General features: G+C 42.4%; 16 protein-coding genes and 2 pseudogenes across 26 annotated transcripts; 7 read left to right on the top strand and 11 right to left on the bottom strand.

Moving 5' to 3' along the window:
* The first annotated feature begins 22,766 nt into the window (after positions 1 to 22,766).
* Positions 22,767 to 30,851, top strand: LOC120045035 (transmembrane protein 120B). The gene is made up of 12 exons (XM_038989861.1): positions 22,767 to 23,009; positions 24,955 to 25,073; positions 25,192 to 25,308; positions 25,407 to 25,466; positions 25,556 to 25,651; positions 25,751 to 25,840; positions 25,955 to 26,020; positions 26,188 to 26,249; positions 27,149 to 27,241; positions 27,829 to 27,893; positions 28,400 to 28,468; positions 28,716 to 30,851. The coding sequence occupies exons 1-12, from the start codon at positions 22,947 to 22,949 to the stop codon at positions 28,830 to 28,832; spliced, it is 1,017 nt and encodes a 338-aa protein (XP_038845789.1). The 5' UTR covers positions 22,767 to 22,946; the 3' UTR covers positions 28,833 to 30,851.
* Positions 30,852 to 31,648: 797 nt separating this feature from the next.
* Positions 31,649 to 37,999, bottom strand: LOC120045036 (rho-related GTP-binding protein RhoF-like). The gene is made up of 5 exons (XM_038989862.1): positions 37,503 to 37,999; positions 36,690 to 36,777; positions 34,373 to 34,482; positions 32,582 to 32,716; positions 31,649 to 32,370 (listed from the first exon to the last, which is right to left on the bottom strand). Exons 1-5 carry the CDS (start codon positions 37,635 to 37,637, stop codon positions 32,206 to 32,208), a joined length of 633 nt encoding a protein of 210 aa, XP_038845790.1. The 5' UTR covers positions 37,638 to 37,999; the 3' UTR covers positions 31,649 to 32,205.
* Positions 38,000 to 45,286: 7,287 nt separating this feature from the next.
* Positions 45,287 to 65,621, top strand: LOC120045034 (histone-lysine N-methyltransferase SETD1B-A-like). Its single transcript, XM_038989860.1, has 17 exons — positions 45,287 to 45,476; positions 45,650 to 45,804; positions 46,095 to 46,193; positions 46,634 to 46,904; positions 48,955 to 49,076; positions 50,025 to 51,137; positions 52,899 to 53,639; positions 58,374 to 58,553; positions 58,700 to 58,984; positions 59,155 to 59,230; positions 59,337 to 59,750; positions 59,871 to 61,223; positions 61,444 to 61,610; positions 61,880 to 62,005; positions 62,116 to 62,235; positions 62,384 to 62,521; positions 62,652 to 65,621. The coding sequence occupies exons 1-17, from the start codon at positions 45,416 to 45,418 to the stop codon at positions 62,823 to 62,825; spliced, it is 5,595 nt and encodes a 1,864-aa protein (XP_038845788.1). The 5' UTR covers positions 45,287 to 45,415; the 3' UTR covers positions 62,826 to 65,621.
* A 3,107-nt stretch (positions 65,622 to 68,728) lies between these two features.
* LOC120045032 (integral membrane protein DGCR2/IDD-like) lies at positions 68,729 to 89,985 on the bottom strand. Of its 5 annotated transcripts, none has more exons than XM_038989855.1 (11): positions 89,632 to 89,985; positions 76,190 to 76,222; positions 74,952 to 75,074; positions 73,769 to 73,855; positions 73,477 to 73,687; positions 73,271 to 73,347; positions 72,908 to 73,090; positions 72,458 to 72,661; positions 72,112 to 72,255; positions 71,468 to 71,704; positions 68,729 to 71,323 (listed from the first exon to the last, which is right to left on the bottom strand). In XM_038989855.1, exons 1-11 carry the CDS (start codon positions 89,711 to 89,713, stop codon positions 71,097 to 71,099), a joined length of 1,608 nt encoding a protein of 535 aa, XP_038845783.1. In that variant the 5' UTR covers positions 89,714 to 89,985; the 3' UTR covers positions 68,729 to 71,096. The 5 variants fall into 5 exon arrangements, with proteins under 5 accessions (XP_038845783.1, XP_038845782.1, XP_038845786.1 ...); XM_038989854.1 differs by having other exon boundaries at positions 72,112 to 72,258; positions 89,632 to 89,984; XM_038989858.1 differs by lacking the exon at positions 89,632 to 89,985 and adding an exon at positions 88,200 to 88,594 and having other exon boundaries at positions 72,112 to 72,258.
* A 629-nt stretch (positions 89,986 to 90,614) lies between these two features.
* LOC120043124 lies at positions 90,615 to 91,607 on the top strand (annotated as a pseudogene).
* A 77-nt stretch (positions 91,608 to 91,684) lies between these two features.
* LOC120045022 (splicing factor ESS-2 homolog) lies at positions 91,685 to 108,943 on the bottom strand. The gene is made up of 10 exons (XM_038989840.1): positions 108,549 to 108,943; positions 108,106 to 108,274; positions 107,901 to 107,990; positions 105,550 to 105,719; positions 105,271 to 105,388; positions 93,532 to 93,665; positions 93,273 to 93,375; positions 92,977 to 93,086; positions 92,776 to 92,891; positions 91,685 to 92,611 (listed from the first exon to the last, which is right to left on the bottom strand). Exons 1-10 carry the CDS (start codon positions 108,684 to 108,686, stop codon positions 92,332 to 92,334), a joined length of 1,428 nt encoding a protein of 475 aa, XP_038845768.1. The 5' UTR covers positions 108,687 to 108,943; the 3' UTR covers positions 91,685 to 92,331.
* Positions 108,944 to 125,024: 16,081 nt separating this feature from the next.
* Positions 125,025 to 127,320, top strand: LOC120045027. Its single transcript, XM_038989845.1, has 2 exons — positions 125,025 to 125,169; positions 126,208 to 127,320. Exons 1-2 carry the CDS (start codon positions 125,040 to 125,042, stop codon positions 127,014 to 127,016), a joined length of 939 nt encoding a protein of 312 aa, XP_038845773.1. The 5' UTR covers positions 125,025 to 125,039; the 3' UTR covers positions 127,017 to 127,320.
* Positions 127,321 to 127,441: 121 nt separating this feature from the next.
* Positions 127,442 to 139,202, bottom strand: LOC120045030 (E3 ubiquitin-protein ligase RNF185-like). 4 transcript variants are annotated; one of them, XM_038989852.1, is made up of 7 exons: positions 139,114 to 139,202; positions 129,725 to 129,946; positions 129,547 to 129,565; positions 129,313 to 129,425; positions 129,149 to 129,194; positions 128,595 to 128,712; positions 127,442 to 128,474 (listed from the first exon to the last, which is right to left on the bottom strand). In XM_038989852.1, the coding sequence occupies exons 2-7, from the start codon at positions 129,889 to 129,891 to the stop codon at positions 128,377 to 128,379; spliced, it is 561 nt and encodes a 186-aa protein (XP_038845780.1). In that variant the 5' UTR covers positions 129,892 to 129,946; positions 139,114 to 139,202; the 3' UTR covers positions 127,442 to 128,376. The 4 variants fall into 4 exon arrangements, with proteins under 4 accessions (XP_038845780.1, XP_038845778.1, XP_038845777.1 ...); XM_038989850.1 differs by lacking the exon at positions 139,114 to 139,202 and adding an exon at positions 130,869 to 130,992; XM_038989849.1 differs by lacking the exon at positions 139,114 to 139,202 and adding an exon at positions 130,245 to 130,446.
* On the top strand, positions 138,150 to 141,015 carry LOC120045031 (iron-sulfur cluster assembly scaffold protein IscU-like). Its single transcript, XM_038989853.1, has 5 exons — positions 138,150 to 138,279; positions 139,466 to 139,579; positions 139,828 to 139,938; positions 140,122 to 140,200; positions 140,324 to 141,015. The coding sequence occupies exons 1-5, from the start codon at positions 138,181 to 138,183 to the stop codon at positions 140,413 to 140,415; spliced, it is 495 nt and encodes a 164-aa protein (XP_038845781.1). The 5' UTR covers positions 138,150 to 138,180; the 3' UTR covers positions 140,416 to 141,015.
* Positions 141,016 to 143,628: 2,613 nt separating this feature from the next.
* Positions 143,629 to 145,680, bottom strand: LOC120043113 (transmembrane protein 119-like). Its single transcript, XM_038987837.1, has 2 exons — positions 145,612 to 145,680; positions 143,629 to 144,543 (listed from the first exon to the last, which is right to left on the bottom strand). The coding sequence occupies exons 1-2, from the start codon at positions 145,678 to 145,680 to the stop codon at positions 143,629 to 143,631; spliced, it is 984 nt and encodes a 327-aa protein (XP_038843765.1).
* Positions 145,681 to 149,292: 3,612 nt separating this feature from the next.
* Positions 149,293 to 152,747, bottom strand: selplg (selectin P ligand). Its single transcript, XM_038989842.1, has 2 exons — positions 152,648 to 152,747; positions 149,293 to 152,120 (listed from the first exon to the last, which is right to left on the bottom strand). Exon 2 carries the CDS (start codon positions 152,108 to 152,110, stop codon positions 150,722 to 150,724), a length of 1,389 nt encoding a protein of 462 aa, XP_038845770.1. The 5' UTR covers positions 152,111 to 152,120; positions 152,648 to 152,747; the 3' UTR covers positions 149,293 to 150,721.
* A 3,075-nt stretch (positions 152,748 to 155,822) lies between these two features.
* On the bottom strand, positions 155,823 to 178,583 carry LOC120045023 (coronin-1C-A-like). The gene is made up of 11 exons (XM_038989841.1): positions 178,439 to 178,583; positions 173,684 to 173,883; positions 161,996 to 162,118; positions 161,052 to 161,181; positions 160,665 to 160,846; positions 158,860 to 158,979; positions 158,078 to 158,182; positions 157,774 to 157,919; positions 157,571 to 157,628; positions 157,145 to 157,390; positions 155,823 to 156,866 (listed from the first exon to the last, which is right to left on the bottom strand). Exons 2-11 carry the CDS (start codon positions 173,879 to 173,881, stop codon positions 156,747 to 156,749), a joined length of 1,428 nt encoding a protein of 475 aa, XP_038845769.1. The 5' UTR covers positions 173,882 to 173,883; positions 178,439 to 178,583; the 3' UTR covers positions 155,823 to 156,746.
* Positions 178,584 to 192,416: 13,833 nt separating this feature from the next.
* LOC120043103 (protein phosphatase Slingshot homolog 1-like) lies at positions 192,417 to 211,666 on the bottom strand. The gene is made up of 15 exons (XM_038987829.1): positions 211,595 to 211,666; positions 210,021 to 210,058; positions 203,440 to 203,540; positions 201,024 to 201,088; positions 200,810 to 200,931; positions 200,647 to 200,715; positions 199,675 to 199,740; positions 199,015 to 199,209; positions 198,716 to 198,809; positions 198,491 to 198,619; positions 198,254 to 198,300; positions 196,731 to 196,877; positions 196,234 to 196,434; positions 193,807 to 194,437; positions 192,417 to 193,505 (listed from the first exon to the last, which is right to left on the bottom strand). Exons 1-15 carry the CDS (start codon positions 211,664 to 211,666, stop codon positions 192,417 to 192,419), a joined length of 3,066 nt encoding a protein of 1,021 aa, XP_038843757.1.
* Positions 211,667 to 217,810: 6,144 nt separating this feature from the next.
* On the bottom strand, positions 217,811 to 224,146 carry LOC120045021 (forkhead box protein N4-like). Its single transcript, XM_038989839.1, has 8 exons — positions 223,868 to 224,146; positions 221,131 to 221,416; positions 220,923 to 221,036; positions 220,616 to 220,767; positions 220,368 to 220,464; positions 220,037 to 220,250; positions 219,030 to 219,371; positions 217,811 to 218,854 (listed from the first exon to the last, which is right to left on the bottom strand). Exons 1-8 carry the CDS (start codon positions 223,882 to 223,884, stop codon positions 218,628 to 218,630), a joined length of 1,449 nt encoding a protein of 482 aa, XP_038845767.1. The 5' UTR covers positions 223,885 to 224,146; the 3' UTR covers positions 217,811 to 218,627.
* Positions 224,147 to 230,838: 6,692 nt separating this feature from the next.
* On the top strand, positions 230,839 to 246,173 carry LOC120043096 (annotated as a pseudogene).
* A 940-nt stretch (positions 246,174 to 247,113) lies between these two features.
* LOC120045026 (BTB/POZ domain-containing adapter for CUL3-mediated RhoA degradation protein 3) lies at positions 247,114 to 253,596 on the bottom strand. Of its 2 annotated transcripts, XM_038989844.1 has the most exons (8): positions 253,352 to 253,596; positions 250,665 to 250,878; positions 250,251 to 250,420; positions 250,025 to 250,111; positions 249,854 to 249,906; positions 248,914 to 249,109; positions 248,534 to 248,770; positions 247,114 to 248,481 (listed from the first exon to the last, which is right to left on the bottom strand). In XM_038989844.1, the coding sequence occupies exons 1-7, from the start codon at positions 253,352 to 253,354 to the stop codon at positions 248,552 to 248,554; spliced, it is 942 nt and encodes a 313-aa protein (XP_038845772.1). In that variant the 5' UTR covers positions 253,355 to 253,596; the 3' UTR covers positions 247,114 to 248,481; positions 248,534 to 248,551. The 2 variants fall into 2 exon arrangements, with proteins under 2 accessions (XP_038845772.1, XP_038845771.1); XM_038989843.1 differs by having other exon boundaries at positions 248,380 to 248,770; positions 253,352 to 253,595.
* An 8,710-nt stretch (positions 253,597 to 262,306) lies between these two features.
* Positions 262,307 to 273,118, top strand: cry5 (cryptochrome circadian regulator 5). 3 transcript variants are annotated; one of them, XM_038989837.1, is made up of 11 exons: positions 262,307 to 262,386; positions 262,826 to 263,058; positions 263,376 to 263,570; positions 263,827 to 263,945; positions 265,456 to 265,610; positions 265,815 to 265,955; positions 266,095 to 266,262; positions 266,516 to 266,656; positions 269,031 to 269,182; positions 271,447 to 271,544; positions 272,876 to 273,118. In XM_038989837.1, exons 2-11 carry the CDS (start codon positions 262,844 to 262,846, stop codon positions 272,929 to 272,931), a joined length of 1,440 nt encoding a protein of 479 aa, XP_038845765.1. In that variant the 5' UTR covers positions 262,307 to 262,386; positions 262,826 to 262,843; the 3' UTR covers positions 272,932 to 273,118. The 3 variants fall into 3 exon arrangements, with proteins under 3 accessions (XP_038845765.1, XP_038845764.1, XP_038845763.1); XM_038989836.1 differs by having other exon boundaries at positions 271,447 to 271,673; XM_038989835.1 differs by having other exon boundaries at positions 271,447 to 273,118.
* Positions 273,119 to 275,278: 2,160 nt separating this feature from the next.
* On the bottom strand, positions 275,279 to 287,180 carry foxred1 (FAD-dependent oxidoreductase domain containing 1). Its single transcript, XM_038989838.1, has 11 exons — positions 286,884 to 287,180; positions 284,397 to 284,617; positions 283,819 to 283,929; positions 283,193 to 283,311; positions 282,980 to 283,074; positions 278,124 to 278,225; positions 277,925 to 278,001; positions 277,263 to 277,423; positions 276,900 to 277,029; positions 276,520 to 276,621; positions 275,279 to 276,225 (listed from the first exon to the last, which is right to left on the bottom strand). The coding sequence occupies exons 1-11, from the start codon at positions 287,032 to 287,034 to the stop codon at positions 275,971 to 275,973; spliced, it is 1,524 nt and encodes a 507-aa protein (XP_038845766.1). The 5' UTR covers positions 287,035 to 287,180; the 3' UTR covers positions 275,279 to 275,970.
* Positions 287,181 to 287,396: the final 216 nt, after the last annotated feature.

The raw sequence follows: 287,396 nt of genomic DNA, 5'->3' as shown, positions 1-287,396 counted from the left end.
TTCTGTTTTCTCAATGACATTCAAATCAGCATTGAAAAAATTCGAACGTTTAAGTTTGTTCCACCTGAGCGAGTCTGACCACAAATCAGAGACCACTATGATGACACACCAAATTAGTTTGATCAATCGCGGGAAAAGAGCAAGAATAGGATTTTGTAGGCTACAGTCCAAGCTATGTCTTCCAATAGTGAGACTGCTGTCGTCATCCAAAGATTAACCAATTTGAATAAACGCTTGTAGGTAAGGATGACAGCAGTGGTGTAGTCTACGGTGATACGGTTATCACTTATTATTGATATCTACATAGCGCATTGATGTGAATCACACTGCTGCTTTCTCATTTAGCTATTTGCGCCTTACAGATTGTGGTTGTTGTGGATGGCTGTTCACAAATCTAAAATGTGTAGCTGAACCCATAATGGTTGAATTCAAGAAGTTTAAGCTGCCTATCAATCATTGTTTTTGAAACCTGTGGACAGCCAGTGAAAAATGCGCTCTTGTAACAGCTGCATAGTGTGGATCCAAGCCTATGGAATAAAAGTAGGGCTTTAATTGCTCAATCCAATTCATGTTGCTAAAATAAATCCATAGGCCTAATGGACATATGCTCAAACTCGCACACTTTTGATAGACTTAAAAGGGTCCATCTGTAGTTGCTACATCAATTTTTGGACTAAATTATATATAAATTGATTCTTGAAGAATATAACATATAAATGCTAACTTATAAAATAATATAACTTATAAACTGTCACACTCCATGAGAACCAAAAATATAAGCTTGGGTTTCTCCAATGTTTGTAAACATTGTAAATGTAAACAAACACTGTATAGTATGGAACGCCGTTTGGGTCTTTGAGTGTCAAAAAAGATACATGTCAAATAACACTATTTGACGTGTCAAATAAGCATGTTGACCAATCAGGACCCGAATATGACTGCACGTCACATAATAATTTAACATTTCATTTTTGACGTAGTTATTACACATTGATTACACTATCACTCGTATTTCATATGTCACAACGATTCACCAATATGTATGCTATGATGCTGGTAAAGTTGTGTCTGGCGCCCGTGCCGCTGCTGCACGAGGTGCAGACACACTTACCCAAGCTCTAGAGACAGTGCTGGTCGTAAAAAAAGCTAGCTAGCTGATGGATGCAAACAATGTTCTTCCCCAAAAACATAACAAAACGACAATCTGTTTCAGTAGCTGTAGTTAGCTAACTGACTATCTAGCTAAATGTCATCATCTAACACAAAGTAGACAGTTTTTGAGACTTTGTCCCAAAATGCCATTGGTAATGCTCCAGAAGACGGTTGGGTCAGGCGACTTCATTGTCGTCGTCTTTTAGAGTTGAGGCGTCGTCAGGGATGTTTTCATTAGGGCACACCGTAGCAAAACGCTTTGCAACAGAAAAGGAAACCGAGCGTTTCTTATTGGACAAGTCCAGGTAATCCCTTTCAGTCCGTTTGGTGCCTAATGAACACAACCCAGGTGATCGGTGTGGGCTGGGCCAGGTCCCCTCCAGCAGAGACCTCCAGGAAGGGTTCCTCAGCCCTCCTTACTGTCCCGGAACATGTATACCCCTAATTTATAAAACGGATCTAATTTGATTAATGGTGGTCGGACACACCTATGTGAAGCTAACCACAATAAAGATTAGCCAAAACAGTGGAATTTGCTGTTTGCCTTCAACATAAAGGTCTCTCAATGAATGTCAAATGCAAACAATACAAATAGTGGAATCATGCCATATTGGAATAAATCATGCTAAACGAGGTTGAAATGTTCTCATATAAATTCAACAAAAGTTTAATTTGACAAAAATCTGTTGAAATCACACTGGATGTATTAGACTTTAGAATTGCATTGGGGGCATTCTTATTTCACTGTACAGCCTCTATGGATTGTGGATCAATGATTTGGGTTATCAGTCTACTCAGTGACACCCAGAGAACATTAGCATCATAGCTCATTGCGGGACTCTGAAACAACTGTGAATTGAGCCACATTTATTGTCAACCTATGTGTATTGAACACTATTCCAGAAGAAAAACAATACTGTGTGGATGTTTTGGAGTCTGATAACTCTGAGGAGGATGTTAGGAAAAAATATATTGGGTATTGAGTAGACTGATAGCCCATTTCATTGATCCCCAATCCTTAGGTAAAGCTGTACAGTGCAATATGAATGTCAATACACACAATTTTGATTACTGTCCGGTATTATGGTCAAGTGCAGCAAAGAAAGAACTAGCAAAGCTGCTGCTGGCTCAAAACAGAACAGCAGGCTTTGCCCTTAACTGCGCATACAGAGCTAACATCAACATGCATGCCAGTCTATCCTGGTTGAGGGTTGACGATAGATTAACTCCTTCTCTTCTAGTTATGAGAAATATTACTGTAATCAAATAACATTCAGCTCAGACACCCATACATACCCCACAAGACATGCCATCAGGGGTCTATACACAGTCCTCAAGTCCAAAACAAATTCAAGGCCACACAGACACACTAACATACCATTTTGTTTTTGTTGTTGTATTGTTTGTATCTCATTGTATTTTAAATTTGTGTGACTATCCTTGTCTATCAGTGTTATGTTACTTGTCATGTTTTGTGTTTTTTTGTGGAACCCAGAAAGAATAGCTGCTGCTTTGGCAAACGCTAATTGGGATCCGAATAAAATGATACAAATAAACAATGAATAACAAGTTTAAAAAATAACATGACTATATACAGGGAGTACCAATACCGAGTCGATGTTCAGGGGTATGAGGTAATTGGAGGTAGTCATGTATTCCAATGGCACAGGAGATTGCTGCCGTTTTACGGTCTCTTAACCAATTGTGCTATTGTGTGTATTTTTCGCGTTATTTGTAACTTATTTTGTACATAATGTTTCTGCCACCAACTCTTATGACCGAAAAGATCTTCTAGATTTCAGGACAGCGATTACTCACCTCGTACTGGAAGAAGATTTTTTCTTTAACAAGTCGGACACAAAGGATTTACTTCAGACACCCGACAAGGCCCTCATCCCCGTCAATCGCAAGAGAAAGAGACAGAGATATCGGGGACGTAGGTCGGGGTGCCTTGTAAGGATCCGACGGCGAATGGGTAATCAGCCTTTACCATCAGTCCTATTAGCCAACCTACAATCATTGGATAACAAAATAGATGAACTACGATCATGTATATCCTACCAACGGGACATTAAAAACTGTAATATCTTATGTTTCACCGAGTCTTGGCTGAACGACGACATGAATAACATACAGCTGGAGGGTTTACGCTGCATCGGCAAGATAGAACAGCCGCCTCCGGTAAGACAAGGAGTGGCAGTCTGTGTTTATTTGTAAACAGCTGGTGCACGAAAAATAATAGTAAGAAAATCTCAACATTTTGCTCGCCTGAGGTAGAGTATCTCATGATAAGCTGTCGACCACAATATTTACCAAGAGAGTTTTCATCTATATTCTTTGTAGCTGTCTATTTACCACTACAAACCGATGCTGGCAGTAAGACCGCACTCAATGAGCTGTATATGGCCATAAGAAAACAGTTAAACGCTCATCCAGAGGCGGCGCTCCTAGTGGCCGGGGACTTTAATGCAGGGAAACTTAAATACGTTTTACCTAATTCCTACCAGCATGTTAAATGTGCAAGCAGAGGGGAAAAAACACTCTAAACCACCTTTACTCCAAACACAGAGACGCATACAAAGCTCTCCCTCGCCCTCCATTTGGCAAATCTCTCCATAATTCTATCCTCCTTGTTCCTGCTTACATGCAAAAACTAAAGCAGGAAACACCAGTGACTCGGTCAATAAAGAAGTGGTTAGATGACGCAGATGCTAAGCTAAGAAATCCCACTATGCCCTCCGACGAACCATCAAACAGGCAAAGCGTCAATACATGACTAAGATTGAATCGTACTCCACCGGCTCCGACACTCGTCGGATGTGGCAGGACTTGCAAACTATTACAAACTACAAAGCGAAGCACAGCCGCAAGCTGCCCAGTGACACGAGCCTACCAGACGAGCTACATTTTCTTCTATGCCCGTTTCGAGGCAAGCAACACTGAAGCATGCATGAGTGCATCAGCTGTTCCGGGTGACTGTGTGATTACGCTCTCCGAAGCCGATGTGAGTAAGACCTTTAAACAGGTCAACATTCACAAGGCCGCAGGGCCAGACAGATTTCCAGGACGTGTAATGCGAGCATGCGCTGACCAACTGGCAAGTGTCTTCACTGACATTTTCAACCTGTCCTTGACTGAGTCTGTAATACCAACATGTTTCAAGTAGACCAGCATAGTCCCTCTGCCCAAGAACACTAAGGTAACCTGTCTAAATGACTACCGACCGACCCGTAGCACTCACGTCTGTAGCCATGAACTGCTTTGAAAGGCTGGTCATGGCTCACATCAACACCAATATCCAAGAAACCCTAGACCCACTCCAATTTGCATACCGCCCCAACAGATCCACAGATGATGCAATATCTATTGTACTCCACAATGCCCTTTTCCACCTGGACAAAAGGAACACTTATGTGAGAATGCTATTCATTGACTACGGCTCAGTGTTCAACACCATAGTGCCCTCAAACTCATCACTAAGCTAAGGACCCTGTGACTAAACACCTCCCTCTGCAACTGGATCCTGGACTTCCTGACGGGCCACCCCCAGGTGGTAAGGGTAGGTAACAACACATCCGCCATGCTGATTTTCAACACGGGGGCCCCTCAGGGGTTGTGCTCAGTCCCCTCCTGTACTCCCTCTTCACTCATGACTGCATGGCCAGGCACGACTCCAACACCATCATTAAGTTTGCCAATGACACAACAGTGGTAGGCCTGATCACTGACAACAATGAGACAGCCTATAGGTAGGAGGTCAGAACACTGGCCGTGTGGTGCCAGGATAACAACCTCTCCCTCAACGTGATCAAGACAAAGGAGATGATTGTGGACTACAGGAAAAAGAGGACCGAGCACGCCCCCATTCTCATCGATGGGGCTGTAGTGGAGCAGGTTAAGAAGTTCAAGTTCCTTGGTGTCCACATCACCAACAAACTATCATGGTCCAAACACACCAAGGCAGTCGTGAAGAGGGCACGACAAAGCCTATTCCACCTCAGGAGACTGAAAAGATTTGGCATGGGTCCTCAGATCCTCAAAAAGTTCTACAGCTGCACCATCGAGAGCATCCTGACTGGTTGCATCACTGCCTGGTATGGCAACTGCTCGGCCTCCGACCGCAAGGCACTACAGAGGGTAGTGCGTACAGCCCAGTACATCACTGGGGCCAATCTTCCTGCCATCCAGGACCTCTATACCATGCAGTGTCAGAGGAAGGCCCTAAAAATGGTCAAAGACTCCAGCCACACTAGTCATAGACTGTTCTCTCTGCTACCACACGGCAAGCAGTACCAGAGTGCCAAGTTTAGGTCCAAAAGTCTTGTTAACAGCTTCTACCCCCAAGCCATAAGACTCCTGAACAGCTAATCAAATTGCTACCCAGAATATTTGGATGTACCCTTTTACGCTGCTGCTACTCTGTTTATTATCTATGCATAGTCACTTTAAATCTACCTACATGTACATATTACCTCGACTAACCTGTGTCCCCGCACACTGACTCTGTACCGGTACCCCCTGTATATAGTCTCGCTACTGTTATTTTACTGCTGCTCTTTAATTCGTTTTTATTTTGTATTTTTTACTTAACACTTATTTTTCTTAAAACTGCATTGTTGGTTAAGGGCTTGTAAGTAAGCATTTCACTGTTAGGTCTACACCTGTTGTATTTGGTGCATGTGACAAATAAGGACCTGTTTATATTACGCATTACTTTTACAGCTAAAAAAACATTTATTAACACAAGTTGTACCATGTATCCAAGTGAACAGCTCCTTTTAGTTTGTCTTTCAAAGCAAAGTCAAATTTGACATTAGGTCAAGATAGCTAGCTAGGTGGTAAAAATAGACATGAATCATGATGAGTGGCAACCACTGAGGTATAGAACGATTAGCTGACATCACAAAAACGATGCATACGCTTAAATGGGGCAGAAGTCCGTGTGTTGTTGTGATTCTAGATGGCCAGATAGCTACCAACAATGACAAGAAACTGCCATGTGGGGAATCGTAAGCAAGTGACTAGTTTCAGCTAGTTTAATCTTATTCTTGATACCATGACTTGTTTTGAGGCATTTTGACTGATTTCATGTTAATAGTAATATGGCAGAAATTCGCTAGCTAGCTTACCAACAACAGTATTTTGAGAGATGAGAGAGATAGCAAGTGCTCATTGTGTTATTGTATTTATGTTTTCAATAAACATTGGAGACGAAATATAGTTGACATGTTGTCAACAACCTAAGCCAGGGGTAGGTAACACTGTTCCTGGAGTAGTGCTGCTGCTGCTGCTGCTGCTTCTTATTCATCTACCATATAATGGCAGTCCACAAACCAACGTTAAAGGTGCATGCCGCCACCTACTGTGCTGGAGCGTGTGGTCAATCACGGTTTACAACATTTCTAAATCCTCCTACCTAACTCAGTACTTCTGAGAAAATAAAAAAGTCCCCTACTAACTTCTAATAGTCCCTCACCATCCCCCAAATCCCCCCCCAACCAACCTCAATGACCCTACACGTCAATCTTGCCCTCTCTTCAACATACTTCAACAATATAACACATGCTCCACCGTTTCATCGACCATACACTCCAGACACAAACCCATCACATGCTTGCCAACCAGATGTAATGACGAGTTCAATGTACAATGTCCTAAACGCAATCGAACAAACATCACCTCTTCTTTCCTAATCTGATCTTTGAATCCTGGTACACCAAACTTTCTTTGGAGGGCATACAGTGGCAAGAAAAAGTATGTGAACCCTTTGTAAATATCTGAATTTCTGCATAAATTGGTCATAAAATTTGATCTGATCTTCATCTAGGTCACAACAATAGACAAACATAGTCTGCTTAAACTAATAACACACAAACAATTATACATTTTCATGTCTTTATTAATACTGTGTAAACATTCACAGTGCAGGGTGGGAAAAGTATGTGAACCCTTGGATTTAATAACTGGTTGACCCTCCTTTGGCAGCAATAACCTCAACCAAACGTTTTCTGTAGTTGCAGATCAGACCTGCACAATGGTCAGGAGGAATTTTGGACCATTCCTCTTTACAAAACTGTTCCAGTTAAGCAATATTATTGGGATGTTTGGTGTGAACCGCTCTCTTGAGGTCATGCCACAACATCTCAATCGGGTTGAGGTCAGGACTCAGGACTCAGGCGTATTTTTTGCTGTTGAAGCCATTCTGTTGTAGATTTACCTCTGTGTTTTGGGTCGTTGTCCTGTTGCATCACCCAACTTCTGTTGAGCTTCTATTGGCGGACAGATAGCCTAACATTCTCCTGCCAAAATGTCTTGATAAACTTGGGAATTCATTTTTCTGTCAATGTCCAGGCCCTGAGGCAGCAAAGCAGCCCCAAACCATGATGCTCCCTCCACCATACTTTACAGTTGGGATGAGGTTTTGATGTTGGTGTGCTGTGACTTTTTTTCTCCACACATAGTGTTGTGTGTTCCTTCCAAACAACTCAGCTGTAGTTTCATCTGTCCACAGAATATTTTGCCAGTAGCACTGTGGAACATCCAGGTGCACTTTTGCAAACTTTAGACGTGCAGCAATGGGGTTTTTTGGACAGCAGTGGCTTCTTCCATGGTGTCCTGCCATGAACACCATTCGTTTTTAGTGTTTTATGTATCGTAGACTCATCAACAGAGATATTAGCATGTTCCAGAGATATCTGTAAGTCTTTAGCTGACACTAGGATTCTTCTTAACCTCATTGAGCATTCTGCGCTGTGCTCTTGCAGTCATCTTTGCAGGACGGCCACTCCTAGGGAAAGTAGCAACAGTGCTGAACTTTCTCAATTTATAGACAATTTGTCTTCCCGTGGACTGATCCTCAATGATGTCACCATTGCCATTGATTCTTGATTCTACGCAATATTGTGCTGCTATTTTTATTGACTTGTCCAAAGCTTTTGATACGGTAGACCATTCCATTCTTATAGGCCGGCTAAGGAGTATTGGTGTCTCTGAGGGGTCTTTGGCCTGGTTTGCTAACTACCTAACTCAAAGAGTGCAGTGTATAAAGTCAGAACATCAGCTGTCTCAGCCACTGCCTGTCACTAACGGCGTACCCCAAGGTTCGATCCTAGGCCCCAGGCTCTTCTCAATTTACATCAACATCATAGCTCAGGCAGTAGGAAGCTCTCTCATCCATTTATATGCAGATGATAGTCTTATATCCCTCCCCGGATTTTGTGTTAAATGCTCTACAACAAAGCTTTCTTAGTGTCCAACAAGCTTTCTCTACCCTTAACCTTGTTCTGAACACCTCCAAAACAAAGGTCATATGGTTTGGTAAGAAGAATGCCCCTCTTCCCACAGGTGTGATTACTACCTCTGAGGGTTTAGAGCTTGAGGTAGTCACCTCATACAAGTACTTGGGAGAATGGCTAGAAGGTGCACTGTCCTTCTCTCAGCACAAATCAAAGCTGCAGGCTAAAGTTAAATCTAGACTTGGTTTCCTCTATCGTAATCGCTCCTCTTTCACCCCAGCTGCCAAACTAACCCTGATTCAGATGACCATCCTACCCATGCTAGATTACGGAGAAATAATTTATAGATCAGCAGGTAAGGCTGCTCTCGAGCGGCTAGATGTTCTTTACCATTCGGCCATCAGATTTGCCACCAAAGCTCCTTATAGGACATATCACTGCACTCTATACTCTTCTGTAAACTGGTCATCTCTGTATACCTGTCGCAAGACCCACTGGTTGATGCTTATTTATAAAACCCTCTTAGGCCTCACTCCCCCTTATCTGAAATATCTACTGCAGCCCTCATTCTCCACATACAAAACCCATTCTGCCAGTCACATTCTGTTAAAGGTCCCCAAAGCACACACATCCCTGGGTCGCTCCTCTTTTCAGTTCGGTGTAGCTAGTGACTGGAACGAGCTGCAACAAACACTCAGACTGGATGGTTTTATCTCAATCTCTTCATTCAAAGACTCAATCATGGACACTCTTACTGACGGTTGTGGCTGCTTTGTATGATGTATTGTTGTCTCTACCTTCTTGACCTTTGTGCTGTTGACTTTGCCCAATAATGTTTGTACCATGTTTTTGTGCTGCTACCATGTTGTGTTGCTACCATGCTGTGTTGTCATGTTTTGCTGTTATGTTGTTGTCTTAGGTCTCTCTTTATGTAGTGTTGTGTCTCTCTTGTTGTGATGTGTGTTTTGTCCTATATTTATATTGTATTTATTTATTTTTTTAAATATCCCAGGCCCGTGTCCCCACAGGAGGCCTTATGCCTTTTGGTAGGCATTCATTGTAAATAATAATTTGTTCTTAACTGACTTGCCTAGTTGAATGAAGGTTAAATAAAAATAAATAAATAAATGAACACCAAGGCTTTTAGAGATACTTTTATAACCCTTTCCAGCTTTCTGCAAGTCAACAATTCTTAATCTTAGGTCTTCTGAGATCTCTTTTGTTTGAGGCATGGTTCACATCAGGCAATGCTTCTTGTGAATAGCAAACTCAAATTTTGTGAGTGTTTTTTATAGAGCAAGGCAGCTCTAACCAACATCTCCAATATCGTCTCATTGATTGGACTCAATGTTAGCCGACTCCTGACTCCAATTAGCGTTTGGAGAAGTCATTAGCCTAGGGGTTCACATACTTTTTCCAACCTACACTGTGAATGTTTAAATTATGTATTCAATATAGACAAGGAAAATACAATAATTGGTGTGTTATTAGTTTAAGCACACTATGTTTGTCTATTGTTGTGACGTAGATCAGATCAAATTTGATGACCAATTTATACAGAAATCCAGGTAATTCCAAAGAGTACACATACTTTTTCTTGCCACTGTAAATATGCTCAGAGTCCCATCTCTTCTGCTACACATCTATCAAAATGGCTCTGATCTTACATTTAGCCTCACCTCTACCCAGTGGAACATTAATATCAATTATATATTGTTTCAAAGCTCTTTTGGCTAACTGGTCTACAATTTCATTCCCTTCCACACCCGAATGTGCTAGGACCCAACAGAATCTCACTATTACACCCATTCTCTCAATTCTCCAAAATAACATTAATACCTCCAATAGTAGGTCACTCCTATTAGATTTACAAGATTATAAACTATTCAATACAGACAGAGAATCTGAGCATACTATAATTCTAACAGGTTGTACGTCCTCCACCCACTGGAGGGCAACTATTATCGCCAACGGTTCAACTGAGTATACTAACAGTTCATTGTTAGTGTTCTACATATCTGCACATCAAATTCAGGAACGGAAACGCCTGCTCCTGTACGCCCACTATCTGGTTCCTTGGATCCATCTGTGAAAAGCGGTAAAAAAGGATAAACATTTCTACCAATGTAATTGTCAACCAGTTTCCCGATATCACCGACTTCTAACCAATCTTTCCTTTTCTCTACCAAGGTTATATCAACAACAGGATCTGGGAGTAACCATGGAGGAACATCCCCTATCATCACAGAAGGACCAACCTCTAACTCCCTCAAACCACTCTCATCAGCAAGCTTTCCAACTGTCCAACTTAAACCACTGCCTTGTCTACTAGTATATTCCCAACAGTCATCTAGAACAGTAGCAGTGGGATGCTCAACCTCACAGCTTTTCAACAACTTTTCAATAAGCGAATGACCATTTTTTACACCATATATCAAAAGGCATCTCACCTGCCTCCACTAGTAAGGCACATACATATGTTGATTTAAATGCACCAATACATATACTTAAAGCTATATACTGGTTTCGGTCCAGTTTCTGAAGCCAAGTATTCGCCGCTGTTCCATAAACTATACACACGTAATCAATTGCTGTCCTGATCAGAGCCCTAAAAATATCCGTAATCGATTGTCTTTCAGCACCCTATTGCCAACCAGAGACCGAGCGCATAAGATTCACCACCTTCTTACACTTTGTTTCAACATTTATGATGATCTTTCCATGTATACCGCTCATTGAACCATAGACCCAAATATTTGTACTTAGAAACCCTCCCCATAGGCTGTCCATACAGAAACAACTGTATATTATCAGCAACTTTCTTCTTCGAGAAGAACATACAACAAGACTTTGCCACTGACAATTTAAAACCTAAATCAATCGACCATCTTTCAACATCCACTATAGCTTGTTGAATAGATTTGATCCCGAGAGACATTCTTTCCCCTCTTCCAAATAGCTCCATCATCAGCATATAGGGAAGCCCGAATACCCCACCTACATTCGAAAACACATTGTTAATCATAATATTGAACAAAATAGGACTGATAGCACTGCCTTGAGGAATACCTTTATCAACTCCATAGGCTTCAGATAAAATGTATTTTATTTTAACCCGGAAGAAGCGATTAAATAAGGCCAAAACCCAGTTATATAATCTCCCACCAAAACCAAGTCTTTCCATTCTCTCCACATAGAGTCATAATGTAAAAAAAAGACAGTAGACATTACTTCATTCATGACCAGAGTTTTTTCAACTTCATTGCTCACCTTTATTAATGCATCCAAAGTAGATCTACCTTTTCAGAATACACTTTCAGAATACACTACACTTTTCAGACTCAAACCTCCATGTTCCAGGAAATATGACAATCTTTCAACTATCATCTTTACACAAGTTAGAGGTCAGTGCTACTGGTCTATAACTATCAGCACATGAAAGGTCCTTACCAGGCTTTACAAAAGGTAATATTACTGCACGTTTCCAACCAAAAGGTATAACCCCCTCACTCCAAATCGTATGAAATAATCCCAGGAGAACATGTATGACCTCATCAGGTAGATGCTTAAACATTACATAGCACAACTGATCATGACCTGGGGCTGTATATCCACAGCCTATTAAGGCTGAACACATCTCATGTATGGTCAAATCAGGATCCAAAGAAGAGTTAACAGTATTCATTTTCTTATACACATTAACATGAGCATTTAAAATGTCACACCTGTTTTGCTTATCAAATCAAATTTTATTTGTCACATACACGTGTTTAGCAGATGTTATTGCGGGTGTAGCGAAATGCTTGTGTTTCTAGCTCCAGCAGTGCAGTAATATCTACCAAGTAATATTTAACAGTACACACAATCTAAGGTAAAGGAATGGAATTAAGAAAATATAAATATTTGGACGAGCAATATCAGTGCGGCATAGACTATGATACAGTAGAATAGGATACAGTATATACATATGAGATGAGTAATGCAAAATATGTAAACATTATTAAAGTGTCTAATGTTCCATTTTTAAAGTGGCCAGTGATTTCAAGTCTATGTACAGTTGAAGTCGGAAGTTTACATACACCTTAGCCAAATACATTTAAACTCAGTTTTTCACAATTCCTGACATTTAATCCTAGTAAAAAATCGCTGTTTTAGGTCAGTTAGGATCACCACTTTAATTTAAGAATGTGAAATGTCAAAATAATAGCAGAGAAAATGATTTACTTCATTTACTTTACTTTTATTTCTTTCATCGCATTCCCAGTGGGTCAGAAGTTTACATACACTCAATTAGTACTATTATTACTATTATTCTGACATTGTCACGACTTCCGCCGAAGTCGGCCCTTCTCCTTGTTCGGGTGGTGTTCGGCGGTCGACGTCACCGGCTTTCTAGTCACCACCGATCCATGTTTCAGTTTCGTTTTGTTTTGTCTGTATTACACACCTGGTTTCAATTCCCCTATCATGTTCCCTATTTAACCCTCTGGCATACATTTCTGTTCTGTCCGTGATTGTTTGTGTCGTTAGTGGTTATTGTAGGTGCATGTGTGTTTGTTATTATTCCTATGTGGAATTTTGCGTGTATTTTGAGTAAACTCCGTTTTTTTACTCAACACCTGTGTCCTGCGCCTGACTCCGCTACATATCTGCACACAATCGCTGACAGACATTTCACATTCTTAAAATAAAGTGGTGATCCTAACTGATTTTTACTAGGATTAAATGTCAGGAATTGTGAAAAACTGAGTTTAAATGTATTTGGCTAAGGTGTATGTAAACTTCCCACTTCAACTGTAGATGCATGAGTTAGATTGTGATTGTAGATTGTGAGGTCCAGGCTGGATGTAACCCCTCTAACAACATCCACTCTTGTACAACCACATTCATCGTTAAGACATACTAATGCTCGTTTCCATCGTATCTTCCACAATAGTACCACTAGCATCTGTGTGCTTCCCCATAAACTATTACGTGCATTAAAGTCGCCTCAGCATATCTCTCTAGAGCCCAATTCTCCTGATATTTCATCAAACATCGCTACAGATAGTTGATGACAAGGGTTGTAAAAAATGTGGAACTTAATATTACTACCTACACTGTAGATTTCCACCATCACACGTTCAGATGGGATAGTTATATTACCATATACAAGACCTTCTCTTATGAATGTAGCACAACCACCACCCTGTCCAATTGATCTATCAGATCTGATTGAACAATAACCAGGAATAATAAAATCAAGATGTGGTCTAAGCCATGTTTCTTGAACACATATCACATCAAGTTTGATCTCTAAATCTATTACATATTTCTTAAACTCCTGACCGTTAGCAACAGATCTTCTGGCATTCCACTGAAGGATGACAAAAGCCATAACTCTAATTATCATCATACTGAGACATTCCGTCCATCCAGTATTATTAGGAGTCAACATATCAACAATCATGGCAACAGTAACATCTGTTACTCCTAAAAACTCTGTTGCTGCTTCCACAATGATCTTCAACTTGGCAGTTCTTCTTTCCACAAACGCAGTCAGGTTGATAACCTTTCCAATGAAAGTTAATCTAAGTAACTATTAAGGTGTCCTTTGAAACAATACATTTGTGAAAGCAAGATTTCTGAGCTGGTATTTGTGTCGACCAACAAAAGCAACAGTAGGTCTACTTATTCCAGGAGTAACCTTATTATCTCCATCATTCTGCATAATAGTTCCACCAATCTGGCTTGCAGCCTCTACATAAGAGACATGAGTGATTTTATATCTTTGGGCCTCTCAAGCCTCTTACAACATTTAACCTTGACATTGTTCCCACTTTCACCCTAATCATGTTCCCCTCCACACTTGGCACATCTTTTCTTTCCTTTGCACAGAGCCACTACATGTCCCATTCTTTGGCATTTAAAACACCTTAATGGAGGTGGGACAAACTCTAACAGTAAAAGCCAGGACGCTCATCTGTACTTTCTTAGGTACAACCTTCTAAAACATGAATAATACTGACAGGCTTTCACTTCTTCGCCTCCCTTTCTTACTGAACAGCCTTTTGGTTTCAACCATTATGCCCACCCTCTACATTTTATTTTATATAATCTAGGGACATAGATAGTGGAAGTCCAGAAATGGCCCCCCTCAGCATAGCCAAAGCTCCAGGGAAATGACTTGTGATTTTCTTCCCCATGAGAGTTTTCATTTTCAGTATCTTCCCTTGCTGAACATGGTCAGCACAGAATATTAACAGTCTACCATTACCAATGAACCGGGCTAATATCTCTTTCTTAACAGCATTGGTTAATTGAATAGGGTGTAGATGAAACACAATTACAACTTTCCATTCCGAGCAGTGGGGCCCCTTATTAATTTTACATTTCTTGGGACTTGCCTGTTTTGCATGTTATTTTGGCATTAATACATGTCACATAGTTTGCAAACAATGTAAAAATACATATAATTGAGTTAATAAATCCACATACAAACCCGGTCTCTTTTTTGTTTTCTTGAGTAAGGAAGCTCCAAAATGCAGGCGTTTCAGCCTAGCTCAGTGCTTTCTGCGCCACCACCACGTTGCACAGTGATTGGCTCAGTGTTCTGTCACTCATGGGGACACTACGTCATCGCCAAGTCTAAGGGTAGAGCTAGAAAATTCAAGCCCCTTGTGTGCTGCCATAGAGTTACATTAGAAGTGCCCATCCAAGAAGGCTCAAGGTCATTGGCCACAGATAAAATGATGTCAAATCACATTATATGTACAGTAGCTTTGATTGGACTGATCATGTCAACATCATACTTTCAAAATCTTAGCTAGCAGTTATCATCATGAATCAAGTCGACAATCTACTGGCAAATCATTTTAAATCCTTGTCATATGAAGACAAATTATGAAGAGAAATTATAGATAATACGTATTGCTGCTCATTGGCCATTGGATATAAACATTACACAAGTTGGAAATCGGAAATTCAACAATGAGTGGTTTGGAAGGAATCAGTGACAGTGGCTAATTGCAAGCATTGCAAAGCAATCACTAGCCTGCTATTCAGTGGAGTGGCTGTGTGGTCCCAAATCTGGGATTAAGGGTCTCTTTTCCAAGTTTAAAATGATAAACCTTCAACATTGGCCATGCTGTCAATGAAGCATGATTTGTGCCGCGCACAAAACAACTTAACTCGGAACTGCTCGGAAAAACTTGACTTCAGTGAGTTCAAAACAACTGAGAAGTCAGGAATAAACTAGCTCCGACTGAGAAAATACGTTTTAAATGGTCATCCAATTCTGAATTGTAAATCCGGCCTCTTCCTAGAGCTACAACCTGAAGATCAATGACGTCATCATGATTCAACATTGTTTTTTCCCGAGTTACCAGTTGCTTTGAAAGCACCATAAATTCAGAGAATGCCAGACTTTGATGACAAAATTGTCCCACAGACGACCGCCGCAACACTTTCTTGAGTGAGCACAACAAGGAGAGTCCAAAAATGTATTGTATGCTGCTGCATAAATAGCTGTCTGAATCGCTGTGACCCCAACCAACCTCACTACTCACTGGACCCTTATGATCACTCGGCTAAGCATGCCTCTCCTTAATGTCAATATGCCTTGTCCATTGCTGTTCTGGTTAGTGTTTATTGGCTTATTTCACTGTAGAGCATCTAGCCCTGCTCATTATACCTTATCCAACCCTTCAGAAACACCTGGTTTCAATTATGTTTCTAGAGACAATATCTCTTTCATCATCACTCAATGCCTAGGTTTACCTCCACTGTATTCACATCCTACCATACCTTTGTCTGTACACTATACCTTGAATCTATTTTATCGCCCCCAGAAACCTGCTCCTTTTACTCTCTGTTCCGGACGTCCTAGACGTCCAATTCTCATAGCTTTTAGCCGTACCCTTATCCTACTCCTCCTCTGTTCCTCTGGCGATGTAGAGGTGAACCCAGGCCCTGCAGTGCCTAGCTCCACTCCTATTCCCCAGGGGCTCTCTTTTGATGACTTCTGTAACCGTAAAAGCCTTGGTTTCATGCATGTTCACATTAGAAGCCTCCTCCCTAAGTTTGTTTTAATCACTGCTTTAGCACACTCTGCCAACCTAGATGTCTTAGCCATGTCTGAATCCTAGCTTAGGAAGACCACCAATAACTCTGAAATCTCCATCCCTAACTAGAACATTTTCGGACAAGATAGAACGGCCAAAGGGGGCGGTGTTGCAATCTACTGCAGAGATAGCCTGCAGAGTTCTGTTCTACTATCCAGGTCTGTACCCAAACAATTTGAACTTCTACTTTTAAAAATCCACCTCTCTAAAAACAAGTCTCTCACTGTTGCCGCCTGCTATATACCACCCTCTGCCCCCAGCTGTGCTCTGGATACCATATGTGAACTGATTGCCCCCCATCTATCTTCAGAGCTCGTGCTGCTAGGTGACCTAAACTGTGACATGCTTAACACCCCGGCCATCCTACAATTTAAGCTTGATGCCCTCAATCTCACACAAATGATCAATGAACCTGCCAGGTACAACCCCAAAGCCGTAAAGACAGGCACCCTCATAGATATCATCCTAACCAACTTACCCTCTAAATACACCTCTGCTGTTTTCAACCAAGATCTCAGCGATCACTGCCTCATTGCCTGCATCCGTAATGGGTCAGCGGTCAAACGACCTCCACTCATCACTATCAAACGCTCCCTGAAACACTTCAGCGAGCAGGCCTTTCTAATCGACCTGGCCCGGGTATCCTGGAAGGATATTGACCTCATCCCGTCAGTAGAGGATGCCTGGGATTTTTTTTTAAATGCCTTCCTCACCATCTTAAATAAGCATGCCCCATTCAAGAAATTTAGAACCAGGAACAGATATAGCCCTTGGTTCTCTCCAGACCTGACTGCCCTTAACCAACACAAAAACATCCTGTGGCGTTCTGCATTAGCATCGAACAGCCCCCGTGAAATGCAACTTTTCAGGGAAGTTAGAAACCAATATACACAGGCAGTTAGAAAAGCTAGCTTTTTCAAGCAGAAATTTGCTTCCTGCAACACAAACTCAAAAAAGTTCTGCGACATTGTAAAGTCCATGGAGAATAAGAGCACCTCTTCCCAGCTGCCCACTGCACTGAGGATAGGAAACTCTGTCACCACCGATAAATCCACTATAATTGAGAATTTCAATACGCCTTTTTCTACGGCTGGCCATGCTTTCCACCTGGCCACCCCTACCCCGGTCAAAAGCACTGCACCCCCCACAGCAACTCGCCCAAGCCTCCCCCATTTCTCCTTCTTCCAAATCCAGTCAGCTGATGTTCTGAAGAGCTGCAAAATCTGGACCCCCACAAATCAGCCGGGCTAGACAATCTGGACCCTTTCTTTCTAAAATTATCTGCTGAAATTTTTGCAACCCCTATTACTAGCCTGTTCAACCTCTCTTTCGTGTCGTCTGAGATTCCCAAAGATTGGAGAGCAGCTGCGGTCATCCCCCTCTTCAGAGGGGGGGACACTCTTGACCCAAACTGCTACAGACCTATATCTATCCTACCCTGCCTTTCTATGGTCTTCGAAAGCCAAGTTAACAAACAGATCACCGACCATTTCGAATCCCACCATACCTTCTCCGCTATGCAATCTGGTTTCAGAGCTGGTCATGGGTGCACCTCAGCCACGCTCAAGGGCCTAAATGATATCTTAACCGCCATCGATAAGAAACAATACTGTGCAGCCGTATTCAATTGACCTGGCCAAGGCGTTCAACTCTGTCAATCACCACATCCTCATCGGCAGACTAAACAGCCTTGGTTTCTCAAATGATTGCCTCGCCTGGTTTACCAACTACTTCTCCGACAGAGTTCAGTGTGTCAAATCTGAGGGACTGTTGTCCGGGCCTCTGGCAGTCTCTATGGGGGTGCCACAGGGTTCAATTCTTGGGCCGACTCTCTTCTCTGTATATATCAATGATGTCGCTCTTGCTGCTGGTGAGTCTCTGATCCACCTCTACGCAGACGACACCATTCTGTATACTTCTGGCCCTTCTTTGGACACTGTATTAACAACCCTCCAGATGAGCTTCAATGCCATACAACTCTCCTTCCGTGGCCTCCAACTGCTCTTAAATACAAGCAAAACTAAATGCATGCTCTTCAACCAATCGCTGCCTGCACATGCCCGCCCGTCCAGCATCACTACTCTGGACGGTTCTGACTTAGAATATGTGGACAACTACAAATACCTAGGTGCCTGGCTAGACTGTAAACTCTCCTTCCAGACTCACATAAAACATCTCCAATCCAAAGTTAAATCTAGAATTGGCTTCCTATTTCGCAACAAAGCATCCTTCACTCATGCTGCCAAACATACCCTCGTAAAACTGACCATCTTACCGATCCTCGACTTCGGTGATGTCATTTACAAAATAGCCTCCAACACCCTACTCAACAAATTGGATGCAGTCTATCACAGTGCCATCCGTTTTGTCACCAAAGCCCCATATACTACCCACCACTGCGACCTGTACGCTCTCGTTGGCTGGCCCTCGCTTCATACTCGTCGCCAAACCCACTGGCTCCAGGTCATCTACAAGACCCTGCTAGGTAAAGTCCCGCCTTATCTCTGCTCGCTGGTCACCATAGCTGCACCCACCCGTAGCACGCGTTCCAGCAGGTATATCTCACTTGTCACCCCCAAAGCCAATTCCTCCTTATTGCCGCCTCTCCTTCCAGTTCTCTGCTGCCAATGACTGGAACGAACTACAAAAATCTCTGAAACACTTATCTCCCTCACTAGCTTTAAGCACCAGCTGTCAGAGCAGCTCACAGATCACTGCACCTGTACATAGCCCATCTATAAATAGCCCAAACAACTACCTCTTCCCCTACGGTATTTCTTTATTTTGCTCCTTTGCACCCCAGTATTTCTACTTTGCACACTCATCTACTGTTAAATCTACCATTCCAGTGTTTTAATTGCTATATTGTATTTACTTTGCCACCGTGGCCTATTTATTGCCTTTACCTCCCTTATCTCACCTTATTTGCTCACATCGTATATAGACGTATTTTTTTACTGTATTATTGACTGTATGTTTGTTTTACTCCATGTGTAACTAACTCTGTGTTGTTATATGTGTCGAACTGCTTTGCTTTATCTTGGCCAGGTCGCAGTTGTAAATGAGAACTTGTTCTCAACTTACCTGCTTGGTTAAATAAAGGTTAAATAAATAAATAATAAAAAATATCAAATAAATGATGTAATATGCCAGGGAGATATGTAAACTGTAGCTAAGAAAGTAATACTAAGTGTATGTTGTGTATTAAGATGTTAGTAGCCCATGTGCCTCACCCTAATAATTTAGTCTATTTACCCCTCTTAAATTCACCTACTGTTCTGACTTGGTGGTGCACATGTAGCCTATAACCTATTTTAGAGAAATGTAATCATTGAATATTGTAAGAGCTTTCATTGTCTGTTTATATGCCCCCTTTATTTATCCTACTGTTCTGACTTGGTGTACAGGGAGAGCACTGTAAGAACAGCCCGTGCTCCTGATTCTGTCGCTGTACATTTCAAAAGGGCTAAACTAATAGTAATACTGACGACGTCTGTTCTAGTTCACTCAATGTCTTAATCGAAATTACGGATTGCCTCTTATCCGCTTGTCGTCCCCTTATGCCATAGTTTGTACATCTCAATTGTCATTAGAAACCACATTTGTTTAAGCAAGTTAGCCATATCAGCTATGTTTTTTTTAAGGCAGTAAATGAGGCTGAATTAACGGTTTTGCTGCCAGACAAGGTTCTGCTGATAGCCAGGTGTAACAGTGGTAAAATGTTGGGATTGCCGTTGGGACATCTTTATGTAACCATAACAGTTTGTGGGCACCGTTTGTCACCGTTATAGTGCAATTAATGTATTGTTTAGTGGCTTTGTTGGCATGCATCCCACTTTTTCTTTTTTTGCCAAACCAAGATTTACATGCTAAAATCGCCACTGATTCCCGAGACATCATTCGTTTTGTTTTTCACTACCTTCACCCTCTTCACGGTCTCAACACTAGAACTGTCACTGCTGTCAGCAGCTCTTATAGCGGGGCCATTCTTTTTTTATTTTACTTTTCACCACAGACCGTCCAGGACTTTCATCATCCCCACCCATACCATCAGAACTATCATCCACGTCCTGCACAGCTGTTACTAAAACCGCCTACCAGAATATAGAACTATAGATACTACACTGCTCAAAAAAATAAAGGGAACACTTAAACAACACAATGTAACTCCAAGTCAATCACACTTCTGTGAAATCAAACTGTCCACTTAGGAAGCAACACTGATTGACAATACATTTCACATGCTGTTGTGCAAATGGAATAGACAAAAGGTGGAAATTATAGGCAATTAGCAAGACACCCCCAATAAAGGAGTGGTTCTGCAGGTGGTGACCACAGACCACTTCTCAGTTCCTATGCTTCCTGGCTGATGTTTTGGTCACTTTTGAATGCTGGCGGTGCTTTCACTCTAGTGGTAGCATGAGACGGAGTCTACAACCCACACAAGTGGCTCAGGTAGTGCAGCTCATCCAGGATGGCACATCAATGCGAGCTGTGGCAAGAAGGTTTGCTGTGTCTGTCAGCGTAGTGTCCAGAGCATGGAGGCGCTACCAGGAGACAGGCCAGTACATCAGGAGACGTGGAGGAGGCCGTAGGAGGGCAACAACCCAGCAGCAGGACCGCTACCTCCGCCTTTGTGCAAGGAGGAGCAGGGGGAGCACTGCCAGAGCCCTGCAAAATGACCTCCAGCAGGCCACAAATGTGCATGTGTCTGCTCAAACGGTCAGAAACAGACTCCATGAGGGTGGTATGAGGGCCCGACGTCCACAGGTGGGGGTTGTGCTTACAGCCCAACACCGTGCAGGACGTTTGGCATTTGCCAGAGAACACCAAGATTGGCAAATTCGCCACTGGCGCCCTGTGCTCTTCACAGATGAAAGCAGGTTCACATGCACATGTGACAGACGTGACAGAGTCTGGAGACGCCGTGGAGAACGTTCTGCTGTCTGCAACATCCTCCAGCATGACCGGTTTGGCAGTGGGTCAGTCATGGTGTGGGGTGGCATTTCTTTGGGGGGCCGCACAGCCCTCCATGTGCTCGCCAGAGGTAGCCTGACTGCCATTAGGTACCGAGATGAGATCCTCAGACCCCTTGTGAGACCATATGCTGGTGCGGTTGGCCCTGGGTTCCTCCTAATGCAAGACAATGCTAGACCTCATGTGGCTGGAGTGTGTCAGCAGTTCCTGCAAGAGGAAGGCATTGATGCTATGGACTGGCCCGCCCGTTCCCCAGACCTGAATCCAATTGAGCACATCTGGGACATCATGTCTCGCTCCATCCACCAACGCCACGTTGCACCACAGACTGTCCAGGAGTTGGCGGATGCTTTAGTCCAGGTCTGGGAGGAGATCCCTCAGGAGACCATCCGCCACCTCATCAGGAGCATGCCCAGGCGTTGTAGGGAGGTCATACAGGCACGTGGAGGCCACACACACTACTGAGCCTCATTTTGACTTGTTTTAAGGACATTACATCAAAGTTGGATCAGCCTGTAGTGTGGTTTTCCACTTTAATTTTGAGTGTGACTCCAAATCCAGACCTCCATGGGTTGATAAATTTGATTTCCATTGATAATTTTTGTGTGATTTTGTTGTCAGCACATTCAACTATGTAAAAAAAAAAAGTATTTAATAAGAATATTTCATTCATTCAGATCTAGGATGTGTTATTTTAGTGTTCCCTTTATTTTTTTGAGCAGTGTATTTCGCTTCCTTGTTTGAAGTCGAACCTTGCGCGTCCAAGTTTACGCCTCCCCCAGAAAGTTCCTGTCTGCTTCTTCCTGGAGTGCTGCAGATACTGCAGGATTTTGTTCCAACTAGACACCACACCAGACCAACTGAGCTAATTGATCATTTCAATGATTGCCTAAATTCAACACACCTAGTCTTCCAGTTCGGTTACTCCAGGACCAGGGTTGCATATTCCCGATTTACACTAACCCCGTCTGTTGTGCACTCGTCGATTAAGTTGCTAAACAACCAACCTGTCTATAATGAACGGTGGCTACAGTCAGTGACCAAACGTTATATCCCCATAGCAACCAATTTGCATAGACGTACACATTTTCCTGTCAGCGTTTGCGCTGAGTCAGAAACATTTTTCAGTTCTTGTAAATGTATTATATTGCTCTTCAAATCATTATCCAAAACATTTTTCTCAAACAGTAATGTGAAGCTGTTATTGTAGTAGGCGTTCCTGTCGAGTATTAATATTTCAGCACTTTTAGAACTGTGACGTCACATAGATACATTTGACAGAGTAGGCGGTCTGACGCATGCGCACAGCGTGACATGGAAAAATAATCTTGAACAGCTGTAGCTACCATTCTTATTATACCTCAGTGGTTGCTACCAAAAAATACTAGTAACTGTCTGCGGCTGTATTGTAGCCATCTGGAGGTTCTGTACAGGGAGTCGGAGGAAGCGAAATAGCTAGCTCGTGCCGCTAACTGGCACAATGTCCCTGCAAAGGTGTCAAACTGATTGGGAAGAAATTGACCAAGAATATCAACAATTACAGGTAGGCCTATGTGAAGCCTGTTTGACAGCTAGCTAACGTTAGTGCGTAGCGTGACGTGTACTACCGTCAGTTCGGCAAGAGAGGAGGATGATATTGCTACGATTGTCAACTCAGTTTGGTAAATTGCTAGCTAGCCTGTTAGTTAGTTTGCTAGATAGCTTAGTTAACCCAGTATACTAATTTGACAAAAGGTTATCGGGTAACGTTATAATTGTACACAATATTTTGTATTCAGGAGCTTTCCAATATAATTATGCTGAACAAAAATATAAACGCAACATGTAAAGTGTTGGTTTCATGAGCTGAAATGAAAGATCCCAGAAATCTTACATATGCACAAAAAGCTTATTTCTCTCATTGTCTACAAATTTGTTTACATCCCTATTAGTGAGCATTTTTCCTTTGCCAAGACAATCCAGCCAGCTGACAGGTGTGGCATATCAAAAATTATATAGCATGATCATTACACATGTGCACCTTGTGCTGGGGACAATAAAAGGCCACTCTAAAATGTGCAGTTTTGTCACACAACACAATGCTACAGATGTCTCAAGTTTTGAGGGAGCGTACAATTGGCATGCTGACTGCGGGAATGTCCACCAGAGCTGTTACCAGAGAATTTAATATTCCTTTCTATACCATAAGCCACCTCTGTCGTTTTAGAGAATTTGCAGTACATCCAACCGGCCTCTCAACCGCAGGCCATGTGTCTGGTTTTGTGTGGGCAAGCGGTTTGTTGAAGTTAACGTTGTGAACCATAACCCCCAGTGCCCCATGGGGCGGTGGGTTTATAGTATGGGCAGGCATAAGCTATGGACACTGAACACAATTGCATTTTATCGATGGCAATTTGAATGCACAGAGATATGTGTTGAGATTCTGATGCCCATTGTTGTGCCATTCATCCGCCGCCATCACCTCATCCTTCAGCCTGAAAGTGCACGGCCCCAAGATCTGTACACAATTCCTGACAGCTGAAAATGTCGCAGTTCTTCCATGGCCTGCATACTCACCAGACATGTCACCCATTGAGTACGTTTGGGATGCTCTGGATCGACGTGTTAGACAGTGTGTTCCAGTTCCCGCCATTATCCATCAACTCCGTACAGCCATTGGAGACAATCAACAGCCTGATCAACTCTATGCGATGGAGATGTCTCGCTGCATGAGACAAATGGTGGTTAGAAAACACCGGTTTTCTGATCCATGCCCCTACTTAAAAAAAAAAAAAGTTATCTGTGATCAACAGATGCATATCTGTATTTCCAATCCTTAAGTGCCTAATGAATTTATTTCAAATGACTGATTTCCTTATGAACTGTAACTCAGTAAAATCTTTGCAATTGTTGCATTTTATATTTTTGTTCAGTATAGTGTCCTGGGGTATGCGAGTCCGGTTTTCTTGAATTGGTGCAGCTAGCTAGATTTAATATATGGAAATTTGGCCAGTGAATGGCAAATGTTAGCTCGTTAACTAGCAATAATAGCCTGTTGAAGTCATAATAACCAGCAAGCAAACTAGCTAGCTCAGTTTGATAACAATGATTAGTACCTAGCTAGTTGTTTTTTTATAGTGAAATCCCCCAAATTGTAACCTCGGCGCAGTTAAATCAGTCAACCAATGCAGGTATGTAGCAAATAAGGGTCACTTTAACCAGGGTGCAGTGGCTTCTTTCCCTCTCATTTCCTTCTTGACACCACTTGAAAGGACAGGATAAGTTCAATGATACTGCAAATGCAATGCTGTCTTCCATCCACCTGTTATATTCTGCCAGATCAGGGATCAGCCTCAAACTCCTTAGAAATTAAAGGGAGGGATCTGTCCTAGACCGCATGCCTAAACTCTCTTTGGTGAAAATAATTGCCGATTTGACAGTCTCTGCTATCAACATATTTGAGTACAGATGAAACATCCTTCGCTTATTTATTTACATTTTATTTATAGGAAACTCACAAAGTGTACAGACAGAAGCTCGATGAGCTCACCAACCTCCAGGCAACATGCAGCAGTGCCATTAGTAAACAGCGGAAGGGTCTAAAAGACCTCGGGCACAGTCTGTGCAAGTAAGTAGCCTACTCTTAGTGCTGTCAGTTGACACGGAATGGTTCAGTCTTATTTTCCTGTTCCAAAGGTCCCCATAAGTAGGACCTGAGCATTTAAAGGTTTAATTTTCTTCTACAGGTGCACAAAAACAAGTGGTGAGAAAGAAATGGAACTGATCAAAGACATCCAAATGCAAATTAAAGACAAAGAGAATTTCTTCTTTGATATGGAAGCCTATTTGCCAAAGAAGAATGGGTCAGTGTATTTGAGGACATGCTTATTACATATTTTGGTTACAGATGTTACCATATGAGGGTGTCAAAGCATATTGTAAAATGTTTGTCTCTTTTCAGATTGTACTTAAATTTGGTGCTTGGCAATGTGAATGTAACACTTCTCAGCAACCAGGCAAAGTAAGTGTGCTTTAACAAAATATCTGTATTCAGTCACATCCGCATGGTTTCTGCTTATGACCCCCTGTTTGTTCTATTCTCTGGAGCAGATTTGCCTATAAAGATGAATATGAGAAGTTCAAGCTTTTTATGACAATAATCTTGATGTTTGGGGCCATAACCTGTCTCTTTTTGCTCAATTACCGGTGAGTTGGTTATGTTATGCATTTGATGTTTCCTTGTAGCATCTTTTAATGTTTCATCAAAGCAAAGTAGTTGTAAATGTCTGTGTTTTGTTGTTGCAGTGTCACAGATGAAATCTTCAACTTCTTGCTGGTTTGGTACTACTGCACTTTGACCATAAGGGAAAGCATCCTCATGAGCAATGGGTCCCGGTGAGCTACTAAGCTTTTTATGTGATTATTAACTCAGTGAGATCAAAATACTTTACCAGTGTGCCTACCAAGTTATGCTTCTTTATTTTAATTCCACTCCATGTGTCCTTTCAGGATCAAAGGGTGGTGGGTCTCCCATCATTATGTCTCTACCTTCCTATCAGGTGTAATGCTTACCTGGTAAGTGCTTTATTTATTTTTAACTTTGAACACTTTCTTTGAATTGCTGTTGGTCAAAAGCAAAACATCTGTTGGCAGTTGCCCTCAAAGGTTTTCTGACAAGCAGTTTGTGAAACGTTATCCCATTACTTGTATTGATTGGTTCCTCTGTTTGCTTCTTCTCAAAGGCCAGAGGGGTCCATGTATCAGATGTTTAGAAGTCAATTCCTTGCATTCTCCATTTACCAGAGTAAGCATCTACTTTTTCTATTTATACTGAACAAAAATATAAACGCAACATCTAAAGTGTTGGTCCTATGTTTCATGAGCTGAAATAAAATATCCTAGAAATCTTCCATATGCACAAAAAGCTTATTTTCCACAAATTTGTTTACATCCCTATTAGGGATCATTTCTCCTTTGCCAAGATAATCCATCCAGCTGACAGGTGTGGCATATCAAGAATTATACCTCATGATCATTACACATGTGCACCTTGTGCTGGGGACAATAAAAGGCCACTCTAAAATGTGCAGTTTTGTCACAACACAATGCCACAGATGTCTCAAGTTTTGAGGGAGCGCGCAATTGGCATGCTGACTGTAGAAATGTCCACCAGATCTGTTGCCAGAGAATTTAATAGTCCTTTCTCTACCATAAGCCACCTCCAACATAATTTTAGAGAATTTGGCAGTACGACCAACCGCAGACCACGTGTAACCACGTCAGCCCAGGACCTCCACATCCGGCTTCTTCACCTGCGGGATCGTCTGAGACCAGTCACCCGACCAGATGATAAAACTGAGGAGTATTTCTGTCTGTAAAAATGAACTTTTGTGGAGAGAAACTAGTTCTGATTGGGTGGGCCCCTGCCCAGTCATGTGAAATCCATTGATTAGGTCCTTCTGAATTTATTTCAATTGACTGATTTCCTTATATGAACTGTAACTCAATAAAATAGTTGACATTTTTGTGTGTTGCGTTTAATAGTTTTGTTAAGTAGATATTGTGTTAAGGGGAGGAGAAAAAAAATCACAAGCTGCACAATATAGCCTAAATTACTGAAATGTAAGTGCATGTCATTGCTCATACATTATTGGTTGTAAAGATGTTTGATACATTTTTTTTATCCATCCTTTTGGTTTTCAGGCTTTGTGCATTTTCTTCAATATTACTACCAAAGTGGCTGCTTATACCGGTTACGAGCTTTGGGGGAGAGAAATCAGTTGGACCTCACAGTGGGTAAGATGAGCTCCTTTTCAGTTAGGAAAGTTTCTAAGGCTTGCTTATTGGTTATGACTTGGGAAACCCCCTGTGGGCTTTTGAACCATTTACAAGACGTTTGTGTGTGTCAATAGTTGTTACAATGAAGTGGGCCACAAGCAACCCCGTGACTGCAAAAATGGGACGAAGGTGGGGTTTTACCCTTAAGCAAGTTGTTTCTCTTCCATGTTGAGTGAAATCCCAATTGTCGGAATACCTTGCAGAACATCACACTCTTTGAATCTCAAGTTTTCATTTCTACTGCCCAAAATTGCAATTATGATACATTTTTCTAGTGTATTTCTATCTTGCTGACCACAGTGAGCTGATGGATAACATCTCACAATCAGTCTGCAGCTGCCCCTTGAACAGAGTATTGGTTCTGACATACAGAATGTTTAGCTCTGTTTTTGATATAGCTTACTGTATTCTCCTTACCATAATGTGTCTAATGATTAACCTGTACCCTTGACAAAGCTTTTTAAACGATGTAAACTTTCTGTAGTTTGTGCCTTAGTGAATGTTAATTTTCCACCATTAGTAATGTATGCATATCTGTTTTTCAGAGGGGTTTCAGTCATGGATGTGGAGAGGGCTCACCTTCCTCTTGCCATTTCTCTTTTTTGGCCATGTAAGTCAAACACCAGACCACCACACAGCTCCTAAATATGGGTTTAGTTCAGAGGTTGTTTAACATTTATTCCACCTTTCTACTACTTTCAACTCAAGACATTGACATATCAGGCTTAATATCTTTTCTCAACAGTGAGGAACTTAAACACAATTGTATTGAATGGTCATCCAGGGATGAGGTCAGGTTAGTCTGGGTGTGTGCCAGTGTGTTTCACACAGACTGGGATGAGAGTGGGGTGGGGAGACGGTCAACTGGAAGTAAAAAGATGTTATTGCAAAATCTGTCACTATTGTAAATAAAGTCTTGCCCAACATGATTGCAAGGCTTTAATTGTGTTACTTATTCCAGTGAATAAGATGGTTATTTCTGCTGTTTATACATTTACATGTACACACTCCAGGGTAAGCTTCCATGCTTGTGTGCTTGAGTAAGGTTGCAGGTCTTGGACTGAGCTTTTCTCTCTCTCTCTCTCTCTCTCTCTCTCTCTCCAATCCCCTTCACAGTTCTGGCAGCTGTACAATGCTATGACTCTGTTTCGGTTGGCAGGACATGAAGACTGTAAAGAGTGGCAGGTAAGGACAGAAATACTACCCTACAATCTCTAAGTCCCTTGTTTTCAAATACAATACAGTACAACATGTCTCTACTCCCAGCCCGTCTTGTGCAAGGTCGTCTAGAATTTTCTTGTAGCCTATGCTCGATACAAGATGCCTGAAGTTTAACCTTGGGATGTCATTATACTAAATGATGTCATGATGTGATTATACTAAATGTCATGAATACATGTCATTCCTAATGCCTTTGTTTGTATCTTTTCAGGTATTTATGTTGGCACTGACATTTCTTGTCCTATTCCTGGGTAATTTTCTCACCACATTAAAAGTTGTTCACCAAAAGATCCAGGAAAACCCAGAAAAGGTGCAAAAGCAGGAGTGAACGAGTCTGACTACAGCTCAGACCTCCAAGTGGCCAGTAACCATTAAGCAAAAGGGCACTTTGACACGCACAGCCGATGGAAAGATGGACGGCAGAGGGTTTGTGCCAGGAAAAGACAGAGCAGAGAGACCAATGTGTCTCGGACCGTGATGACAGCTGCAACATTAACCAATAATCTTGGCTGAGTGTGCTTTTGTTTCCGATAACCTGTCATTGTCCTTACTACACATGCAATCACAACACAGAGCAGCTTTCGTCTGGCAGATGAACTACTGCAATCCTGGACCGTTTGAGGCTTGAGCCTTATAGATTTAGTGAGTGGACAGACTGATTAATTATGGTGTTGATGTTTTTAGGTCGGAGCATGAACTACATGTACAGAGAGCCACTCTTCAAACTATATGCAACTCAACAAAGACAAGTAGCATTAGGTCAGGGTTTCCCAAACTCGGTCCTGGGCCCCCCTAGGTGCACGTTTGAGTGTTTGCCCTAGCATTACACAACTGAATCAAATAATCAAAGCTTGATGAGGATTAGTTGGGTATTTGAGTCAGCTGTGTAGTGCTAGGGTAAAAAACAAATGTGTACCTGGGGGGGGCCCAGGACTGAGTTTGAGAAACCCTGCATTAGGTCATGAGAAAAGGTGAGTTTACCTACAAAGTATATGTACTGTGTGGTCATGTCACTACTTCACATAACTGTTATCGGTATGGCATATTCGAATACGTCCAGGGCACAGCCATTTTTTCACTGTTATTTGTAACTACAAGTGTCTGTCGTTTTGATGTTTTTCAGTAAAGATGCATTGAACTATATATTTCTCCCCGGTGTGCTGTTGAAAGTAAACCCATTTGCTTATTTCTGGATAGTAACATGTCTATATTATATAAACTAAAGCCTGCTTCTTCTTTCAGCCTGGACTTAACTGATCATAGACATTTACACATTTTAACAGCAGCAGTTTACTACCATTGTTTGGGTTGATTTGGCAACCATAAATTACACAGGCGTTCAATTTTTAAATTATGCATATACTAATGATACTGACCAAGTTTGAGTATACAAGGGTTTCTTTTCTGTAATGGTCTGCACCTTGCTTATCTGAGTGCCTGGTGTTGTATCATTTCAGACACAGTGGATTCGGCATAGACAAAAGTCCATATTTTTTAAATCCTGTAATCTGGTTCAAAATGATAACCCTTTCAATTAATTATTATTTGAGAGACTTGTCCAATTCAGGTTGTGCAAGAAGATGCTGGTTGTTTGAGTTCACCTTGATCACAATATGCTGTTAAGGTCCACAACAAACAATTGCTGCTATGAGCACTGGTACTGTGAACAAATGATTGGCAATAATGTCTTGAGCACAAATGTGCGGGAGTGATCAAGTGTATATAACTCTGCTGACATACATGGTATGTATAGTAACGTGTCCACTCTGAACTATGTACAAATCTCAAGAGCATTTGTACCCATTTTCAGCATTATTTAATTTTGTACTGTTATTAGATGTGCATTTGAACAAAGGGATTGGTCTCAACAACTTTATTACTTAGTGACAGGGCTTTCTAAATGCCTTATCTCTCACTGTAGCCTGTCACAATTGCGTGATGTATGTTTTTGTTCCATTTGGAATGAAGTGTTGTTATTGGGGAAAATGTAAGGTCTTGGACTTTGTCTTGTTTTCATTTAAAAAAAATCTATTGTACTCTCGAAGGGAACCACTATTTTTATTACACTTGTGGAAAAAAGTTAAAGCATGTTATTGAATTTAACATTTTGGTCTAATGGTCAGTCTGTCATCTGCTACAATGCAGTACACAACAGATCCTATTTCCTCATGTATTGTTAGTTTGGTTTAATGTTCATGTCATGGATTGTCCTGTCATAAGACTAACTTGTGCCTGAACGTACACCTGTAACAACGAGACACTGGACAAAATCATTTAATTTATGCTGTCTCTTACTGCTTTTTCACACTATACATGGCTGTAAAAGAAATAAAACATTTGATTCAAAGATTGTGTAATGTCTTTTCATGTTTAGTTGTGGCATTTGATTAATTGATTGGGCTGATTTATTTTCAACATATGACTTATGTTGAATCAGCTTTGCATGATGGTAGCTGTTCCCTCTTGGGGGAACATACTTATGTCAGAGCCATTTATTTACATGGATATATATGGCTCTGTGTAATGTCATTTTACAACTAGAAAATCATGTGATGTGTTTCTTATCTAAACATACATTTATCAATCAGCATGTCCATATTATTCAGTTATCTAAGTAGGAAACACTGCCTTGTCTTTTTTCATAGCAACCACCACTAGTGGGCACTGTCATTTAACTTAGTGACCTGCAATAAATATTGGTCCAGACTCCAGCTTTGAAAGGAGCTCATTTCTAACAGCTTTCAACCACAGTAGTAAATTGCCCTGACAATATAAAAGGTGCAGCATCACATTGTATTCAGAAGATGATGCACTGTTTACCAACATACTTAGTAAGCACGGTCACTGATTAGTACTTATCATCCTCTGCAGAAAGGGTAAGCCACTTACATGAACATATGTAATAGGGATATTTGCCCTGAGTAGGTATCCATTAACAGACAACTTCCTGAAACAAATCTTGCCAGGTGATCAGTGGACCAGAGCTGTGATTGTATCAAGGAAGAGTTATTCAAGGTAACACAGTACATTAAGTAGGTCAGTGCCTCGCCCTAGAAATGGAACTGCTACAAAAAATGTTTTACAAATCAACCACTCAATGATCGTGAGAAATGTTAAAAAATCAACACCACAGAAGGCCAGCAATAGGCATAACAAGTTCTTTATAAAAGTAAAAATTGAAATTCAGTAATTGATAACAGGATATTTGAAAAAGGTATATGAAGCACAATCTCAATCTGCTTTTACACCTGCATTGCTTGCTGTTTGGGGTTTTAGGCTGGGTTTCTGTACAGCACTTTGAGATATCAGCTAATGTAAGAAGGGCTATATAAATACATTTGATTTGATTTTATATGCCAATTTACACCCTGGTCTAACGTAGCTAGTCAATAACAAAACCACTCTAGAATCCCAGGATAGACCTTGCGCCCATAGAACTAGCAGGAATTCCATCTCTATCCTAGCAGATCTTAGCAGATATTAGTTCAGTGTTCAATATCATTGTCCAGATCCCAAAGGCATGAATTGGTTGGGGATGGAACAGGCTCTTCTTGAAATTGAATTAAGATGACCCAGGATGTGGCAAGCAGTTGTTTATAATAGACAAGCAGCAGATTGGGTAGCTTTGGCATGTAAGACCAGAGGACAGTGTCCCGTTGTGTCAATGGACTTCAAGCCTCTGTCCTTTCACTAGAACGAGGTCACAGGATGACACAATGCCTCTTCTTCGTACGGTGTCTTGCTCTGCGGCTTGATGCCAGGGCTTTTTTGGTGGCATCTCTGAAAATGTCCTCTACGTTCTCCCGGTATTTGGCTGAACACTCTAGATAAAGCTCAGCACTCATATGCCGCCTGGTCTCCTCACCCTGTGGAACCAAACAATGAGCAGTCACTGGATGACAGGGAGTACTGGACCAGAATTGGAGACTGGTAAACAGGGCAAATCAGAGAAGGTTTTCTAGGATCAAGCATTTGAAGGCCATTATCCATAATTCAAATGAAATGGTTAAAGTCAAAGCACCACACCTCAAGTTATGTGTATAAACCCTGTCATCAGGAGGACAGGTTGATCCTCACCTGTGTGTAAGTGATGGGAGCCTGATCCATGGCTTTGAGTCTCCTGGTACGCTCCTTATCCTTCCTCAGGTCAGTCTTACAGCCAATCAGAATGACAGGAACATCGCGACAGAAGTGGTTCACTTCCGGGTACCACTGCGTGAGACAGCAGAACACAATAGTGAATGTAGAGGTAAGAGGTCAAGGTAGGAAGGAGCTCAAACTGTCACATTGGGATTACACTCGGGATCATGGTGTTTGCATACTGTGTGTGTGCACTGTTTTCATATTTTCATTGACTGGACCCATAAACAATTATCAATAAGCTTCATCAATGACCCAACAGAGGAAACAGATACTTATAAAATAGCCTACAAAAATACTACATTGACAGGTTGTTTGGTTTGGCTCTACGTCCACCCAGGTATCGGTTCTACAAGTAGGCGTGTTTATGTAACAGTATAATTTTAAACCGTCCCCTCGCCCCGACACGGGCGCGAACCAGGGACCTTCTGCACACATCAACAACTGACACCCACGAAGCATCGTTACCCATCGCTCCACAAAAGCCGCGGCCCTTGCAGAGCAAGGGGCTACACTACTTCTAGGTTTCATAGCAAGTGAAGTAACAAGTAACGTAGCCATTTCTCATTCGTTACACTCACCCCCCTATCAAACTCCTCCTTGTCCGCAGCAACCAGTGATCCGGGTCAACAGCATCAATGTAACAGTATAACTTTAGTACGTCCCCTCGCCCCGACCCGGGCGCGAACCAGGGACCCTCTGCACACATCAACAACGGTCGCCCACGAAGCATCGTTACCCATCGCTCCACAAAGGCCGCGGCCCTTGCAGAGCAAGGGGCAACACTACTTCTAGGTTTCAGAGCAAGTGACGTAACCTCCCGGGTGGCGCAGTGGTCAAGGGCACTGCATCGCAGTGCTAGCTGCGCCACCAGAGTCTCTGGGTTCGCGCCCAGGCTGGGCTGGGTTCGCGCCCAGGCTCTGTCGCAGCCGGCCGCAACCGGGAGGTCCGTGGGGCGACGCACAATTGGCATAGCGTCGTCCGGGTTAGGGAGGGTTTGGCCGGTAGGGATATCCTTGTCTCAGTATGTAAAATGTAATAAAATGTATGCACTCTACTGTAAGTCGCTCTGGATAAGAGCGTCTGCTAAATGACTAAAATGTAAATGTAAAATGTAACTGATTGAAATGCTAGTAGCGCGTACCCGCTAACTAGCTAGCCATTTCACATCCGTTACATTTACCCCCTCCCTTGCTGTAATGTTTTGTGCTTACAAAGTCTCACTCTGACTGCATTCCCCTTGACTTTATCACATGGTATGCATTCATGGCTCTTTATTGACATTTCCCTGCTCATTTAGGAAGGCTTCCAGCACAGTCCCGTTTGTTTTTCAGGCCAAGCCACTGGGGTCAAAGTTCATGTGCTCTGGTTGAGTCACAAATAGCGAGCAAAGTCAAAAGAATGTACACAGTCACATCAAAGTCAATCTCCAACAATCATTCATCAAATTCCTGCCTAGATGTGATGTCTAACCACTTATAAGTGGTGAACTCGCAATCCCTTTCCCACCACTCTATGGTGACTAATGTTGTGCTTGTTTATTTGTACAGACAATACTCACTAGATCTATTATGCACTGTACCGGGATCCTAGCAAAACATGCAGGCCCTTAAATTCACTGTGGTTAGCTGCTTACTTAGCGTTGGCTGTTGTTGGGAAGAATATGAATGTCATTGGCTGTCACTGGATAATGTAATATCGTAGATGAATCATGATCAATGAGCTTACCTTGATTAAGACATTTTCAAAACTGGTGGGGTTGGTCACATCATAACAAACTAACACCAGGTTGGCATTCTGGTAGGAGAGTGGCCTCAAACGATCGTAATCATCTTGGCCTGAAAAAAATGGAGACACAAATGCACTCAATATAAAGTGTTTGGTGAACTTATAGAAGGAAAAAAGAGACAATATTACACCCCCCCTAACAACCTCTAGTAATGGAATGAGTTGATACTGAACCATGTTATAACCAGTTATAAAACCACATCCTGGCTTTAACTTCCTTTTCCTGTCAAATAAAGTGGCTGTTGCGGCAGTTAGGCTAAGATAAGCCGGTGACTCACAGTGGAGACACTGCACTAGGACACGTGAAAGGTTGTCCTTGGAAACGCCAAAATCAGCCCCCAACATAGTAAGTAGATCATTCTGCCACTGTTATTAGTCAATATGTGTAACTTACATTTCTTGAGGGGAGTGGTTTGCAATATCCAGGATTGATAGAGAAAAAGTATAAAGTAATTTCTGAAACTAACTTCTCAGGAAGCCAACTATTCCACAAGTCTTGATAAAACCATAAAATACACAGTGTACAAAACATTAGGAACACCTTCCTAATATTGTGTTACACCCCCTTTTGTCCTCAGAGCAGCCTCAATTCGTTGAGGCATGGACTCTGCAAGGTGTCGAAAGCCTTCCACAGGGATGCTGACCCATGTTGACTCCAATGCTTCTCACAGTTGTGTCAAGTTGGCTGGATATCCTTTGGGTGGTGGATCGTTCTTGATATACACGGGAAACTGTTGAGTGTGAAAAACCCAGCAGTGTTGCAGTTCTTGACACACTCAAACTGGTGAGCCTGGCACCTACTACCATTCCCCATTCAAAGAGACTTAAATATTTTGTCTTGCCCATTCACCCTCTGAATGGCACAAGACATGTCTCAATTGTCTCAAGACTTAAAAATCCTTCTTTAACCGGTCTCTTCCCCTTCATTTACCCTGATTGAAGTGGATTTAACAGGTGACATCAGTAAGGGATCACAGCTTTCACCTGGTCAGTCTATATCATGGAAAGTCAGGTGTTCCTAATGTTTTGTGTACTCAGTGTATGCTGGTATAGAGCCACATAGTGGAGGTGTCAAAATACCCATAAAACCTGGTGGTCAAAACAGGGAAATGGTTCCAATAATTTTTCTACCATTCATTTTTCCCATAGGGGATTTTAGAAACACTTAAAATAATGGCTATGTTTTGTGATCTCTTACTGAAGTCACCTGCTAAATCCACTTCAATCAGTGTGTATGAAGGGGAGGAGACAGGTTAAAGAAGGTGTTTCTAAAAGTGTTTCTAAAATCCCCTATGGGAAACATTTATGGTGGAAAAACGATTGGAACCATTTCCTTTTTTGACCGCTAGGTTTTATGGGTAATATGACTCATACTGTGGTACTCTATTTGTGATTTACAATATCCATAACAACGAGCTGAAAAACTAGAAAATCAAGTTTGACATGATCTTAATCAAATAGTAAACAATTCAACAGAATAAAGTTATTATTTAGAAGCTATTAAGATTTTCAATTCAATATCTAGCCATTTGAGCTGATAATCTGAGGTTTCACTGGCAATGTCTAGTTTAAAGTATCAAAGGACCACTCAGATGCAAATACAGTTACAAACATTATTTCTATAGATGAGCCTCCACCACATCCTCTGTCACAGCAGCTTTCTGCAACACTGCTGCTTGTCATTGCATCAGTGCTGTGAGAGGGCAAGGTGTAATACTCAGTGAGATGTCGCGTCATACTCATCGTTTACAAAAACAATGTAATCTACTACAGTCAGACAGTAAATCTACAATACTCCATTATGACATTTCAATGAAACACATTGCTTGGAGAAAAAGTTTCCAGTTATAGAGAAAGTCATAAGACACATTTTCAGTTCTCATCCTCCAGCAAACTAGTCCCATGTTTGTTTTTACTGTTTATTCTCCAGAAAACAAGAGGATAAATAAGTCACAATATTTTTAACTGATGGCTATATTAGTCAATAATTGAAAGCATTTCAGAATCTCTGTTCTGAACCCAATGCTTGGATTGCACTGACCTGACACAATTCTATCCTTCTATCTAGCTTTATGTTCCACCTAGCTGATCAAAGATATGCTATCAGAATATATCTGCTCCAGCATTACAGGCAAGATGACTCCACACCCACAGAACAACGATCCACACCCTACATACCTGCCCATTGTGCAGGAACAGAACCCTCTTCTTGATCTATAGATTCTTAATAATGATTATGTTGCATAGGGGACCTTACCAGCTGTGTCATAGAGGTTGAGCCGAATCTCTTTCCCTCCATACGTGACTGTGGAGACATATTTCTCAAACACAGACGGAGCATACTTCTGTTAAACAGAAATGACAAAGGGAGAAAGAAATTCAGTATTTCAATCATTTTGCATTTCATCCACGGGATACTGTAAATGCACATAATTGAGACAATGTAATTCAACCAAAACTGGATACAGTGCCATAGATCTTGAATATATGTAATGCTCTGTCTAGGAGAATTCCTTAATTATGTAACAAATCATTATCTTTGGAGAAGGAAGCCTATATTTAGAATAGTGTTACTTATTTGTGCTAACTTACCATGACTTTTTTTGGGAGAGTTAATTTAGTGAAAAATGAATATATTTGCATAGTCTAAACTGTTTATTCAAAAGGTTGTTTATGCTGGAACTGACAGTGTTGGTATTAGTCTTAACTTGAATAATGAACTAAGCATAAATCTGCTGACCAATACTGGAGATGGCAAGAAAATAACTTGTTTTATTTGTATTAAGAAATAAGTAAGATTAGTGATATAAACAATATACTTTTACATTCATTTCATGATATAGTGGAGATAATCATGAGGCTACTTTCCTGACAGGAACAAAACTCTGAGTATGGCTTGGTGATGTCACCCTCAAAAGGGCACAAATTAATAATGACTCCATAAATAAATAAAAAATGTTAAAGAGTGATTACATTAATCTAAAACAATTATGTTCATGAACACATTTACTTCCTTACTCTAATATGCAAACATCTCAAGAGATGCCACTAGATGCCATGTTATCCTTACCTCTGGAAAGTCTCCTTTGGCATACACCATTAGAAGGGATGTTTTCCCACATCCCCCATCACCCACAATAACAATTTTTAGTTCTTCTCCCTTCTTAGCGTTGCCATTGCTAGTCACAGTACCATTCTGTGTCATATCTAGAGTCCAACAGGTCGCAGTCAGACAGAAGTCACGATAAAGTCAGTCCCTCCCAACTGAGTCTGAACACATGTCAGTTCTACCCAATGAATTTTAAAGAGAACCTGGCTAAGTGGGAAGAATGAGTGTCAACAAGAGGAACAAACCAAGCTCAGTCTCATCTTGAACAGGTGTCTCACTCTGCTCTGTTCACCACTTAATGGTCCTTTCCAACTTCAGTTATTTCCTAATGACCCTGAACACCCTTCTCTTCCTAATCAATTTGTTCACTGGAAGCGTCTCTGTGGTAAAAGCTCAGTCACGCAATAGAGTCAGTCTACAGCTGCTCGCTCTCTATCTACCGCTCTGTAGTCATCTGGCCTGTCCCGTCACATCACTGGGTGGGGCTGAGGCTCACACTGAGGCACTTCCTCTATTTAGAAAGGTGTGTTGAGTGTGCTGTAAAAGAGTTCTGAGTAGTTCACTCTGCTTTGTGCCCTCCCCTTCCCTCTCAGAGCAGAAAGCAATGTATTTTTATTTTTTTTACCTTTATTTAACTAGGAAAGTCAGTTAAGAACAAATTCTTATTTTACAATGACGGTCTACCCCGGCCAAACCCTCCCCTAACCCGGACAGCGCTGGGCCAATTGTGCGCTGCCCTATGCGACTCCCAATCACGGCCGGTTGTGATATAGCCTCTAGCACTGAGATGCAGTGCCTTAAACCACTGTGCCACTCGGGAGCCAATAATGATCAGTGGTATCTGAAGTATTTGTGCTCTGTGATATAGAGAGCTATAACTGAGTGGACTCTGGGTTAGCTGGGGTTAGGATCACACACAGGCCTAGTAACATTTGACTTGACCTAGTAACCTGTGCCTATACCTTAAGAGCGCTCTTATTTTCTACTGAACAAAAATAAATGCAACATGCAACAATTTCCAAGAGTTTACTGAGTTACAGTTCATATAAGGAAATCAGTCAAAATAAATGAATTGGACCATAATCTATGGATTTCACATGACTGGGAATGCAGATATGCATCTGTTGGTCACAGATCCTTGTGACATTGGGCCGTGCATTAACATGCTGAAACATGAGGTGATGGCGGCGAATGAATGGCACAACAATGGGTCCCATGATCTCGTCACGGTATCTCTGTGCATTCAAATTGACATCAATAAAATGCAATTCTGTTCGTTGTCCGTAGTTTATGCCTGCCCGTACCATAACCCCACCTCTACCATGGGGCACTCTGTTCACAATCCGTGAAGGGCACACTTCTCCAGCGCGCCAGTGGCCATCGAAGGTGAGCATTTGCCCACTGAAGTCGGTTATGACGCCGAACTGCAGTCCGATCAAGACCCTGGTGAGGACAACAAACACGCAGATGAGCTTCCCTGAGACGGTTTCTGACAGTTTGTGCAGAAGTTCTTTGGCTGTGCAAACCCACAGTTTCATCAGCTGTCCGGGTGGCTGGTCTCAGACGATCCTGCAGGTGAAGAAGCCAGATGTGGAGGTCCTGGGCTGGCGAGTTTACACGTGGTCTGCGGTTGTGAGGCCAGTTGGACATACTCCAAATTCTCTAAAACGACTGAAGTGGCTTATGGTAGAAAAGTGAACACTAAAATCTCTGGCAACAGCTCTGGTGGACATTCCTAGTCAGCATGCCAATTGCATGCTCCCTCAAAACTTGAGACATCTGTGGCATTGTGTTGTGTGACAAAACTGCACATTTTAGTGTGGCCTTTTGTCCCCAGCACAAGGTACACCTGTGTAATGATCATGCTGTTTAATAAGCTTCTTTATATGCCACACCTGTCAGGTGGATGGATTATCTTGGCAAAGGAGAAATGCTCACTAATAGCGATGTAAACTAATTAGCGCACAAAATTTTAGAGAAATAAACTTTTTGTGCGCATGGAACATTTCTGGGATATTTTATTTCAGCTCATGAAACCTACACTTTACATGTTGTGTTTATATATATATTTTTTGTTGTTGTAATTTACCACCATGGAAGAAAAGGCTCTTCTTTGTGTTGATTCATACAGTATATCACCCTGTGTGGTTCTAGTCTGGGTCCCAGTTCGTTTTGCTGACATTCCATGAATTGTATTCCATGTTACATGCCAAAGTTTAGCATGACATGAGTGTCAAGGAGAGAATTATAGCTAAACAGACTGCTACACAGACTGTGGTTCCACTGAGCCCCTTGAAATTATACTGAAAATGTGACCACTAGACCAATAGTAAATTGGCATCATATTTTTCTTAGAGTAAAGCTACAATGTATTTTAAAATCATAATCTCTGAGTCTTCTTAATTGTCTCAGATATCAAAACCATCAATGTCAAAAACTCAAAAGAAAACATAAGACATCTGATTAATTTATATTTATTTGCCGTTCAAAATTATATTTCAATGAACATTTCGAAGGAGCAAGTACATTTGAAACACAATTTCTTTAAAATGGTAGCAGGATAACAATGATATTTTGATTCACATTTAATAAGAGAAATAGCCTACCATTGGGTTGTTTTTTATGTAAATGTTTAAAAAATGTATAATTGTATGTAACAATCAAACTATTGCGTCATTGTCATCTACAGAAATGCCATCAAAAGGACTATTTCAAGTAGGTCTGTCATGTAGGCTTCCCAACATGCAAATGTGTGTGAAAAGCAATACAAAGAGAAAAACCCAATAAAACATCTATTTAGTTTAGATAGCATATACAGTTCATGGAAAAATAAATACAAACCCAGAGAAAATAAAAGCAAAATACACACAATAGGTCTATCTATATATGTACATTTATATCAGCATATTTTTCTAATCTAAATAACAGATCAACGAATCATGGAACAACGAATGGGATTTATGTGAAGTGGAATGTTAGCCTATATGAATAATAGCGTTGGCTTTTCTGTTATTGCGTCAATAAACCTTCAATATTCACAATAAATTGGAGTAAAATAATGTTTAAAATCCTAATAGGCCACTATGGCCTCTCTCCTGTCCATTTTGGACTGTGTGTGATTGGTCACGCTGTAACAGTGGACATGTTGACAGCCTCCACAGAACGATTACACCATTAATTCCATGCATCATTGTGATTTGGATAGTGTTGGAGATGGAAATCAATTGTTTATGCAACAAAATGTAAATCTTAAAATTTGATCTTTATTTTCCTGTAACATACTTATTCACAATTCATGAGCTAAAATGCCGTCGTGCATCCAACATAAATCAACAGGACTCCTACTATTTTGATAAATGAAAAACCCTCCATATAATATTTTATATTTCTGTGGAACTGAAAACCAGATTCGAAAGTACAAAAAGCATGCGATTATAAAAAGACGTGTTTAAATTATTGCCGATTTAAATGTTTGTTGGACAATAGATTGTGTAAGATTTAACAGTGCTTTAAAAAACATGAGATTATCTCAATTACGCCGGGTCGATTTATTTGTAGGTACGTTTTATTTTGTCTATAGGTTATAGGCTTTAATTGTTGGTTGAATAAGGTTTGAATTCATTATTCTAAATTAAATACTCAAAATGGGATTTGGAGTACGCTTTCAAACATCCTGACAAAAACCCCATCGAAAACAGCAGTATCGATTAACTGAAAACCAAAGAATTATAAAACGAATTTAGTTATGCTGTCATTGAAAACACTAATCATTTGAACTATTAACTTTTTTAAGGCCTAAATAGCTTGCCTAAATATAACAGCTTGACATACAATGGTCCGAGAGTATAGACAAATAAATATACCCTACTGTGCTGCGAGCAGTCGGTCTTCTACACAAGAGGCCCATTCCTTTTTTTCTGGGTGTGCTTTAATGTGTTCCTTCTCTGCTTGCGTAATAACAGCTGGTCGGCTTTGCCATACAACAAGCCTTTATACTATGATTCAGTCGGATTTAACAGTGCTCTGTCGGTCATAGAATAAGACATTTGGGTAACACTTTTTTATTTTTACATTACTTCCGCTCTAGCTGCTTCAATAATAGCAAAAACATGGTCTTCAATAATTTGAGCACTGAGGGAGCGGATGGAATGGCCTGCATGTTCTATTCTCTACAAGAAAGGCCCATCGATTGCCGGTATCTGGCTTGCCCAACGCGTCTATTTTGTTTTCAGAGGGTGTAAACAACAGTTTGTTGGATGCATAGTTCACGGCGTTGCATGGAGCCTCGTGACCTTATGGTTCGACACTCCTTTTACCCTTGGCCATTTACGCAGCAATTGTGCAATAGGAACTGAGCCTTGCCTGGAAATACAAGCTCCTCTACAGTTAACTAAAACATTTCCGACATGTAGACTATTTCTCTGTTTCTGAAACATAAATGAGGTTGTTTAGCCGCTGTGTTGATCATGCGATTAAAATTGATCAACATAATCCATGGCATATTCATTGCAACTGTAACCAGAAGAGTTCAACTCGAGACACTTTAATACTCAGGAAAACATACATACAGTGTACACACAGAGACAGGTTTGTTCCTATTTTTCTCCTTTACCTATAGGATGGATTACATCTTGCTTGTATGACATCTCCTAAAATCTTCGTGTGTAGCTGATCAACACTTCGAAATACAACATCGAATCATTATCTTGAAGGGGAGACAGAGTACGAAGAAGTCTGAAATCCCCTTTGAGTATCCTGAAAGAAATACAGCACTGTTCGAAATCGTTTCTTCTGACCTTATATGGCTGTGTGGGTGCAGTTCTCTCATACATTTGGCAACTGGCCAGATCCTCAGATTACTGATGTTTGCCAACCCGTTTAAAGTCTATCAACTGTAGCCCTGCGACTGGACTGAATGTGCCATGTTTCTTCGCTCTGTCGTTTCAATTTTGCTGTAGCCTACACTTTTCCAAACACACCAGTTGAAGTCATATTTCTTGCGCACCATTGTTACATTTCCAGTGTGTAAACAGAGACCTGTGTGTGGGGAACTGCAGCTCTTTCTTGCGAATGACTACCTCGCCCAGCAATGGCGACGCAACTTAACCAACACACAGTGATCTCCTTTGTCTGTGAAGAAGCCATTTTGAAATTGAGAACAACAGCAGACAGAAGCCATTAAACGAAAGTACATATGAAAGGTCGTTTTTGGACAAGGGGGAGCAATGAGAGGTCTACCAGATTAATTTTACCCCTAAAAGCATTTGTTCCCTATAAGACATCTTTCTCTTGGATTACATGTTTTAATTAACTGTAAGTTTATTATTAGCATCTAATTCCAACAACATGTCACAATTTAATGTTACAATATAATAGTTGTTAATGAGATCAATTTAGGCAAATCCCTCTTTGGTGAACCTGTCCTAAAACAATCAAATGTAACATTACTGTTGTATTAGTTCTACACATTGAGACAGATCAAAATCCATTACCTTTAAAATGACAAGATTTCCATGGCAGTAGGTTATGTCGTTTAGGTTTATTTTTGATATCTTAAATTCGAGGGTGAGGGATTTGACTGCAATCCTGTCATCAGGAAGAGAGAGGGGAGCTGGTTTGCATACTGCACTTACTGATGCTGCTTGAAGATTTTCAGCATTTGTTATTCGTTGGTCAAATAGCAGTCAAGACTAAGTCAAAAGCCTTCAATAGACATAGTTTTGGGCTAATTGTTTTCTTCCTTTTTAGGAGTTGCATCCCCACTCATCCTTTAAACCACTATAAGAGGATCCGAAGATGGGAATAAGAATGTTCAATTTCCCCCTGCATTTAGGCCTGATAAATGTATTTCCTCACAATGTTAAGGTAAATATTTTCATTAGAGTTTCATTTTTCATCTTCTTCCAGTTTGATTCAATGTCTATGTAGTGAGCCTTTGAGGATACCAATAAGTGTAGGATTGTTTCTGGAATTCTACAGAAATTTAAATATGCCCATGAAGCAACATCAGGTACATTATACCCTCACATTTGTTCTGTCTATTGTCCAAATGTATAGCCTACTGCTTACTATGAGCTATTACAAAACATGCATAATTTGACACATTTAGTGCACGAGCCATCATTTGAAAGAAGAATACTTACTGACCTTCATGGTATTAAACGTCTCTGTTGTGTAACTAGATGGTGTACCATGTGAAAGATGAGAAGCAACCACTCTTTAATGTAGAACAAGTGAAGGGGGTTAGTTGAGTACCAACAGCCAATTTCCAGTTATAAATGATTCAGCAGTTTTGCTAAAGGCCATTTGCTCTCTGGCCTGCTTTATGTGCTGACATTAGATGAGCAAATATACTTAGCCTCTGATGGATATAGTTAAAACAGTATGCAAATTAATGTATTGAAAAGAGTTGGCAATTCTACTGACACCATTACTCCAAAATGATCAAGTCAATAAAAATAACAGAATAGTGATACTTTAATAACAATAAGTTCACATTTCCTACATATACAAAAGGTAACACAATTTAACTTACACATGCTATAAATCATACATGGCCATTTACAGTGCAATGTCAACAAAATGCCATTACACAATTTCATTATACATTTACTGTGCTTTTCTTCATAACAACTTCAAACTACAAGCTGTTTATTCACTATACTTTTTTCTTTTTACTTTAGAATCCAAAATAATTTTATATGGGTGTGCCATGACCTAGTTAGGACAAAGATGGATTCCAAGCAGAGGAGGAAAAAGGTTAAAAATGTCAAAGGGATAACATCCAGTATTTTATCTTCCTTCTTCTCCATCCTGTCAATGGGGAATCATTGTTATTTATCATAGTCCAGAAAGAGATGAGGAAATAAAGTATAAGATCCCTTTGAAACAAAGGAAACCCATATTGGCCATTGAGTCCCATTTCAGGAAAATGGCTGCTGAGAGCGCGCCCAGCCCCCTCTCTCTGCTCTCTGTTGAAAGATTCCTCAGCCGTGCCTCTAATAGCAGAAGCTAAAATGGTGCTTCGCTCTGATTGGCCGGTGGAACTGCTAACGTTAACCAGCCAATTACCCAAGCACTGCAAAAAAATATCAAGCAATGGATGGCACATCTCCTCAGCCAACATAACACAAAATATCAAAAAGACAATGAAACAGATTAATAATGCAAAACATGTCGGTTAAAATAAACAGTTACTTTAAAATGTACCCATACTTGGCCTTTGAATATTATACGGGTATTACAGACAATGTGTGTATAAGTTATAATGTAGGCCTAGTCTATAGTCTCAAAATGTATTTCATTTATGTTTTATTTATGTAATATATTGTAAACAGACCCAACATATTTCCTGAGAATTTCCCATAAGCACAGCTCTAGGGTCAGGTTTAATATCCTAAGGCTAACGTTTTCAATCAGGAATTAAAGCGTTATAATGACCCTAGATCTGTGCTTAGACAGAACTTGCGTCGACCTATGTCCATCTTGTTTGCTCTTTGAGTAAAAGTAGGCGGTAGATTCAACACTTATTTCATGCCCAATGTGCGAGCTAAAAAGCCACTATACAACAACTTCAAATATTTACATTTAAATACAATACATATCTTGATTTATTAATGTGTTGTGTGTTTAAAATGGTCCAATAATATTACAAAATGTACGCATATGTAAAGAACCTCAAATCGAAAGTGCGAATGGTATGAGGGGTAGCGAAGCTCAATACTATTGTGAGAGAGACAGAAACCCCAGACTGGAGGCACAATATGTGTTGGCTCGCAAAAAGGGAGGCAGTATTCTTTGAATCATGTAATGTAATCAGTAAGATAAATTATCTCGCCGTTTGATTATTAAAATAAAGTTCGATCGGACAAAACATGTCCAAGCCAGGGGAAAGAAACAGACTAAACGAAGACCATGGCAGAAAGCAGAGTTCAAGTAAGCTTGCTCTTTTTTTCCTTCCTCTGTAATGTCTGTTTCTGTAACTGGGATACGCTTGTAATCCCCGTTTTCCTCCTCATAGTATTTGCAAAGCTATCGCTACAATGTAACCTAACGAGTGTTTGTGCGCAAGTCTGTGTTGCTCTCATCTTCTTGACATTTCTACACAGGTTTGGCAAACGGCATGGACAACCACCATCCCGTTTGCAGTTCGGGGGAGAAACGAAGTCACCATTGTAGAAGTTACAAGTTGATTATTGACCCAGCGTTGAAAAAGGGATCGCACAAATTGTATCGCTATGATGGAACGACTTTTAACATGCCGGTAAGTGTTACATCCGTATTCGAAAAGAGAAACACTTAGCTACATTGTTGCAGTGTTTGCCTCAACGATTGATACGTTACTTTCTGCACATGACACAGTGCATCAGAAGTGTCACTATCCCGTCGTTAAACGCAGTCAAAGGTTTATCCAAACAATTCCAAAAACAAACCTTTTTCATGAATGTAGTGGTTGGTTGTCTGGTGTAAACCCCGTCTTGATCGGCAATCGGGGCGTCATATTCTTCCTGCTTGTCAGAACTTCTGGAATAGTTACATTTTATCGTTCTACAGAACCCTGGGATGCCACCAGTGGATATCGTCCGAGACCCGAGAATCGGTCGTCTATGGACGAAGTACAAGGAGACGGATCTCCCAGTTCCGAAGTTTAAGGTAGGGTAATCAGTCACACCCCCTCTCAGATCTTAACAAAATGTGCCATGCTTTTTATGTTTTGGGGTTATAGCCTTTTCTAAGGTTCCGAAGTTTTAAGTAGCCTGACACACCCCCTCGACATTGTTGATGGAAGTGTCATGCTTTTTATTTAGGATGTAGTTCTCCAGACAGGCAATACATGCTAAGCTATTATCCCTTACAACATGAACACAGTTTGGATGTTGTATGTCAAGACTATTCTATCGTGGTTATTTGGTTTCTCAAAATGTAAACTGCAGATGTCCAAAAATATTATATTTAATCGGGCATAGGCTAGTAAAAACATTTTTGTTGGTCACATTGCAGCCTGGAATTCAGGTTTCAACGGCTTCTGGATAAATGTGATGTCTAAATAAATGTAACATTCATCATTTAATGTAACTATTTTCTTTCTCCAGATTGATGAATGTTACATCGGCCGCGTGCCTCCCAAGGAGGTGACGTTTGCGAGGCTGAACGATAACATCAGAGAAGGTTTTTTGACTGACATGTGCAAGAAATTTGGGGACATAGAAGAGGTGGAAATTCTATACAATCCGAAGAACAAAAAGCATTTGGGAATAGCCAAAGTTGTTTTTGGAACTGTAAAAGCAGCCAAGGATGCTGTCCAGACTCTTCACAACACGTCAGTTATGGGCAACATCATCCACCTGGAGCTGGATCCTAAAGGTAATACATCTTTACATGGGCTATATATATATATATGTGAGTATTTATAAATAATGTGCAATTCATTCTCAGTTGTAGAAACAACATTTATGCATACTTGAAAACTTGATATTTTATTTATAAAACGTCCCTAATTTCATTTTTGGAGGACAACATTTAGTCACGTGTAAAGCCTACGTTTACGGTGGTTGCTTGGTAACCAGAGCACTTTCATCTGAATGTAAGTGCGATTTACCCACGAGCCCACAAGCATCAATAGCGTGTGCAAACTGCAGAACGGGGTTTTCCCGACATGAATACAGATAAAACGCAGTTTGGTTTGGTTTATTTGATTTATATCCAATTATGGCAGTCATCATTGAATTAGTTATAGCTGTTTAATTATTTATGTGCCTGTAATAAACGCCTATAATAGAATTATGCTTGAATTACTTAGGATTTTTTTTTGTAATTCTATAGCAACTTTATATCCGAAATATATTTTTTCTTGATTTCAGCCTATCATTAAACAATATTTTACTTGTTGACATTGGCTGCATTTTACCATGTTAATATTTACCATGTTAATATATTTGTCTGTAGCCATTAACATCAGTAATTAAGGACTTTCGCCTATTTCCCCGGCTAAATGGAATATCGTGTATCATATTTAGAATTTACTCGTATCATGACGCTGTAAGTTTTTTTGCCGTGTTCAAAATAATTGGGAACTCGGACATTTCCAACATCAGTGCGTTCAAGACAACTGGGAACTCTGGGGGGACGGGACGGGACGAACTCGACCTGGGAAAAAATCGTTTTGAATGGTCATCTTTCTAGAGCTCTGTCTTTCTGACCTGAAGATCACTGACTTCATGAGTTCCTAATTGTCTTGGAAGCACCACTATTCTCTTAATCTCTTAAATAGACAGTGGTTCCTCTTACATCAGCAGAGGGTCATAGGGAAAGTGCTCAGTGCCGCATTTCATTTAAACTGGTAGCCTATATAATGAGAGGCTGGAGATCAAGCAGAAAAGGCCTACTGAGTACCAATTTATCATTATAATTTCACCTGCCTGCAATAGTACGCATATATCGGTGACATTGATTTACCATATGCAGATTTTAAATGTACAACTTAAATTAAATGTCACTAGAACATTTGCCTTGTGGAAAACTCCACATGCAGTTTTATTTTATTTTATATTTAATAATATACCACACATTATTGTGTATTTATTGCTGTGAATGATGTTCTTACACACCTCTAAGGTCAGCCTGGCCTCATAGACTAGACATAACACAGTAAATGAAAATCCAGGACACTCAAATTAGTATAATATGTTACTTTTGGTATGGTTACATAAGACAGGAGGTTACTTAAAACGAAAGGAGGGTGGTTGGTTGGGCGTAAAATGCGAAGGTCTAGCAACCCAAAGGTTGCGTGTTTGAACCTCATCACCGACAACATTAGTATTTTAGCTAATTAGCAACTTTGCACCTACTTAGCATGTTAGCAACCTAGCTAACGTTAGCCACAACAAGTTGGAATTTGTAACATACCATACATATTGCAAATTCGTAACATATTGTACGAATTGCATTTGTAACATCATACAAATTGTAATTTGTAACATATCATATGAATTATAATTCATTATTGCTTCTGTGACAGCATGGGCAGTGCCATTGAGGCAATCTCCATTTTGAAGTAGTACATTTTCTTCTTCACAATTGGCTGATCCTGCCTGATGACCCGGTTGGACATGAATCCAACATGCCCACCAAGAGGGACCAGCCAATGAGGTTGGGAGTCTCACCCAATTGACTACATTAAAATGGTGGAAGCCCTCCATTACGCTGCCCATGCAAATACTGCCTTTTGGCCACTAGAGACCTCTATCATTCTCTATGTTCTTAACATACAGTATCATACGAAATAGATGATGGACATCCACAAATTTCACACAACCATATCATACAAATTTTAGTGCCCCGGATTTGCATTTACTATGAGTCTAGTTATTATATATTTCACTTATTGAACCATATCTTAACCTTATCCATCCAGGTGAGAATCGCCTTAGGTACTTCCAGCTACTGTTGAATGGCACCTTCACCCCTCGGACACTTCCGGTGGGAGGAGAGGAGGCCAGACAAGTGTCCCCTCGTAGCCTTGCAGAGGCTCTTCTGGTAAGACCACCACTTTTATGTTGGATGTTTAGTAGCACTATGTTATGTTGTATTTGAGACAATTTGCAAGTGTTCCAAAACAGGCTCACAGGAAAGGTAAGCGTGTTTAATTTGTCTGAACATTCTATTTGATTTACCTTTTCATGTTTGCATAACTACTCTTTCTGCAGTGCCAACTGATAGTCAAGGCCCTGGCCTAGTCCCTTGAACAGATTGTAAAGTTCTGCGCATAAGCCTGGTTCTCTCGGCTTTAAGGAGCTTTGCATTATTGAAAATGAAAAGTGTCCCATAGTCAACTGCAGACCAGCCATTATGAGTTTATTGTATGTCATCAGAAAGGTATTTCAGATGAAGACATAGTTAAGTTAGTAGTTTTTCCAGCTTCAAAGGTTTGTTTGGTGAAAAATGTTGCCCCATTCCTGAATCATTGTTACTGCGCTGTACTCCAGTTAGTCTCTGTGACCCCCAGCCAATATAAGCTGACACCCTTATCTCTAATCCAGTTTATTAGTGCAGCAGGTGGTAAAATGGGGCCCAGGAAGGAATGTTGTCTAGAACCTCTGCCTGCCTGCAGAGGAAAGGGGCAGAGCTGTTGTAAGCCTGCCTTTGAGCCATAGCCTTACTGCACAGCTTCTCCTGCAAGCAATACTCGGCTGTCTTCAGCGGTTTGAATTCATGCATATTGGGAAGTGTCGCAAAAACTAAAATCTGACCCTACATTTTTAGATATAATTATTGGCCTGTTAATTAAGTTAAATCATAACAGTTGCTGTGTGCTCAAGATGCATGAGGTTGCATTATTTTCATTTTAAAACCTGAACTTGATTGTGACATTAAATGGGCAATGTAGCCATGCTGATGGATGTTATATAGGTTTCAGCAGTTGAATGTATGAAGTGCCTTCTATGAGTGTGTTTCCTAAGCAGAGTTTGGTGTGTCCCTCCCCAGGCCTGTAAGCCCCTGCGCCGGCTCTCTGAAAGCAGCTCGTCTGCTGCAGTGGGAGGCATAGTGACCCCCAGCAGCACCGCCTCCAACACCACCCCTCTGTCCCAGGATACGGCCTACTCTAGCCTAAGGCAAGACACTCCGCAGTCCCAGGGCACCCCTCACACCCCGCGCCAGACCAGTACACCCTTCTCTCAGGACTCCAACTATTCCAGCAGGCAGGCCACCCCAGCCTACCAGTCTAGCCGGGCCGAAGGCTCTGGAGGCTACAAGTCTCGCAGACACGAGAGCAAGTTCCAGGATGCCTATAACCGGAGACCGGAGAGACGTTATGTCCATGGCACTGGGGGATCAGGATCCTCCTCCTACCGAGGCAACTCTGAACAGTCTGCCTTCAAGCAGCACCAACCTGCCCCACCTGAACCCCCTCCCTCTGCCTCATCCTTTGCCCACACACCACCTCCTCCTAGCAGTGCCAGCTTTAAGTCTGCCTTTTCCCCCTACCAGCAGGCCTCAATGCCCCTTGCGTTCCCCCCCTCAGAATCTCTGTTCCACCAGCCTGTCCAGCGGGAGGCAGAGTACCGGAGGCACACCATGGCCCCTGCCACTGACTTCAAGCCAGTCAAGAACAAGCCAGCTACTCCACCCATTCCAGAACCCCCACCTGAACCCAAGGCCCACCCCAGCACCCCCCCTGCCCTGACACCAAAGCACTGCCCCCCCTCCCCTGGCACCCCCACCCTGGAGTCAGAGCGAAATAGCCTGGACTCCCGTATTGAGATGCTTCTGAAGGAGAAAAGGACAAAGCTTCCCTTCCTTCCTGGAGGCGACTCATCAGACACTGATGTGCGTATGGTCTGCAGCCCCATCTCCTCCTCTTCCTCTCAGCTGTCCCCCATCCCTCCTTATGGGGGCACCCACACCTCTCGACCCTCTAGCACGGGCCTGGAGGACGTCAGCCCTACTCCCCTGCCTGACTCCGATGATGAGGAGCCCATCCTTGTAACAGGCTCGCTCCTCAAGGGAGTCAGCTCTCCAGACCATCTCCATGGGAAGAACGCCAGTGACTTGAAGGATGGTCGCCTCGGAAACCACACACCCACAGACAAAATGGAGGTAAGAACCAACAGTATCATCCTTACTTTGGGTAGATGCTATGTTTAAAAAGTGGGAGATGGAAACGGGGAACAGATACTCCATTCCATACATGACACGTTATTGGCCACATTAGTAGTATTGCTGTGGAGATGTCTGCTTGCAGCCGGATCTATTTGGCAGCTACAGAGGGGGCACCGGAAGTAAACAGGCTTCAGTGTCTGATAGTAAGCCTGCACTTTCCCTTTTGTTTCATTCTTCTGTCTGTATACTACAAGAGGAAATGGTTTATTCTGGTTTCACAGCAAACAGTGACCAAAACAGTGACAGTTTTTATGGGTCTGTTCCAAACATGGTGACGTTATCAACAACATACCGTGAGTGACACAGAACAGTGTTTTCCCCCTGCCATCAGAACTAGTTGCCTCATAAAGATATACACTTTATACACTCGTCATGTACTTTGAAATCTGTTTCCATTGTCTTTCTGTTTGAATGTCTTTGTGTTTGCAAGCCATGTATTAATCATTTTGCAATAGATTCAAAGCTCGTAGTTGCTAGTTAATTCTCTACCTGGCACGATAACAAATTTCATCCAAATCTCCAAACTGGGGACATGCATCAGAGAAACATCAAGCAAAGTTTTAACCTGACCCCAGGTCAATTTGACAGGCAAAGTAAGTGGCAGTACAATTTTAGGGCATAATAGTCTACCTCTGTTGTTTCAAATAATATTTGATTTAAAAAAAACTTTTGGAAGTAACTCTTCTGTTGATGTGTAAATGGTTATTTTCCTCATGTTTGATACTACTCACTGTTTGTAACTAGCCTGTGCCCTGGTAATAGGAGGCCCACACCCAGGGCTGTGACTGGGAAACCTGACTCATTCTTCTGTTGGGGAATAGAAAACACTTTCACTTCCTCTTTCTAACACTCATGGGAGGAGTTACCAGGAGCTGTTAGGAGCTGTTAGCTCCATTCAACACTCAACTCACCACTTCCTGGTTCTGTTGAGCCTGACAACCCGGATTGGCTCACATCCCTGTATATTTTATGTTATCACAAAGCAAACAGTTCAATAATATGGGCAGTTTGGCACACACAGGCTGCTCCCCAGGCTTTTTCAGTCTTTGTGGTTTTGATTGTTTTATGAATCCTGATTTCATTGCCACCCAGATATGATTTATCAATGAAAGCTAAGTTGTTACTGAATCTATGACCATAACCTGGTTGTCTGCGATAAAGTTTTTTTTTGTTAGTTTCACACGGCTATTCAAGGACATTGAATCAACAGTTGTGTTTTTTGTAGCCAAGAATCATGTATATATTTGATTAAACTTGTGCTAACACTTGAGCTGAAAGTATTTAGACTTGGCTCATCCTTCAAATAATAATTATTATGATTTATTTTTATTTTTACAATTATATTTAACTAAGCAGGTCAATTAAGAACAAATTCTTATTTACAATGACGGCCTACATCGGCCAAACCCGGTGTATGTCGGTGTAATCAACTGTTCATGATTTGAAAGATTAGGAAATAACCACATGCTGCTAAATTCTAATAGTGCCTTTTTAGACACTAATATCAAGGTTAGTGTTAGACAGCCTGTGTTTGGAATTTAAAGAAGGGGCTGGCAGAGTTTGCTATTTATTATGATATTATAGGGATTTGTACAGAAGCTAGAAACTTTGCTCATTATGTGGATGCTTCCTATATGACTATCAGGTCATGTAGTGTAGAGAGATGTCCTGACACCTTGTCCTCTCTCTCCCACACAGAGCCATCAGTCCTCTGGGGAAGACATGGAGATCTCGGACGAGGACGACATGCCAGGCACGCCCACGCACGGTGGCGACTGTGTCAAGGGAATTGTGGTCAACTCTGCTGTGTCCCCCATGCAGTCCATGCCCCTCCCACCCCCCGGCTTCCCCCCTCTACCCCCTCAAGCGGGCTTCGGTCTTCCACACCACCTCTCTGCTGTCCCAGGCTCACACCTGGCACCTGGAGTTCCACACCCCATGCTGCCTCACCTCTACCCCCATGGCATGGTGCCTATGATGCAGATGGAGCTGATGAGCTGCCTGCCTCAGTGGGGCAGCGTTCACATGTCCTTCCAGATGCAGACCCAAATGCTGAGTCGCATGGCCCAGACCCGGGGTCCCTACCCCTACCCACACTTCATGACCGCAGGAGGGGCGGCTGCAGCCGGGTCAGCAGCCATGCAGTTTGGCGGTCCCTACCCACCCTTGTCAATGAGTAGCACCCCAGCTGCCAGTGCAGGGGGCCACAGGCAGCAACCCTGGCCCCACCCCAGCATGCCCAAGTTCAACCCTGCTGTTCCTCCACCGGGCTACGAGGCTAAGGAAGACCCTCACAAGGCCACCGTGGAAGGGGTGCTGCTGGTCATCGTCAAGGAGCTGAAGGCCATCATGAAGAGGGACCTCAACCGTAAGATGGTGGAGGTGGTGGCCTTTAGGGCCTTTGACGAGTGGTGGGATAAGAAAGAACACTCAGCCAAGGTGAGTCATTCTCCTATCTAGTCTCACTACAGTCTCATGTGAGCGTGTTTGTCAATTCTGAGATTATGTGGAATATTTCATGAAGCACAAATCGAATCCAATTTTTTCATTGCATGCACATTTTTAGCAGATGTTATTATGGGTGTAGCGAAATGCTTACGTTCCTAGCTCCAACAGTGTAGTAATATCTAACAATACTCACAAGAATTGATATTAGAATTGATATATAAATATTAGGATGAGCAATGTTGGAGTCCGGAGTATAAATATATACACAGTACCAGTCAAAAGTTTGAACACACCTACTTATTCAAGGGTTTTTCTTTATTTTTTGTAGAATTGTAGAATAATAGTGAAGACATCAAAACTATGAAATAACACATAAGGAATCATGTTGTAACCAAAACAAATCAAAATCTATTTTAGATTCTTCAAAGTAGCCACCCTTTGCCTTGATGACAGCTTTGCACACTCTTGACATTCTCTCAACTAGCTTCACCTGGAATGCTTTTTCAACAGTCTTAAAGGAGTTCCCATATGCTGAGCACTTGTTGGCTGCTTTTCCTTCACTCTGCAGTCCAACTCATCCCAAACCATCTCAATTGGGTGAGGTCGGGTGATTATGAAGGCCAGGTCATCTAATGCAGCACTCCATCACTCTCCTTCTTGGTCAAATAGCCCTTATACAGCCTGAAGGTGTGTTGGGTCATTGTCCTGTTGAAAAACAAATGATAGTGGGACAAACCAGATGGGAAGGCGTATCGCTGCAGAATGCTGTGGTAGCCATGCTCGTTAAGTGTGCCTTCAATTCTAAATAAATCACTGACAGTGTCACCAGCATAGCACCATCACACCATCTCCTCCATGCTTCACGGTGGGAACCACACATGCGGAGATCATCCGTTCACCTACTATGCATCTCACAAAGACACGGCGGTTGGAACCAAAAATCTCTAATTTGGACTCATCAGACCACCGGTCTAATGTCCATTACTTGTGTTTCTTGGCCCAAGTAAGTCTCTACTTCTTATTGGTGTCCTTTAGTAGTGGTTTCTTTTCAGCAATTTGACCTTGAAGGCCTGATTCACACAGTCTGCTATGAACAGTTGTTGAGATGTGTCTGTTACTTGAACTCATTTACCAAATAGGGCTATCTTCTGGACACTACCGGTCAAAAGTTTAAGAACACCTACTCATTCAAGGGTTTTTCTTTATTTTTTACTATTTTCTACAATGTAGAATAATAGTGAAGATATCAAAACTATGAAATAACATATGGAATCATGTAGTAACCAAAAAAGTGTTAAACAAATCAAAATATATTTTATATTTTATGTTCTTCAAATAGCCACCCTTTGCCTTGATGACAGCTTTGGACACTCTTGGCATTCTCTCAACCAGCTTCATGAGATAGACACCAGGAATGCATTTCAATAACAAGGTCCTCTTCTCCGACAATGAATCCACACATAAAACGGTCAACCGAATCGTTTCTAGTCATCTCTCCTCCTTCCAGACTTTTTCTTCTTTGAACTGATATGGTGATTGGCATCTAAACTTTCATAGTATTACTATGACAACCGACAACACAGTTCGTCTTTCAATCAACCACGTGGGTATAACCAATGAGGAGATGGCACGTGGGTATCTGCTTCTATAAACCAATGAGGAGATGGGAGAGGCAGGACTTGCACCGCGATCTGCGCCACAAATAGAACTGACTTCTATTTTAGCCCTTGGCAATGCAGACGCTCGCAAACAGTGTGGGTGCAATAATATAGATGATCTTTTTGGCCTTCCTGTGACATTGGGTGCTGTAGTTATCCTAGAGGGCAGGCAGTGTGTCCCCGGTAATGCGTTAGGCAGACCGCACCACCCTCTGGAGAGCCCTAAGTTTGCGGGCGGTGCATTTGCCATACCAGGCGGTGATACAGCCCGACAGGATGCTCTCAATGGGCCTGTAAACTTTGAATAATATAGATTTCTAAAATTATTTTTCAAGGCTCGCTCACACGATGTGAGCGGTGTAGTCAGGGTATTATTCTACAATGTAGAAAATAGTATAAATAAAGAAACTGTATGTGATGGGATGTATAGAATATTTACTACAGTTGAAATCGGAAGTTTAAATACACCTTAGCCAAATACATTTAAACTCAGTTTTTCACAAATCCTGAAATGTAATCCTAGTAAAAAATCCCTGTTTTAGGTCAGTTAGGATCACCACTTTATTTTAAGAATGTGAAATGTCAGAATAATAGTAGAGTGATTTATTTCAGCTTTTATTTCTTTCATCACATTCCCAGTGGGTCAGAAGTTTACATACACTCAATTAGTATTTGGTAGCATTGCCTTTAAATTGTTTAACTTGGGTCAAACGTTTCGGGTAGCCTTTCACAAGCTTCCCATAATAAGTTGGGTGAATTTTGGCCCATTCCTCCTGACAGAGCTGGTGTAACTGAGTCGGGTTTGTAGGCCTCCTTGCTCGCACACACTTTTTCAGTTCTGCCTACAAATTTTCTATAGGATTGAGGTCAGGGCTTTGTGATGACCACTCCAATACCTTGACTTTGTTGTCCTTAAGCCATTTGCCACAACTTTGGAAGTATGCTTGGGGTCATTGTCGATTTGGAAGACCCATTTGCAACCAAGCTTTAACTTCCTGACCGATGTCTTGAGATGTTGCTTCAATATATCCACATAATTTCCCTTCCTCATGATGCCATCTATTTTGTGAAGTGCACCAGTCCCTCTGCAGCAAAGCATCCCCACAACATGATGCTGCCACCCCCGTGCTTCACGGTTGGGGATGGTGTTCTTTGGCTTGCAAGCATCCCACTGTTTCCTCCAGACATAACAATGGTCATTATGGCCAAACAGTTCTATTTTTGTTTCATCAGACCAGAGGATATTTCTCCAAAAAGTACAATCTTTGTCCCCATGTGCAGTTGCAAACCGTAGCTTGGCTTTTTTAATGGCGGTTTTGAAGCAGTGGCTTCTTCCTTGCTGAGCGGCCTTTCAGGTTATGTCGATATAGGACTCATTTTACTGTGGATATAGATGCTTTTGTACCTGCTTCCTCCAGCATCTTCACAAGGTCCTTTGCTATTGATTTGCACTTTTCGCACCAAAGTACGTTCATCTCTAGGAGACAGAATGCGTCTCCTTCTTGAGCGGTATGACGGCTGCGTGGTTCCATGGTGTTTATACTTGCATACTATTGTTTGTACAGATGAATGTGGTACCTTCAGGCATTTGTAAATTGCTCCCAATGATGAACCAGACTTGTGGAGGTCAACAATTTTTCTTTTGATTTTCACATGATGTCAAGCAAAGAGTCACTGAGTTTGAAGGTAGGCCTTGAAATAAATCTATAGCTACACCTCCAATTGACTTAAATGATGTCAATTAGCCTATCAGAAGCTTCTAAAGCCATGACATAATTTTCTGGAATTGTCCAAGCTATTTAAAGGCACAGTGAACTTAGTGTATGTAAACTTCTGACCCACTGGAATTGTGATACAGTGAATTATAAGTGAAATAGTCTGTCTGTAAACAATTGTTGGAAAAATGACATGCACAAAGTAGATGTCCTGACCGACTTGCCAAAACCTATAGTTTGTTAACAAGAAATTTGTGGAGTGGTTGAAAAACGAGTTTTAATGACTCCAACCTAAGTGTATGTAAACTTCCAACTTCAACTGTATATCTGTAGGACAGAATAGTGTATATATACAGCAATAGTTAAATAATATGGCATTGACTAAAATACAGTATATACATATGAAATTAGTAAAACAGTATGTAAAAATAATTAGTGACCAGTGTTTCATGTCTATGTACATAGGGCAGCAGTCTCTAAGGTGCAGTGTTAAGTAACTGGGTGGTATCCGGTTAGCAATAGTGATTAAGTTCAGGGCAGGATACTGGGTGGAGGCCGGCTAGGGATGGTTATTCAACAGTCGGATGGCCTTGAGATAGAAGCTGTTTTTCAGTCTCTTGGTCCCAGCTTTGATGCACCTGTACTGACCTTACATTCTGGATGATAGCGGGGTGAACAGGCCGTGGCTCGGGAGGTTGATGTCCTTGATGATCTTTTTGGCCTTCCTGTGACATCGGGTGCTGTAGTTATCCTAGAGGGCAGGCAGTGTGTCCCCGGTAATGCGTTAGGCAGACCGCACCACCCTCTGGAGAGCCCTAAGTTTGCGGGCGGTGCATTTGCCATACCAGGCGGTGATACAGCCCGACAGGATGCTCTCAATGGGCCTGTAAACTTTGGGTTACCTAAAATATACTGTATCTTTATGCTAATGGTAGAGTGTGGCCATTGTTGCTTGGATACAAAAGAATGTTTTGGAGGAAGGCCTCATTTAAAACTCCTGGAATGTTTTGAATAAGAAAAGCTCAGCTAACCTTGAATTTAACCTTGAAGTTGAATGCACACTAGCTATATAATGAGTGAAGATTTATTTGAATGTGTTGAAATGATGGACACTGGTGAAAACAAGGTAGGCATATCAGAGCGATATATTTAGAGTTTGGTTAATTGAATGAGTTTGGTTAATTGAAATGGATGAAATATTTGAGTGCAAAGGACAATGCTGTGTTAACTGGCTAGGTTGTTAACAATTTAATTGTAATGACATGACTATTCTAGCCAAGGATTCTCCTGCATTATTGAGCCAGATAGCTAACAGGCTTTCATATGAGTCCATGTTGTTGTTCATCCTCCAGGCGTCCCTGACCCCGGTGAAGGCTGGCGAGGGAAAGGAGGAGGAGAAGGAAAAGCCCAAGCCCAAAGAGACCATGGGCTCCAGTCTACTGGAGAACTGGAACAAGGGTGAGGGCCTTGGCTACGAGGGTATGGGCCTGGGCATCGGCCTCCGAGGAGCCATCCGCCTGCCCTCATTCAAGGTACCTCCAGACACTTTTAGGATTGACTAAGAATATGTCTAAAGGTCTCTGTTACTTTGGAAAATAGTTATATAATTTTATGTTTGGCAAAGTGCATTTGCCACAAATCCGTGGGAGAGATTATTAATGTGTTTGTGTGTGTTCAGGTGAAGAGGAAGGACCCTCCTGATGCTGCCTCCACTGGGGACACTAAGCGAGCGCGGCCCTCCACGCCGGTGGATGATGAGCTTGAGGACATAGCAGAGCTCCCAGAAGATGTGGCCAGTGTGGACGAGGACAGCGCAGCTTCTCGGAGACGACATGCCCGGCCACTGGAGCTGGACAGTGAGGGAGAGGAGAAGGTAGAGACCTCTGGAAAGGAGGAGTCCCTCTCCGACAGGGAGGAGGAGCCTGACGAGACGGAGGTCTCTGACATGTTGTCGTCGGCCAAGGTGAGCTGTCAGTCAAATTACCTAAAAATGGCCTAGAATGGGAGATGAAGTGTTGACTACTACAACCTTCAACAGGTGCTTCATCTCATTGGGAGAAGGCAACCTGAGGCATCATACTGTAGAACCATTTTTTTATAAGAGCTTTTAACCTCTGGAATTGAACCTTTCAGGAGAGTGAAGAGGATGAGGACGAAGATGAGGCAGCCTCATCCAGTGACGGTGAATCATCTGAGTCGTCGGATGAGGGTAAATGATGTCAATGACCGTAGTTAGTTATTTGGTTCTCTATGTGTAAACGCTGCCTCTGTAAATGTCCTATCTTTGTGTTTCTTTCTCCTCCTCACTCCTTCAGAACTTGCCAGTTCTGCATCCTCTAAAGTCGACTTTGACTCGTCTGCGACTGGGGACTCCTCCGAATATGATTCCAGTTCAGAGGAGGAGGCAGAGGAGGAGGAGGCGGCGGTAGATGTGGAGAGTCTACCGGATAAACAAGAGGACCGTGTTCGGACTTCTTCGTCCTCCTCCTCTTCATCGTCCTCATCTGAGCAAGAGGTGGAGGTGGAGCCCAAGGCCCCCAGCACGCCCCTAGTTCCTCCCCCAGAGGATGAGCCCTCAGAGCTGGCTGGTTTAGATGAGGACCAGAGGCCTAGGGAGGGGCTGAAGCTCAAGCCCAACCACAGAGCCCTCAGTGAGGGGGAGGAGGCAGCGGAGCCTGGCCGGACCAGCCTGGAGGACCTCCGGCCCCCTTCACCCAAAGGAGTCCCAGGTCTTAACCCTCTCCTATTACCTAACCACAGAAGCTTCATGTTTCCGTTTCCATTTCAGATGTTGCACTGCATATTGCTTTTAACTGACAGTTTGTCTTGACATGTTGGTTGTCTTTCAGCTGAGGAGCCAGACATTGACCTGGGAGTCGCCATCCCTGTATTTAAGATGGATCCCCAGGACGATGTTACTAACCTGCGGCCGCCCACGCCAACAGGCTCCCTGGCTGACAGCGACCAGGACACTCGACCCAAGGCCCACACAGAGGACGAGGATCTCCCCTGTACGCCAGGTAGAGGGGCTCCTGCATCCCTGGAGCCCGACACAGCCCTCCCTAGATCCCTAGTAGTCCCATCTATGCACTTTCCCCCTACCCCGGCCATGGAGGGCCACTCCCTCCTGCTGCCTCCTCCCGGCCCCCTGCCGGACCTCCCCCTCCCATTTCGGGCCAGGCTGTCCACAGACGAGGATGTGCCCCGCACCCCTGGCAGGGACCTGATGGTCCGGGCAAGAGGCCTGGATAAGTCCCAGATCAGCACAGAGAACGTGCCCGTCACACCTGACAGTGATGCTCCTCTGACTGGCAGCAGCCTGGCCAGCCTCAGCTCTCCCCGCATATCCGGCAGCCCCTTCTCCTACCCTGCCCAGTCTCCTGTCCTGAGTGCAGGTATCCCCCGAACCCCCGGCAGAGATCTGACCTTCACTCCTGTCTTCTCAGACCACACAGCCCTGGCTGTTGGCCTGCCCATCCACTGGAAAGCCTCTTCAGAAAGCCCACTGTTCAAGGAGCCTCCACTCAGCACCCTGGTCAACCAGACCCTGCCCCCCGACTCCCTCCAGGGAGAGGCCTTAACCAGCGTGCCAAAAGACCTGCCTGCTGTCCCAGTCTTAGACCTCCCCGTGCCCCCTGACGCAACCCCACCTAAGAGGAAGCCTGGGCGACCCAAGAGTAAAAAGGCTGCAGGACTGACCTCTCCTCAGACTGAGTTTATGGAGCTCTTGGTGACTCCTACCTCCATGCCCCGATCGTTGCCTCATGATGCCCAGCTCAGAGAGTTCTCTGCAGACATGGCTGCTGCAGCCGCTCTTCCTGACATCCCCAGCCGCGCTGGGCTAGACTCCTCCACGGTGGGCCTGGACTTCAGGGAAGGGGAGACGAAGCTGCATACGGTTCTGCCCCCTGACGACCGGTTCCTCCCCTATGAAGAAGAGGAGCGTGTGCAGAAGCCTCCCCGTAAGGTGCGGCGAGGGTGGGAAGAGCTGCTGCTGGCCAGCCACTCCCCCGTGACCACGCCGCCATGGCCCCACTACTTTCCTCGCTCAGAGTTTGAGGAGATGACCATCCTGTACGACATCTGGAACGACGGCATCGATGAGGAGGACATCCGGCACCTGCAGGTCACCTACGACAAGATGCTGCAGCAGGACAACGGCAACGACTGGCTCAACGACACGCTGTGGGTCCAGCACCCTCATATCCTTTACTACTGGCCGGTACTAATATTACTGCCAGTTACTGCTAGTGCATTACTAAGTGCTGTTCCTTTAGTGTCCCTTTGTTACTGGTCTTTTAGTTTTGCTCAGTCATCATGCATTTTAAAAAGTAGTAAATTAGAAATGCTTGCTCATGGTTTTACCAACACAAGGTCTTACCTTCTCCAAAAGCCTTTTTATTCCCTTGACTCCTCCTGTACCTACCAACATCCCGGCGGTGAAGAGGAAGAGGAGGGACGATGGCATGAGGGATCACATGACTGGCTGTGCCCGTAGCGAGGGCTACTACAAGATTGACAAGAAGGACAAGATCAAATATCTCAACAGCAACAAGCACCTACTGGAGGAGGGGCCTGTAGACATGCAGGTGGGTTTTAGCAGAGGGTGGGTTTTAGCAGAGGGTGGGTTTTAGCAGAGGGTGGGTTTTAGCAGAGGGTGGGTTTTAGCAGAGGGTGGGTTTTAGCAGAGGGTGGGTTTTAGCAGAGGGTGGGCTGGTGGGCTTGAGTTCAAATCATCAATGGTGTCTCTGTTCATCTGTTTGTGTCTTGATGGGTCTGTGTTTGTCTAAAGGTGAAGTAGGAGCTTGTGGAGTAGAAGCTCATCTCTTTCTCTCCCTTCCTCCATCTCTCTCTGCAGGGCATGAGTATTCCCGCTCAGCCCCTAGTCTCCACCAGAGCTGGCTCTGAGCGGAGGTCTGAACAGCGCCGCCTGCTGTCCTCTTTCAGCTGTGACAGCGACCTGCTCAAGTTCAACCAGCTGAAGGTACCAAAGGCCAAACACAGCCCATACACAACTACTGTTATTTTACACTGTACGTGTGTCAATGCAATACTGTGTCACTTCAATTTGTCCTTTTTAACACTCTTCCCCAGTTCCGTAAGAAGAAGATTCGGTTCTGTAAGTCGCACATCCACGACTGGGGCTTGTTCGCAATGGAGCCAATTGCTGCTGATGAGATGGTGATTGAGTATGTGGGGCAGAACATCAGACAGGTGAGTAGAACAGGTTATGTACAGATGGGAAGCATTCTACGAATGATCCAACACCACTAACATGCACTTTGTGCCGGCTGCAAAACATCATGCCATGCAGGTGAGTGTTAAGCAGGCTGAGTATAAACCCATCCAATCCTGTGTCTAGGTGATTGCTGACATGAGGGAGAAGCGTTACGAGGACGAGGGCATCGGGAGCAGCTACATGTTCCGTGTGGACCATGACACCATCATAGACGCTACCAAGTGTGGCAACTTCGCACGCTTCATCAACCACAGCTGCAATGTAAGTGTCTCTTCTCCTCTCAAGAGCTGGAGCAAATCGTAATCAAGTCAATGTCAATGAATCAACCCAGTTTCACAGTGCTAGGCTAGCAAACACATGGATGCTAACACCACTGTGTTGTTCTTCTCAGCCCAACTGCTACGCTAAGGTGATCACAGTGGAGTCACAGAAAAAGATTGTCATCTACTCCCGACAACCCATCAATGTCAACGAGGAGATCACCTACGACTACAAGTTCCCCATCGAGGATGAGAAGATCCCCTGCTTGTGTGGGGCAGAGAACTGTAGGGGAACGTTGAACTAACGTTAGCCCCTGGCCAAGGGGCAAACCTCCCAGAAAACAACAAGCACTGTCCCAACAAACGTTGTCCCCATTCCCTGGACACACACACAGAGACGCCATGCTAAAAACACACGGACAGAAGAGGAGTGTTGGAAGAACCAGGGATGAAAACCAACCCATCTTCTGGCTACGGTGCAGCTACCTGTCTGGGACTCTTTTTATACGCACAGATATTAACTCAAGATTGTTTACGATTCCAGGTGCTCTTTAAAACAGAACTAAACATGGGTTTTCTAATAGTCTCCCAGTGACCCTTGAATTTTCACAACGCTGTACCATCTGGCTTCCTGGTGCAGCACTCTTAATTGTCCCTCTTCCATTTAGCATGGTTCCCCTTTCTGGTCTTAGCTTGTACAGTTTTACCTACTCTTTTCATAAGCTTTATGGAGACCACGTGGTATGTAACCCCCCCCCCCCCCCCCACACACCTACATTAAGCTGCTCATTGATACTGTTGACACGCACAATGAAAACACTTGTCGCTGTGGGAGGGACACTATTTTCACCATGTGGTGGTCATAGTGGCACAGACAGGAAGTAGGATTGGGGCCCTGAGAAATGGGTTTGCTGCCCAAGGAGAAGCCTGCGTGGATGCCTTCACTTGCTTAACATCCCTTTGTTTTTATGGTAAATGCAAAAAACATAATTTAAGCTACAGAATGGTTAATTCTGTCATCCACAAACGTGGATATCACTGGAGATTAATCCACACCTGCTCATACCAGCAAATAATATAGAGTATGCTGCTGTCTGTTACTTTATGCAAAATCAAGGAATATGCTTTCAGAGATTTACAAATGGTATTAAGGTTTATCCAAGTAGTTTTTCCATCATTTCTGTTTTCACTCTTCTTACCGTCTTGTCTTCCCCAAAAACACTACATGTTGCCCTCTGTAGATCATATTGTGGAAATAGGGAATGGGGAAAAGAACGCAAGATGGGTACCGTAGAAATGTATTTACACAGTTTAACCTTTGCACCGTATTGTCATGTAGTATAGTGTTTCCAAAAGCGACCATGGGCACATAATTCCTTCCATAACAAACTTAGTTATCACTGCACAGTGAGACTGCTGATCGAAGTATACAGATTTTATTGAAACGCTTTGAATTTATGATGCCTTCACATCTCCAACATGACATCCATCCACGACCAGACTGCTTGTTGAGGTTCACATGTAGAAGGGTTATAAAACGGATTCACCACTTAAAAGACTGCCTGTCCTAGGAAACGGTTCAGATCAGTACAGCTGTACAGTACAGAATAGCGATTCAAACTCGAGTACTTTTTAGGTTTGCATACTTTTCTTCCTGAAGCTCATCCAATGCTGTCTGGAAACCAAACCGATCCCCACTGCATTTCCAGTGTTATATCTTGAGAAAAGCATTTACTCAATGCGCTATAAAGATGACAACATGACAATAATAGTAAATATAGGTGAAACCTATCTAAATGGAACTCCAATGTTCTCTATGAAAGCACACAGACTGCAATTAACAGGAATTATTTACATTATAGAGACTTTGACAAAAGCCTTGGAATGGGATGTGGCTAGAAAATAAGTCAGTTTATGAATTGAAGTTTATTGTAAGTGCCATATCCATGTGTACGCGTCTGGGGTGTTCATGACTACAAGGCAAAAGTGTTTCTGAAAGCTGCCGCTTGCAACTGTGTTAATGCGCATCCACTTATGAAATGCTGTCTATTTTCACCCGTGTGAATGTGTTTGTATTGTGTGACATGAATGTGTACGTGTGTTGTTTTCCCTCACTGTTTGGTGGTGTTGATGACAGGTTTAGGTGTCCTCACCTCATGGTGCTTTATCAGCCCTCACTGTACAGATAGCTCAGTATTCTACTCACCATACAGAAGTGTTTCTAATCTAAAACAATTCATCAGACCTCACTCTATCAAATCATCACCACACTAACAACCTCCAATCTTCTGTTTGTGTATGTTTGTCACGTGGTTATTGTCTCTTGTCATTCAGTTTCATGAATCATTAATGTTTGTGAATGCACTAGAGGCTTGCACTTCTGCATACGCCCTCCTAGCCAATCAGAACTCTGAAGACCAAGTCATTCATTGCTTCTCATTCAGTTGGATAGCTTATACATTTGTTTAACAACCGTGATGTTTATATTGTACAGGATCACTTGTATAGAGGACCTGAAGTTTTTTCTTTTTCATCACATGGAGAATACGTAATGATGCATCTTTTCTTTTTTAAACAAAAAAGACTGAGTATTTAATGTTGTATTTTCAGGGATCCGTATAAAAAAAGGGTTGAATTCAAGGGTTGAATTGTTTATTTAAAGCAAAGGTGCATCTTGTACAGAAAAAAAGATCTCCACTTCCCTTTGAAAGATTGTTTCTTGTAGAAACGTCTTCATTTTCTCTGCCCATTTCTTTTGTAATCTTAAAATATATAAATACTTTAACTGTGAATATATATATATATATATATTTTTGTTCCTGGGGATTTGCTACAGAAATACAACTCTTAGAGATCTGTGTCAGACAGAGCTGGTGAATGTGGAGCTGGTGGCAGTATTTTCAGCTTGTGTCAAGCTTTATTTTTATTTTCTGTTGTAAATTCTATGAAAACTTGTTTGCAGTGTGGAGAAGGGGAAAAAACATTATGGTGCAGAAATGGCATAGGAATAGGGTGGAATCATCAGCCTGTTTCTCATGTCTATTACACAAAAAATGTATGAAAAAGAATAATGGGAAATAAAGGCATTTTTTTTCAAACGATTACAAGTTAATTTAACTAAATTGAATACATTACATTTCAGTGTTCGGACAGAGCAATTACTGGATGATCCAGTTTATGTACAGTAAACTGACACAGGATGTTGGATACAGGTTCCTTCATGTTGGAAACCTCAATGGAGAACACATGTATAACTTCACCCATGATGAGCAACATGAATAAACCAACATTCAGAAATGAGGAGACACTGTCCTTGGATAAACAATGGCCTTGTGTCTGTGTCAGCTACAGTTTAGTTCAGGACCAAATTATGTGATTTCTCCCCCATTTCAAGCAGTCAGGCAGTGTCAACCAGGATGCTAGGAACTTCGACTGAGTATGACATCAGTCACTTTATATTATCAATAGCATCAAGGTATGGTCAGTAAAGAACATCAATACAAATCAAATTTTATTGGTCACATGCACCGAATACAACAGGTGTAGACTTTACAGTGAAATGCTTACTTACCAACATTGCTGAGTTAAAAATACATATTTGCTAAATAAAAGGAAATAGTAAAACAAAAACAATAACGAGGCTATATACAAGGAGTACCAGTACCGAGTCAAGGTGCAGGGGTACATTCTTATCTTCCATGACATAATACACATTTACCTACACTACCGTTCAAAAGTTTGGAGTCACTTAGCTTTTCCTTCAAAACAAGGACATTTCTATTTTTTTTGTCCATTAAAATAACATCAAATTGATCAGAAATACAGTGTAGACAGTTAATGTTGTAAATTACTATTGTAGCTGGAAAAATATTTTTTATTGAATATCTACATAGGCGTAGAGGCCCATTATCAGCATCCATCACTCCTGTGTTCCAATGGCACTTCGTGTTAGCTAATATAAGTTTATAATTTTAAAAGGCTAATTGATCATGAGAAAACCCTTTTGCAATTATGTTAGCACAGCTGAAAACTGTTGTGCTGAGTAAAGAAGCAATAAAACCGGCCTTCTTTAGACTAGTTGAGTATCTGGAGCATCAGCATTTGTGGGTTCGATTACAGGCTCAAAATGGCCAGAAACTAAGTACTTTCTAATGAAACTCGTCAGTCTATTCTTGTTCTGAGAAATGAAGGCTATTCCATGCGAGAAATTGCCAAGAAACTGAAGATCTCGTACAACGCTGTGTACTACTCCCTTCACAGAACAGAGCAAACTGGCTTTAACCAGAATAGAAAGGAGTGGGAGGCCCCGGTGCACAACTGAGCAAGAGGACAAGTACATTAGAGTGTCTAGTTTGAGAAACAGACGCCTCAAGTCCTTAACTGGCAACTTCATTAAATAGTACCCGCAAAACACCAGTCTCAACATCAACAGTGAAGAGGCGACTCCGGGACGCTGGCCTTCTAGGCAGAGTTGCAAAGAAAAAGCCATATCTCAGACTGTCCGAAAAGATTAAGATGGTCAAACGAACACAGACACTGGCCAGAGGACCTCTGCCTAGAAGGCCAGCATCACAGAGTTGCCTCTTTACTGTTGACATTGAGACTGGCCAGTTTTATTGCTTCTTTAATCAGCACAACAGTTTTCAGCTGTGCTAACATAACTGCAAAAGGGTTTTCTAATGATCAATTAGCCTTTTAAGATGATAAACTCATATTAGCTAACACAACGTGCCATTGGAACACAGGAGTGATGGTTGCTGATAATGGGCCTCTGTAGATATTCCATAAAAAACCTGCCGTTTCCAGCTACAATAGTAATTTACGACATTAACAATGTTTAACAATGCTTTTCTTTCAAAAACAAGGACATTTCTAAGTGGTATAAACTTTTGAACGGTAGTGTACCTTGTAAAATATAAAGGACATTTAAAACAAACCTGTTACTCACCAGTGTGAGAACCTGTAATAAACAGGAAATAATTTTCCAATAAACAAGCACAGCACCTCAATAGGTCTAATTAAAGTCAAAATAAAAATCTAAGAGGCAGGGCTTAGGGTGGGAAAGTGAATGTCAAGCTTTTTTCCCCTTCTGTTTGGTCAGTGGAGTGTCATTGCCAGTGGTCTTTAATGATGAATGTCACATAACGGGACATTGATGCGAGGAGAGCATGGCATCTCACAGCTGAGCACAAATGCCCTCAAATGGTAAGGTCAATCCTTTTATTTAGAAAACAAGTAACAAGTTAAAATGTACAGTATCTGAGTGAAACGTTAGCACTGTTCATTTTTCCAATGTATTTTTGTACTATATATCCTTGCCAAGTGGTCTGCCTATAAAAGGGCACCTGTCGAAGAGACAGGTATACAGTATGTGTATAGGCCTAAAATCCACCTGCTGTCGCTCTCAGATGCAGATGTATGATGTAATAGGCTACTGATGCTTGATATGGTCTGACTAATAAATCTTACATCTTTTGTTTCAGCATCACTGCCAAGATGTAGATTTCAATTCCTTAACAACTTCCAGGGCTCCCCTTCTTCATCAGCAACACACATCTCATCTTAATCCCCTGATATTTGGTCACAATGGCTGAGGAATTTCCTTGACATATGCCAAGACTGATGAAGCATGTATTGCCTAGGCATGTGTCGGTAGGCCTATTTATCCTATGGTCTCAAGTTCTCTGCTACCACTACAGGCCTAACACACAACAGGCAGCTATCCTTCATGGTACAATTTATTTGGCATTTAATTAGATATACCTCTACCTCAGAAAAACACACAGACGCCTGCAAAAGAAGCAAACAATTACAATTTAAAAGCTATGAATTAAAATATCAGCTATTGCATTTTATAACACATTGAAAGTTATTTTTTCCCACCACCATTGTGACTTTCAATAGCAAATCAACTTGTGTAAATGCAGCAGGGGTTCCAATGCATTCATCTACATCAACCTGTAGGCAAGCATCTGTAAGCTAAACCTGGGCCAAGATGAAAATTAGAATTCTGTTCTCTCATCATGCCTCTACTAAAACATGCACTGCAGGTCCTACAAGCTGAAAACACACTCACACCAAAGATGATTATTTATTCAATTTAACTAGGCAAGTCATTGCAAATAAGAATCTATTCTTTACTGACGGCCTACACCGGCCAAACGCGGACGACGTTGGGCCAACTGTGCGCCTCCCTTTGGGACTCCCAATCACAGCCGGTTGTGATACAGCCTGGAATCTAACCAGGGTGTCTGTAGTGATGCCTCAAGCACTGAGATGCAGTGCCTTAGACCACTGCGTCACTCGGGAGTCCAAAGATGGAGATCTGATTCCCAAACACCATCCCCCATACATGCACACCAAGTTTACAATACATTTGTTTTTTACAAATCATAACATAATTTCCTTGGATAATCCACAAAAGGATTGTCTATCCTGAAAAAAAATACTAAACAACTTGAGACCTACCGAAGAACATTTTAAAAAATGACGATACAATGCTACATACATCTGTACATAAACACAGTGTACACACACACACACACAGCTGTGATTCTCAAGGTGGATCTTCCCCCCATTTCAGTGCTGCTGGTGATAGACTTCAGCCAAATAGATGACCATGCTTTGTAGATCCTGGCTGGTAAGGGCTTAGACCAAAGTAGTTCCAAAACCCTCATAGGGGTGTTTGTGCTTTCATAGGCCTGCCATCGTAGCCTTCTATCTCCTTTGGCCTTTCAACTCTACAGGTGAACAAGCACGACAGAAGAACTGAACAGGGCTCTCACAGGTCTTTACACCTTGAGTCACAATGGGGTCAAATTATGTGGCTTTCCTAGTAGTTTTTTTGTTTACTACATTAGACTTTCTTTGTCTGTCATTATCATGAAACATGAGAAAGGGGGTTGGCCACCCAATGCCATATAGGCTACCGTTAGAACCTAACCAGGTAAACCTCCAATGTCATATCACCTTTGTTATAGTCAAACTAAAATACACTGAGCTGACAATGTACATTGACAAGAAAATATATTACAGTGGATCCAGTGGCAGCTTCCAAAAATGACACAATTGATGTTTGTTACACTTCCCCACGTTATCAGTTATGCTTGCAAAATATATTCAGTTTTAAAATACTTAATGACATTGAAAGCAAATGCACAGAGCTACTTGGCAAACAGGTGATGTGCAAAATGTTAAAAAACAAAGTTTGGTTTTTATATACGTGTGCATACATATACTCACACATAGTCAAGTAACAGATTGTTTTACCAATGAATTTAGTATTAAATCGTTAATATGATTTAATGAAAAGAACACTATCTAAATAAGTTTACTTTTACACATTTCATTGGGTACAAAACAGCAAGTAACCATTGCTACAAGCTACACATGAAGCTCTAACCTTAATTCACACTCACCAGTGACATTCTCTTTCTTGTGGTGAACTCATTGACTAACATGAGGGACCCATCATCTATGTTCAGGTCCCAACAATTCCCAGCCTATTTCTTACCCAAGAAAAGGACAATACTCAACCAATGGACATCAACAAAAATTAATGAACAAAATGCAATATTTTAGCAAGATTCTTGTAAAAGTTGTAACATTTACCTCATCATCAACACATAGCAGTGTGTTAGCTGGAGCTAACAATAACCATACCTAAATATTTCTGCAAGGTTGAAAAACCTCTTGTAGAAGAACCTCTCATTGTTCTATTTACCATTGTGCTATCAATCTCGAAGACGTCTTAGTATATCAGATTGATTAGAGGGCAAAAATCCAAGTTCAGAGGCGATGCTTGGGATAGGAAAACGATGTATTTAATTCATGGAGGAGACTTGGGAGAGAGAGCAGAGTCATGCGAGTCATTGTCAATAACTGAAAATCCAAGTTCTGCCTCGGCCTCCAGGACATAAGCAGTAGGATGCAAATTAAGAAGTGCAAAGGACTTAAGCTGAAGTGGATCCATCTACCTCCCCCTTCATTATTACCTTGTGTAAGGCCTGAGGGAGTGTTTATATTGGGGGAAATCTTGAGCATGAAGCTCAAACAAACCAAATAATTCAAAAGCTTTGTCCAATGAAAACTAAAAGCAGTAGCTCATCCTGGTGTAGTGTTTGTCTTCTCTGTACAGAATCAGTCTTCCAGATCCATTTGATTGTCTTACTCGTCCATCTGTGTTCACCTATACGAAAGCGGTCTGATCCACTGCATTTAAGTTAAACTGTAGAGGTTACGTTTCTGACAAACACCCACTTGGTTTCAGTTCACCTGTTCTAGAAACACACCAGTCCGATTTTCCTCACACCTCAAGAAGTGGACTGGTCCTTCAGTCTACCCTGATACTGTTTCTACACTGTCTTTTTCCATCCCATCCCAGTCTCTTCTAACTAACAGACCCCATGTGATAGACCAGCCACTGCCTTCCTCTCTCAAAGTGTGGGTCCAGACAGGAGCAGCTCCCCGCCCCCCTTAGTCCTATACCACGGTGCTGAGGGAGCAGCTGTTGCTGCAGTCTACAGGCATGGAGTCAGGGGCGTGGGTCCAGACGGGAGCAGCCCCCTCCCCCAGTCCTATACCACAGTGCTGAGGGAGGAGCTGTTGCTGCAGTCTACAGGCATGGAGTCAGGGGCGTGGCTGTCTGTGGGGGTGTCAGGCCCCACCAGTAGGGTGCTGCTGTCCATGGAGTCTTCCCGCTCCTGGAAGGACATTTGCACAGGGACAGGTGGCGCTGGGGCGTCTGTCATGGCATCTACCACGTCCCTCATCTGACTAGGGATCATCTGAACGCCATGGCGTGCTGTGGAGAACAACGAGAACAGTGATGACAGGGTTCAGAAACAGTTAGATACTCAACCTAGTATGTAAGTCTAGAAAAAAAATCAACTGATATCACAGAAAGTGAGGAAAACACGTTAACATTAACAGCACAGGGTGGTCCTACCGAGGTCCACATAGAGGACGCTGTCGGGGTTGATGGAGGCTTCGTAGGGAGGAGGGGGGTCATCTGGGTGCTGGATGTCAGGGTATTTATAGGCAGCGTAGGGAGGGGGAGGTTCCTGGAAATGAAATGCGCCTCTCTCTCCATCATCAGAGAGGTGCAGGGGAGTGAGGCCAGTGCCAAAAGCGTCCGGGCCGTAGTCAAAGCCTGGGACTCGCCGCCCAAGGTTGAAATGGTGAACTGAGAGCAAAGAAAGGCTGAGTGAGACCAATTGAAACCAACCAATCATCATTCAATGCAGTTGATTAAGTTTTACTGCTAAAATGCATACACATTTGAATACACTGAAGTACCAGAGACAGGCTAGAGGCAAGTACAGACTGATTAGGAGAGGCGTTCCGTTCCCTGTGTTTGTTTAAAGACCAAACAGGGCTTTTCCAGAAGGGATGGCGGTGCCGGCCGTGATTGGGAGTCCCATAGGGCGGAGCACAATTGGCCCAGCATCGTCCGAGTTTGGCTGGTGTAGGCCGTCATTGTAAATAAGAATTTGTTCTTAACTGACTGGTTAAATAAAAGGTTAAAAAAAAAAGCAAACTTGGTGCCACCTGTTGTTTGTATGAGTGTGATTATATGATGCGTATGGTTACCTCCAAGGAGTGTTTGGATGCGCTGGCGTCTGCGCTGCCGGAGCCTGTGCACCATGAAGAGCAGCAGAGAGAGGATGAGGAAGGAGGAGATACAGCTGACGATCAGACGCATCCCACTGGCCATAGAGTCAAACAAGCTGCTGCCTTCTAAAAGACAAACAGGGTCCACATTTTTATAAATTTCAAGTGTTTCTGAATTCTCTCTCCTGAAATTACAGTGCCAAATATTGTTGAACAACATGACAGGACAAGAGATCAACATTTCGAGCTCCACCTTGTGAAACATTCACAACACCCATAGTTTATAGTTTTTGTTTAGGGAATTGTGTGAGTAGTTGGATAGTACCCCGGTCCAGGCAGGTGAACTTGCAGCACTCCTTGGGGTCCTTGCCGAAGTTCTTGCAGCCCTCCGGGCGATTACACAGCGCAGCCACACACATCTCTGGCTCGCCGTTGTGACATGTGCAGCTCAGGCACGGGTCTTCCCCCTTAGGGGTGAAGTAGTACCCCTCAGTCACAACCTGGTCCTTTATGTCCACACATGTCTGCCCTGTTAAAGACAATCAAAGGTTTAAGACCAAAACCAACCAATAACTATACCTACACAACAAAGGATGCTGGACTTCCCTGACTTGGGTATGCATTACAGCACACAAGGCTTTACATACAGAATTACATGAATCTTATGACTCAAACAACCAGGTTTCAGCTGAGCATCTACACTTGTTACAATCAAGCTACTTTGACCTCCTGTGAAGCTGCATAGGTCATTTGGTTTTGATGAGAGCAGACATACTCCTCTTGCACAGGAAGGGGAACTTCTTGTAGCAGTTCTCGGCATGCCAGCTGTGAAGGCCGCGCTCGTTCATACTCTTGATCTGAAAGCGCTGCAGCTGGGCACAGAAGATGTTGTCCTGGGTCGGAGATGCCTCTCCAAAGTTAGTCAGGCCCTCTGGCGGCAGGAACACCTGCATTGACCCTGTAAGGGAACCGAGAGAGAAAGGAACAAGATGAATCGTAAGCCAAATACAGGTTTAATGCTTTGACTGATCGTAGCTGTTTGAGCATGACAATGAGTTGCATCTGCTCCCTTTAGCTCATTTTCAGTGGGATTCAAGCACAATATACTTTAATTAAAATGAACAAAGTCCGCACCCACCTTTATATGACACTTCCCAATGGCCCTCCAGTGAATGGTTCTGATTGGTAATGACATACTGGTAACCCACCCAGAACCTGAAACAGAGAGAAAGTGGATTAAATAATAATAAATTAGTCTGTACAGTAAAAAAAAATCTGCTTCAGCCTTCAGGCATTCATTTCAACATTATTACTTCATGTAACACATCCTTAGCAAACACTCACTTGCACTGGTCTCTGCGCTCGCACACTTCCTCGTCGAAATCCACCTCAATCTTGAGGATGAACTGCAGTTCCTCGTTGGTGACGAATGTCGCCAAAGAGCCATTGACTTTCTGACACGTGTCCACAGCCTGCCAGTAGTTCTCATTCCTCAGGTACACTTTGTAACAGCTGGCTGTCTTCTCGTAGTGATGCCACCCACTAGGGCACTTCTCTGTGGAAGGGAAAGGTGCTTTAGAGCTCCTACAATATGTCCAGTAACAAAGCTGGAGGGAGAGTTAAACGTGGGTCTTACTGTTAAAGCGCACAGGTTGGGCCACACCGATGACATCTTCCACTTGGTCAAACCCATTGGCAAAGTGAAACGTCTCCTCTTTCATGGCTGAAAGGGAGGACGGGAGAGAAGTAAGAGGCCGTATTTAAATAGAAGGAATGTACTGTGGTGACTGGCTGCAGTTCATAACAAACCTGAAGACAGCTTTGTTTGTTGACAAGGGACTTCTCATTAAGGGGAAGAAAACTGTTTATTTAGTCCATTCACAGGTCATCAATGGCAAAAACATCTAGTTCTTTCTCATGACAATAAATACACAAAACCATTTCTGACTGCTTTTGCCACCATTTATCAAATAATGTAATATGCACACAGTCAAGTTGAAATAAAATGGCCGTGTTATAGAAGGTCACATGCTGTGTGTGAACCCAATCCTTTCCATAATTCCTATTATGCAGCCAGAGATCAAGGGACCAACGCTCATTCAGGAATTAAGTCATGGAAACAATAAGATTTCCTTCAACCGCTTACTACTGCAATATCAAACCATCTCCGCAAGAGAGATCAACAAACAAAGCTCACAATAAAAGGCGTTGAGAAAATGTTTACTCAGATTGAGTTTGGCGTTTCCCCTGACATTTAGAAAGTTGTTTTCTAAATCAATCGATAGTTACATATCGCAATATTATTTGGGCAGATACAAATTGGAGTCAAAGTATCAATACAGTATTTGTTTTAAATAATAATAATTTAGACCATGCAACTTATTACATGACATGTTCAGACAATTTTTTTCTCCTGAACTTATTTAGGGTTGCCATAACAAAGGGTTTGAATATTTATTAACTTAATTTTTAATGAATAATAAAAAAACTATTCCACTGACATTATGGGGTATTGTATGTAGGCCATATAATTTAAAATCGATTCGATTTTGTGGCAATCTGTAACTCAACAAAATGTGGAAAAAGTCAAGGGGTGTGAATATTTTCTGAAGGCACTGTATAGTAAGTAATATTTTTGCAACATCAAATTGCAGTATCGAATCGCAATAAATATAGAACCGTGAGAATCGCAATACTTATCGTATTGGCACCCAAGTATCATGATGGTATCATGAGGTCCCTGGCAATTCCCAGCCCTAATTGTTTGGAAAGGGGACCAGAGTTCAGGTTGGAGTCTGGGTAAAAGATGTTTCACTCACGGGGGCAGTCCAACTCATCGCTCTTGTCCTCACAAGCCGCCCAGCCGTCACACTGCCAGGACATGGGGATGCATTGCATCTTCCCACTGCGGCAGGCAAACTGTCCAGGGCTGCAGCGCAGTTCTGAAACACAGCACAGAGGAAAGCTAAAGACACCACACAGTGCCCCCTGTAGTTATGACATGGTCACTGCAACACAGTTTTTATTCTCTCCCATACCTGCTTACCAATTGTAAAGAACTGAAAGACAAGTCAATGAAAGATTTAGCATTTCCAGCTTTTAGTATCATTACAGAGACATGTCACTGACAGACAAATAAGAAAAAAAGGTTTTCACCATTTATCATGCAAATTACATTAACAATGCACCTGATGCTTTCTAGAATAAAAACTTCCCAGGAAACAAATGAATAAAATAAAGCATTAAGGGAAAAACTGGAAGGGAATGCAGCAATACCTCAGGTGTTTTGGCTTAGTTCAATTCTGGTCTGGTGCTTAAAATAAAACAGATTAGCTTCAGGTCTGGTGCTTAAAATAAAACAGATTAGCTACATCTAAAACAACTCATTTCATTATCACTGAAACAAACAGGGGTATTCATTGAGTGTTTTTGAGACCTGCGCTTAGAAACAACTTAAACGGACTCACAAGAACCTGAGAAACAATAGAAATGAGGGACATACATTAGGGCCTAACCAATATCTAAAAAAAGGCCTCCATAAAATAAAACAGTTAGCCTAAAGGGGCCAGAAGAAAAACAGCCTAAAGGGGCCATATATCAGAATAAAACAAGACCTAACCTTATTTTACTTTAGTGTCTACCCCTATACCCATTAGCAACACAGGGGCAGTATTAAGTGGGTCAGCGTCTCTGTGGCATGTGTGATTAACATGAGACAGCATAGGAACTGCCTGTCAGGGCTTCTCCAGTGAGGAGGGTGTATAAGGCCCAGCTGTCTAAGAACGCAGAAAAAAAAAAAACTCTTCTCTCTATGGCACTGAACAGATAGTCTAGACACTGGACTAACAGGATTCTTTGAAAGTAGCTCGGTATTGTTGAACGAGCAGTTGCATAAAAACTGGTTTGAGAAAATACCTAAGTTAATGGAAAAACAAAGCACTGCTGTGAATGGGAATATTAAATAGGCACAAGCTGAGAATAGAACAAAGTAACCCAAAATCGCTGGAGACTGGCAGGCCTACAGATACACTGCACTAACAGAGGAGACGCTGCTTACCTGACAATAATCTTGCCAGAGCTAGCCTTGGACCTGAAACAAAACAAAAAGCAATTTCTGATGAACCAACCCCTTAAATCTCAACACATTCCTAGTTGGGAATGTTCTACCACATAATATATTAAGCTATTTAGCAAAGCGACTTACAGTCACGGGTGCATACATTTTACATATTGGTGGTATTGGCGTTAAAAGCTCCATGCTCTACCAACTGAGCTACAAAGGACCACAAATCAAAATGTATTGGTCGAGTACACATATTTTGCAGATGTTATCACAGCGAAATGCTCACAGGTGAAATGCTTATGTTTCTAGCTCCAACATTACAGTAATACAAAACAATACACACAAATCCAAAAGAAAGAAACATCAGAACGAGCAATGTCAGAGTCCATATACACTACATGTACAAAAGTATGGACACCTCATCGAACATCTCATTCCAAAATCATGGGCATTAATATGGAGTTGGTCCCCCCTTTGCTGCTATAAACAGCCTCCACTCTTCTGGGAAGGCTTTCCACTAGAAGTTGGATATTGCGCGGGGACTTGCTTCCATTCAGCCACAAGAGCATTAGTAAGGTCGGGTACTGATGTTGGGCGATTAGGTCTGGCTCGCAGTTGGTGTTCCAATTCATCCCAAAGGTGTTCGATGGGGTTGAGGTCAGGGCTCTGTGCAGGCCAGACAAGTTCTTCCACATCAATCGACAAACCATTTCTCTATAGACCTTGCTATGTGCACGGGTGCATTGTCACACTGAAACAGGAAAGGTCCTTCAAACTGTTAAAGTTGGAAGCACAGAATCATCTAGCATGTCATTGTATGAAGTAGAATTAAGAATTCCCTTCACTGGAACTAAGGCACCTAGCCCGAACCATGAAAAGAAAACTCCCGTCAGCAACAGACGTGGCTGAAATAGCTGAATCCACTAATTTGAAGGGGTGTACACATACAGTACCAGTCAAAAGTTTGAATACGTCTACTCATTTAAGGGTTTTTCTTTGTGTCACATGTGCCGAATACAACAAGTGTAGACTTTACCATGAAATGCTTACTTACAAGCCCTTAACCAACAGTGCAGTTCAAGAAGAATAAATTATTTACCAAGTAGACAAAAATAAAAAGTAATAAACGTAACACAATAAGAATAACAATAACAAGGCTATATACAGGGGGCACCGGTACTGAGTCAGTGTGCGGGGGTACAGGCTAGTTGAGGTAATCTGTACATGTAGGTGGGGCGGAAGTGACTATGTACAGGTAACAAACAAACAAACAGCGAGTAGCAGCAGTGTACAAAAGGGAGGGGGGAGTCAATGTAAATTGTCCAGTGGCGATTTTATGAATTGTTCAGCAGTCTTATGTCTTGGGAGTACAAGCTGTTCAGGGTCCTGTTGCTTCCAGACTTGGTGCATCGGTACCGCTTGCCGTGCGGTAGCAGAGAAAACAGTCTATAACTTGGGTGTCTGGAGTCTCCGACAATTTTATGGGCTTTCCTCTGACACCACCTATTATATAGGTCCTGGATGGCAGGAAGCTTGGCCCCAGTGATGTAATGGGCCAGATGCACTACCCTTTGTAGTGCCTTACGGTCAGATGCCGAGCAGTTGCCATACCAGGTGGTGATGCAACCGGTCAGGATGCTCTCGATGGTGCAGCTGTATAACTTTGAGGATCTGAGGACCCATGCCAAATATTTTCAGTCTCCTAAGGGGGAAAAGGTTTTGTTGTGCCCTCGTCACAACTGTCTTGGTGGGTTTGAACCATGATAGTTCATTGGTGATGTGGACGCCAAGGAACTTGCAGCTCTCAACCTGCTCCACTACAGTCCCGTCGATGTTATTGGTGGCCTGTTCGGCCCACCTTTTCCTGTAGTCCACGATCAGCTCCTTTGTCTTGCTCACATTGAGGGAGAAGTTGTTATCCTGGCACCCCACTGCCAGTTCACTGACCTCCTCCCTATAGGCCGTCGTTGATCAGGCATCCACTGTTGTGTCGTCAGCAAACTTAATGATGGTATTGGAGTTGTGGGTGGCCACGCAGTCGTGGGTGAACAGGGAATACAGGAGGGGACTAAGTACACACCCCTGAGGGGCCCCAGTGTTAAGGATCAGCGTGCCAGACGTGTTGTTGCCTACTCTTACCACCTGGGGGCAGCCCAGGATCCAGTTGCAGAGGGAGGTGTTTAGTTAGGAGCTTCGTGGGCACTATGGTGTTGAACGCTGAGCTGTCGTCAATGAACAGCATTCTCACATAGGTGTTCCTTTTGTCCAGGTGAGAAAGGGCAGTGTGGAGTGTGATTGAGATTGCGTCATCTGTGGAGGCTGTATGCGAATTGGAGTGGGTCTAGGGTGTAGGGGAGGAAGCTGTTGTTGTGAGCCATGACCAGCCTTTCAAAGCACTTCATGGCTACCGACGTGAGTGCCACGGGGCGGTAATCATTTAGGCAGGTTACCTTCGCTTCCTTGGGCACTATGGTGGTCTGCTTGAAACCTGTATGTATTACAGACTCGGTCAGGGAGAGGTTGAAAATGTCAGTGAAGACACTTGACAGTTGGTCAACACATGCTTTGAGTACACATACTGGTAATCCATCTGGCCCAGCGGCTTTGTGAATGTTGACCTGTTTAAAGGTTTTGCTCACATCGGCTACCGAGAGTGTTATCACACAGTCATCCAGAACAGCTGGTGCGCTCATGCTTGCTTCAGTGTTGCTTGCCTCGAAGCGAGCATAAAAAGTCTGGTAGGCTCGCATTACTGGACAGGGCAGCTCGCGTCTGGGTTTCCCTTTGTAGTCCGTAATAGTTTTCAAGCCCTGCCACATCTGACATGCGTCAAAGCCGGTACAGTAGGATTCAATCTTAATCCTGTATTGACGCTTTGCTTGTTTGATGGTTCGTGAGGGCATAGATTCTAGAATAATGGGTTAGACATCAAAACTATGAAATCATGTAGTAACCAAGAAAGTGTTGAATCAAAATGTTTTTTTTATATTTGAGATTCTTCAAAGTAACCACCCTTTGCCTTGACAGCTTTGCACTCTTGGCATGCTCTCAACCAGCTTCACCTGGAATGCTATTCAACAGGTCTTGAAGGAGTTCCCACATATGCTGAGCACTTGCTGCTTTTCCTTCACTCTGCGGTCCAACTCATCCCAAACCATCTCAATTGGGTTGAGGTCGGGTGATTGTGGAGACCAGATCATCTGATGCACAACTCCATCACTCTCTTTCTTGGTCAAATAGCCCTTACACAGCCAGGAGGTGTGTTGGGTCATTGTCCTGTTGAAAAACAAAATGACAGTGGGACTAAGCCCAAACCAGATGGGATGGCGTATCGCTGCAGAATGCTGTGGTAGCCATGCTGGTTAAGTGTGCCTTTGAATTCTAAATAAATCACAGACAGTGTCACAAGCAACACACCCCCACAACGCCTCATCCAGGCTTCACGGTGGGAACCACACATGCAGAGATCATCCGTTCACCTACTCTGCGTCTCACAAAGACACAGCGGTTGGAACCAAAAATCTCAAATTTGGACTCATGAGTCCAAAGGACAGATTACTGGTCTAATGTCGATTGCTTATGTTTCTTGGCCCAAGCAAGTCTCTTCTTCTTATTGGTGTCCTTTAGTAGTGGTTTCATTGCAGCAATTTGACCTTGAAGGCCTGATTCACACAGTCTGCTATGAACAGTTGTTGAGATGTATCTGTTACTTGAACTCCGTGAAGCATTTATTTTGGCTGCAATTTCTGAGGCTAGTAACTAATGAGCTCATCCTCTGCAGCAGAGGTAACTCTGGGTCCTCATGAGAGCCAGTTTCATCATAGCGCTTGATGGTTTTTCGACTGCACTTGAAGAAACCTTCAAAGTTCTTGAAATTTTCCAGATTGACTGACCTTCATGTCTTAAAGTAATGGACTGTCATTTCTCTTTGATTATTTGAGCTGTTCTTGCCATGATTTACCAAATAGGGCTATCTTCTGTATACCACCCCTACCTTGTCACAACAACTGATTGGCTCAAATGCATTGAGTAAAGAAATTCCACAAATTAACAAGGCACACCTTTAAATTAAAATGCATTCCAGGTGGACTATCTCATGAAGCTGGTTGAGTGAATGCCAAGAGTGTACAAAGCTGTCATCAAGGCAAAGGGTGGCTACTTTGAAGAATCTAAAATATATTTTGATTTAACACTTTTTTTGGTTACTACAGTCGTGGCCAAAAGTTGAGAATGACAAATATTCATTTTCAAAGACTGCTGCCTCAGTTTGTATGATGGCAATTTGCATATACTCCAGAATGTTATGAAGAGTGATCAGATGAATTGCAATTAATTGCAAATTCCCTCTTTGCCATGCAAATGAACTGAATCCCCAAAAAACATTTCCACTGCATTTCAGCCCTGCCACAAAAGGACCAGCTGACATGTCAGTGATTCTCTCGTTAACACAGGTGCGAGTGTTGATGAGGACAAGGTTGGAGATCACTCTGTCATGCTGATTGAGTTCAAATAACATACTGGAAGCTTCAAAAAGGAGGGTGGTGCTTGGAATCATTGTTCTTCCTCTGTCATCCACGGTTACCTGCAAGGAAACACGTGCCGTCATCATTGCTTTGCACAAAAAGGGCTTCACAGGCAAGGATATGGCTGCCAGTAAGATTGCACCTAAAATCAACCATTTATCGATTCATCAGGAACTTCAAGGAGAGCGGTTCAATTGTTGTGAAGAAGGCTTCAGGGCGCCCAAGAAAGTCCAGAAAGCGCCAGGACCGTCTCCTAAAGTTGATTCAGCTGCGGGATCGGGGCACCACCAGTACAGAGCTTGCTCAGGAATGGCAGCAGGCAGGTGTGAGTGCATCTGCACGCACAGTGAGGTGAAGACTTGGAGGATGGCCTGGTGTCAAGAAGGGCAGTAAAGAAGCCACTTCTCTCCAGGAAAAACATCAGGGACAGACTGATATTCTGCAAAAGGTACAGGGATTGGACTGCTGAGGACTGGGTTAAAGTCATTTTCTCTGATGAATCCCCTTTCCGATTGTTTGGGGCATCCGGAAAAAAGCTGGAAGACAAGGTGAGCGCTACCATCAGTCCTGTGTCATGCCAACAGTAAAGCATCCTGAGACCATTCATGTGTGGGGTTGCTTCTCAGCCAAGGGAGTGAGCTCACTCACAATTTTGCCTTAGAACACAGCCATGAATAAAGAATGGTACCAACACATCCTCCGAGAGCAACTTCTCCCAACCATCCAGGAACAGTTTGGAGACGAACAATGCCTTTTCCAGCATGATGGAGCACCTTGCCATAAGGCAAAAGTGATAACTAAGTGGCTCGGGGAACAAAACATCGATATTTTAGGTCCATGGCCAGGAAACTCCCCAGACCTTAATCCCATTGAGAACTTGTGGTCAATCCTCAAGAGGCGGGTGGACTAACAAAACCACACAAATTCTGACAAACTCCAAGCATTCATTATGCAAGAATGGGCTGCCATCAGTCAGGATGTGGGCCAGAAGTTAATTGACAGCATGCCAGGGCAGATTGCAGAGGTCTTGAAAAATATTGACTCTTTGCATCAACTTCATGTAACTGTCAATAGAAGCCTTTGACACTTATGAAATGCTTGTAATTATACTTCAGTATTCCATAGTAACATCTGACAAAAATATCTAAAAAGACACTGAGGCAGCAGACTTTGAACATTTTTTATTTTTGTCACTCAACTTTTGGCCACGACTGTACATGATTCTGTGTGTTATTTCATAGTTTTGATGTCTTCAGTATTATTCTACAATGTAGAAAATAGTAAGAATAAAGAAAAACTCTGGAATGAGCAGGTGTCCAAACTTTTGACTGGTACACTATATAAATGGTGTTAAGACAGTATGGCCAGTATATTATTAAAAAAGGTATACAGCAGTAGTTATAAAGGATGAGCCAAAACATCAATAGCCACTACAATGTCGAAACATGTCATGAGTTCAGTACCATTTGCCTTGATTTTGCAGACCCACGACTAGGTGTATTGACATTAGCCAGCTTGCTAACGTTAGCATGCTAGCGACGCTAGTCAGCATAGGCACCTACATGATAACTAGCTAGCAAGCTCTAGTCCAATGGAAACCGATGCAACTAAGATGGCTAACGGCTAGCTAGATGACCAATGGTGACAGGGAGGTCACTGAGATTCAAGGCTTAATTAGTGCCATTGTGTGGAAATCGCAAAGTAAATTCTGGTTGATGAGCTAGCTAATTTCGCTAGCAAGGTAACTGTGACAGTAACCAGTGTGCATGCACAAATGCATGACAACACATTGTATCTAAGTCAAGAAGGCATGCAGAACAGACTGCCTCTGGGACTGGACTCCTCCCAGCTAGCTAGTATAAGGGTACAAAAACATTTTTCTAGTCAATGACAATACATGTTGCATCAAATATATCTCATTGACATTGCATGCTAGTGCATAACATCTCTAATTGTGTTTGTTTGCATAGGAAAGGGGACTCACCCAACATCAATCTTGTGAAGGGGTATACACATCTATGATAGCTAGTGACAGAGGATGGATAACAAGGTAACCACTAGATGTCCTCGTATACCCATATTTCGATCAAATGTACTTGACTTTTCATCAGTACTTTGTGAATGACAAGCCCATTCAAGCTATTTTGGGATACCTATATTCATCAATGGTTTCTTATACTCAGCAGGTAGGGCCTACATACTTCAGATGATTTGTCTTCATGAATGGTTTCATGTGAGCTTGGTTGCACCCCCATCTTAAAGTGTAAGAAGGCATTAGATATCACCAAGTATGCTGTATTTCCATTTCTCATTTAATTAGGCCCACCTCAACCCCAAAATGCAAATCAGTTTACAGAGAAAATACATGTACGCATGTATTTATGCGTCTTAGAGATCCATAAGTGTCCTCCAAAATGTCACAGGTATGTTAATATACGAATCATATGCAATAGTGAACTTTTACACCAGTGCAGCAAGCTAGTGGACTCTATCAAGTACTTTGGGTATACGATGACACCTAGTGGTCATATGGTTGATTTCTCCCTATCCTTAACTTCTCTCCCCCTCACTGTTCACTCTTTTTTCGTGCTCTGGGAGGCCCCTGAAAACTGTCTCCACTTCTTTCCTGTGCAAGAACTACAAGCCAAATGCCAGAGAAGTTGTGGACTAATATTTACATTTAAGTCATTTAGCAGACGCTCTTATCCAGAGCGACTTACAAATTGCAATGTACTGAGAGATATTTTGTCATATGCATTTTTAAATGCGAAAGAAAGATGTATAGCTAATGGAGATTGTCTTGTTTTGCACGCTTTGTACAAAATAATAAAATGCAGTACTACAGGATATTTCTTAACGTAGCTCTTTATTAGCTAGCTATAACTGGCATGTTCACGTATCGCCAACCAGGATCAAACTGACCATGACCTAACCATTTGGGTGGTCTTAACCAATCATAGCACAGTATGATATGGCGGTAAAATGCATCCAATTATAATTCAGTATGTTTACACATATGAATATTACAGAGATGACATCTAGCTAGCTACTTTGCATGTTGTAAACTGTTTGCTCATACAGTAGCTAAGTGAATTTGTGTACTGACTTATTAACTACAGCTAATAAAAGATAATTTCATTGCATGAGAGCTGCATCTGTAGGTGCCTGCGTTTTGCGTCCCATGACAGTCTGTCCTGGTTGTAATGTTGACAACACAAAGCTAGCTAGTATCAGCTTTGATAACTGGTATACCTTGCTAGCTAACTTAGCTAGCTCATCAAAGTATTTTCTTTGCCATTTCTGCACGATGGCACTTACTAGAGCATTGAATCTTAAAAATGGACCTCATAAGCACAGAACATCCAGCTAGTCACATAGCTAGAAGGGTTGCATCGGTTTCCATTGGCTAGCTAGCTAACGTCGCTAGCATGCTAATGTTAGCTAGCTAAAGGTGATCCAGTTGTGGGTCTGCAAAATCAAGCAAATGGAACTGAACTCATGACAAAATCATGTTGTTTTCACATTGTAGTGGCTATTGCGGTTTTGAAGTGTGAAAATGACTTAAGTCCCAAGTTCGCACGAGATACTGCTAGCATTAGGAGCTTTATAAAATGTATAAAATGAAAAGGAGTCACACATCTCACTAGAAACAGTTGTCTTTGCTCAGCAATGAGCAATGGTACCAGCCCATGGGAAATTCTGGGTATTCAACCATCTTTTCTAAAAAAAGATGTTTGAGTTGACCCAAATGGGACCAGGACAATTTGGGACCACCCACCGTTCCAATAATGTTTGCTTTAAAAAAAGTATAACTTTTTTTTTTGTCCGTTTGCAAAAACAGCCAGTTTAAATGCAAGCATAGAATGTACCCTGGGTTGGGATGTAGGCTATTCACAACTAAGAAAATCAGCCAATACCACCCTTCTCTCACCCAGCTCCTGAATGAAAACATTGAGGTTTTGTAAGTAAAGAATAGCTTCTTACACCACTTGCAAATTAAACAGGTGATGATTTATGTGGTTGAAAAGAAAATAATGTTTCAAGGCAACAAAAGGTAACCTAAGTAATCTTTAGACTACTTCGTGATTTATTTTATAACCCAATCAAAAAAACACTTTGCAAAAGATATAGCTTAGCTCATCTCCACATATGACAACAACAAAAAAGTACATTGGCCAAAAGCCTGACCAGTGCAACTTTACGCTACAGGGCAAGTCTACATAAACAGAATGTTTATATAAAAATATATGATAATTTTCATGTAAAAGGACCCATGAGAAATTAAAGATGAGTCTACTTTTTAATTAAGGCATATACAGTGCATTCGAAAAGTATTCAGAACCCTTGACTTTTTCCACATTTTACTGTTACACAGCCTTATTGTAAAATGGATTAAATAGTTTTGTTTTTTAAATCCTCAAACACACAAAACCCAATGACAAATAACTTTTATTTTTTACATTTGCAAATGTATATAAAAAAAACTTAAATATCACATTTACATGAGTACTCAGTACTTTGTTGACGCACCTTTGGCAGCGATTACAGCATCGAGTCTTCTTGGGTATGACACTACAAGCGTAGCACACCTGTATTTGGGGAGTTTCTCCCATTCTTCTCTGCCGATCCTCTCAAACTCTGTCAGGTTGGATGGGGAGCGTCGCTGCAAAGCTATTTTCAGGTCTCTCCAGAGATGTTTGATTGAGCTGGGCCACTCAAGGACATTCAGAGACCACTCCTGTGTTGTCTTGGCTGTGTGCTTAGGGTCGTTGTCCTGTTGGAAAGTGAACCGTCGCCCCAGTCTCAGGCCCTGAGCGCTCTGAAGCAGGTTTTCATCAAGGCTCTCTCTGCACTTTGCTCCGTTTATCTCTCCCTCGATCCTGACTAGTCTCCCAGTCCCTGCCGCTGAAAAACACCCCCACAGCATGATGCTGCCACCACCATGCTTCACCGTAGGGATGATGCCAGGTTTCCTCCAAACATGACACTTGGCATTCATGCCAAAGAGTTCAATCTTGGTTTCATCAGACCAGAGAATCTTGTTTCTCATGGTCTGAGAGTCCTTTAGGTGCCTTTTGGCAAACTCCAAGCAGGCTGTCATGTGCTTTTTACTGAGGAGTGGCTTCCGTCTGGCCACTCTACCATAAAGGCCTGATTGGTGGAGTGCTGAGAGATGGTTGTTCTTCTGGAAGGTTCACCCATCTCCACAGAAGAACTCTGGAGCTCTGTCAGAGTGACCATTGGGTTCTTGGTTACCTCTCTGACCAAGGCTCTTCTCCCCTGATTGTTCAGTTGGGCCGGGCAGCCAGCTCTAGGAAGAGTCTTGGTGGTTCCAAACTTCTTCCATTTAAGAATGATGGAGGCCACTGTGTTCTTGGAGACCTTCAATACTGCAGAATTTTTTTGGCACCCTTCCCCAGATCTGTGCCTCGACACAATCCTGTCTTGGAGCTCTACAGCCAATTCCTTTGACCTCACAGCTTGGTTTTTGCTCTGACATGAACTGTCAACTGTGGGACCTTATATAGACAGGTGTGTGCCTTTCCAAATCATGTCCAATCAATTGAATTCACCACAGGTGGACTCCAATCAAGTTGTAGAAACATCTCAAGGATGATAAATGGAAACAGGATGCACCTGAGCTCAATTTTGAGTCTCATAGCAAAGGGTCTGAATACTTATGTAAATAAGGTGTGTTATTTTTTTATAAATTCACAAAAATGTCTAAAACCTGTTTTTGCTTTGTCACTATGGGGTATTGGGTGTAGATTGAAGGTAAACATGTATTTTATCAATTTTAGAAAAAGCCTGTAACGTAAAAAAATGAGGAAAAAGGAAACTTTCCAAATGCACTGTATCTTTAAGGTATTTTATAAATCCTCTACCTCCTAAGGTGAAGGCAATTAGTTAGTGTCTTTAATGACATCACCTTTGTTTATTAAGTATTTTTAAGGGATTAAAAATCTGTAGCAGCATTTCTGCAATGGGAAATCACAGTAGTCACAAACCACAATTGGGTTCACAAGTTTAGACAGTACAGTAAAGATAAATACAGTACAGTAAATGCATGAATGTGTTATTCAATGCATTTCTATGGGCTATAGTAGTAAATGCCAAATTCAATATTTTATCAAAAAATATGGACATTTTCTTTTATACTTAAAAGGGGTCCTAAAATTCAAAATCAAATAGCTAAATGATGCATGGTATGACCATCCTAAAACAATTCCATGTTAGCTTAGTAGAACCACCCGGCTTTTAGAGGTTAAACCCCACACAGGGCGGACCCATTGCCATCTGAACACGTGTTATACTGACAGAGGAGGCTAATCTCCAGTCAATGACCATAGATGCACTCTGGGCCAACAATACTCAAAAGTTAAACCATTTGTGCCATTGCTTTTATTCAACTACACAAACTAGGCATTTCATGAGGATCATGATCAGGTGTGCAAAAGGCAATAATACCCCAAATCAGTGCATGGGTTCAGGGAGACAACACAGCTTGGAGGAGCAGTAGCCTAGTGGTTAGAGCGCTGGGACAGTAACCGGAAGGTTGATGCAAGTTGACGTAGCAGCTAATACAATGCTTCTTCGTATTTCAGGTAGATTTAAAATCCGATTAACTAACTAACTAACGCCACAACATTAGATAGCTATATCTAACATAAAACAACATTTGGCCCAGTCTTTTGTTGCTCCTGCGACGTAGCAAGTTAACGTTAGCTGGCTACCTAGCTCTCTGGTGAAACTTCGTGCATGTAGATCGATTGGTTGTTTAGCAACAAAACCGACACGCGCGCAACTATGTGGCAAAACAGACAGGGTTTGCTTAGATTGTTGACGTGTAAAATAATTCGTTTATTGAAAAAAATAATTTGCACAATGACCACTTGTCTCAAAGACATTGCTATTTCACTGCTGCTATTTAATTACTTGTTACTTTTCTCTTATTCTTATCTGTATATTTTTTAACTGCATTGTTGGTTAAGGGCTCGTAAGTAAGCATTTCACTGTAAGGTCTACTACTCCTGTTGTATTCGGCGCATGTGACTAGTACAATTTGATTTGCTGGTTAGCTAGCGAATTTTAGCAATATTAGCATTGACATGAAATCAGTCAAAAAACCTCAAGACATGGTTTCAATAACATTATGAAACTAGCCACTTACGATTCCCCACATGGCAGTTTGTCATTTTTGCTAGCAATCGGCCATACAGAATCACAACACGCTGACGTCTGCCCAATGGAAGCGCTCACAACGTTATCATGACGTTGTCAACTAACCCATCTGTTTTCTAGCTGAAATGCAGCTTGCTAACATGTTCTGTTTAAAGGCGAATTGGCTCCTAACGTAAAAAAACAGCCAAACAACCATCTAAACATGAATCGACTCTATTGTGGTACGGTTCTAAAAACATAAATCCCTCTACTTTCATATCACATCGATATAATTTCACAAATGCAAAATACGCACTCACCGTACACCGTTTTAACGAGATTTAAAGGTTACAGACAAGTATTTTTCAGTGACAACCCGTTTGTGGTGTCCGTCTTACGTTTACACACAGGTGTTCGGAGAAGCAGATAGCTCATTAGCAAAGGTAGTCCACTCTGTCTTCCATTAACAAGCGCTGTAAACGTGGAAATACGGCCATGTGGGAAACCTAAACAAGGTGTAGTAATGTAACCCCCCACCCCCAAATTCTCGCTTATATAAAGGATACGTTCCTTAAGTTTACAAAACCGCACCGCAAGCAATGCGTGTTAATGTTTAGCGCAAGAGTCAGGGCTCTTAACAAAACACTCCTTCCTGGTCAGAAGATACTACCGTCAATAGGCGTATTAAACTAGTGGTATACAGAAATCGGTGGTGGTAGTCAGTCGTTTTTAACTGCAATGCAGTAGACTGTTTAGTTGCACAAATAGTATGACAGTTTGTAACAGTAAAAAAAAAAATGTGCAGGGGGGAAAGGCCCAAAAGGGCTTGTCGAGTAACCCCCTCTAATGGTCATAAATCACACAAGCGTGGACAAAAACGATGACATGAACATGTATTCGGGTTGACATCCATACAAGCACTAAACTCCGATTTTTACATCAACATAGTGTGAAATACACAAACATTTGACTAAATGTAGGTTCATTTTGCTGGGGGGCAAGAGGAGATTTCCATTGTTTGTGTTGAATTCCATTGACCTCATTACCGCATCTATGAATGGGGTAGGCGGACTGGAGCTCCGACATCACATAAAACGACAATTTTCTCCCAAACTACTGATTTAAGTACCCAAGAAATAGCCCGCAATTACACCGATCAATGTCGTGTGTAATTGTGGGCTATTCTTCGGATGCTGAAATCAGTAGTTTTGGATAAAAACGTAATCGTATGTAACGTTGGAGCTCCAGTCCGCCAACACTAGTCGCCGCTCAACTCCATCGCATCCTGGAGTTGAGTTTAATCGGCTAAATTACTGGTGAACTAGCTAGTAACTAACATTAGTAGTACTGGGTTCTATAAATAACGTGGAGCACCCAAATTTCACGTAGCTAGTAATGTTAGCTAGCTAAAGCTGCACAATACTAAAAACCTTCAGCAGGCTAGCTACAACGTATCTTTCGAGCCACACCGACGCTGGAACTGCAAAATGTAGCTAACTTACAGCTCAATATTGAACTATATCCCCATATAATACATTTTTTTGCTAAAATAATTTACGTTAACGTTTGTTAACTCCGCAGTAAGTGGCTAGCCAGCAGCATAAATTGAGACCCGTGATAAGCTACAAACGCCACCTACACTAACTAAATTCCCGTGCAAATAGGCCTACCATATACTAAGTATAGGTATAATAGGTATACTAAGATCGACATTGTGACAAATTACAACCAATTGCATTTCACCACTCTTACCTGCCAGTGGTGGGTCTGTTAATGTGAGGACGAAGAGAAGAGAGAGGAGAACGTAACTGCTGCTGTCAGCCTTTGGCAACATTTATCCTCCATTCATAGTAACGCCTCTACTCAGAAATAAAATAAACTGACACCTGAACCAACGCGTTTGCTTCGACCCTATAAACGCCAAAGACAGTACCTAGTCATTCAAAGTGGTGGAAGCACTAAACATACAAATATATGCAATAATGTTAGCAAGCGCGCTAACTAGCTACATCATTATTCGAAAGCCCTGTTTTTCGTTCGGCCTGCCCAATGTATTCCAGGACAGAAATAAAACAAGATGGCTCCATTCTCCAGTCACAACAATCCAAAACACTCCACAGCCGATCAGATTGCGAGTTGGGGCGGAGTTAAGGTTATTGTATACATGTGTTATAGTAGCTAACAGAATTGTGTCCGGAGTGAAAAAACATTCATTTTTGATTAATTGGTTGGTTTTGATTGATTGCAAATTAGGCTATACTTGAATTTCAACAGAACTTCATGGACAACAGCTTTTTTTAAATAATGTTCTAAAAATCTTAAGCATGGGTATTGAAATGTTTCATGAAATGTAATGCAAGTAATTTTTTATCAATTCACACATGAATTATAATCGTTTTCTTCTTAATGTATACATGTAGGCATCATGTACAATTCACTCATGTTATAACATCCTTTTAGATAACATGCTATGACTGGGAAATGAGCCATGTGCCTAATGGCATACGTCAATGACTGCTATTGATGAATTAAACATTCCATTATTACGCAAATTAACATGTAATAGAAATAAACTTCACGTCATTTCCCAAGTTAGTGATAAATTATAGAATGTTAGTCACACATAGGGTATTTGTTACTATCTTTGATATCCAACTATGAACTGAGTTCAACATGGTGTCAATAATAGTGAATTATAACATTCACCAAAATAGTTCGGGTCGTCCTATTTAGCCATGGATGACTCACTGGTGCTTAAGAAACGGGGCTATACATTGGGCATCAGTTAGGCCAGGGGTCATACGCCAAAGTAAAATCCGCTTATTCCGAGCGTCTGAAGACCAATGTGGCAATCAAAATTATTAACAGAAAAAGGGCGCCGCCGGATTTTTTGGAGAAGTTCTTGCCCCGGGAACTGGACATTCTTGCATCCCTAAACCACCGCAACATCGTCAAGACATTCGAAATCTTCGGGACTTCAGAAGGCAAGGTGTACATGATTATGGAGCTTGGTGTGCAAAGGGACCTACTGGAGTTCATCAAATTCAGGGGTGCCTTGCCTGAAGATTTCACCAGAACACTGTTCAAACAGCTGTCACTTGCAATAAAATTCGCACACGCCCTAGATGTTGTTCATAGAGACTTGAAATGTGAAAACTTGCTATTGGACCAAAACTTTAACCTCAAAGTGTCAGACTTTGGTTTCGCCAGGAGGATCAAATATGATGAGGATGGACAAATGATTCTCAGCAAAACGTTCTGTGGCTCTGCAGCCTATGCATCACCAGAGGTATTACAGGGGGTCCCATACAACCCCAAAGTGTATGACGTTTGGAGTATGGGGGGGGGTCGTTCAATTCATTATGCTCTGTGGGTCTATGCCCTATGATGACTCCAATATCAAGAAGATGCTGAAGATTCAGAAGGAGCATCACATTGATTTCCCACGCAGCAAAGCTGTCCTGACAGAGTACAAAGACTTGATATATCACATGCATAACCCCGATGTGGCCCAGAGGGTAGAGATTGACAATATCATTGAGCATGTATGGGTGCAGTCCAAATCACATGGTAGTATGAGACGGGAAGATGGGCCTTCCACATCGGAAGCAGCTTGCTCCAAAAAGGAAAGGAAGGGTGAAAGTAGTAAGAATCCTCATGGCAATGAGAACAAGAAAGGGGTGAAAGCAGAGGCTGAGGCCAAATCAGATCCAAAACCTTCAGTGTAGAGCAAAGAGGCAGCTGGAACATCTAAGCACACCAAGAAAAAATAATTCCCTGATGCAATGAACAACATCCCTGCTGATTCCTGATGTTGAAGTCCTGGATTTATTCCACCTGAATAGTTCATAATAAATGGAACATACATATTTGTCAAGATGAACCATATAGCCTTCGTTACATTTTTAGAAATCGAGTCTGCTATGACAAAGGTGAGTGTCAACATTTGGGATTTACAACAAGGCATTTTTTAGGTTGAGGACTGAAAGATTAGATTGCAAAAAAAGGCATACAATAGAGGCTTACATTTGAACATATTAACAAAACAAAAAAATCAACAAAGCCTCGTAACATTCACCAAGAATAAAATAACATCAGCCTAGGCTATGTACAATTATAGAATCTCTTTGGAACCCACATATTGTAAGTTATCCAGTCTTGGAAGGTTTCTAACACAGTACATACTATACATTTCTGTCCAACACCCTAAAAACAGTAATGACCTGAGTTTTCCAACTATCCTTGAATTCAGAGTTGGTATTTTGACTCTGCCCTTCATTGTGCACAGACTGTTCCAGCCATAAAAGGCAAGTCCATAAAATCCAGGGGGAGGGCATGAGGTGGGGTAGAGAGAAACATGGCCGGTAATTTGCTTGATGACAACTTGCTTTAAACATGTAAGAGTTCACTTCCTCAAGATAACCGTTCTTTCTCAGTTTTGCTTTACTCCAGTCAGAAGAAGTCAGATGCTTTCCTCCTCTTGGGAAGCTGCAGTAAGTCGTCTGTGATGGATGCTGGGTCCTGGGAGGCGGGGGTCCTAGCTTTGCTTGGTGTCGGAGTGCCTGAGGGAGTGGCTGGACCACCCAGGGGGGTCTTGGAGCCTGCTCCTCTGTGTGTGGGTGATGGTGTGTAGCTTGCCCTTAGAGCTTTGTCTGTGTATTTGCTGGAGGTGCGGTTTACAAGCCTCTGAAGGGCAGGGGTCAATGCTGGGCTCAGGCCTTTTGGGGTGAGACTGAAAGACAGAAATTAGGTTCAAAATAATAAAAAGCATTTTTAAAGGACTAAGAATTTTGTATAACAAGAGGTCATAGAATTGAGCTATGAAAAAACATGCGGTTTTGCAAAAAGAAAGATCTAGGGCATATTTAGTTAAATAAATCGTCAATCAGTTTTTACCTTGCCAGGTTTTCTGTGACCTTTCGTAATGCTTCTTGCTTCTTTGCCCGGTTTTTGGCGGCAGCCTCATTGGCCATTTTCAAACCCAACCTCTCTCTTCTTCCTGGTTCTGGAATCTGTGTGTCAGATTATCTCAGGTTAAGAAACTACTCTGAACAAAACATGTTTTTTTGGGGGCGGCTGCCAGCCATTGGCTTGTACCTTAAATGATGGGCCGATGTTCCTCTCTTGAAACGGTGAGTCAGACCCATCCAGGCGAAAGGGGGTGCTCTCTATCTCACCCCAGGTCATCAGGGGGGACTCAGCCATACCTGGTAGGACAATATCAGGTTAGGGGAGTTTAGTTTTTATGCAGTTGGGAAAGTTTTATGGAAGCCTCTCTAACAGCACCAAATGTTGGAAAAACATATATTCTTACCCAATAACTAAGTATTTCTGATAGTTATTTAGTTGTTGAGAATATTGAAAGTGATCTATACTTGAATATAACTACTTACCTGGGGAAGGGCAGGGAGTTCCTTCAAACCCATATCCATTCACGTTAGGGGAATCCTGGGCATTAAGTTCTTTGCCATCTGGGCCTACTTTACCCTGTTTGAACTGGAGATAAACACTCAGTCAGATAAATCATTCAGGATCAATCCATTTAATTTGATCTTTAGATACCTTGACCTTCCTCTACTTTAAAATCCCTTGACTAAAAATAGGATACAACCATTTACTTAAAACCAATAATTTGTCAGGAAAGCACTTTACCTGTGCATTGAGGGCTGCAGCCTGTTGAAGCTGGCATTTGTTAAGGGCTTTGCTGAAGGGGTCTCCCACAAAGCGAGTGTTCTTGTGAATCACCTCCCTGGGTTTCTTGAAGAGTGTGTCATCATCCTGGACACCTTATTAAATAAGATCATGAAGGTGTTCAACTCAACTTATACAACATCAAACAATTCATCATGTACAGTGCCTTCAGAAAGTATTCACAGCCCTTGACTTTTTCCACATTTTGTTGTGCAGCCTGAATTTTAAAATAATTAAATTGAGATTTGCCATCACTGGCCTACGCACAATACCCCATAATGTCAACGTGGAATTATGCTTTTAGACATTTCTACAAATTAATTTAAAATGAAAAGATTATATGTCTTGAGTCAACAAGTATTCAACCCCTTTGTTATGGCAAGCTTAAATAAGTTAAGGAGTAAAAATTTGCAATAATAGTGTTTAACATTATTTTTGAATGACTACCTCATCTCTGTACCCCACACAATTACAATTATATGTAAGGTCCCTCAGTCGAGCAGTGAATTTCAAACACAGATTCAACCACGAAGACCAGGGACGTTTTCCAATGCCTCGCAAAGAAGGGCACCTATTGGTAGATGGGTAAAATGTAAATAAACAGACAATGAATATCCCTTTGAGCAAGGTGAAGTTATTAATTACACTTTGGAGGGTGTATCAATACACCCAGTCACTACAAGGATACAGGCGTCCTTCCTAATGTAGTTGCCAGAGCCTTTAAAACAGTTAAGAGTTTAGTGGCTGTGATAGGAGAAAACTGAGGATGAATCAACAACATAGTAGTTACTCCACAATACTAACTTAATTGACAAAGTTAAAAGAAGGAAGCCTGTAAAGAATAAAACACATTCCAAAACATGCATCCCGTTTGCCTTAAGGCACTGAATTAAACTGCAAAAAATGTGGCAAAGAAATGAACTTTATGTCCTGAATACAAAGCGTTCTGTTTAGGGAAGATCCAACTCAACATCACCGAGTACCCCTCTTCATATTTTCAAGTATGGTGGTGGCTGCATCATGTTCTGGATATGTTTATCATCAGCAAGGACTAGGGAGTTTTTTTTTGTTGATACAAAGGAATAGAGCTAAGCACAGGCAAAATCCTAGAGGATAACCTGGTTCTGTCTGCTTTCCGAAAGACACCGGGAGATAAAAATTCACCTTCCAGCAGGACAATAATCTAAAACAGAAGGCACAATATACACGAGTTGCTTACCAAGATGACACTGAATGTTCCTGAGTGGCCTACAGTAGTAGTTAGAGTTTTGACTTAAATTAGCTTGAAAATCTGTGGCAAGACTTGAAATGTCTAGCAATGATCAACAACCAACTTCAAAGCTTGAAGAATTTTAAAAAGACTGTGCAAATATCGTATAATCCTGGGGCCTCATTTATCAATCATGTGTAGGTATAAATCTGTGCGCAAACCGTGCAATCATTTCCACACAGTGTGAGATTTATCAATATGAACGTTTTTTTTGAGTATGCATACATTTACGCACTGCCATGACCAGGCGTACGCACAGTGTCATGTGGTGGAACAAGGGAACTGATTTTCAAGTGTACAATTGGGAAAACACACGTTGAAAATGTGTGAAATTGTGAAAGTAATCATTTAAAAATGTTTTGATTTAATTGTATTACCATTGTGAACTCATGCATTTGTTATGATAATCCATATAAAGTCATGAAATTGTATTTGTCACATGCTCCAAATACTAATTCAAGTACAGTAATTTGTTCAATTAAAGGTATGTGTGAAAGTGAAACCATTGTTGAAATACTATAAAAGACTGAGATAATGGGAAACTGAATGAGAGATGGCTGATCTTGCACTGTTGGAAGATTTGGCACACGCTGCATTTCAAAGAGCGCGTTTTTAGAGACAAGTGGGACGTTTTTTCTTCAGAAAGTACTGATTTTGCTCATCAGATATCGTTTCCCAAAACCAATCTTATAGGATCTTTGCGAGGATTTAAGACCTACTTTAGAAAAGCAAACACATGCCATTGCGCTGCACATTAAAGTGTTATCCACCCTCTGGTTTTTGACAACGGGCACTTTTCAGTGGGAGCTTGCCAATCTGCATCTCACATCCCTCGATGGATGCAATAATCAGACAAATTGTAACATACAATTTCCATACACCATCGCAAAACAGGTTGAAGTCAAGAGGGGTTTCTTTGCCATAAATGGGTTCCCAAATACCAACAGCGCAATAGACGGCACCCACATCGCCATAAAAGCACCATCCCAAAACGACTTCAACTAGGCTATGTGAACAGAAAAGGCTTTCACTCTTAATGTGCAGGTGATCTATACTTGAACATAACATTGCCACCACATTCACATGTTGTGGCAAGGTGGCCAGGTGGAACGCACGACTCGTTCATTCTGCAAAACAGCAATGTTGGCCTATACACCTACAGGAGGGAGCGATAGAGGATGGATGGCTTATTGGTGAGTGTTGCCTATTCATTTGAAGTATATTTGCCATAGAGCCCCACAGTGTATGTGTCATAATACCCATAAAACCTAGTGGTCAAACACAGAAATGTTTCCAATCGTTTTACCAATATATTCGACTTTATTTACTCTCAGATTCGAAACTGCTAATTAGCATCAGAGGAAACACCATGCAAAACTACACATCTCTGCACGTCATCTCTTGCTGACACCTTTGATAACAGGTATTGTGTCAATTTTTAAAAAGTGCACAAGACAGTTAAAACTTCTCCAGGATTGGTGGGTCCCCTGTGGGACGGTTGAGCTAATGCAATTAGCATGAGGTTGTAAGTAACAAGAACGTTTCCCAGGACATAGACATATCTGATATTGGCATAAAGCTTAAATTCTTGTTACTCTAACTGCACTGTCCAATTTACAGTAGCTATTACAGTGAAAGAATACCATGCTATTATTTGAATAGAATGCACAGTTTTGAACATGAAAAGTTAATAATAAACAAATTAGGCACATTTGGGTAGTCTTGATACATTTTGAACAGAAATGCAATGGTTCATTGGATCAGGCTTAAACGTTGCACACACACTGCTGCCATCTAATGGCCAAAATCTAAATTGCACCTGGGCTGGAATAATACATTAATGCCCTCTCTTGCATTTCAAAGATGGTACAAAAAAAAAAATACAAAAAAAACATTTGTTTTTTTCTTTGTATTATCTTTTACCAGATCTAGTGTGTTATATTCTCCTACATTCACATTTCCACAAACTTCAAAGTGTTTCCTTTCAAATGGTACCAAGAAAATGCATATCCTTGCTTCAGGGCCTGAGCTACGGGCAGTTAGATTTGGGTATGTCATTTTAGGTGAAAATTGGAAAAAAGGGGTCTGATCCTCTTAACAGAATTATCCATTTAAAGAAATGTAGCCAATTTAATCATTACTACTTTTAACTAACATTAGATAGTTAATCAAGAGATTATTCCCTTTGCCTTGATTCGGCAGTCTCGCCCAGCTCGTCATGGCATTTGTAGTTCTTTATGATAGCCACAGTAGCAGCTAATTATCATTTAATTTTTGGGACGTAAATACAGGCGAATATATTGAAGTCACCTTGTCTTAGAGAGATTTACACGGTTATCAAAACGTCACGCCAGGGTTAGCCTAAACAAAACACAGCCCTTATTTTTTTTTTTGAAAACTCTGTTTATTAAGTTTTACACACACACAGACAAGACAAAGCAATATAAATAATATACTCAACTAGAAAAAAATACAAATAATACATTAAAAAAAAATAACTTTAAAGATACCATACTTTAGACAAGTTAAACACACCAGGCAGAAGGCTACAAAAGGTTAAAGGGCAATCTATAGTATAGGGACAGAGCAAACACCTCACCATTGTTCCTGTAAACAGTCAAGGGATGGGGTGGAGAAATGCAACCACTCACAGACAGTCAAGGCCACAGACCAACCATCCACTGGACCAAAAATAAAAAGTTTACAATGCTTTAAAATAAAAAATGAATAATAATAATTTTATGTAGGCGTGAACAGAATTAAAAAATAAAAATAACTGGGAAAAACAAGCTCACACCTTAGTCTCTGCCCGGGCAAGATGAACAAGGCATCCGCAGGTCACAATCAATAAGCACATCAACCTTAATGCCCCCCACCCCCACCCCAGAAAAAAACACAGAGAAATGCTCATCCAACCTCTAAGTCACAGGGGGGTCAAATACAGACTTATTTTGGTTTTAATAGGAATGCCATCAGAGGATGGACTGTTTAAAGTAAGACTGGAATGGAGCCCAAGCCTCATTAAACAGTTTGGGGTTCCCACGTGAATTGAATTTAATTTTTTCTAGTTTCAGAGAGCACAACACATCTCTCACCCAATATTTATAAGATGGGGGAGCTGCCATCTTCCAGTTCTGTAGTATTAGCCGTCTAGCTAAAAGAGTTGTATAAGCAACAGTGTCCGACTGGATTCTTGACAGGGGGGTGCCTATGGGCAGTACTCCAAAAAGGGCTGTAAGGGGAGAGGGATCTATAACAGTGTTATATATATCAGAGAAACATTTAAATATTAATTCCCAGAAACCTGACAGTTTATGACAGCCCCAGAACATATGCAACAGTGTGGCTGGTTCAATTTTACATCTGACACAGGTAGGATCAAAATCAGAGAATATTCTTCCATGTCTGGCCCCAGACCAGTGGATACGGTGAACCACCTTGAATTGAATGAGGCTGTGTCTAGTGCTAAAAGAGGACGAATGCACCCTGCGCAGCACAGATTCCCAGGTGTCTTCCCCAAGTTCCTCCCCCAAATCCTTTTCCCATCGAGTCTTTAAAGGCACCAAAGAAGGGTTCTGTAAGTCATGAATGATTGCATATACATCTGAAATTGCGCCCCTAGGAAGCTTGTTCAGCTCCAGGATGCTCTCTATAGCTGTATTCACAGGCCTATGGGGAAATTCAGGTGTGTTAGCTCTGACAAAGTTCCTAGTCTGGAGATAGCGGAAAAAGTGGGATTGGGGGAGGTTGAACCTTTCCTGTAGCTGAGCAAAAGAGGCAAATGTATCATCAAAGAATAATTGGGCTAGTGAGGAGAGGCCTAGTGAGTGCCAGATGCCAAAAGCCCCATCATTCAAAGATGGAGGAAATAAAATGTTCTGATTGATTGGGCCTGATAGAGAAAAGCCTCGGAGGCCAAAGGCTAAACGGAACTGATTCCAAATTTTAAGAGACTGCTTTACAATTGGGTTGACACACCTTTTGCCTAGGGACACTGGGAGAGACGAGCACAACACAGAAGAAAGTGCAGCAGGTTTACACGATTCAGACTCCATCTGGACCCAGATTGATCCTACTGGCCCTAGACCAGTCTGCAGCCAGTACAGAAGGGCTCTGAAATTTGCAGCCCAATAGTATGTCTGAAAATTTGGTAGAGCTAAACCCCCCAATGACTTAGGCTTCTGTAAATGTTTTCTACCAATCCGTGGTACCTTGCCATCCCAAATAAAATGCATGAATGTTTGATCCAGTGAAATAAAAAAAGATTTTGGAATAAAAATGGGTAAACATTGAAATAAATATAGAAATTTGGGCAACACACTCATTTTAATGACATTAATCCTTCCGATAAGAGAAAGAGGTAGCGCATTCCAAAAAGTAAAAGATTGTTTCAAACTGTCTGCTAGAGCAACCAAGTTTTCCTGAAACAGATTTGAATATTTCCTTGTCACTTTAACTCCCAAGTAGGTGAATTGATCCCGGACAATCCTAAACTGAGAACTTGTAAAAGAGCACTTTAAAGCAGCCTTGTTTACAGGAAAAAGCTCACTCTTGCCTAGATTCAGCTTGTACCCTGAGATTGATCCAAACCTTTTAAGAACAGATAAGGCGCGTGGCAATGAGGTATCAGGGTTAGAGATAAACAAAAGGAGGTCATCCGCATATAGCGAGACTTTCTGCTCTGAGCCCGTCCGGATTATTCCTTGAATGGCATCATTAGAGCGTAGTGCAATGGCGAGAGGTTCGATTGCCAAAGCAAACAACAAGGGGGAGAGTGGACAGCCCTGTCTGGATCCGCGGTGCAAGGGAAAATAGTCAGAGGACAAGTTGTTAGTCCGTACCGAAGCCATGGGGGAAAAATAAAGAATCTTTATCCACGCAATGAATTTGGGGCCAAAGCCAAATCTATAAAGGGTAGCTGTTAGGTAATCCCACTCAACGCGGTCAAACGCTTTTTCTGCATCAAGTGAGACCACCACCTCTGGGTCCTCCGACGCAGGGGAGTACAGTATATTCATAAGGCGCCTAATATTGAAAAACAAATGCCTATTTCTCACAAAGCCAGTCTGGTCAGAGTGTATTACTTGATGCAGCGAGCCTTCCATACGGATGGCTAAAAGCTTGGCTAGGATTTTGTAATCACAGTTTAAAAGCGAGATTGGGCGATAGGATCCACATTCCAGGGGGTCTTTGTTTTTCTTTAATAGTAATGAAATTGAAGCCTGATAAAGACTAGGCGGTAGCTTTGAGGTATTAAGGCACTCTGCAAATAGTCGAGACAAGAATGGGCAAAGCAGACCAGAAAACGTCCTGTAAAATTCGGTTGGAAAACCATCCGGACCCGGTGATTTACCACTTTTCATTGCGGACACTGCTGTTGCAATCTCCTCAGGTGTAAATTCTTCTTCTAGACAGTCATGGGTGTCTGTATCAATTGAAGGCATATTCAGGCCATTAAAGAAGGAATCAATCAGCAAAGGGTCTTGAGGGGATTCAGAGGTGTATAGCGCAGAATAAAATTGTTTGAATTGATCATTGATCTCTTTATGTATAACTGTGGTGGCACCAGACGGGGTCCTTATTTGTGGGATTAAACGTGAGGCCTCAGATTTACGGATCTGATGTGCAAGGAGTTTACTGGCCTTGTCGCCTTGTTCATACACTCTGTACCGAGCTCGCAAGAGTAACTGTTCAGCTTGCCTGGTAGAAAGCTCATCAAATTCAGATTGGAGTAGTTGGCGCTCTTTATGCAGATCAGAGGAAGGAACCGTGGCATACTTCTCATCCAATGTGGCTATGGATTCGCTCAGGTCCCGAAGTCGCTGAGAGCGAACTCTGTTTTGGTTGGCTGTATAAGAAATAATTTGGCCACGTAGGTATGCTTTGAGAGACTCCCATATGGTAGAGCAGGACATACCTGGTGTTGAATTAGTTTCTAGGAATAAGGTGATTTCAGAAGAAATGAAATTGACAAACTCCTTATCCGAGAGTAAAATGGGGTTAAGACGCCATTGATAACACATAGGAGGTCGCTGGGGAAACTCTAGTTCAAGCACTAATGGTGAATGGTCAGAAATAACAATACTCTTGTAAGTACACTGCCGAAGGTTAGGCAGAAGTTTTTTGTCCAAAAAGAAGTAATCAATCCGGGAGTATGTTTGATGAACATGAGAATAAAAGGAATACTGTCTATCTGTAGGATGTAGGAAACGCCAGGCCTCAAACATGGCATATTTCTGAAGAAAGGCTTGAATAAGTAGGGCACATTTAGATGGGCCTGTAGTTGTTCGTGAGGACTTGTCAAGAACTGGGGACATTTTGCAGTTGAAATCCCCCCCTAAAATCAACAAATGAGAATCTAAATTGGGTATAGCAGACAAAAAGGAAGAAATGAAACTTGTGTCATCCCAATTGGGAGCATAAACACTAGCCAAAACAAGAGGGGTAGAAAACAGTTTACCGGTTACTATGACGTATCGTCCCTTAGGATCAGCGATAACCTCAGAAGCTACAAAGGGAGTGGCTTTATCAACCAAAATGGCAGCCCCTCTTGATTTACTATGAAAGTTAGAGTGGAACACTTGACCAACCCAGTCCCTACGCATCCTAAAGTGCTCACCAGTCCTCAAGTGAGTCTCTTGTAGAAATGCAACATTTGCATTCAAACCCTTTAAGTGTGTCAACACCCTCTTACGCTTCACTGGGTTATTAACCCCTTTGGTGTTCCACGAAATGTACTTGATCGCATTGTTTCGGCCCCTCTGGGCATTCCCGTTATACAACCCTGTCATTAGAGCATAGAATGGAAAAGCAATGAGCGCCCAAAAACCCCAGAATAACTTGTCTCAGAGTAATAATGTACGGTGGTAGATGTTTGGAAAAAGTACAGAAAAAAAAACAAAAAAGACAGAATGACAACATTAGAACTGAACAATTCAACCCCTCCCCCCACCCCCTCCCCCCATCCCAGACAGTACCTCCCCAAACGAGGTACAAGCCTAAATAGAACATGTTCTCTTCGCACAGTATGTCTGTGAGAGTGCGGTCTTAAACCTAAACCCACAGTCCCGCTCTTTAAAGTCGTGTTTTGTTAGTGGATCAAACAGCAAAAAGAGATAATCATTTTTTAAATAAAAAAAATTAAAGTGAATCCCTTGTGCAGACGAAATTACAAAAGCACCACTTGTAGATGTATATAATTATATTCCCAGTCTTATAACAGGCATTTGAGAGAGAAAATAAAGAAAATAAATAGAACGTATAAAGGCTCTCAGCCGAAAACCTAATTTGAAGTAAGGAAATCGTAGTAAGACAATCAAAAATAATAATAATTATTATTATTATAATAGTTGTCTAGTTGAATGCTGAGACAGCTTACAACCAAGACCAAAAAACTACGTGTGCGCAACGTTGAACGCTTGCTGGGCATAAATGACGCTCAGAACTTTTAAAATTTAAGTGAAGACCCCAAAAAACGTGTCGCCTCGGGAAGCATTTACTGTTTACTGGGTCAATGCAAACGGATGCAGTAAGCAAATAACCAAGAATATTTTGAGTCACTGAGACACTATGTAAACAAACTGAATAGGTGAGCAAGACAGCCTAGAAAACACAGGAGTATAGTAAAACCGCAATACAATGAAATTAAAATGACTGAATGCTTGTAAGGCAAGCACACTAGATGATCAAAACATTAGATCACATCAAATAAGCCTGAATGGGTACGCCAACTCCCCAACTATACAAAATTAGCATGTTGTAGCTAAACATAATTGTACCACAGGTGGGTTACTTACTATCCACAGTTCGCAAGCAACAGTTGCTGAACTATGAGCAAGTTCAAGACTTCTTGATGTGACGTTGAATGTGAGAGAGAGCCTCATCCGGAGATTCAAATGTGTAGTCTTTACCATCATGAGATAGCCATAAACGGGCCGGGAATCGCAGTCCGTACTTCACACCTGGATGGTCCCGAAGTAGTCGTTTGGCCTGTCCGAAAGCTGCGCGCTGCCTGGAAACAGTGGGGGAGTAGTCCTGGTAGATGGAGAAGCTCTGTCCTTGAAAGCTCAGAGTGGTATTGCGGGCTCGTCGGAGAATCTCCATCTTCTCATGGAAAAAGTGCACTCGAAGAATTATGTCACGGGGCCTCTCCCCATCCCGGGGCTTTGGGCGCAGCGACCGGTGGGCACGATCAATCAGGGGCTTTTCATCTAAGGCAAGAACATCCTTCAGCAGCCCAGAAACGAAATCCGTGGCGCGAGGCATTTCCGCTGACTCTGGGACTGATACAAGTCTCAGGTTATTGCGGCGAGAGAATCCCTCCAAACTTACACAGCTCTCCTTCACCTTTTTCAAATCCGCAGCTAGGCGTTTCACGTCAGCCTCCAGGGATGTAGTTAAGTCGGAGACATTTGTAGCGAAGGTCTCCAGTGCTGCAATCGTTGTAGTGTGCGACTCCATTGTTGTTTTGAGTGATGCGATTGCCGGCACCGTCTCGTTCCGCAGGATGGTTAGATCTGCTTTTAAAGTATCAGAAACCTCCTTTATTCGGGCCTCAATCGTAGCAACCACCTCCGTTTTCATTTCAACTATCTCAGAGCGTAGTAGTTTGATGGCCTCGAGAATGTTCACTTCAGCGCCGCCAGGCCAAGCCGCCCCCCCGGGTAAAGTATCAGTCCCCGGGCCGTCAGGCTCAGGGGAGGGCGGTGATGAGAGTGTGTCTTGTAGGCCGGGTTTTCTCAAAGTCATGCTTTTGGCCTTATGTTTCGTCGACATGCTGATATTTGGAAGTAAAGTAGTCTTGGTTTTTACGGGAAGGGATCACCAAAATAATATATGAAAATAAATACGGTTCTGCTGCAAAATTCACATAAACTTTAAAAATACCACGGGAGCAAACGGAAAACACGTCAGTCGCACATGGCGTCCCTCCAATCCCCGTCACACAGCCCTTATTTTAAGTGTTTCTTAAAATCCCCTATGGGAAAAATGAATGGTGAAAAAACGATTGGAACCATTTCCCTGTTTGACCGCTAGGTTTTATAGGTATTATGACTCCCACTGTGGTACTTTATTGCTAAAACAACTTGAATTGTCCTGATGGTTCTCTTTGAAGCTATGTTTTTATTTGTACTGGTCAAGCAACAACTGAGTGAGACAAAACCTTTTGGTTGTACTCAGACACTAGCACCTCTAATCCAGTAGATTTTACTTCTAGCTTTTTTTGCTTGCACTGTTGTGTTTCATGGTACGGCATTGTATATTTTGTACTATTTAATGAAGCTGCCAGTTGAGGACTTGTGAGGCGTCTGTTTCTCAACCTAGACACTAATGTACTTGTCCTCTTGCTCAGTTTTGCACCGGGGCCTCCCACTCCTCTTTCTATTCTGGTTAGAGCCAGTTTGCGCTGTTCTGTGAAGGGAGTAGTACACAGCGTTGTATGAGATTTTCAGTTTCTTGGCAATTTCTCGCATGGAATAGCCTTAATTTCTCAGAACAAAAATAGACTGACGAGTTTCAGAAGAAAATACTTGGTTTCTGGCCATTTTGAGCCTGTAATCGAACCCACAAATGTTGATGTTCCAGATACTCAACTAGTCTAAAAAAAAAAGGCAGTTTTATTGCTTCTTTAAATCAGCACAACAGTTTTCAGCTGTGCTAACATAATTGTAAAAGGGTTTTCTAAATGATCAATTTTAAAATTATAAACTTGGATTAGCTAACACAACGTGCCATTGGAAGACAGGAGTGATGGTTGCTGATAATGGGCCTCTGTACACCTATTTAGATATTCCATTAAAAATCTGCCGTTTCCAGCTACAATAGTAATTTACAACATTAACAATGTCTACACTGTATTTCTGATCAATTTGATGTTATTTTAAATGGACAAAAAAAAATTGCTTTTCTTTCAAAAACCAGGACATCTCTAAGTGACCCTAAACTTTTGAACAGTAGTGTATGTAAATGAGATATTTCTGTATTTAATTTTAAATACATTTTTCTTGGGCGGACGGTCGGGGGGCCGGAACATAATTACAAATAATTTGTCGACGGTAAATTGACCACAAGAAGCCGAAACAGATATCAATTTCAAACCTTGCTTACATTTGTATACGGTCTTTTTTATGTGAGGGAATACTTGGGAACAGATTTCATGAATTAAAATCACTGATTATGATTATGTTGTTCTGAATCTATTACGTCCAACAAAAAAACAATCGTTTTTTTTTGCTCAGAAAACTTGGGGGACCAAATAAAACCACCCACAGGGCCAAATTTGGCCCATGGGCCGCCAGTTGAGGAACCCTGGTCTATAGTATAGTGTTTGTATGTGTGGCTTTATGCACCCTATTCAAACCACATTATAATCAAGCAAGATAACAGGCACGTTTATCATGCAGGAAAATAATTGTTTGGCTCATCCTCACCCTCTGGATAGTACATAAGGGCATTCTTTGCTTTGTACTCCCAGGTCTCCAGTCCTGCCTTTACACACTCAAGGGCCTGCTTCTCAGATGACGGAAGTGCAAGGTTTTCTTCATGCCGCTAAAAATCAGAAACATGCTGTTATAACATATCTGTTAATTGAAGGAGAAAATATAATTGTTTTCAACTCATGAAATAACACTCTAGGAGCATTACATACTACAGCATTTGAGTAGTGTGCAATTCACATGTGATCAAATGAGAGATTATGGCAAGTGTACCTGTTTAAATTCAGCCTCTGCCTCATACAGCCACGCATGCCTCAACTTTTCCTTGTCTTCTGCTAGAACCATGATCTGCTCAAAGGATGCATTATCCTCGCTTGTGTTCTTAGCCAAGAAGCGATCAAGACAGGGCAGCTCTTTCTCTTCCTCGTCTCCTTCCTTGTTCACTACAAACACACAACAAACACAGGGAATACATCTTACTGCTGTAATTGAGTTCTTTACATAGCACTATATAAGAAATCAACGACCAATTACCACTAGATCATAACAGCTGGAAGACCTATATTTTAAATAGTCTTGAGAGCCATTGTAAAGTTCGGTGTCCTTAAGCTAAGCATGCATTATACGACAACAAAAATCTTAACATTGGGGGAGCAGTTACATTATGCGAACTCTCGGCATAATCCTGTAATCCTAAAGTCTGCAATTGGTGTTAAAAATCATTACACGAGTTTGCTTACTTACGGGCGCTTTCCAACAATGCAGAGAGAAAGAAAATAGAGAAATAATAGAAAAGTAAAACACGTAATAGTAACAATAAATACACAGCGAGTAATGATAACTTGGCTATATACAAGGGGTACCAGTACCAAGTCGATGTGCTGGGGTACGAGGTAAATGAGGTAGATATGTACATATAACTAGGAATAAGTGGCAGATAATTAAGTAGCAGCAGCGTATGTGAGGAATCAAAAAAGTTAGTGCTAAAAGGGTTAATGCAGAAAGTTAAATAGTTAACCAAATAGCTACCCGAACTAACTATTTAGCAGTCTTATGGGATGGCTTGGGAGTACAAGCTGTCCAGGGTCCTGTTGGTTCCAGCCTTGGTGCATCGGTACCGCTTGCCGTGCAGTAGCAGAGAGAACAGTCTATGACTTGGGTGGCAGGAGTCTGACAATTTTTAGGGGCTTCCTCTGACACCGCCTGGTATAGAGGTCCTGGATGGAAGGTAGCTCAGTGATGTACTGGGCCGTACACACTACCCTCTGTAGCGCCTTGTAGTTGCCATACCAAGCGGTGATGCTGCCAGTCAAGATGCTCTCAATGGTGTAGCTGTACAACCTTTTGAGGATCCATGCCAAATCTTTTCAGCCTCCTGAGGGGGAAAAGGTGTTGTCGTGCTCTCTTCACGACTGCGTTGGTGTGTGTGGACCATGATAGATCCTTAGTGATGTGGACACAGAGGAACTTGAAGTTTTCGACCCGCTCCACTACAGCCCCGTCGATGTGGATGGGGGCGTGCTCTGTCCTCTTTCTCCTATAGTTCATGGTCAGCTCCTTGGTCTTGCTGACATTGGAGGGAGAGGTTGCTGTCTTGGCACCACAATACCAGGTCTCTGACTTCCTATAGGCGGTCTCATCGTCGTCGGTGATTAGGCCTACCACCGTTGTGTCGTCAGCAAACTTAATGATGATGTTGGAGTCGTACGTTCACGCAGTTGTGGGTGAACAGGGACTACAGGAGGGGTCTAAGCATGCACCCCTAAGTTGCCCCCGTGTTGAGGGTCAGCGTGGCGGATGTGTTCTTGCCTACCCTCACCACCTGGTGGCGGCCCGTCAGGAAGTCCAGGATCCAGTTACAGAAGGAGGTTTTTTGGTCCCAGGGTCCTTAGCTTAGTGATGAGCTTGAATGGCATTATGGTGTTGAACCCTGAGCTGTAGTCAAATAACAGAATTCTCACGTAGGTGTACCTCTTTTCCAGGTGGGAAAGGGCAGTGTGGCGTGCAATAGCGATTGCGTCACCTGTGGATCTGTTGGGGTGGTATGGGAATTGGAGTGGGTCCAGAGTGTCTGGGATGATGGTGTTGATGTGAGCCATGACAAGCCTTTTAAAGAATTTCATAGCTACAGATGTGAGTGCTCCGGGGTGATAATTTAGATGGGTTACTTCGGCATTCTTGGGCACAAAGTCTATGGTGGTCTGCTTGAAACATGTAGGTATTACAGACTGGGTCTGGGAGAAGTTGAAAACATCAGTATAGAGACTTGACAGCTGGTCAGCGCACCCCTTCACTACACAAGATACGACCAAAAATGTCTGGTATGTCAGAATTATTATGATTTTTTTAATTAAAAAATTTATTAAAAATAAAAAAATAAAACAGGACCTAATATGCTTATCAGGAAAGCGCAAGAACCCAAATCGCACATCTTTCACTCGCTCACATTATGCAACCTACAACGTCTTGGTCGGAGCCTACGACTTTTAGGATTTACCTGTGATCCCAGAAATTAGTTGTGGATCGCAAATCATTGCAAAATCCCAATTGAGAATTGTGAAATGTATGGCAAACTTTAGACAGAGTAGTGCCATTCTCAGTCACCCTGGTGAACAGGAACTTACCCACGTCTGTTCCTTTCTTGTTTTTGCCCAGTACAGAAGAGGGAGATCCAGGACGACCCTCTGGTGTCTCAAAGGAAGCTGGAGTAACATCTAAACAAACCAGTGGGTGGCATATTATTATGGCACCACTGCTGCATTCATAGACAACCAGTACATTATGTGGAAAAGAGTTTCCTTGACACAGTTTATTTATCACCTTACTCACATGGGGCAGTGGAGCGTGGTGTGGACTTGGCTAAAGATGACCCATACTTAATGGATATTTCCCGCATCTTCCCAAGATCCCCATTTTCCTCAGCTTCGAGGTAGTCCTTCTGTGCATGTAACTTGGTCACATCTGGGAAAAAGTCCCTCTGGATGATCTTCTCTAAACTCTGTTGAAAGTCATACAAAACAGACAAGTTAGGAAGACATTGGCAACTATCAACACGGTCTAGCCCCAACACACACAGCACATACTAAACAATGCGGTTGTACGTATAACATCACCACTATGTTTGTTAAATCACATTTATCTGTATTGACCTTAACACTTAGATTTGCAGCAACACTGTAAACCTATTGTATCATTAGACAGCTGCAGGTAGGCTAAAATGATCACTGGCTAACTAGCTAGCTTAGCTGTCTGTTCCACAACGTTAACGTTACCTCTATGTAGTTTTCTTCATCGAGAACCTTTCGGTTTGTTTTCTTTGTTTCCTCGGGTGGCTGTCGAAGAGCAACTGTTGTGACAGGATTAATTGGGACAAGGGTTCCAAACATCAGCGCCTTTCCAAATCCTTCCATTGTCGGTCGCTAGAAGAAGTTAGCGAAATGGTCTCTGGTGGCCTTGACTTCTCTGTTAGCTAGTTAGCAAGCCAAACAAAACCTTGCTGAATGTAAATAATCCCGTTATAAACTAAAAAGAGTCTCTGAAAATAGAAGCGTATGAATACCTTAATTTAATTCACGTAGTTATATCAATAGTTCTTAGATGACGTTTTGCTAATCAAGGAACGTCATTGGAAGAATGTACACGGGTGACGTCACCAGAAATGTCTGGCAGTGACGTTTTTAGAATGAATCTAGCCTCATTATTGCATTGGATGCAAATTATCCAAAAATGTCTTCAGATGGGCATATCCGGCATATCCGGCATAATCTTCTAGTTTTCCAGGTTTCGCACACTAAATGCTGTCCTTTTTTGTCGCCTCCACTTCGCTCTTCGGTTTTTAAACCACACCTATCGAAATAAAATAAAATTAAGCTACATTGACTACACGTTATAAACGTAATAAAACTGATTTAAAAGCGGACAAAAATAAACACGTAGCTGCCTACCTCTACTCGCTCTTCGTGTAAATGAGTACTCAGTGCTAGTTTTTCCCGCGTCTTCACATCTGGATACTGGTTCTGAAGAAACAGCTCTTCCAGAGCGTCCAGCTGGTCCTCGGTGAATATGGTGCGGTGTCGCCGGGTGCGCCTCTGGACCTGACTGAAGGACTGCTCCTCTCTGTGGGTATTTCCTCCTGGCCTGCATGGCTCCGGACACATTCTTCTGGACCATGCATATTGGCATGCTGAATTAAAATAACTTTACATGTAAGTGTTTTTATTTTTGAATTATATTTTTTCTCACAACAAACATACACATACGAACAACAACTTACAACTTTACATTTAAGTGTTTTAGGCACATTGATTTAAGAACATTGATTTCAGGTCAAAGCATGAACATATAGGCCTTCATGGCTAATGGGAAAAACAACTGAACTGCTTTAAACATCATCATTAAACAAACATATATTGCGAGAGAAAAATGAAGCATGATCATAGTGTCAAAATTGTCATAGGTTTAAATCTTACTTTCAGGAGGATAGTCAGCCTGGAACACCTCTCCACAGTGGGAGCAGTAGCAGCAGCATGAACAGGTGTGCTGTGGATGTTCTATGTGGCTCCCAGCAGTAATACTCTCTGATCTTGCTGCATCCTCACTTGGTACAGGGTTGTGGGTGGCACCAGACTGCCTACTCTCCTCACTGTTACTTGGAAATCTGTTCAGTATACTGTCAATGGTGAATGGAAACTTCTGTCTCTCCATCCTACTTGACCCCTCCATGACAAGCTTTCTGCCCAAAGAATTCACTTGAAATTCAAACTAGTGTTTAAAGTGCCAGCCAAGGCATCCAGTTAATGCTTCTGGGTAAAGCATATGCCATACAGTAATCCTCTCCCTTCTCCACTGTGCTCAATGACAGACACACTCGTTCTCATTTTATAAGAGAAATTTAACAAAGAAAAAGAGAAAGCAAAAAACATAATCCGCCTATAGACCAGACACATATAAAATGGTTGAAACTTAATTCCCAACTAATCTGGGCAGTTTGGTGAGGGTGTTAGGGGGGATGGGAGATTCAGCTAATCTGGCCCCATTGCTTTGCTTTCGGAAAAATAAATCAGATTTCACTGTATTAAATTAGGGGTACAGAGCTATGATCCTTATTGTTGTGGTTTTATAGAAAGAGATTGCTTGGTATTAGAAACCTGGACTTATAGATTAACCTTTTGGTGTGACCAAGGACCTATTTGGGATTTGCCCCTGAATTCCTTTCTTCACAACACTTGCAGTCCTCGTTTGTTTGAGTTCACCAACAAAATTCACACAGTTCTATTTATTTTCTAAACATTTAGAGGGATTCACCATTTAAATACAAAACACAACAGCAGAGTTTATATCCCTAGTTTTCAATCATTCTGAATCATACAGTTCCAATACAAAAGGTCTACGACTTATTGATCCTTTATATAGAGACAATTGAATTTGGTCATTTTTGTTGTCACAGCACCCATCCTCACCACACAAAACACAAGACAGGCTGGGAATAGCACAGGGTCAGCTGCAGAGCAGCCGGCATTCTGCATTTTTCAGCATAACAGCCATTCACAAAGGGAGCATATTCAGAGATGAAACATCAGTCAAAATGTACAGGTATGGATAGCCAAGGCTTCTGACAATCTCTCTGTTAGTATTCACAGCATGAGTACTGGGCCTTATCTGTGAAGTGCAGTCATTCAGTCTGACTTCTCTGACAATGTGCACTGCTGAGGTGAATCTATTACAGGTTGTATTTATTCTCCAACAAATCCTTTGATTTTATATAAGGCAACACACCTTTTTATCAAGGAATTAATGGATTTTCAGAATCTGTCCTAAGCTCCTCAGATAAGGGGCGTTTGAAAACAGATAACAATAAACACCACCACATCCCTTTCACTGGGGGTTTAATGGCCAGCAGATTGTTGATGTATAGTTTTTTGAGCTGTTGAGATAGCTATCTTTGGTCTTTGTGATTTTTCAAAGGAAGACATTGTATCACATCCACATTGGTTCAAGGGTGTTAAGTTCATTACCAGGGATTAGTATGATAAAAGCCCATTATATTGTTGTTGTCAAAGGCATTATTGGTGTGTAAAAACATAGAATTCGGAAAACATACCAAAAAATGAGAGAACATTTTTGCAGTTTTAGAGCAAAGTCCCTGCAATTCTACCCATTTTGTAATTACCTATGCCATGTTAATACAATATCTGTGTCACGTTCCTGACCTGTTTTCTCTTGTTTTTGTATGTGTTTAGTTGGTCAGGGCGTGAGTTGGGGTGGGCATTCTATGTATTGTGTTTCTATGTTGGGTTTAATGTGTTGCCTGATATGGTTCTCAATTAGAGGCAGGTGTTTGACGTTTCCTCTGATTGAGAACCATATTAAGGTAGGCTGTTCTCACTGTTTGTTGGTTGGGTGATTGTCTTCCGTGTCTGTGTATGTCGCACCACACGGGACTGTTTCGTTTTCGTTCGTGTATGTAGTCTGTTCCTGTTCGTGCGTTCTTCGTGTTTATGTAAGTTCGTTTGTTCAGGTCTGTTGACTTCATTTATTGTTTTGTAGTTTGTTCAAGTATATTTTCGTCTTCGTTATTATTATTAAAATTCATTATGTATTCATCACACGCTGCATTTTGGTCCAATCCTTCTCGCCTCTCCTCATTCGAGGAGGAGGAAAAATATGATGACCGTTACAATCTGAGAGAGAATGACTAAACTAATCAATAGGTTTCCCCTGGAGGTCAGGGCCCCTGGGGATGTTCCCTGCGTGCCCAGTCGATATTCAGCCATAACTACTACAAGTTTGGAAAGGCTAGACTAACTACAAATCAAAATATTGTTAGCTGACATGACTAATTGAGTGACTGACATAACAAGAGAAAAACTGCTGATGCACAACCAAATTTTGAAATTTCAGCTGGTGTATTCTACTCATCTTACTCTCAATAGTAATTTGAGACTCCGTCTGAGTAAAAATATATTTTCACTGCTGTTCAAAAGTTTGGGGTCACTTAGAAATGTCCTTGTTTATGTAACAAAAGCACATTTTTTGTCCATTAAAATAACATCAAATTGATCAGAAATACAGTGTAGACATTGTTAATGTTGTAAATGACTATTGTAGTTGGAAATGGCAGATTTTTTAATGGAATATCTACATAGGTGTACAGAGGCCCATTATCAGCAACCATCACTCCTGTGTTCCAACGGTACATTGTGTTAGCTAATCCAAGTTTATAATTTTAAAAGTAGAATTGATCGTTATAAAACCCTTTTGCAATTATGTTAGCACAGCTGAAAACTATTGTGCTGATTAAAGAAGCAATACAACTGGCCTTCTTTAGACTAGTTGAGTATCTGGAGCATTAGCATTTGTGGGTTCGATTACAGGCTCAAAATGGCCAGAAACAAAGTACTTTCTAATGAAACTCGTCAGTCTATTCTTGTTCTGAGAAATGAAGGCTTTTCCATGTGAGAAATTGCCAAGGAACTGAAGATCTCGTACAACGCTGTGTACTACTCCCTTCACAAAACAGCACAAACTGCCTCTAACCTGAATAGAAAGAGGACAAGTACATTAGTGTGTCTAGATTGAGAAACAGACGCCTCACAAGTCCACAACTGGCAGCTTCATTAAATAGTACCCACAAAACACCAGTCTCAACGTCAACATTGAAGAGGCGACTCCGGAATGCTGGCCTTTGTTGTTAACTGACTTGCCTAGTTAAAACCTCTTAAGGATCTGACTCTAAAATGACATACCCAAATCTAACTGCCTGTAGCTCAGGACCTGAAGCAAGGATATGCATAGTCTTGATACCATTTGAAAGAAAACACTTTGAAGTTTGTGGAAATGTGAAATTAATGTAGGAGAATAACACATTAGATCTGGTAAAAGATAATACAAAGAAAAAAACATGTTTTGTTTGTTCCATCATCTATGAAATGCAAGAGAAAGGCCATTATCTGACTTCAGACTCTATCACAATTTAGATTTTGGCCACTAGATGGCAACGTTTTAAACTGATCCAATGAACCATTGTATTTCTGTTCAAAATGTTGTATCAAGTCTGCCTAAATGTGCCTAATTGGTCAATTCATACATTTTCAAGTACATAACTGTGCACTCTCCTCAAACAATAGCATGGTATGTTTTCACTGTAATAGCTACTGTAAATTGGACAGTGCAGTTAGATTAACAAGAATTTAAGCTTTCTGCCCATATAAGATATTACATTTACATTTACATTTAAGTCATTTAGCAGACGCTCTTATCCAGAGCGACTTACAAATTGGAAAGTTCATACATATTCATCCTGGTCCCCCCGTGGGAATTGAACCCTGGTCCCCCCGTGGGAATTGAACCCACAACCCTGGCGTTGCAAGCGCCATGCTCTACCAACTGAGCCACACGGGACCGTGTGTGGAGATATGTCTATGTCCTGGGAAATATTCTTGTTACTTACAACGTCATGCTAATCACATTAGCGCATGTTAGCTCAACCGTCCCGAGGGTGGAACACCGATCCTGTAGATCCTTAATTAAATAAAGGTTAAATAAAAAATAAATGAAATAAATAAAAATGGTTGAATCCTGCAAAGAAACCACTACTAAAGGACACCAATAATAAGAATAGACTTGCTTGGACCAAGAAACACGAGCATTGGTCTGATGAGTCCAAATTTGAGATTTTCTGTTCCAACCGCCGTTTCTTTGTGAGACGCATAGTAGGTGAAGCATGGAGGAGGAGGTGTGATGGTGTGGGGGTGCTTTGCTGGTGACACTGCGATTTATTTAGAATTCAAGGCACACTTAACCAGCATGGCTACCACAGCATTCTGCAGCGATAATCCATCCCATCTGGATGCGCTTAGTGGAACTATCATTTGTTTTTCAAAAGGACAATGACCCAAAAACACAGCTCCAGGCTGAGTAAGGGTTATTTGACCAAGGAGACTGATGGAGTGCTGCGTCAGATGACATGGCCTCCACAATCACCTGACCTCAACCCAATTGAGATGGTTTGGGATGAGTTGGACCGCAGAGTGAAAGAAAAGCAGCCAACAAGTGCTCAGCATATGCGGGAAGTCCTTCAAGACAGTTGGAAAAGCATTCCTCATGAAGCTAGTTGAGAGAATGCCAAGAGTGTGCAAAGCTGTCATCAAGGCAAATGGTAGCTACTTTGAAGAATCTCAAATATAAAATATATTTTGATTTGTTTAACACTTTTTTGGTTACTACATGATTCCATATTTGTTATTTCATAGTTTTAATGTCTTAACTATTATTCTACAATGTAGAAAATAGTACAAATAAAGATAAATCCTTGAATGAGTAGGTGTGTCCAAACAATTGACTGCTACTGTGTGTATATATATATACTGTATATATATATATCTTCGGAAAGTATTCAGATCCCTTGATTTTTTTCCACATTTTGTTACGTTACAGCCTTATTCTAAAATGGATTCAATTCGTTTTTTTCCTCATCAATCTACACACAATACCCCATAATGAGAAAGTGAAAACAGTTTTTTAGAAATGTTTGTAAATTTATTATTACAGATTATTTACATGTGTATTCAGACCCTTTGCTATGAGACTCGAAATTGAGTTCAAGTGCATCCTGTTTCCATTGAGCCACCTTGAGATGTTTCTACAACTTGATTGGCGTCCACCTGTGGTAAAAGCAATTGATTAGACATGATTTGGAAAGGCACACGCCTGTCTATAGAAGGTCCTACAGTTGACAGTGCATATCAGAGCAAAAACCAAGCCATGAAGTCGAAGGAATTGTCCGTAGAGCTCTGAGACAGGATTGTGTCAAGGCACAGATCTGGGGAAGGTACCAAATAATTTCTGCAGCATTTAAGTTCTCCAAGAACAGTTGGCTCCACTCTTAAATGGAAAAAGTTTGGAACCACCAAGACTCTTCCTAGAGCTGGCCGCCCGGCCAAACAGAGCAATCGGGGGAGAAGGACCTTGGTCAGGGAGGTGACCAAGAACCCGATGGTCACTCTGACAGAGCACCAGAGTTCCTCTGTGGAGATGGGAGAACCTTCCAGAAGGACAACCATCTCTGCAGCACTCGACCAGTCAGGCCTTTATGGTAGTGGCCAGACGGAAGCCACTCCTCAGTAAAAGGCATTTGACAGCCCGCTTGGAGTTTGCCAAAAGGCACCTAAAGGACTCTCAGACCATGAGAAACAAGATTCTCTGGTGTGATGAAACCAAGATTGAACTCTTCGGCCTAAATCCCAAGCGTCATATTTGTATTTGTATTTATTATGTATCCCCATTAGCTGCTGCCAAGGCAGCAACTACTCTTCCAGCAAAATTAAGGCAGTTTATACAATTTTAAAAACATTACAATACATTCACAGATTTCACAACACACTGTGTGCCCTCAGGCCCCTACTCCACCACTACCACATATCTACAGTACTAAATCCATGTGTATGTATAGTGTGTGTGTGTGTGTGTGTGTGTGTGTTTGTATGCATGTGTCTGTGCCAATGTTTGTGTTGCTTCACAGTCCCCGCTGTTCCATAAGGTGTTTTTTTAATCAGTTTTTTTAATCAAATTTTACTGCTTGCGTCAGTTACTTGATGTGGAATAGAGTTCCATGTTGTCATGGCTCTATTTAGTACCATAGACTTGGGGACTGTGAAGAGACCTCTTGTGGCATGTCTTGTGGGGTATGCATGGGTGTCATAGCTGTGTGCCAGTAGTTTAGACAAACAGCTCAGTGTATTCAACATGTCAATACCTCTCAGAAATAAAAGTAGTGATGAAGTCAATCTCTCCACTTTCAGCCAGGAGAGACTGACATGCATATTATTAATATTAGCTCTCTGTGTGCATCCAAAGGCCAGCCGTGCTGCCCTGTTCTGAGCCAAATGCAATTTTCCTAAGTCCTTTTTTGTGGCACCTGACCACACGACTGAACAGTAGTCAAGGTGCGACAAAACTAGGGCCTGTAGGACCTGCCTTGTTGATAGTGTTGTTAAGAAGGCATATCATCACTTTATTATAGACAGACTTCTCCCCGCCTTAGCTACTACTGCATCAATATGTTTTAACCATGACAGCTTACAATCTAGGGTTACTCCAAGCAGTTTAGTAATCTCAATTTGCTCAATTTCCACATTATTTATTACAAGATTTAGTTGAGGTTTAGGGTTTAGTGAGTGGTTTGTTCCAAATACAGTGCTTTTAGTTTTAGAAATATTTAGGGATAAGTTATTCCTTGCCACCCACTCTGAAACTAACTGCAGCTCTTTGTTGAGTGTTGCAGTCATTTCAGTCGCTGTTGTAGCTGACGTGTTGAGTCATCCGCATACATAGACACTCTGGCTTTACTCAAAGTCAGTGGCATGTTGTTTGTCAAAATGGAAAAAAGCAAGGGGCCTAAACAGCTACCCTGGGGAATTCCTGATTCTAACTGGATTATATTTGAGAGGCTTCCATTAAAGAACACCCTCTGTTTCTGTTAGACAAGTAACTCTTTATCCATATAATAGCAGGGGGTGTAAAGCCATACGTTTTCCAGCTGCAGACTATGATCGATAATGTCAAAAGCTGCACTGAAGTCTAACAAGACAGCCCCCACAATAATTGTATCATCAATTTCTCTCAGCCAATCATCAGTCATTTGTGTAAGTGCTGTGCTTGTTGAGTGTCCTTCCCTATAAGCATGCTGAAATTCTGTTGTCAATTTGTTTACTGTGAAATAGCATTATCTGGTCAAACACAATTTTTTCCAGAAGTTTATTAAGGGTTGGTAACAGGCTGAAGGGGGCTTTACAATTCTTGGGTAGCGGAATTACTTTAGCTTCCCTCCAGGCCTGAGGGCACACTGTCACGACTTCCACCGAAGGTGGCTCCTCTCCCTGTTCGGGCGGTGCTCGGCGGTCGTCGTCACCGGTCTACTAGCTGCCACCGATCCCTTTTTCCTTTCTGTTGGTTTTGTCTGATTGTTTTCACCTGTTGCTCATTTTGGTTCATTAGTTTGTCTATTTAAACTTCTAGTGCTCGCTTGCTGTTGTGCGGGCTTATCCTTACTGTCAGTGGTGCTGTTGTTTTTTTCGCCTGCGTATTATGTTCTTCCCTGTTTTGGAGACATACGTGTTCAGTGGGCATTGCCTGTTTGTTTGGCTAGACTACGTGAAATAAAATGCATTTCTTTGGAAGTTTGCTCTCTGCGCCTGGCTCTACACCCACCACTCCTAGAAATACGTGACAGAAGCCCGCACCACTATATGGAGTCAGCAGGAGCAGCCGCGCCCCCCCTCCCCTCCATGGAAGAGCGTGTCCTCCATCACACAGCCATCTTACACCAGATTGGGACAGCGATGGATCAGATGATGGAGAGAATGGAGAGATGGGAAAGGAGCGGCCTCCCTACTTCGTCTCCAGCTCCTCCTCAGCCTGCACTATCTACTTCTCCGGCGGCGTCCGGACCCAGCGCTCTTCGTGGTCGGAGAGGGCACACTGCTGACCGGTGCTGGAGGAGCTCGTCTGGGAGTCGAGAGGGCAGGCAGAACACTGCTCGGACACCCCAGGTGAGTCAGCACCAGACTCACCCAGAGCCCCCTGTTGGTCATATGTTCTAATCTCTTTTCCTGAGTTTTCCCCCTCTTCCCAGCATAAGGCGCTAGTCGATTCAGGTGCAGCTGGGAGTTTTATGGACCACGGTTTAGCGCATAGGTTAGGGATTCCGTTGGTGCAGATAGGCCAACCCTTCCCCGTGCACTCCCTAGATAGTCGACCGTTAGGGTCAGGGCTGGTCAGGGAGGCCACGGTTCCACTGGACATGGTAACGCAGGGGGGTCATAAGGAGCGGATTAGTCTCTTCCTCATTGATTCTCCTGCGTTTCCAGTGGTGCTGGAGATTCCCTGTTTGGCTATTCACAACCCCAAGATTTCATGGAAACAGGGGGCTCTAGAGGGGTGGTCAGAGGAGTGTTCAGGTAGGTGTATAGGAGTTTCCATCAGTGCAATGACGGTGGAGAGTCCAGAACAAGTTTCCACTGTGCGCATTCCCTCAGAATATGCAGATTTGGCTATCGCTTTCTGTAAAAATAGGGCGACCCAATTACCACCTCATCTACGAGGGGATTACGAGGGAGTTGCTGTCTGTGGTTAAAGCTTTGAAGGTGTGGAGACATTGGCTTGAGGGGGCTAAACACCCTTTTCTCATCTGGACTGACCACCGTAATCTGGAGTACATCCGGGCAGCGAGGAGACTGAATCCTCGCCAGGCAAGGTGGGCCATGTTTTTCACTAGATTTCGTTTTACCATCTCTTATAGACCAGGTTCCTGTAACACTAAGGCCGACGCACTGTCCCATCTTTATGATACCGAGGAGCGGTCCATCGATCCTACTCCCATACTCCCGGCCTCATGTCTGGTGGCACCGGTGGTATGGGAGGTGGACGCGGACATCGAGCGGGCGTCACGGTTAGAACCCACGCCACCACAGTGTCCAGAGGGCCGTAAGTACGTGCCGCTTGGTGTTCGTGACAAATTGATCCGGTGGGCCCACACGCTACCCTCCTCGGGTCATCCGGGTATTGAGAGGACGGTGCGAGGTCTTAGGAGGAAGTACTGGTGGCCCACTTTAGCTAAGGACGTGAGGTTTTATGTATCCTCCTGTTCGGTGTGCGCTCAGAGTAAGGCTCCTAGACATGTGTAGTGTCAGCGTTTGTTGCTGGCATGTACTCCCTAAGTTTGCTTATCTTGCCAATGAAAAAGTAATTAAAGTAGTTTGCAATATTAGTGGGCTTTGTGATGAATGAGCCATCTGATTCAATGAATGAAGGAGCCGAGTTGGCTTTTTTTCCCAAAATGTCATTTAAGGTGCCCCAAAGCTTTTTACTGTCATTCTTTATATAATTTATCTTTGTTTCATAGTGTAGTTTCTTTTTATTTAGTCACATGATTTCTTAATTTCCAGTACATTTGCCAATCAGTTGGGCTGCCAGACTTAATTGCCATACATTTTGCCTCATCCCTCTCAACCATACAATTTTTCAATTCCTCATCAATCCAAGGGGATTCAACAGTTTTACATTAATTTTCTTAATGGGTGCGTGCTTATTAGTAACTGGAATAAGTAGTTTGATAAATGCATCAAGTGCAGCATCTAGAGGAAACCAGGCACCACTCATCACCTGGCCACCTGGCCAATATCATCCCTACGGTGAAGAATGATGGTGGCAGCATCATGCTGTGGGGATGTTTTTCAGCGGCAGGGACTGGGAGACTAGTCAGGATCAAGGGAAAGATTAACAGAGCAAAGTACAGAGAGATCCTTAATGAAAACCTGCTCCAAAGCGCTCAGGACCTCAGATTGGGGCGAAGGTTCACCTTCCAACAGGACAACGACCCTAAGCACACAGCCAAGACAATGCAGGAGTGGCTTTGGGACAACTCTGAATGTCCTTGAGTGGCCCAGCCAGAGCCCGGACTCTAACCCGATAACTGGCATTAGCCTGGAGACCGGCCTGGAGTAGTAATTCTTAGTACCAAATCATTATAGCAAGAGGACCTTGAAGACAGGATAACATACAGTAGATAGCGAAGGAGCTGTTTACCAGAGAAGTTGGAGAGTTTGTTAGAAATAAAATGAGCTCATGATTTTTTTTAAACAAACACTTGTGAACATACAGCTCTATTTTATGTACCATAGATAGTTTATTAGTTCATTTCCCAGTGGAATTTCCATCTTATTGGAAAATGTCTGTCTGGAAGCATTTTATTTTAATGATCGCTGCATCAGCAGGTGGTGCACTGTCTCAAGATAAAAAAAGATAAAAAGATAAAACATTTTGACAACAAGTAATTTACATAAATTATATTGCTATTCAATTTTGATTATTCTGAATCCATTATGGTTGTGTTTATCGTCTGTCGTTGATGAGCACATTCAGATTTTAACTGTTTTGACCTGGTTTATATTATTTATGGCTATACATTTATTTATGGCTATAAAGATACTTAAAATACCTCATTCATATTTTGTAAACATACTGTAGGTGGGCATTAAATGTGATATGGATTATTAAATTTATTTCAGTAAATGTAACACTGTAATCTTATGTTTTGTCAATTGTATGCCCATAAGCTAATAACTGTCATGTCTGTTGTACAGTTCCCTCCGTAATTATTGAGACGGTGAAGCATTTTTTCTTCTTTTGGCTCTAAATCAAACAATGACTATGAGGTTAAGGTGCAGGCGGTCAGTTTTAATTTGAGGGTATTTTCATCCATATCGGATGAACTGTTTAGAAATTACAACACTTTGTGTACATAGTTCCCCCATTTTAGGGTAGCAAATGTACTGGGACAAATTAACTTACAGTAACAGTCAAAAGTTTGGACACCTATTTTTTCTTTATTTTTACTATTTTCTACATTGTAGAATAATAGTGAAGACATCAAAACTATGAAATAACACATACAGTTGAAGTCGGAAGTTTACATACACCTTAGCCAAATACATTTAAACTCAGTTTTTCACAATTCCTGACATTTAATCCTAGTAAAAATTCCGTGTTAGGTCAGTTGGATCACCACTTTATTTTAGGAATGTGAAATGTTAGAATAATAGTAGAGATAATTATTTATTTCAGCTTTTATTTCTTTCATCACATTCCCAGTGGGTCAGAAGTTTACATACACTCAATTAGTATTTGGTAGCATTGCCTTTAAATTGTTTAACTTGGGTCAAACGTTTCGGGTAGCCTTCCACAAGCTTCTCACAATAAGTTGGGTGAATTTTGGCCCATTCCTCGTGACAGAGCTGGTGTAACTGAGTCAGGTTTGTAGGCCTCCTTGCTCACACACGCTTTTTCAGTTCTGCCCACAAATTTTCTACAGGTACGAGGTCAGGGCTTTGTGATGGCCACTCCAATACCTTGACTTTGTTGTCCTTAAGCCATTTTGTCACAACTTTGGAAGTATGCTTGGGGTCATTGTCCATTTGGAAGACCCATTTGTGACCAAGCTTTAACTTCCTGACTGATGTCTTGAGATGTTGCTTCAATATATCCATATAATTTCCCTGCCTCATGATGCCATCTATTTTGTGAAGTGCACCAGTCCCTCTTGCAGTAAAGCACCCCCACAACATTATGCTGCCACCCCCGTGCTTCACGGTTGGCATGGTGTTCTTCGGGCTTGCAAGCCTCCCCCTTTTTCCTCCAAGCATAACGATGGTCATTATGGCCAAACAGTTCTATTTGTGTTTCATCAGACCAGAGGACATTTCTCCAAAAAGTACGATCTTTGTCCCCCTGTGCAGTTGCAAACCATAGTCTGGCTTTTTTTAATGGTGGTTTTGGAGCAGTGGCTTATTCCTTGCTGAGCAGCCTTTCAAGTTATGTCGATATAGGACTCGTTTTACTGTGGATATAGATACTTTTGTACCTGTTTCCTTCAGCATCTTTTGCTGCTGTTCTGTGATTGATTTGCACTTTTCCACCAAAGTACATTCATCTCCAGGAGTCAGAACGCGTCTCCTTCCTGAGCGGTATGATAGCTGTGTGATCCCATGGTGTTTATACTTGCGTACTATTGTTTGTACAGATGAACGTGGTACCTTCAGGCGTTTGGAAATTGCTCCCAAGGATGAACCAGACTTGTGGAGGTCTACAATTTTTTCCCGGAGGTCTTTGCTGATTTCTTTAGATTTTCCCATGATGTCAAGCAAAGAGGCACTGAGTTTGAAGGTACAGTGAGGGAAAAAAGTATTTGATCCCCTGCTGATTTTGTACGTTTGCCCACTGACAAAGAAATGATCCGTCTATAATTTTAATGGTAGGTTTATTTGAACAGTGAGAGACAGAATAACAACAAAAAAATCATGATCATTGCAACTCCACGAGGTGAGCTCTTGCATGGAGCCCCAGTCCGAGGGAGATTGACAGTCCTTTTGTGATTCTTCCATTTGCGAATAATCGCACCAACTGTTGTCACCTTCTCACCAAGCTGCTTGGCGATGGTCTTGTAGCCCATTCCAGCCCTGTGTAGGTCTACAATCTTGTCCCTGATATCCTTGGAGAGCTCTTTGGTCTTGGCCATGGTGGAGAGTTTAGAATCTGATTGATTGATTGCTTCTGTGGACAGGTGTCTTTTATACAGGTAACAAGCTGAGATTAGGAGCACTCCCTTTAAGAGTGTGCTCCTAAAATCAGCTGTTACCTGTATAAAAGACACCTGGGAGACAGAAATCTTTCTGATTGAGAGGGGGTCAAATACTTATTTCCCTCATTAAAATGCAAATAAATGTATAACATTTTTGACATGCGTTTTTCTGGATTTTTTTGTTGTTATTCTGTCTCTCACTGTTCAAATAAACCTTCCATTAAAATTATAGACTGATAATTTCTTTGTCAGTGGGCAAACGTACAAAATCAGCAGGGGATCAAATACTTTTTTCCCTCACTGTATGCCTTGAAATACATCCACAGGTACACCTCCAATTGACTCAAATGATGTCAATTAGCCTATCAGAAGCTTCTAAAGCCATGACATAATTTTCTGGAATTTTCCAAGCTGTTTAAAAGCACAGTCAAATTAGTGTATGTAAACTTCTGACCCACTGGAATTGTGATACAGTGAATTATAAGTGAAATAATCTGTCTGTAAACAATTGTCGGAAAAACGACTTGTCATGCACAAAGTAGATGTCCTAAGCGACTTGCCAAAACTATAGTTTGTTAAGAAGAAATTTGTGGAGTGGTTGAAAAATGAGTTTCAATTACTCCAACCTAAGTGTATGTAAACTTCCGACAACAACTGTATGGAATCATGTAGTAACAAAAAAAGTGTTAAACAAATCAAAATATATTTTAGATTCTTCAAAGTAGTCACCTTTTGCCTTGATGACAGCTTTGCACACTCTTGGCATTCTCTCAACTAGCTTCACCTGGAATGCTTTTCCAACAGTCTTGAAGGAGTTCCCACATATTCTGAGCACTAGTGGCTGCTTTTCCTTCACTCTGCGGTCCAACTCATCCCAAACCATCTCAGTTGGGTTGACGTCAGGTGATTGGGGAGGCCAGGTCATCTGATGCAGCACTCAATCACTCTCCTTGGTCAAAATGCACAGAAATACACTTTCAACATCAAATATTAGAATAGATCATAGTCTTGGTAAGATATGTCTTAGTGATAATGTCTTTCACCGTGATATTTAGTGTATGTGTATCTCAAAATTCCAGGTTGTCTTAGCAAACATCCTAATGGCAATCATCGTACTGCTGGGATCAGGCATAATAGCCGGTTACTTCTATAAGAGGTCAGCAGAAGGCAGGAAATTAATTCCTCAGACATTCCACATGCATAGCAATGAAGAGGAACAAGGAAGAAATCAGAGATACAAATGACTGCGACTGAGCAGGTATAGAGGCGGTCCCAGTGCACATTTTTATGCTATAAGATATCACTGCACGGTTCATAGAGATCTATATTTAGCCAGCCAATCTGATTAGCCGTTTGCATGTTTATGATCTTAGGTCATCAAAGTTTAGTAGTTCAGCATTTCATATACAAGGATTCAGTTATCATTCAATTAGTTCAGAGAGGGATTGGCAGTGAACATCAGTTTGGAGCCAAATTAAGCAAATTGAGATGATCTATTCAACAATTATGTGAATGGATATTAAACAGCGGCCTGACTTGTGTCTTTATACCCAAGGACCAGAAGCTCAAGAGGCAGCAGGAACAAGAGGCAAGTGAGCGAAAGTTGCTTACCTCTCTCTGGTTTCTCCAACCAGGCATGTGAAATAATGGATGAGAATACGGTGGTGTCCAACAGACGCCTGCTGAAGAGGAGGACAGGGTGCAGAAGGAAGGGGAGGGGGACAGGGAGGTTGGGTGTGGACCCCCTAATGGACCTGGCAGGTACCCCCTAATGGACCTGGCAGGTACCCCAGAGGTGTGAGAGGAGCAGGACAAATAGATGTCTTGTGGAATGATGCCCTTTCTCTTTCATTTTCAAATGCTGTTTTTGAACACAGCATGTAAAAACTAAAATGCCATGTGTGGAGACTCAAATAATGGGAATGGTACAGAAAAGGTCTCAGGACAGCAGTGGACTGACTACACACAATGAAGAGTTGTAGGAGCAATGGAAGATGTATCTACACAAAGTGTAATTATGGTTCTTCAGCGGTATAGCTATTACTATATGTTGAATAAATGCTAGTAGAGGCCTACAATATTAGGTCAACTGTTACTTTTTGTGCCTGTGATTTTGACAAAACTATACTTTCTTAATCAATTAAACATCCCATCGCATTATATTTTATATAATTTTCCAGTAGCTCTGCTAATGTCTGGGCTGATATGCCAGTTGTCATGTCACACAATCAGATATTTAGAAAATTCAAATAACAGTACTACTTGAAATGAGACACAGCATTTGCACAGATTTTTTCCATAGTTTGTTTGCACTTAATGTATAATCCCCATTTGCTTAGCTATAGCCTAATGTCTGGTATATATTATATATATTTATGAGAGTTAGGTTGTTCCTGATGAGCACTCCTTCAGAACAGGTGTTCCAGAGATGGTTATTCAGAACACGGGATTGTACTGCCCTCTTGTGATGAGTAGGGATATGACAGAATAAGTAGGACGGGCAGCGCACGGACACGCATGCGGTAGCGGATCGGCTCGCGATAGTCTGTACATACCGCTTTGACGTAACCACGCGGAAAGGCGGGGAACCGTCGCTTCCGCGCGCGACCGACCGCATTCTCAAGTCAAGATGGACGAAAAGTTGATATTGTCAGTTTTTAATTTTCCTGAGCTGTATAATACAACTTTGCCAGATTACCGCAATGGTGAGACAAGATCCCTTGCTTGGCGGAGAATCAGCGCATTGACAGCTCTTCCAGGTAAGCTATGGTATTTCTACAAATCATCAAGTTGCGTTGATACAAATGTTTGAGCTAATCTTAGCGAGCTAGCTAGTTGTAAGCAATCTGACTTGTTTGTCGAAATGGGGCAAGTTTAGAAATCATGGCGTTTGTTGTATTTTTTTTTATCACGTGAATAGCATCTGTATACGGTGAGTTTTAATAGCACCTCGCCGCAAGAACCGCGTGAAACATATGTACGTCAATGGGGAGGCAGACGAATTCGTGAGCGCAGCGCAGACTGCAGACACCGCGGCACGAGGGGGAAAAAAATGTTCCGTTCCCCACCCGCGCAATGAGCCACGAGTAGCTTGGCATCACATCTTCCACGCATTAATGAAATTAACTAACAAATGCCATCAAATGGAGAGCACTGCAAAAAAAATTGCCGACCAACTCAATGGTAGAGCCTCACATTTACAGTTTATAAGTAGGAACCCGATTAGGTTCCGTCAATTAGGGAGTTATTTATTATACGTTGGCCGGGGTTGGACCGGTCACATCATCGTGCGAAAGCGGGGTCGGCTTGGTCATGTTTTCAACAGGGCAGTATATGGTACATCGTCCAGAAACGTATTTTCCATAAAATGATTCACTCGTTTTCGTTGCTTAGGCAGATAAAGCGTTTTTATCCAAAACAATAACTTTTGCACGGGAAAACACAATCCTACTAATTACTCACGTCCATTTTTTTGCCGACTTTGCGGTCGGACAGAGCGAGGCACGTACCTCAAGCCCGGGAGGCAGCTCTGGCTCCCCGGTGAGATTAATCGAACCCCCTCATTGGGATGGAGAGATGTGTTCAATCACCTCTAAAATTTGAATGCTCCCATTTTTTTCTGACTCAATGGCCAAAAATACATTGTTAATCATACTAGCTACTTATAAATATTTGTTTCCTTCCATTTAGTCAAATATTCTCCATGTTTAGCTTGTTCAATATGAAATACATCAAATTAAGTCTTGAGTATGATGAATCCATATTGCATAATCGATATCATTGATTTATCCCTTTAGCTGAAGAGTGCAAAAGGAAATGGAAGAATCTAAGAGACCGATACTTCAAGGAAGTACGACAGGAGAAAAGGAGTAAGGAAGAGACAGGGGAGCGCACCACCAGTCGATGGAAATACAGACAACTTCTGAACTTTCTTCAACCATTCATTAAACCTAGAAATGGCAATGCAGACCATGACAACCAGGAGAGCCCTGATACAATCAATAAAAGCACACAGAGTGAGATCAAAACACTCAATACAGCCCTGGTAAACAACATGAAAACCCCTACAACCCAGGTTGGGACCATGTCGCAGCTAGCCTTTGTGACCCAGCTGTCCCCAGCGCAACAAGGCACCCAGATGGCCCAGCTGGCTTTCCTGGCCAAGCTACCACCAGGTGCCCAGATATCCCCAGCGCCCCAGCCATCCTCAGCTCCCCAGCTATCAACATACACAACCAGGAAGAGGCCTCAGACACGACAAGAGTCCCCTGCTTCACCATGTTCCTCAAGTACTCCTGCCAAGCTCTCCACAAAGAACAGGAGGCTGCTGGCCAAAGAGAAAGACCACAGATCAGATTCCATGATCCCTAACCGACAGTGTGACGAGGATGAGATGTTTCTTCTCAGCTTTGTTCCTGCCTTGAAGAGGCTAGCTCCACAAAAAAGATGTGAGACCAAAATTAAGATCCAACAGATAATGTATGAGGCAGAGTTTAGTGTAGCTCAGCCATTGACTGTCAAAGACCCACTGGTGACAGTGTCCAATGAACTGCTAGAGCCCGTGCCTCAAGAAGACCAAGAGTCACAAGAAGAGCCAGAGACATAACTCATTCATTTTTGTAGGGTCTACAGGGGTTGTTCTCAGTGGAAGTTATATTGTTCTTTGGACTGAAAGTATTTTTTGTAAAATATATTTTTCTCTCTCCTAAAACATGAAGAGCCAAGTTATTCATCATCTGTTTTTAGAATAATCACATTTTTGGTGGTATCATATTGAGAGGTATACTTTTATATTTTTCAGAATAGTTGATTAACAACCAAATCAATTATTTTACTAGATGATCTTAAAACATTTGCTTTTATGAATGCAAGTTAACCCAATTGAAAATACAATGGGCTGTTATTCTGTTTCTAATGTTGAATGTTTCTTTGAATGGCATTAAGTGGTTGCAGCCTGATTAGAAAAACATTGACTACCCATATGAAGGTGTTTGTTTAAAGTTCTCAGTAGGATATGAAGCAAACAGTCTATTACAGATGCTTATGCTATTTTAATAATACATTTATTAGTGAGAAAGTTGTGAAGTAAACAAAATCAATTAGTGAGGGAGAACACTATCAAAAATAACAGCTTTTGTTACTCATGACATTCATCTTGATAGTTGTCAGGTTGAAGAAATCAATCTTTTATACCTTTTGCACATCCCCCCCAAGTTCTTTATTTTATAAGCATATGCATTAGAATTCTACATTTCCATTTGTACTAAAAGTCTTACTAGTGGCAGATAATGACAGTATCATTGAACCAAAAATAGCTCCTTTAAATTGTAACCTAATTTTCTGAAACATGAGAAATAGTCTTAACAAAATAACTCCTATGGCAACTGAGGACATACCAGTTAATGTCATTCAATAACTAAACCCATATCAATACTGCTCTTTTGGACTATTCCCTTGCTGACACCACACAATGTACTACTTACTGTATTGTTAATATGGCTGCATACTGGTAATGGTACTCAAAAGGCAATTGTGTCAACAATTTAAAAGTCTATCACCAATGATACATCTCTTCCTGAATTGATAGATTCAGTTAAGAAACAGGACATACTGCTCCTAATCTACATCCATACAAACACAGAGTATATCCGATACCTTACATTTACTGATTTGCCATTTTTTCTTTTAAAATCTGGTTCTATATTGCCAACCAAGGAAACTTAATGTCTATTAAAAAACACAACATTGATGGAAATGAAGAGGTAGGGCCATTTTAAGACTTCTGTAGGATTCATAGTACAGATGTAATCAAACAGTTTAATCTTAATTACCAAAAATAAACCAACAGCTAGCCAAGTCAAGAGGACAATACTTAGAATGTGGAAAAGTACAAAATCAAACAAGTATCTGGAAACAGAGTATTAAGAACTGTCCAACTTGAGCCTTAGTCCTGGCCACCCAGACATTTATGCGATTAGTAGCCAAAACACAATCACCAGAGCCACAAATAGAAAGAGTTGGGACAAGAACTGTTCATCCATGTGCTGGGGGGTCCCAAGGGCAGCTGTGTGGGGTAACCAGTGGAGAATGAATCAACGCTTTTCAAGCTAGAGGGGGCCATTCACAATACATTTGATGAAACATTGTTACAATACACAATGCTCAACCTGCACAGCTAAAGTACCTGGGTGTGGTCTTCCATCATTGATGTTAAAAGCTGTAGAGAAAATGCCAAATGGAAAGGCACCAATGCCAAAAGACATCTGGAATCCTCCATCTCCAAAGCCGAACCTCTGAAATCCCTGTGATGGGAAGAAAGAGAACCGTACAATAACATTGCACCGACCCAGGGTTATAACATGACTATTCCATATGTACAAAAAACTTGACTTTAACAGGTGTATCGAGGGAGAGATGATGTGACGCAATCACTAGTGCTATAAGTTTCGTCCTTCTCAAGGGGTCAAATATAGCTCTTCAGGCAGTGCTTAATAGGTCCCAGTGAGACAGTTAATTCTGCTAATGAATTCAGCTATGGGCAGGTTCACTACAGCATCCTGTGTCATAGTTTCATCATGAATGGGTAGTGCAATACAGCAGCCAACATTGCAAACACAGGTGGTACACAGTAGAACCATCTGTATTGAGCTTTGCTAACATCCTTGCTAAATAATTGTGGACAGTCTGAAAAGTGAGAGTAATGGCTTGGTGATAGTGGTTGTATTACACAATACTTACACGATTTTCTGGCCTCTGTCCTTGTGGTCGAGGAGGAGTTCGCTCCCTAACAATGAGAGACAGGTTGTTGACAACAGTAGTTTGGGATGTGGAATTCAGAGTAAATAACTGAGGATTGTATGCAAACTGAGCTCCCTGCTTTCATGTTGAGTACATCAACCCACCGTGGGTCCTGCTGGCTTGTGCTCCCCCTGCCATATAGTGGGATGACTTTGTCTCGACTGATGCCTGCCTTGCACACTGGACACACTTGTCTGTTAGGTCTGGTCTCTAACCACTGCATAAACATAGGGGGGTTAAGATTGCATGATACATTCAGAGTAGCAGTAAAACATCAGGGTCAGGTGGCAGCTGATGACAGTGGTTGTGTAAAATAAATGATGTATCAATTGACTTACCTGATGTAAACAGGGCCAACTAGATGATACAGGGAATGTAAAGGATGGGAGATAGAACAGATATTAAATTACTATATTGAATTATGTGCACAAGACCCTCTCCTGAGTACCAGATAAGGAAGAATGTCCCCCAATCAATCACAAATACAGAACAGTCTCAAGACAAGAGGGTGTTTACCAAAAGAGATGCCCACACAGACTGATCACCGCATCCTTGGAGGTGTCCAGGCAGATGTTGCATTCGAAGGCGCTGTCCTGATTGGCACCCTCCCCAGCAGCACTCGAGCTGCTGGGGTTCTCAGTGGCGGTCGAGACAGCGGATGGTGGAGGGGCAGCACTAGCCATTGTTTCCACAGATCAGGAGGTAGAGTGGGGTGATGTATCTAGCCGCCCCCCTTGCCTGTAGATTAGTATGTGTAAATGAATCCAAACAGATGAGAATCGAGATATACCAAAGTCAAACTTGCGTTATGATTTACAATAAATGTTGCTTAACAATGCTCCAGTGGCGTTAGAAAAGTTACCACATACACTAACGTAGCAGCTAGATCCAGTGTGGCTAATTTAGCTTGCTAACGTTAACAAGATAAACAAAACGTTTATGCTAACGTTGCGCGTTAGGTAGAATAAATGTAGCTACTAGTTTAGCGAGCTACATAGCTCTCATCGGCGTAACATCAAATCACATAATTGACTACCTCCTTGCGTTTTCAAACAAATCTTCGGTGTCGTGGGTACAGATATCTAGATAGAAAGCCACCTATTCGTTCACGTTACTAAGTTAAATTCAAGTTTCAGCGGATATTATCACTATAGTTAGCGTCCAGAAGTTGTTTGGTGATGACTTGTGTATCTGCTGCTACGCCGATTGGTTACCAATGGCCGTGTTCGAGAGGCTCAAACCCGCAATGTATCATGGGTAAATTGTGACTGACTGATTTACAAATAATATGAATTTCCTACATTGTAGTTTATTTCCCGCCTCCATTGGAATGTGGCAAAAGCGATTACATGATAGGATAAATATGATTAAAGCTGACCAATGCAGAAATCGCTCCGGCATTTCCTAGTTGCTAAAATTCGAATAGTTCGTCTAATTTCAGTTTATGTGACAAAACAAGCAAGTATAGTGTAGAGAATACTTGTACCATCTAAACCGCTGTGAATTATCTTTTCCATAATCCCAAATATTATATTTTCAGCTGGTTGAAGCTGGTGAACAAAACCGAAAGTAAAATATGCAAGAGCAAAACGTAAACACGGGAAACACAGATCTATCATTCAGACTTGCTTTCAATGAGAATGACAGATTTATAACTCACATTTCCATGTGAATTTTGTCAGATCCCCAAAAAGATACATAAAGCAGGTAGTTCAATGGTAAATCTCGTCCTAAACTGTGCTTTTGGCCGTTACCAAGGCGACCCAAAAGTCCCAAAGGTGGCTGTGTTTGAGAGCATCAAAATGACTGCAGAGAGGCTGCCAACGGACTAATCTACAAATCACCTTGCATCATAAATAATGACTAATTATTATTGGTAGATCAGTCAGTCACATTTTACCCATGATACATTGTGGTTTTGATCCTCTCGAACAACCGAGGTATACGAAGAACTGGAGACTGCATCCAAGATGTCTGCCCGTTGTTTTTGGGGGAGTTTTGTATTAATTTTTTTAATGCATTACACAAACATTGTACAAAACAATGTACAGATATCACACATAACAAAAAAAATACAAATAATAAATAAATGCAGAGAGACACAAAAAAGTATATTATGCTATAGATAAGTTACATTTTGACATACTGTAGCCACTTCTTTAATACTTTGGTATTTATATATTTTAGTTGTGTTATATAACATTGTAAATCAATTAGGAAATGTTTTAAAATATCACATTTGGTAATGGTCATAGGTTTATTTTATTTGTTTTATTTCACCTTTATTTAACCAGGTAGGCTAGTTGAGAACAACTAATTTACAACTGCAGCCTGGCCAAGATAAAGCAAAGCAGTTCAACACATACAACAACACAGAGTTACACATGGAATAAACAAACATACAATCAATAATACAGTAGAAAAATCTAAATACAGCATGTGCAAATGAGGTAGTATAAGAGAGGTAAGGCAATAAATAGGCCATGGTGGCGAAGTAATTACAATATAGCAATTAAAACACTGGGATGGTAGGGTGTGCAGAAGATGAATGTGCAAGTAGAGATACTGGGGTGCAAAGGAGCAAGATAAATGTAAAAAAATACAGTATGGGGATGAGGTAGATTGGATGGGCTATTTACAGATGAGCTATGTACAGGTGCAGTGATCTGTGAGCTGCTCTGACAGCTGGTGAGGGAGGTAAGAGTCTCCAGCTTCAGAGATTTTTGAAGTTCGTTCCAGTCATTGGCAGCAGAGAACTGGAAGGAGAGGCGGCCAAAGGAAAAATTGGCTTTGGGGGTGACCAGTGAGATATACCTGCTGGAGCGTGTGCTACGGGTGGGTGTTGCTATGGTGACCAGTGAGCTGAGATAAGGCGGGGCTTTACCTAGCAGAGACTTGTAGATGATCTGGAGCCAGTGGGTTTGGCGACGAGTATGAAGCGAGTTTACCGATCTTATCACTAATATTATTTTCTTATCTGTCTGTTAAGAGAATTTTGTTCTCAATGTTCATAAACTGAACTTCAATTAAACTACTCTGTCTGTTACTAAGAATTTGTAAGGTTCTTATTGAAATGAAACAGACAGAGGCCAGTCTACAATAGTCAGCAAAGTTTATTTACGAGAGCTCTGCTGTGCATATACAAAAACGTTCCTTTTTATTCTCTTAACCTACGCACATACATACACACTAACTTTGGATTCTCTCTTTTTCTCCTGGAGTCTCACCAAAGTTTATTACCACACAGCTGACAGTTCCAGTCCCCTCCAGATTTCCTGTATCTCTAGCTCTCCCTGTCCTATCTTATCTCCCCAGAGTTATAGCTGGGTCGGGTTCAAACATAGTTTAATGATTCACTTTGTTTTCTTTAGGCACACACATACATCCCTCTCTTCCTAGGTACATGCTACATAACCTCTTTCTTATGAACTAACATTATTTATCAATATAGAAAAACAGGGTAGAATTCAGTTAGTTATAGTTCTACGTTAAATGTATACATCATTTAGTCATTATTCATAAAAATCATAACACTGTCCAAAATATTTCACTATGCAAACAATCACAAAATAAATGCTATATAGTCTCATTTTCCAATTCACAAAAGCCACATTCCTCTTCAACATTAATTAAATATTTCGAAATAAGACTATTACAAGGACAACATCTGTGAAGGATCTTGTAAAAGACTTCTCTTACTTTATCAGTTATCAAATATTTATGTGGATTAGTCCACTCACATTGCCATTTCACATCAAGATTCCCATTGAAAACTAGCAGCAGTGGTAAACTAACTGTTAATAATTTCTCAGACTAAATTGTTGTTCAATTTCTGATGTAATGTATTGATTCATTTCTACACTATCACTGTAATTTAGTGCATGTAATGAAACGCTTGATCGGTCCTTCAGTAAAGTAAGGATTCCATTGGGATTAGCTTTCATTAAAATGTATTATTCCTTACACAACATAATAAAGTTATATTTGGCTAATAATTCATTGTAAGTATAAGGACTACCATTATCATTTATAAGTTGATTAAAAACCTCTACTTCATCACCATCCCTGATCCGGGAGCATCCTCATCAGTAAAAAAGCTGACTAGCATAGCCTAGCATAGCTCCACAAGTAAATACTAGCATATAAATATCATGAAATCACAAGTCCAATACAGCAAATGAAAGATACACATCTTGTGAATCCAGCCATCATTTCCGATTTTTAAAATGTTTTACAGCGAAAACACAATATGTATTTCTATTAGCTAACCACAATAGCAAAAGACTCAACCGCATATTTTCACCATTTTTTTACCGCATAGGTAGCTATCACAAAACCGACCAAATAGAGATATAATTAGTCACTAACCAAGAAACAACTTCATCAGATGACAGTCTTATAACATGTTATACAATAAATCTATGTTTTGTTCGAAAATGTGCATATTTGAGGTATAAATCATAGTTTTACATTGCAGCTACAATCACAAATAGCACCGAAGCAGCAAGAATAATTACAGAGAGCAACGTGAAATACCTAAAAAAAAATACATGGTGTACAGCAAATGAAAGATAAACATCTTGTGAATCCAGCCAATATTTCCGATTTTTTAAGTGTTTTACAGCGAAAACACAATATAGCATTATATTAGCTTACCACAATAGCCAAACACACAACCGCATTCATTCACCGCAAAGGTAGCGATCGCAAAAAACCAGCAAAAGATATAGAATTAATCACTAACCTTGACCAACTTCATCAGATGACAGTCCTATAACATCAGGTTATACAATACACTTATGTTTTGTTCGAAAATGTGCATATTTTGAGCTGCAAACCGTGGTTATACATTGTGAATATGTAGCATCGATTCACCAGAATCTCCGGAGAAATTTTGGACAGTCACCTAATCTAATCAAAGAACTCATCATAAACTTTACTAAAAAATACATGTTGGACAGCAAATTAAAGATACACTAGTTCTTAATGCAATCGCCGTGTTAGATTTTTTAAAATAACTTTACCATAACAAACAGCTTACGTTATAGCGAGACAGCGCCCGCAAAAAGGAAGGAAAATACGACTAAACATTTTCCACAGAAATACGAAATAACATCATAAATGGTTCTTACTTTTGCTGAGCTTCCATCAGAATCTTGTACAAGGAGTCCTTTGTCCAGAATAAATCGTTGTTTGGTTTTAGAATGTCCTCTTCTCCTGTCGAATTAGCAACCTTAGCTAGCCAAGTGGCGCGAAGATGTCCATCTTCACCTAACGCAGAGAACGGAAAACTCCAAAACTCCCGATAAACGTTGAATAATCTGATAAAACTATATTGAAAAAACATACTTTATGATGATATTATCACATGTATCAAATAAAATCAAAGCCGGAGATATTAGCCGTCTATACCGAACGCTTTTCAGAAGCCAATGCTGATGTCCTTCCCGCGCCTTGGTAGACAAAGGAAATAGTGGTCACGTCATTCCAAGAGCTCTTGTTCGACCTCAGATCAAGCTAGACACCCCATTCCACCTCCCACTGCCTGTTGACATCTAGTGGAAGGCGTATGAAGTGCATGTATATCCATAGATTTCAAGCAAATGAATAGGAAGGCCCTGGAACAGAGCCTCGATTTCAGATTTTTCACTTCCTGTCAGGAAGTTTGCTGCAAAATGAGTTCTGTTTTACTCACGGATATAATTCAAACGGTTTTAGAAACTTGAGAGTGTTTTCTATCCAGTAGTAATAATAATATGCATATTGTACGATCTAGAATAGAGTACGAGGCAGTTTAATTTGGGCACGATTTTTTACAAAGTGAAAACAGCGCCCCCATATTGACAAGAAGTTTTAACCACGAAGATGTTATTGGCAAACCAATTATGGAAAAATATGGTTTTATTTCTATATCTAATATCACCATTTTTCCAAATAAAACATTTGTGTGGAGAGAAGTTGTGCTTGTATAACAAGGACGATATCCTACCTGATCTTGTGTGGCTTCTTTTTCCAAATGAAATTGAATAATCATTTGTGGAGAGTGGTACATGTAGACTGTGAATCTCTAAAAATGTAAAAAGATAAGATTCTCTCGAGATAAACCCTTTGCCTTTGACAGACTCTATCCTGAAGAGATAAATATCTTGCCAACCATGAATAATTTTATTTTTTATATAGATTCAATTAAGGGATTTAATACATTTATTTCATTTCATTAGTATTTCGGGTCATTTTGACACCTAAGTAGGTTACAACATCGTTGACAGAAATCTCACATATTCTAGGACTCACTGCATCTTTAAGTGCAAAAATGTACATTTTGCAATATTCAATACCAAACCTGACACTTCAGAGAAAAGCTCTACTGTTTGTAGGGCTACTTTTAATTTATAAAAAACAGGGTTGTATTGTTAGCTAACTGGGAAATCTTCACCTCATTATCACACACAATAATTCCTTCAAAATGACTTTTGGTGACCATTGAACAAATAATTTGTGATTCTAATAGGAATAAAAATGGTGATGCTGGACAGCACAGACGAATCCCTTAAGGAATATCAAATCTAGGTGAGGATCCACGGGAAAGTTTAACATAACTATTACCACCATTATAAATAGTTTTAATTGTGTTGATAAAAAAAAGACCACATTTTAAATAGTACAATGTATCAAAAATCAACTCATGACTAACAGTATCAAATGCTTTTTTGAAATCCCAAAATAGAATAACAGGATTGTCATCTAATACAGTGCATTCAGGAAGTGTTCAGACTCCTTCCCTTTTTCCACATTTTGTTATGTTAAAGCCTTATTCTAAAATGTATGAAATAAAACAATTTCCTCATCAATCGACACACAATACCCCATCATGACATTTTTGCAAATATATTTAAAATATAAAATATAAATACCTTATTTACATAAGTATTCAGACCCTTTGCTATGAGACTCGAAATTGAGCTCAGGTGCATCCTGTTTCCATTGATCATCCTTGAGATGTTTCTACAACTTGATTGGAGTCCACCTTTGGTAAACGCAATTGATTGGACATGATTTGGAAAGGCACACACCGGTCTATATAAGGTCCCACAGTTGACAGTGCATCTCAGAGCAAAAACCAAGCCATGAGGTCAAAGTAATTGTCCATAGAGCTCAGAGACAGGATTGTGTCGAGGCAGAGATCTGGGGAAGGGTACTGAAAAAATTCTGCACCATTGAAGGTCCCAAAGAACACGGTGCCCTCCACTCTTAAATGGAAGAAGTTTGGAACCACCAAGACTCTTCCTAGAGCTGGGCGCCCAGTCAAACTGAGCAATCAGGGAAGAAGGGCCTTGGTCAGGGAGGTGGTCACTCTGACAAAGCTCCAGAGTTCCTCCCATCTCCTCTGTGGAGATGGGAGAACCTTCTAGAAGTACCAATCAGGCCTTTATGGTAGTGTGGCCAGACGGAAGCCACTCCTCAGTAAAAAGCACATGACAGCCCGCTTGGAGTTTGCCAAAAGGCACCTAAAGGACTCTCATACCATGAGAAATAAGATTCTCTGGTCTCATGAAACCAAGATTGAACTCTCTGGCCTGACTGCCAAGCGTCATGTCTGGAAGAAACATGGCACCATCCCTACTGTGAAGCATGGTGTTGGCAGCATCATGCTGTGGGGATGTTTTTTAGCGGCAAGGACTGGGAGACTATTCAGGATCAAGTGAAAGATGAACAAAGCAAAGTACAGAGAGATCATTGATGAAAACCTGCTCCAGAGCGCTCAGGACATCAGACTGAGGCAAAGGTTGACCATCAAACAGAAAAATGACCCTAAGCACACAGCCAGGACAACGCAGGAGTGACTTCAGGACAAGTCTCTGAATGTCCTTGAGTGGCCCAGCCAGAGCCCGGACTTGAACTCAATCAAACATGTCTGGAGAGACCTGAAAATAGCTGTGCAGCGATGCTCCCCATCCAACCTGACAGAGTTTGAGAGGATCGGCAGAGAAGAATAGGAGAAACTCCCCAAATGGGGTATAATGTGTAGATTGATGAGAGAAAAAAAACTATTTAATACCTTTTAGATTAAGGCTGTTACTTTACAAAATGTGGAAAAAGTCAAGGGGTCTGAATACTTTCCGAATGCACTGTACATACAAATGATCAGACAACACATTGAAAGCATAACATTACAGCTAGACCTGTGCTCAAATAGCCTCTCAATATTTGTCTTTGTCAAACGTGAGAGTTTACCTTAAGCACTTTTACATAAAAACATGAAAAGTAAAAGACTCACCTTCTGTGTTAGTGTGAAGTGACAGCATCTATAACAGCCTACTGAGAGTGTTCCCTCAGTTTACACCCTTGCCTCTTGACCAATAGCTCACTTTTCCTTTATTTATTTATTTGTCACAACTGCATCAAGGAATGGGGAAGGGGATCCTAGATGTGAGCTTCCACATCACACGCTTTGAGTGTTCAGCACCATGGAGAGCACTACTAATATTATATCGCTTTATTTTCAGACAGCTGGGGAGCTATAATTAAAACTTTACCAATATCGCTCTCCTGTGTTAACCTCAGGAAATGAAATACACCTGCAAGGTTAGTTTGTTTTGTGTGTATTTTTAGATTTACTGATATGAAAGGTAACGGTCTCCTACCACGAACATGAACTCTCCACTGTCACATAACTCATATACACATAACACATACAACGTTTTTTGTTTTTCTACACAATATCATTCCTTATGGTTAATTAGCTACTACCCTGTGTTTGCCTTTAGGGCTCATGCCTAACCTTTAGATATATTTGCTGAATATTGCTACACTAAAAATATGATATATTTGAATATTATATGAAAATCCATGCACTTTTCTGTCATTCAATGGAATCAGTCCAAAAGCTCCTCCTCCCACACTGTCATGCGCATGATAAGGGTATTCGCTCGCCCTCTTCCAGACTGCGTCATTTCAGACAAACAGCGAACATGGCGGGTCTAGTTGCAAAGAAGTGTATCACCCCGCTTGTTGTGATGAGAAGGATTACTTCCCCGGAATATACGGTCCAAGCCGCCTACCACAAGAAGGTAAAATAACCTGTATAGCTAGCTAAATTTGATGGCTGATAAATTAAACCATGTGTCCCTGTTTAGGTCGTAAACTCGTTAAATGTGAATTCCTTGCAAGCTTGTTTTGACAACGAACCTAGGCTAACGTTAGCTAGTTGCTATAAGTACATTTGGCATTGATTATCTAGTTATGTATTTGTTTCTCTGAGAGTATCTAGTTGAAATATATTTTAAAATAGAGGTCGAAGTAGCTAGCTTTTAACAACATGCGTCACATGCCTTGACTAGTTCTATAGCGTACATCTAGCTAGCTAACATGTTAGATAATGTTCTTTCTAAAAATGCTATTTTTCTGCCAATCCAATTTTAATCTCCAGCTCTGTCTCGGTTGATGCAGGTCTTAACTGATGTAGCTAGTTACCTGAAGGTTAAGCTGTTTCTTCCTGAACTGTTTAAATTAGATGTTTGGTAACACTAACGTCAGTTACGCGACATGTGTCCGTCAAATCTCTGAAGCAGCATAGCGGTAGCACCAGTGTACTACCTGCCCTGGCAATACGCAGTTTCATTGATTCTGGATTTTTCTACAGAACGTGTGAAATAAGATCACATTTCCACAGTAACTCTCGGTTTCTGTTGAACCTGTTATATACATGTGTAAGAGAACACCATAACCTATTAATTATGCCATCTATTTGGTGGAATTGTCCATTTGGATTTAGGCTAACATTTCATCACTCATTCTGAACATGTATGAATGTCTTGTAAACCATCTTTGGCCAAAAGTTATGAGATTTAGGCTAGTCAATAAAACAACCATTATCAGTACCAACTGGCAACTAACAAACTCACCAAATATTTAGGCTCTTCAGACACACAGCATTTTTCAATAATGCAGAGAATGACCTGCATCATGGCGATTACGTCTGGGGGGAGGGAGGTTGCAGCAGGAAGTACTACTGTTGTGGACAGTGGAGTCCTGCCCTAATCTGTTTATTTTATTTTCCCTTACATAATGTTGAAACTACCCATTGCATAACAGGAGTGCAAGAGTCCTCCCAGCCTTGAGACAGTTGGAATTAATTTAAGGATGATATTATGTGAATGTTTGTAGCTATGCAGCAGGGAATATTACCTGGATGGGGTCATTTATAAACTTGAGTTAAGTAATAAAATGTTTTTGTCTCCTTGTTGCTATGTTTAGGTAGTGGACCACTATGAGAACCCAAGGAATGTTGGATCCCTGGACAAGACCTCCAAGAATGTGGGGACAGGCTTGGTGGGAGCCCCAGCTTGTGGAGATGTGATGAAGCTTCAGGTACGTTGGTCCCCTGTCCTCATTACTTCCTGTCTCACCATGGCAACCTCAGATGGCCTTGGATTTTGAATGAGGTCACTATGTCTTGGTTGTGTTCCAAAGAAGCAGATAACAACACAGATAGGACTTAGCAAGAAGCAGCATGCTCTATTTATTTAGTTACAAAGTGTATGTATTTAGTAATGTTACATAATTGTTTATTCAATTATGTGGACAAAAGACAGTTGTATAACGTGACTAATCTACAGATTGAGGTGGACGATCAGGGGAAGATTGTGGATGCCAGGTTCAAGACGTTTGGCTGCGGCTCAGCCATTGCCTCCAGCTCCCTGGTAACAGAGTGGGTGAAGGGCAAATCCGTGAGTGAACATTCTGCATCCATGACACTTCCTCTGCTTCCTGTGTTACTGTTCTGTTGCGCTGTTTTCAATTTCTCAATTCAAGTCATTTCCACCACACTGTTTTTTCCTTTCATTACATATCATGGTTAGATCAAGTTTATTTCTTGGTTGGTGAAATGTTGCCCTCTTTTTGGCTTTCAGATTAACGAAGCAATGACGATAAAGAACACTGACATTGCCAAAGAGCTCAGTCTTCCACCTGTTAAACTTCACTGCTCCAGTAAGCTCTTATTTCAGTCTGATATATAATACTGTTCTGCCCTGTCTAACAAGCTGAATTTCTAAACCATACGTGCCTTTTTAATTAATTACAACCATGTGAAATTTTTGCCCCTTTCTCCAGTGCTGGCAGAGGATGCCATCAAAGCTGCCCTGAATGACTACCGTCTCAAACAGCAGGATGGCAAGATTGAGACTGTCAAAGCCAGCAACTAAGGGAGGACTCTCATGTAGTCCTGGACACCCTTGTCCTGCACCCTACTACCAAGGAGACACTCAAATGTAGTCCTGGCTCCCCACTCCTCCACCCTTCTATACATGGGGCATCCTAAATGAGTCCAGGTTATGTCCACCCATACAACGTACATAGTCAACACAGTATACACACCAGGCCCCTGTGGCATTCTGTGGTTTCCCAGTCTTTACTCTGTAGCCTGTCACGTTAACGCACAATTTAAGGGCACTGATCGGGTGATTGGTACAAAGTAAGCCTTATTTTCAGGAGTGAGAAATGCAAAGTGAGCCGAGACAAGTTTGCTTTGTCTTTATTCGCTTTATTTTGTCAGGATTTTGTCATGGTTTGGGGGTATTTTCAATTGGGAAATGATTGTGGATGCTGTGGTGAAGTATTGAATAAGACTTCTAAAGGTATCCCATCAACACCCATGTAGCGCACATGTTTTGAAGGCAATGAGGAAATGCAGTGCGGGAGATGTGAAATGACAGCAAACTGTTAAGGTATCTATTTGGGTTCTTTTGTCACATTTCAGACTTCCTGGTTGTAATGCAAATTAATAAAGTAAGGCGTGTACGTAGTATGTTATGTCTTATTTTTTTTTGTCATGCAAGGTCTCTATAATCCACTTTGAGGTATTGTCTAGTATTTCTCAGCAGTGTGCAGATTACCAGAAATTAGAGCAATGCTTGTATTCTCCACTAGATGGCATCATTGGCATACTTTATCCTGAGCCATGTAAATACATTCTGACTTCATCCATAAATGCAGATAATGGTTCTGCTTTTATCAAATACCAAACACAACACATTTTAGAATCTCTTTACTGTCTCCACAATTTCTACCATATTCAACCAAAGAACACTGAAAAATAAAGAAAGCAGCACCTCTACAACCATGTCTGGTCATGTTTTCAACCACACTACACATACACACGACTAACCAGCCTGCATTGTAAAGGCACAGTACGAGTAGAGTAGACTGCTATGTTTGGTGCTTTCCCAAGTTCTTTCACAGGACCTGGGTCTGCAGCAGAGCAACGGTTGTCCATTAATGGGTCATTTCTGAGTTGCTACATCTACTTTTGGACTGTGCACTTTGCAGAAATTGCTCTGCCATTTCCTGGTTGCTGAAATTGTAATAGTTTGCCTAATTTTAGTTTGTGACAAAAGCAAGTATAGTGTAGAGAATCATTGTAACATCTAAACCGCTGTGAAATAAGTTTTACGTAAGCAAAAATATTGTGTTTGAAGCTGTTGTACAAAACCGAAAGTCAAAGACTGTAAAACTAACTTAAGAACGGGAAGCATGGAACAGATCTGCCGCTTTTTAGACTTGCTTTAAATGAGAATGACACAAGTAATTTCTATGTGAATTTGCTCAGGTTGCCCAAAAAGTTACATATTAGAGCTTTAAATTAATGATGCATATATATATAGCCAATGGTTCTTGATGAATAGAACTTATAAATACTCGATGAGCTTAGTTCAACTGTTGCACCCCATCAAAACCCCAAATATACTTGTTTTACTCCCAATGTTTGTAAACATACTGTATAGCTTCAAAACATGGTTAAAACTATCAATTTGAGCTCATGGATGTTCAGTCCTTGTATCCATAGCTCTGTCTATGAATTTGAGAGTGGTTCTATTTCTCTCAGCTCTTTACCAAAACCAATGGCGGGGTGACAGCTTTGGTATTTATTGAACTCCAGATTGGCCCATTAATGGAAATGTTTCAAGAGACAGGATTAACATTACACTAACTACACAAACACAGGTTTTATAACGTAAAAATACCTCCCTTAATGTTGGAGACATACTGTCTGAGTTCAAGTTGTGGCAGATGCTGCACCATGAGGTGCTCATGGTGAACTTAACCTTTGTCTAAACATTAGACGGTTACTCGGAGTCACTGTAAAAAAATACGCAATAGTCTCTACAAGCTAGAATGTTGATAAAACTTGATATTTAAACGTACTATACCGGTCCTCTGGGCTGTTGGACTTAGTGGAGATAAAACGTCCACAGGAAAGTATTATTAACAAGACTTTTGGGGGCGCCAGTAGGTATATGGCTCTATATGTTTGTAATTCTGGCAAGTATTTTCAATCACCTGATGCATTTCACATGATGCACAATAGCCAAATGTAACCGAAAGTTGTCAACCGAAGCAGTTTCCTTGCAATCAGCTGGAAGTGTTTGCCTTTTGGTCTGTGGTTCGGTTAAGCTCAGCCATATTGTGCAAGTGTTTGTCACTTGCGATATGCGTCAGTATTGAAAATTAAACGCGGAAATACATATGATATACAGACCAGCATACTGAAGTCCGGTTGATAATGCTTCTCTGTGGATATTTTGTATCAGATTATCTCTGACATAAGGACAAAATCGGTGGACAACAGGTAAAGTAAATTTAAATAAAGTGTGTTCAACATTCTGACTTGTAATGAGACTGTTCGGGAAAGCTGACCCTACATGTTAGAGAGGAGTGTGTAAGTATTTAACTCTGGGATTCTAAAATAGGCTAACTTACCCTGTACTTATCCATATTTGTTCTTCAAGAAAAAGCAACCACAAATTGCCCTGAAAATGATCTCTAACCTAGGATTAACACCTCACTAACCTACCAAAGAATGGAAGAGAGAGAAAAACAAGATGCAGCACCATTACTTTGGCCATTGTACAAATACAAATAAAAACAACACAGAAACCTCAAACAAGAGAGCATATATAGGAGTGTATGGTCAGGTCACATAGTGTTAACCCTTTAGAGAGAGAGACATTGAAAGATGGCAGGTCACATAGTGTTAAACCCTTTAGAGAGAGAGACATTGAAAGATGGCAGGTCACATAGTGTTATACTTTTAGGGAGACATTGAAAGATGGCAGGTCACATAGTGTTATACTTTTAGGGAGACATTGAAAGATGGCAGGTCACATAGTGTTATACTTTTAGGGAGACACATTGAAAGATGGCAGGTTACATAGTGTTAACCCTTTAGAGAGAGATACATTGAAAGATGGCTCCTGGGAAACAGAAGTAAATCAACTATATGATTACATACAACTGAACAGACATAATTTGGTAAATCCAAAGAGCGGTAAACAAAGCTGACAGCTTTGCCTTAAAGATTGTCACTCATGCAAAATTGGTCAAAACCATTGAGATCAAACATAGTGTCGAGAGCATAGCTAAAATGCTGTTTTCTCTCCAGTGATCAACGGAATAGACAGTGTGACAGTGGAGTCCTCTTGCCTGTCCTCTTCCTGCTGAGCCTGTGAGTGCCCTTGGCCAGATGGAGACTCAGCTCCTGTGAATGACTCATCATCCTTTTTTAGGCCTGTCAGGATTTCTGACTGCTCAGGGCAGCTGCTATGTTGGGCTTCATTGACTGAGAGCTGGCATTCCTCCTCCTCACTCAGCTCTGGTGGATTTGATGGCTGATTGTCTTTCTCTATTATTTCTCCCACAGCCTGAACATTCACCTCATGACTTTTCTCTGCTACTGCAGATATCTGTGTGGGGTCTTTTCCCTCTCGCTCTCCCAGGGGAGGCTTGGAGAGAGTGCGGAGGTTCTTGGCTGCCTTCATGATGTCATGATGGAGCTTCTTGCTGGAGTCCACTGGCTCAGCCTGCTGCCGGTTGGAGGGTTTCTCTGACACCTCGTTGAAAAGCTTGGTACCTCCGGTCTTGTCCCCCTGGTCCACGTACATCTTAGAGGGGAAGGACGAGGGGTAGTAGGCATTGATCTTTCGTTTGCGGCTCATGATGCAAGCACAGCAGAGAATGAGGAAGATAGTGATGAAGAGTGTGAAGAAAACTAGGATGAGGAACAGGTTATCCTGCAGGAAGTGAACCATCTGGCTGAGCAGGAAGTGCTCTACGTGGGTGGAGCCATGTGAGGTGGTTGAGGACTCCGAGGTGGGGCCACTGGTGGCAGGTGGGGAAGGGGTGTCAATGAGGCTGTCTAGCTCCTCCCCCTCTGCACTGCCCTCCAATGAAATGTTGAAAGGGAGGGGTGTGGCCAGACTGGGGCTGCTGGACCACAGCGTCACCAACAGACCAATAAGATGAAGTGCCATGAGGAACATCATCTCCTGTAGGACCTGCAGAAAACAAAACAAGAACATACAGTGTCAGTGTGGCTGTTGTCAATTTGCATTTCCACTGTTAAATTGCACAGATTTCGATCAACAGGTGTTTCGATTCATATAGCTGTTCTTGTGTCTAACATTGACAGTTAACATCTAGAGCTTTTTGTGACTGTTGCACAATACATTGTAAAGGCTTCACTCATCAACAATGAATGAAAATGCCTTCTGAGTAATTTCTATTCTTGATAGAATGTCTATAGCTGTAGATGGCATTTTAAGACCCAGATAGCAGCTGAGAGCTGATGAAAGGCAGGCAGAATTTAAGGTCTGAATTCCAATCATAGCATGTCACACACAAGCACACACACAATGCACACATGACTTGCACACACACAGACATATGCACACAAAGGCCTGAATTCAATCAGATTTGCCTTAACCCACAGTAACCACAAACTGCACAGCAGATCATTGTTTTTGTTAAGTCGATGTCGAAGGTGTAACTGCGTTGGAGCTGTCAAATTGGTGAGCAGCTCTTTTTCATGCTGGTTCCCGGAAATACATCATGACACTCTTATTCCGTGAAATTAAATTTTGCTTAAAGCAATAAACTGAACAGCCCTGCACAGTGTATGGTAGCAATAAAATAAAGGACCTCCTGTTAATTTCACAATGACAGAGAATAGCCAAACTTTAAACCAACTGAACATTGCAGATAGAAATGTCATTAATAGAGCTGTCATGAATCCTTACTCAACATGTCAGAGAGGCAGGTCTGCTCTACACAATATATTTATATCTGAACATTCCACAGTTGTGCCCTGCTGAATGTGGCCCAGGAGTAGACTGCTGGCCTGGTCCTTGTAAATCATCCCAGCCGACCCACTCCTTCACCCCATTTTCCCACTCCATCTGTGTGCAAGCTGGGCCACATGAACCATTGTACTCTTCAGGAAAGGGGCGGTGGGAGTTCCTTTATAATGTATCTCCCATTCACTTGGTGAGTGTTGGGTCAGTAACCAAAAGGTTGCTGGATCGAATCCCCGAGCTGACAAGGTAAAAATGAGCAAGGCAGTTAACCCACTGGTCCCGGGCGTGGATGTCGAATAAGGCAGCCTCCCGCACCTCTCTTGATTCAGAGGAATGCATTCAGTCGTACAACTGACTAGATATCCCCCTTTCCCTCAGTGTATACTTTCAAACTCATACACACATTCACGGATGCGCGCACACATAATGGTTACAGAGGAATTAGTCCCTATTGAAGTATTCAAGATACCATTTGATGGAGATGACCAGACATTTTTGAACAGTCATACATTTCGCACAGCCATTGTGTCGAATATCAATGACGTACAAACATTTTAAAATTATTGAATAATGCAAGACTTAGTCCGACTTCAAATTATACCTTCTTTCAAAAATAAAATCTGTTCACCACAGATGTATCTGCACAATCTCATGCAAATATGGGAAACTCATTCGGATTCAGATAACCTATTGGAGAACTCTATTGAACAATCTTGATTCCCTGCTGGCGAGCTGCTAGCCTGGAGACATAAGTCATGATGCTGTCACGGTAGCTAAACTGCACTGCAATCATGTGAGGTAATATCTGTCCACTAAAGTTAACTCATATTTGACAAGAACGTTATTTCTCTTTTGGAAATAAACCCAATGGGGTAAAATGTACAGTAAAAGAAAGAAGAATAAAATAAAGTGAATAAATAAAAGTGTCTGTACTCACCACCCACAGAAGTGGTCACACACAGAAAAGGCTCCTCTAGAACTGTGGATGCTTTAGAGTTTGAGGAAAATGGATGGGAAAATGAACTGAGAGGATGGGAATGTGCCTGACTCACCTCCTCCAACAGTAATTCTACAGTTTCAGATTTCAGACTGGAGGTTTCTCTGATCGGCACAGAAAAAATAAAATGTAAAATTCTTTGCCATCGGGACAAATCCCTCCTTCCCCCTTTCCTCCCCTCCTCCCTCTCTGGCTGCCTTGCTTCCCAGAAAAGGACTGGGCTCCTTGGCTCCACACAGATTGTTCTTGTTAGGCAGTAGTCTAATGTGATGTGGGGGCAGGGCCTAGGGGCTCGGCTCAACTCAGCTCTACGGTCCCTGTTCTGGATGCTCAAGGCCAGAGTCAACACTGCAGCAAGCTGGCTGAGCTCAGAGTGAGGAGACAATCACCGCTCTGGGTTTTAACTGGGGAATAGACAGAGACTCGACTAACCACAGACAATGTATTGGATAAATTGTTTGTCACTTGGCTTGCCCCCTCTGTCTTCTTACATGCACTTAACCCCCTGAAACATTTTGGGCCTCCTTAACAATTACTCTATCAAGGCCTTTCGGAATTTATTGAATTCACTTGCACTTACTCTGTCACATACCTTACTCAGTCACATACCTTACTCTGTCACATACCTTACTCAGTCACATACCTTACTCAGTCACATACCTTACTCAGTCACATACCTTACTCAGTCACATACCTTACTCAGTCACATACCTTACTCTGTCACATACCTTACTCAGTCACATACCTTACTCTGTCACATACCTTACTCAGTCACATACCTTACTCAGTCACATACCTTACTCAGTCACATACCTTACTCAGTCACATACCTTACTCAGTCACATACCTTACTCTGTTACATACCTTACTCAGTCACATACCTTACTCTGTCACATACCTTACTCAGTCACATACCTTACTCAGTCACATACCTTACTCAGTCACATACCTTACTCAGTCACGTACCTTACTCTGTCACATACGGTACCTTATTCACTCTCCCATATTATACACATTCTACACACCGAAGCTATACTTTTAGGTTCTAGACAAGGGCTATCTATATCTAGAACCTAAAAGGGTTCTTCGGCTGTTCCCATAAGAGAACCCTTTGAAAAACCATTGTTGAATCCAGGTAGAACACTTTTGGTTACACTTTTCACAGAGGGTTCTACATGGAACCCAAAATGGTTCTACCTGGAACCAAAAAGGGTTCTCCTATGCTGACAACCAAAGAACCCTTTTGGAACCCTTTTTTCCAAGAGTATAGTGACGATCCCAAGTGGTTATAGTTATGGCTAAAGTTTTTTTGGACCCCACACTGTACCTCTGACACCCTGATGACTTACAGCAGACCAGCCACTTTAACAGACATGCAGCTCCACAGTGTGATTGTCTCTCACAGGAAGGGGTCCATTTTTTCTGTGTGGACATACCACCCATAACAGCTCAGTAAGAGGATAGGGGGGTTGGGGCACGTGCCAAGGGCCTTGCCAAAAACAATGAGCAGGGTGTTCTATTGAGTATAGTATGATGGAATCGTTCTCAAAACAAGGGTCTGGGCGTACTGCCAAATTGTAGATATTACAGTGAGGATTTCTCCCAGGCGTTCAATCAGTCACTTGCATGAACACAGAAATTGGTAATAAGAAAAGCACAAACATGGCCTCCCGAGTGGCAGTGCAGTGTTAGCTGTGCCACTAGAGATCCTGGTTCGAGTCCAGGCTCTGTTGCAGCCCGCCGCGACCGGGAGACCCATGGGGCGGCACACGATTGGCCCAGCGTCGTCCGGGTTAGGTGAGAGTTTGGCCGGCCGGGATGTCCTTGTCCCATCACGCTCTAGCAACTCTTGTGGTGGGCTGGGCGCATGCACGCTGACATGGTCGCCAGGTGTACGGTGTTTCCTCCGACACATTGGTGCGGCTGGCTTCCGGGTGAAACGGGCATTGTGTTCAAGCAGCGCGGCTTGGCTGGGTCGTGTTTCAGAGGATGCACGGCTCTTGACCTTCCCTCTTGTGAGTCCGTATGGGAGTTGCAGCGATGGGACAAGACTGTAACTACCAATTGGATACCATGAAATTGAGGTTGAAAAAGAGGTAAAAAGAAAAAAAGAAAAGCACAAACATAAAAATGCCCATTACAATAGTTAAACATGCTCAATGTGTCAATGTGTAGTCACAATTGAGAGAGAAAGAACTAGCAAGCAAGAGTGAGAAAGTGTGTGTGTGTGTGTGTGTGTGTGTGTGTGTGTGTGTGTGTGTGTGTGTGTGTGTGTGTGTGTGTGTGTGTGTGTGTGTGTGTGTGTGTGTGTGTGTGTGTGTGTGTGTGCGCGCGCTTGTGTGCGTGTGCACATGCGTGTGCACGTGCGCCCGCACAGAGAGATATTCATGTTACTAGAGTAAACACAGCTACAGCTCAGAATGTTTGAGATGATTCATCAAGACTTGCCAACCTTTATTTGGTCATAATGATAGTGAGGTGGTTACGGAGTACATACTCTAGTCTAGCCTCTGGTCTATGATTCCATTTGTCTTATAAGCTCTGTCTACATCCCTCAGAGTCAGCTTTCCCTGGCATGAAAATTTGATACCAGTTTTATAATATACACCCTGTTGATTTGTATGAAGCATGTGGACTAAGATGTAAATCTCTGCTCCTGCAAAGAATGAACTTTGATATTGATGCCAGAAAGGGGCCTTGAATGCATGTAAAAAATAAACCAGCCTTTTTATTTGGTCTGCTTGCTTGTGTTATCTACTTATTATGAGTACATAGTAAAACAAAGGGAAATATTGGCGCATATTACAAACCATAGGGCATAGGTTTATAGTGACAAATCTAGAGGGTCCATGTTTGAAAAACTGAAATGCCATCGGACTTAAATCACCACAGACACAGTCATTAGCCAGCTGCCTGTTGTTTAATATCACTTTGTCATTTCTTTACAGTTTCGTTATGATCTATTCATTTGTTCCAGTCCTTTGTGATCAATTTTCAGTTAAATTGTGGAGCCTCTTCATTGTGTTTGACTGGACTCATAGATAAACAGACATGCGGTGTCTCTAGGAAACCTGTCCCTCTCTCACACGGAGGGAAGACCCCAAAAAGTCAAAAAGAAGTCAAACATCTGAGGGCTTGAAAGGTTTGAAGGGGGTCTGGGTTTAGCAATGATACTGTATCTTTGTATTATGACATATTATGGCAAGACAAGGACACAAGAAACATCTGCAGAACGTCTGGGACTTTCTACACAGACTCTCAATACAGAAGGTTACAGACTTATTTAACACCCTGTAAAGGACATTTCATCACATCTCACATTCGCTTGACCCTGACCATATTTGATATACTACATACAGTCTATGTTTTGGCTCACTGTACATCAAGGCAGATGGTTTTGTTATCAAGACCTAAGAAGACTTCCAGAAGAACAAGCTTTTTTGCAGAAAACAAATAAATGAAATTGCTCACAAGGATACATATTTTCTGAAGCATGTATAAAATAAAATAACGTGGTTTGCACAATGTTTTTTTGTTGTTGTAGCATGTATTTCCACTCAGAATATTGAAGGCTATAAGATTCTGACCACATACAACTCTAAATAGCCCCATCCACCCAGTGACCAAACGAACAGTGAGTCATCATAAGCAGTCCAGGTTTTCTTATAGCTCTATAAATGTGTATGTGCGGGAACGATTCTCTTAAAAAATAACATGAACTTTACTTCCAGATCTATAAATCAATTGTAGAATCCTAAATCTCGAATAAACTGTCTGTGTAGCAAACCTTTTTTTACATCACTGTTCTCGTCCTATCAGGGGAACTTCATTATCAACAGAATCATGTCAGTGCAATGGTGCAAAAACTCAATCTCACTCAGAACTACTCAGAGGCTGCATTGGGTTGCATTATGTTTGAGGATGATTGACCACCTGACTTCTCCAAACTTTGTCACTGTTTGCTGTAAACATGTCACAATAAAGTAACGTATCATTGGTTCTCCATTTGTGGTTTCTGTCTCTTCCTCTACTGGTTGCAGTAGATGGATGTGCAGCGAGGCCCAACCAACAACTTCAAAGAGGACGCTGAAATATATTCTAAGAGCAACAGTTTGTATATTGACAGCAGTCGACCAGTCAGATGTGCAATTCAAAGTCTCATCAAATGAAAAAAAGTGGTCATTTAACCCAGAGTAAGTAGGAAAACTACAAAGGTTTTATACGCCCCCACAGTCTCTGTTTTTAATCGTTTCCCTTGATGAACTTTAAGATGGCTGGGATGACCATTAACCTTCAGGCTTGGAGTTGTGTACCCTGTGTAATTGCACCATATAGCACTTCACAGAGTGTGACACAGTCTGACACAGTCTGCATATCTACACTCTAGACTCGTTGCTCATTGTCTGGGAGGAAGCTGTGAAGGGTTACATCATCTCCCCCCTCCTCGTCACTATCCAACTCTGTTCCAGGCAGCAGGGCTCCGTTGCTCTTGGGGATGTGGGGTCTCCAATGGGGACCATTGTCATCGTGGAGCAGGGCAGAGATACACACCATCTCAGTGCCCCGATTGTTTGTGCCCACTCTGTAGCGATGCTTCCTGGAGGAGTACTTGGTGCAGAGGATGATGCAGCTGACCATGAAGAAGGTGGCCACTGCAGCTAGGGAGGCAATGGCAATCAGACACTGGCTCACCAGACCATCCCGTCGGGTAGGAGAGCAGGGCAGACCCCCTCCCCCTGATGGATCTTTTTTAGAAGGTAACGTTGTCATGGTGGTCGTTGTCTTGGTGATCAAGATGGGGACCTTCTCTGTTTTCATCTTGGGAATCTGGACCCCAGAAGAGGAGTTGGTAGAATTGTCAGTGGTTGAGATGGGTGGAAAAGTGGTTGAGAAAGTCTCATTGGTGGAGGATGAGAAATTGGTAGAGCTAGGCCCTTGGGTAGAGGATGAGACAATGGTAGAGCTAGGCCCTGGGATGGAGGATGAGACAATGGTAGAGCTAGGCCCTTGGGTAGAGGATGAGACAATGGTAGAGCTAGACCCTGAGGTGGAGGATAAGACAATGGTAGAGCTAGGCACTGGGATGGAGGATGAGACAATGGTAGAGCTAGGCCCTTGGGTAGAGGATGAGACAATGGTAGAGCTAGGCCCTGGGGTGGAGGATGAGACAATGGTAGAGCTAGGCCCTGGGGTGGAGGATGAGACAATGGTAGAGCTAGGCCCTGGGGTGGAGGATGAGACATTGGTAGAGCTAGGCCTTGGGGTGGAGGATGAGACATTGGTGGAGAAAGGTCCAGAGATGGAGGAGGGCCCAGTGGTGGAGGACACCTCAGATGTGGTGTTAAGCTCTGAGATGTAGGACCAGATGGTAGAGCTGGGAGTGGTGGTGGACAAGAGGTCAGATGTGCTAGATGGCCCATGGGAAGAGGACGTCTGGCTGGTGGGTTGGTTGGTGGTGAGGGGAGATGAGGTTGTACCTGATGAGGTGATCATTGCTAAGGGAGAAAGGGTTGGACCCAAGCTGGTCATCATGGTTGCCTCTGAGGCGTTAACACTCACAGTAATGGCACCGCCTAACTCACGGGTACTGCTGTTGTACATCACCGTATGGGTTTCCACCATAGACAAACCGCTCTTTTGTGTTGCTGCTGTATTGATGCTCATATTACTGCCTCTGTCTTCTGTGAGTGTGGAGTTCTGAGATGCCTCAGAATACAACAGAAACAGGCTCCACAACAGAACAGGATACACCTTGTTATACCATGACATCATGGTGCCAACTCTGAAATGAGAAATCAGTACACACATTACTGCTTGTATGTAGTATGCTATTGGACATCAAATTATATCCGAAGATCTGTTGCGATATGGCAGGGGCGTCAAGAAGCAGACTATCAATGCTGACGTGGAATGCAACTAATGGATGTTCTAACTGGCCTAAGGAAACTGTTGTTTGTAACAAAGCGACATGCCACTGTGGGTGGTGACATCGTCAGCATGTCATGGTGAAACAGTATGTTACTCATAACTAGCACCACACCCACGTAACGGATGAAACAGGAACTCAAAGGTATCATAGGCTTTATAATGAGACTTAAAGTACGTATTATTATTTGCAAACAATTCTGGTAGCATCAATAAAACACAAATAATAATTTAAAGAATAAAACAAATCTGAGGTACCTCAAGAAAAGCTAAAATCTTCAAACTCTGGAACCAATGAAAAAGGCAGATTTTACACTCAACATCCAGTATTCAAAACCTCTCTATTGTCCCAGGCACTTACTGTCAGTAATTCTTAAGTCTTACCTCACTGATGGGGAAGTGTAGTAGAAGACGTGGAAGGATAGGACGCTCAAATTTGTGATGCTGGAGTTAAGCACATGCTGGCATGCCTTGACGAGCTGATGGTAGAGGCACAACAGAGCTCTCTACCTGATATGAAGAAACAGGAAATGCGCACTGTTCTGCAGAAGTTACATTTTTCACACTGACTCAAGTGTGAAACTGACAAGCCCAGAGATGCCTTGAGGTTTGTTACCTTTCCCTCATTTGAAATGGTTCAGGGGATAATCTGATTCAATTTGCAGTGCATTTATGGACAGTTTTTATTTTGTATTAATTCATTTTTATTTTTTTATTTTAAGGGAAAACATATTGAGACCTAGGTCTCTTTTACAAATGTGCCCTGTATATACAACGTAAATATACACATTATACCCAAACATATACAGATTAAAATACAAAAATACAGTCATGGGAAGCACAAGTAAAACATCACAAATCACCCAGAAACCCTGTTACATTCCTCCAGAAAAAAGTCCCCAATTAATACATTAAATTTCCGAAATGGCACCAGAACATCAAGATGAAATGTAGTTTGTGCTCTAAGAATGTGAAACTCAGAGAACTACATTCAGCAGACATTTATCCACACAGAAGTAGATCATTAATTACATCCCAAAATCCACCCAATTCACAGTCCATATCATACTTTGGAAAATATCAAAGTTTCTAAAGGTCCTCTCTCTCATATTATAGTTGAAGTGGGTTAGAAATGGAATTATCAACAGAAGTGTCTGAGGCGCTGAGTCATATTTAAGTGGAATGGTTGTGTCTCAGATATTTCCCTCTATGGTAGACGCTAGATGTCTGGAGTCTGATAATGAAGAATGTGTGGTGCTTGGGAGAGTTACACTGTAAACTACAGACCTCCTGTAACCAGCATCGTTGCTGTACAGTGCAAACTACAGACCTCCTGTAACCAGGCTCATTGCTGCGCAGTGTAAACTACAGACCTCCTGTAACCAGCATCGTTGCTGTGCAGTGTAAACTACAGACCTCCTGTAACAAGGCTCATTGTTGTGCAGTGTAAACTACAGACCTCCTGTAACCAGGCTCATTACTATGCAGTGTAAACGACAGACCTCCTGCAACCAGGCTCATTACTGTGCAGTGCAAACTACAGACCTCCTGTAACCAGCACCGTTGCTGTGCAGTGTAAACTACAGACCTCCTGTAACAAGGCTCATTGTTGTGCAGTGTAAACTACAGACCTCCTGTAACCAGGCTCATTACTATGCAGTGTAAACTACAGACCTCCTGTAACAAGGCTCATTGTTGTGCAGTGTAAACTACAGACCTCCTGTAACCAGGCTCATTGCTGCGCAGTGTAAACTACAGACCTCCTGTAACCAGCATCGTTGCTGTGCAGTGTAAACTACAGACCTCCTGTAACAAGGCTCATTGTTGTGCAGTGTAAACTACAGACCTCCTGTAACCAGGCTCATTACTATGCAGTGTAAACTACAGACCTCCTGTAACAAGGCTCATTGTTGTGCAGTGTAAACTACAGACCTCCTGTAACCAGGCTCATTACTATGCAGTGTAAACTACAGACCTCCTGTAACAAGGCTCATTGTTGTGCAGTGTAAACTACAGACCTCCTGTAACCAGGCTCATTGCTGCGCAGTGTAAACTACAGACCTCCTGTAACCAGCATCGTTGCTGTGCAGTGTAAACTACAGACCTCCTGTAACAAGGCTCATTGTTGTGCAGTGTAAACTACAGACCTCCTGTAACCAGGCTCATTACTATGCAGTGTAAACTACAGACCTCCTGCAACCAGGCTCATTACTGTGCAGTGCAAACTACAGACCTCCTGTAACCAGGCTCATTGCTGCGCAGTGCAAACTACAGACCTCCTGTGGAAATGTGGCAGCAAGTATTGAAACCTGTCTCCATGGAAACCACCACTTCCTGTTCTCGTCTTGTGAGTCATTTGTGAACCAGCTCCTTTGAGTGCTCGGATGTTGCTCTGGACTCTCTCTAACCCCCTTCACAGAGGTAGTTGTGTCAGGTATAATGGATTAATCACAACCACTAGTTTAGTTGCAGGCTGAAATACTTTTCTTGGTATAGGCTTACTTCATTCATCACACTACATCACACAATGCATGACAGGTAAAGCAAAATATTCTTGTCTGCATGGAGTTTGAGCACTATATTCACTAAATTGTCAGACTGATAATAAACATGACATTTGATCCATTAAAAACAACAAATTATATTTCCCCCACAGAACCTAAACTGTTCAAAATGTCATTTTGCAAAGACAGCATGAGAATTTGATACACCAGAATTTTAACACAACAAAGTTGAGTAGCCACACAAACACAGCTACAAAAGAGGACATTTATCCCACAGTGACCTTCAAACTGGCCGTTTTCCCAGCAAAGGATTTTAGGAGGTGGGTGGTCAAGAGAGAGGAAATACAGGAGTAAAATGTGTGCTTGTAAGCCTTTCAGTAATCCTTATCCATTAACTCATGTAAATGCTATATCAGTAGGTAACATATCCCAAAAAAACAAGTTCCCACCAAATCCACTTAATCTTCCTTGAACTGTTATCCCTCCACTTCTAGCCTTTTATCTAACTCCATCTAATCTACAAAATCCCCATAGCCCACGTTCATCCCCTCATCCGCCCACTGGTTGCCGGTGTGTCTGGATGCCAGACACAGCCCCTCTGACCCCCCTTCCCTCCACGCTGTGTGATGAGAACAGCCCCCAACCAGAAGCACAGTAGCTGCAGCCTATCTGGACAGGAAGCCAGGAGCAGAAAATGACTTTTATGGGCCCGCCAAAGCAATGAAAACCCCTACTCCATGGTTTAAATGGTTTTTTCCCCTCTAGACTGTGCGACTGGCGCTCTGCAAATGGAACAAAGGATCTTTCATGATTGTACTTAAGAATAATTATTGGATCTTGAATTGTCCTGGTTGTCATTTATGATAATTTCAGATGATGTGGTATTATCAAAAGAAACAATGTTATACTGTATATTCACATAATGGTTTCTAAAATCCCACGTGAGATCTGTCTATCAGACGGTGCATTGCTCTGCCGGTTTCAGTGTGTGAATCATTTCATTCAAGCCAGGAAGACAGAGGTGAAAAAGGTAGAAAGAGAAGTTAGCGCAAACAAAGAATAAGGGATTTATTGTGGAGAAGACATTTCCATGTGTAAAATCTTTATTGCATGCACCTTACTACATGAACTAGATGGTTGAGTGAAATAAATGCTGAGAGGTCCCTTTCCAATGCCACAACATGCACCGGAGAGGGTGACCTCAGATTGAGCCCTAATACCCTCCACAGCGTGACAGAGGCACCACTACATTTATGCCAGCGAGAGCTGCAGTTTACGCCACTGCCTCCCGACACCCCCACAGTTAAAATCTACACCCAGAAGAGCTAACAGCATCGTCAGACTTCCTTCACATTCAGTGACCTGATGCTTAATACGAGCAGCTGGCGTGGCGGAAAAATTCTGATTTCTTTCTCTTTCTTTTGCAACAGTATAACAGCTATAGTTGGTTCAAAGACAATCCTTCTCTTTGCCTAAATCATTATATTACCCTATAGTCTGTAACTGGAATGCAAATCAGGAGAAAAGACAAAATAAATGAAAACCCACACCCACAAACATTTTTTTGGCAGCACAAAAATCAAGGGAATATGGCAATACTGGTGGCTACATACTATTGTTGAGAGTATTGCAGTAAGTACAAACTTCCCATCAGAATGTTTTTGACCACAATTTAAAACAATAACAAAATGGTAAGACTTTTCCATCAACCAAAAAATGGTAGTTATTTAAATGCATTTCATCCCCAGTAAAAAGGTGGACTATGAATTGCAACAGTTGTTTCTCTAAGTATTTGAGAGGAAAGTGTGAGGGGTAGACATGATCAAAAACAAAGTTCATCTTGGAATGTGTGCTTGGGATCGTCGCTGGGAAGATTCCAAGCGGAATGATGAAGCCGAATTCTCAAATTTTGGCAGTGACTGGCCCTGTTCACTTAATTATCTCCCAATCAATGAATGGTCCTGAGCGGGGGCGGAGTCTTAGATGGCGACCTTGGACATCTGGTCCTCCAGTTTGGCAATTCGGCGGTCCTGTAGGGTGACGAGGTCCCTGAGCGACTTGACTTCTCGCAGTAGCTCCTCCAGTTTCCCTTCATTTTGCTGCAATAAAGCATAGAAAGAACAACCAGTTAAATAATGACAAGATATATTGTTTCACAAACCATTTGGTGGCTAAAATGACTTAACAGAAAATGTTCCAGTACTGTTCTGATATCAATCGTTGAGAATAAAATCTATTCACTGTGTTCCTGCAGCTGATTTTCTTAGTTTATCTTAACACATCTTGTCTATTGCCTGTGTTAAAAGTACAGTTTTATTCACTATATTGTCTTAATATAGCTTGACAGTTGTTACTGAAAGTGTCCAGTCCTACTCACTATAGATGGATGTGGAGAGGCCTTGCTCTCGGCAGGCGAGGTGTTTGCTGCTTTCTTGGCTGGCTTGCCCTCCAAGACATTAGACTTCTTGACCACCTTGAGGTCGCGGTTCTTGCCGGGGACATAGCCGTTTTTCAGGGAGATCAGGATGGGCTCGCCGTTCTTCCCATCAAACCAGTCCTCCGCCTCGATGGCACAATCTGGTCCTGCTGTGTCCGGGTACAGGTCATCCTGGAACAGGTCCGACTGAATGTGTGGGACGGAGAGAGGGAAAGACATAATGGTATCAGTTAGGATTGTACTCTAGTCAGTGGTGGTAATCTATTCTTAATATTGCCCGATTTGAACAACAATTGCACTCTTTTCTACAGCATCAATGTCTTCAATGCAAAAAAAATATTCAAAGAGTAAAAGAAAGACACAAACCTTTCGGGGGACTGTCATAATGATTGGCTCACATTTTCTCTCATGTAGTTTATAAAACCTGCAAGTAAAATAGACAAAACATGATGAGGATGTACAGCCACATAATCAAAGGCATTAGGACTGTTCTCTCAAATACTGCAACATGTCCTCCCTCTAACGGAGAGAAGGTCTCAAAGCCATCACACTGAGTGCATGGTTGTTACCTGGCAATCTCGCACTTGTTGACGTCCAGTCCTCGTTTGGGCATGTAGCCCATACCTCGCTGGGGCTCCTTGCTGGAGAAGGTGTTGAGGTAGTGCACGAATGGAGCCTCGTCCGTTATCTCAAAGTACCGGATGCTACTGTCACCCTGAACATAGGAGAGGTTACTGTTAAAACCTGTGAAATCCTCCCAGAATAACCAAAGTCACACTAATCCTCTATCCAGATGGGAGACAATATTGGGTTTGGGGGATAAGACAGTGACTTAGGAAATACAATACATCTCTAACAATATATCATCCTCACCTTCCCACACAGGTACACTACGTTGGTGTCTGCATCATAGAAGGGCAGCAACACTCCATTACTGGTGTCCAGCTCGTGGACTGATATTGGCTCTTCCATGCTTTTCTGTCAACACAAAACATACCTTTCATGTGGTTACTTTAACTATACATTCATGTACGTACTACCTCAATTGGGCCGACCAACCAGTGCTCCCGCAAATTAGCTAACTGGGCTATCTGCATTGTGCCCCACCCACCAACCTCTCTTTTACGCTACTGCTACTCTCTGTTCATCATCTATGCATAGTCACTTTAACCATATCTACATGTACATACTACCTCAATTAGCCTGACTAACCAGTGTCTGTATGTAGCCTCACTACTTTTATAGCTTCGCTACTGTATATAGCCTGTCTTTTTACTGTTGTTTTATTTCTTTACTTACCTAATGTTCACTGTAAGGTCTACACCTGTTGTATTCGGCGCACTTGACGAATAAACTTTGATTTGATTTAGATAAGGATTTGTGCATCTATGAGTGCATGAATGTCTGTATGTGTATAATAAATAATTTGGTAGGTGCTTATATTTGTCCTATTTTACACGTGTGAATTGAGAATGTGTTTTTTTGCATATCCCAACTCTCCCAGAGACACCCTCGGAGAGTGGGGTCACAGCCAGGGTCTGCCATTTTTAACGGCGACACTGGAGCAATTAGGGTTAAGTGCCTTGCTCAAGGGCACATCGACAGATTTCCATGTGTGTGTGTGTCCGTGTGGGTCTGGATGGGAGGTGACATACGGGGTTCCAGAGGGCTAGCTGCCGCTCGCTCATGCGGCTGAAGCCGGTGGTGAAGATGTTTCCGTCAGCCAGGAAGATGGCTCTCATGGGCCGTGCTCCATCGTGGGCCTTGTCCTTCTCCTGAAACACAACACGTCTATCAGAGAGGATCGCATGTTTCAGCACCAATGACATGTGTGTGTGTTGGTAGGAGGGTGTGTGTGTGTGTTTATGTGAGAGACAGTGCTACAGTAAGAGTGATTATCAAGCCAACATACAGTGGCTTGCGAAAGTATTCACCCCCTTAGCATTTTTCCTATTTTGTTGCCTTACAACCTGGAATTAAAATAGATTTTTTGGGGGGGGTTGTATCATTTGATTGACACAACATGCCTTCCATTTTGAAGAGGCAAACTATTTTTTATTGTGAAACAGACAAGAAATGAGAAAAAAAAGAAAACGGTCAATACTTTGTAAAACCACCCTTTGCAGCAATTACAGCTGCAAGTCTCTAGGGGTATGTCTCTATAAGCTTGGCACATCTAGCCACTGTGATTTTTGCCCATTCGTCAAGGCAAAACTACTCCAGCTCCTTCAAGTTGGATGTGTTCCGCTGGTGTACAGCAATCTTTAAGTCATACCACAGATTCTCAATTGGATTGAGGCCTGGGCTTTGACTAGGCCATTCCAAGACATTTAAATGTTTCCCCTTAAACCACTCGAGTGTTGCTTTAGCAGTATGCTTAGGGTCATTGTCCTGCATTTAGCGCTACCCATCATTCCTTCAAATTCTGACCAGTTTCCCAGTCCCTGCTGATGAAAAACATCCCCACAGCATGATGCTGCCACCACGCTTCACTGTGGGGATGGTGTTCTCGGGGTGATGAGAGGTGTTGGGTTGGCACCAGACAAAGCGTTTTCCTTGATGGCCAAAAAGCTCAATTTTAGTCTCATCTGACCAGAGTACCTTCTTCCATATGTTTGGGGAGTCTCCCACATGCCTTTTGGCGAACACCAAACGTGTTTGCTTATTTTTTTCTTTAAGCAATGGCTTTTTTTGGCCACTCTTCCGTAAAGCCCAGCTCTGTGGAGTATATGGCTTAAAAAGTGGTCCTATGGACAGATACTGCAATCTCCGCTGCGGAGCGTTGCAGCTCCTTCAGGGTTATCTTTGGTCTCTTTGTTGCCTCTCTGATCAATGCCCTCCTTGCCTGGTCCATGAGTTTTGGTGGGCAAAACTGGTTTGGATGGTTTGTTGTGGTGCCATATTCTTTAAAACATTTTATAATGGATTTAATGGGGCTCCGTGGGATGTTCAAAGTTTCTGATATTTTTTTATAACCCAACCCTGATCTGTAGTTCTCCACAACTTTGTCCCTGACCTGTTTGGAGAGCTCCTTGGTCTTCATAGTGCCGCTTGCTTGGTGGTGCCCTTTGCTTAGTGTTGTTGCAGACTCTGGGGCCTTTCAGAACAGGTGTATATATACTGAGATCATGTGACAGATCCTGTGACACTTAGATTGCACACAGGTGAACTTTATTTAAATAATTATGTGACTTCTGAAGGTAATTGGTTGTACCAGATCTTATTTAGAGTCTTCATAGCAAAGGGGGTGAATACTTATGCACGCACCACTTTTCAGTTTTTTTTCTTCCCATCATCTCACTTCACCAATTTGGACTATTTTGTGTATGCCCATTGCATGAAATCCAAATAAAAATCAATTTAAATTACAGGTGGTAATACAACGAAATAGGAAAAACGCCAAGGGGGTGAATACTTTCGCAAGGCAAAGTATCTCCCCCAGAGTCCCCAGCCCACTCACAGCCACAATCTTCTCCTTGCGGGGGTCAATGACACGGATATTCTTGTCCTTGCAGGCGGTGCAGATGAGGGCTCCGTTGCGGCTCCAGCAGGCGCTGAAGATGACGTCAGGGTGCATGTCCTCCAGCTGGATCATGGCCTCACCCGTCCCCACGTTCCAGATGATAATCAGGTTGTCACAGCCTGGTGGGACAGACACAAATAAACTACAGTCAAAATCCACATGCCACTGCCTCGTAGCAGAGTACAGTCCCACAGTAGAGTGGAAAATATATAAAATGCCTTGTATTCTGAGAGCTGTTGTGACAAATTAACTCCCCGCTGAAAGTGCCATACTCCTGCAGACACTATACTCAGTGTGAGAGCAGAGTATTAAACCTGTATCTACCTGCACTCATGAGGACGTTCCGGGCCGTGGGGTGCCAAGTGACGATGCCCACCCTCTTCGAGTGTCCCTCCAACACCACCACAGGCTCAGCCAGCGGGGTGACCAGCCCATTCTCTGGGATCTGCCACACCTGGAGACAGCGAGAGATGAAGTTAGTCATGATGCCATTGCCTTATACTTATTTATAGCCATTTTCTCATTTATAACTACGGACATGAACAAACAAGAGGTCAATTCTCCTCAACCCCTTGAGACAATCAGCCTTAGCTAGATGTCAGTATACTATGGATGTGCTTGTCTAATGTTAGCAGGATGTACTAACAGTGTTTAGTCTAAGGGTGGCAGCAGAGAGCTGATGGGGGCAGAAACAAGGATGGGAAAGGAATAAGGTCTGCATAACATTTCATGTTTCACCTGCATAACATATATTTCAGAGAGCAGACCTTTCTAAAATGTTTTAGTATTCCATCTTTAAGGTATATCATATAAAATATATTTAGATAAAATATTGTATGGACCCTTTTGTGGACTTGTCCGTCTCTTGCTACAGACATTATTTATTTGTCTAAGACCAAATAAGGACACAAGACATTCTGATAGGATGACCTCACTGCCCCACCATCCACTTATGGCTGTGGATCCGATAACGCTATGACACATGCTTTGTGTATAGAGTACACCAGGGAGGCTAAGGCTGCAGCACTAGCATTTGCAGCACACTGACAGACCCAGACAGGGCTATTGATCATAGTCTTCTTAAGAGATGTCACAGAGTTCACTGCAAAAAATCTATAGGGGTAAAGAGCTTTCCTTTATTATGTAAGGTGCACCCACAGAGTTCAAACATGTGTAGTAGGTAGGTATTCATACCTCGGCCAAGACAGCATCTTGAACATAGGGTCACCATTTTAAAGATGTAAGCAGTGAAAACTGGCTGTACGTACCATGACTGTGCAGTCCTCTGAGCCGCTGGCGATGACATGGTCATTGTGAGGGCACCAGTCGATGTCCAGGACAGGACCCGTATGACCACATACTGTTGGGTAGGCCTTGTCTATCCGACCCATCTGGAGAGAGAAAGAGGAGGTTCAGTATGACTGTTGGAGATCAGTAACAAAGACGGGAGAAACGGTGAACTGTGAGCCCCCTAGTCCCACTGGCAAAGACCAAGGGTTGGCTTGTGAAGGAATCAAAATACAACATTAGGTTAAAAGTCATCTATTTGGCCTCCCGGGTGGCGCAGTGGTCTAGGGCACTGCATCGCAGCGCTAGCTGCGCCACCAGAGTCTCTGGGTTCGCGCCCAGGCTCTGTCGCAGCTGGCCGCGACCGGGAGGTCCGTGGGGCGACGCACAATTGGCCTAGCGTCGTCCGGGTTAGGGAGGGTTTGGCCGGTAGGGATATCCTTGTCTCATCGCGCTCCAGCGACTCCTGTGGCGGGCCGGGCGCAGTGCGCGCTAACTGAGGGGGCCAGGTGCACGGTGTTTCCTCCGACACATTGGTGCGGCTGGCTTCCGGGTTGGAGGCGCGCTGTGTTAAGAAGCAGTGCGGCTTGGTTGGGTTGTGCTTCGGAGGACGCATGGCTTTCGACCTTCGTCTCTCCCGAGCCCGTACGGGAGTTGTAGCGATGAGACAAGATAGTAATTACTAGCGATTGGATACCACGAAAATTGGGGGAGAAAAGGGGGTAAAATAAAAAAAATAAAAAAAGTCATCTATATACAGTTGAAGTCGGAAATTTACATACACTTATGTTGGAGTCATTAAAACTTGTTTTTCAACCACTCCACAAATTTCTTGTTAACAAACTATAGTTTTGGCAAGTCGGTTAGGACACCTACATTGTGCATGACAGGTAATTTTTCCAACAATTGTTTACAGACAGATTATTTAACTTATAATTCACTTTATCACAATTCCAGTGGGTCAGAAGTTTCCATACACTAAGATGACTGTGCCTTTAAACAGCTTGGGAAATTCCAGAAAATTATGTCATGGCTTTAGAAGCTTCTGATTGACTCAAATTATGTCAATTAGCCTATTGGAGGTGTACCTGTGGATGTATTTCAAGGCCTACCTTCAAACTCAGTGCCTCTTTGCTTGACATCATGGGAAAATCAAAAGAAAATCAGCCAAGACCTCAGAAAGAAAATTGTAGACCTCCACAAGTCTGGTTCATCCTTGGGAGCAATTTCCAAAACGCCTGAAGGTACCACGTTTGTCTGTACAAACAATAGTATGCAAGTATAAACACCATGGGACCACCCAGCCGTCATACCAACCAGGAAGAAGACGCGTTCTGTCTCCTAGAGATGAACGTACTTGGTGCGAAAAATGCTAATCAATCCCAGAACAATAGCAAAGGACCTTGTGAAGATGCTGGAGGAAAGAGGTACAAAAGTATCTATATCCACAGTAAAACGAGTCCTAAATCAACATAACCTGAAAGGCCGCTCAGCAAGGAAGAAGCCACTGCTCCAAAACCGCCATAAAAAAAACAGACTACGGTTTGCAACTGCACATGGGGACAAAGATCGTACTTTTTGGAGAAATGTCCTCTGGTCTGATGAAACAAAAATAGAACTGTTTGGCCATAATGACCATCATTATGTTTGGAGGAAAGCCGAAGAACCCCATCCCAACCGTGAAGCACAAGGGTGGCAGCATCATGTTGTGGGGGTGCTTTGCTGCAGGAGGGATTGGTGCACTTCACAAAATAGATGGCATCATGAGGTAGGAAAATTATGTGGATATATTGAAGCAACATCAAGACATCAGTCAGGAAGTTAAAGCTTGGTCGCAAATGGGTCTTCCAAATAGACAATGACCCCAAGCATACTTCCAAAGTTGTGGCAAAATGGCTTAAGGACAACAAAGTCAAGGTATTGGAGTGGCCATCACAAAGCCCTGACCTCAATCCCATAGACATTTTGTGGGAAGAACTGAAAAAGTGTGTGCAAGCAAGGAGGCTTACAAACCTGACTCAGTTACACCAGCCCTGTCAGGAGGAATGGGCCAAAATTCACCCAACTTATTGTGGGAAGCTTGTGGAAGGCTACCCGAAACATTTGACCCAAGTTAAACAATTTAAAGGCAATGCTACCAAATACTAATTGAGTGTATGTAAACTTCTGACCCACTGGGAATGTGATGAAAGAAATAAAAGCTGAAAGAAATAATTCTCTCTACTATTATTCTGACATTTCATATTCTTAAAATAAAAAAGTAATGATCCTAACTGACCTAAGACAGGGGATTTTTACTAGGATTAAATGTCAGGGATTGTGGAAAAACTGAGTTTAAATGTATTTGGCTAAGTTGTATGTAAACTTCTGACTTCAACTGTATACACAAACACACACACACTCTACTCCAGCATTTCCCTAGATAACTTTTTTAGCAGTGGTGGCAAAGGTTGTGGAAAGGGGGGGGGGGGGGGGGGGGGTCACGGAGGCCATGGTCAATTCTGTGTTCTTATGCTAAAACATTATGACAAAAATCAATGGGGACCCCATACGGGGCCCCTGGGCATGTACCCTGAGTGACCGGCCGGTAATCCAGCCATGCCAAAAGTATACCTAAATTCATTGTTTGCTTTCATTGGTTTCATCATTTTAACTTATCATTTGGTGATTTCTTGTTTTCAAAGTTGACAAAAACAATATATAGGTAAATTATATTTTCTACAAACTTTGTCTGGTTTTAGTCATTAAAGTTTACACTGAAAGTGTTTTTCCATCCCAAAAAACGCATTTTAAAAAAGTTGGGTGTGGCGGCAACTATTTAGCAGCAGCCGCTGCTAAATGAATACTGGGGAAACACAGTTCCCTGAGACAATATACAGTGCCTTCGGAAAGTATTCAGACCCCTTAACTTTTTACACATTTTGTTAGGTTACAACCTCAATCTAAAATGTATTAAATAGTTTCCCCCCTCATCAATCTACACACAATACCCTATACAGTAATCCCTCGTTTATCGCGGGGGTTACGTTCCGAAAATGACCCGCGATAAGTGAAATCCGCGAAATAGAAAACTTTTTTTTTTTTTACAATTAGCAACTATTACATGTATACAAATACAGTGACTCACGTGTAGGCCGTTTCGTCGACATTATGGGTTTAGGAGATGTTCGAAATTACAAGATAATTTGGCCAACTTAATGTAAATTTGCCAAGCTGTTTTATGTACGTACACATAACTGCACGAGACGACAAAATGATAGCACAATTCGTAGCATGTTTTGATACAAGAAGCGGGAGTGAGTTTTTAGCGAATCAGAATGCAGAGCACAATGCACCAAAAAAAAAAAAAAAAATGCATTATGAAAATCCGCGAAATAGCGAATCCGCGATAAGTGAACCGCGAAGTGGCGAGGGATCACTGTAATGACAAAGCAAAAACAGGTATTTAGAAATAGTTGCTAATTTAATAAAAAATATATTGAAATATCACATTTACATAAGTATTTCAGACCCTTTAATCAGTACTTTGTTGAAGCAACTTTGGCAGCAATTAAAGCCTGGAGTCATCTTGGGTATGACGCTACAAGCTTGGCACAGCTGTATTTGGGGAGTATCTCCCATTCTTCTCTGCAGATCCTCTCAAGCTCTGTTAGGTTGAATGGGGAGCGTTGCTGCACAGCTATTTTCAGGTCTCTCCAGAGATGTTCGATCAGGTTCAAGTCCGGGGTCTGGTTGGGCCACTCAAGGACATTCAGAGACTTGTCCCAAAGCCACTCCTGCTTTGTTTTTTTTATTTCACCTTTATTTAACCAGGTAGGCTAGTTGAGAACAGGTTCTCATTTACAACTGCGACCTGGCCAAGCTAAAGCAAAGCAGTGCGACAAAAACAACAACACAGAGTTACACATGGGATAGACAAACGTACTGTCAATAACACAATAGAAAAAAATAAGATAATCTATGTACAGTGTGTGCAAATGTAGAAGAGTAGGGAAGTAGGCAAATAGGCCATAGAGGCGAAATAATTAAAATTTAGCATTAATACTGGAGTGATAGATGTGCAGATGATGATGTGCAAGTAGAGATACTGGGGTGCAAAAGAGCAAGAGTGTAAGTAATAATATGGGGATGAGGTAGTTGGGTGTGCCATTTACAGATTGGCTGTAAATAGGTACAGGTACAGTGATTGGTAAACAGGTACAGTGATTGGTAAGCTGCTCTGACAGCTGATGCTTAAAGTTAGAGCGGGAGATAGAAGACTCCAGCTTCAGAGATTTTTGCAATTCATTCCAGTCACTGGCAGCAGAGAACTGGAAGGAAAGGCGGACCAAAGGAAGTGTTGGCTTTGGGGATGACCAGTGAAATATACTTGCTGGAGCGCGTGCTACGGGTGGGTGTTGCTATGGTGACCAGTGAGCTGAGATAAGGCGGAGCTTTACCTAGCAAAGACTTATAGATGACCTGGAGCCAGTGGGTGTTGGGGGCTATTTTGTAAATGACATCGCCAAAGTCAAGGATTGGTAGGATAGTCAGTTTTACGAGGGTATGTTTGACAGCATGAGTGAAGGAGGCTTTGTTGTGAAATAGGAAGCAGATTCTAGATTTAATTTTGGATTGGAGATGCTTAATGTGAGTCTGGAAGGAGACTTAACAGTCTAACCAGGCACCTAGGTATTTGTAGTTGTCCACATATTCTAGGTCAGAACCGAACAGAGTAGTGATGCTGGGAGGGTGGGGGCAGCAATCGGTTGAAGAGCATGCACTTAGTTTTACTAGCATTTAAAAGCAGTTGGAGGCCACGGAAGGAGTGTTATACAGCGTTTAAGCTCGTTTGGAGGTTTGTTAGCAGTGTCCAAAGAAGGACCAGATGTATACAGAATGGTGTCGTCTGCGTAGAGGTGGATCAGAGGATCAACAGCAGCAAGAGTGACATCATTGATATATACAGAGAAAAGAGTCGGCCCGAGAATTGAACCCTGTAGCACCCCCATAGAGCCTGAGGTCCGGACAACAGGCCCTCCGATTTGACACACTGAACTCTATCTGAGAAGTAGTTGGTGAACCAGGCGAGGCAGTCATTTGAGAAGCCAAGGCTATTGAGTCTGCCGATAAGAATGCGGTGATTGACAGAGTCGAAAGCCTTGGCCAGGTCGATGAAGACGGCAGGATGGATATAGTGGAGGTGATATGATCCTTGACTAGTCTCTCAAAGCACTTCATGATGACAAAAGTGAGTGCTACGGGGCGATAGTCGTTTAGCTCAGTTACCTTAACTTTCTTGGGAACAGGAACAATCTTCTTGAAGCATGTGGGAACAGCAGACTGGGATAGGGATTGATTGAATATGTCCGTAAACACACCAGCCAGCTGGTCTGCGCATGCTCTGAGGCTAGGGACGCGGCTAGGGATGCCGTCTGGGCCGGCAGCCTTGCGAGGGTTAACACGTTTAAATGTTTTACTCACGTTGGCTGCGGTGAAGGAGAGCCCGCAGGCTGTGTCGGTGGCACTGTATTGTCCTCAAAGCGAGCAAAGAAGTTGTTTAGTTTGTCTGGGAGCAAGACGTCGGTGTCTGCGACGGGGCTGGTTTTCTTTTTGTAGTCCGTGATTGACTGTTTACCCTGCCACATACGTCTCGTGTCTGAGCCGTTGAATTGCGACTCCACCTTGTCTCTATACTGACGTTTAGCTTGTTTGATTGCCTTGCAGAGGGAATAGCTACACTGTTTGTATTCGGTCATGTTTCCGGTCGCCTTGCCCTGATTAAAAGCAGTGGTTCGCGCTTTCAGTTTTGCGTGAATGCTGCCATCAAACCACGGTTTCTGGTTGGGGAAGGTTTTAATAGTCGCCGTGGGGACAACATTACCAATGCACTTGCTAATAAACTCGCTCACCGAATCAGCATATACATCAATGTTGTTGTTCGACACTATCCGGAACATATCCCAGTCCACGTGATTGAAGCAATCTTGAAGCGTGGAATCAGATTGGTCAGACCAGTGTTGAACAGACCTGAGCACAGGCGTTTCCTGTTTTAGTTTCTGTCTATAGTCTGGGAGCAACAAAATGGAGTCGTGGTCAGATTTGCCGAAAGGAGGGCGAGGGAGGGCTTTGTATGCGTCGCGGAAGTTAGAGTAACAATGATCCAAAATTTTGCCAGCCAGGGTCTCGCATTCGATATGCTAGTAAAAATTTAGGGAGCCTGGTTTTCAGATTAGCCTTGTTAAAATCCCCAGCTACAATAAATGCAGCCTCAGGATATATGGTTTCCAGTTTACATAGAGTCCAATGAATTTCTTTCAGGGCCGTCGAGGTGTCTGCTTTGGGGGGGGATATACACGACTGTGATTATAATCGAAGAGAATTCTCTTGGTAGATAATGCAGTCGGCATTTGATTGTAAGGAATTCTAGGTCAGATGAACAAAAGGACTTGAGTTCCTGTATGTTGTTATGATCACACCACGACTCGTTAATCATAAGGCATACACCCCCGCCCTTCTTCTTACCAGAGAGATGTTTGTTTCTGTCGGCGCGATGCTTGAAGAACCAAGGTGGCTGTACCGATTCTGATAACGTATCCCGAGTCAGCCATGTTTCCGTGAAATAGAGAATGTTACAATTTATGATGTCTCTCTGGAAGGCAACCCTTGCTCGGATTTCGTCTACCTTGCTGTCAAGAGACTGGACATTGGCGAGTAGTATACTCGGGAGTGGTGGGCAATGTGCCCGTCTACGGAGCCTGACCAGAAGACCGCTCCGTCTGCCCCGCCGTTGTTTTGGGTTGCCTGCTGGGATCCGATCCATTGCATCTGGCTTAGATTGTAGGACGGCCGGGGTGTTAAGCATGTCCCAAGTTTAGGTCACCTAACAGTACGAACTCTGAAGCTAGATGGGGGGCGATCAATTCACATATGGTGTCCAGGGCACAGGTGGGGGCTGAAGGGGGTCTATAACAAGCAGCAATGGTGAGAGACTTATTTTTGGAAAGGTGGATTTTTAAAAGTAGAAACTCAAATTGTTTGGGCACAGACCTGGATAGCATGAAAGAACTTTGCAGGCTCTCTCTGCAGTAGATTGCAACTCCACCCCCTTTAGTAGTTCTATCTTGTCGGAAAATGTTATAGTTAGGGATGGAAATTTCAGGATTTTTGGTGGCCTTCCTAAGCCAGGATTCAGACATGGCTAGGACATCCGGGTTGGTGGAGTGTGCTAAAGCAGTGAATAAAACAAACTTAGGGTGGCGGCTTCTAATGTTAACATGCATGAAACCAAAAACCAGAGAGGTTTTGTCTCTAGAGGCACCATTTAAGCCAGGTGCAGTCACCGCATGTGTGGGGGGGTGGAACAAAAGGGCTAGCTAAGGCATATTGAGGAGGGCTGGAGGCTCTACAGTGAAATAAGACAAAAATCACTAACCAAAACAGCAATAGACAAGGCATATTTACATTAGGGCGAGGCATGTGTAGCAGATACATACCATATTGGGTGAGGCGGGGTGCAGGAGTGTATGTTCAGTCCATAGATGGAAATTGAGATAAAATATTAAAAACATATTCTAAATATATACGAAGAAAAACGATATATACACGGGACGGGACAAGACAATCAAAACAGACATCCCACTGCTACGCCATCTTGGAAAACATGTCTTTGCTGTGTGCTTAGGGTTGTAACCTTCGCCCCAGTGTGATGTCCTGAGCACTCTTGAGCAGGTTTTCATCAAGGATCTCTTGGTACTTTGCTCAGTTCATCTCTCCCTCAATCCTGACTAGTCTCACAGTCCCTGCCGCTGAAAAACACCCCCACAGCATGATGCTGCCACCACCATCCTTCACCGTAGAGATGGTGCCAGGATTCCTCTAGACCTGACGCTTGGCATTCATGCCAAAGAGTTCAATCTTGGTTTCATCAGACCAGAGAATCTTTTTTTCATGGTCTGAGCAGGCCATGGTTTGTAGGTGCCTTTTGGCAAACTCCAAGCGGGCTGTCATATGCCTTTTACTGAGGAGTGGCTTCCGTCTGGCCACTTTACCATAAAGGCCTGATTGGTGGAGTGCTGCAGAGGTTGTTGTCCTTCTGGAAGTTTCTCCCATCTCCACAGAGGAACTCTAGAGCTCTGTCAGAGTGACCATCAGGTTCTTGGTCACCTCCCTGACCAAGGTGCTTCTCCCTGATTGCTCAGTTTGGCCGGGCGGCCTGCTCTAGGAAGAGTCTTGGTGGTTCCAAACTTCTTCCATTTAAGAATGATGGAGATCACTGTGTTCTTGGGGACCTTCAATGCCGCAGACATTTTTTGGTACCCTTACCCAGATCTGTGCCTCGACACAATCCTGTCTCAGAGCTCTACGGACAATTTCTTCGATCTCATGTCCAATCAATTGAATTTACCACAGGTGGACTTCAATCAAGTTGTAGAAACATCAATGATGATCAATGGAAACAGGATGCACCTGAGCTCAATTTCGAGTCTCATCGCAAAAGGTCTGAATACTTATGTAAATAAGGCATTTTTATTTTTTTAGCCAAAAAAATACAGTTTTTGCTTTGTCAATTTGGGGGATTGTGCAGATTGCTGAGGATTTTTTTATTTCTTTAATCCATTTTATAATAAGGCTGTAACGTAACAAAAATGTGGGAAAAGTCAAGGGGTCTGAATATTTTCCAAGGCACTGTAGATAATTTGTTGTTGTTCATGTACATGCCTGGCATTTCTTAACTATTACTTTCTTCCAGCACCATTCATTCATATTCTTTACGATCATCAAAACCCCAAGGCAGGATTATACATTAAGTGTACAAAACATTAGGAACACCTTTCTAATATTGAGTACAGAACAGCCTCAATTCGTCAGGGCATGGACTCTGACGAATACAAGGTATCGAAAGCGTTCCACAGGGATGCTGGCCCACGTTGACTCCAATGCTTCCCACAGTTGTGTCAAGTTGACTGGATGTCCTTTGGGTGGTGGACCATTGATACAAAAAGCAAACTGTTTAGCGTGAAAAATCCAGCAGCGTTGCAGTTCTTGACACAAACCGGTGCACCTGCCTGGCACTTACTACCATAACCCGTTCAAAAAGGCACTTAAATCTTTTGTCTTGCCCATTCACACTCTGAATGGCACACATACACGATCCATGTCTCAATTGTCTGAAGGCTTAGAGATCCTTCTTTAACTTGTCTCCTCCCCTTCATCTACACTGATTGAAGTAGATTTAACAAGTGACATCAATAAGGGTTCATAGCTGTCACCTGGATTCACCTAGTCGGACTATGTCATGGAAAGAGCAAGAGTTCCTAATGTTTTGTACACTCAGTGTACATGGTTATTTACAAACTCTGCAGGCTAACATTCCTAAAAAAGACCATTCATTTTTAAATGAATATGAATTCGGAGGGCTAAATTGATTAAATATTAAAGCATTGAACCTCTCATTAAAGGCTTCAGTCATACAAAAGTTATACTTAAATCAGAACTGGTTCTCCAGCAGATTAGTAAAAATGGCTCACCCTATGATCAAAAAGGGCATTTTCCCATTTATTCAGATTACAACCTCTTACTTCTTTCAAAATGAAATAATCTCCAAAATAGGACTACTTTTAATACAAGCTGGCTGCAGTTTAATCCACCAGAAAAGACAAAACAAATACACTAATTGATCCCCCAAAAAATTATCTTTGGAAAAATATATAATCTTTGTAAATTATATCATAATTAGGACTGGGGGAGTTGTCACACATGCAGCTAACAAAATATATATGGAAATGTCTGCTCTATCCAAAATTACAACTAACTGATTACTGTAAAAATGGAGGCAAGAGGGAGGGGGAGAAGGTAAAAAATGTGTTTGTCGGCCCTGCACTAAAGACCAAAATATACTGAACTAAAACACAATACGCAACAATTTTAAACATTTTACTGAGTTACAGTTCATATACAGGAAAATCTGTCAATTAATTTATTTCAATCAGGCCCTAATCTATGCATTTCACATGACTGTGAATACAGACACGCATCGGTTGGTTACAGATTTATTTATTTTTTAAGTAGGGGCGTGGATCAGAAAACCAGTCAGTATCTGATGTGAGCACCATTTGCCTCATGCAGCGCGACACATCTCCTTCGCATATAGAGTTGATCAGGCTGTTGATTAAAGCCCGTAGAATGTTGTCCCACTCCTCTTCAACGGCTGTGTGAAGTTGCTGGATATTGCCGGGAACTGGAACACGCTGTCGTACACGTCAATCCAGATCATCCCAAACGTGCTTAGTGGGTGATATGTCTGGCGAGTATGCAAGCCATGGAAGAACTGACATTTTCAGCTTCCAGGAATTGTGTACAGATCCTTGCAACATGGGGTGATGGCGGCGGATGAATGGCACGACCATGACACTCAGGATCTCGTCGCGGTATCTCTGTGCATTCAAATTGCCATCGATAAAATGCAATTGCCATTGATAAACCGCTCTCCCACACAACGCCATACAAGTGGTCTGCGGTTGTGAGGCCGGTTGGACATACTACCAAATTCTCAAAAACGACATTGGAGGCGGCTTATTGTAGAGAAATTAAAATTCAATTATCTGGCAACAGCTCTGGTGGACATTAATGCAGTCAGCACGCCAATTGCACGATCCCTCAAAATTTGATACATCTGTGGCATTGTGTGGCAAAACTGCACATTTTAGAGTGGCCTTTTATTTCCCCCAGCACAAGGTGCACCTGTGTAACGATCATGCTGTTTAATCAGCTTCTTGATATGCCACACCTGTCAGGTATATGGATTATCATGGCAAAGGAGAAATGCTCACTAACAGGGATGTAAACAAATTTGTGCACATAATTTGAGATAAAATAAGCTTTTTGTGCATTTGGAACATTTCTGGGATATTTTATTTCAGCTCATGACCAACACTTTACATATTGTGTTTATATTTTAGGAGCACGAGCGCGCCTAGAAAAAGTAAGGATTCTAGCTTTAATCTCTCAAATATTTTTCATTGTGCTCCTAAATGTATTTGCGTGCGCCTATATTTTTCAAAATAGGCACACAAAGGTCAGTGTAGAGCCCTGGGCAGCCTGAAATGCTGGACAACCATATATGGTCAAACCTGCTGACAGCAGCTGCAAGCTCTTGGGTACTGAATAGAGGAGAGAGAGGCTGTTCACACATCTCCCTTATACACCCCAACAACAGCCGCTCTCTAGTCAGCCTGATCAATCCGCGGCATATTCACTTTTCTGTCACTAAAATTAAACCACTTAGAAATGTTATCTAAAACCCATTCAGTTACAGCACTATAGTCCTGAAATTGTTGGTCTTTCAAAAGGTGGCCAAGTCCATTTGCACTGATACTAAAGTGCACCCTCACATTCTGCTAAACAGATAATGAATTGATTGGCACATATACATATCCAGCATAGTAAAATAGCATAGTATTTAATTTTGTTGTCTCATTTCCATGATTGCATATAGGCTCTGTCAGTAACCAAAAACGTAGGAAATAACAAATAATCAAATCACACTGAAACAGAATGGAGCGATTGAATGTAACTAATACTGAGATCTAGGCCAACAGTGAGAAGAAGTGTTCCAAGCCTGATGGAAGCCTGATGAGAGAAGAAGCCATGACGCTGCCTAGTTGGCTGGCTGATAGTGACACACTCACCTTTAGCAGAGGGAGGACAAGGAAGGCTCCGCCCCCACTGGCCTCGATGATGATGGCGACGAATTTTGGGTTGACGGCACAGAAGGAGCTGTCCCATGTGACCCGGGAGACGCGGATGTCATCATAGCACTGGTCGTTCTTCAGTGCCTGGCCAAAGACATGACGGAACTTACTCGCTCGTACCACTCGCCTGAACATATCTGCCATCAGAAGGAGAAACAGACAGGGAGAGATGTCAGACAGATGCGAGAACAGGCTTACTAAGGGCATAAAGTTAACAGTGTACTAAAGGCGACAGATAGTGACACAGTTTATGACAGACCTCTCAGTAGCTACTTTAAACACTTCAGCAGCACTAGTTCACATGTATTTGTTCATTACAAATTTCAAATGTATCTTTAGACCCCCTCTTATGAGTGTACATTATACTAAAAACAAACTGGTGTGGTCATTGTAACAGTATAGCTTCTGTCCCTCTCCTCGCCCCTACCTGGGCTTGAACTAGGGACCCTCTGCACACATCAACTGCCTCCCACGAAGCATCGTTACCCATCGCTCCACAAAAGCTGCGGCCCTTGCAGAGCAAGGGGAACAACTACTTCAAGGTCTCAGAGCGAGTGACGTCACCGATTGAAACGCTATTAGCGCGCACCACCGCTAACTAGCTAGCCATTTCACATCGGTTACACTTGCTCAAACTGATGCTCAGTTGATGTGAAGCCACTCCAGACAGAACATATTAAAAGCTTAATGGGACATTGCCATTGACTCATTAATGTCTCATAACGTACCCATTTCTGCCTCAAAATGGTAGAGCAGGGCTAAGCTAAACTGTCCCAAGCTCAATGGCAGAGCTGTCTCCCAGTCAGAAGAGGCAGACTTTGTAGATGTCTACTTTTCTGTGCATCTGATCAAAAAAAGGTGCTGGCTGAGTTTGTGTGTATGAACTATGAACCTAGGAACATTTTGTTTTTTTTAACCATTATTTAACTAGGCAAGTCAGTTAAGAACAAATTCTTATTTTCAATGATAGCCTAGGAACAGTGGGTTAACTTCCCTGTTCAGGGGCAGAACAGGTTTTTACCTTGTCAGCTCGGGATTTGATCTTGCAACCGTTCAGTTACTAGTCCAACGCTCTAACCACTAGGCTACCTGCCGCATTAGCCTAATAGTTATTTTGACAAACTTTCTTATTAGCCTACTTAGCCAGCCTTTATTCACATTTCCCAAATGTTCACTTTGGCAGGCTAAATGTTGGTGTAAGCTGGCCAAAAGGTTCAACAAGAGAGCTCAATTTAGCTAGCGTATTGCTTGGTTTCCAAACAAAACAGATGATAGATTCCCATCACTCCTCACAGGGAGCAGGCTCCAATCAGAAGAGCTGACCCTACTGCAGGAAGAGCTTAATCAATTACAGTTTAGCATCAAAGGCTTCTTTGTGTCGGTCTCCCATAGCCCCTAACAGAAAGCAGTGCATAGCCACAATACAGCACCGTAAAATCAAAAACATTGACCTGGTGGATCCTCTTGAGGAGTGTGCAGTAGACATTTTGCCAGTGTGCCACCCATGTAAAACATGAATTATTGTTAGCATTTGGATTGAATAATTGTTGATCCTCCCACCATCCTTCATATGGAATGTTGTCTTTTGATGAGTGATGGTTTCCTGCAGACATAGCTTTGTTTCCTTAACAGGAAGTGGATGCAGAAGTTCTATCCTTCCTTTAGCCCATGCGCATGGCAGACTGTGATAATAGACGAGACTATAAGGAAAAGGACAGCACAAATGTCCGCCATCAGAGTCATTCTACTAGTATTATTAACTAGTGATTGGGGGGGGGCAACATGTTTTCAGCACTTTTATTTCAATTACATATCAAAACTCTTTCTCATGCTCTCTCTAGTCTCTCTGCAGCAGAAATATAGTGAGCAATATGTTTGGAACATCAAATTGCAATACATATATAATTGTGAGAATCATAATACATATCGTATCAGCACATCATAGCGTGAGATCCCTGGCAATTCCCAGCACTAGTATTACCCCACATGCTGCTACCTTCAACATCTATTCAGAATGTTCACTGATGGCCTCGCAATATTGTAAGGATAACCAGAATGTAGTGAATAGCCCATCAATTGACCCAATGTAAGCACTGGGTAGAATCTGATAGTTTGTTGTTGGGGTCTCCGAGCTCCCATTTTGAATGGTAGTACAGACAGAAAAAACTGGTCTGAATAACACAGAAGCTGACCCTGTGGTGAAGAGATAAATCAGAGTATACTACATACTGAGGGAAGAGATGGTCTTTAGTCATAAAAAGGTGTTTAATCAAAGTCGTTTTTATTATACAAGGAGCTGGTATATGTATCAATGGGCTGTCCTCGCTCTAGAGCTACGGTGTTACATTCTTCTGACTAAGCTCAACCAAGCCCATCTCCCAACTCATAAAGTATACTCAGGTCATGGGTCTGCATCCTTCTGAAGAAATGGGGCCAGTGACTGAAACATCTGCCTAGCAAATAATACACTATTTATTTATATTTCATATAAATCATATTAGCCTAAACATAGGCTAGCATCCATTTTTCCTGAAGACCCTTCTGGTCACACATCGATCCCTCTCGGAGCAGGAACCGCCATTAGCACAGCAAGACCCATCTCTCCTGGATCAAATATCCTCCTGGGTCAAAGCCTTGGGTACAGGACATAAGCTATTCTATGATACTGTGGCTATTTGACCACAGCCTGCATCACTACAACTGCATCATGCAGCCAGAGAAGGACATGCAGGGTTTGACAAACAGAACACAATGGTCCATTATTGGTTTCAGGCCTGATTATTCATTTTTGGAGAGGTTCTCCTCTCACATACATGAACCGTCCAACAAGATGTGCTCCACGCGTCATATGTCTACTTTCCAGAGAGCAGGATGGCACATAAAGGACTAACTCTGGGGTAGCACCACTCCAACATGCATATCAGCACCCATATGACCCTTTGGTCTTCTTCATCCTTTTAATGACTGAATAGTGTATCTCACAGTACTTCAATCCGAGACCGGGAATCACCAATCCATTTATCTTATCAAGTTACAGTTGAAGCTGTAATCTATCGTTCTGCCCCTGAACAATGCAGTTAACCCGCTGTCATTGTAAATAATAATTTGTTCTTAACTGACTTGCCTAGTTAAATAATAAATAAAAATGGAAGGGTAATACATATGTTTTACTATATGTCACAGTTAATCTGTCAGCCAGTTCTAGTGTCAAATATATTATGCTGCTAAACAAGAGGTGGATCATGTATTTTCTCATCCCTGATAGACATTTATCTATCAACATCCTAAGTGCAATTAAACCCATAGAAACAGATCATGATCAATTTATACGAGCAATGCAAAATATTTGCTATATTAAGCCCTAGGTATTGTGAGGTAGACTATATGACAATATTATGTAATAAAATGTATGCATTTGTGTTCAAAATGATGACAATTGTGGTCAGTCAATGGTAGGCCATATGCTTACTCTTTCCTGGCAAGAAAAGAGGTGCAGTAGACAGACTGATAACTCTAGTCTCAGATTGAACTGTGACAACACCACAGTGGCATCTATTATCAGAGTATGACCTACTAGACTGGATATCATTGGACACACAATTGACTGCCACAGACTACTGTATTTACATGCACTATTTTTGTGCAGCGCTAGTGTGCGGGAAGCCAGAAGTTAAATAAAATTCCATTTCAACTTACTGTACCGGTGGGCAGGAAGGTTGGTCATTATGATGGGGGAATTTGAGACAAAATATCTAAAGGATCCTATTATTAAATAGACTTTCCAAACGTGGGTATTTTGTAGACCCACTTCCTATCTGCTTACCTCATGTCAAAACAAGTTATTCCTTTTTTGTCCACATATTATGGCGCATGTGCAGGACTTTTATTTTGACATGAGGAAATCAGGAGAAGAGGTGGGTCTACAACAGACCAGCTTTGGAAAGTCTGTTTAATAATATGATCCTTTAAATATTTTGTATCAAATTCCCCCATCATAATGACCAACCCTCCTGCCCACTGGCACAGTAAGTTGAAATTGAATTGTATTTAACTTCTGGCTTCACGCGGACTGTTTTTGTGCAACCCAATACAATTGAAATCAACGCTAGTGTATTTAAATACACCCGCGTTGTTAACAGCAGCTACCAGAGCATGTAGCTAGCTATTATTGAATTAACTAGGTGAATGGGTCCTGGTAGGTTACTGTAATCTGTATGCTTCTGATTAATACAGGTGATTGGTCAAAGCAGAAATTGAAGTACAGTGTAATAATAAACCAACAAATTTGACCATAGAGCATAACTAGGCAAGCTACTCTTGATTCCATACGCTAAAGGTGGACAATAGTCATGCATTGTGTGGCTAGCAAAAATGCTAGCTACTTCCCTATGTGCAATTCATTAGTAATAATTTTCAAAGGCAGATCATCACCCAGGAGGATAAATTATAGTCTAACAAGACTTGCTAAAGCGATGTCTAATAAATGTATCGATAAAGACGCTCGTGAATTGACTATTTACTACTATGGGCTATAATTTGGAGCATGATAGACACCGCCAGCGAGCTATTATAACAAAAGTGCATATTTTATCCATGGCTCTGGCTGTTACCATTCATTAACGGTGCACAGCCGGGTAGGTTAGCTAGCAGCAAGATGTTTACTGCAAATACAGACCGTTCTATTTTCCTTACCTCCTAAATCTATGCGAAATTTTCCGTGAACGCGAGGTAATCAATATGAACACATGAATATGGTAGTTTAGCCCTCGTCCGTTAGGATTTTCCCTTGTTACACTCGTTTATCCGTTCGAGTATTCTTCTTTCCCTCCAGACTGCAATTCTATGAACCGGAAGCAACGCCCTGTTCCATCCCCGCCTCTTACATACGAGGAATTTTAGGATAACAATTGTCTTATTTATATGATAAAGATACCCTTTTATTTAAAAAAAATTATCCAGTGAAAATTATTAAGTGAGTCTATTAAAGCATCACCAACACTGTCATAAGTAGGTTTATAATAATAATGTTTAGTGCGCCTGTAAGTGGTGATTCTAAGAATGGCAGCTCCACATCATTTTTTTCTCCTCACAGTTTACCACATTTCTCAGATGTTTGCGCCTGGTCAATGTAAATTTGTTCAATAGAATCCCACAGTGGAGGTGTCATAATACCAATAGGGGATTTTAGAAACACTTCAAATAAGGCCTGTGTTTCATGTAGGCTTACCCTGGCGTGATTTTTTGCTAACCATGTAAATCTCTCTCTGACAAAGTGACTTTTATCAATATATTCGTCTCTATTTACTCTAAGATTCGAAAATGCTAATTAGCATCAAAGTAGACATCATGCAAAACTTTAAATCCCTGCAAGCTCCTGCACGTCACCTCTAGCTGATATCTTTGCCAGCAGGTAATGTGTCAATTTAAAACTTGCACAAGACAGTTCACAGAATTGTAGCATTTCATTTTTGGGGGGTAAATACAGGCGAATATATTGATAAAAGTCATCTTGTCCTAGAGAAAAGAGTGCAATAATGTGCCATTATTTTGAAGGAAAACAATACTCAGTTATCAGATGTCACACCAAGGTAAGCCTATACAAAACACAGACCTATTTTAAGTGTTTCTAAAACCCCCTATGGGAAAAATGAATGGTGGAAAAACAATTGGAACCATTTCCCTGTTTGACCTCTAGGTTTTATGGGTTTTATGACTCATACTGTGGTACTCTATTACATTTACATTTTAGTCATTTAGCAGACGCTCTTATACGGAGTGACTTACAGTAGTGAGTATATACATTCTGTGTACTTTTTTTCATTCTGGTCCCAAATGGGAATCGAACCCACAACCCTAGTGTTGCAAGCGTCATGCTCTACAAACTGATCCACACGGGACATAGGACTGTTCTATCTACAGTACGACTGAACCCAAAGGCCCGACTAACACATTCTCATGCGTACAGTACGCTCCATAGTTACAAAGGACAAGTATGACTCATTGACTTGCAAGCGGTGCTCAAAACCAGACTGCAATCTGAGAGCAATAGCTTTTTACAACTCAAGTTCCTCACATGGCTGTGTGTGTGCGTTTGTGTGTGTGAGAGAGAAAGAGACACACACACAGATGGAGGGGAGGGGAGGGGAGGGGAAGAAGAAAGAAAGAAAGAAAGAAAGAAAGAAAGAAAGAAAGAAAGAAAGAAAGAAAGAAAGAAAGAAAGAAAGAAAGAAAGAAAGAAAGAAAGGAGGGAGGGAGACATAGATAAAGAGACAGCCAGAGAGAGTATTTGATCCAAAGCACTTTATTACCTTTTTTGGGTTCAGGCTTTGTCTCTGGTGGTTTTTCAGCAGGCTTCTTAGTGAAATCGAAGGCCTTCTTCATCTGTGATACTTTCAGGCTCTGGCCCAGGTCCACAGCCCCGTCAATGGACTTGGCCATGAGGGGTTCTGTCCGCTCTGCGTGCCTGATCATGGACTTGGCCGTGAGGCGTTCTGTCTGGTCTGCATGCCTGATCATGGACTTGGCCGTGAGGCGTTCTGTCTGGTCTGCATGCCTGATCATGGACTTGGCCGTGAGGCGTTCTGTCTGGTCTGCATGCCTGATCATGGACTTGGCCGTGAGGCGTTCTGTCTGGTCTGCATGCCTGATTCTCTGGTGCATCTGGTTGGTCTCCTTTATGAGCTCAGCCACAGGCCTGTATGTCTTAGTTTCAAGCTCAGCCACAGACTCACGATCAGTAGGCTCACCAAGACCACTATGGATTATGTGGTCACCAAGGTTCTTCCAACGGACATCTGTGCTGACCGTGTCAGGTTGGGGTTCAGGGTCATCATCTTCCATTCTCTCACACAAGGCTAGCTCTAGTTCTCGTATCTCCTCGTCATCTGAAGGCCAAGCTATGTCCTCTGAGATTGGAACTGTTTCTAATGGAACAAATGGCTTTTGGGGCTTTTTGGGTACAGGAGGTGGTGGGCCTTTGAGTTTAGCCTGCTTTTCCAAAAAAGGTTGTCCGTCCAACATGTCAAGTTGTTTTGGTTTCTCCTCTTCCGCAGCAAGTTTCACCATTCTTGCCCAAGCATCAAAATCTATGATATTTTTATACTTTTCCTCTCTAGTTGGTGCCCTTTGTTGTTGTGAAAAATCATCCATTGAATCAAAATGATCTGGCGTGTACATGTTGTATGGTACAGTGTAAGAAGAACCTGTGTCATCCCATAGCACACACATATCCCGAGAAGCTGTGTCGCAAGCATTTCCTTTGCTGACTTGATGTGATTGTCTCCTCTTCTTCTTTCCCTCTTTGTGATGATAATCATCACCTCTTTTCTGTTCATCCATAGAGCGTGACTTTGTAGCTGGAATCTTAAAGGGATTTTGGGGCTTTTTTGGGACAGGTGGAGGAGGCCCCTTCGGTTTAGGCCTCTCTACTGGAACAGAAGGATCTATAGAGGCACCTGTTGTTCTGTCCTCTTGCTGGGTGAAATCCATACTGTTGTTATGTTGTGTTGGCACTGCGCTCGCCGTCTCCCTCTCAGGCAGAAGGTGAGTGATGGGTGGTGGGGTGGTGACATGAGTGTAACAGACAGGCTCTCTCTCCCTCTGCATGGGAACAACCTGTCTCTGCCCATCACTATCCTCTAGCTTTGGCACAGAGAGAGGAGGAGAGGGAATCACATTGCATTGTTCTAATGAGTCATCAGCTAAATGTTGATGGTTGGTGATGGAGGTGCATGTGTCAGGGGAAGAGGATACTGGTTTTGCTTTTCCAGTATAAGTTGTAGTTTGCTGTTGTAAGGAGACACTTCCATCATTGCTCTCTACATTATCAAACTTTTTTACACCTATTTGTGAATTAATAGATTTCTCTCTTTTGTCTGTACCTTTGGCGTTTGGCCTTGGTGGAGGCTGAGGAGGATGTGGTGGTTTTAGATTTCCTGGGACACCTGTTGAAGATGACATGTGTAATTCAGGTTCACACTGGTTTGACTCACATGGCCCAATCCTGTAGTCTGTGACGCAGTCTCTTTTTACTTCCCTTCTCTGTGTGTCTTTCACCTGTGGATGCTCATTTGGGGCTGTGGCCTTCTGCTCTTTCTCAGTTTGTGAACCACTCTTAACTGGATCTGTCTTTTCCCAGCGTTTGTCCGGTTTCATTTTTGTGTTGAGCGCAATTAATGCTTCTGTTTCCTCATCAAGTTCTTTCTCTATATTCAATAGGACCAAATCCTCATGAGGGCAGTCTTTATCATCATATAATGTATTATTTATATCAGTTGACTTGGAATTGGCATGAGTTGATTCAATACTCAAGAGGTCTGGTTCTTTGCCTTGATTGCCCGTTTTGAGATCACAAACTGCAGTAATTCCAGACTCAATCTCCGAAATAGCTTTGACAGCTTCAGTTCGTTCAGCCTTCTTTGGGGGACACCCGATGCTTGGCGGTTCAGCCAAATGTGGATCTGCTCTTTCCGAACAGTCTGTTTGTGAACGTGAGGGTTGTGCCTCGCAACCACTGCTGCCTTTACCGGAAAGAACACAACGAGTGTTTATAGTGCTGCTTGTATCCTCATCCCATGTTACTTGTGTTTTGCTTGTTTCGGTGCCCAAAGATGAGGCTGTCTGTGATTCCTGCTGTTTCTTTCCGCTATGAAGTCTGTCCTCACTGAGCCTCAGATCATCCACAGCAGAATAAACGTTCCTCTGTGGGTCAGTAGGCAACATTGGAAGGTCTTGAGGTTTATCCACACCAGCGGCAGAAGTCGTATCCTCCTCTACTATTATTTTTACAGAAGGCTGTTTCTTTTCCTTCTCTTTGTCCCTGCTATCAGCAATCGCGCTGCTCACATCACACGATAAATCCTTCTCCAGAAGTACGAAGTCCTCCTTGGTAGGTTCTGAGATCAAGTCCTCTGTGTTAGGCCTATCTGTCATATCCTCTGTATCTGAGTCTCTGTGCCCACCACCAGCAGGGCATTTACTCATCACTTGTCCTTCCATTGTAGCTCCTGTCCCAGTATTCAGCCTTTTCTTACTATCCGCAGCTTTCTTCTGTGTTTTGGGCTCTGAACACTGTGTGCTCCTCTCAGAGCTCAGGATACATTCTGACATATCTGTATTATGTGTGACAGCCCTGTCTTCTCTGTCCCCTCCCTCGTTCCCTCCCCCCACGGTCAAAGGGCTCTGTTCTTCGCCTAGAGCGGGGCTCATTGGCTCCTTAATGAGGGTGTTTGTCAGGGCAGGGGTCGCAGTGAGCTCATCGTCCCCCTGCTCAGTGGCCAGGCTGCTGCTGACAATCAGTTGCTCTGCTATCCCATAGCTCCCAGTCCCAGCGCTACGACAACCGCTGCCCTGTTCACTGGGCTCCAACTGTGCCTCAAGGCCCTCTTCTCCACCCTGCTTCGACTGCTCTCCTCCATTGTAGGCATTTGTTGAGACTCCTTCCTTTTCCAGCCCTTTGTTCAGTTTCTGACCCATTCGTTGTTCTTCTTTTTTTTCTCTATAGGAGGAGAGATACACGTCAAGACACAGCAGTGGTCAAGGAACGACTCAGAGTGAACAGTAGCATGCTGCTTGCGTATCTCTTAATTTGACATAAGGCCTTGTGCCAAGCCTCTCCCTGTCTGACTCACTCACCCCGTACCTCTCTCTCACTTTCCATATTTCTGTATATAAATAGAAGATAGGATAGGAATAAAATAAATGACCCCCCCTTTCTCCAGTGAACTATTTCTATCCCTCCTCATTCTGTCCTGCTGGAATGTTGTGGCGCTATAATTAAAGTGGCTCTCACTGCCGCCGGTGAGTCACAGGCCAGGGCCAAAAAGGAAACAGGACAACTGGGATAATAGATCAGTCACCAGCCTGATGCCAAGGTCACACACTGAGGGCTGTTTGGAACATGAACAGAACAAAACTGATGTCCATTTCCCAATGAAAATGAATCAGTAAGGGATACTGAGATATCATATCTTCAGTAAGAGCATGGTCTAAGCACACTCTTACAATATTACAGTAAGGCATTAGACAGAATTAAACCAATCAATTGTTTATGATTGTTATGACAATGAGGACTAGGGAAAGGTCAGCTGGAAAACAGATCAGAGTCACAAGGGTTTTGACTTTGGAACAGGATTGTCAGTCTGGGAACTGATCAGGACAGAGTTTTACGACTGACGTGATGGATGGCCGAGGGGAGATTATTTGAGAGGAACAAAGCTCAACAGGCATTAAAATGGCATGCTGTTTCTTAGTAGTTCTAGGTTACAAACAAAAATACAAATTATGTCCTCAACTGACCATCACACTAAGGTCAGTTTATTGTCTGAAGTAAACACTTGTCATTTATACCATGGCAAAACCTGAAATGTGCATAGGCCTATTAAATGTGAATGCCCACTGTGTGTCTTCACAGTAACTGGCAGCCTGGTGCTATGACACAGAAATGTGACACCCTGCCCTTAACAGCATATGTAGCAATACATGTTTTATGTTCATAGGGTGTTGATTTAGTAGACTACAACATGGACAGTGACTAAACATAAACTCAGAAAAAAAAGAAACATCCTCTCACTGTCAACTGCGTTTATTTTCAGCAAACATAACATGTGTAAATATTTGTATGAACATAAGATTCAACAACTGAGACATAAACTGAACAAGTTCCACAGACATGTGACTAACAGAAATGGAATAATGTGTCCCTGATCAAAGGGGGGGTCAAAATCAAAAGTAACAGTCAGTATCTGGTGTGGACACCAGCTGCATTAAGTACTGCAGTGCATCTCCTCCTCATGGACTGCACCAGATTTGCCAGTTCTTTCTTAAATTGTTTTTATCTTTATTTAACTAGGCAAGTCAGTTAAGAACAAATTCTTATTTTCAATCTCGGCCTAGGAACAGTGGGTTAACTGCCTTGTTCAGGGGCAGAACGACAGATTTTTACCTCGTCAGCTCGGGGATTCGGTCTTGCAACCTTTCGGTTTACTAGTCCAACACTCTAACCACTAGGCTACCTGCCGCCCCTATGAGATGTTACCCCACTCTTCCACCAAGGCACCTGCAAGTTCCTGGAAATTTCTGGGGGGAATGGCCCTAGCCCTCACCATCCGATCCAACAGGTCCCAGACGTGCTCAATGGGATTGAGATCCGGGCTCTTCGCTGGCCATGGCAGAACATTGACATTCCTGTCTTGCAGGAAATCACGCACAGAACGAGTAGTACGGCTGGTGGCATTGTCATGCTGGAGGGTCATGTCAGGATGAGCCTGCAAGAAGGGTACCACATGAGGGAGGAGGATGTCTTCCCTGTAACGCACAGCGTTGAGATTGCCTGCAATGACAACAAGCTCAGTCTGATAATGCTGTGACACACAGCCCCAGACCATGACAGACCCTCCACCTCCAAATCGATCCCGCTCCAGAGTACAGGCCTCAGTGTAACGCTCATTCCTTTGACGATAAACACGAATCCGACCATCACCCCTGGTGAGACAAAACCGCGACTCGTCAGTGAAGAGCACTTTTTGTCAGTCCTGTCTGGTCCAGCGACGGTGGGTTTGTGCCCATAGACGACGTTGTTGCCGGTGATGTTTGGTGAGGACCTGCCTTACAACAGGCCTACAAGCCCTCAGTCCAGCCTCTCTCAGCCTATTGCGGACAGTCTGAGCACTGATGGAGAGATTGTGCGTTCCTGGTGTAACTCGGGCAGTTGTTGTTGCCCTCCTGTACCTGTTCCGCAGGTGTGATGTTCGGATGTACCAATCCTGTGCAGGTGATGTTACACGTGGTCTGCCACGTTGTCCAGCTGTTCGTCCTGTCTCCCTGTAGCGCTGTCTTAGGCATCTCACAGTATGGACATTGCAATTTATTGCCCTGGCCACATCTGCAGTCCTCATGACTCCTTGCAGCATGCCTAAGGCACATTCACGCAGATGAGCAGGGACCCTGGGCATCTTTCTTTTGGTGTTTTTCAGAGTCAGTAGAAAGGCCTCTTTAGTGTCATAAGTTTTCAGAACTGTGACCTTAATTTCCTACCGTCTGTAAGCTGTTAGTGTCTTAACGGCCGTTCCACAAGTGGATGTTCATTATTTATGGTTCATTGAACAAACATGGGAAACAGTGTTTAACCTTTTACAATGAAGATCTGTGAAGTTATTTGGATTTTTACAAATTATCTTTGAAAGACAGGGTCCTGAAAAAGGGACGTTTCTAATGGTTTATAATGGAAGGAAACCAAAAACGAAGACACCCTGTAGCCTTTAATTCCATGTCTATGTTCCAGGCTTTGTTTGATTCCGCAGGGTGAAGTGATTGAGGACAGACAGGTGACTGAACCTCTTAACCATGCATCACTAATCCTTCAGGTATCTTCAGGTATTTCAGGCTTAAGTGGTGCTGAGAGCCACCTATATATTAAACACTATTCCAGTAAGCCCCACAGACAATATCAGGTATACTGTATTAAACCCAGGCCTGCAGTGATCAATGTTAAAATAATGGTAGAATTTGCTATGAAATCAGTTTTTGATTTAGGCTCAGCTGTTAAGTGAAGTAAGTGATCTAAACAGGTCTGACAACTTTTAACCTTCACCTAAGTAACTGCCCAGTGTTTCCAGATTTCTATGAAATAAGAACTTATAATTACTTACAATGAGTGAAATAGTTTTTCTTAAAAAAAAATTGTAATTAAGAATGTTAAAGCTGCAATATTTAACTTTTTGGGCGACCCAACCAAATTCACATATGATCTGTCATTCTCATTTAAAACAAGTCTAAGAAGTGGTAGAACCTGTTCTATGTGCGCCATTTCTATGCTTCTCGTTCTTAAGTTTAGTTTTTGCGTCTTTTGCTTTTGTACACCAGCTTCAAACAGCTGAAAATATATTTTTGATGATGGAAAATATATTTTACAGCAGTTTAAATGGTACAATGATTCTCTACACTTTACTTGCTTGTTTTGTCACAAACTGAAATTAGGAAAACTATTAAAATCTTTGCAACCAGGAAATGGCGGAGTGATTCCTGCCTAGTGCACCTTTAAAAAGCAGCTTCTCTGTGTTGTGGAATGGTGTGAGAGTATACTGGTCATTAAAAATGTTCATACAAGTAGTCCACTGATTGGCCAGCTCATCCTCCTCTAGACCCCTGAATGGCCAGCTCATCCGCCTTAGAGAGATTATATATTTTATGAGGAAATAGCATTTTTTTTTTTTAGACAGCCTGTTTGAGATACAGGTTTGAGGTTGGGTTTTTAAAGTGTTTTTTCTTGTCCTAAACCAAATTATGCTTTGGTATAGTACACATCAACAACATTATTTGGATATGAGTTAACAAAATGAGAACTTTTTAAAGTTAAATTAACTGCCCAGTGAAAATATAAGTAATCATGACCACCCACTGTGTATAACATACTGTATCACTTCACAAAGGGAATGAGTGGTTCAATTCATTTATTCTATTCTCACAATGTTGGTATGATGTTATCGCAACTAGGTAACATTAGAGTTCCTTCCGGCTTGTATCTAACGGGTTATTGAGATGGATGTGTGCAGGGGTCTTCTCATGGCAGCAGCTGGCAACTGTGGGAGGCATCTGTGACAACAGCCTCACCCAAATATCCCCCTCTTTGTTTCTCTACTATCATGCGAGGACACCGAGCATTTATGAGAGACGTGTGACTGCGAGAGAACAAACTATTAGCAACTCCTGAAAGTCCCAACATAAGCTGTTCTGAAAAAAAAAAACAGTCCCAGGCCCTTATGGAAATAAGTGCCTAGTATGAAGCACCATTCAAAATAGCAAATAAGAGAACACATACCTTTGTGGCCAACTTCAGAACAGCCCATCGAGGTGCAAACATGGAGTTGAATATAGCTCAGAATCCTCACGGCCATGGACAGATTGGATGGTTGAGTGTGTCCATACCTTTACCCAGGAGTTACATCATGACATAGTAAACTTGGTGCATGTGCCTCAGTTATTTGACACGTGGATGCTAAAATGTGTCTGTCACTCAGAATATCATCAAATGATATGCTGCTCTGGTCGCTTCCCCAGAGAATTGAGACTAACATTGCTCTTCTCATCTGTTTAACCCAAACCCAGGTCCAGTATTATCAACACATCACCTGACTAGCTTTACATTCCACCAAATACACTATTTTGTCTACTAAAAAAGGGCAACACTGAACCCACATACTACTTAACCTATGCATAAAGTCTGCATCTGTTATGTTACAGCATTTGCTTCCTGTCATCCGAGGTGCAGAGGTAGGGAGGCACTCACCTGTCTGAGTTGTGGAAGCGGCAGGCCTGTCTGTCTAGCCTATTGGCCTGAAGGACTACTATTTTTGTTGGCGGGATCCTTCTTCCACTGTCACCAGTCTCCCATTCTCCTCCCTGCCCATCCCGTGATAGCACAATGACCTAATTTGACTAACTCAATAAATACACCAATGGTCTGTGTGCATGTATTTGCAATGCAAGTGTTACATGATGGATTGTCTCCTCTCCGTTCAGTATGATCCATTACAGGCCAGAAAAGAGGAAATTATTTATTTCCATGATACACATTGACTGGACATCCTTAACAAAATGTAAAAATAAAAAAGGGCATCACACAACACAGCCAGTGCAAACAATAAGTCACCGCTTAAAAAAAAAAAAGTTACAAAAATCACTCAAGTTGATTATGTATGTTTTAGGCGGTTTCACTCATTCATGCCTTGGCTTATATACAATAAGATGTTTTTGCAAGGGGTGAACATCAAGGAAAGATGGCAACTTGTACTCTTGACATGAACTACTGTAAGGATCCCCCTCTTCCTATGTCTCCATTTCTCTCAAAGCATTGACCAGTTAAAGGATTGTCAGTAAGGGCAGGTGAACCCTAAGATGCCTGGCAATGTAGATAAGACTTGGTTCTGTGCCTATTTGTCCAAATAAACCCCTCAGACTTTGGTTTCAATAATAGATCACCCAAGCAACTGATGAGCTTGACAAGCATATGCACGTGTGGGAGTGAGAGCTTGTGTGTGAACATGTGTACTTTGTGGGTTTGTGTGAGCAACAGGATTATTATTATGGGGCAGAGGGCAAGTGGCCTTTCCATTCACAATGACTCTGCAAAGCCTGCGATGCACCAAGTCAGAGATAAGGCCAGGGTTAAGCCTGCAATGTAGCTAGGCCAGCCAGAGCTAAGGCCAGGGTTAAGGCACTTATGTAGAATTATAAAACACTCAAAAACAAATGATGCAAACAATCAAACCTAGTGCAGTAGCTTTAAGCATAGCATCAGTGGTGATGGAGCATTTGGTGAAGACGCTCATTTTGACAGCACTTAAATCCACCACACAGCCTACTGTTCACTGCTATGAGCATGGCCTAAAGCTGAGCACAACTGGCTAACCAAAGTATCATCACAGTATCATGAAATAAAAAGTTGAACTTATAGGATATTCTGTAAACTTTTATAACCCATTACGTCATAAATTACATCAAGCTTATAACAGCCACATGAAGGTAGTATAACAGTAGGCTTGAATAAAGCGCACCAAATGATCACGCCTAAATGGTGACCACACTAACCACAAGTGGTAGACTAGGCTGAACTGGATCACCATTCCATTCAAATAATTGTATTACCTGTGAGAGAATCTCTTTGATCATTGAAAACCCACCAGTGAACACAGGGAAATTCATACAGTGCAATAACTCAAAAGCCACAAGGGCTGCGTTCAAACAGGTAACCCAATTCTGATCTCTTTTTTTACTAATTGGTCTTTCGACCAATCAAATTAGCTCTCAAAAATATCTGACGTGATTGGTCAATTCTGAACTGGGCTGCCTGTCTAAACACAGCCAGTGTTCATTGACCACAGAACCCAAGCCATTGGGTTGTGACTTGAACCTAAATTAAATTGCAAATTGCTTTGACCAGTACCTCGGAGTAACAAACACTAACAAAAGTTACTAATGTAACACATGCTGCGATATTCAGCTGATTAAGAGTGATTTTCATTTTCTTTGTTATCCCAACTCAGAGCAAACCAGTCTACATGATGTATAGTATAGACCATTGCATAAGTGACAATGACGTATAGTTCAAGGAGTAACAGTTATTTTGCACACAGACACCTTTCCCATCGCACTCATATTATAACCATGGTGGTAATAAAATCTATATAATTTGCATGCGCCTGCACACACACTGCCATCACACATTATCCTTGCACACTCATGCCAAATGCAGTAGTTATAACAGACAAAACACAACTTCAAAGCATAATAACACCCGTGTGGCAAATTAAGCTTAGGCTGGCCACAAAGAACTCAACCAAATGCATATTAGATTATATAATAAAAACATGTACAAATAAATAAGGAAGATAAGTTAATGTAACATGGGTGATACATGTGGGATGATGGCAGTGGCCCCAGTCATACTGTACTGCGGCTCTACAACAGCTTTGGAAGATGCTCATGTCTGCTGTAAACAAAACAATTCCTAGTGGCTAGTGATATTCTCTCTACAGACTGCCACAGAAACCAGAATTGTAACCCCTTTCTAAGCAACTATAGATAGTTGTCTGTTACAACGCCTCAGCTTGTTTTTGTCCCAACTTCCTAGTTTGGCTGATAGCGTTGCCATACGAATGGAAAAGGCTGAGAAAAGCTGCTTCTTTCCTTTTGCCACAAACAGCTACAGCTAAATCACATTAGGCTTTGCTGCAGCCATCATAGACAGTGCTGGGACACTCCCAGGTCTGGCACTAAATGGGAGAGCAAAAACAAGCAGTTCAAACAGGCGTTCTGCTTCAATGTATAGTACCAGGTTTGTGCCTGGGCCTTCAGAGTGTCAAAGGTGTTGTCTTGTGTAGCTTATGCAGATCAACGGATTAGTATTTCTTAGCAGTACAAAGAAAGGTAGTCTAATGTTACTCTGTTGCTGTGGCACATTGATAGTTGAATAAGCCGGTTAACAAAGCCTCTACAGTGCAGTACCACAAAGGTGTGAACCAGAAGGGGAGCAGAGTATGTACTAGCATGTTGATGCCAAAACTAAACAGACAGAAAATCAACCTACTGTATTTGATTGCCTTTTGAGAGTGATGCAGGGACGATGGATAAAGGCATGGGGGGGGGGGGGGGGGGGGGGGGCAGAGGATTATCAGTGCTACAGTAGATTAATGCAGTGTTGTAAAATCCAGTCCCAAAACCATTTGAACTCTTTCAGTTGCCCACAAATCCTATCAAACATGATGATGAGTTCTTAATCAGATCATTGAAGTACTGTACCTATTACCATTGCACAGAAGTGGTGAAAGTTCAGCTGTGGCAAAACTAAACCAAAGTGTATATGCTCCCTCTAAACTACCTCAAATATACAGAAATGAATCCAGAAGAGAATTTTAATATTTATTCTCTGTTTCTTCCAATCATCCATAGCATGTGTGATAAGTCCAGTCAGTCTACTGCTCTGCTCCCCATGAGGAAGCTCTAGTTGTGACAATGAGGACAGCTTGCGTAACTCTAGACCGTTATGAATGGACTTTTGACCACTTCAAGACATTATTACATTAAGTACCTCATTGGAGGAGAGCTGGCTGAGCCAGTCATTGAGGAGAGGCAAGCCAACAAAAACAGTATTGGACCAAAATAGTCTTGAGATGCTTGTGTTCTGACTGAGGTACCCTGCTTTGCTTGAAGAGGCAGGAAGCTGCTCATATGATGAAGTTGTTGTTCGGTGACACAAAAACAGCTTGTAACAAGGGAGGAATATACAGAAAATGAGGATTCAATCTTCAACAGTTAGTCTGCTCAGGGGCACATGAGATGCTCAGGGGCACATGAGACGCTGAATGAATCAAAACAGAGGCTCAGTTGCACACATTCATTGAGCTCCTTCGAGTGGATCTTCTCCAATAGCATCTCTTATTTGGATTGATAAACAGAGTACATGTACACGGACTGTACGAAACATTAGGAACACCTGCTCTTTCCATGACAAACTGACCAGCTGAAAGCTATGATCCCTTATTGATGTCACCTGTTAAATCCACTTCAAATCAGTGTAGATGAAGGGGAGGAGACGGGTTAAAGAAGGATTTTTAAGCCTTGAGACATGGATTGTGTATGTGTGCCATTCAGAGGGTGAATGGGCAAGACAAAAGATTCCCCTAAAAATTAAAAAAAAGTTTGGCTTTTTAGTTTGGCAGGGTATGGTAGTAGCTGGGTTTTTCACACAACAGTTTCCTGTGTGCATCAAAAATGGTCCACCACCCAAAGGACATCCAGCCAACTTAATACAACTGTGGGATGCATTGGAATCAACATGGGCCAGCATCCCTGTGGAATGTTTTTGACACCTTGTAGAGTCCATGCCCCATCGAATTGAGGCTGTTGAGGGCAAAAGGGGAAGGGGTGTCCAACTCAATATTAGGAAGGTGGTCTTAATGTTTTGTACACTCAGTCTATAATAGGAAATCTTCAGTCATTTCTTTCTTCCAGCCAACATGCTGCTAATATGTCTCAGGCATGTCTCCAGGACACCTGGCAAATTTCTCCCAGCTCCTTCAAACTGCTCTTACACGGTCAGGTGGTTTAGACACATGGAACCTGTCTGGAGGAGAGACACTGAAAACACAGTCAGCTCCAGGGGGTGGATGGGGGCTCAGAGCGCTGGGGGCACGGTGGAGAACAGCTGGGCCTGATCATCAGCCAGGTCTGAGAGGTCCTCGGTGGAGAAGGTGAGGCCTCCCAGTTTGGCCAGGGAGCTAGAGCGTTTGAGCAGGGAGGGGACGGTCAGGCCGGCCAGCCTCATGCGGGTCTCCATCTCCTGGGTGCGCGGCCTGACCAGGCCTGGGCGTCCCCCGCAGTTGCTGTGGAGGCTGACGCTGCTGAAGCTCCGGGTGAGGGTGGAGCCATGGGGGGAGGACACAGGGGTCCAAGTCTGGGTGGACCACTGGGGGTACGACACTGGGGTGGTGTTCATCTGGGGGTCTGCGGCTGTGACCACACAGCTGGTAGAAGGGATGTGGGTTTCAGAATGCACCCTTACATCCCCCTCCACCTCCATCTCCTCCACCGCCAAGCTCAGGTCCATCTGCTCAGACAGCCCAGCCCCTGAGAGTGGACCTTCCATGGCCAGTCCTGAGAGCCTCTCCAGCTGCTCCGCGCTCTGCCTCACCAGCCCCAGCCCTGTCCTCTGTAGCTGGGCCAGGGCCTCCTGCTCCTGCTGTGGCTCCACTCCACCACTAGGAGGGTCCACCTCCACCCCAGCAGGCTGCAACTCCACACCAGGAGGCTGACCCGCTGGCCTCTCCCCCTCCAAGCTGAGCTTCATAAACGTGAGCTCTGTGATGGCTCCAGTCCCCGCCTCCCTCCCTGGCTTTGGCTCCTGCTCTTCCTCCTCTTCCTCCTGCAGCTCGTCCATGTCCTCCGTCTCCAGGGAGCAGTGTCTGTCTCGGGGCAGCTCCTCGCAGCTCATGGGCGACACCAGCCGCTGGCGGTAGGCCTCCAGGCGGGCAATGGTGGTAGGGAGGGCACAGGGGGAGTGGGGGGTGGGAGTGTTGGTGAAGTGGGTGCCAGGGGGGTCTATGGAGATAGTGGGGACCACCCCGCAGTGGCGTGTGGGGTTAAGGCGGTGGTTGCGGCCTCCTGCTGGGCGCTCACAGCGCCGCCCTGGTGGCAGACGCAGGCAGTCTTTACAGGACTGGTAGGAGGGCTTCACTTTGTAAGGGTTTCCTGTGCTAGCACTGTCCTAAACAGAAGAAACAGAGAGAGGAAGGGAATGCATGGTCAGGCACAGAGAGAGTGACAGGGTAACGGACCAAGGACATGACCTGACTTAAGGTCTCGAAGCTAATAAAACAGATTATGGACACCTATAAGATGATGATCTCTTAAATGAAATGGGATCAAATAAACACAGAAATATTACACTTACAGCATTACAATTAGAGGCTTAATATCTCAAACCTAACCCCAAGCCAGTTCAAGTTAAAAGTAAGCAAACCAGCATAATTCTTATAGATACAGGTATTAATTACTGTCCCACTCACGTCGAAGGCAGCGGGGCAGCTGCGCTTGGCAGCCAGGCGGTTACTGTTGTTGGCGTTCTCGTTGTTGAAGCGGTTTACGTTGGCCTGATCCTTCCTCTCCTCGTCCTCCGTCACTCCATCTCCTCCTGCAGGTGTCCGGGCCAGGGCGGCCATCTCCGCCTCCTCCTTCTTCGCCTCCTCCTCATCCTCCTCCTCCACCGTGCTGAACTCCAGGCGTAGCCTCATGTCCTCCAGGGGCTCCAGGCGGCCCCCACAGGTCTGGGCGGCAGTGCCCTCCCCGGGCAAAGCCAGTTGGGCCATGGGGAAGCCCTCATCCTCCAGAAGGGCGTCCCTCTCCACATCCTCGATCTCGATGAACACCCTTTCCATGCCCAGCAGGGGAGGGCCGCGCACTGGGGTGGAGGGCTCGCTGTCCAGGGCCGTGTCCGACAGCCGTCTGAAGTAGTAATTGTAGTTGAGAGGGTCCAGGGCGTCCACCTCCAGGCCCCGGCAGGGGGAGGCACTGCAGCCCTCTCCCCCCCAGGCCTCATCCTCCACGGGGGTATCCTCTCCACCACAACACTGGCCAGACGCCTCATCTGGGATGTCCTCCCTTCCCTCAGGCCTCCACAGCTTGTTGTGGCGCTGTTTACTGGGGAACACATTATGGTTATTCTAACCCCATCACTATGTAGAGAGTACACTTTATACAGACAAAATTAGATGCTTAGCCACTAATAAAACTTAAGGATCATTCAGTCACAATGACCTGCAGTCTATTTACTAACCTAATTATGAGCTAATAACCTTAGACTGCTTACCTTAGCTGACCCCCTCTAGACAACTACTGTGGTGAATTAACTGTCACATTTGACCTGACCTCTAGGCAGCGAGTTAGGTTGAGCATAATGAGGTTAAATATCTCAGGGTCCTTGCTCCCTGTGATCCTTGGGACATCCCAACTCTGATGTTAACCCATTGAAGTTGAAATGAAGGTTAGGGTTAGGATAGTGGTTAAGGTAAGCGGTAGGGACGTCTAGGGTTGGAAACTTTCCTATACATTTCCGGAAACTTTCTATGGGGAAGTTAAGCCCGGGAATTTTGGGGAATTTTGCTTAAATTCATCAAAAAGTTAGCTTATGAACATTTTGTGGGATGCACACGGCAATTCTAGATCTTGTGGCATATTTTGGTTAAACTATCCCCAATTCAATGGAATTGCAACCCTCTGCATGCACAGTGCATTCTTCCATCACATGTACAGCTGATTCTCAAGAATGCACACTAATGAAATGCTATTGAGCCCACACTACTACACTGTCTGAGCCAAGGACTACATGCTTTCTGGTAAGTTTTGATTACAATACTGGGTGGGGTGAATATATTTTATATGACATACATGATTTTTTGTTACCTCTAAATAGTAGCCTACAGCAAAGTGTGTTTAAATCATGTCTAACTTGTTAATTTCTGCTTGCTAGTTTTTGCTACCATGTGGGTCTAAGCTTGCTTGAGCCTGCTAACAGTGTTAATTCACCTGTTTCCATACATGTTTCATTTGAAAACATTTATCTTACAAAGGAGTTGTTTAATCTAACTGCTTAACTATTTATCTGTACATGGAATTGTATTTATTTAAAAAATATATATTTTTTATTATCATCTTTACAGGAAAATGTCACAGGCACTATCTGATGTGTGGAGACATTTCACTGCAGCTAATGTAGATGAAAAAGCTGTGTACATTTACAAATAAGAATGCAAGAAAGATGCAGAATCATCTGGCCAAGAGCATAAAGTTCCCTCAGCACTCACAACAGTGAGTGCTGTGAGTGCTGAAGGAACTTGTCTCTACTTCTATTATGAATCAGACACCTTATCAATAACAACAGCTCACGGTCCATCCTTCCTCCAGAAGTTTTTTTGACTCAATGGAGGAACGTAGTCAGAGAAATGCTGATGAATGTCTTGCTCGAGCTGTGTATGCAACTGGTTCACCTCTGATGCTCACAGGCAATGTGTTTTGGAAGAGATTTCTGAATGTTCTTCGCCGAGCATACACCCCTCCAACCAGACATGCTTTATCTAAAGTGGAGGAGTCCTGCCCTCACACCCATTGGTTGTGCTGCTCATGCATTGAATCTGCTCCTCAAGGACATCATGGCACAACAAATATGATATGGTAAATATCCAATGCAAAAAAACCATCTACAATTAAAATGGTATTAATTTGCATATATTCCCGTTAATTCCCATGGAAAGTTTCCACCTCCAAATATTCCCCAAAATGTGCAACCCTAGGGACGTCCCAAGGATAGCACTAACCAATACCTCATGACTGCAGTGGAGTAAGAATGAGTGGCAGATGCTCCTCATGTAGCACAGTTGGTTACATACCGGAGCAAACCTGCATATACCAGTACAGTACCCCAGTATACCCTGACTCACCTAGCGTCCAGGATGCCCTGGTACTCAGCCAGCTGCTTCATAAAGCCAGCGTTGGGCCGAGCAATGCTCCTCTTCTGCTTCACAAAGTTGTAGGCCTTCTCCAGAGTCCAGCCATACTCCTTCATGGCATACGCTATGACCGTGGAGGCTGACCGGCTCACACCCATCTTACAGTGGACCAGACACTTAGACTGGTTCTTCCTGTGGGGCAATAATGTTTTACATTAAAACCCTGTTAACTTTGAAGAAGTCTAATCCAGAGTGACTAGGCTTTCCACATAGTTTTAGTGTATAAAATAACCGCCCCCAGGTCCGCCCCCAGGCGGACCTGGGTAGTTCCTCTGTGTCTGCCCCAAGGCAGACACAGAGGAACTACCCACTACTTAAATCTACACTTCCTTTGTTGTTCTGCAGTAAATACTTCACATGCTGCAAGACGTGTTTTAGTTAGCTGTTCGAGAAGTAGGGTTTCGTTTGTTTGACAAGTAGGCACTCACTTCGCTCTGACGATGAAGTTGTAGGTCTCGTTCCAGTGGGCCAGCAGGTCTGTGGCCTCCTCATCAAACACCCGGATATTGTGGTAGGAGAACGTGCCCTGAAAGAAATTGTCTATTTCCCTGGTCACGTTCAGGATGTAGCCCACACTGCATCAAGAAGAAAAAAACATGTTTCAAGTTTTAATTTGTCATATGTACAGGATATACATGGTATACACAGGCCAACGAAAAGTGCTTACTGACAGAGTCCTTCTCGATAATGCAACAACAATAATAAATAAATGTTGATGTGTATACCGAGTGTCTAAAACATTAATGACACCTTCCTAATATTAAGTTGCACCCCCTTTTGCCCTCAGAACATCCTCAATTCGTCAGGGCATGGATTCTACAAGGTGTCAAAAGTGTTCCACAGGGATGCTGGCCCATGTTGACTCCAATGCTTCCCACAGTTGTGTCAAGTGGCTGGATGTCTTTTGGGTGGTGGACCATATACAGTACCAGTCAAAAGTTTGGACACACCTACTCATTCCAGGATTTTTCTTTATTTTTATTGTTCTTGACACAAACCGATGTGCCTGCATGGCACCTACTATCATATACTGTTCAAAGGCACTTACATCTTTTGTCTTGTCCACTCACCCTCTGAATGGCACACATACACAATCCATGTCTCAATTGTCTCAAGGCTTAAAAATCCTTCTTTAACCCGTCTCCTCCCCTTCATCTACACTGATTGAAGTGGATTTAACAGGTGACATCAATAAGGGATCATAGCTTTCATTAGATTCACCTGGTCAGTCTATGTCATGGAAATGTTTTGTACACTCAGTGTATATCTGTGTGTGTGGGAATGTGAGTGCATGTGTGCTAAGGTGCAGAGAATCAGTGCAGGTGGTGAATCCAGATCAAGTGTTCGGCAGTCTGATGGTATCAGAACTCATGCTCCAATACCGTCTGTCTGATGGTAAGGGAGTCAACAGCACATGGCTGTGGTGTGTGGGGTCCTTGACGATGCTGTGGGCCTTCCTCAGGCACAGTTTCAAGTAGATGTCCTGGATGGCTGGGAGCACAGTCCCAGTGATGTACTAGACCGTCTTCACCACCCGCTGGAGGGCCTTGTGATAGTGGACGGAGCAATTCCCGTACCAGGCCATGATGCAACTTGGTCAGGATGCTCTCAATGGTGCAGTGGAAGTATTTGGAGAGGACCTGGTGTGGCATGCTGAATTTCTTCAGCTGCCGTAGGAAGTAGAGGCGCTGTTGCGCCCTCTTGACAAGAGTGGTTGCGTTCCAGTGGGGCAGTATCTCGTTCAGTGGTGCTATCCGTGTTCCAACAACCAACATTTCTGTATTGGTAGGTCTTATGAAGGAGAGATGACCTGACATCTATTGTCCTTCATATGGGAATACAGAATAATACAACACTATGTTTGTGAGCCAGGGCTGATGGTTAGGGAGCAGGGGTGGTTAAGGAGACGTTCTAGTGAAATAGCTTTCGTGTTTGTGAGACGTCCACTCACCCACAGTCCCGTAGTTCCTCCAGATTGGAGGCATTCCACTCAGAGCCCTAGAGAAGACAAACACAGAATGAATTTCAAGACAACTTACTCCGTCAGGTTACAAAGGTCAAACTACACCAGGGTTACAGTAACAGTTGTGACAGTAGTTCAGAGGTTAGCGAGGAGGACTGTAGTTACTAGTTAGTGTTAGGGATACAAAGAGACAATTAGGATGTAAAGTTAGGGAAAGGTTCTCACCAGGTAGAGGTGGTCAAAGATGAGTGTGGCTTTGTCCATCTGACCCAGGATCAGCAGCATCTCATTGTCGAGGAACTCTTTGTACTCCTTCAGGTTACAGCTCATATGCTGCTCTAGCTCCACACGGATCTGAGAGGGGGAGGACAGGTTATACCATGCAGAGTTAATTGCCACAACAAACTGATCTGTGTGCCCGTACAAAGCCTGGTGAGTGGCGACACATACCTCCTTGGAAGTGACATTCTCCAGGTCCCGGAACATCATCATGCTGCGTAGTTTAGCTTTGATTGCACACTCTGTTCTCTCTCTCTCCGTTGGCCTGAATAACAACATATGTCAATATATCAATTCAATTATGAATGTAACCAACACATTTATCACTTTTGATTAAAACAAGAAATGCCCGGTTTACCCTGATGGACATACATTACCAATCTCAGAAGGTACTGCAACTAGAAATTGAAATTAATCATAAGAAAAATGACTTAACTGAATCTTACGAAACCGGATGATTCAGGTCTTACCGGTCGAGGAACATGGCAGGTGAGTCGGGCCGCGTGGTCTCCAGGTCGGTCATAGTGTTCCACTCGTTGATGCAGCTCTGCTCGGAGGTGATACAGCTCTCATAGAAGCCCATCCACGTGAGGGCCATGCCCCCTGGGAAGTAGTTGTGCCTGCGAGACATATCGCTTGCCTTATGGAGGATCTGCAGGGCAGACCTGAAGCCACACAGGTAGAAGAAGCTCCCAGTCTTAATACAGGTTCTCAACAGCAACTATTCAGAAGCTATTCCACTTATCTGATTATAGAGTCAGTCTTTTAATCATTGATTTTTAATGACGCAGGAAATTCAGAATATATTTAAAGGCCTGTCAAACCCAGAGAAAATGATGAGTCTGCTGAGAATGAAAAGAAAAGTGCATGCACATTGTAATGATAGCGGCATCTATTGACCAGTAGATTGTGCATGGACAACTGGCAGCGGGTTCGGTATCAAAGTGTTACCAGCCTGAATAATTCATCTACTAGTTTGTTTTTCCACTCATTGATTGTTGATATTAAAATGGAACCAACATGGTAGAGTACAGTCACTGTATGGTTTCAGGGAATATAAAGGTCACCAGACAATTCTATTTTGAAGTACCCAAATACAGTATCAAATCCAAAAACAACCAGACACTTACCACATGGCCTGCACAGAAACAGGCTTGAAGACATGCGATCGTCCTCCTGTGGTCACACTAAATCCTCTGAGGAGAGAGAGCAGATGAAGGATTAGAGAGAGGGGTCTGGGAGCACGAACAGGGGCTGAGCTACAAGGGTTTAGAGGACTATTCAGGACACATCCCAATGGAACATTCCTCCAGCACAGAGAGGGATGACTAACAGCTCAGCAAGAACTCATCTGCCACATGGAGAATTGAAAATGCCTGTAGTTGGCTGGACTGCCCACTGGAGGGCAGAGCAACTCATTCTGTGTCAAAGGGATGGGCTGTTTGAACAGGCTAAACGATCAGAGGTACTTCATGGTCGACTGTATATGCAACTTAATGTCTGTGGGATGCACTGTGACACATACCATACCTTTGTGGAAAGTTTAATGTATATTTATGTGAGGGTATAGACTGAGTATACCAAACATTAGGAACACCTTCCTAATGCTGAGTTGCAGCCCACTAATTTTGTCCTCAGAACAGCCTCAATTTGTCGGGGCATGGACTCTGCAAGGTGTCGAAAGCATTCCACAGGGATGCTGACCCATGTTGACTCCAATGCTTCTCACAGTTGTGTTAAGTTGGCTGAATGTCCTTTGGGTGGTGGACCATTCTTCGTACACATGGGAAACTGTTGAGCGTGAAAAATCAGCTGCATTGTAATTCTTGACACACAAACCGGTGTGCCTGGTACCTACTACCATACCCTGTTCAAAAGGCACTCAAATCTTTTGTTTAGCCTATTCACCCTCTGAATGGCACAGATACACAATCCATGTCTCAAGGCTTAAAAAGTCTCCTCCACTACATCTACACTGAGTGAAGTGGATTTAACAGGTGACATCAATAAGGGATCATAGCTTTCACCTGGTCAGTCTGTCATGGAAAGAGCAGGTGTTCCTAATGTTTTGTATCCTCAGTATGTAGAAGAGTAGCACTTACCCATCGCCATCTAAATGAATCTTCGTATCGCTCCATAGCGGTAGCACCATCCCGATAGAGCAGCTTTTACTGGGAGTTATGCAATGGAATAGATTATTACTCTATGACAACAACAAACCATATTGTAGCGTAATACTGCTGGCTAAGGAGGAAAGACGGGTACCTGTCCTTATCGGTGAAGTCCATCCCTAGCAGGATATTCTCCTCTGTGTCCTGTCGACCACTGGTGTAGACCACAACCATGTACCGCACGCGGTCAGACCAACCGCTCTCTAACCGTACAGCCTGGGGAACAGTAAGAACAGGTTACACTGTGTAGCATTTGTTTGTCAATAAAGATGGATGGTAAGTACATCTGAGATGGGAATTTGACTCACCAGTTTAATGCGGTCCTCAGAGCGGAGGGTGTTAATCATAACCTGCAGATGTTGAGGTAAGTCACCTGGGAGAGAAGAGAACCGCATACCATAATCTTACTTTAGGATAGGATAAAGTAATCCTTCTAACCCCCCCCCCCCTTAAAAGAGTTAGATGCACTATTGTAAAGTGGTTGTTCCACTGGATATCATAAGGTGAATGCACCAATTTGTAAGTCGCTCTGGATAAGAGCGTCTGCTAAATGACTTAAATGTAAATGTAAATGTAAATAATCCAGATCAAGCAAGCCTCATAATCAGACATATTGCATAACTGTGTCCAGCTCTGCTATCCAGGCCCCTACTTAGACTGGTACCTCTGATTATGCCCACCTGCAGGGTGATCCAATACCAGCCACAACAACACGTCTGTATTGAAGTTACACATTGCAGAGCAAAGCCTGAACATCTCATGACAAGACGGGTAAATAAATGGGAATGGTGTACCATAACATCTAATCTCAAGTACAACCCTCAGCTAAACCCATACAAACGTGCAGAAGCAGTCTGTCATACACGTAAACACACAGATAAATGGATGGCAGGTTAATCAGAGCTAAGCATTGACTTGAACGTCTGGTGATGTAATCAAGAAATCTGGAGTGATCCTCACATTGATCTTGTGAGTAACCTGCGTATCATAGGGGAGGGGAGGGGTGTGTTAGGACTCCAAATGAGGGGATAGCACTCCCCGATCTAACTAATCTCAACAACAACCCTGCTATAAGACATGCTGCATCACACACATAGGCCTACCCGTACATATACACACACACACCAATGAGGTAACATCATATGTGCTGCAGGAGGGTTAGTCTAGCTTTGTGAGTTTATGTAACATCTTGATGGGAAAAAAATAAATAAAATCAAACAAGCAGGATCTATAAAGCCCCTTGTATGGTTTGTCTTCTCCCTTCGCCGGGTTACTAGGCAGGCTCTAGGGTCACACCTGGACCTACTTTGACAAACATATCAAAGCTAAAAGCAGACAAGTACCTGCCTCGAGGGCAGTCAATGGCCAGGTAATCCTTCAGTGAATATGGGTTGAACACAGGCTCAACCACAAAGGCCAAGCCAACCTCAGACAATATTACCTTGTCTTTAAATAGAACTATTGAACTTTAGCAGTGGCATTGTCACGGTTCACTGAACAAATCTAATAAAATTTTATTTGTCACATACACATGGTTAGCAGATGTTAATGCGAGTGTAGCGAAATGCTTGTGCTTCTAGTTCCGACTATGCAGTAATATCTAACAAGTAATCTAACCTAAAAATGTCACAATAACTACCTTATACACACACAAGTGTAAAGGAATGAATAAGAATATGTACATAAAAATATATGAATGAGCGATGGCCGAATGGCATAGGCAAGATGCAGTAGATGATATAGAGTACAGTATATACACATATGAGAAATATAGGGTATGTAAACATTATATAAAGTGCCATTGTTTAAAGTGTCTAGTGATACATTTTTACATCAATTGTTTTATTATTAAAGTGGCTAGAGATGAGTCAGTATGTTGGCAGCAGCCACTCAATGTTAGCGGTGGCTGTTTAACAGTCTGATGGCCTTGAGATAGAAGCTGTTTTTCAGTCTCTCGGTCCCAGCTTTGATGCACCTGTACTGACCTCGCCTTCTGGATAATAGCGGGGTGAACAGGCAGTGGCTCGGGTGGTTGTTGTCCTTGATGATCTTTATGGCCTTCCTGTGACATCGGGTGGTGTAGGTGTCCTGGAGAGCAGGTAGTTTGCCCCCGGTGATGCGTTGTGCAGACCTCACTACCCTCTGGAGAGCCTTACGGTTGTGGGCGGAGCAGTTGCCGTATCAGGTGGTGATACAGCCCGACAGGATGCTCTCGATTGTGCATCTGTAAAAGTTTGTGAGGGTTTTTGGTGACAAGCCAAATTTCTTCAGCCTCCTGAGGTTGAAGAGGCGCTGCCGCGCCTTCTTCCCCACGCTGTCTGTGTGGGTGAACCATTTCAGTTTGTCTGTGATGTGTACGCCGAGGAACTTAAAAACTTTCCACCCTCTCCACTACTGTCCCATTGATGTGGATAGGGGGGTGCTCCCTCTGCTGTTTCCTGAAGTCCACAATCATCTCCTGAGGTTATTATCCTGACACCACACTCCGAGGGCCCTCACCTCCTCCCTGTAGGCCGTCTCATCGTTGTTGGTAATCAAGCCTACCACTGTAGTGTCGTCTGCAAACTTGATGATTGAGTGGGAGGCATGCATGGCCACGCAGTCATGGGTGAACAGGGCCAATGAACAATGGGCCCAGTGTGTGTCAAGAGTATGTATTTACCTGCATGTTTGTGGTGTGCCAGTGTGTTTACCTGTGTGTTTGTGGTGTGCCAGTGTGTTTACCTGCGTGTTTGTGGTGTGTAGGGGTCTTGGGTCCCTGTGCATTGGTGCCCTGTTGCAGGAAGAGGGCAGCTCCTTTGACCATGAAGAAGCTCTCGCTGAGGCTGAAACAGACAGGGAAATAGGGTTTCTAGTGGTTTGATGTTGTAACACACAGGGGAAGCATTCATTAGAGAAGTGAAAGAAAGAGTACAGACTGTACTGGAAGTAGGCAACAGATCATCAGCATATCTGAATAGCACGTTGGACAAATCATTGTACTGCTTCAACAGCTTAAGCACCGTCTGTGGCACACTGCACTCCACAGTACCTATAGTAAGTAGCATGGCGTTCTACTCTAGAACAGAGAGGACATTTGAAATAGTCACTCCTTCTTACACCTGCTTGGTGTCTCTTCCCTGTTTTGTTGTGCTCCATTTAAGTAGATCCACAGATTAACAGTATGTCCGTTGTCACAAAACTACCCAGCCATAGTCTACTTTCCTTTCCATGATGTATTTAACAGACTATGCAATCACCAGTGCGTTCACTTCAGGGAGCCAAAACATTCATTGAAAATGATCATGTGGAATGTGGATGCCCTGCTGCAGACTCTCCTAAGGCTGATGTGGTTCAATTAACTGTCCAACCCACAGTATTCTTCTCACTTGTCAATGAGTGAGGCTGTTTTTGTCCAGGAATGAAGACAAATGACCTGGAGACGTAGAATGCGCATAATCAGAGAGCAGAGCTACAGTGGGAAGAGGCAGGATGGGATGGCTGTTAATTGCTTTTCCAAAGTTTAGTGACTAGCAGGAAAGGATGTTCCCAAATTCATCAGGAAGTAAATGTGAGCAGGTCTTTCCTTTATGAAATATTTCCCTCAGATATTAAACTGACAGAACGTGGTTAGGTCCCCTGACCTATCGTTGGGGCAGATAATTGAGCCCACCACTGAAATATTTCCTCTGCCTTTCTTCAGTCACCACCATCTATCCCTCCCTTCTCTGGCCAGGGATGGGCTCTCCTGACTGCCCAAACCCCTGTGCTCGAGGCACTGACCACCCCCGGATAAAATATAGTTTTTCCTTGGACTTAGCAATGTCCAGGAAGAAAAGAGTTGGGTGTTTGCTGGCCACAACATTGACCAGGAGGAACAGAACTGGGCTTTGTTAACAGGCAGGCTGCCCTCTCGCTCTGCCACCACAAACAAAGCATGGTATGACAGTGGGTCCATCACAAGACCTTTTGTTTCTGCCCCGCTGTTACATAGCATTGTTCCTTTTCAGAATGTCCTGAAAAAGATGAGGGTGGCCTCGATCAAGAGGTCAGAGAGTTGGGTAGGGTACCATAACAGCTCATCTTCAGATGTACTGTAAATGGGATGAACTGAATAGCAGTAATCACAGATGGATGTATAGACTTAAAGAGAAAGCTTTATGGAAAACGCTCCAGCTACTGTTGATCCATCCATTACACCATTACTGAAAACAATCAGAGCATATCCCCATCTTTCTAAGGCTGAGTTTACACAGACAGTCCAATTCTGATAATTTTTTCAATTATTGGCAAAACAGCTGATCTGATTGGTTAAAAGGCCAATTAGTGGAAAAAGATCAGAATTAGGCTGCCTGTGTAAACTCACCTTAAGAACACTCAAGAATAAATATAGACAGCCATAAAAACAATGCCCGTAAGCAATTCTAACAGTACGATCAAATGTAAGATTAAAGTACAATTTGTATTGATGTATAAGAAAAAATAAGTTGTCAACCCTGGAAAAAACCCACAGAGCTATCCAAATAAATGACTAATGACTAATACAGAAAATGCAGGGTGCACACTTACAAGTTACAACCATTCAAACCATTGTCGCCATTGTGCTACCTCTTATCAAGATAGAAATGCCAGTGAGAGATTCACTCAAGGAGAGGCAATCCTGAGTGTGTGGAGGACTTCCATTCGCCAGATCTCTCTCTGACTCAGGACTGCGTTGTTCACAAAGTGAGGCAGCATGGTAAGCATGGCTTCCTGTGAGGGCTCCACCACAAGATGCATCCTGATTCTGGAGCTCTCCCTCAGTAGCTCTCTGGTGTCTACTGGCTTCCTCACAAAATCTCCTCCACCCTTATAGCTTCTTAGCACATCCATGTGCAAAAAATACATTCACAAGCATTTTGTGCCTCAAAAACGAATTTGTTTTCCAAAGTATAATAACTGATATAGCCCTGGGTTCCTTTTTTCCCTGTAAAAAGGTGCAGATTGGGTTCAATAGTCCGATGATGTATCCTGTCTTGGTCTGGTGCGTCCGTCTCCCCCTCCTGTCCGTCTGGGCTGTGAGGATCAGTCTTCAGACTTCTGCTGCGTCTGTTCAGCTCTGCCTCCTGCCTCAACTCCCGACCATCAGCAGCAGCTTATCTCCTCACAGCACGCGCTTGAGCAATCAGAACTCCCGACACAAAAGCACCATTCAAGCATGTTTCACGTTAGCTGGGTTGGGTGGCAGGGAATCTAGCTTGCTTCAGTCTACAAAGCACACGTCTGTAGAGTGAGTGGATGCTCTTTGACATGGAAGATCCCAGAGGATCTCTGATGAGCCACTGAGTCAAAGGAAACATGCTACTCATTGAGTGGCATATTCAACTTTGTATGAACCATAACTCCATCACAGAACACATATCCAATGCCAGTGTGAAGCAATTTACGCAAGCTGCTAGTTAGACACACACCAAGGACATCTTCCCTTTTGAAGTCTGCAAACACACCTCTCTCCTTGACTGTTGCATAACCCTGTCTGGTGCTTGAGCTTTCTGGCTGAGGCAGCCAGGGTACTGTGACAACCAAGGGCTGCTGGGGGGTAAATGTGGATCAGGTTTCTGCCTGACTGATACAGTATGGCCCTCAGAGAGGTAGACTTGCTGACATCACTGGGTCCTAGGGTCTGAGAGAGGACAAGATGAGCAGAGCTAATGTGGACTGGGCCACTTCCAATAATCAATGGTGTGACTGCTCCGCCCTGCAGCATTTCTCTGGTGACTATCCATCACTATCAAGTTAAATGTCTTTGCTTTAGCCTTTTAACAACAAAATATGTAATGGCACAAAACCACTAATATCAATCTTTTTTTTCTGTGTGTTTTTACCTTCTCTCGTCCTACATTTTCTGCAGGCAGAAGCAACTCTGAAGGAGGATTTTACATGATCAAAATTTCTCCCTATACCACCTTTCAAACGTTCCTCTATCTGCCTTGTACAACCAAGAAAGTAATCTACCTTATCAATGTTATAATCTCAACCCACCCTGTGTGTGTCATGTCTAGCGGATGGGGGAAACTTGTGTAAGGCTGAAACTCCCCTGGCCCAGCCAGGTTGGACTAGAGCATGTATTTCCAAACTGGGGTAAGTACAATGCTTGTCAGGGGACTGTTAGAATATACAAATGTAAAAAAAATTACGCCAAATTTTTCAGGGGCACGGCAAATTTTTATTTTACGTAATATTTTTTACATTTGTATATTCTAACAGTCCATTTATATTTTCCAATGGGGCTATACATTTGGGTGAGTTTTTTTCCCCCCTCACCTGAGTAGCCTCGTTTCACTGCCAAAAATAAAATTAAACCATCTAGTGTTCAGCGAAATAACAACACAATGTCAGATACAGGTAGCCTAGTCAAATAATTAACATCCAATCACATTAACCATGAAACTCTCACGGGAATTCCACTAACGGTCCGTATGTAGCCAAACGTAGCTGCTGCTGATGTTGGTATCTGTACTGATGGTGCAAAAGCAATGACAAGGAGACATAGTGGAGTGGTAACGCGCATGCAAGCAGTTGCTCCCGACGCCACTTGGGTACACTGCAGAATCCACCGAGAGGCTCTTGCTGCCAAAGGAATGCCTGACAGCTTGAAAGACGTTATCTTTGTTAAAGCAAGGCCCCTGAACTCTCATGTATTTTCTGCATTATGCAATGATAGGGGCAGCGACCATGTCATGCTTTTACAACATACAGAAAGAAGTGAGCTGGTTATCAAGGGGCAAAGTATTGACACGATTTTTTAAATTGAGAGACGAGCTTAAAGTTTTTACTGACCATCATTTTCTCTTGTCTGACCGCTTGCATGATGACGAGTTCTCACACGACTGGCCTATCTGGGTGATGTTTCTTCTCGCCTGAGTGATCTGAATCTAGGATTACAGGGACTCGCCGTAACTATATTCAATGTGCGGGACAAAATTGAGGCTAGGATTAAGAAGTTGGAGCATTTCTCTGTCTGCATTAACAAGGACAACACAGGTCTTTCCATCATTGTATGATTTTTTGTGTGCAAATGAACTCCATTTAATAAATGGATTGTATAGTGTGTGTGGCAGGCTTAAAATGTCAAAAAAACATTTGAGAGTGCGCTGACATTGGTGCTTAGAAGGGGTACGCAGCTGGAGGTTGAATGTTTGAAGGGGACCGGGACTATAAAAAGTTTGGGAACCACTGGACTAGAGAACTGAGTGTCCAGCCAACACTAGGCCTACTACAACAGCAAGGCCAAAAAGGTCTTAACAAAACTAGCCCCGGCACAACAACACCATGACATCACATCCTTCTGTAGCTGAGTAGAGGATTCCACCTATGCTATTCACTCCCAGCTCTGCAATACAGCTGGATAGTGTTTCTGATTTGATGGAATGTATAATGGTGGTTAATGGGAATGGTAACTCTGAGTGTTGGACCATTATCACTGTTATTACCCTTGATACAACTAGGCCTACATCTCAGTGTTTAAGGGTCCCCAGATGGAGACATTCTTTGTGAACTGTAATGGACTGCAATGGTGTGAGATGTTCCATCTCTTTTGCAAGCGCTCATTAAGGTGTGGGCCTATTTATTGAATACTAGTATTACATTATTCATATTTATCTACAATGTGTGTAATTCTGCACCAGTGTCCATGTTATTTCTTCAGGACATTCCTGGGTGCTTCCTACTGTAACCCAGTCCTGGAATTCCCACTGACACCAGGACCAGGGGTCAATATCCATAGGCCTTGGGAAACTCAGATTTCCTGGTCAAAGAAATGTATACCAATCCCTCCCCCAGATGGAGCACAACAGATTGTTACTATACATTACTGTATCACCTAATGCATGTGCATGCACGGCTTCTCAGGGAAATACATGGCCAAAAGTATATGGACACCTGCTCGTCGAACATCTCATTCCAAAATCATGGGCATTAATATGGAGTTGGTCCCCCATTTGCTGATATAACAGCTTCAACTCTTCTGGGAAGACTTTCCACTAGATGTTGGAACATTGAATGGAAGCAAGTCCTCACAGCAGACATAAGAGCATTAGTCATGTCGGGCACTGATGTTGGGCGATTAGGCCTGGCTCGTAGTCAGCGTTCCAATTCATCCCAAAGGTGTTTGATGGGGTTGAGGTCAGGGCTCTGTGCAGGTCAGTCAAGTTCTTCCACACCAATCTCGACAAACCATTTCTGTATGGACCTCGCTTTGTGCAAGGGGGCATTGTCATGCTGAAACAGGAAAGGGCCTTCCCCAAACTGTTACCACAAAGTTGGAAGCACAGAATTGTATAGAATGTCATTGTATGCTGTAGCGTTAAGATTTCCCTTCACTGGAACGAAGGGGCCTAGCCCAAACAATGAAAAACAGCCCCAGACCATTATTCCTCCACCAAACTTTACAGTTGGCACTATGCATTTGGGCAGGTAGCGTTCTCCTGGCATCAGCCAAACCTAGATTTGTCCGTCAGACCGCCAGATGGTGAAGTGTGATTCATCACTACAGAGAACACATTTCCACTGCTCCAGAGTCCAATGGCGGCCAGCTTTACACCACTCCAGCAGACGCTTGGCATTGCGCATTGGCGATCTTAGGCTTGTGTGCGGCTGCTCGGCTATGGAAACCCATTTCATGAAGCTCCCAACGAACAGTTCTTGCGCTGATGTTTCTTCCAAACGGTAGTTTGGAACTCGGTAGTGAGTGTTCCAATCGAGGACAGACAATTTTTACGCGCTAAGCACTTCAACATTCCCGTTCTGTGAGCTTGTGTGGCCTACCATTTCACGGCTGAGCTGTTGTTGCTCCTAGACTTTTCCACTTCACAATAACAGCACTTACAGTTGACAGGGGCAGCTCTAACAGGGTAGAAATTTGACAAACTGACTTGTTGGAAAGCTGGTGTTCTATGACGGTGCCACGTTGAAAGTAACTGAGCTCTTCAGTAAGGTCATTCAACTGCTAATGTTTGTCTATGGAGATTGCATGGTTGTGTGCTCGGTTTTATACACCTGTCAGCAACGGGTGTGCCTGAAATAGCCAAATCCACTAATTTGAAGGGGTATCCACATACTTTTGGCCATGTAGTGTATAATAGCTGACCTTCGACCCCCAATATGTAGCTGGACATAGAGGCCTGTAGTAATTTAGCCAGGCACCTAGGGAGGGCAACAATGTTTTCCATATAGATCACGTCACCATAATGCAAGAGTTCTTTGAAAACAAACAAACTACTTTTTCTAGATTCAAATATATGTTTGTTAGTTTTTTGGGGGAGAAAATGGGGGATGGAGAGGCTTACCTCTGATTTGCTCTCCGGTCATCATCACGCCCTAATTCCTGCAAGAGAAAGACAGAAATGTTACATACACTGTAGGCCCACTAGAAACCCTTCCATCAAGGCTGTGCAGACAGTACAGTAGCATGCATTGCGCAACAGCAGCACATGACCCGTATGCCCTGCTATGTCCTTCCATGCTCCCCTTGCTACCATACCTAATCACAATGTCACAGTACAATGACTGGTGGAGACAGAGAGATTCCTTTCATTTAGAGTTATGGGTAAATAGACCACCACTAAGTGATGCTCTTGATCTACGTGGACAAGTAACTAAATATAGGCTAGACATTGGGCCTTTGTACCAGTAGCAATGCTGTAACTCCCCGAGGACAGAGGACAGAGTGGTTGAGGTTGTTTGTTGCATTAGGAGATCTGCATAAAGCTCTCTCTCTGCGTTTCATGACAGGTTACAGTGTCGAAAAGAGCACATAGGCCTAGACTGCGCTTGATCTGTGGATCTGATGTCAAAGAGGCTATTTAATACCACAGCTCAAACTCAGTCACAATTGTAATCTAGATACTTTCAGATATAAAAGAGGTATACAGACTTATATACCGTAGGTAACCAACTCAGTATGAAATAATTTCTGCAGCAGTATCTTTAATGATGTAATTAGTATGACATCATTTCTGCAGCACACAGACAGCCATGTGTGTGTGTGTGCGCACGCGCCTGCCTCCATGGAATTCAAGCCATGACGGATTAATTCGCTTTTGAAAGTCATCATGTGCTTTATTAGTAAGATCAGAGTGATGTACCAGTGTTTAAACTGAATTTATGGGACATGAAGGAGATGCTTTACGTTAGGTTTTAAAACGTGTAATACACTTGCATTTAATATAGAATACAGTGTATCAGCGCTCTCTACTGGCCATACCATGTCACTATCTATGATCTCATATGTTTTGAAATATAAGCTCACACCTGCCACAGTAGTATTTTGACAGTGATTGAAACGAGCGGGTACCAACAGCAACATCCCTGACTCAGTAGTGATGTAATGGTGTACATAACTAGGCAAGTAGCTGCACAACACTGATGAATCTCACTCTATAGTCTCTTCCATATGCAAGCTGAAGCAAGGAATTTAAACAAATGTCATGACTGAAAAAATCTAAGCAAAATCCTGAAATAATGCTTTCATTAAATTGCCTTGCAGTATAAACACATATTTGTCTTTAAATCACAAAAACTGAAGGCAGAAATAAAATGCTGCCATATACAATTAATGCATTGTTCTGGTAACTAAATCACCGGCTCAGATTTTGTTTAGAAGCTAATAGCGCGGGGCTGGACTACTTCACCATTCTAAACGGATGGATTCCATAAAGTCTATTAAACGATGTCCATACAAAACAGTCTTGCCGTGTTACATAAAATATGTCACTAAATTGCAAAAAAATTATATTGACAACTGAAAACGTCCTCTGCAATGCTGGGCCTAGTGGATGAGGGACGTGAACATCGGGCGCATCCCCGGCGTTTCCTCTACCGCGCTGCCTACGTAGAGAACAACTCCCGCAGTTTCACTTACCTCCCCCGCGTTGGTGCTGGCGGTGGATGCTGCGCTCGGGGTGGGAGAGCGCTGTAGGGTTACCAGGGCCATGGCTGGCTACTGCTACGGAGAGGAGACCTTTGAATGGGGGGAAGGAAGGCGCGTTGCTCTGGGCCAAGATGCGCCTAGATTGACCCTGTGCAGCACAGGAGAAAACGCTCAGGATCGCATTAAATCTTTCTTGCCTCTGATTTCACCATCCTGATAAACCCATCACCGGCTTCTGACTCGCCCATCCTTCACAGTTCGTTTTAGAATAGTCATTTGTAAATAGTTGTAAAGGCAAGTATGCAATTTTGTCCATCTGTGTCATATACCATTTATCGTGCAGACAAACAAAACACATCGCAGCCAGGTTGCATGCAGAGCATAAATGACAAGCGCTTCTGTTCTGACACTTTGCCGGATGCTATGATTGGCTGCTTCGGTTTGCGTGCGCGCTATCATTGGGCCAATGTGGTCAAGGTGCTATCATTGGGCCAATGTCGTCAAGGTGCTATCATTGGGCCAATGTCGTCAAGGTGACTCTGGCCAGACTAGAGACTACTATACTCAACGGAAACCAAAGGCTACTTATCATGAAATGTATTCATGTGAATATTATTTGCAAACAGATTTAAGCAAGGAACATTAGTACACAAATCTTAGAACTCATATTGCACATACACAGATATGCACCCATTGTATTGCTATAATGAAAATGATGTGGAGGAATTCATTATTGCCATCTACATTCTCTTAAATTATTATTATCTAAATAATTACAGAAAAATATCTGTAATGTCCTTTTGTGTAGAATCCATGGGACATGACTTGAAAAGACTGAAGTGGGAATAATCAAGTTCCATCCATTTCTCTCAACACCTTAGCCCACCCTATTGTTCTCATCAGCTGTTTTTGTTCTCATCAGCTGTTATTGTTCTCATCGGTTGATCCATAGCTGGCATGTGTTGGTGAAACCTGAGCCACTTGACGTCTGGCTCGTGGTCTTCTCCTGACCGGCTGTGATTTGAAACCCTTGTAAGTGAACAGCTAAAAGAGTTTTTATTTACTAACTCTATTTTATCAATGTACCAATCGGGCTTCAGGAAGAAGCATAGCACAATTACAGCAGCCATGAAGGTTTTAAATGATATCACTGAAGCCCTTGACAAAAAACAGCACTGTGTCTCACTTTTTATTGATCTCTCTAAGGCTTTTGATACAGTTGATCATGCTATACTGAGGCAGAGATTGTTGAGTGTAGGTCTTTCGGAGCATGCAGTTGCATGGTTTGCTAACTATCTGTCTGATAGAACTCAGTGCACTCAATTTGATGGGCTTATGTCTGTTAAATTGTCTGTCCTGAATGGTGTGCCCCAGGGCTCTGTACTTGGTCCTCTCTTATTCACTATTTATATAAATGATTTAGACAGAAATGTCCAAAATGCACAACTTCATTTTTATGCTGATGATACTGTTATTTACTGTTGTGCCTCATCTCTTACAAAAGCTTTCCAGAACTTGCAAACTGCTTTTTATACTGTTCAACATACCTTGTGTCAATTGAAGCTTATCCTCAATACTGACAAAACTAAACTAATGGTGTTTTCTAATGCAAGAAATAGACCTCTGAACCTTTCACCTGTTACTACCTGTCAGGGCAAGGAGATTGAGGTTGTAACCTCATACAAATATCTTGGAATTCTAATTGATGACGGCCTCTCTTTTAAATTGCATATTCAACAACTTACAAAAAAATTGAAGCTGAAATTGGGATTTTATTTTAGGAATAAGGCCTGTTTTTCTTTTGAAGCCAGAAGGAGGCTAGTATCAGCTACATTTATGCCTTTACTAGACTATGGGGATATTTTATATATGAATGCTTCCGCTCAGTGTTTGAGATCAATTGACACTCTTTACCATGGCACTTTGAGATTTATTTTAAACTGCAAAACCCTTACGCACCACTGCACTTTGTATACCAGGGTTGGCTGGCCTTCTCTAGTCACTCGTAGGCTCAGTCACTGGTATACTTTTATTTACAAAGCCATTTTGGGTTTACTACCTTTTTATTTGGGCATTTTTATTGTTCAGAAATGTGGTGGGTACTCTCTTCGTTCACTGGACTTTATCCTGCTAACTGTTCCAAATGTCCGAACTGAATTTGGTAAAAGGTCTTTTATGTACTCTGCGCCATCGTCTTGGAACACCTTACAAAATAATTTTAAACTGGAAGAACTTGTCCCGATTGGTGTTTTTAAATCACTGATGAAGGATTTTGAGGCTGATTCCCTGACCTGTCAATGTTTTTAATTTGCTGTTTTTGATATTGTTATACTCTTGTGAATTCATGAATGGTTTTTACTAGATTACTTGTAGTTTTTCATGTTGTCTGTCTGTAATTTTTTGTAATGACTTGGTGCTGCCTATCTTGGCCAGGACGCTCTTGAAAAAGAGATTTTAAATCTCAATGAGCCCTTCCTGGTTAAATAAAGGTTAAATAAAATAAAATTAAATTTGACTAGTCTCCTGCAGGCCCAGGCCTGTGGTCTCAATGGGCAACAGCACGGACACTCCTGTGTCCAGCAGGCAACAGATGCAGTACACGGACAGTGTCAGGTACACAGACTTCTTGAGGGCACCTGTATGGGCCAAAACAGCTGGAGGTTAGCATTGTTGGGGAGCCCTCGGTGAGGGGGCAGGATGTCTTAGATTTGAATTAAGTACATCTAAAACCGGGTCATTATTAAATGAGTTAGGAGGGCACCCACCTTGGCCATCCCACTGCAGGTCCCGATCCCCATACCCTAAAGAAAGAATAGTTTATACAAATTGTCCTCATGTCCTCAACAGCAGTAGCTGAGATTTTAGATGTCAAGTATCTACTGATGGAAAAATGTAAATATGCTTAACTCAGGTGTGCAGATAAAGGCAACTTGGAATCCCCCAGTGATGAAGGCTCTGAAGACTGTGAGAGCAACCCTGTAGCGAGAGAGAGTATGAGAAATGCCAGCAGAACAGGAATGAAGAAGGGAGTAGTCTCTACAGCCAATCAGGGGTTAACTGAGTCAGTTAAGAGTTAAGGCCCTTGATTACCACAGTTCTCAAATCTCCGACCTGGCCAAGGTGAAGAGAGCACTTACCTCCCAATACAAGAGTACAGGGGCAGAATGCACATCGCCATGCTTTTCTTCCTGCCAATCCGATCGATAAAAAATGAACAGATATGGCTGTACAGATACAGAATGTCCCACTCATTTAGTATATTTAGGTACTTTTTTGAATTGGTCCCCCGTGGGTATCAAACCCACAACCCTGGCGTTGCAAGTGGCGTGCTCTACTAATTGAGACACTCAACATATCAGCAAAACACAAGCTTCCATTCCATTGAATTACTTTTACGAGGTGGTCCACAGTATGTTTTTGTAGTCGTCTAACGTCAAGTAGTTGCATTCCAGGTTGCATTTTGGCTCAATCTTGGCAGTTTGTGTGATGACTGGATGTACAAAACATTTACATTAAGTCAAAGGTTCTAGAAGAGCAACTAGAAGAGCAGGCTTTTGCAGGACTGTTTTACATGTTTGATTGTTAGGGCGGTGCAGGAGTTTCTGCTTATGACTATCAAAAGGGAAGTTTCAACATTTTAAAGAGTAGCATGCAGACCATCTATCACTCACCACTACATGCATCGCCTGCTTGGAATAGCTCAGTGGTCAGGAGGACCAGGCGATTGGTGGAGAAGGCATTGGCAAACCTGAGGCAGAAACCATACAAACACAGAGATCATACGAAGGGCCCAACTCTAAGTTTCAATGGTTTTCAATTTCAGAACTGTGAGGAGAGGATGTACTGGTTGAATCGAGATGGTGAGCTAATGAGATACCAGAATAATGAGAGCAAAATGGACTTACCATATAAACCACGGGAGAATAATGCTTCTGCGATAATGAGGAGTTAAGAGATCTTGGACCCCACCACGATCCTCCTGCCTCACAAATATGGAAAATGCACACACCCAAGCAAGTGTTGTGAATACACAAATGTAGTTATAAGCTAAGCAAGATGATCTCAGATTAACACTTCCAACATGAATGCACAAACACCACACCAATTATACAGTCTCGCCTGTTTATTGGCAATAAGTTCACCATGGGGCATGGTTTTCCTGTTGTCAGCACGATGCGTCTTAACGATTTCATAGCAATTTCCCGAAAGCACATGGAAGCGGGCACTTTTGGGCAGCCACAGTATCACACACAGACACACACATGAACACAGACATTTACACATGCATATACTGAAACACACTTCATCCACTACCTATGTGTTCAGTAATATGCACCTCAGTGATGCATTTCAACCATTTTGTTTCAGAACCATAGATACCGCAGGTCTCAGTGTAGCAATACTTACAAAACAGAAGGTAACAAAGCTCAGCAGGGGTGCTGTAGACAGGCCAAGCAGCCAAGCCAGCAAATGGTAGGCATGATCCAGATGGCCAGAAGGACCTCGAACAGCGCCAAGTGCCCGGAATATCTGAATCAAGAAAATTGTTGATTGTCTTATTATGAGATAAAACAATCGCAATAATACAAATATGATAAAGGACAGTGGGCAGAACGTACCTCAATCAGCATAATGCAGGTGGTCCTTGACTTCATCAGGAGGAACTCAGAGTACAACTTCACTCTGAAAGAAAAAGTCAATTAATGAATCTATAAATATGACTTTTAACCCTGATGCAGAGCACAACTATAGGGAATACAAATAAGCACTGCATAGAACATTAGCTGTTATACTGGCAATGGGCGGCCTGGTATTGGTGAAAAAGAATCAGTTACATGATTTTTTTTTTTACTACTTTAACAGTCAGCATTTTAATTATAAAAGGCCGTATATTTTCTGGTTCAGAATAATTTAGTCTGGAACCAGTTCTATAACTGACACGGGACTATAAATACACTTGTTTTGTTCCTGGTTGGAGCGTTATTGTTGCTCTGCTATCATCACAGATCTAACTGTCCCAAGAGAGAATGTGGATGTGCTACAATAACAGTGTGTTCTGTTAATTCAGCCTGATCAGCTCCACTGCACATAACCACATAGGAAAGCTCGGGGTTCAACCCAGGAAAGCTCTGTGTTCAAGGCAGCAGAACTAACGCAGGTGAATTCATGTAGCAGGTTAGGAGAATTAGGTTCATGTTAGGAAAAGGGTTAGGGTTAGGATTAGCTACAACGCTACAGTTTGTCAACAACTGTTGTCCCCGGCGCGACCACTAGATAGAGCTGTTGTAAGCCTACCCCATCTAACCACATCGGTAGAAACGGAAACAAATCATCTGTGGCCACAAATCATCATTATCATAACCATCATATTATATTATTTAACCTTTATTTAACTAGACAAGTCAGTTAAGAACAAATTCTTATTTACAATGATGGCCTACACGATTCCGGACGACGCCGGGCCAATTGTGTGCCGCCCTATGGGACTCCCAATCACGGCCGGTTGTGATACAGCCTGGATTCGAACCAGGGGGTCTGTAGTGACACTTCTAGCACTGAGGTGCCAACAACTTCCTGTGATCATAACACGTGTTGTTGAATTGGTTAAATCTGCTGGTGCATCTTGTATCTCAAATTACAGTCATCCAATAGGAATAAAGCCTGCAGGGAAGGTGAGGGAGGAGTTACATCTATTGTAAACAACTTTTTGGGAGTGGGAGGAACAAGAATGTAAAAGACAATTAACTTAAAACCATTGGCCTCATACTGCCTAATTGTACCATTGTCATTATTATGCATTATGTTTACATACAGATTATACAACACCTTTTACAAATGGTACTTAGGATATGTACAGTACAGAGGAGGCTGGTGAGGGGAGGACGGCTCATAATAATGGCTGGAATAGAGTCAATAGAATTGAATGGTATCAAACATGGAAATGTACATGGTGTGTTTGATACTGTCCCAATTATTCCAATCCTTTCCAGCCTATTACTATGAGCCCATCCTCTGATTTAAAGTGCAACCAGTCACCACTGGTACAGTACTTCTATGAAAATAAACACTTTGTTGTAATATCCTAGACTGACAGTAGACGGTGCTCTTGTGTCACACGTTTAATTCTAGTTCAGCAGCACGGTGTGCATTGTGTGAATAAGTACAACACTGAAAGACCTGCAATAAATCTGGCATCTGAAAATATTTATTCTGAAAATGTTTACAGTTAGAGAAACACCTTGTAGGCACAGGAGTCTATTGTCAGTTTAAAACAGGTGAATCTGCTGAGGCTTTTAACATGTCTGTAATACCTTTACATAAATAATCTTAAGTTAAAAATGTTTAGTATTTCTAAAATACATTAACATGTTAAAGTCCTCTATATTACAATATACAATTATTGTTGTAAGGCATGGCTTTAAGAGTCATGTTAGACAGTTTACAAGGAGCAAAGTAAATAAATACAAATGAACAAAACAGAAAACGCTGAGATAATGCCTGCCTAGTAGGACTTTAGTACGACAAATAAACTATCGAGCTACAATAACACAGTCAAATCTGGTAACAAAAAAAGGATTGTTTGCACAAGCTAGTAAAGACTTTTCCTCCACAAGAAATAGATGACAGATGAGTTTCCCCGACAACCTTTTACATATCTTCACAGAAGACAACCTTTACAACATTGACTCCAGCTCTTGTAAAAATAAAGTGGCATTGCATTTTACCTCTAAACCATCACACACACAAAAACACTGTATCCTCATCACTCTAAAAATCTGACAGGCCCAATCAAACACGTCTATGCTAGCTGATTTGGGTGCTTCTTAAGTGCTTTGGTGGAGAAACAGGAATCAGTAAAAAAAAAAAAATCTCTGACATGAAAGAGGCAAGACATCCTGTCAGGTGGGAGAATGTTCAGGATTCTCATACAGTGGGTGTGGGGACATGCAGGTTCAACAGTAGTGGTCTGTCTTGGTGTATATCAGTGTTTAATACACTGTATATCAGTGTATCACAGTCAAAGTCAGAGCAGGGCGACGGCTTGGCCCCCGGCCTCTGTGGTGGTGATGTACTGGAAGGGGACAGCAGGTGCCGGGTCCAGGGTGGTGTACAGCCCTGAAACCTGTAGGTCCACCAGGGGCTGTCCAGTGGTGGGGCCAGGCAGCTCACAGTCAGACAGGCACAGAGGAGAGTGGTTAAACATACTCTCAAGGCTGAAGCCCTCCTCTCTCACCCCCTCCCATAGGCTCCCTGAGAGACAGAAACAAACACATTATAACCCGTTAAAACAAATCATTAACCAAATCATCCTTGGATTAAAACAGTTATGTTCAATTCTATCTGTTTTGATAAAGGTGTTCAACAAATATGCCATTATTCATTTTAAACATACAGTAACATCCCTCCGATATTCATAATAACCGACCGGCAAACTCCATGATACTAGTGTCCAGAGCGTCCACATCTGCTGTGACGTCAGGGTGGAGGCTGTACAGACTGTGGTTGTTGGCTTGTCTGTAGGGCTGCTGCTGGATGAAGGGGGTGTGGGAGTAGTCTGGGACCGCGTGGAGGGGAGGGGTCCGGGCGGGAACAGGGGAGCTGGGGTCTCCTAGCAGGGTGGGATTCTGGGCCTGGAAGGGGAGGGATGTCTGCAGAAGCCCAGACAGAGGGGAACCACAGGGGCTAGAGGGGACACACGTCATCCTGGGGTCACAAGGGTTCCTCCGACAGCCATCCGGTCGGTCTGTGATCAGCCTGTCCAGCTCATCTGAGACATGAACATTAGCAGTAAACAATGAGTTCACACTGAGTGTACAAAACATTAGGAAAACCTGCTCTTTACATGACATAGACTGACCAGCTGAATCCCGGTGAAAGATATGATCCCTTATTGATGTCACTTGTTAAATCCACTTCAATCAGTGTAGATGAAGGCGAGGAGACGGGTTAAAGGATTTTTAAGCCTTGAGACAATTGAGACATATCTTGTGTATGTGTGACATTCAGAGGGTGAATGGGCTAAACAAAAGATTTGAGTGCCTTTGAATGGGGCATGGTAGTAGGTGCCAGACGCACAGGTGTGTGTGTCAAAAACTCCAACGCAGCTGGGTTTTACACGCTCAGCAGTTTCCCGTGTGTATCAAGATTGGTCCACCACCCAAAGGACATCCAGCCAACTTGACAGAACTGTGGGAAGCACTGGAGTAAACATGGGCCAGCATCCCTGTGCGTTTCTTTTGACAGCATGTAGAGTCCATGCCCCATCGAATTGAGGCTGCTCTTAGGGAAAAAGGGGGTGCAACTAAATATTAGGAAGGTGTCATTAATGTTTTGTACACTCAGTGTACATAAGCAATATGTACTGTTTTTTCATTAGAATGGCTAATTGCCACAATATGGCTAGTCTTTTCTCGTCTGCTCTACCATCCTCACCTGGGTTGGCCATGCTGCGGCGGATGGCAGTCAGGTCCTTGCGTTTCCACTTCTGCATCTCTTCCTCCATCTTGTTGATCTTGGCTGGGTTGAGGGCCCACAGACAGCCCTTACGAGTGGAGGAGGAGCCTCCTTGCTTGTTCTCTTCCTTTTGAAAGCACTTATTCAGAGACAGGTTGTGTCTCACAGAGTTCTTCCAGCCGTCAGGCGCCGTCTGTAAGGTAGACCATCACTTAAACACATACTGAAAATATACATTGTTGCCGATGTTTCCAAACTTCCATGAGCCCAGATAATCTCGTGTGTAAAGAGGCATCTCCCTGCTCCTCACCTTGAAGTAAGGGAAGTGCTCCTTCATGAAGCAGTAGATCTCACTGACAGGGAGGCTGCCTGTCCGGCTGTTCTTCAGAGCCATAGCAATCAGGCAGCTGGCGAAAACAGTCAAATATCATCCATTTTCATTTTTGCTCAGTTCCAATTGTGTCTTCTTTTTTGATAGTCCCTTTACGAACTGTGTTAAAACTGTACCGATTAAATGTCAATGTAAACTGACCAAGTTAATGTGTTAGTGTGTCCTACCTGTAGGAGTAGATAGGTTTGGGGAAGGAATTAGGTTGTTGTAGGAGATCCTGGTTGCTGTGGGGGTTGGTGATGCTCATGCCTCCTGCTTGCTGCTCATACAGGTTTTGGCTATGGTAGGAGGGGCTGTTATACAGGCTGCTGGGGGAATGCTGGGAAAAATAAAACCAATAAACTTATTAGGCCCTCCTTGCATTAATTACAAGTTATAGAGAGATACAGAGAAATACTATATACATCACTCTGTCATAAACTCTTATGTTCATAAGAGTTCAGAAACATTTCTTAACATTTCTGTGGATGTTACCTGTTGGACAGCCTGAGCTGGGCTGTAGGCCTGCTGGGGGGAGTGGTAGTAGTGGGCTGGGGAGGACTGGTATCCTGAGGCAGGCATACCACTTCCTGGGCATCCTCCTGTCATCTGAAAGATAAAGACTCATATGAAGGGAAGAACATGGATCATTACAAATAACAAAGACAAATACAAAAAAAACTGAAGGCTTTGGAGTACTTACATTTCCATTTTGATTGTTGAGGTAGTTCATTCCAATATAACTGTTCTGCATGTTGCTATGGGGAGGGACAATGGTGTCATGTCCTAGTGCTGTATTCATGTTTCTGTGCTGGTCTGAACCTGGGTGAAGCTCCAGTGGGCTGCTCTGGGGTTCTGTGTTGTTGAAGGCCAGTCTGCCTGTGGCCATCTGCTGCAGCCTGTGTACGTCCACGGTGGTGAGCCAGGATAGAGACTGCAGGTCCCCTGGCAGCTCCTCACTCTGCTGGGACAGCTCAGTGGTCAGCAGCCTGATCGACAAACAAAGGAACTGCTTAACATCTTCTGTAAGGGAGCTGAGTTACCCCTGCAGCCCTCAGTTTATAGAAAAGTCACAGACTGAAACTTCATTCATCGATTCCATGTTTCGTCACAATATTGTTTTGAATGTTCATTTTAGGACTGATGCCCAGCTGAGCATTCTACTCAATGCAGTGACAATAGGTGCTGATGAAGACTGCAGGTCCCCTGGCAAAGTGCATTACCATGTCTTGGAAGCACGATGACATTAGAAAAGGAGTCAAGATTTTTTTAGTAGGACAAGCTTTTGTCATCTTTGCTACGTCGCCAGATTGACTTTAGATGCAGTATAACTTTAATTAGCTATATAAGATTGAGGGGAGAGCACCAACATTTGAGCTAGCTAATGTTATCATTGCTAGCTATTTCTGTCAAACCTTGCTAGCTCATGGCCAGCAACATTGCCATCTCTCTAAAGTAAACTTGATGACAACATAATGATGGCAAAGTTGTTTTCTACTAATTATGTGTCTACTTTAGCAATGTCATTGTATTTCCAGTCCACTATAGTGTAATTTTGACGAAACATTCACTAGCCCCCGTTCAGAAAGACTGAGCATTAACCTTCAGTCGGACATCAATATGCTGCGGCATTGGTAGAATGTTGATCACAATGGCAACGACACGACCGAATGACGAAGGTGCAACCCATGAATAGCATGTCTAATCTGATTGAGTTCCTTTTTGGACAGAGTTTTACAAACTCTATTTGCACAAATAACCAATTTTTTTCAATGACGATGTTACTTTCCAGTTCCTGACACTCAAAAATAATGTACTGTTACATCCGGTGCCCACTGCTCCATTTAATAAATTAAATGTATTTATAAAGCCCTTTTAACATCAGCCGATGTCACAAAGTGCTTATACAGAAACCCAGCCTAAAACCCCAAACAGCAAGCAATACAGATGTAGAAGCACAGTAGCTAGGAAAAACTCCCTAGAAAGGCAGGAACCTAAGAAGAAACCTAGAGAGGAACCTGGCTCTGGGGGGTGGCCAGTCCTCTTCTGGCTGTGCCGGGTGGAGATTATAACAGTACATGGCCAAGATGTTCAAACATCATAGATGACCAGCAGGGTCAAATAATAATAATCACAGTGGTTGCAGAGGGTGCAACAGGTCAGCACCTCAGGAGTAAATATCAGTTGGCTTTTCATAGCCAATCATTCAGAGTTAGAGACAGCAGGTGCGGTAGAGAGAGAGTAAAAAACAGCAGGGCTGGTGAACAGGTCAGGGTTCCATAGCCGCAGGCAGAACAGTTGAAACTGGAGCAGCAGCATGACCAGGTGGACTGGGCTGAATCACATATACACAGGGGCACCCCCACAATATTCAAAGAGTGGAGTAGGGTCGGGTACACTGTGCACATTGTCTGCAACAGTTGGTCTGGCCATTGAATAATGATTAGTTATTCAAACGACAGTCCCCAGCCCTGTGGCACGTGGCTCTATTGTTTCCAGAGGGCTGTTCCCTACACTCCACCCCCAAGATGACCAGAGCCTGCATTAATCTGATTGAATGACAGCTAATTGACAAGGGAGTTAAACGAGAACCATCTGCCTCTCTGTCAACACCAGACCCTCTGCACTACAGCCAACCGCTCTAATGCAGGAGAGCCTAGAAAGCAGGCTTAATGCTGTTGACTCTTCTAAACAGACATTAAAATAACATGCCATCAGTCTGGCCTTACATTTGGTTAGCTTAGTTCACAGTAGTTAGTATTTTACTGGGAATCTTCTTTTTCACAGTTACAAACGTAACATTTCAGCTCCACCAACACATTGTTATCAGTAGGCAGATTGGGTGAGTTCATTTTGCATGGCTTGGTGCCCCGGGTGGGTGGAGTTTACACATTTTAGACCATTCCATTGGTCCTTAAATGAGATCTACACCCACCTGGTGAACTTGGCAATGCAAAAATGAACTGGCCCATTCTTATGTTTTGTCAGATGATAAAAACAAAGTGTTGCTTGGAGACCCTGTGTGGTCAATGTCATGCCCACAAACCAGAAAGGTAATGGTTAACTATAAGTTCTATAATGTAAAAACCCAGTCTATAAACTGTAGTAGGCCATACAATTACAAGTTTGATTGTGATTCATTTGACAGTCAGGTTTTGGTCAATGTCTTGAATTAACTCCATTGTAAGTAGGTTAAAGACTGAAGAGCTGATCTGGTTTTCAATCCATGAGCCATAGGCTATAAGTTAAGAAACTAGTTAAGAAACATAAGAAATTAGCCTACAGTGAGAACATTACAATAAAGTTACATTACTGTGGGAACAGAATATCCAGCATGAAAAAAATTACTGTAGTTTATTCAATTACAATTTGTCTGAAAAAAATCTCCAAACTTGGTTGCTTCAAAAGTAACTTCACATAAAAACTGAAAAAACACAAACCTTTTTGAGGGAAACATCCATGTAACAGTGCCACAAAGAATACCCCTCAATTCAGATAAGCACAAAATAATGATTCCTTCTGAAGTAAAAATCCCTTCTTCACTGTCAACAATGTCGCTAGGGGAACTCCAAATAAACACAATGAGAAGGCTATAGACAAGCAGGTCCAGTGCACTGAGCAATTATGTCGCTGAGGGGAGCTAAGCTCTGATTGACGAGGAGAAAAGTTGTTCTTTACTCTCTCCGCTGTAGGAAGAAGTGTTCGACGTGTGAACGATGTGTCCACCACCTTTGCTTACCAGTACAAATTAGACAGGCAGTCAAGCAAGTCCTCCCCCAAGGGTTTCTACAAGCAGTGTCCCCTTGTTTCTATTTTGAGGCCACCCCTCCCAAGTCCCCAGCACCAGACAGCCAGGGATAGATCCACCCCTTGCCCCAACAGTGGGACAGAAAACAGAGCTGACGGGCTCTGACATATCTATTCAGACCTAACATGATTAATTGTAATGTTTTTTTTGTGTGCATATTGTCGGACACACACACACAGAGAGAGAGAAGGGGGGAGTGAGAGAGAGTGTGAAAGTTAAAGATATAACGTTATATATATATATATAGAGAGAGAGAGAGAGAGAGAGAGAGAGAGAGAGAGAGAGAGAGAGAGAGAGAGAGAGAGAGAGAGAGACTCCTTGCAAACCATAACTTGAAGGTGTGCCTGCCAAGCTTTTCAGAGTTAATTCAGACCCGTGACAACCTGGTGAAGTATCATCATCTAGCTTTACATGACATCGTGTGATGAGGTGTGATTAATGATTAACGTTAACGTTACTTTCTGAATTTATGAAAATCGCTGTCATGCTGGCGCGGTGGTATCATCTGGCGCGATGGTATCATCTCCTACAAAATAAATAGTCAGTTAGCTAACCTTAGTTGAAAAACCTGGCACACTGCCAGCCAACAGCTAGGTAGCTAACCACAGTGACAATGCTAGCTTTACATTTATACAAGTAGGTACGTAACATTAGCTGTTTCAACTAACGTTAGTTACCAGACCCATACCTGACTGTCTAACTAGCTAGCTACAGTAGCTCGTTTCGTTTCAACCTAGCTCCCAATGCTAGTATGAGAAATGTATTTACTTTGACAGCTAACTTAGCTAGCTAGATATCAGACACGTTATATGAAATGTAAAAACAACGATGTAAACAACTGCTTGCCAACCTGTTCTGAACGAATCAACCCTGAGTTTGAGTCCATTCATTAACCTTCCAAACCGTTTTAAAACTCTCTCTTCTGTCACCGACTGCCTGTCCAGTGTGTCCACTGCACTCTGGCAAGGAGCTGTTCATCAGCACCACTGTCTGGTTCCAATTTTGATCCGGCGCGCTTACCCGCGCGGTTTGATGAGCTGCAGCGGGAAGGTGGTCGAGGAGGCGCAGAGAGGAGAGGCAGTAACGTCAGTCTCAATGATAGCAGTGAAATAAACACCAGTGAAAGCAGACAACAACATAGATATGTGGGACTGATGGTCATTTTAAGGGAAGGGCATTAAACAGTTTGTAGACTGAAAATTGACCGCAAGAAGCCCAAACAGATATCATGTTGGACTAAAACATAATAATTTCAAACATTGCTTACGTTTGTTTACGATCACGTGTCTCTCTCTCTCTATTATGGATGGGATTGGGAATACTTGGGAACATATTTCACTTGGAGCTGATTTCCTGGCGTGTTTTTTTTTTTGCAGAGAAAACTTGGGGGGCAAAATAAAACCACCCGCTAGCCAAATTCAGTTGGGGAACCCTGGCCTTGGCCCTCCTCTCGAATCCTTGTATTTGAATACTTTGTTCATTGTCAATTAATGGAATGCGCATTCCCCCCCTTCCAAACAACTCTTACAAGTACATCAGAACAAGCATTTCCCATTAGTTAATAATGCCAACTGAGTTGTGCAACTTGCCCCTCCCCTCCACCTGACATAGGCCTACTTTTGGAACAGAGACGACATGTTATCAACAGCAGCCAGCAGAAAATGATTAGGCAACTGTATATTGTGTGGATCATTATCATTCTGATGTAGCCTATATGGTAACCTTAAGCTTACTTTCAATAGTTCCAGCCAGAGAAGCGTTAGAATGACAGTGTATGCCTTTTTACTACCCAGAGTATGATTCTATGTATATTGCAATCATATTTTATCACATTGGGGATTTGTCTGTCTGCTAGGCATTCTGTCTAGCCCTCTCTGCAGAACATCACAGGGGGAAAAAACAGAAGAAGAAAATTAGGACACCATGACAGCCAGTTTGCAAGGGCTGTTGCATTATGGGATGTCCATAAATCCAGGTGCTATAGGTAAGGATGTGTGTCCTAATGTAACATTTATGGAGCTGCTCTCGCCCTTGTATCAGGCTCCCACTTCTCAGCAAGCATCCCTTAACACACAGCTGAACTGCCCTTCGCCTTCTCTGTCCTATCCAGATCTGATTCAGCTTCTATCGACCTGGACTGGACTGGTCAGGACAACCTGACCAGAAGAATGCTCACATTATATAAAACCATGTACAGTTGAAGTCGGAAGTTTACATACACCGTAGCCAAATACATTTAAACTTTTTCACAATTCCTGACATTTAATCCCAGTAAAAATTCCCTGTTTTAGGTCAGTTAGGATCACCACTTTATTTTAAGAATGTGAAATGTCAGAATAATAGTAGAAGGAATTATTTCAGCTTTTATTTCTTTCATCACATTCCCAGTGGGTCAGAAGTTCACATACACTCAATTAGTATTTGGTAGCATTGCCTTTAAATTGTTTAACTTGGGTCAAACATTTCGGGTAGCCTTTCACAAGCTTCCCACAATAAGTTCTGTGAATTTTAGCCCATTCCTCCTGACAGAGCTGGTGTAACTGAGTCAGGTTTGTAGGCCTCCTTGCTCGCACACGCTTTTTCAGTTCTGCCCACAAATTTTCTATAGGATTGAGGTCAGGGCTTTGGTGATGGCCACTCCAATACCTTGACTTTGTTGTCCTTAAGCCATTTTGCCACAACTTTGGAAGTATGCTTGGGGTCATTGTCCATTTGAAGACCCATTTGCGACCAAGCTTTAACTTCCTGACTGATGTCTTGAGATGTTGCTTCAATATATCCACATAATTTCCCGGCCTCATGATGCCATCTATTTTGTGAAGTGCACCAATCCCTCCTGCAGCAAAGCACCCCCACAACATGATGCTGCCACCCCCATGCTTCACAGTTGGGATGGTGTTCTTCGGCTTGCAAGCCTCCCCTTTTTTCCTCCAAACATAATGATGGTCATTATGGCCAAACAGTTCTATTTTGTTTCATCAGACCTGAGGACATTTCCCCAAAAAGTACGATCTTTGTCCCCATGTGCAGTTGCAAACCGTAGTCTGACTTTTTTATGGCGGTTTTGGAGCAGTGGCTTCTTCCTTGCTGAGCGGCCTTTCAGGTTATGTCGATATAGGACTCAGTTTACTGTGGATATAGATACTTTTGTACCTGTTTCCTCCAGCATCTTCACAAGGTCCTTTGCTGTTGTTCTGGGATTGATTTGCACTTTTCGCACCAAAGTATGTTCATCTCTAGGAGACAGAACGCGTCTCCTTCCTGAGCGGTATGGCAGCTGCGTGGTCCCATGGTGTTTATACTTGCGTACTATTGTTTGTACAGATGAACGTGGTACCTTCAGGCATTTGGAAATTGCTCCCAAGGATGAACCAGACTTGTGGAGGTCTACAATTTTCTTTCTGAGGTCTTGGCTGATTTCTTTAGATTTAACCATGATGTCAAGCAAAGAGGCACTGAGTTTGAAGATAGTCCTTGAAATACATCCACAGGTACACCTCCAATTGACTGAAATTATGTCAATTAGCCTATCAGAAGCTTCTAAAGCCATGACATCATTTTCTGGAATTTTCCAAGCTGTTTAAAGGCAGAGTCAATTTAGTGTATGTAAACTTCTGACCCACTGGAATTGTGATACAGTGAATTATAAGTGAAATAATCTGTCTCTAAACAATTGTTGGAAAAATTACTTGTGTCATGAACAAAGTAGATGTCCTAGCCGACTTGCCAAAACTATAGTTTGTTAGCAAGAAATTTGTGGAGTGGTTGAAAAACGAGTTTTAATGACTCCAACCTAAGTGTATGTAAGCTTCCGACTTCAACTGTACATGTACTCAAAGGTACAAAGATATTTGTCATTTGACTTTCAATGCACGTTGAACAATTTTTCAATATCTCCAATAACCTTCTCCACTATCTCTACATTTGAGTGTTACTAAACTTTTGAAATGATTTGACTACTCCAATGAAATGCTCTATCAGTGCATTGTCATACTTTTTATTGAAATTTCTATATCAAACAGCCACATTTTACATACAAAAATAACACTTTTTCAGATAAACAAACCGAGCTGCATTTCAATACTGTAGCTCAGTGAAATTGCATTTAACCTAAATGATTGCGTTTTAGAATCATGTTATTTAATTGCCATCAGCTGTATGCATTTGGCCATGGTATACTAGCAGAAAGTTTCTTGCTCACTGAACATGGCTGAGATTCAGAAGGCTACTACAGTAACCTGGCTAGTCTTGACCATTAGAGACCAGCTCTCTCCTCAGCTATCTATTTGCTCCAATAAATAAAGCATTAGTTGAATGCTGACTTGTATGGGACTAATTGAGCAGGTCAATATTAATTTGGCTATCCTGTGATGCCTAGTCCCATGCCCTTTAAGGAGGCAGAGTTGTGCTGTAATTGGTCAGTATGTTAACCCATGATTTTCGGAGAGGTTAAGGGGTTACCTAATATGCTGGTGTAGCTGGTTTTGTGTGTGTGTGTGTATGTGTATCTACCTGTGTGTTTATGGTGTGCGGGGGGGGGGTCTTTGGTACATTGGTGCCCTGCTGTAGGAAGAGGTGTGTGTATTGTGTGGCAAAAATGTGTGGTTAAGTGCCTTGTTCGAGGGCACAACGCCCTGGGATTTGAACCGGCAACCCTTCGGTTAAAGGCCAGCTTCTCTAACTTCAAGGCTACTGCTGCCCCCTATTGATGATAAGGTAGAACAATGAAAAACCATTGCTGTGTACGGGATCTGATATCCCATTTCATTGAACGATAGAATGAGAGTAAGGTAGGACAGAGGTTGGTTGAGGATGATGACCTTACCGCTTGACTGGAGTGGACTTTGATGACTAGGGTATACGGCTTGTTCCTCCTATTACAGAGACATAAAGTGTCAGGAAGAGGAGAAAATTAGAGTTTGTGTGAGAGAGGGGAAAGAGGGCTGATGTGTGGGGTTATCAAATCGTAGCCCTTAAACTCAGCATGAACTCTGTAATGGGAAAATCAACCCCCTAACTCTGGTATAATTGGATTTTACAGGGACTCATGTTAAATCTGAGAGCTATGGGTAGGTAGCACAAAGCTTGTTAAGGATAGACAAGCCTAACCACAGGCTGGAGGGGTAGGGAGCACAGGACGTGTGGTGTGATTGTGAATATATGGGTGGGTATTTGGTAGGGGGCTGCAACCAAACAGAAAATGAGCTGCTCAAAATGGTTCAGTGTTTCCCATAAATTACCTTAAAAGTTACAGTAGTCTCTGGGAATGTAAGCCTCTATGTAACATTTTTTGGAAAGTATATAACTTAAGTTGATATGGTGGGAGTCAAGTTATCCCTTCTGTTCTGATTTTTAGTAGTGTCTAAAATGTATGTTCTTTGTTTTGAATGTCTCCTCTCTGTTTAATCAGTGTGGCTGTAATGCAAGATGCCTTTGTTAATGTTTACAGGATGCTCAACTTTACATTTTAAACCGTCGGAATGAGAGGGCAATGTTACGCTTCTGTCAAGCCTGTCACAACCCAACACATTACTTAGTACTAATCCACAAGACAGGGAAGGTGATCATCTATACTTTTTTTCCTTAATCTTAAATAATCGTTCTGGATAACAATGTCGATCAATAACTTATTTATGGTTAGTTAAATCATGTATGATCTGTTTGAATGAAAATTAGAACAAACTTGATATATATTCTTTAAGATGACAGGGAAAACCAGCATAGTACTATATGTCCCTCTTACTGCAGCACAGGCTGGTATTGACAGCAGTTTTAAGATGCACTGAGAGGACAATAGTTTCATCCCAACAGGCCTGTTACTGTAGCTTCACCTTGGTATTTATGAGTGGTTTATAATTAGTCAGAAATGTATCTGCCTAATCAAAGATCAGTAACACAATACCTGCACTGTCATTTTATGTGAGGAGAAGGACGAGGAGGGGGGCTTGGAGTAGATTGTTTCTGAATCCTTATGTTTTACAGGCACGCATACACACACTGAGGCACACACCCATGCATGCACACACACACACACACACCCACACAAACACACAGTGTGTGTCAATGGACACTCATGTGAAGCACTGAATAAGACCTTCCTGCCTAGGCTTCATGAATGATGAACTAACTATCTTAGAGCTTCCAGAGCCAACTAGCTCAGTATGGCCTCAGCATGCATGGTCTCAGCGTGGTCTCAGCGTGGTCTCAGCGTGGTCTCAGCATGCATGGTCTCAGCATGCATGGTCTCAGCATGCATGGTCTCAGCATGCATGGTCTCAGCGTGGTCTCAGCGTGGTCTCAGCATGCATGGTCTCAGCGTGGTCTCAGCGTGGTCTCAGCGTGGTCTCAGCATGCATGGTCTCAGCATGGTCTCAGCGTGGTCTCAGCATGCATGGTCTCAGCGTGGTCTCAGCATGCATTGTCTCAGCATGCATGGTCTCAGCGTGGTCTCAGCGTGGTCTCAGCATGCATGGTCTCAGCGTGGTCTCAGCATGCATGGTCTCAGCATGCATGGTCTCAGCATGCATGGTCTCAGCATGCATGGTCTCAGCGTGGTCTCAGCATGCATGGTCTCAGCATGCATGGTCTCAGCGTGGTCTCAGCATGCGTGGTCTCAGCGTGGTCTCAGCATGCGTGGTCTCAGCGTGGTCTCAGCATGCGTGGTCTCAGCGTGGTCTCAGCATGCGTGGTCTCAGCGTGGTCTCAGCATGCGTGGTCTCAGCGTGGTCTCAGCATGCGTGGTCTCAGCGTGGTCTCAGTGTGGTCTCAGCATGCATGGTCTCAGCGTGGTCTCAGCGTGGTCCCAGCGTGGTCTCAGTGTGGTCTCAGCGTGGTCTCAGCATGCATGGTCTCAGCGTGGTCTCAGCGTGGTCCCAGCATGCATGGTCTCAGCGTGGTCTCAGCATGCGTGGTCTCAGCGTGGTCTCAGCATGCGTGGTCTCAGCGTGGTCTCAGCGTGGTCTCAGCATGCGTGGTCTCAGCGTGGTCTCAGCTTGCATGGTCTCAGCATGCATGGTCTCAGCGTGGTCTCAGCGTGGTCCCAGCGTGGTCTCGGCGTGGTCTCAGCATGGACAGGACCGGAGCAACGCTCCAGTAGGAAGTACTAGTCCACATGGAGAAACTCCCCACGAACCGCTCCCCAGAACCTGGCCAGTTCTGTCAGAGAGCATGGAAGTCAGAGGGACAGAGGAAAGCAGTGTGACAGTGGGGTGATACGGTCAAAGTGACATACCTGCGTCTGAGTCGACCAGAGGCTAAAAGTAGCTCTAGAATGAGAGTGTTCCTCAGGTGCTAGAACAGCCCCAGGACGAGAGTCCCTCTTTACTGCGAAATCGGGGACGATAGTTCTAAGTTGTTTGATCCATTACAAGACAGATTCAACCATGACTCACATGGCTTTGGAGATGAGTGAGGTAATACTGCTGTGTGTTTTTTAGTGTGTATGTGTGCTTTCCCTCTGTTTGATAGAACGGCATATTGATAAAGTTGCAAAGGCAAAAATGACTGTTCCCCAATGTTATTTATTTATTTTTTGTCATTGAGCAGACCCTCAGAGTGACTTACAGGAGAAATTAGCGTTAAGTGCCTTGCTCACCACTTATGAAGACCATCACCTTAAGCTTCAACCTTTGCCAGACTTTGAAAAAATATCTAATACAGTGGTAAAATACATACTGTTTATGGTACTGTTTTCTACCACATTATAGTATGCTGTACTTGATCTCTACAATTGAAGCTATAAAAAGGAACCATTGTAGGATGAGATACAGAACCGTGACTCTCAGGTTTCTCTGGACACCTGGAGCCCCCTAAACATGTGTGTGTGTTGCCATGGGTGATGTGATGTGTGGTGTCAGTCTGTGGCCCATGAGGAGTGCTCTCTTTCAGGAGCCTAACGGCCACTTTGTGACAGAGTAACAGGATCCTGTCCCAAAGTGGAGAGCCTGGGACAATGGGCTGGCCTCTAGGGTGATGGCCGCTTGGTCAGATAGGCTTTCCTGTTCCGCTTTAGCCTGCCATTAAATGTAGGTGTGTTGTTGTTCATTTTCCACCTTTGCTAGTGTCATCCCTCTCTACCCACATCTATTTCTCTCCAAATATCTCTCTCTATCCCTCTTTCTCTCCACCCCCCCTCTCTCTCTCCACCCTCTCACTCCAAATCCCTCTCTCTCTATATACTTCTCCACATCCCTCTCTCTCTACATCCCTGTCTCTCTACATCCCTGTCTCTCTACATCCCTGTCTCTCTCCATTCTTTGTGTGAGTTATCACCTGTTTCAGACTTTTTGAAAAGATGTCACTCTCGCCTGTTTGCCATTACCATTAGGTACCATTAATGTGTATCATTTAATGGTCCTTCCGTTTTCAGCAATTAAGAGTGTGTCAAACAAGTGCAAAGATAAACTTTATTTCACACAAGCATGTACTCGCGCACAGAGCGAGAGAATGGAATTTCAAGACATTTTCCCGTTCAATGTGGATAAGAAGGGTCCAGTTCCCTTGTTTATGCTAAGGAAGGGAGAAAGGGAGGTTTGAACCCCATCGCCTCCTTCTGTTTTGTCAGATTGATTCTGACATCTCAAATGGGGCGCCTTCAGTGATGTTGTTCACCTGTCTCATTGGTTTAACATGATGCTGGGCTGGGAGGAGATCGGAGGGAGGGATTCTGGAGGGGAGGAGAGTGCAAAATAAATAGTAGCTCAAAGGTGGGAGAAATCAACCCCCCACCTCTTTCACATCCCTAACCCAGTTACCCACATTCCTTGAGGAACGGAATAACAATTCAGTAGTAATGAAATCAGAAGACTAAAAAATATGTTCTATTGTTTTGTTCCTCATGATAACTATAGGTGTCATAGCTCAGCAAGTTTGAGACCATTACTTCTCCTTATAGTCTGTTCCTTGACATATAAATACTTGATTTTGGGGTTCACATATTAGAAGAATACACCCCCCCATCACCCAACCGTCACCCAAACCCCCTGTTGTGCTTTCTCTTGCTCTGTCGTTCCCCTCAGCATTACCCTGCTTGCAGTAAATAGGCCAAAACTCTTTTGTGTTTTGACTGCTGAGTGTGAAATTGACTGTGACGTTGAATGTTTTCTAATGAATAATTACTGAATAGACATACTGGCTGAATGTGTGAACTGGATTGTAGACTGCTCTTTAAAAAGGTTTCCACCTTCTTATTCACATGACCAAAAATGCTTTTCACATACAAGATGGATTGGAGGGGCATCTTTTAATGGATGTTTTCTCAACATTACAGAAAATTGAAAAAGTCTTTCTTGCAGTTCAGGGGAAAAAGTACTATAGAATTGAATAAAAGAGGTTTTCAGTGTTGCAGAGCTGGCAACCATGTAAGATGTGACAGGTTGCTGTGCCAGGTAGAGGGTGGGAGAATGGGGGTTGGAAGAGGAAGGTTTTTTTTTTTCTTAGAGTGGTGGATTGAAAAAGTTTTTTGCACTTCTCTGCCCCCCTGGGTTCTCAGAAACACATCCTGGAGGGCTCGTGTTTTAGGCAGCTTTAGACTTCTGTGTCTTCTGGTAGCATGGTGGAGGTCTGGGTGTGAGCCTTGGGACCATGAGCTTTCAAATCATGCCCCTACGTTTACCACACAGCTCCTATAGTAAACTATTCACTGTAGCTCAGAAGTTACACATATAAACTCAGCAAAAAAAGAAACGTTCAGGACCCTGTCTTTCAAAGATAATTTGTAAAAATCCAAATAGCTTCACAGATCTTCACTGTAAAGGGTTTAAACACTGTTTCCCATGCTTGTTCAAGGAACCATAAACAATTAATGAACATGCATCTGTGGAACGGTCGTTAATTGCCTACCGTCTGTAAGCTGTTAGTGTCTTAAGGTCACAGTTATGAAAACTTAGGATACCAAAGAGGCCTTTCTACTGACTCTGAAAAACACCAAAAGAAAGATGCCCAGGGTCCCTGCTCATCTGCATGAACGTGCCTTAGGCATGCTGCAAGGTGGCATGAGGACTGCAGATGTGGCTAGGGCAATAAATTGCAATGTCTGTACTGTGAGACGCCTAAGACAGTGCTACAGGGAGACAGGACGGACAATCGATCGTCCTCGCAGTGGCAGACCACGTGTAACAACACCTGCACAGGATCGGTACATCCGAACATCACTCCTGCGGGACAAGTACAGGATGGCAACAACAACAGCCCAAGTTACACCAGGAACGCACAATCCCTCCATCAGTGCTCAAACTGTCCGCAATAGGCTGAGAGAGGCTGGACTGAGGGCTTGTAGGCCTGTTGTAAGGCAGGTCCTTACCAGACATCACCGGTAACAACGTTGCCTATGGGCACAAACCCACCGTCGCTGCACCAGACAGGACTGGCAAAAAGTGCTCTTCACTGACGAGTCGCGGTTTTATCTCACCAGGGGTGATGGTTGGATTTGTGTTTATCAACGAAGAAATGAGCATTACACCGAGGCCTGTACTCTAGAGCGGGATCGAGTTGGAGGTGGAGGGTCCGTCATGTTCTGGGGCGGTGTATCACAGCATCATCGGACTGAGCTTGTTGTCATTGCAGGCAATCTCAACGCTGTGCGTTACAGGGAAGACATCCTCCTCCCTCATGTGGTACCCTTCCTGCAGGCTCATCCTGACATGACCCTCCAGCATGACAATGCCACCAGCCATACTGCTTGTTCTGTGTGTGATTTCCTGCAAGACAGGAATGTCAGTGTTCTGCCATGGTCAGCGAAGAGCCCGGATCTCAATCTTATTGAGCACGTCTGGGACCTGTTGGATCGGCGGGTGAGGGCTAGTTCCATTCCCCCCAGAAATGTCCGGGAACTTGGTGGAAGAGTGGGGTAACATCTCACAGCAAGAACTGGCAAATCTGGTGTAGTCCATGAGGAGGAGATGCACTGCAGTACTTAATGCAGCTGGTGGCCACACCAGATACTGACTGTTACTGTTACTGTTACTTTTGATTTTGACCCCCCCTTTGTTCAGGGACACATTATTAAATTTCTGTTAGTCACATGTCTGTGGAACTTGTTCAGTTCATGTCTCAGTTGTTGAATCTTATGTTCATACAAACATTTACACGTTAAGTTTGCTGAAAATAAACGCAGTTGACAGTGAGAGGACGTTTCTTTTTTTGCTGAGTTTAGCTCTGAGAGAGTACATATTTTTATCGGTTTAAGTAGATGACAAGTACATTAGAGTGTCTAGTTTGAGAAACAGACGCCTCACAAGTCCTTAACTGGCAGCTTCATTTAATCATACCAGCAAAACACCAGAATCAATGTCAACAGTGAAGAGGCGACTCTGGGATGCTGGCCTTCTACATAGTTCTGATGATTGCCTCGTTAAATAAAGGTTATATAAATAAAAATGATGAAATTAGATTGATATAAGAACCTGTTAGTTAGATTAAGTCATTGTATTTAAGTTTAACCCTAATTTCAATGTTTACAATGCTGGTTGAAATTAGATGAAAACTGGTTGATTACTTTTTTCAAATCCAAATGTTTTCCCAGGTAGATTCCACATCACAATAGGTTGACAAATGACGTTGCAACAACGTTGATTCAACCCGTGTGTGCCCAGCGGGAAGCATGTCCTTCATTCTTTCCCTAGGGAAATGGCATCAGGAAGGCACAATGTAAATAACTAAAGTGATGAATTGCCTTGTGTGTTGGTGCCCTTGTGCCATCTTCCACCTGGTAACTGGGACTGGTAGTGTTGCTTTCCTGTAAGAGGGGCTGAAAATAGCCCTGTTTCCCCTAAAAATAAGAGTCCAGAGGGTGATTGCCATACAGTGCTTTGCTGAGCAGGACAAGAAGGGGGTCATTTGGTGTAAAGGTATTTGGAGAGGGAGAGTAGCCATAGAACAGTGTAATCATTGTCTTTACTGTAATGTTACATGTAGCAGTTTCTCACCTTTATGTCATAAGTAAGACTTAGTCATTAATAAATACATGACTCCACACCTACACACACAGACAGAACATTTCTGCTTCCTTTCTCGCTCACTTTTTGTATTATTGATGGCTTCCTATCGGTGGAAATGGAGGGGGCAATATGTCAATGTTTCCTTCCATAGGGTCCTTTCCCTTAAATAAACCCAGATGTTCAGTATAAAAGGGGATTGGAGCTCACAGCAGTCTGAGACCAAGGATTTCCACTCACGGTAGGGACTTTGATATGCATTACTTTGAACATCTTTGTTAAAAAAAAAACGAATAGCACTGTAATTAGGGAGAACAGATCTGACTGATAATGTTACTTGATGCATATTGTGGTCCAAGAGCTCATTTGTTTGGGGTACGAAACTTCAGCAACAATTGGATTTTCATAACAGTAAAGTGTCGCTTCTGTTCAGAATATAAATTATGGAAGCACAAAATTATTGTAAATTACACATTATTAATGCCGTCGTAGGGATAACATTATTAGCATTTCTAAGAGTTGATTTCAGTGCAACAGCTTTGGAGTTGGTCTGTGTTTTGACCCTGCTTTTGGGGTAAATGGGTGGAGTTTGCTCTATATTTGTGTGGGGAGGGGGACGTGTGTATCCTCTGTAAACAGTGACAAGAGACTGATTGCTCCTTGAGGAACATGGAAGCAGATTAGATAGGAATGCCTGAACTGAACTCCTATCTGTCATGTGCTGGGGATGTGGTCAAGGCCCCCACGCCCGCCAGAGATGAGTAGCTTCGCGAAGCCGCCTGATCCCGCAACATTACATTAAACGCTGTGCGGATATCCGCGTAGCGTTTAATGTAAACTTGCGGGATCAGACGTCTTTGTGAGGCTAAGAGATGAGGACACGTTGAGAGGAAATGAACTGGCTTAGGGCAAGATTGCCTGTATCAATGTGTGTGTGTCAATGAGCACTGCGTGGCACAGCGTCAGACCTGACAGATGCAGATAACTCCAAGGAAAACAGAACACAGAGGGACAGGACATGAGTCCTTTGGCAGTGAAAGGTCCCTTGAGTTATTGCTGTGAAAACATGTCACTAATATGAAAAACTGTATTTTTTTGTCTGAAAAGAATACAGCGGATAAATGATTTGTAATCTGGTTGTCGTTACTAGTTTACAGCTGTCATGTCCTGATGAGATTTGTGACAGTATTGTTATGTTGTGCTTTGGGGGCATTTGCATATAAGATATCAACGCAACTGTCCTGGACCCTATCTCTGATTGGTCAGAGCCTGGAGGAGCACTGTAACCGGATCCTTCGGGACGTGGAGGGCTCCCTTACGAGCCGGGATCGCGTGGGCATCCAGGATTTCGTTTTGCTGAATGCCTACACCTGTGAGAGTGCCTTCCTGGACAACTTGAGGAAACGCTTCCACGAGAACCTCATTTACGTGAGTCTATCCCCTACACACAGTCCGGAGATATCCCATTGCCTTCCTCTCGGCCAAAAAGCCACCCTACCTCAAGACCACAACGCGCCAGGGAAAACAGTGTTTCTCCCCTAATTGAACTGGCACTTTGCTCTGCTGTGTTGTACCTACAGGGTGAGCTACCTTACTTTCTGTAAGGTCATGTAGATAACAAGCACACTACATTCTTGTTGCACCCATGCAGACAGGCATCCATCTCTCATAATGTTCATTCTAATACATTTCCCACAGACCTACGTTGGTGAGCTCCTAGTGTCAGTCAATCCCTACAAAGATCTGGGAATCTACACCAAGAAGCAGATGGACATTTACATGGGAGTGTACTTTTTTGTGCTTGTATGTGTGCGCCACAAGATATGCTATACAGTGCTGCCTATCTATCTACAGTATATTCATCAGCAGTGTTATTGAACCTCTACTTCATTGCCCTCCCTTTCAGCTACGCCCTGGCAGACAATGTCTACCGCACCATGTTAACAGAGACCAACAACCACTTCAGCTTGATCTCAGGGGAGAGTGGAGCAGGGAAGACGGAGGCCTCCAAGAAAATCCTGCAGTTCTACGCTGTGAGCTGCCCCAGTACCAAACTGCTGGACAATGTCCAAGACCGACTGCTGCTGTCCAACCCTGTGCTTAAGGTGAATACCATAGTAAAGCATACGTGATGACATGAGAAATTAACATTGTGTTTGTGTACTGCCATGTACAAATACAATGACTGATAATATAGTGTGTACCTCTCTCAGGCTTTTGGAAATACCAAAACCCTGAAGAATGACAACTCAAGCCACTTTGGGAAGTACATGGACATTCAGTTTGATCACGTGGTAAGTGCCAAGAGGTTAAGCACAGAATTCCCATAGTAAAACATCAAAGGAACATTAAAAAAATCAGCACGTCAATGACTGTTCGATCTTTAATGGTCTGTCCTCCCCCTAGGGGGAAGCTGTTGGTGGCCACATCCTCAGTTATCTACTGGAGAAGTCCCGGGTGGTGCATCAGAACCATGGAGAGAGAAACTTCCACATCTTCTACCAGCTAGTGGAGGGAGGAGAGGAACTGTCAGTGCTACAGCTACCTGGTACAGGTGGGAGAGGAACTGTCAGTGCTACAGCTACCTGGTACAGGTGGGAGAGGAACTGTCAGTGCTACAGCTACCTGGTACAGGTGGGAGAGGAACTGTCAATGCTACAGCTACCTGGTACAGGTGGGAGAGGAACTGTCAGTGCTACAGCTACCTGGTACAGGTGGGAGAGGTAACTTATCAATGCTACAGCTACCTGGTACAGGTGGGAGAGGAACTGTCAATGCTACAGCTACCTGGTACAGGTGGGAGAGGAACTGTCAGTGCTACAGCTACCTGGTACAGGTGGGAGAGGAACTGTCAATGCTACAGCTACCTGGTACAGGTGGGAGAGGTAACTTATCAATGCTACAGCTACCTGATACAGGTGGGAGAGGAACTGTCAATGCTACAGCTACCTGGTACAGGTGGGAGAGGTAACTTATCAATGCTACAGCTACCTGGTACAGGTGGGAGAGGTAACTTATTAATGCTACAGCTACCTGGTACAGGTGGGAGAGGAACTGTCAATGCTACAGCTACCTGGTACAGGTGGGAGAGGTAACTTATCAATGCTACAGCTACCTGGTACAGGTGGGAGAGGAACTGTCAATGCTACAGCTACCTGGTACAGGTGGGAGAGGTAACTTATCAATGCTACAGCTACCTGGTACAGGTGAGGACCTTTACAATTGAACAGTATGAATATGTATAAAAGAGACGAACAATCAACGTTTCCATGGAGTGGGCCGGCATCATCAAGAAAGTTATCTCCTGTCTCATCCAGGGGGAATGTGCCAAATTCAGCTCAATCAATGACAAGAGTGACTGGAAGACGGTACGGAAAGCCCTCAGTGTCATAGAGTTCAGTGAGAGCAATATAGAGGTGAGTCCTAATCTCTCTATCATATCATTTATCATGAATTATCACTTATGACCAACCGGTATCTTCTCTGGCCGATGATGTAGAGCCTGTTTGCAATCATTGCTAGTGTACTTCACCTGGGAAATGTTAAGTTTGTGGCTGACACTCTGGGATACGCCACTCTCAACAGCAGTCCAGAGATACATTGGCTGTCCAAGGTGAGACATATTCTGACAGCAAACTACACACTAATGGACAGTCACTCAATTTAGCAGTACTTATTCCACAGAAAACTGCCAGAGTACTCTCTATTTTCAGACATTATGACAACTTTTCATTCGCAATGAGAGTATTTGGTGATGTGTGATTGGTTGTTTTTCTATTGTGTAGTTATTAGGCATTCCTGCACAGGCGATACAGGTTGGATTGACCCACAGGAAGGTTGAGGCAAGGTTAGAGGAGGTGAGGAAGATGCTACTGTTTTGCAAAGTTATTCATAAAACTTTACCACCACAGTAAAACCAATCTCTGTGGTTTGTCTGCTGTTCTGGTCAGGTGCTCAGTCCCTTCACCATTGACCATGCAGTATATGCCAGGGACGCTCTTGCCAAAGCCATCTATGGCCGCACGTTCACCTGGCTGGTCAACGAGCTCAATGAATCTTTAGCAAACAAGGTGAGTGTCCCTCTTCAGTGCTCCACCAATGAGTGATAATGTCCCTAATACTAAATCTAACCAATTTAGACGCTGTTAACAGGTATAGGATATACAGTAAGTAGACATAGGAGGCTGACTGGTATTGTGCATCCATGTAGGATTGCTCCAGGAAGACAGTGATTGGTCTGCTGGACATCTATGGGTTTGAGGTGTTTAATGTGAACAGGTGAGGGGAGACACAGTTTGTCAGTTTTGGACAGTGAATTTTAGTGTCAGAGATTATGAGCCTAGTGACTTGACTGTTTCAGCTTTGAGCAGTTCTGCATCAACTACTGTATCGAGAAACTGCAGCTGCTCTTCATCCAGCTGACCCTGAAGTCAGAGCAGGAGTACGAGATGGAGGGGATTGAAGAAGATACTCCTCTTTTACTAAAATCTCAGATTGGCCTAGGCTACACAGCTTCAGATATAAAGCGTGTTTTGTATTGTAGTTTTTCAGTGGGTGCCAGTGCCATACTTCAACAACAAGATAATCTGTGACCTGGTGGAGGAGAAATTTAAAGGCATAATTTCAGTGCTAGTGAGTAGAGACCGACTGATGGTCAGACAGAAATGTAGTCAGGCAGACAATAGATTTGGATTGGTTGAGCTCTACACATTCAGTCTCCTCTCTACTAGGATTAAGAGTGTCTACGTCCTGGGCAGGCCACAGACATGGGGCAACAGGTAGCCTAGTGGTTAGAGCGTTGGACTAGTAACCGAAAAGTTGCAAGATCGAATCCCCGAGCTGACAACGTAAAAATCTGTCATTCTGCCCCTGAACAAGGCAGTTAACCCACTGTTCCTAGGCCATCATTGAAAATAAGAATTTGTTCTTAACTGACTTGCCTGGAAAAATAAAAAATGACTTTTCTGGAGGAGATGGGCGATCACCCCCATTTTGTCACATCCACCCGTCTCACATAGAGCTTTGTAACACATTCCTAACAAGACCCATTTTCCAATGCTGAGCTCAACAACTGACAGCTGAGGATGGAGGAGTCACGGTTTGCCTCTAACACCAGACTAGAACATCCTCTTCTCTCTCTGTCCACATCCTGCAGACACAAGCTGGCTGACCGGACGACCCGGAAGACTCTGGAACGAGGAGACTCCCGCCTCTTACACTACGCGGGGGAAGTCACATATTGTGTGGTCGGTGAGAGATGAGTTCCCCAACATCATAGCCCTTCCTCTCACACACACTTCATGCTCCCCACATTCCAGTAGCATTTATTAACCCAGTTTCTTGTCTCTGATATTATTTCAGTAAGCCTCCCAGGAGTCTCCACTACTTCTCATCACTTTTTCTCTCACTGTTAACAGCCTATGTTTTTTACTCTCCACTATACCTTTGTTTTTCCAGGATTCCTGGACAAAAATAATAATCTCCTGTACAGGAACATTAAAGAGGTGTGTCCAGGGCTCTCACTGGCACTGCTGCGGTCAGGAATCTGCTTCCTGCCGACTGCTATATTATTCATTGTTAAGCACACCTGTGAATTATAGAAGAGCTGATTGTTAAGCATTGCTTTGGGATAGACTGACATGACTGTTAAGGGGGAGGACTATGGGAGTGTTTGTTCTACTGCCTCTTGGCTTTCATCCTGCATATTTTACACTGCCTAAGTGTGCCAGAGTCTTAGTTGAGCTTAATTGTAGTTAAAATGTTGTAGTGTTGAACGATGCGTTGATGTTTATCCATTTGTTAACTGGGGGATGTTTCCACCTTTCCACTAGGTTATGCGTCAGTCTAAGAATGCCATCATCAAACACTGCTTTCCCACCACTGAGCCAGACAGCAAGAAGAGACCTGAAACAGTAAAGAGACTTTCTGATAACACGAGCCACCAAAGTGATCCGGTCTTGCCATGAGTTTCTATATTTATCATCATTGTCTGTCTTCTCAAGTGGCCACTCAGTTTAAGAGCAGCCTGACAGAGATGCTTATGTCTAAGGAGCCCTGGTACATCCGCTGTATGAAGCCCAACGAAGGCAAGGAGCCAGGAGAGGCCTCATCACCTTAACTACCAACCACAGTTTACTAACCTAAACCCAACACACATACATACTCAGTAGAGGCCATTACACCAAACAGAACCTGACCCATGCATGCCCTACAAAGTGTTACTTGGTACATTTATTCATAGTGCATGACCTGATGCCTGTAGCCTTGTGACCTCTCTCGCCTCCTGCAGGGAGCTTTGACGTGTTGGTGAGACACCAGGTGAAGTACCTGGGGCTGATGGAGCACCTGAGGGTCAGACGGGCTGGCTTCGCTTCCTGCTGGAGATATGAGATCTTCCTGCAGAGGTCAACACAACCTGCACTTCACAGTTCTGTAGATAGTGTGCAGTTGCTCTCTGTCCAGCATAAACTGCTATGATACATAGCTGCATTAGTTTGTGGAACACTCTGGTGTTTCCTGTTGTCTCTGTCAGGTACAAGCCCCTGTGTTCAGACACCTGGCCTAGCTGGAAAGATACAGACGCAGAGGGTGTGGAGTGCCTGATCAAGCACCTGGGCTACAAGCCTGCGTAGTACAAGATGGGCAGGTGAGGTGGTCTCCAGGATTATGGGTTTGGGTTCACCTGGTAACACAGTCTGGCTGTTTCTCACTGGCTTGTCTTTCATTTATGATACAAAAGGACCAAGATCTTCATCTGTCACCCCAGAACTCTGCTCGCCACCGAAGATGCCTTAGAGGTCTGCAAGCATAAGCTGGGTGGGTACTGGCTCTAGCTTCTCAAACAACAGATCACAGACCAATCAATTCTGGAATTTGATTGTTAAATGGCATTGGATTGGGAAGAAGTCAGGTTTTACATGTAATTTCATGTTACAGCTACAAGGATCCAGGCAAAGTACAAAGGCTACATACAGCGTGAAGGGAGACTACATGAGACAGAGAGAAGCAGGTCTCTACTTTGACTTTCTTGGAAGTAGTATAACATGATATACAAGACTATGACTTAATCAGCTGTCTTGTTGTCTCATTAGCTACTAAGATTGAGACATGCTGGAGAAGCATGAAGGCCAGGAGAGAGAGGAAGAGAGCCTGGACTGTCAAGGTCATTAAGTAAGAGACAAAGATCAGAAGATATCTCAAAAGACAAAGGGTCAACATCTACCACAAATACTCCTCAAAATCAGTTGTACTTTGTAGGTTCATCAAGGGCTTCATGACCAGAAATCAGCCAGCCTGTGTTGACAACGCAGAGTATTTGGCGTTAGTCAGGCAAACCTACCTCACACAGCTCAAGGAGAATCTCCCTAAAACAGTTCTGGACAAGAACACTTGGCTAACCCCTCCCCCCATTATGCAGGAAGTGAGTCTCAATAGGGAATTGACTGTGCTTTAATACTTTCTCTAAACTTATTTTACACACCTGTGTGTCATGGTATGAGTCAGAGGAGGATGGTGGGAGGAGCTATAGGAGGATGGGCTCATTGTTCCATTTATTCCATTACAATGAGCCCATCCTCCTATAGTTTCTCCCACCAGCCTCCTCTGTAATGAGTATACTGTACACCCATTACATACATTTGTACTTGTAGGCCTCACAGATGTCGAGGAAACTCTACACCCAGCACATTTTACGGAAGTACGTACAAGGAATCACAGGTAGGCCTACCCTACAAGCCATTTAATGCAGGTTTGTACCCTATTTGACTATAGGGCTCACCTCAATCACACTATACATCTCAGTTGTGTTTGCTTACACCATTTCCAGTTACAAATCAAGGGATTGACCAGTTCCCTATTCAAAGGAAGAAAAGAGAACTTACCCTCACAATGTGTGCAGACCATTTGTGGACACCAGGATAAGTGAGGCTGAGACCTTGTGCTGATGAATGTGCCCAATTGTGCGCCTCTTACAGACAGCCACGGTGATAATGACCAGCATTTTTGACCAGTTGCCTTATCTGGTCAGGAAGACATCCACATAAAAGCCTATCAGATGATTCGGCAAGAACGCATCAAGGTAAACAAATGGAGTTAAGTAAGCTATGTTAAAGTTTAAAAAAATATGTACCTTAAGGTCAAATTAAAGTAAGCTCCATACCTTCCCACAGTAGTGTTCCTGTGGTGAAATACGACAGGAATGGCTTCAGGCCTTGCTTCAGACAGCTGATCTACATTGGAACTGCAGGCTACCTGGTGGAGGAGGCCAAGATCAAACAGAGAGTGGAGTTCAACAACCTCAAAGGTTAGCACCACTGAGAGGAATAAAGCTGCCTAGGCGTGTGTGCATGTATCAAGTTTTTTTCTCGCAGTGTAATGCACTGTGTTCATTCAACCACTGTTCTAAGTATCTGGGCTGTGTGTTCTTCCAGGTGTGTCAGTCAGCAACCTGAGTGACAACTTCCTGATCCTCCATGTCCAATGTGAGGATATCAAGCAAAAGGTTGGCTGTGCAAATCGCTTATCATTGATGTGCACAAATGTACATTTTTTTACTAAGCTTTTGCACATATTATTTTCAGAATGGAATAGTAGAACATTTGCATTTCTATTGTTGCATTGTCTATTTGCTCAGGGGGACCTGGTGCTGCAGTGTGACTACCTGTTTGAGGCCTTGACCAAGTTGTCTGCTGGCCAACAAGCAGCACTGTATAAAGTAGTCCAGGGCAGGTAAGACCAGTGTTCAACTCAATACTACTGTAGTCTAAAGAAAATGCTAATTGTTGCCAAAATTGTAAGCAATGTTATTTAATATTGTGGTCGTTTGCAGTGTTAAGTTTGACATCCAGCCTGGCAGAGAGGGGATTGTTGACTTCGAGAGTGGCCAAGAGACCAATGATTTACAGAGCAAAGAATGGCCATCTGATGGGTGGTGTGAAACTGAAAGACTGTGGCCATTCAATTCTCAAATGAACAAATAGGTTTTGTAAACTATTGATAAATAGTAGGCTACGACATGAACACTTCTCTTCTATTTACTCAGGAATCAACTCAAAGTCCTGTCCATTGATTAAAAATGAACTGGATCCCTTGATCCCTCCCAATAATCCAACTCTACAAGGTTTGAGGCATCTTGGGACTTATATCATAAATGAGAACCTGCATCCTCTCTAGATGGGTTGGACATATTACCAAAACTCAAAAGAGCATTTCACAATCCCTTCATATTAACTGAAATCTCAACAAATGGTTCATACTGTGGAGAAAATACGGATGTTCCACTCTGACAAAAACTTCACCTGTTATTAAGCTACACATCACATACATGGGCTCAGTTGTGATTACTATATTAGGGCTCATTTGTAAAATATGGTTTGTTTTTTGGGATATTTTCACTAGATTATAGAGATAAACAATATGGTTAAAATAGTCAAAAATTGATTTAAGCAATAGGCTGTGTGTCATCATTTGTATACTTTCTCACAAAGATATACCATATTTACATTAAAACCAACTAATGTATTCATAAAAATCTTTATTGTAAGAAATGTGTTAAATACAGTGCAAAAGACAATCATTTCCCAGGTAAGTGTGTAAAATTGTGACATTATTTGCTGTCTGGATGTGCTTGGTTTCATTTCTTGCCATCGGTCTTCCAAACAAGTTGTCTTGTAACGTCGCCCTCAGAGAATTCTTGTAACAGGAAGCAATAACATCCATTTAATTACACATCCAGCATCTCAAAGGTTCTTTAGGATACCAAAAAATCATTAATCCATGACTACAGTATAAAAGGTGGATGTATTCACACCACTTACAATTCAGGGGTGGATTGTAACATATTGCTCTGGGGTAAAGTTCCCCTAGGCAAATATCTAGGGTCAGCTTCCCAACCCTTATCCATTAGTGGGGGAAATAGAAAACTGACCCAAGATCAGCATCTAGGGGTAACTTCAACAACTTAGCACACGTTCAGTGTCTTTGTACACAACACCCTCTGCTGGATGAAATGAGTACATACAGAAAATAGAAGCACCAAATTTCTAAAACATGATAAAATGAAGTTTGCATATTTGAAAAATTAAAAGGAGTCGTACACTCTAGGAGCTCAGATTCAATAATTTAATAACCTAATATCCAACGTTTGGACAGACAATGTTCTACTCCGCTAGCCAGCACCTCGTCTAAATAGGTAAGTTTCTTTCGCATCTAGATACAGTTTGCATATCTCACCAATTCAAGATAATTAATATATTTGTCCTTGACTCCAACCCCATTCGATGCATTGAACGGCTGTGGGTGGAGCAATGTCTACATAAGGGTGCAAATTAAAAAACACTCACAAAAGCTCTGACAAAGGGCCTTGCGGACAATACATAAACCTTAATAAAGAACAGTCACACTAGCAAGAGCAGCGTGCAGGTTTCTTTTTTTCTCTCAGAAAACATCGCTAAAAACTGAAGTGGTAGGAAAAGGTATTGTTACACAGTGTATTACTATAATCACTGAAACACAATTGACCTGAACTAGCTACTCTGTGACAATACATGAACTTCCAAGCAATGTTGTAGTGACACTATAAAGTAAATCAGATTGTAAGCTGCACTTACTTACACCCACAGACTTAAGGCACAAGACCACAGATTTAAGGCACCAGATCTCCTACTGGACACGTAACATGTCAACATTCATACAAAGATGAGACATACAAAACATATGGAAATACAGGGGGTCAAATAAGTCTTCTTTGACCACTGATAAAAATAACAGCTCTTATGGAGGGTTTAGAAAAGACTGATACAGCCATTTGGGACAACACACAAACTGTAACACCCAAACCATGCTCTACTTAAGCAATAAGGCATGGGGGGTGTGGTGTATGGCCATATACCACAAACCTCTGAGGTGCCTTATTGCTATTATAAACTGGCTGCCAACGTAATTAGAGTAGTAAAAATAAATGTTTTGTCATACTCGTGGTATACGGTCTGATATACCATGGCTGTCAGCCAATCAGCATTCAGGGCTCAAACCACCCAGTTTATAATCATGATTAGAGACTGGCAAAAGTTTATAAGTGGCTGTGATGCAGAAGCACAGAGGTCACTTGTGGTCAATGTCAAGGATGTGAGGTTACTTGTGGGTATTGTGTGATTGCACTTGTTCTCTGTCAGTGATGGGTAATAGTCACTGCGGATACTGACAATGTTGGTTGGCTGGTATATAGTTACTGGTGGTGATAATGTTGGATGGCTTACTGGTGGTGATAATGTTGGTTGGCTGGTATAGTTACTGGTGCTGATAATGTTGGTTGGCTTACTGGTGGTGATAATGTTGGTTGGCTGGTATAGTTACTGGTGGTAATAATATTAGTTGGTTGGTGTCAGGATTCACCTAGCGGTCATGATTTGGGGCTGTACACATGTTTGATGTATTAGAATAATTGTTTATGCTTATGTTATATTAATAGAAGGGGAGGGGTTATAAGACCCCTCCCTCTTTACATTTATAGGGTCCTAGACTATAGATTAACAATATATATATATTCATTATATAGTTTAGAATTGTTCCACGGTTGTTTTCTTTGTCTGTCTGTGTGTGACTGAGACAGAACTCTGCAGTGGAGTGTGGGAGATAAGAGACTAGTTAAACATTCCACAATAAATCAGCTTTGGGGAGTGGACGTTTACTGCTAAGTTTAAGATACCACAAAGCCATTGTTTATACAGGGTTTTGGTCTCAGGAGTAAAAAGGTAATGACGTAGTCAGTGACATCACTAAGGCGGGACTTCAATTTAATAAAACAACTTGAGACCTTTTGTTTGATGCAGAACTTACTCAGAAACATGCGTGCTATGTTCCCGTTTGTCAACTTCTGTCTGCAATTGCATTAATAAAGGTTTTTGAATGATTTAATTGAAAATATTATCATAATGCTAATTTCACCAATGAACCAATGATTGACAAGGAAAGACGTAAGAAACGAAACCCAACACTGGTATAGTTACTGGTGGTGATAATGCTGGTTGTCTGGTATAGTTACTGGTGGTGATAATGTTGGTTGGCTGGTATAGTTGGTTGTCTGGTATAGTTACTGGTGGTGATAATGTTGGTTGGCTGGTATAGTTGGTTGTCTGGTATAGTTACTGGTGGTGATAATGTTGGTTGGCTGGTATAGTTGGTTGTCTGGTATAGTTACTGGTGGTGATAATGCTGGTTGGCTGGTATAGTTGGTTGTCTGGTATAGTTACTGGTGGTGATAATGTTGGTTGGCTGGTATAATTGGTTGTCAGGTATAGTTACTGGTGGTGATAATGTTGGTTGGCTGGTATAATTGGTTGTCAGGTATAGTTACTGGTGGTGATAATGTTGGTTGGCTGGTATAGTTACTGGTGGTGGTGGGTGCGGTCATCAGGGCGTTTGATGTGAATGCGTCGCACCCTCTCGATGAGTTCCCGTTCCTCGTCCTCATCCAGGTGATGGGATCGGCCTGCAGCGCCCCCTGTAGCCTCCAGTAGAGCGTTGTCTGGACCACGCCCATCCTGAGACTCATACAGCAGGATGTTAAGTGTCTCCTCATAGATACGAGCCTCTGGGAACTCCACCTGAGGAAAGACTATACTGCTTAGACCACTCTAGGTACAAATACAAGGCTACTCACTAACAGGAGACTAGTCTATGCTTTTGCCAAAGCAAGCAACATTCATATCATACATTTTCTGTGCTCTTGCTGTGGGAAACCAATTACCTTTGTTTGCTTCTTCTCTGTGGCGTATACTATGGAGGTACAGCACACCTCAGCGATCTTACGGCCCTGCCCATAGAATGACCAGCAGCAGATCTCATCCCCGATCACGTCCTTGATGAAGAGCACACGGCCGTTAAACCGCAGAGAGAGCTTGTCAAACAGCTCTATGTTTTTCAGCATGTTGTCATCAGAGTTGCTGTGAAAAGGTAATGACACCAGATGTTAATGTATGGTTGTCAATTGGTTTAAATCTCTATACACGACTGCTCTGGGGGTTGATCACTTACATCTCGTGGTCTTGACTCTGATTTTCAGAATTGGGATGAAAAGTTTATCTTGGATCATAGCTAGCTAACATTAGCTGTTTGGATTCATATAATGCGGCCCCGGCTTAATTGTTTCATCTGTCGGGAAGAATTACAACAAGTACCGCATGCTGTGTCTAGAGATGGCAGAAGAGGCTCAGGGACTGTTCTTAACCACTGCCAAGATGTGGTGGCTTTTCGTGCTCTTTTCAGCAGCTGTGGCATCACCCAGGTGGGTGCTACATGTTCCTCAATGGAGGACCGGGTCCTATGGAGGATCTGACCGTCGGAGAAGCAAATGTGGTGCACAAGAGCTCCGGGCCCGTTTGTCAGACTGTCTTTGGTACAGCCAGTGAGAAACATCGATGCCCCCTCTGCTGAAGCTACACTGTCTTTCCAATCCAAAGTACCTCAACTCCCAGCCTTTCAGCCAAAGCCAAATAGAGACATTTAATCTACATTAATTTGTTTGTTTCACTTTTTATGCACTTTGATATTATTTTCTGTAATGAAAAGTGCTATTCAAGTTAAATAAATGATAATTGATACAATCCCCTTCACACATACATTTAAGAAACACAGTGATGTGCTCATTATAAGTATTTTCCCACAATCATATGCAATGTTTAGCTTACCTGGTGTAAGAGTACTTGTTGTTGCTCCTGTTGTATAACAGCTTGACTGTGGGCTGTAATACAAAATTAAAAGGCACAGAGGTAGTCAGTGTTGAGAAACAAGCAGAATACAATATTGTGACATGTCTGTCTAATCATACATGTAAATTGTGATATATATATTTATTTTACCTTGTTGGAGGTAGATATGAGTCTCTGTTCTTCCTTTGATGAAGTGACCAAGGGCACTTTACAGAAGGGCTCATACATATCTTTGTTCTGAACGCATGGAGGAAAACAGGACACAAATCATTCAATGACAGCATGATGGGCCACAAGCACACAGAGAAGGAGAGACACCAAGAGAGAGATTAATTACAGGTAAGTGTTTACAGTATGTTAAGGTGATACACAATACCTGTAAGGCAGCATGACACTCGTCAGCTAACCCCTGCACCAGGTAATACTTGGCCTCTGCCAGGAGCTCTTCCACCTCTCTCCGGATCTCAGGCAGAGGTACAGCACCGTCACGCAGGTAGTTCAGAATGGTCCCAAAGTGCTTCCCACACCTGTCAATAAGGATCCAGCCTGCAGCAGAGGACAGGGCTCATTACATTGAGAAGTGGCAGAGACAACAGAGTGACGATAGTAGACTGTGCGTGTGCGTCTTCATATAGCGCCATCTCAGAAGACATGATGGGAGGCATGCAAGGGCAGCTAGCCTGGGAGAATCGTATGCTATGCATCATGAAGGAACAGGAGTGTCAAGACCTGGCAGTGGACAAAGGTTTGGGAAACCCTGGGTGGAGTCAACCCATGTCATCATCAATACCTTCGCTGTCTGTGAGGACCTCCATCCTACCGCTGAACATGGCCTTGAGCATGGTGTCCTGCTTGGTGAGGGTCTGCATGGTGGTGTAGTAGAGCGCCCCGCCCACGTTCAGCTTCACATACTTCGAGCTGGGGCAGGAGCCCTTGAATGAGGTGGTACGGGTTGTAGCCGCAGGCAACGCCGAGCTCACCGCACTTACTCCTGACATCTCTTCCTGTGAGTCAAAACAGTCCAAATTTAAGTCATTAACTACAATGATGGACTTCACAGCTGATATCAATCAGGCACCCCAAATAAATTGCAAGTATTGCTTTCTGTTTAACTAACGTTAGTAGTTAGATTCCGCTAGCTAGCTAGTTAACATGAAACTGCCATAAGCAAACAAGAAAACGCTCACCCAGAGGCGGCGCTCCTAGTAGCCGAGGACTTTAATGCAGGGAAACTTAAATCAGTTTTACCAAATTTCTATCAGCATGTTAAATGTGCAACCAGAGGGAAAAGAACCCCAGACCACCTATACTCCACACACAAAGATGCATACAAAGCTCTCCCTCGCCCTCCATTTGGCAAATCTGACCATAAATCCTCCTTATTCCTGTCTACAAGCAAAAATTAAAGCAGGAAGCACCCGTGACTAGATCAACAAAAAAAGTGGTCAGATGAAGCAGATGCTAAGCTACATGACTGTTTTGCTAGCACAGACTGAAATATGTGCCGGGATTCCTCCACTGGCATTGAGGACACCACATCTGTCATTGGCTTCATCAATAAGTGCATCGATGACGTTGTCCCCACAGTGACCGTACGTACATACCCCAACCAGAAGCCATGGATTACAGGCAGCATCCACACTGAGCTAAAGGCTAGAGCTGCCGCTTTCAAGGAGCAGGACTCTAACCCGGAAGCTTATAAGACATCCCGCTATGCCCTCTGACAAACCATTAAACAGGCAAAGCGTCAATACAGGACTAAGATCGAGTTGTACTACACCGGCTCTGACACTCGTCGGATGTGGCAGGGTCTGCAAACCATTACAGACTACAAAAGGGAAGCACAACCGAGAGCTGCCCAGTGACACGACACGAGTGTGATCACGCTCTCCACAGCCGATGTGAGTAAGACCTTTAGACAGGTCAACATTCACAAGGCCGCAGGGCCAGACGGATTATCAGGATGTGTACTGCGAGCATGCGCTGACCAACTAGCAAGTGTCTTCACTGACATTTTCAACCTCTCCCTGTCCGAGTGTGTAATACCAACATGTTTTAAGCAGACCACCATAGTGCCTTGTCCAAGCACACCATGACAGTCGTGAAGCGGGCACGACAAAACCTATTCCCCCTCAGGAGACTGAAAATATTGGGCATGGGTCCTCAGATCCTCAAAACAGTTGCACCATCGAGAGCATCCTGACTTGTTGTATCACTGCCTGGTATGGCAACTGCTCGGGCTCCGACCGCAAGGCACTATGGAGCGTAGTGCGAACGGCCCAGTACATCACTGGGGCCAAGCTTCCTGCCATCCATGACCTCTATACCAGGCGGTGTCAGAGGAAGGCCCTAATAATTGTCAAAGACTCCACCACCCTAGTCATAGACTGTTCTCTCTGCTACCACACGGCAAGTGGTACCGGAGCACTAAGTCTAGGTCCAAGAGGCTTCTAAACAGCTTCTACCCCCAAGCCATAAGACTCCTGAACATCTAGTCAAAGGGCTACCCAGACTATTTGCATTGACCCCCCTCCCCACACCACTGCCAACTCTCTGTTGTCATCTATGCGTAGTCACTTTAATTAACTCTACCTACTACTTCAACTAACCAGCACCCCCCCTGTATATATTGTTATTTTTTACTGCTGCTCTTTAATTACTTGTTACTTTTATCTCTTATTCATATCCGTATTTTTTGAAACTGCACTGTTGGTTAGGGGCTCATAAGTAAGCATTTCACTGGAAGGTCTACTACACCTGTTGTATTCGGCGCAGGTGACTAATACAATTTGATTTGGAACTTTTGATGACAGGCTAGCAGGTTAGACTTCAAAACCCATACATATGGGTGCCATCATAACTAGCTAGCTAGTTTGTTTGAAACTATCAGTTTATAACAAGCCAAAAAATACAGAACAAACCCGGTTCTTAAACTAGGGTAAATAGTTAGCCAATAATAATAATAATTTATATGGGGCCAATGACAAGTCTAACCTGCTAACGTTAGCTTGTCATCAAAAGTTCAAAGCCGTTTCATGTTAACTAACGTTAGCTAGCTAGCGGAATCTAACTACAAGTTAAACACAGAAAGCAATACTTACACTACAGCTACTGAATAGTTATCTAGCCATTTATCTGGATCTAACTTGCTAACTCTGGTCTAGCTAGCTGACTTCATGTGAATGCTAGCTAGCCTTGAAAGCTCATTTTTTAGGGACCTCCGCTAGCAAATCCATTGTTGTTTTAGCAAGACGGTTGACTGTTAGCTAGCTAGCTAAATTACGTCGTTACTATCTGTGGTTCCAGGTTGTCAAGAATTCCGCTAGACAAAAGCCTAGCTAGCTACATCCTGTAGATTAAAAGTTACATAGCTATCTAGTCGTGTGTGTACTTTAACATTATCTTAATTGTCGAATCGCCCAGTTACTAGTTAACTAACGTCAGTTAGCCAGATAAAAAAAAAAAAAAAAAACGTACCATAGGATCCTGTGTCAGTCTGGAAACACAAAGTTGGCTGGCTAGATCGTGTTACACACAGACCTGTATGGTAACGTTATATTGACGTTTGCACATTTTACTATTCGGGATGGTAACAGTTTTACCCAAAAACTGAACTACAAAAAAAAATATATATATATATATATATACAGATCATACAACTTTCTGTTAAAAATAAAAACGGATCTGAGATGGGAGGGCGGGCCGTCTTCCGTCGCCAGTAGCCTACCACTTCCAAGTCTTAAATAGTCCCAAAAACGTTTCTGCCGCAGCCACAATGATGTCCAGTTCTTTGACTTCTTTGAGACTGGAGCCGTACATTTTATAATTGTGCCAATGAACGCCACAAAATCTAGGCCTGTCAGAAAACATTTACTACAGGCTCTACTACATCCACTACAATATCTTCACTAACGTCGCTTGTATTCTCAACTCTTTCAATTCCATCGGCATTCGATTGAACGCTCTAACAATCTCCTTCACCCTTACAAGGCACACCAGGAACATAATCCCCACCACAATTGCAACACCGACCGTCCTTCTATACACCAGCGTATCATACATAACCAATATTTGCGTAGGTAGGTGCTCTTTATAATAAAAATGTAAAAAACAGGGCAGACAGACTTATTTGTCGCCATTCACCCAGCGGGTCAGACACCGGGCACCAACCACAACAAGAATCCTCTTCAGGTATTCAACCTGAACATCCGTCGTTACTCCTGAAATGACTCCTTTGATGGGTGCTCTGCTCCGAAGTTCAAAGCACAATACTTCTGTTGTTCGGATTCTTGTGATGCCCACTGCAATATTCCTATTTTCTTCAGCAATATAATTAATCAAAATAAGACCACGCCTAGTCACTCTGATAGACAACTTTTCCCAGCGCATACTTCACATTTTCCAACACCTCAAACGGGTCTCCTACATATGCATCATTACCCAATAAACGCATCCCACCAAGAAACGATTCATTATCATTTATAAACGTATCCTCCACTCCAATTTTAGACTATTCCCTTTTTTGTTCAATTTTTAGGCACTGCTGCAGTAGTGGTGCGTGGGTAAAATCACCGAGGAAGCCAGAAAAAAGCCATATTACTATCTGTGTTGCGATAATTGTGTTTGCTCTATAAATCATGTTAATTGATATGCCCTGCGACCGTGATATATAGGCCTAAGGCCGAGACAATAAGACCGTGGCAGAATAAATTCAACCACATCTTTGTTTTGCCACAAAACTAGATAGCAACCTCTGTCCGGTTCAGTCCACAATGCATATTGCATGTAACAGACAGTTACATGACCTACAGGATGGTCAAACAAGATAATGCTTCTGACATTTTCAGACCACTAAACAACTATTGATTTAGAACCACAGAGAGTTACCTCAAGGAGCAGCCTCCACTATTCCAGAACCACAGAGAGTTACCTCAAGGAGCAGCCTCCACTATTCCAGCACCATTTCAACTTCAACTTGTCAACATCATCAAATCACCTCTGCTTAGTTTAATAGTGACAACTAAAAGATACTGAAAACAATTTATTCCAATCAACGTAAACTACATTTGATGTGGCTGTCCATGGCTTTCTGTGTGTGTGCATGCGCGTTGGTGCAAGTAGAAAAATATATTGCCTCACCCCACTTGTAGAGAAATGTCAATGCCATTCTCCTCTCTTTCATGTTGACTCTGTCATACAGTACAGGCTTTTATTTTTTGTTGTCCTAGGCTACCTGGTTAAAATACTTGCTTGCTAGCCTATCTTCCTTTCATGGGTGACGTTAGCTAGCTAGTTAACATTAGCCTTCTACATCTAGCTACATTTTGAACTTCCATCATCTCAGGCCAGGGGCACAACAATGTATGAATTAATGTATGGATCAGAATCGCCATTATAATTATTGGCCAGTACGGAGAATTAAGTAAAACCACAAGTCCAAATCCCTATCTCCATCCATTGCTAATTTAGGAAAGGGCCCATTTTAGCTAGCCAGCCAGCCACTGGAGGACAACACAATGAGATGCAACAATTCAAGTTGTTTCTGTTAATGACATATGCTCTCAATGCGATTTGGTAGGAGTGAAGCCAAAATCCAAGCTGGAATCCTTTTGCCATTTTTTTGGTGCACCAGGACCATTCAGTTGAGCTCACTCAGTTTAGCTCAACGCTGATTGGCTAATTTTGTATACTTTTTTATCAAGGGAGGCCAAATGCTTGCACTCCATTCAATTAGTGATGGGCATTCCGACTCTTTTCATTGAGCCGGCTCGTTTGGCTCAGCTCACCAAAAAGAGACGGCTCTTTTGGCTCCCAAACGGCGCTTCTTTTTTTTTCATGTATTTTTTCAAGTCAGTTTGCGATAGTTTGACTATGATTGGTGTTAAAACAATTCTAATGAAATTATTAAATGAAATCATACTCTACCTTAACCACAATGTATTTAAAAATGCATTGGTTTGTTATGAAAAAGAAAGCTATTAAACATTTGCATTTAAAGTATAACTTTTTAATGTATATGAACAAAGTGCATATTAAAAATCTAACCATTCCAAACGAATACAATCTGAACAGCATAATAGAATATTGCACCATATCAAAGAAAAATAAATAACAATTTGCAAAACTGCAGCATCACACATTTTTTTTTTAAAGGATCCTATTACACATGTGCATTTAAAGTATAACTTTTTTAATGTATATAAAAAGTGCATATAAAGGTAACAATTCAAAACGAATACAATCTGAACAACATAATAATAGAATATTGCAGCATATCAAAGAAAAATAAATAACAATTTGCAAAACTGCAGCATCACACATTTTTTTTTTTTAAGGATCCTATTACACATGTGCATTTAAAGTATAACTTTTTTAATATATATAAAAAGTGCATATAAATGTAACAATTCAAAACGAATACAATCTGAACAACATAATAATAGAATATTGCAGCATATCAAAGAAAAATAAATAACAATTTGCAAAACTGCAGCATCACACATTTTTTTTTTTAAAGGATCCTATTACACATGTGCATTTAAAGTATAACTTTTTTAATGTATATAAAAAGTGCATATAAAGGTAACAATTCAAAACGAATACAATCTGAACAACATAATAATATAATATTGCACCATATCAAAGAAAAATAAATAATGTGCAGAGCTGCAGCATCCCACTTAAAACATTAAACTGGTCCCTCTTTTCTCTCTCTTCTTTATTGCCATGTTATAATCAGCAGCACACAGCAATGCTGACCATGTTTTGCTTTTATGAGAGATTTGCATTTAGAAATTCAAGCTGCCTCACTTTCGAGGGGCTGATGCAGTTTCTTCTCTCAGTAATTATTTGTCCTGTTTTCGAGAAGACCCTCTCAGAGGGAATGGATGTGGCCACTATGCAGAGTCTCCCTGTCATGACTTTAGTAAGCCATGGGTAGACAGAGGCCTTGTTCTTCCACCAGCTCAGAGGATCTGCAGATCTTTGGAGGAGGGGCTCTTCCAAATAAGATCAGACCTCCATTATGGCATCTGCTGAGGGATTCCTTTGTGCTGCATCCCCAGTTGCTCTCTCATCAAACAGCATCCAAACAGCAGACGTATGTGGCACTACTGCTGGTGCTTCTGCTCCGTCTGATCCCTCTTCTTCCTGTTGCCCTGGTGCCTGAGCCAGCTGACTGTTGGGGCTGTCCCTCCCTGCTGCTGAGGTTATTCTTTGAAGAGCCTCATCAATCACTCTGGCATCCCTGAAGGCTAACTTCTTAAACCTGGGGTCAAGTGCAACGGTTTCTGATAGCACGTGACTATATTCCATTCTGTGGAACTTTCTGTCCATTGATGAACATAGGGTGTTTATCAACTCTGTCACATGTCCTGTGGTTACATTTGCTTCTCTCTGGTGGCTGGCTGTGATTCGCTGCAGACCCTTACACAGGAGTATCATTTTTGAGGCTGTCACATAGCTGAAAAGAGAGAACAGTAACTTATTAGTTCAGGTTCATGTTTTGTCTACTGATACTACATTCTCATCTACTGCTCATATACATATATAATACTGGATTAAATAATGATGTAGTAATAACTGCTTACTGTACCTCTCTCCACTGATCTCAACAGTGACCTGCTCAAAGTGTTCCAGGACTCTGCACACATCCTCCACCACCTCCCATTCCTCTTGGGTCAGAACATCAACAGGTGCATTGACAATGGCCAGGGTAGAGATGATGGCATCCTTTGACTCAAGAAACCCGTTCAACATATAAAATGTTGAATTCCACCTTGTAGTGGAGTCTTGTTTAGGCCTCAGCTCAGGCATCCCCAACTGGTGTTGTGTAGACCTTAGTTTTTCAGCACCTACTGTGCTCCTGTGGAAGTATTCCACAGCTGCTTTCACTTTGTCCACAGTGGGCATCATCACCTTCAGAGCATCTCTTACAATCAGGTTGATTGTGTGGGCAAGACATGGATGATGGGTCCATTTTAACATTTTCATGGCTTTGGTTGTTAGCTGCATTGTCGCTAACACAACAGACCACTTTTCCATCTACGTGCCATTCTCTGGCCGCTCTCAACAGTTCCTCTGCCAAGTTCTCTGAGGTGTGTCTGTCGCTGAACTCAAAGCAGTCCAGAAGACAGCTAGACATCGAAAATCATCAATGAAGTGACATGTAACCGACATGTAAGAAGTGGTTACCCTTGATGTCCAGCAGTCAGTGGTAAGTCAAACTGCAGTAGCTTTTTGTACTCTTTCCCGCACTGAAGCCTGTGTGCTCTCGTACAGTTGTGGAATAAGTGATGTTGAAAGGGTTTTCCTGCTTGTAATTGTGTACATTGGATTTAGACTATTGTTATAATTTCTAAAACCTCTGTCCTCCACGATCGAAAATGGCTGGAAATCGGTGGCAATCATTTTAGCCAATGCAATATCAATTTGGCCTTCTTTTGCTACAGACATAGACTTTGGCATAAACTGGTCCATAGGAGACTGCGTTGCTGTGGGTCGCGGAGTAGGCCTACTTGACTGAGTGGATACATCTCCACGTGTGGAGGTGCTGGCTCCACCAATATCACTAGCAGGCCCGCTAGTTTCTCAAAGCTCCGCTACAGCTAGCTTCACAATTGGGTGCACAGTTCGCATATGCCGGTGTAGGTTGTGCGTAGAACCGGCTTTATACGAGATTTTGTTTTGGCAAATTCTACACTGTGCTCTAACATTGTCTACATTATTAAAATGCATCCAAATGCTACTGTGCTTACGACTCATTTTCCAGCTGTTGTTTTCACAGCTGTCCTTCCGCTCTCTCCTCGGCTGTGAGGGAGTTGGCTCGGCCCTCCCTCACGCATCTTTGGTTGCTTGGTTGACACTGCGTGTCTGATTGACAGGAACAACAGATGAGGCTGTTAGTCTGAGCAGACAGTCAGAACGAATGCATTTAGGCCTATATTATTTTATTTATTTTTTCGTTCTTTGAATTAGTTAATTCTATTCATTTAAATCTTTTGATAATTCAGATCTTATTTTTTTATATTTTTAAAAATAGATTTGGCTCTTCTGATATGCGAGCCTATATTCAGCCTCTTGCGAATTGTAAGAAATGATGAAACACAGAGAGACGAAAGATACGTTATTAAATTTTTTTAAATTCTTGGTTCAATTTTGGGGGAAGCCTGGCTTCCCTTGGCCCCCATGAATACATGCCACTGCACTACTGTGAATGTCCTGAATGAATGCCATTCAGGACATTAATCTTCACCAACTTTGCTCGACACCCTTCTTGATTCGAACTAAGTATCCACTTCCACCATCTCTACGATTTCTGGTTTAGGCAGATTACTTTCTTAGAAAAATAATTAGGTACTTGGGCTGTGTTCAGTTCGCACCGCTCACCTTCCCACAATCCCCAGTGCATTGCTCCGCGTGCTCCCGTTGAAATTAAATGGGAGGCGGGACTTCGTCTGGCGAATTTGGAAGTGGTGGAAACCCTATATAATGAGCGGGCCGGCCGTGGCAGTTTTGCATGGAAAGTCCCAGAACTAACCAGGTGTTGATGGAATTACTTCAGAATTTTACAAATTATTTTCTGAAAAAGTAGCTCCCTGTTAGAGAGTATTAAAAACAATGTTCTCCCTCCTACAACGGGTCAGGGGTTAATAACACTGATACCTAAGCGAAAAAATAAATGCTGCTCATTGATAACTGGCGCCCAATTTGTCTTCTTAATAATGACTATTAGATATTAGCCTTACTACTTTTGACACAGTAGAGCATCAGTTCCTCTTCCACTCCCTTGAGATATTTGGCTTTGGGGATTTTTTCTGTAAGGCTATTAAGACTCTCTATACAAATGGTAGCAGCTCTATTAAATTTAAATATGGCACCTCACCTAGATTTGAGTTAAAGAGAGGAATTAGGCAAGGCTGTCCTATCTCTCCATATCTGTTTTTATGAATCACCCAACTTCTTACAAATTCTTTAAATAATAGTCCTGTACAAGATATTTCCATAGCTGGTAAAGAAATTATTATAAAGCAGCTGGCTGACGATTTTACACTTTTTCTGAAAGACGCTAACCAAATTCCCATATCGATCAATGTGATACAATCCTTTTCCAAAGTGTCTGGTCTATATCTTAACATTAATAAATGTGAACTCATGGCTGTCAAAGATTGTGTGACACCTTCATATTATGGTATTCCAGTGAAAGAAGAACTTACATAAATTTGGCATAACCATTACTAAGGATCAAAAGTCTAGAGGCTTACTAAATTTGAACCCTCTTATTAAAAAACCCCAGAAGAAGCTAAATCAATGTCTACAAAGGGACTTATCTTTAAAAGGAAAAGTCCAAATAACCAAGGCTGAAGGTATCTCTAGGCTAACATATGGCGCTCTATCTTTATATCTTTACGGTAAAATGAGCAAGAAGATAGACCAGATGCTTTTCAACTTTCTGTGGAGAAACCGTACCCATTACATTAGGAAAACTGTTGTAATGAACACTTACAAGTATGGTGGGCTGAATTTTCTGGACTTTACTACCTTAAATAATACTTTAAAGATCAATTAGATAAAACAATTCCTAAGAAGTGTCACGACTTCAACCGAAGTCGGCTCCTCTCCTTGTTCGGGCGGCGTTCGGCGATCGCCGTCACCGGCTTTCTAGCCATCACCGCTCCATTTTTCATATATCCATTTGTCTTGTCTTGTTTTCATACACAACTGGTTTTCGTTTCCCCAATCAATCTAATTGTATTTAAACCTCTGTTTCCCATCATGTTTTGTGTGTAATTTTTTTCATGTTAAGCGATGTTCTTTAGCGCTTTACTTTATTGTTCCGTTTTTTTGAGCGTGTTTGTTTTGTTGTGCTCCCGGTTTGGAACTATAATAAAGTGCGCTTTATTTATCACTTCTATGTGGAATTGTATTCCTCATCATGTCTTCTCTACTTTTGGTGGCCTTAACTTCATGTTGCTTTGCAATTATAATATTGACAAAGTCAGTGAAACTTCCTGCTTTTCATCGGCAGGTTCTCTTGTCATGGTTCTTAATTTATAAGCATAATTTTTCTCCACACAGATATTATATGTGGAATAATCAGGATATATTGTATAAAAATACTTCTTTGTTTTTAGAATATAGGTTCTGAAATAATGTAGTAAATGTTGTAAATGCAGAGTTTTTTTTACTAAGTTATAAGGAATTCTTATCACTTTACAAGGTCCCTGTAACACCTAAATATTTTGCAATTGTTTTAGATGCCATTCCCTCAGGTGTTGCTTTATTATTCAGGAATGTGTCAAGACCTGACCCTCAGAGCCTACCTTCCATTCACCCTGTTGACTCATCAGTAGGAAAGATTTGTTTCTCTTTTGGTCCATTCAACAACAGAACGATATGAACCTTGTTTCAGCAGGATGTCATGCCTTATTGAACTGGTTTGATTGATAATATCTGTTTGAAAAAAGTTTGGATGTTACCACACACATACCTACTTGTTAACTAAATTAAGGAAGTTTCCTTTAAAATTGTTCATCAATATTATCCTGCCAACCACTATATAAAGAAGTTTAAGGAAAACATAAACTCAAATTGTACCTAATGACCACCCAGAAACGGTGTTGCATCTTTTTTGGCATTGTATTCATGTAAGGAAACTGTGGCAAGACATTAGTAGATTTATAATTGAACACATTTATGAAGATTTTACACTATTGTGGAGAGATGTACTGCTTGAATTCTTTACCTACAATAGAAGTAAGCTGAAACTATTGTATGTAATTAATTTAATTATTCTTTTGGCCAAATTTCATATTCACAAATGTAAATTTACAAACAAAACACCACATTTTCTTACCTTACAAAAACAAATTGAACTATATTTTAAGACAATTAAATACTCTACTAACAAAAAAGCTGTTAGAATTCTAAGTGTATGTATCTCCCTTAAGGTCCTTGTGTAATGTGATCTTGTACCCCCTAGCCCAATTGTTCTTTGTATATTATTTATATATACTTGTGTTCCCACATGTACTTCTTGTATTGATTTGTTGTTAGTAAAAACATTAAATAAAAATAAAGTCCCAGAACTAGACAGAGGATGGCTCTTTGGGGACCATGGGATGTTTAGCAGTAAACACTTGAGTTAAGGCCCTATCACTGAGTCAATTTATAAGGTCTGCTTCCGATTTTCTACCATTCTCCAGAAGTGCGCACTTTCTTAACATTTCGTTCACCTTATGCATTGTCAATTTCGTATTGCAATGGCTCGCTGCTATGTAGCTGCAACGGCGCCATCTAATGGAGAAGTAGCAACTACACAGCTTGGCAGTGCACCACACAACATGGACTGTCTCAATGATCTTATTGGCCAGAAACAGCATCCATTTATTAGACATCCTTCTGATTGGCTGCTCACGGGTAACACGTGTTGTGTTGGGTTTTGTAACTCTTTACGATTGATTACAAAACAAATAGTCAATATTTTCTACTGGTGCAGGCAAGACTGTATAAAGGTAAGTCTAGTTTTTAAAACTAGTTTCAAAGACACAAAATAGTTATTTGAAAACAGACTGTTGTGCCATTTGTTTACATGAGAAAATTGAAATGTTAAAACCGATCAATTGTATCTCAATTCGTTTACAATAGAAACTATGTAGGCATAATCGAACCCATACAGAGACATTCAGTAAACTACTTTTGTTAAAAGATTTTAAAGCCTAGATAGGTAACCTATGCTGGACACAGTGTTTACCTTTTGAAGTCCATTACATCCCATCAAGATATTGAAAGTAACAGAATTATAGGACTACCAACTGCCATAAATGTCCAGGCTACACTACTCCCCTTCACTTTAGACCTACTTCTGACAGCCATGTAAGGACTGAGAGGGAACCACTGGAGCAGAGCTTGAATATAACAATCCTGCCTCCTTGATTCGTTTATTCTTAAAAGGTAGGTCACCAAACAGGCATGGCTCATACTTGCATTCACTGGTTCCGCAAGGGGCTCCGACTGCACGACAATCCAGCACTTGTGGCTGCATTGCGGGACTGCAAGGAGATCTACCCTGTGTTTGTTCTGGACCCCTGTGCCCCCAACAACGTCAACATTGGCATCAACCGATGGAAGTTCCTCATAGGAGCCCTTAAAGACTTGGATTGCAGCCTGAGGAAACTCAATTCTAGGTAGGAATAAAAGGACAACTCAAAAGCATTATGTCCAATGCTATTTCAGTTGCTTAGTGGATATGTTGTGTTGATGGGACTGTGTACTGTTGAAGCAAAACAATGTTTTTTTTTGGTAATGGATCAATAAAGATGCATGTATTGTTTTGGTTAGTTAATGTAAGGGGTGGATAAAGAAATTAGATATGGTGTCTCTTCTTGGCTGTTTGTTGTGTGGCGATCCCAGATGGATCCCTACTGGTATTCTATTGTTGTGTGCTTCTCAAAAATCGACAGTTAGTGAACTAAAAAGTGCTGGTGGGGTCTCCACTCTCTAGGCTGTTTGTGGTGAGAGGTAATCCAGAGGAGGTCTTTCCTAAGCTGTTCCAGAAGTGGAAGGTGACGCGGTTGACGTATGAGTATGACACAGAGCCCTTCAGCCTCCGCCGGGACAAGGAGGTGGTCCGGTTAGCTGAAGCGCATGGAGTAGAAATCATCTACAAAGTCTCCCACACACTCTACAACATAGACAGGTGAGCGATCCTTAACGAGTGTATACTCGGTGCAGAGAAAGCTTATTGCTAACTTAGAAATTGATGAAGCACAATAAGAATCAAATGAAATGTGATTATTTTTATATGGAGACAGACATCTTAGAAAGAAATGCATGATGACACTGTCTTAATTGAAAAATGTCTGATTACATCAAATGAACACCATCACTCAAGTTGCAAGACTATCTTGGATGCAGCACTAATGATCTGTATCCCTGCCCTGTCATTCTTGTAGGATAATTGAAGAGAACAACGGAAAGGCTCCCCTGACTTACAATCGGCTGCAGACCCTTGTCAGTAGTATCGGTCCCCCCAAAAGGCCTATCCCCGCTCCAACGAGTGATGACATGAAGGGTAAGACCGAAAGGTCTTTTGGAATGGTTCTCCCATGTCAATATATTTGCCATGTCCCGATTCTCTACCTTTACGACCTAAGCGTGCACTTGTTCACTTCCCTTCATGGATTTAAAATGTGTAAGAAATATGGTGGAAACTTCCTCTAGCCCATGCTTAGGCCAAAACCAATCCAATGCTTTTAACTTTGTGAGGAAGAGTGTATAAGGGTTGAAAATTACAGATTTGGGCACTGATAAGCGACAAGAAGTTGCCCCCATCCTTCCCGCTAATTGGGCAACATTTGCTCATTTGTGTTTGTCTGAGTGAGGGAAATGCTGTAACTAAGAGGACTCTATGTATTTTGAAAGATGACCTTGAGGATTATATTAAATACCGCTTTGATGTCATACAAGCAAGTCCAAATGTGCACTTCACATTTCCATATCATAAAGCTCATGTCATATACAGTGTCAACAATTATGATCTGTTTGATGTATAGTTACAAGATGACATGGTGTCATAGCCTAGTGGTTAGAGCGTTGGACTAGTAACCGAAAGGTTGAATCCCCGAGCTGACAAGGTAAAAATCTGTCGTTCTGCCCCTGAACAAGGCAGTTAACCCACTGTTCCTAGGCTGTCATTGAAAATAAGAATTTGTTCTTGGACTTGCCTAGTTAAATAAAGGAAAAAAATACCCTGGGTTGTTCTGAACAGAATGAGCCTGTTTGTCTATTGTGAAGAAAATGTGCTGCGGGAACATGCACTCGACTCCTTTCAATGCGCACAAATTATGATCGGTTTCTAAGAATTTCCTTGTGAAAGCCTTTTATAACTTAGCTAGTCATAATGGCATTAGAACAAGCTTTCAAATGATGCCCACCTGATCCAGATTGCAATTTATAATGGGCTTTTTTTGGATTGTGTAAACAACAGTAATTGTGTGATATAGCGGGGATACAGGGTTGTGTTAACTACAAGTATACTTGCTCTAGTTCCTCAACGGCACAGCTAGGAGAGCTAAATAAATAAAAACGTTATAGTTGAAGACTTCTTTGAGTCATAAAAGTGCATTGAAATGACTTAGGAACTGTTTACACTTTGGAGAGGTGTGTGGCCACTTGGGGACACCAGTTCATCCTCACTCAAACCTGTGTAATTATTTTTGTTATGTTGCACCTACCCCACATTTTCAAGGAATATTTTTATCATGTTACTGAATGTATCCAGAGTATTTCAGATTTCGTTATCAACAAATGTGGTGAAAAGTACATTAAATGTAAAATGCACATAAAATCAACAGTGTAATGTTTGGATTCAGTCTTGTATTAGGTCAACTGTTGTCATCTACTTTGGTCTAATCATTTCCCCATGATCTCCAAACTCTTCCCTTTCAATTGTTACCATGCTTATGCAAATTATTTTCAGATTTCTGTAAGAAACATACATTTTTTTAGCCCTATACAGATAACCCTTTAAACTTGTGGGAATTGGCCTAACTTTTCTTCCTTTCTTCCTCACATTCAACTAGATGTAAAGACTCCGTGCTCAGAGAAACATGAGGAAAACTATGGCATCTCCACGTTAGAGAAGTTGTATCAGGATCCAGAGTCTTTGACTGAGGAGCTGTTCCCCGGTGGAGAGCAAGAGGCTATGCGGAGACTGGACCAACACATGGAGAGAAAGGTACTCATGTCTTTTGGCACACATCTTGATTACTGGTAGATGAGCAATGACAAGTGGGTGGAAGTGGAAGTTGAATTTTTTTTTTTCTTCCTTCTAACACATTGGTCAGTATTTAGACGTATCAATCATTCATTGATGTCAATGGGGGAGTTGGTTAAATGTAATTCCTTGTTTAATTTATTTTTGTAATTTGGTGTCAACCAGGAATGGGTGTGTGACTTTGAGAAACCACAGACGTCCCCAAACTCCCTGAGCCCCAGCACCACCGTCCTCAGCCCTTATATGACATTTGGCTGCCTGTCAGTACGCACCTTCTGGTGGAGTCTAACCGACGTCTACCAAGGGGTGAGTCTCTTCAAGCCTATCAATCAACTTCCATTGATGGGTAAGTATTTTGCAGAGTTTGGTCATGTACAAGAATGGGAAGTCATATTGTGGAAAATGGAAAGTGATGTCTGACGTCTTACCTGTGTGGGATTTGTAGAAGAAGCACTCCCAGCCTCCCGTCTCGCTGCATGGCCAGCTGCTGTGGAGAGAGTTCTTCTACACAGCCGGCCTGGGCATCCCCAACTTTGACAAGATGGAGGGAAACCCGGTGTGTACACAGGTGGACTGGGACAGCAACTCTGAGTATCTGGCTGCATGGGCAGAGGTAGGCCTGTAGAGCTCCTAACACATCGGGACAGTTTTCCAGTCAGAGATTAAGTCTACTCCTAGACTAAAAAGCAAATAATGGAGATTTTCCAGTGATCATGCTTTTTAGTCCAGGGGAATAGGTTCAATCTGTGTCTGGGAACCAGACCATAAACCTCTGAAGAATAGAATTTCACTTAATCTGATGCTATAGTAAAGCATGACATTGTTGTTTATCAATCCACTCAATGTTTGCGTGTGTTGCTCTGCAGGCCAGGACTGGTTTCCCCTTCATCGATGCCATCATGACCCAGCTGAGGCAAGAGGGCTGGATCCACCACCTGGCCCGGCACGCCGTGGCCTGCTTCCTGACCAGAGGAGACCTTTGGATCAGCTGGGAGGAGGGCCAGAGGGTATGGACTACCATAACTTGCCGTTATGGATTATTGTTATTTATTGACCTCTACGGGATATAACCCCAAGTGGGTTTTAGCTGCATTATTCTTTAGCATGGCTTTAGTCATCACAACTGTACTGCAATAGTACAATAAATAATAATTGAACCCCCATTATGTATGCTGTAAATACAAGACATCTGGTCATTTAAAATGCTTTTCACTGAGGCAAATACAATACCTCACAAGAAAAAAAAAAAAAGACTATCTACTCTTATTGCTGTTAGTACATTTACAATGTTCAAGGTGTGTAATGACATTTAAAAAGATTGATCAACAAGTCTGACCCCTTTATTGACAAGGTCCTCACTGCAGAGCATGGATGATCTAGTTGAATGTCCCAGCCTAGCCCACCAATCATTGCCATTAGTCAATCCTGAACATTAAAGCTGGAATCCTTAATGGTGAAACCACCACATCCATTCCATCTTTAAATAATATTCATGTTCATGGATATAATCATTCACTTCCTGTTTGGTGACATGAATGGCCTGGCACTGCAGTAAGTGTCATACATATCCAGCTACTGTAATTGAAATGTATCACCAAGGGCAACACATTCTTCATCCATCTTTAATTCATTCATCGTTACTGTAGGTCACTTGGTCTGAAATGATGATAGGCCATATGAAATATTGATCATATTGTCCACTGTGGTTGTTGAAAACACAGTGTACCGCAAATAATTATTCCAATAATGAGTTAGATGGTATCATTTGTCTATGAAATACAGCATTTCTCTCTTCTGGAGTCTAATTTGCATAGAAGAAGAAACCACAGTGAGTAGGACTATGTACTGTACAGTCTAAGAACCTTTGTGAAACCGAAGTGTATCTACAGTTAGGGCCTGATGGCCATGCCGTCAGATGTTCTGCTCAAACAAGAGCTTTTCAACAATCATGCATTGCTTACATCATAATTATAATTCAGAACATGAAACCTTGCAGAAGTTATCCTGTCTCACTAAGAGAGCCAATTTGTGCCTAGTCTGTTACATCTTAGTACTACCACTCCAACTTTTCAAGCTGAGGGACTTTTCTCTCTCGTGTGTCTTGTATTGAGTTGAATGGTTTAATGGAATAAAGTGACACGATTAGTCCTGCTCCATAGAGGATCGATTTTTAAACCTGGCTCCTGCCCCATCCATTAATCTCAGCACAACCATCCAACTCAAGTACTCTCTCTTTGTTATGCTCTGTAAGGACAAGGTTATTACAGTGAAATATTAATAATATATAGAAAATTAATTTAATAATTTGTTTTAAAGTTCACACTGCCGTCTGAAAGCTTTAACTGTAGTTTTTACTGGCAATCAACATGTTACTAGTGTGCGTCTCAAATGGTTTTAACTTTCAATTGATAATTGTCATTTCAACAGTTCATATCATTCTCTAATGATCAACATCAGACAATAAGAGATTATGGTCGAAGTATTTGGCAGACATGTTTTGTAGAGTTTGAAACTTACTGTAGGCTATTAGGTGCAATTCAGTGACAGCAGTGGCTGGGTAAGCACGGGCAATTAAAGCCAGATTTACACATAAATATTGAAACCCAAGTTCACCATACAACAGATACAGTGCCTTCAAAAAGTATTCATACCCCTTGACTTTTCCACATTTTGTTACAGACTGAATTTTAAATGGGTTAATGATACTCACCCATCTACACACACTATGCCATAATGATAAATAACTTTAAAAAAAACATTTATTGAAAATAAATACAGATATCTAATTTACATAAGTATTCACACTCCTGAATCAATGCTTTGCAGAAGCACCTTTGGCAGCGATTACAGCTGTGAGTCTTTCTGGGTAAGTCTAATAGCTTTGGACACCTGGATTGTGCAACATTTTCCCATTATTCTTAAAAAAAAATATTTTTCAAGCTCTGTCAAGTTGGTTGTTGATCATTGTTAGACAACCATTTTCAGAGTTTGCCATAAATGAAGTAGTCTCCTATTCCCTTGCCTAGCGGTTAAGAGCGTTGGGCCAGTAACTGAGTAGGGTATAGGGTGCCATTCGGGGCACAATCCCTATATATGCTCAACCATTCCTCATAAGTCTAATGAAAAGCACAATAACCAAATCAAAATGGTAATGTTTGGTAAGGAGTCACAGAATGAGGCTAAATGCTGAGATTAGAGGAGCAACTCAATACTTGAAAGTAGTATTTTTCTCTCATCCTCTTTTGAATGCATTGATCTGAAAACGTTGGAATCAATAGGCCTGATACAAGGTTTTGACACCATTTCAGAATATTTAGATGAACTTAGTTCTGACCACTGTATTATTGAGTTGATTCTCATTGGACCTTGTTTGCCTCACAGGTATTTGAGGAACTCTTATTGGATGGAGACTGGTCCCTGAATGCTGGGAACTGGCAGTGGCTCTCTGCTAGTACTTTCTTTCACCAGTTCTTCAGGGTCTACTCGCCCATCGCCTTTGGGAAGAAAACGGACAAAAACGGAGACTACATCAAGTAAGAACATTAACCCTTACCAAAGCCAGAATGTTAAGATTTATTACCTTGTAATACCATAGCATCCAATTGTTTTGCTGTCACACAAATAAATGTGTTGATCTGAATTAGAGGTCGACCGATTATGATTTAATGCCGATACCGATTATTGGAGGACCAAAAAAAGCGGATACCGATTAATCGGCCGAGTTATTTATATTTGTAATAATGACAATACTGAATGAACACCATTTTAACTTAATATAATACATCAATAAAATCAATTTAGTCTCAAATAATTAAACATGTTCAATTTGGTTCAATTAATGCAAAACTAAGTGTTGGAGAAGAAAGTAAAAGTGCAATATGTGCCATGTAAATAAAAGCTAACGTTTAAGTTCCTTGCTCAGAACATGAGAACATATGAAAGCTGGTGGTTCCTTTTAACATGACTCTTAAATATTCCCAGGTAAGAAGTTTTAGGTTGTAGTTATTATAGGACTACTTCTCTCTATACCATTTGTATTTCATATACCTTTGACTATTGGATGTTCTAATAGGTACTTTAGTATTGCCACCCTAATCTCGGGAGTTGATAGGCTTGAAGTCATAAACAGCGCAATGCTTGAAGCACAGCGAAGAGCTGCTGGCAAACGCAGTAAAGTGCTGTTTGAATGAATGCTTACGAGCCTGCTGCTGCCTACCACCGCTCAGTCAGACTGCTCTATCAAATCATAGACTTAATTATAATATAATAACACACAAATACGAGCCTTAGGTCATTCATATGGTCAAATTCGGAAACTATCATCTCGAAAACAAAATGTTTATTCTTTCAGTGAAATACAGAACCGTTACGTATTTTATCTAACGGGTGGCATCCCTAAGTTTAAATATTGCTGTTACATTGCACAACCTTTAATGCTGTCCTAATTACGTAGAATTCTGGCAAATTAGTTCGCAACGAGCCAGGCGGCTCAAACTGTTCCATATACCCCGACTCTGCGTGCAATGAACGCAAGAGAAGTGACACATTTTCCCTAGTTTAATATTGCCTGCTAACATGAATTTCTTTTAACTAAATATGCAGGTCTAAAAATATATACTTCTGTGTATTGATTTTAAGAAAGGCATTGATGTTTATGGTTAGGTACATTGGTGCAACGATTGTGCTTTTTTCACAAATGCGCTTTTGTTAAATCATCCCCCGTTTGGCGAAGTTGGCTGTTTTTGTTAGGAAGAAATGGTCTTCACACAGTTCGCAACGAGCCAGGCGGCCCAAACTGCTGCATATACCCTGACTCTGTTGAACAGAACGCAAGAGAAGTGACAATTGAGTTAAAATAAATTCATGTTAGCAGGCAATATGAACTAAATATGCAGGTTTAAAAATATATACTTGTGTATTGATTTTAAGAAAGTTGTTGATGGTTAAGTACACATTGGTGCAACAACAGTGCTTTTTTCACGAATGCGCTTGTTACATCACCCTTATGGCGAAGTAGGCTGTGATTCAATGATAAATTAACAGGCACCGCATCGATTATATGCAACACAGGACAAGCTAGATAAACTAGTAATATCAACCATGTGTAGTTAACTAGTGATTATGTTAAGATTGATTGTTTTTTATAAGACACGTTTAAATGCTAGCTAGCACCTTACCATGGCTTCTTGCTGCACTCGCATAACAGGTAGTCAGCCTGCCACGCAGTCTCCGTGTGGAGTGCAATGTAATCGTCCATGATCGGTGTCCAAAAATGCCGATTACCGATTGTTATGAAAACTTGAAACCGGCCCTAATTAAATCGTCCATTCCGATTAATCGGTCAATCTCTATTCTGAATCCTGAACTGGTAATAGATATTTTTCAATTACTAAAAGGGGCTATGTCATAAGCTCTCAGTTCTATAATGGGGCAAAAATGGCAGCCATCTTGGTCAGGGAGAAATCCAAAACCAGTCTAATTGGAATGAATGAGAGTAGAGGCATAGGTGATGAATTTCCTGCTTTTACTTATGCAGAAAAATAAAAAGGCATGTGTGTATCAAAGTGTAATGGAATTCTAGTCACCCTAAAAGTCATTATAAAAAATGTACACCAACCGTAACCCTAAAATATGTAAACAGACCATACATTTGCAACAATTATTTTAACGCTGTGAGTGCGATTTATGATACAATATCTATTGTTAACCACAACCATTCATGAACCTGTGCATTGTAGGAAGGACACCCCCCCCCCCCCCTTCGAGTTCTAACCAATCACAATCATCTGTGTTGTAGGAAATACCTGCCCCACTTGAAGAAGTACCCAGCTCAGTACATCTACGAGCCGTGGAAGGCTCCCCGCAGCGTCCAGGAGGCAGCAGGGTGCATCGTAGGTAAGGACTACCCGCGGCCCATAGTGGAGCACGAGGTGATCAGCAAGAAGAACATCCAGAGGATGAAGGCAGCCTATGCAAAGAGATCCCCACATTCCAGTGATGAGTCACCCAGCAAGAATGAGAAAGGTTTGTTTCCCCTAGGTACAGCTATAGGATCAGCTTCCCCTCCCCTAACCTTAACCATAGTATAGGATAACACAGAGCGCCATATTCTGACTTTGGATCTGCATGCTCAAACTTGCATGCAAATCTCCCAATGATATCAATAAATGATATGCGAAAGTCCAAGTTGTGCACATGGATCAAGTCAGAATATCACCCTGAATACCTTACAAATTACTACTTAAATCGCTAGTACTGACAACTAACGTTACTGTTGATGAAAGGACAAATTGTCAGTTTTTAGGACAGGGACTGCAGATTAGCTGTTCCTTGTCCAAATAAACATAATAAATATGTACTGCTATATCCTTGATGGAATGATTCATTGGAGCTCATTGTTTGCAATTAGGGATGTGACAAATGTACACTTTCTTAGCGTTTAAACTTCCATTTATCGTTAAAGCGTATATAAAAATCTCAACGCAGTCCTGGCTACCTACCCAACGTCACTCCCCTTACTGCTGTCCCCCATTCATTCAGTAACGATGGTATAAATGCAGTTTTAGGTTCTCTTTGTGCCTCTCCTCCATGTTCTCAGTACATGGGACTTCATGTCACACTTCTCATCAATATGATGACTCGTTGCAGCGTGTTCATAGACGTCCAACAATGGTGTTTGAGAGCAATCGTTGTACAATTTCTCCATCAGGTTCGTGGTGGTTTTTCGACATGGCATCTTGTAGTCTGGTTCTAGATATGCCATTAGGGTATTGAAGCAGACATCCTCTACCATTGACAATGGCTGCAATCATAGATTTTTTTCACTCCGTCCCTTATCCCACTGCTGCCAGCAACGGGATGGGTCTCACGGTGCCTCCCTTTCAGCATTGCACCAGTACTGCTACTGTAGCTCAATTCCCCCTCAAAGTTTGGATTTCATCACCTTCTCATTTAACTAAAGTATTGCCATACAAGACTTAGCTGCTGTCGCTTTCATGTCTCACTGCCATTTTCCCAACTAATAATGACAGTGAGGTGCGGAGTGCTTTATCAGTGGCAAATAATTAGAAAGATGCATGTCATCTATTTATAGTTGTTGTAGCATTATTTGCAAAAAATTATAATTCTAAATGTTGACGATCCCAAATTCATTTAAAACATCACACCCCTATTTGCTATGGTTTGAATTTATAGTAATGGACTAACTCTTTCTCTTGCTTTTGAAGGTAGAAAACACAAAGCGCCATCTGTATTGGATATGCTGATAAAGAAGAAGAAATGATAGAGTTAATGATATTGTTTTGGAGAAGTGTTCATCTACTCCAATTAGAGCTTGAGTGGAAGCTGCCATGTTACATTTTGTCTATCGGTTTACATGTCACATTTACATTATGACTTTCAATGTATGGGAATTGGTGGGCTTTTTCCCCAGTATGTGCTGAAAATAAAAACTCTTTGGCTAAACATTCAAACAAGGCAGTCATTTTACATATTAATGAAATAAATTGCAGTGAAATTTGGCCTGTAAAATAAGCAATGCACATCACATAGGAGATTCACACACTGAAGAAAACAACCATACATAGGACGCAGACCGTGGGGGATGATGGGACGCACACTGTCGCACATTCAAAAAGCTGATCTAACAAAGTGGATATTTGTCAAACCCATCATGATTATGTTATAAACAGGTCCACAAGGTGGTTACTAAAATCTGATTTGGATATTATGCAGTGAAAACAGACAAATATATTTAGAAGTTGTCCTTTTCAGGTTTACAAAAATGTCTGCTAAATGCCATTTCCCGTTCGTATAAGCTGGTAGAATAACTAGCATATAGAAATCGGGGGTGGTAGTCGTTTAACTAATGCAGTTGATTGGTGACGATAACATGAACTGGGGTTGACATCTATACAAGCATTACACATTTTTACCCCAACAGTGTGAAATACAAACAATAGCCTAAATGTAGGCTAATTTTGGTGGGCGGCAATGAGGTAAATTGATATGCCATTGCACATAGATTTTGTAATTGAAGCCATGGGTGTCTAAACTAGTTCATTTTACTATTGATCACAAGCGTTAACTTTTTTATACAAACACTTTACTGCATCATGTGCAGTTGAAGTCAGAAGTTTACATACACTTATGTTGGAGTCACTAAAACAAATTTTTCAACCGCTCCACAAATGTCTCGTTAACAAAATATAGTTTTGGCAAGTCGGTGAGGACATTACTTTGCATGACAAGTAATTTTCCAACAATTGTTTAGACAGATTATTTCACTGTATTACATTTCCAGTGGGGCAGAAGTTTACATACACTAAGTTACCTGTGCCTTTAAACAGCTTGGAAAATTCCAGAAAATTGTCATGGCTTTAGAAGCATCTGATAGGCTAATTGACATCCTTTGAGTCAATTGAAGGTGTACCTGTGGATGTATTTCAAGGCCTACTGTCAATCTCAGTGCCTCTTTGCTTGACATCATGGGAAAATCTAAAGAAATTAGCAAAGACCTCAGACAAAAAATTGTAGACCTCGACAAGTCTGGTTCATCCTTGGGAGCAATTTCCAAACGCCTGAAGGTACCACGTTCATCTGTACAAACAATAGTACGCAAGTATAAACACCATGGGACCACGCAGCCGTCATACCGCTCAGGAAGGAGACGCGTTCTGTCTCCTAGAGTTGAACGTACTTGGTGCGAAAAAGTGCAAATCCATCCCAGAACAACAGCAAAGGACCTTGTGAAGATGCTGGAGGAAACAGGTACAGAATTATCTATATCCACAGTAACACAAGTCCTATATCGTCATAACCTGAAAGGCCGCTGAGCAAGGAAGAAGCCACTGTTCCAAAACCGCCATAAAAAAGCCAGACTACGGTTTGCAACTGCACATGGGGACAAAGATCATATTTTTTGGAGAAATGTCCTCTAGTATGATGAAACAAAAACAGAACTGTTTAGTCATAATGACCATCGTTATGTTTGGAGGAAAAAGGGGTGGCTTGCTAGCCAAAGAACACCATCCCAACCGTGAAGCAGGGGGAGTGGCAGCATCATGTTGTGGGGGTCCTTTGCTGCATGAGGGACTGGTGCACTTCACAGAATAGATGGCATCATGAGGCAGGGAAATGATGTGGATATATTGAAGCAACATCTCAAGACATCAGTCAGGAAGTTAAAGCTTGGTCGCTAATGGGTCTTGCAAATGGACAATGACCCCAAGCATACTTCCAAAGTTGTGGCAAAATGGCTTAAGAACAACAAAGTCAAGGTATTGGAGTGGCCATCACAAAGCCCTGACCTCAATTCTATAGAAAATTTGTGGGAAGAACTGAAAAAGCATGTGCGAGCAAGGAGGCCTACAAACCTGACTCAGTTACACCAGCTCTGTCAGGAGGAATGGGCTAAAATTCACAGAACTTATTGTGGAAGGCTACCCGAAATGTTTGACCCAAGTTAAACAATTTAAAAGGCAACGCTACCAAATACTAATTGAGTGCATGTAAACTTCTGACCCACTGGGAATGTGATGAAATAAATAAAAGCTGAAGTAATTCACTCTCCTATTATTCTGACATTTCACATTCTTAAAATAAAGTGGTGATCCTAACTGACCTAAGACGGAATTTTTACGAGGATTAAATGTCAGGAATTGTGAAAAACTGAGTTTAAATGTATTTGGCTATGGTGTATGTAAACTTCCGACTTCACTTTTTTTAATACAAATACAGTTGAATGCTTACGTGATCAAGAGTAAAGTGACATGTCTCGTTAAAATGGTTAAATAAATAAAGATGCATAATCAAGTCATTCAATACAGGTTTACCATTGGAGGAATGGAAATTACTCCAATATCCAACTAAAACCCTTTCTAATTGTGCTAACGCATTGTATGTCAGTACCTTATTCTTTGTACAGTAGGTTAGATATTGGGCATCCTAAATTCAGGGCTCTTTCTTCTACCCTCTTCTCTTCCTCATCCCACAAAGTCCCTCACTCGTTCCTGAGATGCATTTCTGACGCATCCCATTTTTCCATTCTTGCGGTCGGAGTTCTGAGCACTCCCAAGCGATGGGTGACTGTGTTCAAGTGCAAAGCACTTTGGCTGAGTCCGCTGCCATCTGGTCTCACCGGTAGACCACTGAATTTAGCTTGTGAAATGTGCGGTTACTCCCTCATGCACTTTAGTGAAGAAATTAATAGGACACCATTCACCTTACCAGAAACTTTGGCAAACCATATTTCCCACAAGGCTGTAGAATGGGACATGGCATTCCCCTTTCCTCCCTTCGTAAAAATGTCTAACTCTCCCTCTCAGACAATGTTCCTCTCTAACATGGGTTCATTGGTCATGATGCGTTTGAAGCTGAAGGCGCTCAGGTCCAGGGTCTTGAAGCCCCCGTCCAGGATGAGTTCGGCCATGGCGCGACCCACTGCCGGCGAGTGCTGCAGCCCGTGCCCGCTGAAGCCTGTGGCAAAGAACATGTTGTTGACCAGCGGGTGCATGCCCACGATGCCGTTCTGGTCAAAGGTGTTGTAGTCGTAGAAGCCGGCCCATGCGCTCGTCACCTGAAAGGAGTGAAAAGAGACGAGTGTTAAAATTTGAGGGATAGACGTTATCGGCAAGGATATGGAGCTAATTCGAAAGCAGCACAAAGGACAAACGCAGAAACAGTAGCAATAGATTTATCAACTGACTCTCCCAATGAAAAGGTAAAGTTAATTAGAGCATATGGATTGTCCCCCCCTGTTTATAACATTTGGTGCCTACTGAACACAACCTAGTTTGAGGCGAGGAAGGTTGCAACCATTATGACCCATATTACTATGTAATTTTATGGTTGCAATGTCACATCAATTTACCTTGAGGCACTCAAAGGCAGGGACCCGGTGGGCCAAATGAGGCCAGATCTTCTGGAAGAACTGGTGGTCCACCTCCAGGTTATTGGTCTCTGGCTCCTCTTCCTGATGGGGTTGCAAATAATGAAGACCGCTTCCCAGACTCTTGGGGCGAGTTCAGAGCAAAGACAGGAGAAAGGAGAAATCCCCCAACCAAAAACTAAATTGGTTGAGTTCTGACTCAAAACATTTTCTCCCATTTGAGGTTACTGAATGCTGTTTATTTAACCATTATTCGAGGTTACCCTAATTTAGAATCTAGATCATTTTTGGAAAAGCGACCTCGTCAGGTGACTCAGGGTTACAAAATTAAGTTAGAGGAATAGGGCAATCCTCTTCCTCACCTCTTCTGGTGACATCCCAGCAATGTAGTTTCCTCCCAGCCCCTCTCGTCTGAAGTACACTCCAGAGTAGTCTACGAGGAAGGGAGTGTCCAGCCCTGGCCCGTTTGGACAGTGGACCACATAGATGAACCTAGACGAAGACCCACAACAAATACACTGATATATTAGACAGTACCACAAACACATAATATGCAGAGACCTAATACAGTTAGCATTTCTCCCCGGAGTGGCCTGTGAATATTATATCAGCGTTATGACCGATACCAATAAGGCCTGAAAGAAAGCTAGCTGTCAGCAACATGGTGTAAATGATTTGTTCTGACAAATGCAGTACATCAGGGGGTGGTCCTCTATTCAACGCACCTTTTCCTGGGCTCCACGGGTAGCGGGATTCCAGCGATGGTGTCTTTCGGGCCGAGCCCGATGCCCATCATCTCTGCCACCTTACCGGAGAGGGCCCCTGCAGCGTTCACCACGATGGCACACTCCACAGGCTGGTACTCCAGACTGTTGGGCATCTGGACCTACTCAAGACACCAGGGACAGACAATTAGCAAGGGACCATAACGGTGGAGAGGCCCTAGCTACTGTGAGCTGGGTTGTGTTCAGTAGGGGCATTTTGAAATGGTGCGGAATTACTTGAACGTGTCCAAATTATTGTAAAATACAGATTGTTGTCCCCTATGATGAAATGGGGGAGGGGACTGTGGATCAGTCTCTGTTTGTCCATTAGTCACAAACTTGGGTGAATGATGTGTCTTTCCAGAGAGATCCGGCATCATTCGTGGGGGATGATGTTTACTGTTGCAAAATGTTTTGCCCTACTTTTTTCATTCAACCCTGTGTTGATTAACTGAAGTGACGATCTGGGTGTTAATCTTTAGATGTTGATTCAGAAATTAGTTTCTGATCTGCACACAATTAGTTTGCCCTCAAAACACAGGAGATCAAGGGAAACACGGCAACTGAATTGGAGTTAATGTTTAGTGAAAAATGTCCTTGCGCAAATCAGGAGTCATCCCTACATTAGCATATTTGATTCTCCTGAAATCCACCTTGTCTCCTTCTGCAGTAGTCATTGTGTTTGTGGTGTACCTAAAACCTGAAACACAGCATCGCCAAAATCATCAATATACAGCTTGGATAGATTGGTTTAGCTTGGCTCTGTAGTGTGTTCATGGCTTGTCTGTTCCAAAATGCTGTGATATTGGCACAAGCACAAACCTGTGACTTCTCCAAAGCACTGGTAGACCCCCATGGAGATGGCCTTCCGTCTGAAAGCGTTCAACAGCATCCAGGGGTCGAACCAGCCCTCGTTCTCCAGCCCTGGGTGTAAAAAGGGCAAAGGGAGGAGGTGACGTTGTCAAAGTAGAGGTCATTTGGGAGAAGAGACAGTTTATGCTTAACCCAGAAAGGAAGTCATTTAATTGTTTCTAGCCAGCAAAATCATGGGGCGTGTCTGTAAGGTTGCAATTTATTGATGGATTGCTTTTTTCCACGAGCAGTGTGAGGACACTAACAGGATCTTGTTTATCGGTCGGCCCCAGCCTCGAACTCAGGCCCTGTGTGTAGCTCTCTGCCCATTCATCGCCATTTACCCGTTGTTGTTTTAGCTCTCCCAATCAACACCGGTGATTGCTTTATGCCTCTCTCTAATGTCAATATGCCTTTTATACTGTTGTTTAGGGTAGCTCTCATTGTTTTATTTTACTGCGGAGCCCCTAGTCCTGCTCTACATGCCTCAGATACCTCCGTTGTCCCACCACCCACACATGCGGAGACCGCACCTAGCTTAACTGGCGCCTCCAGAGATGCAACCTCTCTCATCGTCACTCAATACCTAGGTTTACCTCCACTGTACTCACAACCTACCAGAAATCTGCTCTCTGTTCCCAACGCACTAGACGAACAGTTATAGCATTTAGCCGTACCCTCATCCTACTCCTCCTCTGTTCCTCTGGTGATGTAGAGGTTAACCCAGGCCCTGTGTGTCCCCAGGCGCTCTCATTTGTTGACTTCTGTAACCGTAAAAGCATTGGGTTCATGCATGTTAACATCAGAAGCCTCCTCCCTAAGTTTGCTTTATTCACTGCTTTAGCACACTCCGCCAACCCTGATATCCTAGCCGTGTCTGAATCCTGGCTTAGGAAGGCCACCACAAATTCCCATCCCCTATTACAACATTTTCCATCAAGATAGAACTGCTAAAAGGGGGCGGAGTTGCAATCTACTGTAGAGATAGCTTGCAGAGTTCTGTCATAATATCCAGGTCTATGTCCAAACAGTTCGAGCTTCTACTTTTAAAAGTCCATCACTGTTGCCACTTGTTATAGACCCCCCTCAGCTCCCAGCTGTGCCCTGGACACCATATGTGAATTGATTGCCCCCCATCTATCTTCAGAGTTCGTACTGTTAGGTGACCTAAACTGGGATATGCTTAACACCCCGACCGTCCTACAATCTAAGCTAGATGCCCTCAATCTCACACAAATTATCAAGGAACCTACCAGGTACAACCCCAAATCCATAAACATGGGCACCCTCATAGATATCATCCTGACCAACTTGCCCTCTAAATACACCTCCGCTGTTTTCAACAAAGGATCTCAGCGATCACTGCCTCATTGCCTGTGTCTGTTATGGGTCCGCGGTCAAACGACCACCCCTCATCACTGTCAAATGCTCCCAAAAACACTCTGGCGAGCAGGCCTTTCTAATCGACTTGGCCCGGGTTTCCTGAAAGGATATTGACCTCATCCCATCAGTAGAGGATGCCTGGTTGTCCTTTAAGTGTTTTCCTCTCCATCTTAAATAAGCATTCCCCTTTCAAAAAATGTAGAACTAAGAACAGATATAGCCCTTGTTCACTCCAGACTTGACTGCCCTTGACCAGCACAAAAACATCCTGTGGCGTACTGCACTAGCATCGAATAGTCCCCGCGATATGCAACTTTTCAGGGAAGTCAGGAACCAATATACACAGTCAGTTAGGAAAGCGAAGGCTAGCTTTTTCAAAAAGAAATTTGCATCCCGCAGCACTAATTCGAAAAAGTTTTGGGACACTGTAAAGTCCATGGAGAATAAGAGTACCTCCTCCCAGCTGCCCACTGCACTGAGGCTAGGAAACACTGTCACCACTGATAAATCCACGATAATCGAGAATTTCAATAAGCATTTCTCTACGGCTGGCCATGCTTTCCACTTGACTACCCCAACCCCGACCAACAGCTCTGCACCCCCCGCAGCAACTGGCCCAAGTCCCCCCACTTCTTACTTATTTTCCACCATAATTTGCAAATAAATTCATTAAAAATCCTACAATGTGATTTCCCAGATTTTCTTTCCTCATTTTGTCTGTCATAGTTGAAGTGTACCTATGATGAAAATTACAGGCCTCTCATCTTTTTAAGTGGGAGAACTTGCACAATTAGTGGCTGACTAAATACTTTTTTGCCCCACTATCTTCCTCACTAACTATAAACATCAGCTGTCAGAACAGCTTACTGATCGCTGCAGCTGTACACAGCCCATCTGTAAATAGCCCATCCAACCACCTACCTACCTCATCCCATATTTGTTTTTCCTGCTCTTTTGCACCCCAGTATTTCTACTTGCACATCCTCATCTGCACATCTATCACTCCAGTGTTAATTGCTAAATTGTAATTACTTCGCCACTATGGCCTATTTATTGCCTTACCTCCTTACTTCATTTGCACACACTGTATACAGATTTTTCTATTGTGTTATTGACTGTATGTTTGTGTAACTGTTGTTGTTTTTGTCGCACTGCTTTGCTTTATCTTGGCCAGGTCGCAGTTGTAAATGAGAACTTGTTTTCAACTGGCCTACCTGGTTAAATATTTTTTTATTTTTTATTATATTGTTCCACTGATAAGATCAACATTACTGGAAAAGTTATGCAATACATACTCCCTAGTGTTCCAGTAGCTTACCCCCTTACACTCGTGGGAATTGGCCTATATGGATAGGGATAAATTGAAATGTTTCTTGCATTAGAAATATGGAAAGCATATGCATAACCATATTAGCAATTTAAAGGGAACAGTTAGACTAAAAGTGAGAACAGTTGACAAGACTGAATCCAAACATTACACTTGATTTGATGTGCATTTTACATTTACTGTACTTCTCGCAGCAAACTATAAGGGGCTTTTTGTTGGTCTCCTAGCTGTGCCTTTGTGGTTGTTTTGTTTGCTTTTACACAATTACGGTTGGATTTTTTTTTTTTTTTTTTTACGCAGTCCAAAAACAGCCCATTATAAATCCCAATCTGAGTCAGGTGGGCATCATTAGAAAGCTTTTTCTATTGTCAACATGACTAGCTAAATTATAAAACACAATCATAGCGTTAGGCTTTCACAAGGCAATTCAGATCATTTTGGTGCCATAGAAATGAGTCATGAGTGTATTCCAATACGTGGTCAGCAGCAAATTTCCTTCACAATACAACAGGCTCATTATGTTCAGGACAACCCAGGGTATAAAGCCATGTCATCTTGTAACTGAACATCAAACATAGTGATCATAAACGTTGACACTATATTACATGAGTTTTATGATATGGAAATGTTTCATTTGGACTGTTGGGTGTTTGGGTGTTTCATTGGGTGTTTGTCTTGCTTGTATGACATCAAAGCGGTATTTAATAATCCTCAACGTCTCATCTTTCAAAATACATAGAGTCCTCGTAATTTACAGCATTTCCTCACTCAGACAAAACATTTGCATGGGGGCAACTTCTTGTTGCTGGCAGTGCTCAAGTTCAGAATGACTGTCAGTCAAAACCCATACAGAGCTGTGAAGCAGAGACCTTGAGCTCTGCCCACTGCGTTACAATTTAGGCACTTATCAGTGTCCAAATTTGACATTTTCAACAAGTATACAGGTATGAGTGTAAAAGGTTAATCAGTGAATTATTTGACAGACATGTGACTGGACTGCTGCACTGAAAGCATGCTTAACTGGGTAACAGTACTGAATTTAGAGATACATTGACGAAGACAGGGCATACAACACACTGGCTATACACTCAGGGGCCAGTTTATTAGGTACACCACCCCGTTCACAAATGGTTCGCTCCTACAGACTGAGTCACATGGCCGTGGTTTGCTAAATAAAGCAGATAGAGGCATTCAGTTACTGTTTGATTGAACGTTAGAATGGGCAACACGAGTGACCTAAGCAACTTTGAGCATGGCTTGATCGTCGTGACATGCGCACCGGTTCCAGTATCTCAAACAGCCGGGCCTCCTGGGCTTCTCATGCACGACAGTGTCCAGGGTTTACCAAGAATGGCACGACAAACAATTGACATCCAGTCAGCGGCAGTCCTGTGGGGGCGAAAACAGCTTGTTGATGAGAGGTCGAAGGAGAATGGCAAGAATCGTGCAAGCTAACAGGGAAATAACAGCTAAGTACAACAGTGGTGTGCAGAACGGCATCTCGGGAACGCACAACTTGTCGGTCCTTGTCACAGATGGGCCATAGCAGCAGACAACCAACACCCGGGATAAACTCCTATCAGCTAAAAACAAGAAGAAGCGGCTCCACCAACAATGGACAATTGAGGAGTGGAAAAACATTGCCTGGTCTGACGAATCCCGGTTCCTGTTGCGTCATGCTGATGGCAGAGTCCCTACCTGTCTGCTGTCAACGGTACAGGCTGGTGGAGGTGGTATAATGGTGTGGGGAATGTTTTCCTGGCACACGTTAGGTCACTTGATAACAACTGAGCAAAGTTTGAACGTTTCCGACACCTTCTAGAATCCATGCCCCGAAGAATTACAGCTGTTCTGGAGGCAAAGGGGGATCCGACCTAGTACTAGTTGGATGTACCTATTAAGCTGGCCACTGTGTGTATATTACAACTGTTCAGAAATGTTGAATATATTGCTTATTGGATCTCAGTCATTGTACCAAGACTGCATATGCTCCATTTGCTTTAAAGAAGACAATGTTCATTGTCTTATTGTTGCATGGACCCAGATTATGCCACCTTAATCATTTCAGGTACTACTATCTCGTCTGTCACTCATAATAACGAAGATCTGTACTCACCATATGAAGCCAGCACTACTCCATCAGTGTTGATCCATGGACATTTCTCCTTTAGTTGTGTGGGTGAAAGAAGAGCGACCTTTGCTCCAGCATATCTGATTTGGAATTAAAATGAATAGCATTTGTCAAAAAACAGCATCAGGGTCCATTTAAATATTTGCATGATGGGATATTTGTGTGTATGGTGCATAAGTGTAGGGTACAAGTGTTTACCTTTGGGTGTTGTAGTTTTCTTCCATGATATGAGCCACTTTTTCACTGGCCAGAAAGAGATATCCGGAGTGGTTAAACTGCAGGTCCACGGGGTCGTCATTCAGCACACTCAAGTGTTCCTGAGAAGGCACAACAAACTGTCAATCACTTTACACAAACAATTTAAAAAAAACCCCACTTCAACAGGTCTATGGAATGCCATAAACAAATGTATTAGTTGTCACTATCATGCCAAGCTGCAAAGACAGAAGTACCACAATATCGCCCTAAAAAAAAAGTTTAACTATCCCTAACCTTATGCTTAAAAACACAAACCTTAAATTAAGAACAAAAAGAAATGTCTGTGTATTCAGGAAGCAGCTAATGGGGATCCAATAATAGATACAAATAGTACATGTTGACTGCAGCTTGGCCATATATTGACAGGGAAATAGTCAACTGTATTATGAGTAAATAACCTCACACTAGCTGGTAGTCAGTGACCTAATGGCTGACACTAGCTGGTGGTCACAGTGACCTAATGGCTGATACTAGCTGGTGGTCACAGTGACATAATGGCTGATACTAGATGGTGTCACAGTGACCTAATGGCTGATACTAGCTGGTGGTCAGTGTCAGTGACCTACATTGATGTTCCTCATGAAGTCAGCCGAGGCCATGGACAGGTGGATGTTCTCTGGCAAGGAGAACTGCTGTCGAATCCCCCCAGCAGACAGCACCGTGGAGGCCTGGGAGTACTGGAGACAGGGAGATAGAAGATACAGATTAACACCTAGATTCAGTCCGTGCACTACTGTGTTAGTGTAGCAGTCCTTTAATGATTTGACTAGCATCTGATCTAAGATGACTTAAGAGTCCAGTCTCTTCGTTTATACTTGGTCATCAAGGAAAGGTGATATGGAAAAGAAAGTTTCAGAGACCATTAGGACAGCCCCAAGCCTGAGGGTGCATCTCAATAATGTCATTTTCTACTGAAATGTGCACTTGTTTACTACTTCCCACAAATCTAAAAGCATTGGATTGATAGAGGCATGGATACAGGGAGTTTCCACCATATTCTTATACCAGTAATTTCCTTTAAATCCAGTGAAGGGAAGTGAACAAGTGCACACAGAGACAGGAGAGATTAATGGAACATTGCTTGAGCTTCAAATGTATTCAGTGGACGTGAGTGAGGTCACGTGACACAGCCTAGGCCACTCACAGTGGGGTCCCTCTCAACCACCAGCACCCGCACCCCGTCCCGAATCATCTCTTTCTGCTTCAGCCAATAGGCGATGGACCAGCCCACCACGCCACCTCCTACGATCACGATGTCCGCCCTCTCAGGGGGGAGTGAGCGGTTCTTCTCAAACGGAGTCCAGTCACTGCCAGGCATGGCGTCTACCGCTTTCTCCCTGAACGCTTTGAACTGGTTCTCGAGATCTGTGTTGAGAAATATATTGTTATTTCTATTAGGACGTAAGGCACTCTAAATTTGTCATTCTAGTTATCTGGTTGTAACTACGAAAGTGACTTAAATTCTCATATCTGGCCACAGCGGTACTTTATGATAATACATGACATTCACACCAACTACAAGAAGAATTTCAACATGTTACAGACCGTTATTTTTTACCTTTCAGATATAATTTCAAATACAGGGTTTACCATACAAAAATGATGTAAGGGAGTTACTTCAACACAATGTCAACAAAAAGTATATTATAGCGAACGGCACAAAACTTCAACAATCAAAATGCATGTAGTAGCTTATCATCAATTTCTATAGAGGAATATGAAATGTCATAAACTACTTTGGTAAGTTAGCTAACTAGGTAGGACCCGTGGCAACCCGTCATTGAGTCCCTCCTGTTTTGAGCCCCATATATATTTTATTAATTTTTGGGGGGTTGCCTGTTTTGCATTAATATGTGTCACATATCAGTTTGCAAACAATGCAAAAAAATATATATCATTCAGTTAATAAAGCTGCATACACACATGGTCTCTTTTTTTGTTTTCTTGAGTAAAGCAGCTCCAAAATGCAGGCGTTTCAGCCTAGCTCAGTGCTTTCTGTGGTGGTGGGGCAAGCCAGCAGAAAATAGGAGCATTGCGCCGTGATTGGCTCACTGTTCTGTCACTCATGGGATCTGTATGTCATTGCCAAGTTTAAGTCCTTAGTAAGGGTAGACATCCAAAATGTCAGCCCTTTGGGTCCAGAGTTATATTACAAGTGCCCTTCCAAGAAGGCTCAAGGTCATTGGCCACAGATAAAATGACACCAAATCACATTATATGTACAGTAGCTTTGATTGGACTGATGTCAACAACTTACTTTCAAAGTCTTAGCTAGCAGTCATCATCATGAATCAAGTCAACAATCTACTGGCAAATCCTTTTTAATCATTGTCATATGAAGAGAAATTATAGATAAAATGTATCTGTGCTCATTGGCCATTGGACATAAAGATTACACAACAAGTTGGAAATCGCAAATTCAACAATGTTAGCCTGCTATTCAATGGAGTGGCTTTTTCCCCCCTCCGAGTTCCCACCATAAATCCAGAGAATGCCAGACTGATGACAAAATTTGCCCACAATGGACCGCCACGCCACCTTCACAAGGTGAGTCCAAAAATGTCTATGCAAGGGAGATATGTATACTGTAGCTAAGAAAGTAATAAAGTGTATGTTGTGTAGTAAGCTGTCAGTAGCCCATGTGCCTCACTAATAAATTTAGTCTATTTTCACCAACGCAATATTGTAAACATCTTTTGTGGCAGGTGTGTGCTTGTTTGCCAACTTTTTTTGTACAGCTTTGACAGTGCTACTGATAGTAGTGCTGGCACATGCAAATTCATCATACACAACATTCTATAATGGAATAGTGTTATTTGATGTGTCAAATTAAAAGTTTATTTAATGCATCAAAGTGTTACATGAAATATATTTTTTGACACACAAAGACCCAATCTGCGTTCAATGTGCATTTGGGTCTATTTTCACCTACTGCTCAATCACATTTATTTATAAAGCCCTTCTTACATCAGCTGATGTCACAAAATGCAGTACAGAAACCCAGCCTAAAACCCCAAACAGCAAACAATGCAGGTATTCTAACTTGGTGGTGCACATGTAGCCTATAACCTGTTTTAGAGAAATGTAATCATTGAATATTATAAGAACTTTCATTGTCTGTTTATATGCCCCCTTTATTTATCCTGGGGTTCTTACTTGTTGTACAGGGAGTACACTGAAAACGGCCCATGTTCTGAATTCTATCGCTGTACAAAGTTATATTGACTACGTCTGTAGTCGCTCGCTCATTAATGTCTTAATCGAAATTACGGGTGGCCTCTTATCGTCCCCTTACGCCATCGTTTGTACATCTCGATTGTCAGTAGAAACCACATTTGTTTAAGCAAGTCAGCTATGATTTTTTTAAAGGCAGTAAATGAGTCTGAATGAACTATTTCGCTGAAAGCCAGGTGTAGTAGTGGTAAGATGTTGGAACTGCTGTTGGGACAGCTTTATATAGCCCCAACAGTTTGTGGGCACCGTCATAGTGCAATTAATGTATTGTTTAATGTTGTGTTGTGGCTTTTCTGGCATGCATCTAACCATTTTTTTGTAGCCCCACCAACAATGCCAAACAATCGCCACTGGGTAGGACACAAAAGCAACAGTGAAGAAAAGTTGATTATCTCACCTTTGAAGAAATCATTTTGCACGGGTCTACCAGTGCTGATGTTTCGGGACCAACGGGTGCAGAGTCGCGTGTGTTTATGGATAAATCGCGAGGAAACATGAATTCCATGAGCGGCACGCGCTGTCATGTGCAGTCCCGTCCACATTGACATTGCTGGAGCTTGATTTCTTCTCTCTAGCAGCACTACTAGCACACTGGAAATGCTACGATAAGCTAGCTAGCTAGCTAGCTTCTGAGCACAGATTCAAAATGGTGTGTTGGCTAACCCTGAAATTAATATGCACTGTCTGGTGCAGCACTTCGATTCGACACAACGTGTTGACGTAACAATACCAGGTGATGATGACGTATGACGCTTCGGACGTGACACAACCATATAATGCCGCGCTCATGTTCTTGTCAGATTTAGAAAACTTGAAAATGTCTTACTTGCTAACTGGTTGTCGTTATATACGTGCGGCGTTCAATTATTCGGCAATTTGGAAATGTCCGAGTTTCAACTAGCAAGTGAAA

Source organism: Salvelinus namaycush, chromosome 3 (assembly GCF_016432855.1).
Source record: "Salvelinus namaycush isolate Seneca chromosome 3, SaNama_1.0, whole genome shotgun sequence".
Classification (NCBI taxonomy): domain Eukaryota; kingdom Metazoa; phylum Chordata; class Actinopteri; order Salmoniformes; family Salmonidae; genus Salvelinus; species Salvelinus namaycush.
This window is presented reverse-complemented; position numbering and strand designations above follow the sequence as displayed.

What these genes read in the sequence shown, in the direction of transcription:
- LOC120045026 (XM_038989844.1), bottom strand. An exon ending in AGTGTCATGCTGCCTTACAG is followed by an intron (nt 250,112 to 250,250) that starts GTATTGTGTATC and finishes CCATGCGTTCAG; the next exon opens with AACAAAGATATGTATGAGCC. An exon ending in CAGAGAAGAAGCAAACAAAG is followed by an intron (nt 248,771 to 248,913) that starts GTAATTGGTTTC and finishes GTCTTTCCTCAG; the next exon opens with GTGGAGTTCCCAGAGGCTCG.
- cry5 (XM_038989835.1), top strand. Translation starts at nt 262,844, where the DNA reads ATGGCTCATACTTGCATTCACTGGTTCCGCAAGGGGCTCCGACTGCAC. An exon ending in CTGAGGAAACTCAATTCTAG is followed by an intron (nt 263,059 to 263,375) that starts GTAGGAATAAAA and finishes TCCACTCTCTAG; the next exon opens with GCTGTTTGTGGTGAGAGGTA. An exon ending in GCTGGGAGGAGGGCCAGAGG is followed by an intron (nt 266,657 to 269,030) that starts GTATGGACTACC and finishes TTTGCCTCACAG; the next exon opens with GTATTTGAGGAACTCTTATT.
- LOC120045036 (XM_038989862.1), bottom strand. Translation starts at nt 37,637, where the DNA reads ATGACACAGAATGGTACTGTGACTAGCAATGGCAACGCTAAGAAGGGA. An exon ending in TTGAAAATGTCTTAATCAAG is followed by an intron (nt 32,717 to 34,372) that starts GTAAGCTCATTG and finishes TGTCTCACGCAG; the next exon opens with TGGTACCCGGAAGTGAACCA. An exon ending in CTCCCATCACTTACACACAG is followed by an intron (nt 32,371 to 32,581) that starts GTGAGGATCAAC and finishes TTGGTTCCACAG; the next exon opens with GGTGAGGAGACCAGGCGGCA.
- LOC120045027 (XM_038989845.1), top strand. Translation starts at nt 125,040, where the DNA reads ATGGACGAAAAGTTGATATTGTCAGTTTTTAATTTTCCTGAGCTGTAT. An exon ending in CGCATTGACAGCTCTTCCAG is followed by an intron (nt 125,170 to 126,207) that starts GTAAGCTATGGT and finishes TTATCCCTTTAG; the next exon opens with CTGAAGAGTGCAAAAGGAAA.
- LOC120045030 (XM_038989852.1), bottom strand. Translation starts at nt 129,891, where the DNA reads ATGGCTAGTGCTGCCCCTCCACCATCCGCTGTCTCGACCGCCACTGAG. An exon ending in ACAAGCCAGCAGGACCCACG is followed by an intron (nt 129,195 to 129,312) that starts GTGGGTTGATGT and finishes TCTCATTGTTAG; the next exon opens with GGAGCGAACTCCTCCTCGAC. An exon ending in GACAGAGGCCAGAAAATCGT is followed by an intron (nt 128,713 to 129,148) that starts GTAAGTATTGTG and finishes TTCCCATCACAG; the next exon opens with GGATTTCAGAGGTTCGGCTT.
- LOC120043103 (XM_038987829.1), bottom strand. Translation starts at nt 211,666, where the DNA reads ATGGCCCTGGTAACCCTACAGCGCTCTCCCACCCCGAGCGCAGCATCC. An exon ending in CCTGCCATGTTCCTCGACCG is followed by an intron (nt 198,810 to 199,014) that starts GTAAGACCTGAA and finishes GTTGTTATTCAG; the next exon opens with GCCAACGGAGAGAGAGAGAA. An exon ending in TCTTTGACCACCTCTACCTG is followed by an intron (nt 198,301 to 198,490) that starts GTGAGAACCTTT and finishes TGTCTTCTCTAG; the next exon opens with GGCTCTGAGTGGAATGCCTC.
- LOC120045021 (XM_038989839.1), bottom strand. An exon ending in TCAACAATCAAAATGGAAAT is followed by an intron (nt 221,037 to 221,130) that starts GTAAGTACTCCA and finishes TTTATCTTTCAG; the next exon opens with ATGACAGGAGGATGCCCAGG. An exon ending in AAACCTATCTACTCCTACAG is followed by an intron (nt 220,465 to 220,615) that starts GTAGGACACACT and finishes TGTTTTCGCCAG; the next exon opens with CTGCCTGATTGCTATGGCTC.
- LOC120045034 (XM_038989860.1), top strand. Translation starts at nt 45,416, where the DNA reads ATGTCCAAGCCAGGGGAAAGAAACAGACTAAACGAAGACCATGGCAGA. An exon ending in TCCCAGTTCCGAAGTTTAAG is followed by an intron (nt 46,194 to 46,633) that starts GTAGGGTAATCA and finishes TTCTTTCTCCAG; the next exon opens with ATTGATGAATGTTACATCGG. An exon ending in TGGGGCAGAACATCAGACAG is followed by an intron (nt 62,236 to 62,383) that starts GTGAGTAGAACA and finishes TCCTGTGTCTAG; the next exon opens with GTGATTGCTGACATGAGGGA.
- LOC120045032 (XM_038989854.1), bottom strand. Translation starts at nt 89,713, where the DNA reads ATGTTGCCAAAGGCTGACAGCAGCAGTTACGTTCTCCTCTCTCTTCTC. An exon ending in TTGGGAAGTGTCATATAAAG is followed by an intron (nt 73,091 to 73,270) that starts GTGGGTGCGGAC and finishes GTTCCCTTACAG; the next exon opens with GGTCAATGCAGGTGTTCCTG. An exon ending in GTTCACCTGCCTGGACCGGG is followed by an intron (nt 72,259 to 72,457) that starts GTACTATCCAAC and finishes TTTGTCTTTTAG; the next exon opens with AAGGCAGCAGCTTGTTTGAC.
- LOC120045031 (XM_038989853.1), top strand. Translation starts at nt 138,181, where the DNA reads ATGGCGGGTCTAGTTGCAAAGAAGTGTATCACCCCGCTTGTTGTGATG. An exon ending in GAGATGTGATGAAGCTTCAG is followed by an intron (nt 139,580 to 139,827) that starts GTACGTTGGTCC and finishes ACTAATCTACAG; the next exon opens with ATTGAGGTGGACGATCAGGG. An exon ending in TGTTAAACTTCACTGCTCCA is followed by an intron (nt 140,201 to 140,323) that starts GTAAGCTCTTAT and finishes CCCTTTCTCCAG; the next exon opens with TGCTGGCAGAGGATGCCATC.
- LOC120045035 (XM_038989861.1), top strand. Translation starts at nt 22,947, where the DNA reads ATGTCCCTGCAAAGGTGTCAAACTGATTGGGAAGAAATTGACCAAGAA. An exon ending in CTCGGGCACAGTCTGTGCAA is followed by an intron (nt 25,074 to 25,191) that starts GTAAGTAGCCTA and finishes TTTCTTCTACAG; the next exon opens with GTGCACAAAAACAAGTGGTG. An exon ending in CATTTCTCTTTTTTGGCCAT is followed by an intron (nt 27,894 to 28,399) that starts GTAAGTCAAACA and finishes TCCCCTTCACAG; the next exon opens with TTCTGGCAGCTGTACAATGC.
- LOC120043113 (XM_038987837.1), bottom strand. Translation starts at nt 145,680, where the DNA reads ATGCATTCCTCTGAATCAAGAGAGGTGCGGGAGGCTGCCTTATTCGAC. An exon ending in TCCACGCCCGGGACCAGTGG is followed by an intron (nt 144,544 to 145,611) that starts GTTAACTGCCTT and finishes TGTTTTCTGCAG; the next exon opens with GTCCTACAGGAGATGATGTT.
- selplg (XM_038989842.1), bottom strand. Translation starts at nt 152,110, where the DNA reads ATGATGTCATGGTATAACAAGGTGTATCCTGTTCTGTTGTGGAGCCTG.
- LOC120045023 (XM_038989841.1), bottom strand. Translation starts at nt 173,881, where the DNA reads ATGTTCAGGCGAGTGGTACGAGCGAGTAAGTTCCGTCATGTCTTTGGC. An exon ending in TTATGACAGTCCCCCGAAAG is followed by an intron (nt 157,391 to 157,570) that starts GTTTGTGTCTTT and finishes CCACACATTCAG; the next exon opens with TCGGACCTGTTCCAGGATGA. An exon ending in CCTCTCCACATCCATCTATA is followed by an intron (nt 156,867 to 157,144) that starts GTGAGTAGGACT and finishes GCTTTATTGCAG; the next exon opens with CAAAATGAAGGGAAACTGGA.
- foxred1 (XM_038989838.1), bottom strand. Translation starts at nt 287,034, where the DNA reads ATGTCAATGTGGACGGGACTGCACATGACAGCGCGTGCCGCTCATGGA. An exon ending in AGTAGTGCTGGCTTCATATG is followed by an intron (nt 278,226 to 282,979) that starts GTGAGTACAGAT and finishes TTTTACACCCAG; the next exon opens with GGCTGGAGAACGAGGGCTGG. An exon ending in CTGCCTTTGAGTGCCTCAAG is followed by an intron (nt 276,226 to 276,519) that starts GTAAATTGATGT and finishes CACTCCTTTCAG; the next exon opens with GTGACGAGCGCATGGGCCGG.
- LOC120045022 (XM_038989840.1), bottom strand. Translation starts at nt 108,686, where the DNA reads ATGGAAGGATTTGGAAAGGCGCTGATGTTTGGAACCCTTGTCCCAATT. An exon ending in CCTTATGTACTATCCAGAGG is followed by an intron (nt 93,666 to 105,270) that starts GTGAGGATGAGC and finishes TTATTTAATAAG; the next exon opens with GTGTCCAGGATGATGACACA. An exon ending in CTGCAGCCCTCAATGCACAG is followed by an intron (nt 93,376 to 93,531) that starts GTAAAGTGCTTT and finishes GTTTATCTCCAG; the next exon opens with TTCAAACAGGGTAAAGTAGG.